General features: G+C 50.1%; 4 protein-coding genes and 1 long non-coding RNA gene across 19 annotated transcripts; 2 read left to right on the top strand and 3 right to left on the bottom strand.

Annotated features, from left to right (window-relative positions):
- The first annotated feature begins 852 nt into the window (after positions 1-852).
- Positions 853-160736, top strand: RAPGEF1 (Rap guanine nucleotide exchange factor 1). 14 transcript variants are annotated; one of them, XM_050759731.1, is made up of 27 exons: positions 942-1021; positions 84682-84821; positions 85389-85502; positions 92642-92820; positions 97413-97569; positions 106139-106227; positions 107203-107355; positions 107791-107914; positions 108355-108538; positions 110185-110685; positions 114894-115096; positions 117647-117805; positions 132573-132830; positions 133692-133784; positions 135603-135691; positions 139905-140016; positions 141870-141945; positions 146214-146298; positions 148412-148504; positions 149362-149547; positions 150680-150764; positions 150876-150970; positions 153072-153150; positions 153256-153357; positions 154852-154949; positions 157142-157270; positions 157885-160736. In XM_050759731.1, exons 1-27 carry the CDS (start codon positions 961-963, stop codon positions 158033-158035), a joined length of 3795 nt encoding a protein of 1264 aa, XP_050615688.1. In that variant the 5' UTR covers positions 942-960; the 3' UTR covers positions 158036-160736. The 14 variants fall into 14 exon arrangements, with proteins under 14 accessions (XP_050615696.1, XP_050615688.1, XP_050615690.1 ...); XM_050759733.1 differs by having other exon boundaries at positions 944-1021; positions 117650-117805; XM_050759734.1 differs by lacking the exon at positions 942-1021 and adding an exon at positions 9795-21282.
- UCK1 (uridine-cytidine kinase 1) lies at positions 103919-221227 on the top strand. The gene is made up of 8 exons (XM_050760288.1): positions 103919-103930; positions 213338-213520; positions 213982-214141; positions 215050-215146; positions 215348-215490; positions 215580-215674; positions 218735-218783; positions 219816-221227. The coding sequence occupies exons 2-8, from the start codon at positions 213413-213415 to the stop codon at positions 219995-219997; spliced, it is 834 nt and encodes a 277-aa protein (XP_050616245.1). The 5' UTR covers positions 103919-103930; positions 213338-213412; the 3' UTR covers positions 219998-221227.
- Positions 173082-184949, bottom strand: PRRT1B (proline rich transmembrane protein 1B). The gene is made up of 4 exons (XM_050760685.1): positions 184946-184949; positions 183393-183865; positions 182214-182357; positions 173082-180348 (listed from the first exon to the last, which is right to left on the bottom strand). The coding sequence occupies exons 1-4, from the start codon at positions 184947-184949 to the stop codon at positions 180199-180201; spliced, it is 771 nt and encodes a 256-aa protein (XP_050616642.1). The 3' UTR covers positions 173082-180198.
- LOC126937154 (uncharacterized) lies at positions 190359-196070 on the bottom strand. The gene is made up of 3 exons (XR_007719659.1): positions 195977-196070; positions 193607-193764; positions 190359-191545 (listed from the first exon to the last, which is right to left on the bottom strand). It is a non-coding gene; the product is annotated as an uncharacterized LOC126937154 (long non-coding RNA).
- On the bottom strand, positions 221228-241211 carry POMT1 (protein O-mannosyltransferase 1). Of its 2 annotated transcripts, none has more exons than XM_050759912.1 (20): positions 240675-241211; positions 239471-239622; positions 237275-237381; positions 237038-237088; positions 236299-236445; positions 234838-234949; positions 233990-234055; positions 233787-233880; positions 233370-233525; positions 232332-232462; positions 231675-231770; positions 230182-230274; positions 228027-228123; positions 226813-226905; positions 226394-226514; positions 225866-225963; positions 225179-225292; positions 223917-224043; positions 222809-222986; positions 221228-222106 (listed from the first exon to the last, which is right to left on the bottom strand). In XM_050759912.1, the coding sequence occupies exons 2-20, from the start codon at positions 239590-239592 to the stop codon at positions 221932-221934; spliced, it is 2178 nt and encodes a 725-aa protein (XP_050615869.1). In that variant the 5' UTR covers positions 239593-239622; positions 240675-241211; the 3' UTR covers positions 221228-221931. The 2 variants fall into 2 exon arrangements, with proteins under 2 accessions (XP_050615869.1, XP_050615870.1); XM_050759913.1 differs by lacking the exon at positions 240675-241211 and adding an exon at positions 240472-240668.
- Between the last annotated feature and the right edge of the window lie 855 nt (positions 241212-242066).

Genomic DNA, 242066 nt, shown 5'->3' on the forward strand with positions numbered 1-242066 from the left:
CGTTTCTACTAAAAGTACAAAAATTAGCTGGGCATGGTGGCATGTGCCTGTAATCCCAGCTACTCGGGAGGCTGAGGCAGGAGAATCGCTTGAACCCGGGAGGCAGAGGTTGCAGTGAGCCAAGATGGCGCCACTGCACTCCAGCCTGGCGAGAGAACGAGACTCGGTCTCAAAAACAAAAAACAAACAAACAAAAAGGAGTGCTGCGTCTCTGGTTTGGGGGTGTCAGGACAGGCTCCCAACCAGCAGAGCTTGTTGGGTCCTGGTGAGAGTGAGTTCCAGGCCCTGGCGTGGAGCCTCTGGCCCACAGGGGATGCTGGGTCTGGGATGATGCTAGGGTTGGGTGGGTGTCAGTTCCACGCCCTGAGGCGGAAAATCTGACCCAGGAGAGGTCTCTGTGTCTCTGGTGAGGGGGCAGGCCAGGCTCTGGGCAACCGAGGACCCTGGGTTGGAGCTGTCAGTCCCAGGTCTGGACCTGGTGACTCTAGTCCCACAGCAGAGGAATGCGGAGTCCCAGGTGGGGTCGGCCCCAGGCCCCAGGCCTCAGGCCCCGGCGTGGGGACTCCGGCTCGGCAGGGGGCGCTGCGTCTCGCGCGTCGCAGCAGGAGGCTCGGGCGGCTCCGGGCCCACAGGGGGCGCTGTGGCAGTGCGGCGGGCGCCCGGCAGGTGGCGCTGTGGCCGTGGCCGCGGCCGAGGCCCGGCAGGCGGGCGGGCGGCGGCGCTGCGCTGCGGCCGGCTCGCGGGCCGGGGGAGCAGCGGCGGGCGCGCGAGAGGCGGAGCGGCGGCGGGCGCGGCGGGAGCGGCTGGGCCCGGGCGGGCTGGAGCGCGGTCGCCGAGCGGAGGGCCGCGGCCGCGCGGAGCCCGCCATGCCGGCGCGGGTCTGAGGCGTGGCGAGCCAGGGCCGAGGCAAGCGGCGGGCGCGCCGCCCCTGTCGCCCCGCGGCGGCCCGGCCCGGGCCCGATGAGCGGCGGCCTCGGCCTCCGGCGCAGCCCGGAAATGTCCGGCAAGATCGAGAAAGCAGGTGAGGCGCGGGCGCGGGGCGGCTCCCTCCGGCCGGGCCCGGCCCGGCGGTTCCGCCGCTACCCGGGCCGAGCGCGGGTCCCCCGGGATGCGCGGCCCTGCGTGCGCCGGGGCGGGGTGAAGCCACCGAGGCCTCGTCAGGACGCCTGGCAGACTCTCCTCCAGGCCCATTCCCTGCCGGGCGCGGGGGGAAGCGGCCGTTGCGGGGACGCCGGGGGCCGGGCCGGGCGTGGCCCCTGCAACCCGGGGCCGGGCGCGCGAGCCGCTCCGCGGTCCCCGGGAACTTCCGAAAATGGCTCGAGCCCCAGGCAGGGGAAGAACAGCCCGGGCCGCGTGTTGCTGCGGCTGCAACTCTCCGTGCCCGGCCTGGGCTCGGCGCTCGGAAGGTGAACTGAGCTGAGCTGTAAAATGTGTCATTTCTAACGAGCCTTGAGTTTAAATTTAACCAGACGCGTCCACTTCGGTTGCTTCAAAGGAAGCAGGCTGGATGAGTGGAGGCATTTTGAGGATACAGTCAAGTTTCCCCTCCCCACCCCGATCAAGCCCAGCCCTGCAAGGAGGGCAGGTGGGGGGCCGGTGGGTTGATGTAGATGATAAATCTTCATGCAGACCTCCTCTCTTTGTGTGTTCCTAGAAATCTAGGGGAGTTACCTTTCCAGTCCCTGGGTTTGCCTGTCCTGGAAATAGAGTCTCGAAAGAGTCAATGACTGTCGCGCATATGGGGCCCCAGGCTTCATTAGCCTGCGGCACCTTGCAGGGCAAATGCGAATCCATGGGTCTAAGGTGAAGTGGGCGGGTGTTCCTGGGCTCCTGTACTGGGAGCGTGTCCTGTGGTCATAAGCCAAGTACCAGGTTAGCTTGGCGTCTGAATTAGGGAAAGCAGATTTTTAGGGAGCTGCAAAGGAGGTCTGTGGCTTTGATTTTGGAAGTTGCTTGTGTTTCCTGGGTTGAATCTGGGATACTCTTGTGGGGTGAACCCCTGCAGCGGACCCACAAGGCAATATGACTTTTGCAGGCTGTGGTTGAAGCACAGAAGGACATTTTTGTAGGCTTTCTTGAGGGTTTACTATATATCTAACTCTTAGCACCTAAAAGGCATTGCTTCTTTAATTTTTGAAGCTAGTCTGTGAGAAAGAATATGGTCCCAGTTTTACAGGCTCAGAGAGGTTCAGTGAGTTCCGGCTGTCCAGCCAGCAAGAGGGCAGCAGGCGCCTAGGGTATTCATTCTCGGCCCTCTGACCAGAAGTTGGGGTGCTTTTATGAGGGACAGGGCGCTTGGATTCAGGTGCCATTTCTTGAGTATTTTTCTCACTGAATTTGAGCCCCCACAGCCTTGCCCAGTGACCATGAGTCGCCATCCTGTACACCTGCTTCTCCAGAAATAACTTGGGTTCATCTGTGCAGCATTTCTCAGGAACTTCTCGTATAGTGTCTGTCAGAATGGTACTGCTGGGAAACGTGGATTCTTTATTTTAGAAAGAACATTCACTGGGTTCTTTGATTATAAGAATATTCTGTGTTCATTGTCAAAACTTGGAAATCACAGAAAAGTAAAATGAACCACATTGAAAATCATCTGTCACCCAGGTACAGTGGCTCAAGCCTGTAGTCCCTGCATTTTGGGAGGCCAAGGCAGGAGGATCGCTGGAGCCCAGGAGTTTGAAACAAGCCTGGGCAAAATAGTGAGACCTCATTGCTAAAGGAATGGAAAAATTTAAAGGAAAAAATTACCTGTCATCCCATGAGATGCTTTCCACAGCCCAAACCACTGGGAATGAAATGACTCTTCAAGTTCTCTGCTATTGGGAGAAAGACCTGAGGCCAGTTCATTTCAGCATAGGTCGTCCTTGGGCCTTTTCTGGGCACCGCCTTCTGCTAGGGAGTTGTAGATGCAAGTGCCTGTTCCCACAGAAGCTTGTCTGACCTAGCACAGTTCCTAAGCTACCCAGGCTGCCAGACCGAGTGACCGTGCTGCTGCGGGCACGGTGAGAGAGGGCCTTCATCAGTGTGGGAATGAGGAAGACTTTGGAGGGGACAGTGTTTGTGCTAGACTCTGAAGAGAGGGCTGAGATATACCTGGTGGAGACAGGGAGAAAGAGGAGAGGGGGGAAGGAGTGACTAGGAGCTGCGGAAGGTGCGGGAGGAAGATGCGTTTTTTTTTTTTTTTTTTTTTTTTTTTTTTGAGACGGGGAGGCTGGGAAGACGATCTCGGCTCACTGCAAGCTCTGCCTTTTGTGAGAAGCAGAAAAAGTAAGACAGTTCTGAGATTGGCAAGACCAGGGTCAGGACCTCGCCTGCAGATTGGGGATCACAGATCGCCTGCAGATTGGGGATCACAGACGTGGAGCTGGCTGGAGGTCCAGCCTCCTTGCAGAAGGTCTTTTGCTGTGGTTCATAGGAGTCGTAGCAAAAGATTACAACAACTGCCAAGGAAGACTGGGGTGCTCCTGGAATGAGGATGACCTTTCCTGGTGGCCTCTGCTGGTCATTCTCAGTGAACTGCCCTTTGCATTTCAATGAGATTTTGTTAGGTTTCTGTTGGAGATTTTTTAATGGACTCCCCACTAGTCAATCTCCAGAGGAGTATTTGATTCAGAGGGGAGGCCCTTAGGTGAAGTGGCAGCAGAGCCTGACACCTGGCAAACAATTGTGACTGGAGTTTTGCTGTTTTCTGTTATCTCAAAGCAACAGAAATGTTGCTTAAATATGTTCATAATCTCTTCTCCCTGAAAGTAGAAGGACCAGTGTTTTTAGTTCTCAGTGCTTAAGGCATCCAAGGTTTTTTGGGTGAACAGGAAACTCTCTCACATCCCATATAGTGTGCAGCTCTAGCCTGTTCCTCATCCCGCCCCCTTGCCTTGCCTGATACCTCTGTGCTGTGCAGGACGACTCTTAACCCCCTGGGGGAGATCTTTTGAGTCATTGCTGCTCTTTGGAACATTTTCTTCCTCATGCAGCAGTTCCTGGCTGGGGCAGGGCCTTGAGGGGTTCATCCATACCTATGTATATCCTCAGAAGACACACCAGGTCGTAGGCCTCATGTCTGTGGGTCCCAAGTGCCATGGAGAATCAAGACAGTCTGGGCCAGAGGGTGGCACAGGGACAACTTGCTGGGCTGGTGGGAGCCTGTCAAGTGAGGCCTAGTGGAGAAGGGTTGAATTTGGAGGGCCAGGAAGAAGCTAGGGTGCAGGGGAGGCTTTTCTTGTTTTTTTTTTTTTTTTTTTTTTTTTTTTTTTTGAGACGGAGTCTCGCTCTGTCGCCCAGGCTGGAGTGCAGTGGCCGGATCTCAGCTCTCTGCAAGCTCCGCCTCCTGGGTTCACGCCATTCTCCTGCCTCAGCCTCCCGAGTAGCTGGGACTACAGGCGCCCGCCACCTCGCCCGGCTAGTTTTTTGTATTTTTTTTAGTAGAGACGGGGTTTCACCATGTTAGCCAGGATGGTCTCGATCTCCTGACCTCGTGATCCGCCCGTCTCGGCCTCCCAAAGTGCTGGGATTACAGGCTTGAGCCACCGCGCCCGGCCCAGGGGAGGCTTTTCTAAACTCCACAGTGCTTCCAGAGATGACGAGAAGGTGGGGAGTAGAAGAGAGATGGACAGATTAGGGCGCTCCCAGGGTGAGCTTGTGGGCAGGTCTGCAGCGGAGAAGAGGCTCTTCCCTAGGAGCTCAGAGGGACTCATTCTGGAAGACTGATGGGAGATGTATGCAACTGTGTAGAGGCTGCTTTGGAGAACAAATGAACATGGTTCTGGTTGTGCAAGCAGTTACTGTGGTTCTGTTTGCTCACGTGTCTTCCAATAGAGACACTGAGCGAGGAGAGTTGATACCCTCACGTTTCTGGAGCTTGAGCGCAGACTGGCAGCCACGAGCTGGATTCAGTCCACAGGTATGCTGGGTTGGATCTGTGTGTGTTCTTGAGGAAAAAGCAGAAGAATCGATGGTCAGTATTGAAAAATCAGGAAGTCACTCAACAATCTCAAAAGCCAGGTTCCTGATTCCCTTGAGAAATGAGAATCTCTGGTAACCCTGAGACCTTATTCCTGACTACAAGGCAGCTGTGGGTGGGTGTCAGGTGGCGGCCACTCCCACGGAGCCCCTCACCACTCCCACAGCCAGCCACACCTCCGACGGCCCACTTGGACTTTTGACATTTGCGTTTGCATCCCCTCCCCGGAGAAATGATTCACGTTTGTTTGTTTTTATCTGGACTTTGAAACCTTTGCCCCATCCCTTCATTGACTCATTACTCCATCCTTCATTCATCAGGGATCGAGCACCGGCCCCATCAGGCTCCGTACAAGGCTCTGGGGACTCAGTGGTGAACTCAGCAGATGTTGCGCTGCCTGCCCTGAATACAGGCATCCTCTGTGTGTCACAGGGTGGGCAGGAAGGTGGCAAGGGATCAGACTTGTAGTGGGGAGGGATAGTCAGGAAACTCCTGTGTTCCTGTGACAAAATGGGACTTAAGGTGAGAGGTAGAGGATGGGTCCAATTAGCTGAGCACAGGCTGTGGGGTAGAGGACCAGTCTCCTGGGGTGGGAGCAGACCGAGGCCTCCTTAGCTGGAGGGAAGAAGGTCCCTGGACTGCATGCGTCAGTTTCAGTCACTCATTCCTTTCTTCCTTCCTTCAGTAGCTTCACTTGTCACCTACCTCACAGAGCAACCTCCTAAGGGCCTGGAGTTGTTCTAGTTCTTGGAACACAGCAAAGATCCCGGCCTCCTGGGCCATACCTTCTACCTGAGCTGGCCATAAGTTAAGCAATTTGGTATATATATTTTTATAGTCACTTTCCTTCCTCTCTGTGCTCCCAGTGAACCACAGGCTGGCTGGGAGTTTCATCATTTACTGGACCCTCCTGCCAGCACTGTAGCTCCCGTCACCTTGGAGCAGTTCACTGGGCCTGGTAAAGTGGCCGCAGGCTTGCCCAGCACGCTGCCTGAGGACAGAATAAATACGGTGTCTCATGCTCAATGTGCTATGGTTTCAAATGTGTGAAGATGCTTTTATTGTGAATCAAAAAGAAATTTACAATGACTGCATTCGTGGTCACTTTTTTGTCATGATGTATTTTCTCGGAGCGGATACTAAGAATACAAGTCCTATCATGTGGGGCTGCACATTTTTGTGGCCTGAGAAAGAGGTCCTCTTAGATTGGCAGTCACTGTATTTCGATCAATTTTAAACTCTTCAAATTTGTACTTCCTTTTTCCCCCATAGTTAGGAATTTTTGTGGTCAAAGTGTACTCAGTCAAGCAATGCGACATTTTGATGGCACCTACTCCGCTTTCTTTCGCTCACCTTTTTAACACTTACGGAGTGCCTCCTCGTTGGCAAACACCAAGTGATGCCTCGTGGCAGGGAACCAGCAGGAACCTGTCCCTGGAGGCCACAGTCCAGGGGTAGAACCAGAACGATCTTGAACATTTCTGCCATTTCCTATGGTTTTCAGAATGCACTTATAGACTACCTCATTTTATTTCATCCTCACAACAGCCCAGGGGGTGAGAGCAGGGCTGAGTACCCCTCTTTTACTCCTGAGGGCAGCTAAGGCCCAGGGAAGTTTGGTTTCTTGCCCAAGGTCATGCCCTAGAGAAGTGGACTAGGGAACCAGCCCCCTTTCTTGCCTTTGCAGAGCACTTGTTAGCGCCTCCCTGGTTGCTGGGGAGACAGTAGCTTTCTGTCTTAATTCTTCTTCAGGCTTCTCAATCTCTTTTCTGATGTTTGAAAAAAAAGATCTACCGGTGAAATTAAGGGAGGGCCACTACAGTCTTTAGGCTGCGTCTGATACTCATGATACTAGTCACATTAACAATGCTGTAGAGAGATAAGAAATAACACTAACACCAGCTAAATGTGTTTTTAGAAAAAATCAACCACAGCAACCCCAAATGTTTCCTGGTCTCTAGAGCAGCTGTTGGCAGAGGCGGTTTGAATGGGATTCCTTGTAGCCAAGAGACCTTGTAGGAGGTCTGTAGAGATGAGTCATGTGTGAGCTTGCAGAAAAATATCTCCCAAAGTAGCCGGGATCGGAGATTGCCTTGAGTGCCAGGCTGGGTCTTACCTCAGGCCAGCTGAGCGTGTTCCCTGTGGCCAGGATAAGATCACGCTCTGGAAAGAGGACAGGCCTGACAACCCGCCGCCTGCCCCACCCCGCGGCCGCCTCGCCACCGGGACAGGTGTTCCTCTGAGCCGTCACCCGTCTTGCCCCAAGGGCTGTTTTATGAGTAAATAAATAAAACCCACCGTTAGTGAATTATTAAGGGATCTGTCATCCAGCAGGCCAGTCATCTTAGTTTCTGGTCATCTGTTTGAGAACGTCTGAGTTGTGTCCTTGGGTGATTCGTACCCTTTCCTGGGGCTTATTTTCCTCATCAGTGCCAGGAAGGAGTGGGACTCAAAAGGAATGCTCCTCTGTTTGTGTTTTTAAGCTGCAGCCTGCCCCCCCCCCCCCCGACTTTTTTTTTTTTTTTTAAATTTTGAGTTCTGGAATACATGTGCTGAACGTGCAGGTTTGTTACAGAGGTATACATGTGCCATGGTGGTTTGCTGCACCCATCAACCCATCATCTAGGTTTTAAGCCCCGCATGCGTGACTGCAGGCCCTTTTTTATACATAAGAAGACCATTAGGTAACCACTAATGGGGAAGCCTCTTTGAATGCCGTCCTTCCTGCTTAGCCGTGGCCGAGGCTCCTCCTTGGACCCTCCGCCCTAAACACAATGTGAAAACCCACTTCCTGCATGTTCTCACAGCCTCCCCTACCAAAATCAACTTCCTCTGGGCTCTTTGTGCCTTCTCTTCCTCTAACAGGTACTAAATTCCATGGAAATGCCCCAGATCAGTGCTTGAGTAGAATGATGTTTAACTCATTCAAAATCAAAGCCCCAGTTTCCTTTCTGCAAGTTAAAAATCAACAAGTGAAACGTTAAAGAGATCATTAGCTGCGTGAGGGAGTGTGCCTGTCTACCGCTGTGGTGCCATCACGGGGCCTCGAACGCAATGGGTGCTCAATAAATAGTTACTAAAAGAATGAGTGGATTTCGTTAATATTATCATAGAATGAATTTCAGTTTCTGGTTCCAAGTCTCAAATTATCTTTAGATGTAGCTTATTCTGGTTTTAAATAGCCAATAAGGATGTTTCTTGGTACATTAATAGGACCAATATCTGATGAGTGGTGTGCAATTAGTTGGGGGTTCTGTGTTAACCATACACCTTGGTCAGTGTTTTCCTGTAGTCCTCTGAACATTAATGATGAAGTTAGGATCAAATTCCCAGAACACTGTTGGGAGAATGCCAGGACACCGTGAAGGCTGAGCCGCCAGTCGGCTCTGACGCTGCATCTGTCAGTCAGTGCATGTTCTTTGAGCTTCCACTTGTAGTGACTGCCTGGTTCTTTGGGATACTCAGGAGCAAAGCACTTGTAGGCAATGCTCATTCTGCCCTGTATTTACAAACCAAGGCCTGTGCCAGCTCTGCTCAGCCTGACACCCATAGTGAGCACCGTCCCAGGAATCCCTGTCCCTACTTGTTATTTATTTATTTTTTTTTCAGTTGGCCTTTCAACGTGATTTAGGACTAGCTTTCTGCAGCATTACTGTCTTTTGCCAGGATAACTGTGTGGTGTGTGCTGTCTAGGGCTGGGGTGCAGGCTGTTGGTGTGCCTCTGGCTCCGCCTTCCTTCTTTGTCAAGGGGCATGGGCAGTCTTTCTTGCTACTTCCCCTTCTTCCGTGAGGTACAGGGGAGAGGCTCACCTGAGTGTATTAGAACTCTGCTGTCTGCTGGTCACAATTCCTCTTTGTCCCACTTTCTTCTTCCATTCATAGTTTGAAAGACAGGTGGCAGTTCTCTGAACCCACGTCCCACCCACCCTGCCGTCTGGACTGCTGCTTCCTGGAACACCATGACTCCTGTCACAGCTTAGACCTCTGTCCCCATCAGTCCCTTAGCAGCAGGCTTTCTCTTTGCTTTTCACTGGCTTGCCGGAACGACATAGTGACTTTACTGCATATTAAGTTTTGTGATCAGGCAATTCTGCAGTGCTTTTAAAGCATAGAAATGGAGCACTGAGCACAGGATGCTGTGTGGGTTTGCCCAGGGCTGGGTTCAGAGGGCCGGATTTCAGGCATTTGCTCTATAGCTTTTTAAAATTTGTGCCATTGGTGTGGACCTGGCAGATGCGATTCCCAGCCACACACTGTATTGTTAAAAACGGAGCAGGAGTGTGACGCTGGCAGTAATTGAGAGAAGGAAGGACACGGAATGAGAAGAGAGGACAGCTGACAGCCAGTGGAATGTGACTGTGTTAAATAGCCACTTAGCTGACCCCAAATGAGCAAACAAACAAAACCCCTGGTTGGAAACAGTGGTTGTGTTTATTTGCTGGTTATCATGTGCTCCCATCCTCCTTCAAGTGATGGTTCTGAATAAATAGATGGATGATTGTTCGTGAGTCATGGAATTGGCTACTCTCAACCCCTCCTTTCAATAATAAATACAAATAATAGTAGTAGCTGATGTTCATTAGGCACTTACCACGTGCTGTGCCAGGCTCGCTTCTGTGTGTTTTACACTTGTGGTTGCATTTAATCCTTTCAATAGGAGAAAGGTACTGTTAACTGTTCTCATTCTGCAGAGGAGGAAACTAAGACACGGAGCTTAGTCTTTGAGATCTGAAAGAGTTAAAATTTACACATAGTCATATACTGAGTTGGGGCAAAGTTAGGACTAAAGCCCATCAGACTATTCCCCATGCATCTGTATTTTCATTGACGTGGGTGAAAATGAGCCTTCGCGTTTCCAGGGACCCCTCTGCCACAGAGGCAGCTGCTGCGCTAACAGGATACCCCGTCATCCTGAGGGTTCCTTTGAAAGACAGCTCTCCTCCTGGCTGTCCTGCTGCGGCTCACAGGGGACCGCGGAAGCCTTGCTTCTGGCTGGGTGACGGTGGGCAAATTGCTTCATCTCTCTGAGCCTCAGCTGCCTTTGTTGTAATTTGGTAGGGTAGATAAACCCACCCCAGAGCCCTTTCTAATGCTGGTTCTTCTTCTTCTTCTTTTTTTTTTTTTTTTGAGATGGAGTCTCTCTCTGCTGTCACCCAGGCTGGAGGGCAATGGGGTGATCTCGGCTCACTGCAACCTCCCCCTCCCAGGTTCAAGCAATTCTCCTGCCTCAGCCTCCCAAGTAGCTGGGATTTGAGGCACCCGCCACCATGCCCGGCTAATTTTTGTATTTTTAATAGAGATGAGGTTTCACCATGTTGGTCAGGCTGGTCTCTCTGGCCAGGCTGGTCTCGAACCACTGACCTCATGATCCGCCTACCTCAGCCTCCCAAAGTGCTGGGATTACAGGCATGAGCCACCGCGCCCGGCCCTAAGGCTGGTTCTTTGTGAGTCTCGACTGCAGTATGTGGACTTACTGAGGGTTGTTTTGTTGATGGTTTTTAATGGTAGTAAATGTTGGACAGCACTTAACTAATCATCAAAATAGGTTTTGAAACATTTTGTACAGATTAGTTTCTTTGTTGTTTTGGGCTTTGTTAATTTTGTTAGTTAGTTTGTTTGTTTGTTTTTTTTTTTTTTTTTTTGAAATGGAGTCTTGCTCTGTCACCCAGGCTGGAGTGCAGTGGCGCAATCTTGGCTCACTGCAAGCTCCGCCTCCCGGGTTCATGCCATTCTCCTGCCTCAGCCTCCTGAGTAGCTGGGACTATAGGCACCTGTCACCACGCCTGGCTAATTTTTTTGTGTTTTTAGTAGAGACCGGGTTTCACCGTGTTAGCCAGGATGGGCTCGATCTCCTGACCTCATGATCCGCCCACCTCGGCCTCCCAAAGTGCTGGGATTACAAGCGTGAGCCACCGCGCCCGGCCAATTTGTTTCTTATCGTAAGGTATTGGAGTTGCACAAGAATTTTTCCCGGATGAGGACGATGGCAGCTCACATTTATTATTTCCTGTGTTCCAGGAATGATCCTAGGAGCTTTACCTTCAGATATGTGTGTGATTTAATTAATTCTGTCCTTATAAAGAGTCAGCAATGGCAGGTATTGTGCCAATTTGACAGTTGAGGAAAGGGAGGCAGCAAGAGGGAAGTGACTTGCCAGGGTTGGGTTGTGTATTGCTGAGAACTGGAGTTTCAGTTCTCTCCCCTTCCTGGGGTCTAGGACTGACTTGACAGCACCACCACTGCCTTGGGTTAGAATGTACTCTGGGGTTCCCCCTGGGACTTTCCAGCTCTCTGTAGGACTGTTAAGGTGGCACCACATCTGCCTACAGATTTATGAAGAAGCCCCTGGTTTCTCCATTATTGAAGTGGCTTAAAAAGTACATTTGCTGAAAATATTGCATGAGAATCTGCTTTGGAGAAACCTCTCACAGATGGCACAACAGTGGGAAGTGGCCCTTATGAGTTAAAGTAGTTCCGTCCATCCGCCCACCCAACGCTGGCTGTCACTGAGTGTTGAGCAGCCTGCCAGGGAGGAGAGGGTACTGAGAAGGCTGAGGCGTCAGTGCCCTTGGGGAACTGACAATCAGCCACCACCTGTGTTGTGCACAGGAGACTTTTGATGTTAACTCTCACACCCTCAACCATGTTACAGGCAGCATGAGCCTGAGCTGAGAGTTGGGAGACCTGCCTCATGGCCCCTGGGTCTGCACCGAGGTACCGGATCAGTGCCCTTCCCCAACCCTGTCTCTCCATCTGTGCGATGAGCCGGTGCAGAGCAGTGACTTGAGAGCATGTGCTTCAGGTCCTCCAGCTATGGCTTTAGATACCAGCCCTCCTGTGTCATTGTTGTGGGATCTTGGGCATGTCACTCTGTCTTGTCAAAGCCTCAGTTACTTATCTGTAAAATGGAGAAAATCCTAACAGTACCTGCCTTATGGCATGGAGGGAGAATGAAATGAGATGATGTGCGTAAAGCATTTAATCAGAGTCTGGACACATGAGAAGTGCTCGATAAACCTTAGCGTTTGTTCTTACGTCAGGTGGCCTTCTCCTCTAAAGTGATCATTTCTTTAACAATGGTAATCTGGTAACTAAAATTCAAACCTCAGTACTCACAGAGAAGGGGAGGTCCCTGGCTGTTGAGGTATTTCCTTTTAGGCTGGTTTGTTCTTTCTCTTTCTCTCTCTAAGAAAGCTGAAGTCCAGGGAGGAGGTTTCTCCAATTAAGTAATAAACTTTTGAAGTGATCACTTGAAGTGATCACTCATAGGACGAGTAGAGGGCAGTTCATTTCAGCTACACGTGTCCCAGTGCATGCAGGCAGAGCATGAGGCCCTGATTTTCATTTGAGTCTCTCTGGAAGGAATGGGCCTGTGCTTGCAGGCTGTGGTATATGTCAGAGCCACAGCGGGGCTGATACACCAACAGGTATATTTTTTGCCCTGTCTCAAGAGACACCTCCCCAGTTTCTCCTTGCGGAGTGACTCTCGGGGATTAATTAAATTGTCTTCGTTCAGCTCTGGAGGTGAAATGATCACAGAGTGTTGCGTTTGTGACAGTTAAAAACCACAAGACATTCAAGGTCCTCGTGTACCAAGTAACATACAAATTGCATTGAGCACTGCAAGAAGGGGGATTTCATACCCTTTGTTTTTCTTTCTTGATTAATTTTCACAGTAAAGATAAATTCGGAAATGCTGTTGTGGTGTTCTGAGTCTTCCTTAACCCCTGCTCCACGGGGAATTTCGGGTACGTGAAAGTAAATGTGTGTAGTCTCCTTGCAAATTTGTCCATGCAGCTAGCATGAAGCACAGTGCTATTTGCAGAGAGACCAAAGCCCAGTCAACCCTTTTCACTTTCTGTAATCATTTCGTCCTGGAGCTACAGAACCTCTCAATTAGCATAACCACACTAATTTGTGCTTCTGCCTCAGCTTGTCAAGAGTGCCTTCCAAATATTAATTCTCTGAGCTCATCAGAAAACCAAAGGCACAGATCAAAAGCATGCTTTTCTGCATGATCTGTCCTTGTTTTTTTCTGTTCACGAGGAGCTTTCTCTATTAATTACCCTAAGTATGCAAGGTTATAGAATGAAGCTTTTATATTTGACAAGTAAGAATTGGGCTAGGGACCTGGATTACTGAGACTCGGGCTAGGGACTGCCCTTGCTACAGGGGTGCCGAGTTCCCTGGCCTCAGCTTGGCAGGAGAAATGCATGTACTGCTGAGGAAATTCTGTAGGCTAAAGTCATGGGGAGCAGGTGAGTCACAATCGCCAGAAATGTTTGGACCTGTGACATCTTTGGGCGATGAAGAGGGAACCAGCTTGGCACTGCCACAGACACACCGTGTCCTCTGGGGCAAGCCAGGATTCCCTCCTGGGCCTCTGAACCCCACTCTATAATTTGAGGGCCTTGAACTGGAACAGAGGTTCCTGAGCTTTTTAAGATCATAGGTCTCCCGAGAGTCTGATGGAAGCTCTGTGGACCTTGTCCCCAGGGAGAAAGATTCATTATGTGTGGACATGTTTCTGCCAAGCTGTAAATTCCCACTATATGACAAATGAGAATTTGCAAATACCCAGGGTCTTGGAAAGATCAAATAGAATTTTTGTTATCTGAAACAATCAGGACTTACTTCAGTCAGATCTGAGTCCGAGTGACAGTAATTATGCCTTCCCGGAATTTGGTAAGGATTCTGTGAAATGGGGCTTGTAAGCTGCTGGGTGTAATGCCTGCACAGATAAAAGGGGGAACCTCTCCCTTATGAGTGAGGTTTTAAAAAAATTGATGTATAGTAAAATTGATGTTGTGGGGATATACAGTTGTATTTGTTGTTTTTCATTTGTGGTGGGGTCACAGTGTCACCCAGGCTAGAGCGCGGTGGTGCAATCATGGCTCACTGAAGCCTCAACCTCCTGAGCTCAAGGAATCTTCCACTTCAGCCTCTTGAGTAGCTGGGACTACAGGTGTATACCACCACACCCTTTTCATTTTAAAAATTTATTTTTGTAGAGACAGGGTCTCCCTATGTTTGCCAGGCTAGTGGGGTATAAAGTTTTGTGCGTTTTAACACGTGTAGATTTGCGTAACCACTACCACATTCAGAATACAGGCCAATTCCATCGCCCTGGGGAGAAAAGCCTTCTTGCCGCCCCTTTGCAGTCATACCCTTCTCCCACCCTGGCAGCGTGGATCTGCCTGCTTGCTTTCTTTTTTTTCTTGAGACACAGTCTCGCTCTGTCCCCCAGACTGGAGTGCAGTGGTGCCACCTCGGCTCACTGCAACCTCTGCCTCCTGGGCTCAAGCGATTCTCCTGCTTCAGCCTCCTGAGGGGCTGGAATTATAGGCATCCACCACCACGTCCTGCTAATTTTTGTATTTTTAGTAGAGACGGGTTTCCCCATGTTGGCCAGGCTGGTCTCTAATGCATGGCCTCAAGTGATCTGCCCGCCTCAGCCTCCCAAAGTGCTGGGATTACAGATGTGAGCCACCATGCCCAGCCAGCATTGATCTGTTTTTTATCTATACCTATAGATTTACATTTTCCAGGATACCATGTAAATACAACCATAGAGTGTGTGATCGGCCTTTTACTCTGTACTGACTTTGAGACTCATCAGATTGTCCTTTTTATCCCTGGTTCATTCCTGTTTATTGCTGAATAGTATTCTGTTGCATTGACATAATAACTGCTTATCTGCATGAGAATTTGACCTTGGCTAACTATCTGTCCATTTGCTAGAAATAGACAAAGATGGCACAGGGCCAACGAAAAACAACCCAATTTTTAAATGGGCAAAAGACTTGAATAGGCATTTCTCCAAAGGAGATATACAAATGGCTAATAAACATGTCAAAATATGCTCAACACCACTGATCATTAGGGAAGTGCAAATCAAAACTACAGACAGAGCTGGGTACAGTGGTGCATGCTTGTAGTCCCAGCTACTCGGAAGGCTGAGGTAGGAGGATTGCTTTAGACCGCAAGGTCAAGACTGCAGTGAGCTCTGATCGCACTGCTGCACTCTGGCCTGAGTGATAGAGTGAAACCCCGAGAAAGAAAATTAGCCAGGCATGGTGGTGCAAGCCTGTAGTCCCAGCTACTTGGGAGGCTGAAGCAGGAGGATTGCTTAAGCCCAGGAGTTCTGGGCTGTAGTGCACCGTGCCTGCTGGGTGTCTGTACTAAGTTCAACATCAATATGATGACCTCTGGGACTACCATGTTGCTTAACGAGGGGTGAACTGGCACAGGGTAGAAGTGGAGCAGGTCAAAACTCCTGTGCTGATCAGCAGTGAGATCTCACCTGTGAACAGCCACTGCACTACAGCCTGGACAGAATAGTGAGACCCCCGTCTCATTCATTCATACATGCATATATACATACATACATACTTAAGTACATACCTACCTACCGCAGGGAGATACAACCTCACACCCATGAGGATGGCTGTTTTCAAAAACACAGAAAATAGAGCTTGCAGATAGCTGAACAGGTGGCACACCCGGGGAGGGCGTGGAAGCTCCGTGCCCCTTCTCGCAGGCCCTGCCCAGTGCAACTCTTCATCTGTGTCCTTTGTAATATCCTTTTTGATAAATGGGTAAGCACAAGGCAGATGGAATTAACAGACTGTGGCTGCTGTTTTTAAACAGGGTTTGCCAGTATCTTTGTGTCTTTTCGGGGGACGGGCCCTCTTTCTGCAACAAGGGAGAGCAGAATCGCAAGATCTTTAGGAGGGACCTTGACATTTCCTGTGGCAGATTTCAGTATTGCTGGTCAGAACTCATTTCATCCATCAGGGTTGCCATAGGCTTTCTCTCTAAGTTCCTTAATCATCTTTAGCCTTCCTTGGATTTACCAGGCCGTGGATGCTGAAAGTAACAATCCTGGTGTTTTAGGAGAGGAGTGGACTTTTTTCCCATGAACCCTATGGGAAGTCTGCTGCTTCATATGTGCATATGGCCTTCCTGAAAGCATGTCTGAAAATTGAATATCAAACCTGTATCTTAACAATACACTGTCAGCCGGACACGCACACAGTCCGATGAGTTACCTGAGTAAGGACGAAGATCTACAGCTTTGGCATGGCCACTCACCTCTGTCTTCTCTCAGCAGTAGTATTTTATGAAACCTGTGTTTTTCACTCGTATCAACTATTCCATTTTCTCATTTTCACTACTTTTTATAAAATATTAATGGCAAAATATAATAAAGCAGTCAAACTCTTTCCACAGCAACAATCACTGCCACCACAGCAAAAACACCCCACGGAAAATAAGTGTTGTAGAAGATGTGGGGAAATCTGAACACTTGTGCGCTGTTGGCAGGACTGTAAAATGGTGCAGCCATTGTGGAAAACAGTATGGCAGCTCGCCAGAGAACTAAAAATAGAATTACCACGTGATCCAGCAAAGTATATACATACCTATGGGTGTGTACACAAAAGAAGGGAAAGCAGGGACTTGAGGAGACGTTTGTGCACTGTCTCTGTAGCAGCATCATTCACAACAGCCAAAAGATGGAAGCGACCCAGGTGTCCGTCCGTTGATGAGTGAATGGATAAAGAAACGTGGGCTGTTCAACGGGCGCAGTGGCTCACGCCTGTAATCCCAGCACTTTGGGAGGCCGAGGCAGGCGAATCACAAGGTCAGGAGGTCGAGACCATCCTGGCTAACACGGTGAAACCCCATCTCCACTAAAAATACAAAAAAATTAGCCGGGCGTGGTGGTGGGCGCCTGTAGTCCCAGCTGCTCGGAAGGCTGTGGCAAAAGAATGGTGTCAACCTGGGAAGTGGAGCTTGCAGTGAGCCGAGATCACGCCACCGCACTCAAGCCTGGGCGACAGAGCAAGACTCCGTCTCTAAAAAAAAGAAACGTGGGATGTTCATGCGTGGAATATTATTCAGCCTTAAAAAGGAAGGACTTTCTGACATACGTTCCAATGTGGATGAACCTTGAGGACATTATGCTAAGTAAAATAAGCTAGTCACAAAAAGACAAATACCACATGATTCCACTAGACCGTGAGGTGCCTACACTAGACAAAATTATAGCAACCGAAGGGTGCTGAGGTGGCTGCCAGGGCCTGGATGGAGGGAGGAATGGAGACTATTTCAGTTTCGTAAGGTAGAAAGGTTCTGGAGATGGCTGCTGGTGGTGGTGGCACGTTATGAATGTTACTTATTACCACTGAAGCATACACTTTAAAATGATTAAGATGGCAAATGTTATATGTACTTTACCACAGTTTTTTCAATGTTTGTATAATTACATAATTTAATTTTAAGTATCTTTTAAAATTATTTATTTATTTATTTGAGACAGCGTCTCGCTCTGTCACCCAGGCTGAAGTGCGATGGTGTGATCTCGGCTCACTGCAGCCTCTGTCTCCCGGAGTCAAGTGATTCTCCTGCCTCAGCCTCCTGAGTAGCTGGAGCTATAGGCGTGTACCACCACACCTGGCTAATTTTTGTTTTTTTAGTAGAGACGGGGTTTCACTATGTTGGCCAGGCTGGTATCAAACTCCTGACATCAAGTGATCTGCCAGCCTCAGCCTCCCAAAGTGCTGGGACTACAGGTGTGAGCCACCATGCCTGCCCCCCGCCCTGTTTTTTTTTTTTTTAAATAGAGAGTTTTGCTCTGTTATCCAGGCTGGAGTGCAGTGGTGTGATCATGGCTCACTGCAGCCTCAAACTCCTGGGCTCAAGGAATCCTCCCGCCTCAGCCTCCCAAAGTATTGGGATTACAGGTGGGAGCCACCTTGCCCAGCCCATGAAGCTTTTAATCCAGGGCAGATCCCGCACCTCTGGATGGGGACCCAGTCATCTTGGACTTGGGCGTTTCAGTGGTGCTGGGCTCCTGCTGTCCCCTGGCAAGCTCCCATTCCCATCAGGGGCCGATGGAAGTCCCTGGGAGCCTAAATGTCTAGTTGAGCTCCAGCCCCTGGTGGTGATGCAGCTTGGCGCGTAGTTAGTGCTTGGCTCACGTCGGCTGTTAATAAAGACTCTCAGGCTCTGCAGTGGCTTCCCTCCGAGGGCTCTGCCTGGATCCATCAGCGGCACTTACTCTCTCCGAGTTGACAACACAGATGGCACTTACTCCAGAGCTGTTTGGCAGGATTCCAGGCTCTCGCCACATTCTTGAGAAGGTATCACTGGCTTGGGGGAGGGGAAAAGAGAGGACGATGTAGGCAAAAGCAAGATCAAGGCCCTCTCCAAGAATTTTCCAGCCTGGCAGGCCCTGTTAGGTGGCACGGTACCGCTGTGTGAGTGGGAGCGCCACCTGGAGTTGGCCACGATACGGTCTCTTTTCCTACGAGTATCGTTAACATGTATCTCTACGAATCTGGGTCATAACCAATTACCTTGGGGTTTTTTTGACACTAAGACACCAACACATGTAAGACATGTAAGGTGTTATCGATTTAATGTTTCTCAGGAAACAAAGGAGAAAAATACATTAGCAGGTGGATTATAAAATGCACCTTGATTTCAAAAGTGAAGCTGTGAAAAACTACAGTATCCAAGGGAGATTGATTTTGGGATGCCTGGTGGATACCAAAATCCACAGATGCTCAAATCCCTGATACAAAATGGCATAGTACTTGCGGATAACCTATGCACATCCTCCCGTATACTTTAAATTATCTCTAGATTACTTACAATACCTAATACAGTGGAAATACTATGTAAATAGGTGCTGTACCGTCTTACTTAGGGAATATTGACAAGAAAAAAGTCTGTATGTGTTTCAGTTACAGACACAGCCATCCATTTTTTTTTTCCTGAGTATTTTCAATCCTCCGTTGGTTGAATCCACAGATGCAGAACCCATGGCTGCAGAGGGCCAACTGTATATGACTTAGAACAGGGAGATACAGTATAAGCCACTGACCCATCTTCAAGCGGATTTCTTCGATGCCTGTTCCGTACAGTCGGTGGCAATAGATGCCTGGAACGCTGATAAAGAGGAAGTCAGGTCTCCTGCCCTCATGAGCTTGCTGTGACTGGGTCCAAGTGCACCCCTCCAAATAAGACTTCGCCTTTGACTGAAGGGTTGGACTCTGGATTTTTGCTTGTCAGTGCACCTCTATTCTAGCCTCTCAGTTAGATATCTGGACACCGGAGGAAAACTACTCTGAGGATCACCGTGCTGACAGAGCGCGTGACAGATGGCGTGATGATCACACTTCCCGGTTTCCGCCTGCTGTCCTGGCATCGTTATTAACGGAGCCCTCCCTCCCCGCTTCGAAGTGTCCTGGTTTGGATGAGAAAACACTGAGGGAGTAATCATTGACATCTATCGCGTTCCACAGATTCGCCCTGGAGAGGGTCTGGGTTTGCAGTGAGGGAACTGCTTCAGGTCCACAGCCTGTTCTAACACAGGTCAAACCCATGGAGTCTGCAGGAGGGTCGGTGGGATTGGCTGGGGCTCCGTTCTCCCATGGGCATCTGCTACTTGGCATGTTCCAGTCACTCCCAGAAGCATCAAAATCTGGGATGGTTTGATTCAAGAAACATAAACATGTACATCCAACAACCAGAGCACGTTATCTTAAGGTGAAAATCAGATCAACCAAATCTCAAATTGTTATTCTTTGGAATGGGGGAGAAGGATAGTAGTATTTTTGTCAATTTAAGTTTTATAGAGAAAGTTGGAAAAATAATTATATAGGGACACTAATCTTGGTTAACTTGGACAGAGTTGTTTTTTTTTTTTTTTTTTTTTTTTTCTGTTGCTATGGAAAAGGTACAGGCATAGGATTTTTCTAAGAAGTTTCATTTTTTGGGCAAGTGATATACTGCATGGTTGGTGGGAGGGGGTTAAAGGAAACAGCCAGAAAGCAGGTAGGAAGCTTGATGTTTGTGACAAATTGGTAACTTGCAGCCTGTGATGTTGGCAGGTGTTGCTCACGTGGTCATCTGGGGCCGGGTGGTCACTGTCCTGAGGACCTGCTGGGTACCCAGAATGCTGCCTGCCTGTTCGGTGGCTCTCAAACATTAGCACCTGGAGGTTTCTGGGCTCCGGCGCCTGGTTTCTGATTCAGTAGGTCTGTGGTTAGGCTGAGAATGGGCATCTCTAGCAAGTTCCCTGGTGACACTGCTGGTGGAGGTGGGGGGGTATCTTTGGAACCACCGCTCAAAGTCTGGAGAGGAATTGGAAGGGTCATAGGGACTTACCTATAAGATAAAAGGTTGCCCTTATAATAGTAATAATAATGATGATGATGGCATAACAAAGAATTTCTGTGCATTAATGCCAGGAGCTGTGCTACATGTATTTAATCCTCCCAAAAGGACTGGAAGGAGGTCACAGTGGCCTCATTTTACAGATGAGAAAACTGAGGCCCAAGGCTGGGCGCGGTGGCTCATGCCTGTAATCCCAGCACTTTGGGAGGCCAAGGCAGGCAGATCACCTGAGGTCAGGAGTTTGAGACCAGCCTGGCCAACATGGTGAAACCCTGTCTCTACTAAAAATACAAAAATTAGCTGGGTGTGGTGGCCCATGCCTGTAGTCCCAGCTAATTGGGAGGCTGAAGCAGGAGAATTGCTTGAACTCGGAAGGGGGAGGTTGCAGTGAGCTGAGATCATGGTGCTGTGCTTCAGCCTGGGTGACAGAGTGAGACTCGTGTCTCAAAAAAAAAAAAAAGAAGAAGAAGAAGAAGAAAAGAAGAAAACATAGCTACATGGGCAATAGTCAGATGGGCTATTCCCCTAACTTTGCCCCAACTCAGTATATGACTATGTACAAATCCTAACTCTTTCAGATTTCAAAGAAGAGCTCTGTGTCTTAGTTTCCTCCTCTGTGGAATGAGAACAGTAACGGTATCTTTCTCTTATTGTGAAGATTTAATGCAACCACAAGTGTAAAATACACAGAAAGGAGCCTGGTACTGCACGGGCTAAGTGCCCTAGAGAACATCAGCTACTACTATCTCTCCGGGCGACAGAGCGAGACTCCGTCTCTAAACAAAACAAAACAAATAAACTAACAAAAAAAACAACAAAAAAGGCCCTGAAGGGTTTCTGTGACTTGTCCAGCTGGGTTGAAGAGCTAGGTTGGGAGAGCTGGGTTGAAGCCGCTGCCCAGTATTGAAACAAACCCTTATAAAATGGAGAAGTAGCTTAGTCATAGCCCCAGAAAGACATCACAGACCGAAGACTTTTCTAGTAGTATAAGTACGCGTGAACAAGAAAATGGTGACCCTTCTGCTTCCGGTTCATGCTTCTTGTCGGCAGTATTGCGAGGGAAAAACAACAGTGATCTAATGGGCCTTGACAAGAGATGGCCAGAAGCAAGCAGTTGAGAAGAAAACTCTTTGGTGAGTCTCACTCTGAATGTATATTGTGCCTTGGGATATTAGCTGGTTAATTTGGATGACATATTAGTCACGATAAGCAAGACATTTACAAGCTAAGCATCTAGAATGTGAAGACAAAACTAAAATTTTGCCAGGTACCGTGGCATGTGTCTGTACTTCCAGCTACTCTGGTGGCTGAGGTGGGAGGATCACTTGAACCCAGGAGTTCAAGTCCAGCCTAGGCAACCCGGTGAGACCCTGTATCAAAAAAAAAAAAAGAAAAAGAAACCCACAACCTGTTTAAAATTTAAATTATATCTGAAGTCACGCAGTACACACATGAGTAATTTTACAGCATCAGGTGTATGTGCTCTGTAAAGGGTTTCATCTCAGCCCTCTTTTTGGGGCTCTTCTGTCTCCTGAATTCTCCATTTGGGAACTGGCAGTCTAGTCTCGTGACACTAAGCCAGCTAGTTAAACAGTGGTCCTTCTCAAACGCATGTTTCCAGCCCCTCTGTAGGACATTATGCGCCTGAACCAGAGCTCTGGTTCTTCCCTTCACTCTCTGCCTGGTGACTGCTCTCGGGTTCCCCCATCACAGTAAATAATGCCATTTTTGACCCAGTTGTTCAGGCTCAAATCTTGGTTTAGATGAGAAAACAATGAGAGTGTCCTTGCCTCCTCTCTCCCGGTACAAATCCAGTCCCTCAGTAAGCCCCGCGATTTACTCCAATAAATCCTGACTGGTCCCTCTTAGCACCTCCTCTGCTGACCCCTTACTCCAGGCCACTGCCATTTCTCCCTGGACTGCCCCATGCCTTCCTAACCGGCGTCTTGGTTTCTACTCCCGACTCAGAGCCATTCATTCTGCATTCCACAGCCAGAGTGTGAACTGGATCACATGGATCCTGTTTATGATTTCCCGGGACTTCCCCACACATGTGAAGAGATCCAAGGTCCTCGACGTGGCCTGAGCGCGCCGTGGACTCTGGGCCTTGACTCACTCCCCGACACCCCTCTCCCCGTCGCTGTGTCCCAGCCACACTGGCTTTTGTGCTCTTCCTCCAGGTGTTCCTTTCTCTCAGAGCCTTGGCACTTGCCGTTCTCTTACTGGAAAGTTCATTCCCCAGATATTGTAGGGCACCTGCTGAGAAGCCACGGACAAGAGCCGCGATTTAAAGGCTGCTGGCGCCACCATTTTCCGATCATGTGACCTTGGGAAAATTTGCTCACCCACTTCCTTTTAAAAATCAATTTCTCGCCGGGCGCGGTGGCTCAAGCCTGTAATCTCACTTTGGGAGGCCGAGACGGGCGGATCACGAGGTCAGGAGATCGAGACCATCCTGGCTAACACGGTGAAACCCCGTCTCTACTAAAAAATACAAAAAACTAGCTGGGCGAAGTGGCGGGTGCCTGTAGTCCCAGCTACTCGGGATGAGGCAGGAGAATGGCGTGAACCCGAGAGGAGGAGCTTGCAGTGATCACTGCACTGCTGGGTGACAGAGCAAGACTCCGTCTCAAAAAAAAAAAAAAATCAATTTCTCATTGATAAGATGGATCCTGCAGTAGGGTTGTGGTGAGTTCCTGCTGGGGAGTACTGGATCGGAAGCACTGGGGAGATATGAGTTCCTCTTCCTGCGTCCTTTGCTCCCTAGCTCCCTCACATCTTTGTTCAGATGCCACCCAGTGAGGATAGCCCTAACCACTGGGCCCACAATAGCAGACAGGGCGCCCATCACTTTCTGTCCCTCCCTTACCCCTGCTTTTTTCCCCCCCTTTAAATGTAGCTTTTTTTTGAGACAGTCTCACTCTGTTGCCCAGGCTGGAGTACAGTGGTGCAGTCTTGGCTCACTGCAACCTCCTGGGTTCAAGCGATTCTCCTGCCTCAGCCTCCCCAGTAGCTGGGATTACAAGCATGCACCAGCATGCCCGGCTAATATCTTGTGTTTTTAATAGAGATAGGGACTATGTTGCCAAGACTGGTCTTGAACTCCTGAGCTCAGGCAGTCTGCCCGCCTTGGCCTCCCAGAGTGCTAGGATTACAGGCGTGAGCCACCGCGCCTGGCCTATTTGCTGCTTTTTTATGATTTTTTCCCTATTTGGGAGGTAAGCTCCCTGTCAGCTACTGTTTCACCAAAGCCCAGAATGGTACCTGGCACATAACTGATGCTCACTAATGTTTGTTGGATGGATAGTGAGTACCCATTGGGTATGGACTCCAGATCTCTTAAAGGAGACAGGGGTGCATTTTACAAGCTTGAGGAGCACAGCCAGAGTGCAGACTGTGACTGTGTTCACACTCGCGCAGCTCAGTGCAGGGGGCCATCAGCAGTGAGTGGCTGGGTCAAGTTTATCTGGAGGCAGGGAGGTGTAAAGGGCAGAGGCCTCTGCAACTGCCAGAGCCTGGAGCCTGAGGTCAGCAAGCTGGCCGGGAGAGGGGCCGGAGTCTTCCCCAGCGCGGGCATTGCCTCTTCCGGTACTGCCATGGTCCAAGTGAAGCAGAGGCTGTGGGACTCTCAACACTGGTCTTTGAGAGTCCACTGGATGTTGGCTGTGAGGTGTCCTTTGACTCGCTGGAGAGGAGGGACATGAACTACAGCGCAGGCAGGCAGGTGCAGGGCTGTGCCCAGTGTCCAGTCTTCATGTGAAGAAGTGGGAGATGAAGGTGGGAAAGGTAATTTGGGGCCAGACTCCAAAAGGCCTTGAATGCCAATCCATGTACTTAGGGCTTCCACTTTTAGTATTACAGGAAGCATCAAGGGGTTTTTATTTTTTATTTTATTTTTTTTGAAACAGGGTCTGCCTCTGTCACCCAGGCTGGAGTGCAGTGGCGCAATCTTGGCTCACTGCAACCTCTGCCTCCCAGGCTCAAGCCGTTCTCTCACCTCAGCCCCCCGGGTAGCTAGGACTACAAACACACGTACCACCATGCTTAGCTAATTATGTTTTTCCTTTTTCTGTAGAGATGGGGTTTTGCCATGTTGCCCAGGCAGGTCTCAAACTCCTGGGCTCAAGTGATCTACTCACTTCTGCCTCCCAAAGTGCTGGGATTACAGGCGTGAGCCACAGTGCCTGGCCACATCAGGGATTTAAGAAGCATTCTCTGTACATATTTAGACTTTCCTCCCAGTCTTCTACATTTCTCCCTTTCCTGTACTGAGGGCTACGTTTAGTTCCTGGCCAAGTCCTGACTTTGTAAAGAACAACAAGTAAAACAGCTTCTTCAGAACGCTGGATGCTGAGCCCTGATTGCCCTTCAGTGAACCAGCCTCATCCATGAAGGTCCTTGAAAAGCCAGAAGGTATCTCATTGGGGGATCCTTGAAATCTGAAGCAGGGGATAGATTCTGAGCCCCTGTATTTTGTAGATTAGGTTAGTGCAAGAAAGATGGGCTGGTGACTTGCAGTTCATTTCTGTATAGTGTCCTTCTAGGCCTGCCTGGATGGAGAAACAAAGCAGCCTCGTGTGGGGTCCAGCAGCAGTGGTGAGTGGGATGGGAGCCAGCGTATGTAGTTGTTGACACATCCCCTGTAGAAGTGGGGCGGTGGGCTAGCTGTGGGAGAGCACTGCACTGGGAGTTGGTGACTTAGGGCCTCTAGCCTCCCGTGAAAGGTCTTTTTTCTCTGGACCTCAGTTTCTCCATTTTATTGTAATGAGCTGGGCTAGCTCAGTAGTTCTTAACCTCTTTTTTTTTTTTTTTTGAGACAGAGTCTCACTCTGTCACCAGGCTGGAGTGCAATGGCGTGATCTCGGCTCACTGCAACCTCCGCCTCCCGAGTTCAAGTGATTCTCCTTCCTCAGTCTCCCAAGTAGCTTGGGAGTACAGATGCTCACCACCATGCTCAGCTAATTTTTGTATTTTTGGTAGAGACGGGGTTTCACCATCTTGGCCAGGATAGTCTCTATCTCCTGACCTCGTGATCCGCCTGCCTCCGCCTCCCAGAGTGCTGGGATTGTAAGTAAAGGCGTGAGCCACCCTGCTGAGCCATTCTTTTTTTTTTTTTTTGAGACGGAGTCTCCCTCTATCGCCCAGGCTGGAGTGCAGTGGCACGATGGATGTCGGCTCACTGCAAACTCCACCTCCCGGGTTCACGCCATTCTCCTGGCTCAATTTTTTGTATTTTTAGTACAGACGGGGTTTCACCGTGTTAGCCAGGATGGTCTCGATCTCCTGATCTTGTGATCCGCCCGCCTTGGCCTCCCAAAGTGCTGGGATTACAGGCGTGAGCCACCGCGCCCGGCCGCTGAGCCATTCTTAACCTCTTAAAACTCCTTAAGACTTTGGTAAAAGCCATAGACCTCTCTTCCCAGAAAAATGAACACATGTGGTTTGCCAACACCTTAGGAACCCCCAAAGCCCATGAGACAAAGCCTTGGATCTGTAAGACCCTGTCCCATCTGACCCCCAACCTTCCCTGGGCACGTACCTCCAGCTACACAGGGCTTTCATACACGCTGCCCCTTTGCCTGGTCCAGCTCTGCTCATCCTTCAGGTCTCACTCTTCCCTGACTTCCAGATTAGATTAGGTCGCCCTGCTAGACATGCGCCCCCCGCCCTGAATTTGGCACTGATCACCGGGATAAGTAAGTGATTCTTCGTGCATGTTATCCGACCCTCCCCGGGCCCCGTGTTGGTATTTGTTGAGTAAATCTCTGAGCCCCTCCAGCTATGACATTCTGAGACTGATCTATGGGTTTGCAGGTGTGTCATAAGAGAGTCCCTGAGCTTGTATTTCCTATGACATTCGACACGTGGTGGCCTTTGCTTTCAATGATTTCCTCCAGGCCTGGACAGGAAAGTTACTTCAAAGCAGTCTAGGCCAGACTCGGTGGCTCATGCCAATAATCCCAGCACTTTGGGAGGCTGAGGCTAGAGGATCACTTGAGGCCATGAGTTTGAGACCAGCCTGGCAACCAAGCAAGATGCTATCTCTACAAAAAATAATTTTAATAATTAGCCAGGCATGGTGGCAAGTGCGTATAGTCCCAGCTAGTCAGGAGGCTGAGACAGGAGGATTGCTTGAGCCCAGCAGTTGGATGCTGCAGTGAGCTGTGATTGCACCACTGCATTCCAACCTGGATGACAGAGGGAGAGTCTGTCTCAAAAAAAAAAAAAAAAAAAGAGGCAGAGTCTAAGAACCCAGAAGACAGAAGAGTGGCTCCCAGACTTTCTGCCTCAGTGCTCTGCTGGGCCTGACCTCCAGGCTGGTCATCGCCTTTGTTTATATTCTGGGCTGAGCTGGAACTCACACTTGGAACATTCCCACAGTGCTTGACGCTTCCTCGTATTGTTGTATTTTTCTCCAGGAGGGAAGTGACCAACATCAGACTTTCCTCCCAGCGGACAAATTCCATACACAAAGCTTTGTGTCAGCTACCGGGTACCCGCCTGAGAGCCCAGCCTCTGTTTCTTTGGTTCTGGGTGGGTGAATGTGCACATTACAGGGATCCACGGGCCCTTCCCTTCTGAGCCATTTCTATCTTAAAAAAAAAAAAAAAAATCTCCTTCAAGAAGTGAGCACCGCCTTGCAGGATCCTGACTCAGAGTTTGTCTGGAGCCAACAGCGTCTTGTGTGTAGGGACAGGCGCTCCTTAAAATGTTCCTACTTCAGTGGCCACAATATTACCCCTCCGGCTTATGTCATGTTCCACAATCAAAGTATCATTCCTCCTGGAGTCCAGCTACTCGGGAGGCTGAGGCAGGAGGATCACTTCTCGGAGTTCGAGGCCAGCTGGGCAATGTAGGGAGACCCTGTCTCTTAAAAAAAAAAAATTATTCCTGAGGTACAGATGTTTGTAAGATAAATTTAATTTTTATTGTACTAAGATAATGAATTATTTACTAGAATATTGCAGTGGATCTTACTCTGATATGGGGGAGAAAATCCCTAGTGAGGGTAAATAATTTTTTTTCAATGTATTGTATCTAAAGCTTGGAGATTTATAGGTAATAATAATAAAAACAGTGACAGTAGCTATTCTCATTGAGTGTCTGCTGTGTACCCACAAATTTGAAACATCTTTATTTTATTTTAGGTTTTTAGAGATGGGGTCTCGCTCTGTGGCCCAGACTGGAGTGCAGTGGTGTGATCACAATCACTGCAGTCTTGACCTCTTGGGCTCAAATGATTCTCCTGTCTTAACCTCCCACCTCAGCCTCCCAATCTAAATTCTTATTTAACCTTTAAACTACCCATGAAGTAGATAACATAGTTGTACATGTGAACGTATGTGAAAATACAGGGTGTGGAGAGGTTTAGTTTCTATCCCAAAGTTGCTCAGCTAGGAAGTGCCCACAGAGATTCAAACCAGGCCAGCTGGCCTTCAAAGCCAGTTCCTTCACACTGTCCTCCTGCCTCCTCCTGTCATGAGGGAATGGGTAGCAGAGGTTTTCCTAGCCAAAGATAAAGATCTGGGGGCTGGATCTGGCCCTCCAACTAAATGCCTAGCCTTAATCCTTGCCCCTCTCTGAAGAATCTGTGAAATGGGGGAGGGGCTCGCTGGAGCAGATGATCTTGTGGATCTCCTTGGGTTTTACGGAGATTTGGGGCTTGGAGTAGTCATCCCTGAAGGAGTGACCTTGATAACACACGGCCAAGTCGGGTCTGATTGAAGGCAGTTCGTACCGTTACAGCGTTCTCGGCGTATTTGTGCAAGGCTTGGAAACTTGTCACAGTGGCTGTGCAGTCCGCCCTCTGCTTCCCATTTGTGAAGAAGCAAAAAAGGTTTGTGTTGTCTCCCTGAAATGTGCCCTGGAGGTGGGTCGCTTGCCCATCTTGGATTGCAGGCATATTGGTCTTTGGGGGTGGCTCTGTGTTTTTTTGTTTGTTTGTTTGTTTGTTTCCTCGCTCGCTTAGTCTGGGACACTGCAGAGGGGATGACTGTAAAAGACGCTTTCTGAGCTGGGGATTAGAGAGGAATTCTTAAGATTAGGTTATTCTGTTGCCGTTCCCTTCCCTCTCCCCCTGAGCAGTTCACATTGGACTTACCTTGGGGGAGCCATGATTGAGAAGTGGTTGGACCACAGGGTCCTCATTTCAAAGCCCTTCTCTCAGGGAAATGTCCAGTTCATTCTAAAGGTTCATCAGTAAATTAGTTGTTTGGAACCTAGGATGCGTTTTTTCATGGAAACAACATTACGAATGTGTTGGCCCCCAGCTAAGAAATGACAGAGCGCACACCTGAGCCCAGGTTCTGTGACTGTGACCCATTATTCTCTGTGTGCACAGAGGCCTCGAGGAGCTGCCGCAGACACGGCTCCTGACTTCAGGGGCTTTGCACTCCTGAGAGGGAAGCAACTCCAGGGCTGGGAGTGGCCTGAGCTAAGGAGTGGGGAAGTGGAGGAAACAGGCCCCAGCCACCCACACCCTCCGACTCTTGCTAGGAGAGGAGAGTTTATCTTATGGATTAGAAACTCTGGTTAACGCATTCCAGGGGGAGAGGACAATCAGTGTGTGTATGTTGGGGATAATTCCCATTGGTTTATTCCGTCACCTCTCCACCTATTTATTCAACAGAGAGCTATTAAGCACCTACTGTGTGCCAGGTATTCTGCTGTGCAACTGGTTTCATTGGACCCCTCTAGCGTGGTGGGGGTTCCCTGTGCTTTCTTCCAGTTTGTGGCTGCAGTTTAATCTGGGGAGGAGCTTGCGGCTCTGTAAGGGAAACGGGGAGCCTCTGCACGCATGCTCTTTCCTGCCGCCTCATTGGAGAGGGTGCGACAGACACATACTGTTTGCTTTGCCAAGTTTGGAATCTCAGGCCGTGATTTTGCAAAAATGACCTCTGTATTGGTAGATCAAAATATGAGGCCTTAAGATTTTGTAGAGATTTGGATTTTGGTTTCGTCTGTTTTGCATAAATTGGAAAGATGATTTCCCCCTCCTTTAGAAAGGAAGGGCCTGGTATAACAGTGACCCACTGCGCCCAGAAACTTAACAGGGTGTTAAGTGCCTCTTAAACTTAGTCTCTCTGGCTCTGTGGGTCTTTTATGGAATGTTGTCTCAAATTCTACTCCAGTTCTATACTTACTCCCATTTTTTACCATCCAACTCTGTAAAATAAATTTACTTTGGTGCTTTTGGCTAAATTGACCGAAGCCAGACATCTGCCACCTAAGCTAATATATTTTCAGTCTACAATTATAAAAGTGATGAAGGACTGGACATGGTGCTCACGTCTGTAATCCCAGCACTTTGGGAGGCCGAGGTGGACGGATCACTTGAGATCAGGAGTTTGAGAACAACCTGGCCAACATGACGAACCCCCATCTCGACTAAAAATTCAAAAATTAGCTGGGCATGGTGGTGCACACCTGTAATCCAGCTATTCAGGAGCCTGAGGCAAGAGAATCACTTGAGCTCAGGAAGCAGAGGTTGCAGGGAGCTGAGATTGCGCCACTGCACTCCTGCCTGGGTTGCAGAGCAAGACTCTGTCTCAAAAAATAAATAAAATAAAATAAAATAAAATAAGCAGAGTACAGTGGCTCACACCTGTAATCCCAGGACTATGGGAGGCTGAGGCAGGAGTTTTACTTGAGGCCAGGAGTTTGAGACCAGCCTGAGCAACATAGGGAGACCCTGTCTCTACAAAAAGTTTTAAAAATTAGCCAGGCGAGGTGGCATGCACCTGTAGTCCTAGCTTCTTGGGAGGCTGAGGCAGGAGGATTGCAGTGAGCCATGATTGCACCACTACACTCCAGCCTGGGTGACACAGCAAGACCCTGTTCCCGCCCTCACCTCAAAACAAAGATAAATATTCACCAAGGACTTCCTGAGTGTCAGGCAGCATGCTAGGTACTTCACAAATGTTCTCTTGTATTTGATTCTTATTACAGCTGAGGAGGTGGGACTGGAATTATGCCGAGTTAACAGATAAGGAAACTGAGGCTACTGTGCTCAATTGGCAAAGCCAAGGGGCAGAGCTAGGATTTGCACCCAGGCTGGAGTGCAATGGCATGATCCCGGCTTGCTGCAACCTCCCCCTCCCAGGTTCAAGTGATTCTCCTGCCTCAGCCTCCCAAGTCACTGGGATTACAGTTTTGTGCCATCACGCCCGGCTAATTTTTCTATTGTTAGTAGAGACAGGGTTTCACCATGTTGGCCAGTCTGGTTTTGAACTCCTGGCCTCAAGTAATCCACCCACTTCAGCCTCCCAAAGTGCTGGGATTACAGGCGTGAGCCACTTCGCCCAGCTCAGAGCCTGCATTCTTACCCATATCATGCTGTGGGGATTCTTCAGGAGTTTTATAACTTCAAACTCTGGGACTTAAATAAATGAAATCTTTTCATCCACCTCGACATTGTCTTCCTTTTTACCAAGAATATATGATTGATTTCATTCCCTTCTTTTCTTCCAGAAAACCCATTGTTCAGAATTTAGATAGTGTAGCACTTTCTCCAGCAAAATTTTTCCCAAAGTGCAGTGGAAGTTTGGAACGTGAGGTTATAAATTCTTAGCTGTGTTTGTCCCCAAGGTGTTTTCTTCTTTGGAGACTGAGGTGTAGCAGTGTTTTTTGGTGTCTTGTTTTGTTTTGTGTTTCCCTTGGAAACACAGCATTAGTGAAATCAGCTTGTTCTCTCTGACAGTACTTGTTACGTTGGACACACTGGTCTGAGCGTGGGACTCTGAAATAGAAGGCGTGGCATAAGGGTCTGTGTGAAAATGTTTCTCCTGGCATGCCCCAGAATGTTTCGTTTATGACTTTCAGCTTTTTTGATCACCTGATTCCCCATTTCTCCTGCGGGGAAAAGTGGTATTAAAAGTATTTGGACATAAAATTCATCTTTCCAGCCACTGCTGTGCTGATGAGTAATAAAGTGTCAAAAGGATGCCGAGGAAAGAGCTTCTTAATATAGACCATGCCTGAGACACACCGGTAGGGCGATAACAAGCCCTTTCTTCTGATTTCCTCCCTGGGGCCAAAGGGATTTTGAAAGGCAGAAGGCAAAGACTGTTCAGAATGAGATTCCTCAAGCTTCCCTTGTGAGGCTGCCTGGGCTCTGCTGCTGGGTGGTTTGGGATGTCCAAGAGATGATCCCCTTTCAGCCAGTGACTTGGTCCTCAGTTGCTGTTCCAGAAAAACGCCGGGGCTGGGAAGGGCCCTGCGTCCTCTGGCTTTAAAATGGGCAATGCTATTGAAAAACAGAAGCCGTTGAAACGAAGTCATCTGTACCCCTGGAAACAAGGTAAGAAAGCCCTGGGCTTCCTTTCCAGGAAGAAGCAAGAAGGCAGTTTTCTCTGAGAGACTGGCCCGGCACCAGAGCTGAAGTGCCTGGGGAATCACTTTCTAGAGCAGAAGGCACTGGTAATCCAACATGGTTTCAAGAAAATTCACAATTCTCCTGAGGAATAAGATGATTCCTCTCTCAATATGAGGGCTTGGTTTGGCTGAGGGTTTAGGTTCAACTTGAGATGTTTCATTCAGTGCAGTATGTGTCTGTTGAAAATTTTTACTTTTTTTGAGACAGAGCCTCGCTCTGTCACTCAGGCTGGAGTGCAGTGGCACGATCTCGGCTCACTGCAACTTCCGCCTCCCAGGTTCAAGCAATTCTCTGCCTCAGCCTCCTGAGTAGCTGGGATTACAGGCACCCGCCACCGCGCCCGGCTAATTTTTGTATTTTTAGTAGAAATGGGGTTTCACCATCTTGGCCAGGCTGGTCTTGAACTCCTGACCTCATGACCCACCTGCCACTGCCTCCCAGAGTGCTGGGATCCCAAGTGTGAGCCAACGCACATGGCCGAAAATTTTTACTTTTTTAGAAACATTCTAAGTCAGCCAGGTGCAGGGGCTTACGCCTGTAATCCCGGCACTTTGGGAGGCTAAGGTGGGCAGATCACTTGAGGTCAGGAGTTCGAGTCCAGCCTGGCCAACATGGTGAAACCCCGCCTCTACTAATAATACAAAAATTAGCCAGGCGTGGTGGCAGGCACCTGTATTCCCAGCTACAGGCTGAGACAGGAGAATCGCTTGAACCCAGAATGTGGAGGTTGCAGTAGCTGAGATTGCACCTCTGCACTCCAGCCTGAGTAACAGAGTGAAACTGTCTCAAAAAAAAAAAAAGAAAGAGAGAGATATTCCAAGTCAAAGCTTTGATATCTAGTAGTTTGAGGCTTTTGTGATATTTTTGGTTTAGAGAATGTTATTAACAGCTTTTAAATATATAGCACTTCCAAAAATTCCAAAGTACTTTCAAGGTACTTTCTGTAAAATCTTAACATTTATCCATCCTGGACACCCAGGAAGTGGGACAGCAGCCTCTCCTGACACCTGCTCTGTCTTTCTAGGGCTTGGGGTCATGTCAGCTTGAGAAGGAGGAAGTTGGCAGGGCCACAGAGCAGTGCAGTGGTACATTTGGAACTCAAGGACCTTTGATAGTGTCTCAGTGCAGGGCAGTCTTCTGACGCACTCAGTGGCCTTTTTTCATAGTTACTGACCCAGGAGGCCGGCCGGCTGGCAGGCATGCCAGAGATGACATATGCGAGAGTTCACCAGGTCTTGGTCTCCTCTTGCCAGAAGAAGTTGTGGTAGCATTTGATCAGTAGCAAGACAGTTTGTTCACAGCTGCATATATGGGTGTGTTTATGAAAAGAAAAAGAAATAACTGGAAGAAAATGCATGGAAATGTTAAGAGCAGTTGCTGTTTGTCAAATGATAGATCTTTTTCTCTTAAAAAGCAAGTAGGTGGGATGCTAATTTACTGTCAGGTTCCAGCCCTTCTGACTTTCCATGAGTCATTCTTTTGTCTAACATGTTACTTTGGAAAGGGTACTCCTTAGCAGTCCTTCATTGGATCCTGGTTTGAACAAAACAGCTATTAAAGACATTGGGGGACAGTTTGGGAAATTTGAATATGAACTCCATGGTGGATTATAATGAGGAACTGTTGTTCATGTGATTATGTGTGATACGGTGCTGAGTCATGTAGGAGTATGTGCTTTTTTGAATAGTCATGCTGAAGTATTTAGGGGTGAAGAGTTATGCTGTCTATAATTTACTGTCTAAAATCATAATCACTCTGTGATTTTCCCTGTGTACACGTTAATAAATTTGTATGCCTTTTCTCCAATTAAAAACAATACTGTAATCCCAGCACTTTGGGAGGCCGAGGCAGGCGGATCACTTGAGCTCAGGAGTTCGAAACCAAGACCAGCCTGGGCAACATGGCAAAACCCCATCTCTACCAAAAATACAAAAAATTAACCAGGCATGGCGGTGTGCGCATGTAGTCCCAGCTACTCGGGAGGCTGAGATGCGAGGATTGCTTGAACCTAGGAGGCAGAGGTTGCAGTGAGTCAAGATTGCACCATTGCACTCCAGCCTGGGTGACAAAGCAAAACCCCCGTTTCAAAAAAAACAAGAATCCCAGGGCACCACCATGACCCTGATCTGCAGCCCACATTCAACGTGGTTGTGAAATCTTGGTGGATGAATGATGGCCCCAGGTTCCAGGGCAAGTAGCACTGTCTGTGTCTAGTTTAGGGACAGGCGAATGGGAATCCCGGGCATATCATTATGTGGATTTGCTACAGGCAATTGGGACAGCCCAGACGGCCCCTGATTTCTGCCCCGGTGCCCCTGTGTTAGGTGCTCCGGAGAATAAGACTTTAACCAGAGCCAAAGATGATCATGATTAGGAAGGGCAGGCCCAGAGTGCATTCCAAAGGCAAATTTAAAGGAAACTTTTATCTGCCATTTAGATAGTTTACGTGTGTTTCCATGTCATACACCTGGGGAGTTGAAAAGCCACAGGGGCAGAACACCAGTGTGAAAAACATGAATCTCACAGCCTCCACCTGCATTTTATGCTGGCTAGAGAAGCTTCTCTAGTGATTTGAGACAGTGTGGGACACATACCCGATGAGGGGACCACTATACTGTCCGACTTATGGTTCTGGTTTTTATTTTTTGATAGCTCTCAGGACCAACCCCACACATAAGAAAATGTTTTTTACAATAATGGATGCTCTTTGGGGTTGAGAAATCTGACTCATGTGTATTACCATAGTGAGTTCCAGCAGGCCCCAAACAGAAAAAAATAAGATGGGAAGTGGCACGAGGCAGTGGCTCAAGTGTGATCCTGAGAGTTCCAGCCAGAGTTCTGGCCCAGCCGGCTCTCCGACCTTGAACAGATGCATTTTCTAATGCCAAATGCCCTGGCTTTTCTTGTCTGCAGTGGCCTGTTCCAAGCGACTGCATCTTATTGTGTTATTTAATTTACATCTGTGGGGTTTTTTTTTTTTTTTTAATTGATCTGTTTACCACTTGATTGTAAACCACCTGAGGGCAGGCAGTTGCAGGGTTCGTTGTTTTGTCCTCGGCACTTGCATGGTGCCTGGCACATGTGCCCTCTGTGAGTGCTGCCTGGCTGTAGTTTCGCTGCTGGTATAAAGAAGGGTAGGCGTATGCAGGGCATGGTGGTTCCTGGTGCACAGTGCACAGTGGACATGCAATAAATAATAGTTACCCGTGCCGGCAGGTGTATTTGGGACTTGGAAGGTGGCAGGTGGTTATTTGGGACCTGGAAATGTTCATTCTTAGCCTTTCATTGCCCAAAGTAGAAACGTTGGAGAATGAAAATAGGTACACCTTCCTCTATCCCACAGCAATTCTGAGTTTACAAACAGTAAATGTATTGATGATTGTTCAATTGCAAATATTGCTTCACAAAAGCCCCTCTTAAAGAGTCAACATTTAGTTGTTGATTCATACAGCTGGAGGAAACTTTGAAATTTAGGGCTAAATTGAACTTCTCTGAAATAGGCTTATAATCCTGCCCTCCCAGAGATAGGCAGGCACCCTGCCTGACTGGCTCCTTTCCTTCTTTCCTTTCCTTTTATTCCTTCCTTTCCTCTCTTTTTTTTTCTCTCTTTCGAAATAATTTGAAGAGTTGCTTACAGTGTTCATTTTGGCTCTTGGGAGTACAGCACTGACAGAAGTTTCCTTGGGAATTAAAAATTGCAGCAGTAATTGCAAATTGAATTGTTATCTCCTTCAAAAATCCCAGCAGCTCCAGGCCATACCAGCCTGGTAAATGGAAATGTTAATGATTTGCATGTTTGTACACAGTGTGGGTGTGAGCGAATGAAATTAACACCCTTAGTAGCAGAGCTGAGTATAAAAAGCTTCAGCCCACAGGCCTTGGTGGATTGTGGGGTTTGCTGTGCTGGAAGCAGATTGGCAGGCCCAGGTGGGGCTGGGGGTGGCAGGGGGTGAGTTAAGGATTTGCCTCAGTTCTGAATGCGAGTGGTTGCTCTGCCATAGGGGCAAATTTAGAAATGTTTGCATTCCAGCCAGCAAAGGTGTTTAGACTCGCCTCTGCGCACTAGATGGCAAAGTAGCATCTGGTGCAACTGGATGCCCGTGTGCCAGCTAATTAATATTGATCCGGAATGCACAAGGGCTGGGTGCTGCAATTACCACCAGCTCAGTGCGTTCTAGCTTATAAGTAAGGCAAGACAAATCACTTCACATTTCCAGGCCTGTTTCCTGATCTCTAAACGAGATTAATAATAATGCATACTTTGAAGGACTACTGTGAGCACTAATGAGATAATTCACATAAAGGGGTTATAGCCCTTAGCATACACTGAGCATTTAATGAATAATAGTGATTCTTGTTATGCATTGCATAGTAGAGAGAACCTTGGATTTACCAGATCCATGGACATGGATTATCTGCCTGGCTTCATCCCAGTCCCAGTGGCTGTGTGAGTTTGGGTAATTCTCCACTTGTTTCCGTCTCTCAGCTTAACGTATCACATGCCTGCTGGTCTTGAAGGACCCCTTGCAGGCTGTGCATCAGTGGCCATCAGCATTGGTCACACTGCCTTTCAGATCTGCTAACTCCTGGAGCATTTAGTACCTGCTTAGACAGCCTGGGTTTGGCTGAGCTGAGAGATCACAGGAGAGCTTTTTATGGTGTTGAATTTCTTTGAAAATTTCTTTAGAGCTCTGGAGCCCGGGTGCCAGGGTGGAGTCTTTGTTCTCCCACTTTCTAATTGGCTGACCTTCAGCAAGTTACTTAATTTCTGGGCCTCAATTTCCTCATCTGCAAATAGTGCTCACTTCCTAGGGAGATGTAAGGATGAAGGAGTCTGTCCATGCAAAGTGCTTAGGATGGTGCCTGGCTTGCAGTCAGTATCCAGTCAGTGTTTATTGTTGTTATTACTTTTAGGTCACATACAGCGAAGTTACATTTGATTTTGGTTGAAATGATGTTACATTATTAAAGAAAAACATTGGAGCCAACGGACACAATGCAAACAAGAAAATGCATGTTGAGTGTCTAAGCCTAAAAGACATAAAAGACCGGGCATGATGGCTCACACCTATAATTCCCGCACTTTGGAAGACTGAGGTGGGAGGATCGCTTGAGCTCAGGAGTTCAAGACCAGCCTGGACAACATAGTGAGACCCTGTCTGCAAAAAATTTTTAAAAATAAAATTAAATTAACTGGGCGTGGTGGCACACATTCAGTGGCATGATCATGACTCACTACAGCCTCTGCCTCCTGGACTTAGGTGATCCTCCCTGCATGTCAGCCTGGGTGAGCTGAGACCCTGTCTTAAAATGAATGAATGACCTAAAACATAGTAAGGCGGCAAAAGTGTTAGTTGGTGCCATTATTCTTTTTCAGAGTGGCTGCACACGATGCGTATTATTCATAGAGTTGTCAACATGTGCAAATATTTTTGCTTTTTTTCTTTTAATTTTATGCTTCTATGTGGTCATAATATCTACTATGACTGTGACATTCCATCATGTTACTGTTCCATAACTTATGAAATCATTCACCCGCTGTTGAATATTGAAATTATTTCCACTTTTTACAGGTCAGGCAGCAGTAGGTAGCTTCATTAATATAGTTTTGTGATTCTGTTGGATCATGTCCTTAGGATAAGTTCCCAGTGTAAAGTTCCCAAGCCAGGAACATAGAAATAGCTTTAAGGATCTTGCCTTGTTGTTTTCCAAAAGTGATGCATTTTCATGAGTGATGTATAAATTTACCAGTTACTCACAAGCACATCAGCACTGAATATTATTTTGAAATCATTCCTCTTGTAAAACGTAAACTACACTTACAAATGCCATTTTGATGAATTATCTGATGGCATGGGACTCAGAGAAAGGGTATGGGAAGTTCAAAAGCTATTATCAGTGTTAAGAATCCATTTCGTTAGAAAATTCTAATTTCCCACAGTCATTCGCTTAGGGCTTGACTCAATCTCATTCAAGTGCTGAGTTTCATAGAAAAGAGACATGAGGCCTTATTTAAGCATACCCAATTACCATCACAACTTTTTGTCTTCTGCCTCCCAGAGAGCAGTGATTATTAAATACTTAGTTTCTTCACATGAAAGAGACAGAGCGAGCCCAGAAGTGTTATTAACATTGTTAATGTAATGCTTACTGTTAGGCAGTGTGACTAATGACCCAACAATCCCTCTTCCCTGCTTCTGTAGAGGGCTAACCATTTCCCCAAGTGCGTATGTATGACAAGAGCATCAATTTCGTTGTTAGGAAAATAGATACATTAAACAGCTTGCTTGGAGGGCGGTTTGAATCAACTAGTGCAGAGCGTCAGGGTGTTGGAGTGAATATAATGGACAAGGCCATTGGTTCATCAGTGAGCTTAGAAGCCGTATTGGGATGTAGTCATAAACTGGTTCGGGGTAGGAGAAAAAGGTAAACAAAAGATTATTTAACATGACTTTGGAGTCACAGACATCTTGAACTAGAAGAGAAGAGTAAAAATCTCAAATTATTCCCTAATTTTGCCAATGAAGAAATGGAGGCTTCTAGAAGTGAAGTAACTTGTCTGAAGCCCTGCAGCTAATGTGTGGCTTTGTGTCTCCTAAGTTAGGATAGCAATGTAACAGTGATATAATAATGCATGTAATAATATAAAACCATACAACATACTGTATATGTTATAATTTTATATTTACATGTTACAGAATATTCAATACATTGTATATGCAATCCCTTATGTATTGTATCATATATAATATGTGATACAATAATATATGTAACAATGATACAATAATAACATTGGGATACAGTGTTACAATAGTGCCTGTGGCTTCCTCTTTGCCAGGCGTGGCACTGAAAGGTCTGTGTATATTAGGAGCTTCCATTTGGGAGCAGTTGATAGGTAACTAAAGTGTCCCAGAAATGGGTTTTTTCTTAAGTGAAAGATCAGATGTTGGAAATGGAAACCCTAAGTGTGAAGAATTTTTCTCATGAGAAGTATGGGTGTAGTTTTGGGTGTGGGTAAGAAAAGGGAAGGAAACTTCATTCTGTCATCAGATACCTCCAAATTTAGAACAATATCTATCGTAGCCATTGGCTTTCGGATATGCTTTACCCTGGGAACATGCGTAAAATACATTTCCGTGTTTGGCTATTTCTTTCCCAGCTGTGTAGAGGGTGTCACCATTATTTTAGATAATAGCCATGGCCAGTGGCCACTTTATCTCTAATCACTTTTCCAATCACTTTTCGCTGATTGCTTCTAAGGCATTTCATTTCAGATGTTACTTTTTGCTGAAATACCTGGGTGGCTGTTTCAGGGGCCTCATGGACTACCAAGGAGTTTGCCCCCAGGGGTTGGTGAACTTCTAAAAGCGCCAAGTCGTGAATATTTTACGCTTTGCAGGCCCAAGAAGCAAAATTAAGACTATTATACAGATACCCATAAAACCGTTTAAAGTGAAATCATTTAAAAATATGAAAACCATTCTTCACTTGCAGGCTACAAACAAGCAGCCTGCACAGACAGGTCCGGGTGAACTTGGGCTGTGGGTAGGAGTTCGCCAATCCCTGACCTGCAGTGTGGCTTTGGTTCGGGTGTTCTCTGCAGTCATTCTTACTCTGGAATCCAGAAGCAGGTCACTCATCAGTTTAAAAAGGTCAAAGAATCTTGTGACTTGGGGGCCAGAGGACGACTGAACCATGACCCCCCCAGCTGCCTCCTGTTTGACTGGGGTCGTTCAGCGAGCCTTCTGGCTTCTCCAGCACACACACATTCAGGTCTCCATCTATACAAATGGAGACCTCTTTCTCCTTCTCACCACTGTAAGGAGAAATAGACAGTGGAAGTTTTGTAGAACCTCGTGATTAACTATAGAGGCTTTCAGCATTTTTCCTTTACCATTAAATGGGACACTGTACTAAAAAAAATTCTATTGTTTCTATGTTTGTTCATTTATTGATTGGATGTTCATTCATCCAACAAATGTTTATTGAACAGGTCCTGAGTCACCACTGTTCCAGGCACCGGGGGTACCTAATGAGGAACATAAGACATCTCTGCCCTCTGGAGTTTTTAGTTGACATATGAACAAGTATAGTATGTAGGCTTTTGGATGACAGGTATCATATAGAGGAGCTAGGGAAGGGGACAGGATGCCGGGGGGAAGAGGGTTGTTAGTTTTACGTGTGATGGAAAGGGAGAGTGATCAGAAATAAGGAGCAGAAGCCTATACGTTGCAGATGTCTGGGCAGGCGTGCTCCGGAAAAGGAAGAAGTGGCATGGAAGTCCTGAGCCGGGAGTGTGTGACTAGGGCGGCAGCTGGAGACCCATGGCAGATGAGGCCAGGCCTTGAGATGACTGTAAGGACTTGGAAGGGAGAGCCAGTGGGATTTGCTGAGGGGTTGAGTACGGGGTGCAAGAGAGAAAGAGGAGTCTAGGACGACCCCAGTGGTTTTGGCCTGAGCATCAGAAGGTTGACGTTCGAAGCAGGAGTGCTCCAGTGGCACAGATTGTGGGGGACGATTGGGGCTGTGTGGGTACAGAGTGAGTTTGAGGTGCCTGTCAGAGATCAAGGAGGTGGCCATTAGGCCATTAAAATCTGGAGTATAAAGATCTGGAGTTCAGAAAAGAAGTGTAGGCTTTTTTGAGAGTTGTTGACATAGAGATGGTGTTTAAAGCTATGAGACTGGGTGAGATTACCAGCAAGTAAGTCAGAGAAGAGCAGGGGCCATAGCCTGAGCCCCAGAGCACCCCAGCATTAGGAGGTGGAGGAGATGAGGGAGCACCAGCAGAAACCTCGAAAGCCCTTGCAGGAAGGTAGGGGAAAGCAGTAGACTGGTGTTCAGAAGCCAGCTGCAGAAGGTGTTCCTGAGGAGGAGGCTGAGCGGGGGCTGCGGTGACACATGGTGCTGACTGTGTCAAGTCACGTGAGGGCCAAGACTTGGCCTTGGCATTCAGTAACATAGTGGTCACTGGAGACCTCGACAAGAAGTGTCGGCCGGGCGCAGTGGCTCAAGCCTGTAATCCCAGCACTTTGGGAGGCCGAGGCAGGCGAATCACCTGAGGTCGGGAGTTTGAGACCAGCTTGACCAACATGGAGAAACCCCGTCTTTACTAAAAATACAAAATTAGCCAGGCGTGGTGGCACATGCCTGTAATCCCAGCTACTCGGGAGGCTGAGGCAGAAGACTCGCTTGAACCTGAGAGGCAGAGGTTGCAGTGAGCCAAGATCATGCCATTGCACTCCAGCCTGGGCAACAAGAGCGAAACTCCGCCTCAAAAAAAAAAGTGTCAGTGGAGTGTTCAATATGAAAGTGTCAAAGAACAAGCAGAGGCCTTTCCAAAAGCATGGGCGTTTCTTGGAGTTTTGCTGAAAGTGGGAGTGAAGACACAAGGTGGTAGTTGTTAAGGGTATTGGGGTCAAGGGAAAGTTTTTTTTATAAAGGGTGAAATAATGGCAAGGTTGCATGCTGATGGGAATGACCTGGTAGAGATGGAAACATCGCTCAAGACCAGGAGAATTGCCGGACAGAAGTCCTGATTATCAGCTGTGGCGCATTGAGTATTACTCCAGTCATTGCTGACAAATCACCCCGGTATTTAGGGAGCTTAAAGAACAACTGGGCACCTAGTTTACACTTCTGCAGCTGGCAGTTCAGGCTGGGCTGCTGGGCTCCTGGTCTTGCCTAGGGTCCCTCAGATGTCTACAATCAGCAGCCGGGAGGGCTTATCCCTGGGCCCCTCCCCTGATGGGGTTGCTCACCTCAGAGGCGGGGTTGGGGGCTGAGGCCCCAGGTCAGAAGCCGCACAGTCACCTCCACTTCTTTTCATTGGCTAAAGCAGGCCACAGGCCAGCCCAGATTCAAGGGGAAGGGAGAGAGAGACCTGCCCCCTCCCTCTACCCGTCCTTCTAACAGGAGAGTGCAGTCATCTTGCCAAGCTGTGGGTATAAGGAGCAGGGAATCGTTTGGCCATTACTGCAGACAATCTGTCACAGTTGTCTGTGAGCTAAGCATGTTGCTTCCGATCGTCACAAAAGTTCTTTGGGGTAGGTAGTATGATTTTGATTTTACAGATGAGAAAACCAGGTCACCAAGTGTCTAGTAACTTGTTCAAGATCATGCAGCTAGTAAGTGGCAGAATTGGGACCTAAACTGGTCTCTGATGTCAAAGCCCCTTTCTTCCCTGTTCTCCCTTCCTGCAAGTGTCTGTTCACAAGGGCAGACTAGAGGGCCCCTCCTCCCTTTGCTTGTCAGGCGTGGGAAGAATATTTTTGTGGATGATGATTATCTCATAATCAGGGTGGACTGAGGGAAGTGGTCATCTTGTTGTGGCTTGCATGTTTACTGTGCGGGGATTGGACAACTCTATTTATGAGAATCCCATTGAGGTCACAGTGGTGTGTTACTGACAGAGATTCATGTCTCTGCTCTCAGCTGGTCCCTCAGTGCTCTTTGACAGTCTTTGCCCTTGTCCTTGGTCAGCTGACTCTCCTGTCCAGATAGTTACACATGTTCCCCTTCACGCCCCACTTTGTTCCAGGCCTCTGACTTCCTCTGTCTGCGTTTACCCTGGCCCCTCTCTTTCTGTCCCTGACACAGGTACACTCAACCTCTAGTCCAGGCTCCCTCTGCCCAGGTCCTCTTCCCTCCAGAACTTGTCATAATCAACTGTCTTTTCAACTAAGTGGACTTCAAGCTTTCCAAGAGCAGAATCCAAAACGTGGGAAAATTTGAATTAGCATCAGGGAACTTTGGCTCTGCCACTGGTTGTATAGTCTTGAGCAGGTCCTGTACTCTCAGGTTCACGAATCTGGGAAGAGTGGGCACCTTGAGCCGTCTCCAAGGCCATTCAGGGAGAGCAAGATCTCTTTGTGTCTGCCTCGGAAACCCTTGGCCTAGAGCTCAGTTCTGTTGCAGCGGCTGCAGTGTGTCCTGGGTGTATACCTGACAGCCCTGCATTTTGCTGCAAGAGCTGCAGCCTTCTGTCTGCCCTCTCCTAGTTCAAGTGTCAAAACCTTGTTGGCCCCAGAGCTAGAGCAGCTGCCAGCCACTTCGCTCATTTGGGAAAGCAGGAGGTAGGTCCTGTGCTCAGTCCACAATCCCAGCAAAGACCTCAGTGAAAATGTTTTCCAACTGTCTTTGGATAGAGGGAGCAGAGCAGTGAGTAATTAGGTTCAATCACCCATTTCAAGTCTCTATGACCTTGCTTATATAGGAAGTCTGGAACTGGGCCCTTCTTGGAGTCCCTGGGTTGGGATCCGAGCCAGCTGAGTGTGAGGGAGGGAGGGAGCAAGAAGGGATGAAGGAGAAGCCTGAGCCAGCGGAGGGCTGCTGTCTCTGCTGCGCTTTCAGCAAACTGATCTCAGGCATGACATTCAGGATGCAGAGTTGCTCCTTACTTTTTTATGTAGCTTGCTACGAGAAAATGGTCCTGCTACTTATGTATCAGTGTAATCTTGGGGAAATTACTTCATTTCTGTCAGCCTCAATTTACTCATCTGTAAAATGAAGGCACCTGCCTCAGCGTATGAGGCGTGAATGCAAGAATACTTGACAATACTTGGCATAGAGTTAGCCCTCGATAAATTTCAGCTGTCATTGTTATTATAGCGCCTTCACATTTTGTTGTGTTTATATTGTAAATCATTGGTTAAAGATATTTTTATTGTCATGAGAGCTCCATACTTTCAAGATGCATCCTTGTAGTATTTCTTATCCATTTAGTCATTGATTCACTGAGTTTGTATTTATCAGACACCTTAGGGACAAGGAACCCTTGATTATTATCTTTCTGTTCAGGTTATGATAAGCTGTTCATTTCTTAGCACTTGCCGCTATAATATTCAGAGCTACAGTTCGCTGAGCACCTGTTTCAATAGAGTTGCTCACTTGGGAGATAGATTCTAAAGTCAGAGCATAAAGAGAACATGGCACAGAGGAAGAATTAGCCTTGAAAGATCCCTTAAATCGTCTGTAAAGTATGGTGTACATCGGAGATCATCAGACTTTTTCTATAAAGACCATATAGTAAATATTTTAAGCTTTGCAGGCCACATGTGGTCTCTGTCACATATGCTTCTTTATTTTCCTTTTTAAAGCCCTTTAAGATGTAAAAACCTTTTGTTAGCTCTGAGCCCTTAAAAAATAGGCCTTTGTCTACATGAACAGACTGTGTGATATGTCTTCTCTAGGATGGTCCAGGGGTCCCCGCCTCCTGGTATTCACACGCAGGTGTCATCCCCTCCCTCTCTGCATCAGGGCTGGTCTTGTGACCAGTAGAATACAGCAGAAGTCATACAAGATGCTGTAGCTTCCGCCAGCCTGTCTCTTTTGGATCCCCTGCCCTGGGGGAGACCAGCTGTCCTGGTGGTGAGGCGAGGCCACAGGTGAGGGTCTGTGGCTCCAACTAGCAGCCCACAGGAAAGGGAAGCAGCTCTTCCAGCGCCAGTCAGGCCTCAGGTGACTGCAGCTTCGCGAGACATCTTCCTGAGCCAGAGCTCTCCAGCTTGTGTCAGCCACTCTGCCTTTCAGTTCATTATAAAATCCGCAGCAGGGAACAGGGTGCAGTGAGGAGTTCTAAAGAATGCCTGCTTGCCTGCAGAGTTACTTTGATTTTTTATTTAAGTGTCTGCTGGTTACACTTGTCCACAGATCTGTTTATGGAGAAGATGAGATGGGAACACGTCATTCATGGGTGTTCTCATTATCATGCATCTCTTGGAGTTTCCATCATTCCAGCCAGAGAGAGAACATTTCCCATTCAGCAGATGGCTGCATATAGACATGTAAGTTAAGTTTCCTGAGGGAGTGATGCACCTCTTCTGGGTGAGCCAGACATTGAGGTGCACCACTCAGTCCTGGCAGCAGCCCCCACTAAGGTCAGGATTGGCGGCTAAACATCTAACTTGATCCAACTCGCTCCTGATGCCCCCGCCTCCACTGATACCCAGTGTGGCCTCTGCTGTAACACGGCAGTGTGCTTGCGATCTGGGGAGAGCTTTTGCTTCCACACTGAGTAGCTTCAGATGGCTTTGCTCTTTTTCGGTTATGCTGAGAGGCCCTTCTACACTAAATGGCTCATCCGTGGGTAGCTACCATTGACCTCTATCGTGTGGCCTGCTTTGGGAAGACAAGCTGGGTCAATTGGTTCTGCCTCAGGAATTTGAAACTGGACATGGAGAGGCATTCTAATCATTGGCGGGGATTTGAGCTAAAGAATCTACAGAATTGGAACCAGGCAGCCCCTGTGTGCTTCCAAATTATGAGAGAGTAGTAACTCAGAAGCAGCACGTTCATGCATTTATCTGGTGAACATTGATAAGACACGTTCCAGGCCTTGTTTTAGCCACTTGGGTTACAGATCTCCTAATGAAACCTATATTCCTAGTAGGGGAAAATACACGATAGACAATCAACATTATCCATTAGTGAGCTGCATGTAAAGAAAGTGTGAAGGTGATGAGTGCTGTAGGAAGGAGGATAGGGGGGCATCCGGAATTCCAGGGATCATGGGGTCAGGTTGCAGAGCTAAAGAGGGTGTCCGGGGTGGCCTCATTGAAAGGTGAGATCTGCATCAAGTCTTGAGAAGGTGAGGGAGTTGGCCAAGCAGATAACTGGGGCACAGGCATGCCAGGCAGGGGGACCTGGTAGGTATTGAAGGAACAGCACGAGACTAGTGTGACTGGAGCAGAGTGAGCGAGAGCATGCCAGCCTTGGGGGTCATTGCAAGATTACATTTCTGTTTCATTTTAACTCAACAAACCTGTGAGCACCTACTCTGTGTCAAGTAGTATTTGGCATAAAGCTTTTCAGACCTGGGTTCCCCATCTGAACCACACAATACAGAACTCTGTGACTATTCAGCTCTTCAGCTCTTCCAGGAGTGTGACACAGCTGATGAAATTCATTCAGTACATCCAGTGCATGCCCTAGGGTATTAGGCCTCCTCTGCTGGAACCCTGACTGAAAAAGGCAGAGTTCCTCCCCCAGCCCCTGCCCTGTAATTACAGACTAGTAAATACTATGAAAGATCAGAACTAGGATCTGAAGGGTAAGTCAGAGTTAACTAGGTGAAATGTGAGGTGGGCCCTCGGGGAGGGAGAGGATACTGTCTAGGTGAGAAAACAGTGGGCAGAGACCTGAGGCAGAGGTTGGGAGAGGCGGTGAGATGGATTTTGTAGGGCCTGTCAAAGCCTTGAGTTTAAGAGCACTTAAACTCAAGCTCAAGCTAAATAGCCATTAAGTGTTTGGGGGGAGAGAGAGAGAGAGTGTGTGTGTGTGTGTGAGAGAGAGAGAGAGAGTGTGTGTGTGTGTGTGAGAGAGAGAGAGAGAGAGAGAGAGAAACTGATTGAGAGGATACAAGATTTGTGCTTTGAAAAATTGATGAGATTGCCCTGGCTGCAGTGGGAGAAAGCCTCGGAAGGGCAAGAATGGAATTCTTAGGCTGTCTTGTATTTGCAGGCAGACGACGGCAGCTTGGATAAGGGTGGTGGCAGTGGGACAGATTCCCTGGATATAATGGAAACTCCAAGAGGACTTGGGAATGGATAGGATCTGGGATTTGAAAAGGTATTGTCAAAAGACAACATTACAACAAATGTAAAGGCCTGAATTGGCTCGTACTTGTGATTCCAGAATTGGGCAACGCTTGAATAGAATTGAGTGTTCTGATGGGCCAAGCAGAGGAGGTTGCTTTTATAGAAAGAAAAGAACTGAGGAAAGCAGAAACAGAAAATAAAAAGCAGGTTGGTTGTTTCAGAGTTACTTTTCTTATAAAGGTTAAAGCAGAGGGAACTTTCTTATCATCCAGCTACAACTGACCTGTTTGGGGATTTGGCTATTCTCTCTCTTGATTTCTCGGAAGGTCAGATAAAAATCTTATTTCGGCTTAGTGGTATGGAACTTCAGCGTGAGTGCCGCCATTCTGGTTTGGTCTGTTGGGCTTATTGCAGGAGCTCAGTTCAAACCAGTGACCTCCTATAAATTTAATTTAACAATTTCTCCCTTTTTGTCACGCTCTCACCTAGGAGACAGTGTGACCAAAACTTAGGGCATCAGCACTACTCCATCATCATTATTTTAGGGTTTGAATCTTTTTTTTTTTTTTTTTTTTAAACGGAGTCTCGCTCTGTCACCCAGGCTGGAATGCAGTGGCGCGATCTGGGCTCACTGCAAGCTCCGCCTCCCAGGGTCACGCCATTCTCCTGCCTCAGCCTCCCGAGTAGCTGGGACTACAGGTGCCCGCCACCTCGCCCGGCTAATTTTTTGTATTTTTAGTAGAGACGGGGTTTCACCGTGGTCTCGATCTCCTGACCTTGTGATCCGCCCGCGTCGGCCTCCCAAAGTGCTGGGATTACAGGCGTGAGCCACCGCGCCCGGCCCTAGGGTTTGAATCTTAACACGTCATTCATGGGTATCCCTATTATCATGCATTTCTTGGAGTTTCCATCATTCCAGCCAGAGAGAGAACATTTACCATTCAGCAGATGCTGCATATGCACATTTAAGACTTTTTTGAGAGGATACAGTGCACCAGGGAGACTACTGTTGTGGCTAATGACTATGAGGATGATAATACCAAGAGTCTGGAGTATGCCCCTTAGCCAGGGTCCCCATGAACCAAACCAGCTGAAATCATTTAGATCAAATAATGAGCCAAATGGGGAATCTACCTGTTTTAGCCAAGCAGCTTATTTGTTCGGTTTATCCATGTGCAACAAGAAGCATTAGCAACTGTGCAGATTATTTCCTGTTCGGCTAGAAGGTAACATTTCTGTTGCCTACCATCCCATGACTAGGTTTGGCATGACAGATCCATTTTTTTCATCAAGTCTCTGTAGAAGCTACTGATTGTGCAATTCCAGTGATATAGCATTATCCTGCCAAGTGAAAAAGGTAGGCATAAGCAAGGAAAAATCAAGAGGAGTCAGAGTCTCATTATGATAAAGCATCTTGTTCTGATGTCTTGGGAAAAGCTGTCCACAGCATGAAGTTGTCAGCTTCTTGTCCTGGTTTGCAGTTTGACTGTCTGTGAGTGTAACATCTGGTGTTTAGGTGAACTCTCTGTGGCCCACATATCAGGTATGAGACCTGTCCCTCGTAATATACATGGAGTTGTCAAGCTCCAGCTTGTAGGGCTTCTGGGACAGAGCAGTTCTTGTTCGTATTTGGAGATTTGTAGCCAAATGTTTCCAAATAGGAAAGTAGAAGAATTCCGGATCCAGTTCAGTCCACAAATAGTAAAAACTCAAAAACAACGAACAGGGCTACAGTCTAATAACAGGTGTACTATAGTTTTTCTTCTGAAACATAGTTTTTTCCCTACAGTCACCCTCATTTCTACTAAAGATAATCAAAGCAAGGTGAATTTTTTTTTGCAAAATAAGCTTAGTCTCGTCAAATTTGACCTGATTATTTACACAACTATAGTAACGCTAGTGATTGATCACAAAGTTTGCTTTGCTGGAACTTTGGATAAGAAATCTCAGATTGAACCTTTAAAGGACCCTCAAAGCTAGGAAGCCAAACTGATATTTCCAACTATATTCTGTTATGAGAGCAGATGCATATTGAACTTAATGGAAATAACGATAGCGCAAAGATAAGAAGAGTCACAGATAATTGCCGAATTCTGGAGAGATTAGGTAGGGAGAAAACATAAATATTTCATTTTCGTTCATAAGAGTATAACTTTACCAAATTGCTGAAAGCTAATATAAGGAAAAAGGTGTTTTTTTTTTTTTTATGTAAGAAATAAAATGCCGGCAATGTGTCAAATTAAAAACCATAAAACCCACAATTATTATTTATCATTTTATTCCATTTCATGTAATTAATTTTTGTTCTGCTTGATCTTGGTCAGTAGTTTCACGAGCCCATCAGTTTCTTTGTCAGAGTTATGGAAACGTTTACCCAGTCCAATGGTATGATCTTAAAGTTATCAGAGATCTCTTTCCGTGAATCTCCTTGAAAACACAACATTTTAGGGTTATAGTTGCTTGCAAAAAGCATTGAGAAAAGCATCAGAATAAAGCAATTAACTGTGGATAACAAGACTTAAAGCGACCATGATTAGAGATCTGATGAGGGTTCATTATAATAATTCAGTCGACAAGGAAATTTGGCTGTTCCTGTGGCATACAACAAGTTATCATGATAACCAAAATTATGACTGACAACGTATCAGATGATCAGACAAGCCTAATTGGAGTAATGTCTCTCTTTTTCAAGGTGAGACACTCATCCTTTGATGTTTTCTGGGGGCCCAACTGAGAAACCTCAAAAGTGAATTTGAGGTCAGAGAGACTTAATCTAAAATTGATTTTGGGAAGTTTGTCAAAAATATCCACAGGTTTAAAACAATTAAAATAGTATCACAGGTCATTGTGGAAATAATAGTTGTTCATTTAACCAGTGATAATTAAAAGACTTCAGGAGGCAAATAAAGTAAGTTACATAGTTGTCAGCAAAAACTTACCTCCTTTAATATTGAGAAGACTCACGTTTCTTAAGTAATCAAAGACCTGATAAAAGAAAACACAAAGCACAAAAAATTGTCTTGATAAAATACAAAATCTTTATTTCCTAGGCCAATTATCTAGAAGGAAAGAAAAACCTTTCACCATTTCTTATTAAGAGTAAATCGATACTCCAAGAAAGCACTGAGAAAAGCATCAGAATAAAGCAATTAACTGTAGATAACAAGACTTAAAATGATCGTGATTACCTCGTGTTAACAGAGAGAACCAAATTCTATTTTTTATTTTATTTATTTTTCTGAGACAGAGTCTCGCTTTGTCACCTAGGCTGGAGTGCAATGGCACAATCTCGGCTAACTGTAGCCTCCACCTCCCAGGGTCCCACCTCTGCCTTCTGAGTATCTGGGACGACAGGTGTACGCCACCACGCCTGACTAATTTTGTATACTCTTTTTGGTTAGAGATGAGGTTCTGCCATGTTGCCCAGGCTGGGCTCCAAATCCTAGGCTATGGCGATCTGCCCTCCTTGGCCTCCCAAAGTGCTAGGATTACAGACGTTAGCCACCGTGCCTGGCCCATCAGTGTACTTTTGATATTAATGCTCAATTTTTAGAAAAAAAAGTTTTAGAAAAAATTGGATGTTATAAATAATTTCCTTTTAATTTTAGCTTGAGCAAACATAAAATTCCTTTCACAAACCTTTTACCATTTCCTAATCGATTCCATTTGTCTTCTAATGTTCCTCTTTCTCATTTTGGAAGAACCATCACTCCACTGTAAAAAGAAAAAATTACTTTCTTTTTCCCTTAACAAAGTCTCATACTTTATGACTTCCTATTTAAAACGTCTCTTATTTTAAATGTCTCTTATTACCCTCACATACAGAGTTATTTCGTTCTAGTTTTAATGGTCATCTATTAATTAGACTTTTTAACTCTTGGTAACCTTAATTTCTAGTGAAAACTAGGGAGTGAGCAGTTTTAAACTGTTTTATATCAGCATTTTGTACATGAGCACCATTTCTTAATGTTTAGGAACATGTGCCCTAATAATACAGTTTTTTCATGTTTATTAACAGACTCACAAGGCCTACATATACTTAATTTATGCCATATAAAAACAAGATGCTGCCGGGCGCGGTGGCTCACTCACGCCTGTAATCCCAGCACTTTGGGAGGCCGAGACGGGCGGATCACGAGGTCAGGAGTTCGAGACCATCCTGGCTAACGCGGTGAAACCCCGTCTCTACTAAAAAATACAAAAAAAGTTAGCCAGGCGAGGTGGCTGGCGCCTGTAGTCCCAGCCACTCGGGAGGCTGAGGCAGGAGAATGGTGTGAACCCGGGAGGCGGAGCTTGCAGTGAACTGAGATCCGGCCACCGCACTCCAGCCTGGGCGACAGGCGAGACTCCGTCTCAAAAAAAAAAAAAAAAAAAACTAAGATGCCAAAATACATATACTTTACATTTATATTCAGATATTCATGTTTCAGTATTTTAACTTATTTAGAAACAACTCAGATGTTTCATAACTATTACTTAATTTAACATAACTCGACTTTTAAGATTTCAAGTTACTGGCTGGACACGGTGGCTCACGCCTATAATCCTAGCACTTTGAGAGGCCAAGGCGGACGGATTGCCTCAGCTCAGGAGTTGGAGACCAGCTTGGACAACACAGTGAAACCCTATCCCTACTAAAATACAAAAAATTAGCCAGGCATGGTGGTGCGCACCTGTAGTCCCAGCTACTCGGGAGACTGAGTCAGGAGAATAGCTTGAACCCAGGAGGCAGAGGTTGCAGTGAGCCGAGGTCACAGCACTGCACTCCAGCCCAGGCAACAGAGCAAGACTGTGTCTCCAAAAAAAGAAAAGAAAAGAAAAAAAAGATTTTCAAGTTACTGAAAAGGATTTTTGAAACTATGATTTAATTCATCTGTAAACCTTTATCTCCTTTACATTGACCTAATTTAGTCATTCTTAATATATATGCTTAAAATGCTTCTTAAAACTAGTCAGTGAAGGAGTTCAGGAAATACCATTCCAGAATATGTCGCATTAGTATATTGATCGCTTCCAGCTGCACGTACTTGAAATATAACGAATGCAGGGAGAGGCATTCTCTGAACTCGTACCTGCCCAAAGACAGATTCTCAGAAGCACTCAGCTGTCATCATCCCTCCTCTGCCCCATCATCTTAGGTTATTTTATTTTTGTTGACAAACAAGACAGGTATAAAAAAATCACAGAATCAAAGAAATAGAAGTTAAACATGATTCTTTTTATATCAAACCATTAATCTTTCCATTTTCTGTTCCATCACCCTAAGCAGTTGTTAGCTAGGCAACCCTAAATGTGTCCTTCCAAAAAGATGACTCTTGGATGAAATGAGTTTAAAAATTGACATCTCAGAGGCATAACATTAAACGCCATTATTTGTCAAAACAAAGAAAGGGGTAAAGGGGGAAGCCCAGTTAAGACACAGTGGTCCAAGGTGAGGCTTATTATGTGTTTTTTGTTTTTTGTTTTTATTTTTATTTTGAGACTTAGTTTCGTTTCTATGGCCTAGGCTGGAGTGCAGCCTCCACCTCCCAGGTTCAAGTGATTCTTCTGCCTCAGCTTCCCGAGTAGCTGGGATTACACCACACCTGGCTAATTTTTTGTATTTTTGGTAGAGACAGAATTTTGCCATGTTGGCCAGGCTGGTCTCAAACTCCTGGCTTCAAATGATCTGCCCACCTTGGCCTCCCAAAGTGTTGGAATTAGAGGCGTGAGCCACCACGCCCGGCCACAGGCTTGTTATTTAGATTTGAGTCTTGCCTTCTTCATTGTAATAGTCTAGTGATTCAGGGTGCAGACAGGCAGAGCCCTTACAAAATGGAGATTTCCTTTATAGATGTAAATTTCTTACAGAGTTTCAGAGTAGCCAGCTGAATGCCGGAAATGTAGGCCGCTATACATTTTATTTGGCAGTATAAAGTGAGTCAAGGATGCCACCAGGTTTCTGGCTTATGTTAATGGGTAGTTAACATCCACTGAGAGAAGAAACACAGGATACTTGTTGACACTGGTTTATGTATAAACAGTGAATTGTGGTTCTTTTAGGGCTTTTTCCATTTTCATTCACCACCAGAGTTTAAACCATTAACTGGAGGTGTTCACAGACTCGGAATCATTGACTTCAGTTTTTCCCAAAGTTCTTAGCTTGTGAGATTTGGGGGCTTTTAAAGGGAGTGACCTGGGGGGACAATTCTCCACCTTGAGAGAGGTCTCCCTTTCGTCTGGCACGGCGTCTCCAGCGCATCTCCTCTAAGCACCTCTGCCCAGGCAGGTAACTGTGCACGAACTAACCTTGGAAAGGTCAAGAGACCTGGCTGTGGCTCATTTTTCTTTCTTTTCTTGGGTACTTGGGCTCCTAATGCAAATGCTTCTCATTCAGAGGTTCCAGGGAGCCTCCATCCATGAGCGACTCCCATGATTTATGGAAGAACTGCTCTGCTGTGTATGTTCACGTGGGTAACGCGCTGGTTCCACACAGCCTGCAGTGTTTTGTTATTAAACTCTTGGGACCCATGTGATGGTGGAGTATCAAGATTGACAGGTTAATTTCCCATTTATATAGAAAAGTGTATGAAAATTGATTTTTTTAAGGCATGGAGGTGGAGGATCCTGGGATATGTGGCATGGAGGGAGAGAAGATTAAGCATTTAGTGTTTGTCAGCTACATTTAAACTTGTCCTCCTTAGCACCAACCTAGGAACTGCTCTGAGTTCTAAAGGAATCACAGGAGGCTGGCTGTACAAGTGGCTGCATTGCCTCCATGCATTTCCTTTGCTTCTTCCCATTAAAAGCCAAGGACCACCTTACTCTTAAGGCATTTTAAAAAATGAAATCTGAGGAAAACATGCTCAGTTGAGAACAGACTTTTGGGGAGGAGTGAATGGGAATTCTATGCAAGGCCGGGTATGGTGGCTCACGCCTGTAATCCCAGCACTTTGGGAGGCCGAGGCAGGCAGATCACTTGAGGCCAGGAGTTTGAGACCAACCTGGCCAAGATGGTGAAACCCCACCTCTACTAAAAATACAAAAAAAAATTAGCCAGTGGTGGTGGCACACGCTTGTAGTCCCAGCTATTTGGGAGACTGAGGCAGGAGATTTGCTTGAACCTGGAAAGTGGAGGTTGCAGTGAGCTGAGATCATGCCACTGCATTCAAGCCTGGGGGACAGGGCAAGTCTCTATCTCAAAAAAAAAAAAAAAAAAAGGAAAAAGAAAGAAACTGTATGCAAGTTACTTGATTGGCCACTCAGAAAGCTTACTGATTGATTATGAATTGAGTCTGTTGTCCAGGCTTGCATTCTCAAATTTTCCAGTATTGTCAAGAAGCCAGAGGCTGGTATTGATTTAACATAACATTTGACTTAACAGATCCTATTGGTAATTTTATTTTATTATCTTTGCATGGTTTTGAACCTCAACACCTCAGCAGTCAACTTATTTTATATGTTCCATTTCATCAGAACTCCATCATAGTTCAACTAAATCATGAGAGTATGATGATGTAGTTACATTTAAGTACTCTGAATGTAAAACACTGGGGCTGAGAAAACATACACTAAAATCCAGTTTCTTCATCAGCAGATGTTAATGAGGACTATCTAAGTTTCTGGTATTGTGCTAGGCACTGAGCAAAATAGGGGCTTTGCCTGCCTTTTCTAGGAGGCATCCTCTCACTGCTGGGTGGAAAACAAAGGCAGTAGATGTAACCTACAGTACAGAGAGGTGAATGCTGTGCAGAAAGCTGTGGCCTCATTACCCAGTCTAGGAGGTCAAGGAAGGTCTGTGGGAGAAAATAATTATTCAAACAGGAGGGAGCCCAGCATCTTGTGGACGGCCCGGATGGTGACTGTGTTGATTTCAGGCTGATTGGACAGCTCCTTGTATGGCTGCCCAGTTGTGTCATGGAGCTGCATTCCGTACAGTCGGGGGTTGGGTCTGAAAAGTCCACGCAGCACCAGTTGCCCATAGTCATAATCAAACAGAGAATCCTTGTCGGAGACCCACAAAGCCGGTTGTCTTCAGCGTTGGAACAGAATGCTGTTTCTGAAAAGCGGGGATGGCAAATGGGCCAAATCCAGTTGGCTGTTTTGTAAATAAAGTTTTGTTGGAACGCAGCCATACCCATTTAGTTACATATCGTTGGTGCTGCTTTCTCGCCAAAATGGCAGTTGAATATTTGCAGCAGATTGTATGGCCCACGAAGTCCAGTGCCTTGTATGTTGCCCTTCAAGGAAAGTTTGCTGCCCTCTGCTTTGGAGCAAACGAAGGAATTTGTTTTATATTTGGGCACTATGTTGTAAAAAGAAAATCGTTGCCTTTCAACACCAGAATCGTAGCAGCGAGGTGAGATGTTCACACCCCAGAACATAGGAAGGAACTGAGGACGCCGCCACCTCACCTCTCCATCTGATGCTCATCTGGGATCATATGTGCTCTGACTAAATCAGAGAGTGATTTGCCTAAAATGTGTTTCCTTCCTCCTTTCCCTGCCCTCTCTGTCTGTCTCTCTGTTTGTCCAAATGCACGTAGCTAAATTCGCCTGAGGTTTCTCCATACTCCATTGTATGCCCCTCCTCCTCCTTCAATTGCAGTAGACAGGCTGATGAGAAAAGAGCAGAACCAGGTTTAATAATGTGGATGAGGCACTTCTGCCAATGGAAAGCTAAAATGATGTCTAGTGATTCAGTAGCAAAAAGTGGTAAGAGAATGAGTTGTCACTGTGACACACAGTTAAGCATATTGAACCCCAATATAACTGTAACTCCCTACACTGGATTCACATTGGAACTGACTGTGCAGTTTCAAGAAGACACGCCCTTATAAATGAGCACTGTTAATCAGAATTTGGGGATGGGAGTTAGTTTTAGTTGCATTTAGTTATAAATGTGGTTTGATTTTATTGTTGTAAAGGAGCTGGATGCATATGGCAGACAGACTTTAAGGTGACCCCTAAGATTCTTGCCTCCTGGAGTTGACGCCATTGTCTCCCCTGGAGTTGGATGTGGCCTGTGACTTGCTTCCCACTTCTAACTCTTCTTGCCAGCTGACTCCCTCTGGGGCCGTTCTTCCTGGCTCGCTTTGAGGAAGAGGCCCCTGTGGCAGGGAGCTGAAGGTGGCCTCCTGCCTACATCCAGCAAGCAGGGGACCTTAGTCCTACGGCTGCAAGGAAGTCAGTTCTTATGCCCACACCCCGAGTGGGCAGCTTGAATGAAGACCCTTCCCTGGCAGAGTCCCCGCTGTGCAGTACCCTCATTGCAGCCTTGCAGGGACCCAGCTAAACTGTGCATGAACCCGGACCCCTGACCCACAGAAGCTAGGAGAGGATAAATGTGTATTGGAAGCCACTGAGTTTGTGTGCTTCGTTATGCAGTGATACGAAACATTTCAGGACTTACACAAGTTGTTACTGGTACTTATTGAGTGTTAAAAAATCTGAGCCAAGTCAGATCACTTTAGGATGGGAACATCTGAATCACAGCCTTGGTGAGCTTCTAATCCACTGTTCCCTTTTTGTTCCCATCAGGCAAAGCCGAAAATGGCTCCTGAGGTCCTTTTTGTAGCACTGACAGGTTTCCTTGGTCATAGTGGAAGAGGGGGCATCCCACATCATTTGGCCCAGTGTTCTTTTACAGAAAGACACATGGAGGACAGGGGCTGGCCCCTTGGGCTTGTCTTCCCTGAAGTCAGCTGCAGCTTCCAAGGAGGTAGCATCTTGAGACATTTATAATCTATCCTTTATACAGCTGCTTGTGCCCCCCCCCCCCACCCCGCTTGTCAATAATGAGTTCCCCGCTGGGATTTCCTCGTGTGAGTTTCCAGCACCCTAGGGCCATATTTGTCCTAGGATTCTCCTCATCATTTTCCCCAACCCCCAGTCATTGCTGCCTCTTAGCCTTTGCTTCTCCGGGCTGAGGAATTCCTGCATTTTTTATCTGTCCTGCTCCTGCTGGCCTGTTTTGTCTAGCTACTGCGCTTCTAAACCGTATCCAGTTTCACTCATAAAAAGAAAGCAGGGGGAGATGGTCAAACCAAACCCTCCAGCCTCCCCTGTGCAGTCCTGGCTCCCATTTGATTGTTGGTTCTCTGAAGAGAGGTGCTCTGAGGAGGAAGAGGGCTTCCTGTGCCCCCGGCGCCCCCCATCATGGAGGCTGGCCTCCTGGTGTGTTGTTTGATTGGGTGTCCTTTTGCACCCCTGAGGTCCTGCTAGTACCTGCAGTACTCACAGTCCCTGTAGGCACGGGTGTGTGTCATCCCTTAGTCATCAGCACTTAACTGCTCTGAGCTGCCAACATTGGGCCTCAGAGCTCAGTGTTGACGTGACCACCATCTCACTTCTGCCATAAATAGATGGGGAAGAACATATTTCTGTTAAGTTCTTGAGGGTACTGTATTAAGTTAGAGCTTCTGAAAACAGCACACTGGCTTATACCAGTGGTTTAGATTCTCTGAGAAATGTGTATTGATATAAAGTTATCGGACTATTGATTTTTTTATAGAGTGTAAATATTAAATCGTTATTTGAAGAACATCCTAGATCTTGTAAAAGCAAAGTTGAAGACCAGATTCCAAGTTACTTTACGTTCTTCTTGAAATTCCTTCTAGAATGTGCTAGGAAAAGTCTCTCTTCTGTTGAGTTTACTTATTTTCTTTTAATGGACAAAACCCATCTTATTTACCTTTTTACCTTTGCCCCTAGGAAACCTAGAGCCAAATGAATACAACTCAGTTGCAGTAAATCTTGAGTTCTAAGCTTCTGACTCTGTTTGCTTTTAAAGTGTCTCATTTGCTGCTTGCTTAGTGTTGCCTAAATAAATACCTACCATTAGAGGAGGAATTGCTTTGTAACTTTGCACATTAGCTCTGTGGTTTGCGTTGACCTCGAGTCTAAGCAGAAACAGCTGTGAGTATGTTATATTAATTATTAGGTGAGTTGTTTTAACTAGTGCAGACAGGAGCTTGTTGACCTGTGCTCTGGGTAAGAACTCTGATTTCTGCTTCTACTCAAAAGGGTCAAATCCCATGATATAGTTTTGACTTAAGAGAATTTGGTCCTGGCCTGGAGTGAATCTTTGTGGGATTGATGCAGACCAAGACTCTTGTTAACGCTGAGCTCTGCAGCAGCTGGCTGCTTGTTTGTCTTCTGAGCCTGTTTCATTTGCCTTCCCTGGTCTGCTTGAGCAGAGGAGAGAGGAAGAAAAGCTGTCGGCAGATGTTTTTAGCAAGACCCTTAAGCATAAGGGAGGAAGCTAATTTTAGTCCTGTTTTTCATATTGTGGTGGTTTGGTTGCGTCCTTCCTCTTAGGGTAGAGCATTTTAACTTTTGTTTTTGCTTTTGCATTTCCTGTGTGTATGTCCTGAAGCAAAATGGACTGCTAAAAATGTCACTTGGTGTTTGTTATTTTGTGCCTAGAATAACATTCAAGACCCGTGAGCACTGTGAGTCACGAAAATAGTTTTAGGAGAAAGGAATGTTGTCTGTGTTACTCTTTTCTATATTTCCTTCTAGAAGTTTTCCAGGTGATTTTCTGTGCTTATGTTAATTGGACATCCATACTCTCTTTCTTTCATCTACAGCAATACAGTAACATTGTATTTGTTAGCACATTGCATCTCTACTTGCATGCAGAGCTCTTTAATTTTAAAAGTACAATAAGTTTTGGGAGAAGATCATGGCTGAAGAAGCAAGTTGCTGGAAAATACAGTTGTGCTGCTCACTCAGTGAACAACCAGCCAGCAAGCTGCGTGCACGTTCGTTGTGGTGAGAGCTTAAACACAAAGCAGACATGAGTGTGTTCCCCTGGTGTCCCCAGTTCCTAGCACATAGTAGAAACTTTGTAAATGTTTGTTGGGTGAATGAAGTCAGTAGCACTACAGGTAGGAGACCGTAAGGAAGGATGGTTTCTAAAACAATAAAAAGGGACATCAGCTAGGCCAGTGGTCTTCCAACCTGGTGTGTATCAGAATCACCTGGAGAGCTTGTTAAAACAGATTGCTGGGCCTACCCCCAGAGTGTCTGCTTCTGTAGGTGTGGCCTGGGGCCCAAGAATTTGCATTTCTAAGAAGTCTCTTGGTGAGAACCGCTGACTGGGCTAATAGCTGTGGGTGAGAAAAGAGGCTTGGAGAAATTGTGTTTTGCCTAATTAACAAAACCCATTAGTGGCTGAACCAACACAGAAGGCTAGGTTTGTCCTCTCACTTCCTAACTTGAGGACAGAGAAATGTATTCTGATGTCCCTAACTGGCAGTCTGCTGTGGTAGTGACCACATGCCCCAGTTTCTTTCTTGGGATTTCATCCCAGCCTGACAACCTTGGGACAGAACAAGAGGATGGGAGGTGTCCTTCCAGGCACGTGTTAGCTGCATCAGCCACTCTTCGTGGCATCTGCTGCCCATCAAAGGAAGTGGTTGGGCTTGGAGCCAAGTTAAGTTTTCTCATCATTTGGCAGTTGTGTCCCCAGATTTTCTTGCCCATCTTGGAGATCTTAGCACAGCTGGGGTGCTTGGGGTTCAGCTGCCTTGAAGGGGAGTCAGTCCCCCACACAGGTGATTCCCGTATACCATGGCGGGCACTGAGATTGGGGTGAGGGAAGCACATTTGAGGAACCCTTCACTTCCTCACAGCCCTTGCCCCTTTCCTCAGGGTGTGCTGGGAAGAACCCCCAGCGGCTGCCCATGCCCACCTCAGAAGCTGTTCAGTTGGGGCAGAAGGAGGTTATTGTGGCTGCCTCCTGTCCACGGTTTTCTTTTACATCCCTTCCATTGCACTGTTGGTGCCCACCTCCCCCTTCTAAGAGACATGGCCACTGGCTCCACTTAAGGAAGGCACTTTATTGTCGTGATTAAGACTGTGAGGCCAGCCTATAATCCCAGCATTTTGGGAGGCCAAGGTGGAAGGATCCCTTGAGCTCAGGAGTTCGAGGCTATAGTGAGCTGCAGCCATGCCATTGCACTCCAGCCTGGGCCACAGAGTGAGATTAAAAAAAAAAAAAAAAAAGACTGAATTTGTTGTCAAACTGAGCAGTCCGAGTTCAGGCTGTTTCCCAATCATGCTGTGACTTTGCACCTAGTTCTTTTCTCTGAGCTTTAGTTTCTTCATCTGCAAAATGGCAATTAATGTCTGCCTGTCAGGGCTGGCATATAGTAAGTTCTCAGTAAGTTACAGGCTATCTTTTGAGGAGCAAGAGGTAGACTAGGTCCTGCCTAACCCTTGCCTTAAATTCTTCTTCTCTACCTTCATTCCTCAGGGGCTTTCCTGATACGGGGGCAGGATAATAGTGTGTGCTTACTTTGGATTTTGCCTTGTGGCAATTTGCTGTAAGACAAGGTTGGGGGAATTCATTTTTATCTAAACATCAGGACCACCAGTACATAGGTAATTCATCTCTTAGTGGAAGGTGGCTTGTGGGTGTTTGGCTTCTCAGCCTGTTGGGGACCATTTTTAGATTTCTGAAATAATCCTTTCTCATGGCTGGTGAAGAAAAACATCGTGAACCCTGTGGACGGCGTGTCCCAGCACCCGCGGGAGGCTGCCAGGCTCCCTACTCCCGCAGAGCCCTCCTCTGCAGCCTCGCCCAGCCCCTGGCTCTTGCCCTCTCTGAGTCAGGTCCCCCGTTCAGCTGACCCTGCTGGGCTGGGGCCTTCCAGACATGCTCATCCCCACCAGAAATACCGTGCAAATCCAGCCAAGTGCAGCAAATCTCACCAGCTTCTGCTTAAGCCACTTTCCTCCTGGTGGTAAGCACAGTTGCCACCACCCCCCCACCACCCTCTGTGGAAAGGGCTGTGACGCTTGCCTTCTCTCCGTTCTCTCCCTCCCAGCTGCTCCTCCACAACCCCCCAGCGTCCCTGCACGTCCCAGGAGTCTGCTTCCGGGGAACCGGACCAAGGTTGAAGCATTCACCTTGTGGGGGAGGCCATCCGCACCCCTCTCTCCAGACTTGGTTCGGCGTCTTTGGCCTCACTTGTGTAGCACTCGTCCCCCAACCACAGTAGCGATGCTTCAGGTCTGCCCTCCCTGCGCCTCCACAGGGCTTCTTGTTCTCTGAGGAGTAGGGGACAGGACAGAGGCTTTTCCTCAGCAGGCAGCCAGCTCAGATTGGCATCCCTTCTAGAGATCCCTCTTCAGATTGGGATGGTGGGAAGGCCGTCTGACCTGGAGCAGGTGGGCTGTGCCAGGGAGGCCATCACCAGACTGGACTCTACCCCGCGGTTCCCACCCCCACATGCCTACCAGGCCCAAGCAGTCAGAGCTCCAGGCCTAGCTGCCCAAAATGATGCAGGGGAACAGTTTTCTCGTGAGCCGAGTGTGGAGACCTAGATTTCCTTGCACCTGAGGGAGAGGGACCACAGTTGTGGCTTCTCACGCCTTGGGGAACTGGACCAGGGCCCGTTCATAACACAGAGGTCTGAGCTCCTTTTCAAGTCAGGCTGATTGCTTTGGGTAAGAGGGCAGAATTTTAAAGCAAAATCGTGCTCTGCAAGCCGCCTATTTCAGCATTTTCAGACTGGTCTTTACGTAGTTGTTTCATTGCCCTCAGAAAGGAATGTTGAAAGCGGCAAGCCCCGTTTGAAGCACCCCGGATTTTAACCAAGCTTCAGGACACATAGTTCTGTGCTAATATTTTTGTTTTGATGAAAAATTTAAAAACACTGCTCTCAACCCCCACCACAAAGAATACGAAAATATTATTATAAAGAAACTAGATATATCCCAATCCCTGCTCTCCAGTGGTGCTTCAATTTGTAAAGCAAAAGTTAGAACCAAAAATACTTTAAATGTGCATAACTCTCTGCCCCCATAATTCTGCTTTTTACAGAGTTTAGAGACCCATTTATAGATTCAGTCCACGGATGGTCATGCATTTGTGAACATGTCTGCTAGCTCTCCGAGTTCCATATTTTTGTTATCAAGGAACCCGTAGATCTGAGGACATGGCGACTGGCAGACACCAGCTGCAGAATGGAACTGTCTTTTAGGAAACAGAGGCCATGATGAGTACACGACAGGCCCCGTGTACCTGGCGGAAAATGAAGGGCCTGTTTTTCTTCATGGTCACTTGGTGGCTCTTGGCAATTTCTGACTCAACACCATTGGACTTTCTGCTGGCCCCTCCTTTCCTCTCTGTTGGCCGGGGGAGGGGCTTTTGTAGCCCTGCACAGATGGAGTTGATAGGAATGTCCAGCTTTCTGTCCATCTGCAGAGGACCTGTGCTTTGGGTCACAAGGTCCTCAGCAAATTCCTTTCCCTTCTCATTGATTTACAATTGATTCCAATTGGTTTACCTGTTTAGAAAATTCTAAGTTCATCTTAAATGTAAAAGGTGGTTATCATCTTAGAATGTGTTCAAAGAACTTTAAAGATACTGCTTTCCACTGAGGACACAGTTCACCTGCAGGGCAGGGTCAGCAGTGGAGTTGGGACCCCAACCTCTAGCTTTTGGGCCTGCTCCTAGCAGGCCAAGTGGCATGGTGGCTTTTCACCCAGCCCTGATTTGGGACACACTGATGTTTCAGCCCCTCTCTCTTAGGAGTTCTTTTTTTTTTTTGATTTTTTTTTTTTTTTTTTTTTTTTTTTTTGAGACGGAGTCTCGCTCTGTCGCCCAGGCTGTAGTGCAGTGGCACGATCTCGGCTCACTGCAAGCTCCGCCTCCCGGGTCCACGCCATTCTCCTGCCTCAGCCTCCCGAGTAGCTGGGACTACAGGCGCCCACAACCGCGCCCGGCTAATTTTTTGTATTTTTAGTAGAGACGGGGTTTCACCGTGGTCTCCATCTCCTGACCTTGTGATCCGCCCGCCTCGGCCTCCCAAAGCGCTGGGATTACAGGCGTGAGCCACCGCGCCCGGCCTAGGAGTTCTGATTTGAAAATCACTGTATCTACTCTGTATTCCTATGAGAGAGACAAAAAGATTTGTTCAGATTTGCTTTCTTCTGATTGCAAATAGGAACATGTATGGTTTTTTTTGGGTGCACTTTTTCAGAAGATGCCAGGTCATTCTGACCCACCTCCCTCCTCTCCTGAGAATCACTGACTTAGAGCAGTTATTTGAGGGCAAAAAGCACGTATTTTCCCAGCACAAAGTAGGTGCTAAACAAAGTCTACAGCCAAATATAAACAAGCAAGCCCTGAAGCAGAAGGAAGAGCAGGGCTCAGTGGTGGCTTTGGCCCCCTGGTTCTTATGTCTGTCACTCCACACACGCAGTAGGGCTTAGGAGACTGGCTGACTGGTGCTCTGAGCCTTTTACCAGAAGAGCCTGATTCAGCTAAATTTCTTTGGTAGGGGTGATGGCTTAGTTGGAATTTGGTGGCTGGAACTGGTGGTCACCCCCTCTTCCCCTACACGGGCCTTTTCCAGGTTCAACATTTACAGACTTGTTTCCCAACCAGGAGGGGCTTATCCTGAGGAATGTTCTGATCTGAGATGAGATTAGAACTTCCCCTGCTGTCGAAGTCAAAGGGTCCCATCTGCCTGTCACTTCCCATGTGGCTCTGCTGGGCTTGCCATCAGCCCCTCCCTGTCTTTGGCCCAAGATGTGGAAAATCTTAATAGCTCAACCAGTTCCCTCAGACCTTTGTCTTCTGAAACAGTGCTTCTCACACTCCAGCGCTGCAGGGCCACCTGGGGGACTTGTTGAAGCCCAGTGTCCTGGTCCCTTCCCAGGGACCCCAGGGAATCTGATGGCCCAGAGACCCCAGTTCATCATACTCATTAGATTTGGGCCAGGGCTAAAGAGCTGGCATCCGGACCCCCTCCCATGTGATGCTGATGCCGTCATCTGATGCCCAGCCCCTTCTCTTCTCAGCTGAACGAAGGATGAAGACGCAGTGTTGCCTTAGACTGATTCATTGAAATCGCAAGTAGTGAAAAAGTAAGATAGAATTTAAATCTTTAGATTTTTGACGTATTTTGTGTACTTGGTTGTAATATAAAATACGTTTCTTACCAGGTCAGAAAGGTTATTAGCCTCTGCCTTAGCTGCTACTCCTTCTCTGAAATGCCCACCTGTGCCTTTGAACCTGTTCCAGGCTTAGTTCCAGGATCAGGAGGGGAAGCCAACCAGTGTCTTGGCAACTTTTGGCTAAGGGCTAGGTTTGCGGTCTTGACCACCGTACATGACCCCTAACCTACAGCAGCACCTGTAGGCCCAGTGAGGGGGTTTCTGCACCCCACACTCCAGGGAGAAGGGTCTTCAAGTGTTTCAAGTTGGTTGTGATTGAAGTAAGTTTCATGAAACGATATTAGCCTTAATACATGCATGGCCTCCGAGATTTTCTGTTTCATGTTTTCATCTATGACATTGATTTTGGGAAGCGCTAAATGGGTTGTGCATAGTAAGCATCAGCATTGGGAGTAATCCACAAATCCACCCCTCAAGTGGCCAGGACCAGTTCCCACAACTCTCCAGGGCACCTGTTCTCCCCCAGCTCAACTGCCCTGCACTTACCACAGCCAGATCCTGCGCCATCTGCCAGTCTCAGTTCTAGGGCCTCCGTTCATGAACTTTTGCTGAATCTCTCACAAAGTGACCCCATATGTCCCCAGCATTTGACTCACCCCACAGTGTGCCATAGCCCTGGGTTGGTGGCTTGACTTCCTTGTCAGCTTATAGACCACCTGAGTGCAGAGCCTGCATTCCTGTGCCCCCGGAACCCCGCTTTGTCGGGCTGGTTGGAGGCACTCAGCCACATTGCAACCCCAGTCTTGCGGGCGGGCCCGGAACTGGGACTTGGTTTTTAACTTTCTTTCAACAGGAAGGTGTGTGCTGATTCCAGCAACTGACTTGGAAAAAACAGATCTCTGCTTTGCCTGCCTCTCCGCCGTGTGGCCCATGCCTCCTCCCTGGCGGGCTGAGATGTAGGCCTTCAGACAGACGGCAGGAGGCTGCCTCCTGTGGAGGATTTGGGCCTTTAAAATAGAACTTCAACTCCAGGAGACTTACAGGCTATAGCTGCTGAGGGAGAGCAATGAAAAATGAGATTCCTTCTTGAAAAACGATCAGTTTCCTGCTCTGAGGATTCTAGAATAAAGCAACTGAGTTTTTGAAGTTGGGTTGCCCCTGGTTTTTCCTAAGGGCACTCCCCAAATGGTGTGGGGTTTAGAGAGTGTTAAATGAGAGAGGTAATTTGGAGGGAGTTAGAGGAATGCTGTTTGACTGAGTCCAAGATCCAGGGAAGAGGGATGGCTGTCTTTTAAAAACACTTGGTTGGGGAGCCTTTTTAATCAGTCTGGCGAGGCCGTTTTGTAACTGATACAGACTGCTAAGGCATAAAGGCAGTGAGAAAGGGAGGACTTTCTGATTTAGGAAGGTCCCCTCCCCGCTTTCTAGACAAATGTTGGCAATTCCAGGCATCACTGAAATATATGTTCTTCCCCAACCCATTATTTTTGGGGTTGTTTAAAAGTAGTGTCTTGGTTGCACCCATAATCCCACCTCCCAAGTCGAGAGAGCCAGTGTATAACTTTGGCGTCTTCCTTGAGGCCGGGAGACTGTCCCGAGGGTTTGCGCTGAGAGTAGTTTTAGCCGAGGTGCTAGCACAGCCAGGAGGCCTTTGATGTGTGCCTGCTGTGAGCGAGCCATCTTGGTCCTGGGCTTTTCCAGAAGGGTGTAATTCACTTTTACAAGCAGTCCTGGCTTCAGAAAGTCTTTTCTTCTACTCCTACGGTGACTTACTCCCCTGGTGACCAAGGTTGTGAACACACTTAATAAACAGCTGATTTGCTAGTCTTTGGCTTCAAAAGGGGGAAGAGGAATCTACACCAAGGTCGTGGCATCTGCGTTGGAAGCCAGGGTGGGGACAGGATGGTGGTGATCCTAGCCGAGCCCAGCGTCCCACGCTGAGTGGGTGCTGACTTAAGTGGAACACTGACCCAGAGGAAATGAAAAAAGTCTTCCAGGGACGAGAGCAGATGTGAGCCCTCTTTCCTCTGAACTTGGCTTCTGCTTTGTTTGAACCATCCTTAGGGTACTTACTGACTCCTCTCTCTACTAAATTAGGAGACCGTGTGGCTGGTGTGTGAAGCAGAACTGATTCAAATCCAGGGTCTGTCACTTACTCCTCAGCCTCACTCTCCCTGTCTGTGGCGTGAAGACAGTGGTACCTGTATTGGAGGGTCACTTCGAGGCTTCAGTGAGATGAGGCCTGTTCAGTGCCTGCAGGGGTGCTGGCTGCTCGCTGCACAAGAAGTGGTCCTAGTCATTGCTGTGTGGCCATTGTCATCGCCACCAGCTCCATGTGGGCAGGGCCTTGTGTTGCTCAGCACCTGATACAACTCCCTATACATAGTGGGGGCCAATATATTTGACTGGAAATGAAGTGGATTGAATTTTAGGCTCTAAACCGATGAAATTCTGGCGGTGCCTAAACCAGCAGGACCTCCAACTTTCCCAGAACCTCAGGGGCCCTCAGGAGCCTCCCATAGGGGTTAGGCTAGTAACTCCGGAGTAAGAGTCAGCTGGTATCAGTAGCACCGTGGTGTGCTCTTCCATCGCGGCTCTCTGTACACTTGGGTGTCATGTCAGAATGGTTGCGTGAGGAGGAGAAAGGGCTGAGAGAGGCGAGTTGACACTTTCTCCGCCAGTTTGGAGGAAGGAGCCTGGACTGCCCTTGTTCGGGGGCAAGGGGCCTGGGTGGTAAACTGGGCCTCCTCCTGACCCTGGCACCTTGCGAGTGCTCAGCATGTAAACGTTTACATAGTGAAGGGGTGGTTGAGTGAGAATGCCGGGCCGTGCCTGACCTGCACTATCCAGTGCAGTCTGCTTCCCTAAGGTGACAGGGAAGGACTTTTCAGGTGACTCCTGTCCCTTCACTGTCTTCTTTCTCTGCCCATGAGCTCCTTCTGCAGTGTCCCAGGCTGCTAGGGATTGTGGCTGCCAGCTCCTTCCCCTGTTGTCTGGGAGATAAATACATAAGTATGTGCTCATTGACAAACGAAAATGCTGTTTTTCCTCTGGAGGCCCAGAGGGTGGCCTGACAAACTGTGAGTTCTCAGAGTCTCTGAGCAGGGCTAGCGCAGCAGAGGTGGGGGCCGTCGCTGCCACCTCCTGCCCGCAGGCCCATGGGGCTCCATCACCATGACCCAGCCCCAGCTAGACAGGCCTTCCTGCCCCCAGACTGGCTGCTTTGCTGGTGGCACTGCGCTGGAGAGCAGGAGGCTGCAGCCCCGGCCGAGTACTGTTGGAGTGCTGAGATGGCATGCTGCCTCCACCTGCCCCTCCTAGGCTGGCAGCCGTCCCAACAGGCAGGTTCCTCTGAGCCACGGAGACTGCCCCAAACTACTCCACCTAAAAGACGGAGGCCGGGGGAGGGCTCTGTCTCCAGGTGATGAGATGTGCCCTGGCCTCTGCTCTGTGGTTTACTCAGAATAAACTGCTATTTTACCATCACCCTTTTTTTCGTTTTGCCTCTGAAAATAAAGCTGAGAAATGACTAATTCACATCTCAGGAAGCCTATGAAGTCTGTGGTTTTAATCTGTAGGTCAATGCCTAACAGTAATGGAAAAGAAACGCTTCCTTGGGAGTAGGCCACCGTGGGGACAGGCCACCTTGAGTGGTTCAGGACACCTGCTAGGGCTGCAGTCACCTTGTCTGTGAAAATGGGAGGGGAGGGAAGGTTTAAACTTAACCCCGTGACTTTGGCCAAGGTCCATGACTCCCGTGTGACTCAGTCTCCTCATCTGTTTAGTGGTAATAAGAATACCTCCCCTCTGATGTTAGCATGAGGACCAGGCATATACCAAGAGCTCCCCACATATTAGAACCCCCACTCCTGGCTTCTAAGGGGATTTCTAAAATTGTAAGTTTTTAAAAAATCTAAATTTTAGCATCTAATTAAAAAATTTCTGAGGGGGAAGTTTAAAAACAGCCGCTGCTGATTTAACCACTTGATGGGGCTCCAGGAGGGAAGCCGCTCTGAGTCTCAGAGGCTTCCCTTCCATCCCCTCGAGCTGCGTCTGTGGTTTGTAAGGGGAGTGAGCCTGGGAATTCTCTTCACGTCTCTGGCAGGTCGGGGAGGGGCTCCCAGGACACCATCTCCATGCTTTGTTCACACGGAAAAGTTTACCTGACAGGGGCTGTGGGTTCTGTTTAAATCCTAGGAGATGCTTAAGTTATTGGAATTTTTCTCTATTTTTAAAGCCAGTTGTGTTAAGAAATAACAGCTGTCCACTAAAGATGGTGGCATTTATCCCAAAAAGGAGTATATCTTTGAACCGTCCGGTGGCCGCAGATGACATTTATGAATGTTAACTAAGTGCCAGGACTGGGCTAAGTGACTGTGTGTGCAGTACTGTATGACATCCTCCCAGCGGCCCAGTGAGGTAAAGATCACTACTCCCATTTCACAGCAGAGAAAAGCAAGCCCCAGGGAGGCCAACTGACTCAGCATCACACAAGATGAGGCCCCTTTCCTTCCATCTGAGACGTGGGTGGAGTGGGACTACGTGGATAGGCTGCCCTAGCCCACGTGCAGAGATGAGTGCCGCTCCTGTTTGCCCCGTATCATAGCCATAGGACGTGGCGGTAGTTCCCCCTTGAATGACCATGGTCCTTGCCTTCAGAAAAAATCAGTCTGCATTGTTGCAAAGCTATGATCGTAGGGATTTCTTCTCTTGAAACAATAGAAGACTGCCTCTTTTTCCATGCATTCCATCTCCAGGCCTTGTACAGTGACATTTCTTGATGCCATCACCCAGCAACCTCTGTTTCGCTGTACCAGGTACCGTGGAGGAGGAAATGGGGCAGTACCTCCGTGTAGGAAGAGGGTGTGGGAGGGCTCCATAGCCTGGGACTCCAGTGCTGCCCTGAGCCCTGCCAAAGGCGAGCAGGAAGCCGCCAGTGACTCGGTCTCCTCATCTGTTGAGTGGTAATAAGAATGCCTTGGCCAGGCGCAGTGTCTCACACCTGTAATCCCAGCACTTTGGGGAGGCTGAGGTGGGCAGATCACTGGAGGTCAGGAGTTTGGTACCAGCCTGACCAACATAGTGAAACCCCGTCTCTACTAAAGATACAAAAATTAGCCAGGTGTGGTGGCGGGCACCTGTAGTCCCAGCTACTAGGGAGGCTGAGGCAGGAGAATCACTTGAACCCGGGAGGCGGAGGTTGCAGTGAGCTGAGTTCGTGCCACTGCACTCCACCTGGGTGACAGAGCGAGACTCTGTCTCAAAAAAAAGAATGCCTTGAAGGCGAACAGGAAGCGCCACCTTCAAGACCTCAGCACACTACCCTGAAGCAGGCAGATCCCACCAGGCCAAGGCTCTTTGCTTCATGTCCCAGCTGTCCCCATCACAGGAGGTGAGGGCCCAGGCTGTGCGTCTAGTCCAGCAGCACTGGAAATGTGGCCAGTGCCATCTGAGATGTGCTGAAGTGTAAAATCCACACCAGATTAATATGAAAGAAAAAGAAGGTAAATAGCTCATTAATCGTTTTTATATTACATGTTGTAATAATACTTTAGATAAATTGGGTTAATTAAAAAATATTTTTAAGGCCGGGCACAGTGGCTCACGCCTGTAATCTCAGCACTTTGGGAGGCTGAGGCGGGCAGGTAACTTGAGGTCAGGAGTTTGAGACCAGCCTAGCCAACATGGTGAAACCCTGCCTCTACTAAAAATTCAAAAATTAGGCAGGACGTGGGGATGCACACCTGTAATCCCTGCTACTTGGGAGACTGAGGCAGGAGAATCACTTGAACCCAAGAAGTGGAGGTTTCAGTGAGCTGAGGTCTTGCTGCCACACTCCAGCCTGAAGGACAGAGTAAGCGAGACTCTGTCTCAAAAAAAAAAAAAAAGTAAATTACATATGTGGTTCACATTATGTTTCTATTGGATAGTGCTGGCCCAGAGAGTCCATTATGCTTTAGAACCTAGAGGAGGAGGGTGAACAGTATAATCTTTCTTGTCTATTCCCTGGAGGTAGCTTGAACAACAGATAGTAGTAACCCAGGCTGAAGCATCCCACCAAAGAAAGTTCCTGATCGAGTTGTCTCTGACTCGTGTGCTAGAACTACTTAGAGAATCACGTTAAAAATCCTTATAAACCATCCTTTCTACATCTCTGATCTGATATTACCCTCTGGCGTAGATTGAATGTCATAGCTGTTAGTTGTTATAGGGTTCATTCATTGATTCTTTTATCTGTGTGTTTGCTAACAAGCACTTATTTATTTTCATGGTGTGCCAGTTATTGGGCTAAGTGCCAGATTCCAAAATGAATGAGATTTGATTCTCTCATTGGGGTCTCAAAGGACTAGTTAAGTAGAACCCTTCTCTCTCCCCTGAATTCTGAAAGCTGGAAAAGAAGACAGTAAGGTAGATAGACGGGGACCCAAATATCACCTTGATTCCTAAAGCCTTGCTTGAAGGATGCAGCTTGTTCTAAGAGCCCAGTGAGCTTCCCAGTATTGAGTGCCAGGATTAGACCAACATTACCCAACCACTCATAGTGGCTTTGCACTTGTCAGGCCTCCCCATCTGGGGGACATCAAACAGCTTACCATGGAGGGCTTACTCTCAGAGGTGGGGAGGGGGTTGGTTGGGTGCAAATCACACAGGGCCTCTCTAAGGGAGAAGAGACGCCATCAGAGGGTTTCAAACAGAAGGGTGACATAGCCAGACTTAGCTCTTATAAGGACTACTCTGATTGCAGGGTTGAGAATGGGGAGGGCAAGGAGCAGGGGACAGTTAGAAAGCCATCGCAGTCATACAGGTGAGGAATAAAGATGGCACTGGCCAGGCTGACCGTGGTGCAGGTGGTGAGAAGTGGTGGATTCTGAATGTACCATTAGGGTAGAACTCACAGGATTTGCCAAAGGATTGCAGGATGGACTCAAGCAAAAGAGAAGAATCAAGGATTTTAAGCTGAGCTGCTGGAAGGGTGAAATGTCCTGTTTACCAAGATGTGGTCAAAGCAGGTTTGGGAGGAAGCTTCAGAGATGCAGCTTTAGACTTGTGTTTGAGCCACCTGTCAGATGTCCAAGGGAATCACCAAGAGCTTGTGTTGTGTAAAGAGACCACCCAACAATGAAGTAACCTGGCCCTCTTCTCTATCTGCACATGTCCCTGAGGGCCTCCACTGGCCTCCTAGCTTCCTATACTGTGTATATGCCAGCAGCTCCCAAATATATACCCCTAGCCTTCATCGAGCACCTTCACTCCTCTTGAACTGCCTAATTCAGGCTCCTGTGGATGTCTAATATGGTATTTATAGGAAGAGGAAATAAGGATGGATATACTACTTATTTCTGTGTAAATGAGGGATAAACCAGAAGTTATGTAGTTTTTTAACTTTTGAACTCTATAAATGTTTTACAAATTCAAAAAAAATCCTGAAATTGAATATCAGTAAAAACAAACCTAACTGTATATTAAATGATAATGTAACCCACACAGAAAAAAGAATTAGAGTATCTTTTTGAACACAGTACTTGCTGTATGCCCGTCACAGGATATATTCTAAGGACTGAAAGAATTGCTAAGAAATCTTGAACTTTTACCTTTAGTGGTTGTTGATAATGATATTGCTGTAGCAATTCTGAAGAAATTGTGTGTTTATTGTAGGATAAAGCAGATGAGTAGATTGATGATGTTAGAAACCAGGGTTCTCACTGTCGTGGAAGGGGGCTGCAAATATGGAATCAAGGAAGGAGGAAGAACCCAGTGGTGTTGGCTTGCAATAAGAAATAACAGTATTAACTTCTAATTAAAAAATATATATATGTATACACACACACTCATGTTTAATTATATGTATTTACATTAAATATATGTATGTATTTCTCTCCTAGCTGTGTCCACTGAAAGGACATAGAACAGTGACATCCCAGTGGCAATGAGCACATCTGATGCCCAGATCTTGGTTTCTAAATACCACTCCCCACCAAAAGGAGCTAGGGCACATTAAAGAAGGGGCAGATTCCACGCTGATTTCCTTGAGAAATGGGGTAGGGAAGGTACAAGGTGATTCTGGATCTTCTTTTGCATCAAAAACCAAAGAAGTGTTCAAAGATTGATGGAGCCTCCTCAGTAACACTGGAGATGGGTTAAAAGGGCTCCCTCTGGCCAAGTTTGGAAGTTTGAACATCAAAGGGCATGATTTTTTTTTTTTTTTTTTGAGACGGAGTCTCGCTCTGTCGCCCAGGCTGGAGTGCAGTGGCCGGATCTCAGCTCACTGCAAGCTCCGCCTCCCGGGTTCGGGCCATTCTCCTGTCTCAGCCTCCTGAGTAGCTGGGACTACAGGCGCCCGCCACCTCACCCGGCTAGTTTTTTGTATTTTTTAGTAGAGACGGGGTTTCACCGTGTTAGCCAGGATGGTCTCGATCTCCTGACCTAGTGATCCGCCCGTCTCGGCCTCCCAAAGTGCTGGGATTACAGGCTTGAGCCACCGCGCCCGGCCCAAAGGGCATGATTATAATGGATTCTAACGTACTGAATAATAAATGAACATCCAAGTCCATAGTGATACCAAAAAAAGTGAGGGGTGGGGGTCTGTTACTTATAAAGGAATGCCAGCCAATAAATGCCGAGGAATAATTAAAAATCACCAATGTGTAACCACTAGTAAAATAAAGATTCTGTGTAAGGAACATCAGTGGATGCCAAACTATTTCAGTGAAAATTTGTTAGGGAACAAGATGCTTAAAATCTCAAATCGCAGTACAGATTACTTATTAGTTACAAAAGAGAAACTATGTCATTGCAGTGGAGAAATTTGGCAGATACCACCTTGACCAAGTGATCGAACTTAGCGTTATCAGTAACTGATATAATACAGTAGAAAGCACATACCACCCAGGAACTATGTTTACCGAACATGTATTACCTGAATCTCATGACAGGGAACAGGCAGGTCCAACCTACGGGGGACCTCCTCCAAGACAACCAGCAGGCACTTTTCAAAATATGTCAACGTCCAAAAGCCAGTCCCCTCCCTCCTGCCTCCAGACTAGATAAGGGAAATTGGAGAGACGTGACAGCCAGATGCAATGTGTGCTCCTTAATTGGGTCTTGGATTGGAAAAAAAAAAAAAAAAAGCTACAGAGAACATAATTAGAGAAATTTGCTTATGGAGCAAATATTAATGTCAGTGTTAAATATCTTGGGTATGATAATGTTATTATGTTATTTATGTAGGAGAATGTCCTTGTTCCTAGGAGAGAGACAGCTGGTAGTATTTAGAGATGTGTTATAACGTGTGCAACTTTAAGTTGCTTTGATGAAAAATAAATTTGCATGTGTGTATCTGTGAGAAAATGAAAAGGGAGGGAAAGCGAGCATGACAGAATGTTAACAGTTGGTGAATCTAGGTGAAGGGTGTGTGGACGTTTGCTTCATAATATTCTTTCAGCACATCAATAGGTTTGATTTTTTTTTTCCCCAAAATACGACGTTGGAACCAGGCATCGAGGCTCACACCTATAATCTCAGCACTTATGGGAGGCAGAGGCAAGAGGATCACTTGAGCCCAGGAGCTCGAGACCAGCCTAGACAACATAGACCCCATCTCTACAGAACGAACAAAATTTAGCCAGGTGTGGTAGCTCACGCCTGTAATCCTAGCACTTTGGGAGGCCGAGACAGGCAGATCACTTGAGGTCAGGAGTTCGAGACCAGGTTTGCCGAAATGGTGAAACCCTGTCTCTACTAAAAATACAAAAAAATTAGCCAGGCATGGTGGTGCATGCTTGTAATCCCAGCTACTCAGGAGGCTGAGGCAGGAGAATCACTTGAACCAGGAAGGCAGTGAGCTTAGATCATGCCACTGCACTCCAGCCTTGGTAACAGAGTGAGACTCCATGTAAAAAAAAAAAAAAAAAAAAAAAAAAATTAGCCAGGCATAGTGGCACATGTCTGTAGTCCCAGCTCCTCAGGAGGATCACATGAGCCCCAGAGGTCATAGCTACAGTGAGCTGGGATCATACCACTGTACTCCAGTCTGGGCAACAGAGGAAGACCCTATCTCAAAAAAAAAAAAAAAACAATGTTGGGGGAAAATAAAGGACAAGAGGAAGGGAACTGTAGACAGCATATAGGCAAGTCTTTCAAGTGGTTTTGCTATTTAGAGAAACAAATGTGGGAGTAGCTGGAGGAGAAGGTGGGCTTAAGGACTTGGGTTTTTAAGATGGGGGAGATCTACCATGCGTATGTGCATACGTGAAGTGACGCACAGCAGAAGGAAACCTAGTGGTGGGGAGAGGAGAGAATGGCTGGTGCAGTGTGTGAGCAGGCCTGGTGGGTGGGGCCCCACTGCTGATGTAAGGCACAGATGAGATGCCTAAAAAGTCATTGAATGAGTTTTGGTTTTAATTCTTAGGCTAACCTCATGAAATAGATACTATTATTAAAAATATATCGATTCAATCTTGGTTAAACATAGAAAATTATAGGATTCAATTGTACTTACATTAAGTTCCTAGAATTTTTCACACAATAAGGGAGAAGAGATTGGAAAATGTTTATTTACTGGTGATTTAAGATCCTCAGAATGTATACATTTATGTAGGTGTTATCTTTTGTTATTTTTTAAAAGATGAAACAAAAATTTCCTGAGATATTCACAGGCTCTTCCTGAGATCGTAAATTCAGAGTTCTTAGGGAAGATATTCATGGGTAAATACATTTGTTTGTTTTAGGGAATGGAATTTCCTTAACTTGTAAATGAACTTTGCAATTGTTAATCTGACCCATATAAAAATCATGTGGGGCCGGGCGCAGTGGCTCACGCCTGTAATCCCAGCACTCTGGGAGGCTGAGGCAGGTGGATCACGAGGTCAGGAGATTGAGACCATCCTGGCTAACACGGTGAAACCCCGTCTCAACTAAAAATACAAAAAAAAAATTTAGCCGGGTGTGGTGGCGGGCGCCTGTAGTCCCAGCTACTCAGGAGGCTGAGGCAGGAGAATGGCATGAACCCCGGGGGATAGAGTCTGCAGTGAGCCGAGATCACGCCACTGCTCTCCAGCCTGGGCAACAGAGCGAGACTCTGTCTAAAAAAGAAAAAAAAAATCATGTGGGCTGTTTTTCAGAAGAATCTTAGACCTTTGTATCTAGTTTATTTCACCTTTTTATTGGAAAATAAAATACAACTATACATCAGAAAGTATATACACATACCTTATGCAGATAACTTGCAGGATTTTCACAAGTTGAACACACTGGTACAACCAACCCCCAAATCAAGAAACAGGCCGTAACCGTCACCTCAGGAACCCACTGCCTCATGTCACCTGCCAGTTAACCACCCCCACTCCCCGAGCATAACCACTATCTTGAATCCCCAAATAATAGATTAATTTTGTCTGTTTTTGTGTTTATATAAATGGAATCGTATAAAATGTACTCTTTTGAATCTGGCTTCTCACTACACTCATGAGAACCGCCCCCGTCACCGGTGTAGATTGCATGGTATTCCACTGTGCGAAGGTGCCACAGTTCACCCGTCCTGCTGTGGACAGGCATTCGCCGAGTGCTGCTGTGATATTCAGGTACGTGTCTGATGGTGAACTCACATAGGCATTCTTTGGAGTGGAGTTATTGGGCTGGAGAGGAAGTGGGTGGCTGTCAGTCAGCAGGGTAGAGAGTCCCCCTTCTCTTCATCCTCACCGACAGTGTTCCCTGTTTTTTCTTTTTATCCATTCAGGCATGTTCGTGGTGGTAGCTCTGTGGTTTTGATGTACTGCTTCCTGATGACAAATGTCATTGAGCCCTGTGTTGTATGTTTATTGGCCGTTTGAATATTGCCTTTTGTGAGGTGTCCAATTCTGAATCTCTTTGTAGTGCTTACTAGTTAACGCAAGTAAAATGAAAAGGGTGACTCTGTCAGATCTTAACCCAAATCCAAGGTGAAGCCTGGTTTCCTGCATAGGCAGCAAGGCCCCAGGGCTCAGAATCCCTCCTCACCCCTTCTGCCGCCATCCAGGGCCCCACTCTGGGGCAGGCAGTGCTGGCCGCATTCAGCTCAGTGCCGGGCAGTTTGACCGTATCGCATCCAGCTTCCCATGCCCGTCCTCTGTGACCGAACCACTCCATCCCTGGGATGCTGTCTCACCACACAAGGGCGCAGACAGGCCAGCATGAGGGTGTTCATCAACGCAGCATTGTTTGAAGAGAGAAGTTAGAATCTATTCAGTCAGGGCCCTGACTGCATAAATACACTGTGGTCGCCGTCCAGCAGAGCATCATGCAGCCATTAACTGCTCTCACATGGGAAAATGCCCACAATGGCTTGTTGTTTAAAAAAAAAAAAAAATGAAAAAGAGTTCTGCTGTATGTGGAGTTATGAGAAATTTTTACCTTCTACGTTATATATTTTTACAGTGCTTGGCTTTTTATAATGAGATTGTTTGAAAATTTTTTTAAAAGATAGGCTTAGTATTCCCATTAGCAGTGTCATAGTTATCCAGTAGACTTCCTGAACAATTGGGTAGTAGGAATGGATTTTCATGACAAAAGAGTCTTTGGAATTGCAAAACTTCAAATACTGTTTTCCCTCTGTTTTAACAGGAATAGTTCTATATTAAGTAAGACAGAGGATCTTTCGATGTGAAAGTTGTTAGAAAAATATAACTCCAGGCAGGGCGCAGTGCCTCATGCCTGTAATCCCAGCACTTTGGGAGGCCGAGGCGGGCAGATCACAAAGTCAGGAGATTGAGACCATCCTGACTAACACGGTGAAACCCCATCTCCACTAAAAATACAAAAAATTAGCTGGGCGTGGTGATGGGCGCCTGTAATCCCAGCTACTTGGGAGGCTGAGGCAGGAGAATGGGGTGAACCCAGGAGGTGGAGCTTGCAGTGATCCGAGACCCGGCCACTGCACTCCAGCCTGGGCAACAAAGCGAGACTCCGTATCAAAAAAAAAAAAAAAAAGAAAAATATAATTCTAGGTTGGTTTTGGCTCGACTAGACTGGGGTTATTTTTAGCTTTTGCCTTTTTAAGTGTTGGCAGAGACCTGACAAGGTTATCACATGACAATAATAGCTGCCATGTAGTAAGTATTTCTATATATCAGGTCCTTGGCTACATGCTTTACACACAGGTCACATTTAATCCGCACAATTACCTGAGGAGGAGGAGCTAGGTCTGTGGCTATGGCTTTCCTCTGGATGAGGAACCGGAGTCTTGGGTGAAAAGTTTGCCCAGGTTAGTGGCCAAGCTCAAGTGAAAACAAAGACACACAGGCCTGGCGTGATGGCTCATGCCTGTAGTCCCAGCATTTTGGGAGGCTGAGACAGGAGGATCCCTTGAGCCCAGGAGTTCGAGACCAAGCTAGGCAACATGGCGAAACCCTGTCTCTACTGAAAATACAAAAATTAGCCAGTCTCATAACCTGGTCTCAAGATAAATAAATTAATAATTTAAAAAAAAAAAAGCCACAGACTTCAGCTGTGCTGCCTGCCATGCCCACAGCCCTCTGTCTCCATCTTTACCTTGCAGTGCACAAAATCCTAGACAAGTGAAAAGACTGTTAAAAAATCTGAAATCCTCATCTTTAAAAAAGCCCTTCCTAATGTCCTCAATCACGCCTCCATTCCGTTTGTCCTTTTTATGCATTTGGAAAAGGGAATGTGGATTAAGTAAGTGATCTCTAAATCCTTCCCAGTGCTCTACTTCTGAGCCCAGTAGAAGACAGGGAATGAGGAATTCACAGTCACAGCATTTCTCAAGATTGGCTGCCTCAAAGTTGTCCACCTTGCCCTTGACTTTGTGATGTTTAGAGACTCCCCGCCATCCCTGGTGAGAGATTAAGCTGAGACAGAAACCACTGCTAAGTTGGGATCCCAGCTGCTGCTACAAGTGACACAGAAAGAAGGCCAGTTGATAGCCACATTTGTCAGCAACAGGCAGAGACGATTGTTAAGCCTGGCTGCACGGCAAGTTAAAAATTTAACAATGAAATATTGGCATATTGGCATCTGGCAGACCACTTTGGAAGACATTGGGTTGGGCTTTGGTGTCTTTTTATTCTGCTTGGGTTTCTGTTGAGACATGATCCTCTCCTCCAGCCCATCCTCTTTCTCTCTCGATGGAGAAGGACTTTCATCCGACAGCCAGATCTGTGGCCCGCGATGGTTGCCCAGGAAAGTGGCTGCTGTTGTTAACATCACAGTCATTTATACAGAAATTGGTTGTGAGCTCATATAAGCCACCCTTCCTCTTGAAGGAATGACTAGCAGATTAGTCATTGGGAGTCTCTGACCTCAGGGTAAATGTCACATGGAGGCTAAATGTCTGAGGCTTTCTGTTCTTACATTCAGGTGAATTTCAAGTTCCTCTCACAGATTGGATAGATCACAATAAAATAAAACAGCATGTGGCATTTCCAGGTGAAGGAGGACTTTCGTGTCCTTTCTTAGACATGGCCATGTGGGAAAGTGTGCATGTCTGGCAACCCCAGGTGTCGGGAGGAATATGGAGCAACTAGGACTCTCCTAACCTTGCTGGTGGGACTGTAACGTGGGAGAGCCACTTGGGAGAATCGTTTTTGCAATATCTGTAAGAATCAATGTGACATATGCCCTACAGTCCAGCCATTCTGCTGTTAGAGGCCTCTTGGCATGTGTTCCAGGAGACATGTGTGAGCAGCATTGTTTGTGAAAGCAAAAATGCTGGAAGCAACCCAGTGTCCACTGACAGGAGAGCAGATAGATGAAGCTGGGCTTATGGAATCTACAGAATTTCTCAGCATTGAAAACGAAAGCACTGACACACCCCAGCATGCCTGAGTGTGAGGCCTGCTGTTGCGGAAAAAGCAAGAGCATGAGAATCTTTACAATATGCCATCACTTCTGTAAAGTTCACAGACTTATAAGTTAAAGTGTGTGTGTCGATATAAACTATCCGGAAAAGTAAGGGATGATACGTCTGAAAGTTAGAGTCGAGCTGCCCGTAGGGAAGAGGCGTGGCTGCAGAGGAGCGCGTGGCGGCTCCAGTGGAATCCATTTGCTTCTCGAGCTGCACTATCCAGTGTGCCAGTCACCAGCCCCAGGGGCTGTTTAAATTACACAGTTAACTCACAGTTCAGTGCCTCAGCCACAGCAGCCACAAGCAGGCCTCAGTAGCCACTAGTGCCTGTCGTGTTAGACAGTTCAGGTACCGGCTGCCTCCATCGCTACAGAAGGTTCTGTTTGATAGGCCAGATGGTGGGTGCCTGGATTTGATTCATTCTGTATAACTTGTATGTATATATTTGTATAAAATCTTTAAATTTTTTGTTTTAACTTCAGTTCTAGCAAATTACTAAAAAGAGGCATATACAAAATCGACAGTGTAACTTCCTAAGTGTGAAAAGCGGGGAAATAGCAAGAGAGTGGTCAGTGGCACTGCCTGAGATGTAGCAGTCATGTGGGAACACTCCCTTCACATCGCCCTCCATCCCAGATGATTGACATGCATGAGACAGGGGCAGGGAGAGTGCCTGTCTGTCTGTCCATCTGTCTGGAGCCGTTGGCAAGATTGCCCTTGCAGCAGTGTTCATGCGAGGGCACCTGTCGTTTCCTCCCCACCCTGCTGTTGCAAGGCATTATAGTACCTCCTCAGCACTCAAAGGCATAGTGTGAATGACCTTGAAAATCACCTGAAGCCTATGCTGCAAACCCAAGGTTTCAAGAAGAATGTGACAAGCATACTGTCCTAGTTAGTGCTGTCCTCGATTTCCAGCGTTGAGAAGGTTGGTTGTCATTTGAAAGAATCTCTCCTCTCTGCCTGATTTATGACTTCTTGTGCTAGAGCTGACTCTTCCGAGGCAGATACCCTGAAGAGGGAGATTTATTGGTAGGCATTGCACTATCTTTAGGTGCTGACATGGTTTCCCAGCTGTGCCCAAAGCAGACGAGAATTGTGAGTGCAATAATAGCCCTCCTGAGTTCTGTCAACAGCTCATGGGCAGAGGTGCACTTGGTTGGTCCCTGCCCTTGCTGGAACCTGAGAGGGTTTTTGGTGATCGAACGCCACACCTCACTTGTCAACCCCAGTTCCGCCCTGGTCATGATGGCGTAGTTGTGAATCTTGCCACCTCCTCAGCCCCGTGCCTGCCTGAACAGCAACTCAGGGCAGTAGACGGTGGAGAAAGCGGAAGTTGGCTCACCCAGCCTGAAGATCTTTGACCACCAGAGAACCCATGCATCCTGCCCAGACTTCTCCATTTGTGTCTGTTTTCCCTGCTTTCAGCCTTACTTAACAGGGTAGAAGTGGCATGGATTAGGAAACTGCTCTGACAGCCCATCTGACTTGGAAACTTGCCTGGTGAGGGAAGAGGCTGTGTCTTTTAGGGACGCCGTGGGGCCGTCCTCAGAAGACATGGGGTAGGGACAGCAATAGGATCCATATGCAGGGAGGCAGGTTAAACCAAAGAGGGAAATAGACTAATAGGCTAAAGGCCAGATTGAGACTTCTGGTTCAGTGCCAAAGGAAGAGAAGAGTGGGCATTTATAAGGTCCTCATTTACTTAGGATAGTGAGTTAAATGTTCAGTGTTGCCGATTAACTGGATGAAGATCTGGAAGCAATTGGGAAATAAGAATTCAGAATCGATCGACCTTGCTATGCATCCACGCTCCTCGTGTTGAGCAGGTGCCATGTGTCAGGCATTTTGTGAAATACCTTATTGCATTATTCACAGTAAATATCTCATTTAATCTATATCACATCACATCACATCAGCCATCTCAAGAAATATGATGTTATCTCACTCATTTTCCAGACAAAAAAGGGAAAGATTTAGAGATGATATCTAAGTATTTTAATGCAAGCATTCTGACTCCAGTGCATACCCCCCTTTAAAAGAGATGGGTTCTTGCTATGTTGCCCAGGCTAGCGTCCAGTGGCTGTTCATAGGCACGATGATAGCATACTACAGTGCTAAAATCCTGGACTCAAGCAATCCTCCTGCCTCAGCCTCCCACGTAGCTGGGACTGCCGGCACGTACCAACAGGCCCGGCTAACAGTGCACACCCTCTTAAGCATCACATGAAGGATTAGACTGTTCACATCCATGTTGAAGTATAAAGAAGGAATTATAAACTGTAAATGGGATCCACCCTGCTTGGGTGAGAGAGAGAGAAGAGGCAGGACACAGGGGAGCGGGACAAGTGGCACCATCCCAGTTCACTTGAATGCCAGGGATGACTGCTAACATATGAGGGCTGGTGTTGAGAGCCTCCTGACCCTGTTGAGCTGTTCCAGGTGAGCTAGCCAGGTGCAGCAGCTTCCTGTTGACTTGTGTTCCCATCTGGGGACTAAGAAGGGCTTTCTGCAGCTCTGGCCAGCACACAGCTGTGAAGCTGTTTGGTTTGACCACATGTGAATGCGGGTCAGGCCCTGGCTTTTCTTTTGGTCCAGAGCACCATGTGTGCCTAGGTAATTTGCAAAGTGTAGATAGTTTATCTGATCCTGCCTGGCCACCTGGAAGGTCTTTAACAAAGGAATTGAACTTCGGCCTTGTTAAGTCACGTGCAGCAATAGTAGACACCGTGAGAGCTGTGTAGTGCAAGGTGCTGTGCTGTTTATTCAGAGGGTTGTTTTGTTTTGTTTGGTTGTACTAAATTGCTGGAAAAACTTGACAGAGGGAGTTCTTTTTATTTTTAAAACTACAGGTATTTATTTTTCCATTGCGTAGCACAGGGTTTTCTTCCTTAATTTTCAGCCAATTTCAAGTATTTTCTGCTGTTACTAAAGAAGCAATCTTCTTCCTGGGATATTTTTGTTGTTGGTTGATTTCTTCATTTGTTGAATGTGTGTTTACTGATTATCTTCTGTGGACCAACTACCGTGTCAGCGCTGGGAAAACAGGCATGAACAAGACAGGTGCAGTCCTCAGGGAACTTGTCCCCTGAGCCTTAATTTTTTTTGAGGCAGGGTCTCGCTCTGTTGCCCAGGCTGGAGTGCAGTGCTCACTGTAGCCTCTAACTCCTGGGCTCAAGCAGTCCTCCCACCTCAGCCTCCTGAGTAGCTGGGACTACAGGTGTGCACCACCATGCCCAGCTAATATTTTGTAGGTGCACCACCATGCCCAGCTAATAGGTAGACAAAGTCTCACTCTATTGCCTAGGCTCAAACTCCTGGGCTCAAGTGATCCTCCCGCCCCAGCCTCCCAAAGTGCTGGAATTACAGGCATGAACCACCGCGCCCATCCAAACTTGCATTCTTGTGAGGAGACAGGTGTAAATAAATCAATTAATAAGATGTTTTCAGACACTGGAACAGGTTGTAATAATGCTGAGATGAAGGAAGACTGCCAGTGGGCTTTTTAAAAAAAATAGCTTTATTGATATTTAATTCACATATCATACAATTCATTCAAAAAGGGTACAGTTTTTTTTTTTTTTTTTTTTCTCCTTGTAATTCACTGGGCCTACAACCATCACCAGATTCTAATTTTAGAATACTTTTGTACACCAGGAGAAAAAACTCCATACTGATCACAGCAGCCCTCTCCATCTCTCGGCCCCATCCGGTCTTAGGCAACCACCAGTCTACTTTCTGTCTCTATGGATTTGCCTATTCTGGACATTTCAAATGAATGGAACCATACAATACATGGTCTTCTGTGGCTGACTGCTTTAGCTTAGATAATGTTTTCAAGGTTCAACTGTGTTGTAGCTGATCAGTACTTAATTTCTTTTTATTGCCAAATAATATTCCATTGTATGGAATATAATAATTTTATTTAGTCATTCACAAACATGTGGACATTTGAGTTTTTCCCATCTTTGGCTATTATGAATAATGTTGCTGTGAACTTTCCTTTGACTTACCTGTACAAGTCACATGGATTTAGGCTTTCATTTCTCTCGCAAATGTGCCCAGGAGTGGAATTTCTGGGTCACATGTCAACTCTGTGATCTTTTGAGAAACTGCCTGACATTTTCCAAAGCAGGGAAACCATGTTACATTCCTGCCAGCAATGTGTGGGGCTTTCAGTTCTCCAGTCCTCACCAACACTTGATACTGTCTTTTTTATTAGACTTAGTGTGCATGAAGCGTTACGTTTCCTTAATGGCTAATTATGTTGACTGTCTTTCCATGTGCTTATTGCCAATTTGTATATCTTCTTTGGAGAATGTCTGCTCCGATTCTTTGCCCATTTTACATTGGGTTATATGCCTTTTATTCTAGAGCTGTAAGAATTTTTTAATGTTTTCTGTATACAAGTCCCTTATCAGGTATAGCTGGCCCTCCATACCCATGGGTTCTGCAGCCTCTGATTCAACCATTTTCATGGTTCAAAAATATGCAGGGAAAAACAGTAAAAATAACAGTACAATAATGCAAATTTTAAAATAAAGTATAACTATTTACATAACATTTATATTGTATTAGGTATCATAAGTAATCTAGAGATGATTTGAAGCATGTGGAGGATGTGTGTGCGTCATACACAAATATTCCGCTGTTTTATATAAGGGACTTGAGCATCGTGGATTTTGATCCCTGAAGGGGATCCTGGAACCAAGCCCCTGATGATGCTAAGGTTCATATGATTTTCAAATAGAGTCATGCTCTGCATAACGACATTTCAGTTAGTGATAGACCACATATAAGGCAGACCACATTATAATCTTGTGGTCCCATAAGATTATCATAGAGCTGAAAAATTCCTGTCACCTCGCCTGATGTAGCCATCGTAACATTCAACACAGTGCATTACTCACGTGTTTATGGTGATGCTGGTGTAAATGCATAGCGCATATGGTTATGTACAGTACATAGTACTTGATAATGATAATAAATGACTATGTTACTGGTTTATGGATTTGCTGTACTTTTTATCATTATTTGAGAGTATGCTTTTGCTTACTAAAAACAAAATATTAACTGTAAAACAGCCTCGGGCAGATCCTTCGGGAGGTGTTATATAAGAAGGCATTGTTACCATAGGAGATGACAGCTTCATGCATGTTATCACTCTGAAGACCTTCCAGTGGGACAAGATGGGGAGGTGGAAGATAGTGATACTGATGATCCTGCCCCTGTAGACCTAGGCTGATTAATGTGTGTCTGTCTTTGTCTTTAATGAAGAGTTTTAAAAGTAAAAAAAATAATAATTTTTTAAATAGAAAAAAGCTTAAAGAATAAGGATATAAAGAAAGAAAATATTTTTGCCAACCTGGGCAACATAGTGAGACTTCATCACTATAAAAAGTTTAAAAATGAGCCAGGCATTGCAGCACTTGCCTATCGTCCTAGCCACTCGAGAGGCTGAGGCAGGAAGATGTCTGAGTCCAGGAATTCCAGGCTGCAGTGAGCCGTGATCACATCACTGCACTCTAGTCGTAGCAAAAGAGTGAGACCCCATCTCAAAAAAACAAAAGAAGAATACTTTGTACAGCTGTACTATGTTTATATTTTAAGCTATTACAAAAGAATAAAAATTTTTTAATTAAAAGTTTATAAAGTAAAGTTACAGTAAGCTAAGGTTAACTTATTGACGAAAGAACATTTTAAAAATAAATTTAGGTTAAATGTGCCACGGTTATAAAGTTTATCCTGGTGTACAGGAGTGTCCTAGACCTTCACATTTACTCCCTGATTCACTCAGAGCAATTTCTAGGCCTGCAGCCTCCATTCATGATAGTGCCCTTCACAGGTGGAATTTTTAATCTTTTATACCATTTACAGTACCTTTCCTACATTTAGATATGGTTGGATACACAAATACCATTGTATTGCAGTTGCCTGCGGTACTCAGTACAGTACCGTGCTGTACAGGTGTGTGGTCTCGGAGCAATGGGTATTACTCCATATAGCCTAGGTGTGCAGTAGGCTATCCCATCAAGGTTCATTTGAATACACTCTATGACATTTGCACAATGAAGTCGCCTAATGGTGCATTTCTCAGAACTCATTCCTGTCCTTGAGCAATACATGACTGTATTTTCTTTCATCCTGTGGGTTTGTTCACTTTCTTAGTAGTAGTATTTGCAGTCCAATTTTCTATGTTTTAATTTTGTTGCTTGTGCTTTTGGTTTTGTATCTAAGAAAACATGGTCAAATTCAAGGTCACAAAAACTCCTGTTTTTTTCCTGAGAGGTTTACAGTTGTAACTCTTACATTTAGGTCTGATCCAGTTCAATGTCAGATAGGAGTGGCGAGAACAGATGTCCTAGTCTTAATTCCTGATCTTTGGGGCAAGTCCTTCAGTCTTTCACCATGGCCCAGAGGGTTTTGAACACCTTACTTCTTGTTCAGTCACTGCTGCCAACTCCAGAGCCTTGCACCTGTCACTTGTTGCAGTTTCCTAAAGAGTGAAGAGGTGGATTCGAAAGGGCCTTCCTTTCCAGTTCCCACCTCCTACACATCTATGATTTGACTGGGTGTTCTTTCTTCTTAGCCAGTTCCCTAGGATGGTAGTTAGATCATCACACAAACTCTCTATGGACACTTGGGAATATTTGCAAGTTCTTTTTCCATATTTATTTGGACTGCCTTTGATTTCCACAATTCCTTGGTGAAAACTGCAAAAATTGAAGCATGTAAGCAGAAATGTTTTGTAGTGGATCCATACGTCCTTTCCTTTGAAACTCTCAACAGCCAAGAAAAAAGATGGGTTTGGGGACATTGCTCATTTCCACAAAAGGTCAAAGAACCGTCGCTTCTTCCCACTCCCATCTAACAGTCAGTACCCTCTTTGTTTTCAGACTCTCAGCGTTCTCATCTCTCTTCCTTCACCATGAAGCTGATGGACAAATTCCACTCACCCAAAATCAAGAGAACGCCATCAAAGAAGGGAAAACCAGCTGAGGTGTCCGTAAAGATTCCAGAGAAACCTGTGAACAAAGTAAGCTGACTCTAGGTGTTTCTCCTGGCCTCACCTGCTTCAAGCAGTATGAGTTTGTGCGATTTGTATGTTCCCTCCCTGGGGATTCAGCTTTCAGTGATTCATACCTACTTTGTAGCATTCCATGGGCGGGACCTTTGGTGTCCTTATAAAGTAAGAACCATTAGGATGGTGAGTGTTTGCCATGTTAGCCAAGCTCAGTTGGCTAGGACAGTTCTCCTTTTCCAGCTGTGTCATCCTCTGGGCATTTAAAACAGCTCAGCACATCATGTCCACACCCCAGGCTGCTGCCTCCCTGCCCTGCAGTTCCCTTCGTTGCCTTGGCGCACACTCAAACACAGGGAACTTTGTGATGTCCAGAACATCCATCATTCGGCTTTAGGGCCTGTGCTCTGAAACATGCAAACCCCTTGAGACCCAGCCAAAGATGTCCTCAAGAGTTAGTGGCCTCTGCAGGGCCAGTCAAGCCAGATATGTTGAAACAGCTATTGACTTTCATCAACCCCTCCCTTCAGCCTCAAACAGCCATTTCAAGCTCTGTAGGAATCCAGGTTTCCTCTCTTCCAGGAGGCAACAGACAGATTTCTACCAGAGGGCTACCCTCTCCCCTTGGATCTGGAGCAGCAGGCAGTAGAATTTATGTCCACCAGTGCTGTGGCTTCCAGGTCTCAAAGGCAGAAGGTCAGTGTAACATTAAGAACAATTGGGTTTGCCTTGCCTTCTACTGCAGAATCCTGGTCCATGGTTTTGGGGATGGAAAAAAAAATCTATTGCACTATTATTATGTTCAACTGGGTGGTGACTGTGGGCTGAATTGTTCAGGAAAGAGTCCAAGGGACCTTGGATGAAAGTGAGAGTTTATGCAAGGTCCCATGATCTTTGGAGAGAGCTTTGTGGCAGAAGCTCAGGGATTCTTTCTGGGGTTGGTTTGGGTGTGCTGCTTGGGTCCAACGGGTTCCGGGGGATGTGGGCGAGTCTCATCTCTCAAGACCAGCTGTTCCTTGAATTGCTAAGATGATCTGAATAGTTTAGAAGGGAAGAGGCTTCTGAAGCCTTCGAGTGCTTTCTTAGCCATCTCACAAGGCTGGTGGAGTGCAGTGAGACCGCCGCATGACCAAGTGCTCTCAGAGCCACAGACACCTGTGTCCCTAACATTTATGGAGCCTTTTCTTGGCCCAGTGCTGAGTGCTTTACATGTGTCCTCTTACTTATCTTCATAGCAACCCTGATGTATGGAAACTTATTTTGCCAAAAAGGAAACTGGATCTATAGAAATATTAAGCATTTAGCCAAAGTTACACAGCAAAATGTTGGCGAAGTCAAGATTTGAATGCAGGCTGTCTGACGTCAGAGTCTGAATTCTCGAGATGCTACATTTCCTCTTTATGAAAGACAGAATTTTTAATATCTCGTGAATTTAAATATTAATCCTGACTCTACATAAAAATAAAACTAGGCTGGGCACACTGGTTCACACCTGTAATTCCAGCACTTTGGGAGGCTGAGGCAGGTGGATCACTTGAGGTCACGAGTTCAAGACCAGCCTGGCCAACATGACGAAACTCCCTCTCTACTAAAAATACAAAAAAAAAAAAATATATATATATATATATATAAAAAAATATATATATATTATAAAATATATATATATAAAATATATATAAATATATATAAAAATATATATTTTATATATATATATATATGCGCGAAGCATAGTGGCAGGCGCCAGTAATCCCAGCTACTTGGGAGGCTGAGGCAGGAGAATCATTTGAACCGGGGCGGCTGAGGTTGCAGTGAGCCGAGATCATGTCACTGCTCTTCAGCCTGGGTAACAGAGTGAGACTCTGTCTCCAAAAACTAAATAAATAAAATAAAACTAAACTGAGTAATGTAAAATAAAACAAACCTTGTAGACAGATATTATTAATCCTTTAGTGCTTATCCAAAGTATAATTTCTGTGTAGCAGAACTACAGTCATAGCCATCAGTTTAATGCAGCTGGTGCAAGCTAGCCTGTTATTTAAATACGTAATTCTTGAATTTTGCAATTCATCTATTTTTTGGTTTTTATGTTGACCAGCAGAATATCTTAAAATTTTAGTTAAAAGTGGAGGAAAATAAAGGTTTTAAATCTAATAGTCTTTTGTTGAAAAATAGTTTTTCTTGCCCCCTCTTTTAACAAAAGGTGGCTGACAAGCAAGAGGGAAACAGTCAGTGTTTGCCAGATTGATCTAAATTCCAGATTGAAGAATAATACAGTAGATTTGGTCTGTGCCACAGTTATTTTTTATTACAACCTGTTTAGTAACCTCTTGTAGCCGAGTTAGTATTAACTACAAGCGGAGTGTAATTGTCATCCAACACTAGTCCAGGCAGTCAGAGTAAAATGATTCACTTACTAACAACGTTATTCTGCTAGTGAACTCTGATATGAAACTGTTCAGCCACTCAATTCCTGGAATTTTCCCGCTTTTTGTTGTTTTTGTTTTTGTTGTTTTTTGTTTGTTTGTTTTGAGACAAGAGTCTCTGTCACCCAGGCTGGAGTGCAGTGGAGCAATCTTGGCTCACTGCAGTCTCTGCCTCCCAGGCTCAAGCAGTTCTCCCACCTCAGCCTCCCGTGTAGCTGGGACTACAGGCGTCCTCTACCACTCCTGGCTAATTTTTGTATTTTTAGTAGAGACGGGGTTTTGCCATGTTGGCCAGGCTGGTCTCAAACTCCTGACCTCAAGTGATCTGCCCACCTCATCCTCTCAAAGTGCTGGGATTACAGGCATGAGCCACTGCACCCGGCTGGGATTTTCCCCTTTGTTCATTTTTCCAAGAGAGATCATGGAGAAAAATTCAGTGCTAAAGTATATCCCTCATTTAGTGGGGTGCCTGTAAACCCCAAGAGACATTTGGCAACGTCTGGAGACATTTTTGGTTGTTGCCGTAGGAAGGCAAAGCAGATGTTATTGGCTTCTAGTGGGTAGGGGTTGGGAAGCTGCTAAACAACCTACAATACACCAGACAGGACAGCCCCCACATACAACAAAGAATTATTTGCCCCAGAATGTCAGTAGTGCCAAGAGAAATCTGTTCTGTAGCAAGGAGCTATAGGTGCAATCTTCACCCAAGAAGGAATGTTATCCCCTTTTTCGTCATTGCCCATTAGGAAGGGCTGGATGACTGTGCTCTGTCCCAAGCCACCTGCATGGGACAAGTAAATGCAAACCTATTGCTTTGTGGAGGCCCATGGACAGAACCAGAAGCGTTGAGAAACCTACCAGAGTATGTGGACTTAGAGGATTATGTCCAAGAAACCTTGCAGTGGGTCTGTCATCTGCTGCCCTCGTTGAGTATTCATTAGCTCTCTTACCGCTTAGGGAGCGATTACATACATTTTTATTTTACTTCAGGTCGTATACATGGCTTTCCCTGCTCAGATACGAGGGAAATGGAAGTGCAGGGAGATGAAAGTACATTTTCAGATTCGCTGCCACTTCTCAAGGGCTCCTCCTTGCCCCAGCCCTGTCCTGGGTGGTTTCAGACACGCTGTCTTATTTACTCCTCACCATAATTGTGTGGAGAAGCTTTTATTATTCCCACTGCGCAGACAGTGTTGGCCCCGGTGCACATTTTCTTCATCAAAATCTGTTTTTCTCACTATATTCTGTTGTCTTCCCAGACTGATTCCATATTAGCAGTCTCTTGCATCTTCTTAGTGAATTTTAAAATTCAAAGTACATTGTGATGAACTTCTAAACTTTTTTGCAACCTTTTAACAAGTCTGGCAGTAAGCTGCAGTGCTAAAGTAGTAGAGGAAGTTTAGCCACATACTGGGAGTCCAAAGGTATAATTACAATGAGCAGTGATCAGGGGGTCCTGGGAGGTGTGAGTGCCCCATCTCTGAGGGCATTTGGACAGAAGTTGGATCCCAGGGCTCTTGGGTGAATTCCTGAAAGCCCTTCCCCTTCAGCTCTTCAGATCTTATGATGAAATAGAAGCAGGGAGCTGCTGCTGCCGGACAGTCTGGTGGCAGGTGGTGATTTGGTGCTCTCATTGTAACCAATATCTGTGTTAGCCATGTCTTCTTCCTAGGCCTCACTGTCCTGGGCTAATGGAGAAGAATGATGTTGCTTTGCCATTTTTTTTTTAAATCCTACAATTCTAGTTTTTTGTTATACTGATTGTGACTTGCCCTCCCCTCACTCCCCAGCTTAACCCACATTTTCCGGGTACACTGTCCTATAGTGTGGAAATGAGGCTTGCGTTGCTGTGGAGAGGGGAGGCACCAGGGCTGCAGATGGGACAAGGAGTGACAGGACAAGATGGGGTGTCCCGGATGCAGCACAGCTGTGGGGAGAGAAGTATCTGGAGAGGAGGGCCAGTGTTCCTCACCCTCTTCCCCGCCGTCTCCTGTGATGGCACATGGCTGTGGAGCCACAGCCTGGGCATCAGGAATGAATATGACCCACGGGGCCGGAAAGGCAATGGGGGTTTTCTGTCCACCTCTGCCATCTGGGTCTTAGTTTACTCGTTTATTAAATGAGATCTTTAGACCAGGGGATCTCAAGTCAACCTTTTAACTTCAGCACATTTCTGATCTAGTCTTTCTTCTCCTCTCCATCTCTCCAGACTCTGAACTCAGACAGACCAAGTTCAAATTCCGTATCTGTCACTACAGCTGTGTGGCCTTGGGCAAGTTGCTTAACCTCCCCCACAACCCACCAAACCCCAGTTTCCCCACCTGTGAAATAATAGTATCCACTTCACAGGGTGGTTGTAACCTTCAAGCAAAATAGCCTATATAAAATCCATAGCACAGTGGGTGCCTCCATGTCCCCGATGAATGGCAGCTACGATCTGGCCTGTTTCTTCCCTTTCAGATGTTCCCATCCTAGGCCCTGTTTCTCTGCTTTATTACTGGCAGGTATATGGTCTCTGGTGTTGGTATAGTGCCTGTTAAATGTTGTGAACCACTTCCATATGCATTCTCATTCAGTCCACCACAGTCACCTCTTTAGTTACACGGGGCAGATGTTATTCTCCCCATTTTGTGCATGACAAGCCCGAAGCCCAGTAGTTGGCCTTGTCTCTAAGCCATCCCCAGACACGGACAGCCTGATTTAGTTTCCAGGCTTATGTGGACCAATGATGGCAACCCATCCCTCACAGCAGGAGGGGTGCACAGGTGAACGCACCTGCCTTCAGGTTATGCAACGAGCCACCTTCAGCAAAGCCAAGGCATGGAGTCCCCAGTCCAAACCAGTGCTGGATGTGGGTGTGTAGCTGTGAACTCTCACTGCCAGCTGCATTCACAAGGAGCCCCAGCTTGACAGCTGAAAGGCTGGAGAATGCACAACACTCAGAGGCCATTAATTCTGGGAATGGAATCTGAGTTCTCGGAGGCAGCCTGGCTGTACTACATTACATTGTTGGCTCCTTTAGGAGGAGCCCAGGGCAGCCTGACCCTTTTTTTTTTTTTTTTTTTTTTTTTTTAATGAAGTCTCGCTCTGCCACCCAGGCTGGAGTGCAGTGGCCAGATCTCAGCTCACTGCAAGCTCTGCCTCCGGGTTTACGCCATTCTCCTGCCTCAGCATCCCAAGTAGCTGGGACTACAGGCGCCTGCCATGTCACCCGGCTAGTTTTTTGTATTTTTTAGTAGAGACGGGGTTTCACCGTGTTAGCCAGGATGATCTCAATCTCCTGACCTCGTGATCCACCCGTCTCGGCCTCCCAAAGTGCTGGGATTACAGGCGTGAGCCACCGCACCCGGCCAAGCAGCCTGACTCTCAAACGGCTGATTTGATCTCTCCGCAATGGCAGAAAAACTCTCTGCTCTGAAATGCGTTGCCGCTTTCGAGTGCCTCCCATCTTCAGATTAGCCACTTTCTCCCCAGCAAACCTGATGACACATTTTCTTAAAATGTTTCGTGTTCCTCACCAAATTTCATCATTGGTGGTCTCTAACACTTTCTGATGTGCTAAGGTGGCAGTGTTACTGTCATAGTCCTCTTCTTGCCTGGCTGACCGTGGCTTTAGGCACATCTGAGGTCTGTCGGCACTGCGACTGCTTCACACTCAGGTTCCTCCCTGTCCCGGGCAGATGACATGAAGCAGAGAGCTCTGGTCCACAAGGTGGAAAAGCAAGCGCCCAGCCTCTTGGAAACAGACCATAAACAAATCTGTCAGGTAGTGAAAAGAGAAGAATAAAGCCAGGGTGCAGGACCCAGGGATGGGGATGAGGAGGGGGCACTTCCGCCACCAGCGGAGAATTGTGTCTTCCGGTCTGTGGGACACCTTCTGGGAAAGACTGGATGGAAGAAATGACCCGGTCTTTTGCACATTGTCTGACTAAAAGTAGCCATGTATAGATTTTTCTTTTGACGTTCCCGTGAAATAAAAGCCTCCACTATTGAACTGTTTTATATTTTAAATGATATTCTGCACCTTTTTTTAAACTTTGTTTTATTTTTTTAATTGAGACGGTGTCTCACTATGTTGCCCAGGCTGGTCTTGACTCCTGGGCTAAAGTGATCTGCCCGCCTTGGCCTCCCAAAGTGCTGGGATTATAGGTGTGAGCCACCTCACCTGGCCAGTCTGCACTATTTTAGAAGAAAAGAGCTAGTGTTCAGAATCATAAGCACTTTTTATTAATTTCTACCATTTGTTTGTATATTTATATTGTTTAAATCATCTTTTTCTAGAAATTATCTTGTTGCCCTCAGTTGTTTTTATTTACATCCTCTAGACTTCTGGGATCCTGCAGGTGGCTGTTTGCCTCATACACGCCCCTCTTAATTTGCACTAGACATGTAATTGACTACTTGAGTACACTGTTCATTTTGGGATTTATCCATTCTGTAGACTACTATTTTTTTTTTTAAAGGACAACCTCCCAAACCAGAACAGGTTCAGAGACTCCATTTCTGTAGATTACTGTCAGCCTCCTTCCCCTGCCAGCCAGCTGAGACCTGGATCATTGACATCTGGGCAAGTAGAGGGGAAGTTGGAGAGAAGAACGAAAGGGGTGTGTAGACCCACCAACTGGATCCAAGGCCCCCTATGATCAGGGAGAAAAGCTTGGGGTTGTGGCTTAAGCACTGGAAAGCGTAGGGCTCTGTATTTTCTCTTTCTCTCAGGAGCAGAGGGAGCATGAATGCTGCTGGCGCCCACTGCATGAGTAGTCATTGAATCTTGAGAAGCAGTGTCATCTGCTCTGGCTTCTCTGCCTTCTCTCCCCAGACTTCCTGCCCCTTCTAGCTCTGGGAGCTTCCAGGACCTTCAGGAATAGCATATCATTTCCTTGAGTGGGGGCTTCAGTGGGGTGAACAATCTGGGAACCTAGTGAGGAGTCCTCAGGGAATGGGTTTCAGCCCCTCATGCCCCGGACTGGTCTTACACAGTCCCTCAGATCTTTGAAACAAAAGCCTGGAGTTTCTTGATGTGATTTACAGGATATGGGCCTTGACTGTTGCTTCTCCAAGTCATCAGCAAATTAGTCCTCACTCTACTTAATGGGGTTAGTGGTGGTCTGTCAGTGTGGCTGATGAGGACAGACAGGAGGAGAAGTGGTTTTCAAGACCTCAGGGTCTGGAAAGGGAATTCAGAAATTTCTGAATGAGCTTTCTTGGTCCAAGCCCCCTTCTTCCTTCAGCTCTACCCTCTGTCTCCTGATTACAGTCCTTAGAAAAATGACCTGGCTTGGTTTCTGTAGCAAGAGCCTTTCCATTCCTATCGATCTCAAGCTGGTTTAAAGAAAATGTTCCTTTATTTTTTTTTCAAAATAGCTCCCTTTAATCTCTCTCCTCCTCCTTATGCTGAACGTCTCCTTTCAGAACCTGAGCTGGCTGGAGGAGAAAGAGAAGGAAGTGGTCAGTGCCCTGCGCTACTTTAAGACCATTGTGGACAAAATGGCAATTGATAAGAAGGTACTGGAGATGCTTCCAGGGTCAGCCAGCAAGGTGCTGGAGGCCATCTTACCCCTGGTGCAGAACGATCCTCGAATTCAGCACAGGTGAGTGGCTCTGAAGTCCTTGGCTGTGTCAGAACAATGGAAGCCTTAGAGGCCTCTTGGTTTGGTGGCACTGGAAACTCAAGGTTCCTAGGAACAGTCAGGAAAAGGACTCCATCACCCGGCATCCTTCCCCTGGCCCATCCCCCCACAACTGTCCCTTGATGCCATCTCAGAGTTGAGGTCACTATTACTCCTGAAGCCCGGGACACATCTCTGCCATCCCTAGGGATGTGGTCACAGTGTAAGTTTGTGGTCATTTCTTTGCCTTAGCTCATGGGCAGTAGTCACATTGGTTTGGATACATTTCTCCTGAAGCCCTCAATCACCTAACATGTCCACTCAGTCCTATCAGTGTCCAGCTGCTTAGATGATTAGGCCAAGAGAGGCAGGTAGGGAAGCCCCTGTTAGAGCATGGGCCGCGCAGCACTTAACTGTGTCAAGCCAGGACACCTCCCAGACTTGGAGCCTGGATTCACTGCGGGTGGGGGGAGCCTGTTTTGAATGAAACTTTTTGAGTTTCATTATCTGTCAGCTGGAAGCTACTGTTTCCAGTCATCACCTGAGGCCCGGACTGAAGAGCACCAGCAGGGCCTCCACCTGCATGAGGCTCTTCGCAGGCTTCACTGTCAGGGGCTGGACTGCAGGCTCACAAGCTAAGAGTTTTCTAGTACCTTAGACCTTGGGGGTTACACAGCAGCCTGGAGGCTGCACGGGGAGGCGAAGAAGCACAAGCTGGGAGAGAGAGAAGGGACCCTGTGGACCAGTGCCGTTACTGGGGTTATTGGGTCCGGGGCGGGCCTTATCCCAACAGGCCTCCTGCAGTGAGCTTTAATTGGTGGGTTTAAAGCAAGCAGGCATGCATTCAGGAGGCGCAGCCTGTGACTAAGAGGTGGTTACTTTAAGTTCTCAGACAAATGGTCTGTTTAAAGGAGCAGTAGGTAAGCCAGGAGCCAGCCTGCTGGCGGGCAGAGATGCTTGTAAGTTTCTATCTGGCCACCGGCTAGAGCCAGTCAGGTGGGATGTAGTATTAGGAACCTTGTCAAGGGTTCGTTTGCCCTACTTCTGGTATGAGAAAGCTAAACATATTTTAAAACAGATGCTGAGGCAACGTAAAATTACAAGCACTCCGTGCAGGGGACATGGAGCCAGCCTTTGCCCCAGGAAGCTTTTGTTGGGTAATACTTTCATTGCTGGAGTGCATTTTCCTCTTACAGGTTAGTTAGCAGCTTGTTCTGTATTTATTGTTAAATGTGAAAAGAAAAGCAGTACCAAATGTAATCTGAAATGAAAGCCCAGCAGGAGCTTTTTCTTAAGAGGCTGGCGCATTTTTTGTTTTTCTTCCATGGTACCTGTTCAGGATAAATGCTTCTCTGTCACAGTTCCCCAAGATGGCTTAGTGTTCATTTAGCCCCGTGAGGCTAAGCTTTTATGAACTGCTTTCAGAACTTGGCAATGAAGTTCATAGTTTTCTTCTTCTGGGGGATAAAGCAAATAGTGTCTTTATTTACAAGAAACTCCCTGCCCTGGGGCTTCCACCCTGGACTTTCAGCTGACCCGTGGAGATTGTGGTCTTCTGGCCAGAAGCTCGCTGGCACTGGTTGGTGACGGGGAGGAAGCAGGACATGCTTGTCTTCACTCTGTCTTTCCCAGAGTCAATCCAGCTTCAGCTCGTAGAAGGGTTCGGTGCTGGGCTCCTGGAAGTGAATGGCGACATCATGCCACAGTCAGATGTATGGATGCCCTTTTAGAACATGTTCTTGTGGACCTAGTCTCATGTGGTAGTCTCTGCCTTGGAAGAGTTAAAGCCTAGTTGAAACAAATCAGCTCCCTCGGTTCTATGATACAGCCCTTGTTTTATGGCACAGAGAGGAAGCTCTGTTGGAGTTTGAAGAAAGGAGAGCTACACGGGTGTTGGATTTGATCTGATGAAACCTCGACTGGGTAGTTCTCGGAGCCCGACCTGAGGGAAAGCAGCAGTTGGATTAGCAGTGGGGGCAGGAGAACAAGAGCAAAGGAACTGAGGCCACTGGGCCTGGTGTGTCCCAGGGAGGGGAGGGCAGCGACTCGGGCAGTCATGGGCAGAGGGTATCCGTCCTAGGGCGTGGACGAGAGGGGAACAGTGGGAAGAGGGGAGTGATCACTTCACCCTGCGCCCTCAGGCGCTAAGCCTCTTTGGGAGAGTCCGGGATAGTGTCCCCTGGACCCTCACACCCAGAGTGTGGTGCTGCTAGGAGTCTTGCTTCCTGGATCCAGGGCGCTGCTTGGAGGTCATTTGCATACTCTGGGTAAGAATCGATCAAGTCACATGGTAATGGCTGGGGGTATTTTTTGTCTGTTGAGGCGTGGCTCTGAATTGACCTTGAATGTCTATAACCATTTCTTAGAGGAGAAAATGGGAAGTGCCTGGGTGTGGCTGTAAGGACCCATGAAATACGGTTTGTTTTCTGGTAGTCCTCTGACTAATCCCATTGAAGGGGTTTTCCTTCTGAAATTCTTCCAGGCTAGTGGAGGTGGTTTTTGGTCTCCCGCAGTGATTGGAAATACCTCCTCAGATGCTCCTTTTAGATGCTTTGCATTATCTCTTTTCTCCCTAAGGGCAGTTTGCGAGCTGGAAGGTCCTTTCCCGTTTCTTCTGCGAGGCGGGTCCTTGCAAGCAGGCCCTTTGCCGCCCTCACCTCAGTTCCTGGGACGGTGATAAGCTGGCCTCCAACAAGCAGCTGGCTCTTAGCATGAGCTGTGAATGGAGGATTCCCGAGTGAGGCACCCGGAGGCCCATGTGAGAGCAACAGTTACACTCGTCACACGCAGAGGGCTTTGCTCCATGGTGGAAATGAGCCAGCAGCTGGGCCTCAGATGGCATTTTTATAGTCCTCAACTCTCCTTTCTTATGTCTTAGCCCCTTGACACAGGAATCTTCTGCTTCCAAGCTAATGACAGGAAGGCTGGACATTTCCAGCACCTTCAGGGAAACGTTAGCATCCAATGCAGGCAGAAAGGAAGTAGTGAATAAAAGTGTTTCCCCCTCTTTCACCTCACTGTTACTAGCAGCGTAACAGTGAGATGCTTTCTCCAGTGGAATCCTCCTGCAGCACCTCGGGAAGGCCACAGGCTTCTGTCAAGAGGCCTCACCTGGCCTTGCCAGCAAGCAGAGCGAGGTCCAGCCCAGCCGTTAGAAGCACATTCCCCTGCAGGATGAGATCAGCTCTGGTCCAAAACCCCAGGAGAGACTGCAGGGTCTTTGTTTTCCCCTCTCCATCCTCTTTCCTAAGAGAGTAGTTCCAACAACAAATACTTTCCATCCATATCATCTTCTAAAGTAGCCCAATCCTGGCTTTCTCGGGGCTCCTTTGGGAATTTTGTTTGTTTGTTTCTAATGGACTTGATAAGTTTGCTTTCATTCTTTTCAAAAGAAAAAGAAAGTTTGCTTTCCACCCTTTTCTTCTGTTGGAACATGCAGAGTGGAACGCCTGGCTAAATGGAAACTTTAGATCCCTTGCAATAATTGTTTCCTCCTTACCTGATTCTGAAGAGCTTCTCATTAAAGCACTATTTGGTTCACATTTTTGTTTTAAATGGCTTTGGTTTTAGAACCTATTTAAATCATATCTTACAATATTATATATTTTCCTCAAAGTTACATCTTTGGCTCCTAAATGTCTGCATCATTTTGGTGGTTGTTTTTTTTTTGGACTAGAGGTTTCAGCACATAAATTTTCTATATTGTTGCTCTTCCTCTGTTACAATTGTTTGAAATGGAAAAATAATTCCACAATTCCTAGGGAAATTAGTTATTTAAAAATATGTGAAAGATGTAAACACCTCCATTCGGCTGCTACTCTACAATCACTGAGGCACTCAGGGCTTCTGTTCATGGGCGCTGGCATCGCAGTATAACTGGTAGCGTGGTGCGACACACACAGACACACACACACACATACACACACACTCACCTACATTCCCACCTTCACATCCCCACCACCATCTCACAGGCCCCCTCGCCCCGATTTACTATTCTCAAAATAGTCTTCATTCGTGTGCTTCTGACGTCTGTCTCATGGTTATAGTGCAGAGGATGATGAAGCTGGCCCCCTGACGGAGGAGTTCTAATAAACTGCAGACCTGTTTTGAGCTCATGACTGTTAAAATCCCGCAAACCTGTCGGCTCCTTGTGGCACATCTAAAATAGATTTTATTCTAATTGCTGATAGTCAGTATACACTCCCTGGACCTGGTCTAGTGATTAGCAGCTAGAAGGAGGGGGAGATGGGGCACTCCTCGAGACATGTGATCAGAATCTTGTAGAAGGATGTGAAGTTCGAAAAAGCATCTTAACTATCGTGGTGGAATTTTTGTAATGTTCCATTTTGGAAATGAAAAAATTTTGAAACACAGATTAGAATATAAAGCTCCACAAAATCTTTGTTGGATGTAAGGAAAAGGGCTCATGGGAGAAGTTTGCTTATTCAAAGGCGGTGTGGATTTTGCACAAAGAAAGATGGAGAAACACACCTCGTCACCAAGAAGCTGGCTCTGTGCTAAGTGATGGTCATGCTTTAGGTTTTCTTTTTTTTCCATTTTTCTCTTCCCTGTAGCTCAGCCCTCTCTTCCTGCTATAGCCGAGTGTACCAAAGTCTCGCCAACCTCATTCGCTGGTCTGACCAAGTGATGCTGGAAGGTGTGAACTCAGAAGACAAGGAGATGGTGACGACTGTGAAGGGGGTCATCAAGGCCGTGCTGGATGGAGTGAAGGTACCGGTGCAGGTTCCAGACCGTCCCGGTCAGGGACTTAAGAGCAACCTGCCTGCTGATGCTTGTCACATAAGATCTTGCTCCCAACCTTCAAACATTAGAATGTCTTTCTGCGTCTCTGGTGTTGGTGCGCTGTATCCCATAACTACTTACTTCTCTCAGGACTGGTGCAAATGGCTCTTATGGAAAAGCTGCCCAGAGCAGTCAGCCCTTACTGAGCATTGCATTAAATCTTCAGTGAGCCTTCGTAGCATCGTGCTGGCTGAGCATGCTTACCAGCTAGACAAAATACAATGGAGATCGTTTTCACAATGACTTTAAGCAAAGCTCCCAGCATGTCATGTCAGTGCTACCTTTTCATATTCTGGGAACTTCTAGGATTCTTGGTAGAAAAGCAGGAGCGAGTTGAGTAAGAAATGGAACTTTCTATATTTACTTGATGTCCATGATGTGGTCTGTGTATTTGCTATCCAGAGAAGTCAGAAACGGCGTAAGAAATTATGAATCCTAGTTAAGATGGGAAGCAAAGGCCATAGAGGGTCTGGAATTGGGGTCAGGGGGACAAATCCTAATAGAGAAAATAAGTCCTAGTGGATGGGGAGCAAGACAGAATGTTGGACATGAACCAGGTAAGGGCCTTTGGGTCAGGGCCAGGGCTGCAGGCAGCAGGACAGTGGAAACCCCGCTATTGTGTGAGGCCGTATAATGTAGTAGAAAGGGGGCCAGCCTTAGCACCTGGATAGATTTGAATCCCAAGTTTATCACTTGCTAGTCTGTGAACTTGAATAATTTACTCAACTGCTCTGCACCTTAAGTAACTCATTTATAAAATTGGGATAATAATAGCATCGTGCATTGCAGGGTTATAGGAAAAATTACACTAGTCAATACACATAATGCTTCTAGAACAGCACCTGGCACATATGGAGCAGTCAGGCCTTAGCTGCTATTTATTATTAATTATGTGGTGCTAGATGCATGCTTTGTAAACAGATCTCTTGGCTTGAAAAAACCTGCGTCCCTCTCTTTTCTGGACCCCTCAGTCCACAATTATAGCTGAGGTATTTACCCCAGGTCAAAACAATTCCTTCCCACTCAACCAGGCTAACAAATTCCTGAAAGCTGTCTCCTTGGCTTAACATTCCCCAGCAGCTCTGGAGAGTAGAATAAGGACCCCCAAAGGGCTTAAATTACAGAGAGAGGCTGAGAAAGCATTGCTCAGCATTGAAAATTGCTCCAGAATGAAATGTGTATTTGCCAGGACATCTGGGTGGCCCTCCACCCCCAGCAGCATTTAAGGGGAGGTGATGTGTCTGCTGGGGTCATGGAGTTCATGTAAAGGGGGCTTGCCTAGATGACATCAGTATTTTCCTCTGAATTCCCCCATGTTCTCCTTTTTTTTTTTTCTTTGAGATGGAGTCTCGCTCTGTCACGCAGGCTGGAGTGCAGTGGTGCAATCTTGGCTCACTGCAACCTCTGCCTCCCAGGTTCAAGTGATTCTCCTGCCTCAGCCTCCCGAGATGCTGGGATTACAGGTATGAACCACCACACCCAGCTAATTTTGTATTTTTAGTAGAGATGGGGTTTCACTATGTTGGCCAGGCTGGTCTCGAACTCCTGACCTCAGGTGATCCGCCCACCTCGGCCTCCCAAAGTGTTGGGATTACAGGCGTGAGCCACCGTGCCCAGCCTGCCCATGTTCCCTTCATTCCAAAAAGTTACTAGTGTCTGCTTAGGGCAGCGAGACTCAAGGATGTAGCCCAGGGTGGCTGTTGTGATCAGACCCGACGGCCCTTTCCAGGATTTGGAGGACAGGCACGTACGTTATCCTGTCTGGTCCCCACAGTAGCACATTGGGTTCAGCAGGGCAGAGTGGGACATGGCCTGGGGCTTTATCAGCAGTCCCGAGTCACTCTGGCTCACCCATCCCTGCTGTTCCTGTCCAGGCTTCTGAAAATGCTATTATTGAAAATTGTTATTTTTCAGGTAAGATTATTAAGGTTTCCTCCTATCAAATTGATTCTGATAAGATGTTCACAAGTTAGAGTAGCCAAAACGGAGGAGAGTGAGTTTCCACTCATAAAGCTTTGTGACAGTCCCAAGTACATTTCCTCTGTGGAGTCATTACAGCACCACTTCATTAGTTGAAAGGCATGTCTGAAAGAAAAATTTCCTTGATTTTTCAAAGTGACTGGGACAAAAAAACAAGAGAGAGAAACCTATAGATTATGAACCTGTGAATGTCGGAGCAAATAACTTTTCCACAATTGCTTTAAAAATAGTTCAGCCAGAACAAAGATTCTCTAGGTGAGAAGCTTTACAAATTCAGTTTTGTTTCATTTATTCAAGAAGCATTAGTGAGAACCTTCTGTGTGCCAGGCAGTGAGAGAGAATGGGAATATGAGCAAAGCTGGCCCAGACCCTGCCCTATGGCACTTAAAGTCTAAGGAGGACAGGACCATAAACACAAAGGCACACCCATGTGATATAGCGCTGCCAAGGGAGATGGCACAGGGTGCGATGAAAGGGTATGATGACCTTCGTTTCTCAGGGTGATCAGAGACGCTTCCCCGAGGAAGAGACAGGCCAGCATCTGGAGGATGGACAGGAGCTGCCTGTGGCTGGGAGCTTTTCGTGCTGGAGTCATTACAGGCAGTGAGAGTGATCGAGACACTATGATGTTGGCATTTGTTGTTATTGTCTAATAGTAATAATATCTAACATTTATTGGGTGCTTTTTGTACATTATCCTCACTTTATACTCATGACAACCCTCCATAGTAGGCATGAATGGCTGCCCCTGACCCCTTTCACAGGTGTGGAGACTCAGGCCCAGGTGGAGCAGTAGAGTCAGTGGCAAGGGCATGATTTCCACCCCAACCCGCTGCCCCCTCCCCGGCTCCTGGGCACCATGTCATCCGAGCTACCTCCCACGGGAGGACGGGATTCTCTGCACTCCCACCCACAAGCCAGCTGTGACTTCCAACGTCTCTCGCCGACCCTTCAGGCCTGGGACACCGTACAAGCCCATGCCCTGGTAGCGTGAGAGAGCCTCCTGCAGCTGGGAGGAGCCGGAGCTGTGCAGAGGGGAAACGCTGTCGACAGCCCACTGGAGGGGGGGCTGGACGCTGCTTTACACTGACTCACCATCGTTTACGTAACCCATTCAGTTGTTCAAGGGAGTCTTTCCCCTTTTTTTTGAATGACTGAACATGTGTTATAAAACAGGATTACTTTGGTTTTGTCCCTGAATGGGTAGTAGCATTTATCATTTAAGCCTCCACATAAATGCCACTTGTTCAAGCTGTATAACCTTGGGCAAGTTACTTCCCTGAGTTTCAAGTAGGTTTTAAAATATTTGCCCTGAAGATTTGAGGAGAGATTCAGTAAGATAAAGTATATAAAGTACCTGGTAAGAACTAGGTTAACCAGGAGGCAGTGGGGAAACAGTGTTGCTTGGAGAAGTGTTCATTTCTAATGGCTCACGGTGACCATTTTTGACGGTGATGATGGCTCTCTTCCAGGTAGTCTTATAATCTCAGGTAAGAGATAGACCCCTGTCACCTCGTTAGGTTCTGGGGCTGCTTTTCCACCGGGAGCCTGTAGCTCAGAGGTGGTTATGCCTCTTGAAGGATGGAAATCTGAGGAATTTAAAGACCCTCAATGTTTTTCTCTGAAAACCACACCCAGTCTAGCACCTGGATGTTGGGGGGCTGAGCCACTCAAGGTCAAAGAGATATCCCAGCATGACCTTTTGAAATCAGTACCCCACCTCTTTCCAACTTGACCAGTTAATTTCCTCTCTTACTTGAGCACCAGAGCTGTATTTTGATTTGTCAAAGGTCATTTAAGCCCTTCCTTCTCTGTGATTATTTTCTTTCTTTCTTTCTTTTTTTTTTTTTTTTTTTTTTTTTGAGACGGAGTCTCACTCTTGTTGCCCAGGCGTGATCTCAGCTCGCTGCAACCTCCACCTCTAGGGTTCAAGTGATTCTCCTGCCTCAGCAGGAGATTACAGTAGCTGGGATTACAGGCACCCACCACCACACCCGGCTAATTTTTTTATCTTTAGTAGAGACAAGGTTTCACCATGTTGGCCAGGCTGAACTCCTGACCTCCAGTGATCCGCTCACCTAGGCCCCCCAAAGTGCTGGGATGACAGGCGTGAGCCACTGCGCCAGGCCTATAATCATTTTCAATATGAATAAAATGAACATGGCAGTAAAGTATTACATATTTGGAGAGCTACTTTTCCAAATACCGTTTTTGACTTTTGAAAACTGATTTTCAGTGACCAGCCGGGAGTTTCCAGTCACTGTTGTAGACATAGACTCTAGAGTAGTCTCTTACAGTCTTTTTTTTTTTTCCCCCCAAGACAGTCTCACTCTGTCACCCAGACTAGAGTGCAACAATGGCACAATCTGTGCTCACTGCAACTTCTACCTTCTGGATTCAAGTGATCCTCCATTCTCAGCCTCCTGAGTAGCTGGGACCACAGGTGCATACCACCACGTCCAGCTAATTTTTTTTTTTTTTTTGGTAAAGACAGGGTTTTACCATGTTGCTCAGGCTGGTTTTGAACTCCTGGGCTCGAGTGATTCACTCATCTCGGCCTGCCAAAGTGCTAGGATCACAGGCATGAGCAACCACGCCTGGCCTTTTTATTAGTCTTTTTTTTTTTTTTTTTTTCTTTGAGACGGAGTCTCGCTCTGTTGACCAGGCTGGAGTGCAGTGGCACGATCTCGGCTCACTGCAAACTCTGCCTTCCGGGTTCACACCATTCTCCTGCCTCAGCCTCCCGAGTAGCTGGGACTACAGGCGCCCACCACCGCGCCCGGCTAATTTTTTGTATTTTTAGTAGAGGCGGGGTTTCACCGTGCTCTCGATCTCCTGACCTACACGTGATCCACCCACCTCGGCCTCCCAAAGTGCTGGGATTACAGGAGTGAGCCACCGCGCCTGGTCTTTCAGTCTTTTCTAACTTGTGCCTCAGGACAATTAAAAAGTCTGACATCTGGCCGGGCGCGGTGGCTCAAGCCTGTAATCCCAGCTCTTTGGGAGGCCGAGACGGGCGGATCACAAGGTCAGGAGATCGAGACCATCCTGGCTAACCCGGTGAAACCCCGTCTCTACTAAAAAATACAAAAAACTAGCTGGGCGAGGTTGCGGGCGCCTGTAATCCCAGCTACTCCGGAGGCTGAGGCAGGAGAATGGCGTGAACCAGGAGGCGGAGCTTGCAGTGAGCTGAGATCCGGCCACTGCACTCCAGCCTGGGCGACAGAGTGAGACTCCGTCTCAAAAAAAAAAAAAAAAAAAAAAAGTCTGACATCCCTCTCAAAAAAAATTCTACCTTCAGTAGGAGGTATTGGGCTCATGCCAAGTTGTAAATGGTCAGCTTTCAATGAGATTAGGGTGTTAGCACAGTAGCTAGATATGTGCACATTTTAGGGTTTCTCTTCTGTGATAGTTAAGGCAAGTCAAGACTAAAGACCTTCTGTCTAGGCAGGGAGATAGGTGGTAAATTTAAAAAGCAGCCCGCCCCCTTTTATACTCTTTTCAAGCGTAGGCCATGCGAGCTAGTGTAGGGAGCGTGATTGGGATTGTGACATCATCTTTGAATTCGGGCGCCTGCCTGCACATGTGTGCCTGTCATTCCAGGATTCTTTTGCCATCATTCATTAGTTGAGTTTACAGCTGCCTCTCCAGAAAGATGACGATCTAATTATAATTGCTCATGAATCAATGAAGAGTCGGGAATGTTTTCCTGTATCAACAGATGCAAACAACACAGACTTCTTTCTGTTCCTTTCGCCCTGCTTGTAAAGAAGAGTGAATCTGAAAGTGGGGTGTCCAGGGCACTGTGTTCTGGCACTCTTTAACTCCCTTTAAGGCCGTGATGCTCTTCTTTGGGGCCTGGCGTTGTGCTTTTAGGAAGAGCTGCGTCTCCCACCGTCCCCCTATCCTCCAGGCGATAGGGTGCAGGGGAGCTGCCTCTGTCCTAATTGCTCTCTTCCCTGATTGTATAGTCTCTCATCCTCTATCTTGTCCTGTTTGTAATCAATCACCAGCTAGATGACTGCTCCTTAAATATTAACTTCTAAATTATGCTGACATCTAACTATTAAGGTTCTCCTTTCTTGCTATTACTTGGCTCTTAGAGATTTTACTTCTCCACAGTTCTTCAAGAATAGACATCTGAATGGGATAACAACTGTCACAGAGTAGGGTAACACTGAACCTGTGTCTGTGGATATGCCTGGCTGGGCATGGTGGCTCACACCTGTAATCCCAACACTTTGGGAGGCCAAAGCAGGAGGATCACTTGAGCCCAAGAGTTTGATAGATGCATTTAGTTTGGGGGGGGTTTGCTTGTTTAGTTATTATTTCAGAAGTAATATATGTTCATTTCAGAAAATTTAGAAAATAGAAAAAGAACAAAATAAAGGGGTGTTTCATAGCCATATTTTTTGTATTACATATATTCTTGATTTGGCTTTGTTTACAAAACGTGCAATATATACCAGCATATCACCTAGAACTATTTTTCCACCTAATGTATTACAGCATCTTTCCATGATACAGTGCATATTCTTGTTGTGACTTTGTTTTTAATAACAATGTAATGGTCGGCCCATTGTCTGGTTCTATCATGACTTATGTAATCAGTACATATTATCAAATATTTAATTGTGGGATATTGAACTATTCAAAATTATCACATTAATGATACATAATCTTATGTATACTCTGTGATGACCATCTTTTGTGGTTTGATTTTTGCACACATTCATGACATTTTTCTTGGGCAAGATTCTTTTTTTAAGAGATAGAGTCTTAATCTCTCACCTAGGCTGGAGTGTGATTACAGTTCACTGCAGCCTTGAACCCCTGGGCTCAAGCCATCCTTCTGCCTTAGCCTCCCAAAGTGCTAGGATTATAGGCATGAGCCACTGCACCTGGTGCAAAATTCTCATAATGCAAATGTTTAAGGCTTTTGATATATACTGATAAGTCATCCCTCTGAAGAGGCTGTGTGAAGCGCTGCTCCCACCTACTATATCTGGAAGTTTCTATTTTGTTGCCATCCAAAGTGATGAATGTCTTATGATTATTGACCATTGGTATCTGTGACTTTCTTGTTTGATATTTTTTTTGGCGTGTTCACCTTCTAGTTTTTGTGTTTTCGAAAGAACCCTTGCACTGGGAAGGATGGTAACTGACTCTGACTTATTTGCAGCATACACTGCCATTTTGGTGTGTGGTGTTTTTGAGTCGAGAGGCTTGGCAGCCACTGGTTCAGGGTCTCTGGTTACTGTGTTGCCCACTGGCATCCGCTGCCACCTCCTCTATAACTTGGAAACAGCTTCCTGCTGAAACACGTAGGCCCTGGCCAGATGTCCATCGACAGGAAGGCGGGGGGAGTTGTGATGCATCCACTCGTGGGAACACTGCCGGCAACTAGCAGCAGGCGCCTCGCACACACGAAGCACAGCCATTGACGCTGAGCTTGGGGGACAGAGCAGGCAAAGATGTGTGGACAGGAAGTGGATTGGTGGCTGCCAGGGGCTGGGGGTCGAGGGGAATGTGGAGTTTCCTTTTGGGGTGATGAGAAGTCCTAAAATTGATTGTGCTAATGGTCACACAACTCTGTGAACAGACTAAAAACCACTGAATCGTACACTTTAAATGGGTGAATTTGATGGCATATGAATTATATATCCATAAAGCTGTTTTTAAAAAGAAAATGGACACAAAAGTATATATATGATATGGTTGCATTTATATAAAGTTCTAGGACAGGCAAAAGTAATCTATGATAATGGAAGTTAAAAAACGGTTGGGGCGGGGCAGATTGGCTGGAAATGTTCTTTGTGTTTTTAGTGGCACTTACTTGGGTATATGCAGTTGTCAAAACTCATCAAACTGGGAGAAAATGCATTCTAATCTTTTTTAAAAAACCACATGGGCCCTTAGGTCTTCCCTTTTTTTTCTTTTGCTATGATTTGAAAAAGGCTATTTTTCTTTTCTTTTTTCTCAGTTAATGGTTCTAAAGTGATTTCTTTGCTGGGTTATCTCCCCTTAACTCCTTCTCCATTGACAAGGACCCCAACCAGCCGCCACCCACCCCCACCAGCTAGCTGCTCCACCACACCTGTGGCCAGCTCGCCTTGGGAAGCCACCCAGTGCCACACGATCTAGTGACTTTAGAGAACTAGAAACAGAGTAATTCCCCAACAAACTGACTGGGAATCTGTTCTGCCGGGTATTGTAATTTGTGTGATAAACAATCATTTTGAGACTCTGGGGTTTGCCATTTCCCCTTCCAAGAGGAAGTGCCTTTACGCATTTGAAACTTCTTGACATGCCATGAAGGTATTTTTGGAGGACCGGGGACATTTGGGAAGTCATGCAGATTACCTAAGGCAAGTGATTCTTGCATTTATGGCGCATGGAGAATCTGTAGGCACAGAAATGAGACTCAGCAGCAGAGGACAGACAGCACCTGCCTGCCTTCTTGTGGAAACTCAGTGGTGACGGGAGCTTTGCTCATTGCCTTTTTCTTGTGGGGTAGGAGCTGGTCAGGCTCACCGTCGAGAAGCAGGGACGTCCATCTCCGACGAGCCCCGTGAAGCCCAGTTCCCCTGCTGGCAAGCCTGATGGGTAGGTGCTGACTAACCCTCCTGTCGCAGGGGTCACACTCAGTGGCAAAGTCTCTACATTTGACAAGGATAGGGCCTGGGGGGTGGGCAGCATGAAGGTGGGCTGCTGGAGGCCCATACTGCTTTTTCAGTGGTTAGCATTGTGTGTATATTTCACACAGGCTTGAAGTATTGCCCATCTCAAGTTTACTCTTCAGCGTGACTGTTTCCAAGGATCATGTGTGAGCGCATCCAGTGACACATACCAGTGCTTTTCCTGGGCAACTTCGTTTCATAATTACAAAGAACTTTTAAGGGCTTGGGTTTGGGGACTTTGACTTGAGCGCACTCTTGCTTGATCCAGAGTAAACTGAGGATGACATTGATGGTTGTAAGGGTTTATATTCATCTCTACTCTAAGCTCCTGGTAAAAATATAAAACATAAATTTGGAGCTTTTGTTTTGTTTTTGAGACAGAGTCTCTGTTGCTTAGGCTGGGATGCGGTGGTACGATCTGGGCTCATTGCAACCTCCTCTCAGGTTAGAGCGATTCTCTTGCCTCAGCCTTTCAAGTAGCTGGGACTACTGGTGCACGCCACCACGCCTGGCTAATTTTTGTATTTTTAGTAGAGACAGGGTTTCACCATGTTGGCCAAGCTGGTCTCAAACTCCTAACCTCAAGTGATCCGCCACCGTGGCCTCCCGAAGTGCTGGGATTATAGGTGTGAGCCACTGTGCCCGGCCTGGAGCATTTTAGAGAGCCCTTAGATCATCTTCAGATAAGGAAACTGAGGTGCAAAGTTGGGGGCACAGCCAAGCTCCAGTAGCTCCTTAGCAACCAAACCAGAACCCCAGAGCTCTGTATCCAGGGAGCCTGCTCCTCAGCCCCACCTCACCCACCATGTTCTACCCAGTCACATCCTCACCCTCTCAGGGCCTGTATGTGCTCGTCCCGTCTTTGACCTTCTGTGACCCCAAGTTCTTCCCAATTCTACAGCCCAGCAGAGCTCCCCCTGACAGACCGCGAGGTAGAAATCCTAAACAAGACGACCGGGATGTCACAGTCAACTGAGCTCCTCCCAGACGCCACAGATGAAGAGGTTGCGCCCCCCAAGCCCCCTCTGCCTGGCATTCGGGTGGTTGATAATAGGTAATTACCTTCCTGTTTGTCCAGTGCCTCCCATGGCAGAATGAGCAAGAAAGGGAGGAAGGCAGGGCTCGGGCCCTTTCCCCTCAGTGCTGGGGGCTTGGCCCCCCTTGGGAGGCTGACTCTGGAGCTGTCCCCCCCCCCCCCCGCCCAGCCCTCCCTGGCCACCCTGAGCTCTCCTGAAGGCCTCCTTGTGCCCTCAGCCCAGGGAGACCTGGTATGATTTATTATGAAAGAAAAAGAAAGGGTTGTTCTTTTTCGTTCATTTGGTATTTACAGGTTTTATTTTGGCGGAGGGGAGTAGGCAGCAGTTGAAGTGTGAACACTGGGTGTGGAGAGTCTAGTAATGAAAGAGCCCCACATCCTGTACCCCAATATCATGCTGAAGAGCTTTGGTGAGTGTGGTTTGGTCTGCCTGGACGTTTCGGTCTGTTTCAGTCCTCCACCAGCATTGCCACCCAAGAAAAGACAGTCGGCACCGTCCCCTACCCGAGTGGCTGTGGTGGCCCCCATGAGCCGAGCCACCAGTGGCTCCAGTTTGCCTGTTGGAATCAATAGGCAGGTAATGCAGCTCGTGTTCGCTTCTTGGGAAGGCAGGGAGGGGGGTCGGGATTTGCTCCTGAAGCTGAAACCCATGGTCTTCAGTCGCTGGTGTTTTGTCACATCGAGGGGTGTGAGACCTTGTACCCATGCCTCTCATTCCAGGAGATGATCCAAATTCCCATATGGGGATAAGGGTCAGGGCAGGGAGGCCAGAGCCAAAGGGCGTCTCCTGGGGATAGGTGAGCCCAGCCCCAGAGCCCTCCCTGGTCACACCCCCCACCAACTCCAGATGGCTGCTTCTCTGCTGTATGTGTCCTTCAATTGCTGACGTCAGAGGTGGTTTTTGAGTTTGCCTGGCAGTATTTCCTTCTCTAAGTAAATGCACCGGTTGCCTCACCCCTGGTCTCTGCCACCGTTTCTCAGAAGCGACTTGGCTTTGTTTTTCTTTTTCCGTTTAAGGATTTTGACGTTGACTGTTATGCACAGAGACGACTGTCAGGAGGCAGCCACTCATATGGTGGAGAGTCGCCCCGCCTCTCCCCCTGCAGCAGCATAGGCAAGCTCAGCAAGTCAGACGAGCAGCTGTCCTCTCTGGACAGGGACAGTGGGCAGTGCTCCCGGAACACAAGCTGTGAAACACTAGGTGAGCCGCCAGCATCCTCCTGTTCCATCCTGTCTTGGTGGCTTCTCTGGGGCCATACAGTCCTGGGTGGGAGTCCCAGGTCATGCGATCATTGACTACGTGACTTTGGCCCACTTGTTTAAAATCTGAGCCTCAGCTTCCTCATCTGCAAAATAAGGATAACAGTATCTGCCTCCCTAGGAAGTTGAGCATGTAAATGAAATCACAACGTAAAACCACAGCCTAGATATTCAAGCGGTAACTGTTGTTAGTTCATCTGTCAGTGGGTAATTTGACTCTCTTTACCAAAATTAAGAGCCATTTGTGTTGAGAGCTTTAAATGAAGGGGTGGGGGTCCTGACAACACTTGACAGAGGCTGAGGGGGAAAGAGCCGCACGAGCCAGCCTTCTTCTTAGTCAGCGCTGAATGTGTGCTGTGCGGGCCCCTCCCGTCTGCCGGGCAGGGGGCTTAGAGAGCAGGAAGCTGTTTGTATCCTGTGAACTAGATATTTTCACTTCTGAGAATGTATCCTAGGAGCATAATCAGCGATTAATAGCAAGATTTCATTGGTAGGAAATCAGGTGAATGATGGTACATTCATTTGCTGGAATAATCTGTAGCTATTAAAAATTGCTCATAATATATTGATAACTGGAAAAAGTACAGGGCCATTTACATATTTTCATAGTATTCTCAATTTTTTTTTTGAGACAGAGCCTCACTCTGTCCCCCAGGCTGGAGTACAGTGACACTATCTGGGCTTACTGCAACCTCCGCCTCCCAGGTTCAAGTGATTCTCCTGCCTCAGCCTCCCGAGTGGCTGGGACTACAGGTGTGCACCACCACGTCCGGGTAATTTTTTTGTATTTTTAGTAGAGGCGGGGTTTCACCATGTTGGCCAGGCTGGTCTTGAACTCCTGACCTCAGGTGATCCGCCCGCCTCAGCCTCCCAAAGTGCTGGGATTACAGGCGTGGGCCACCGTGCCCAGCCAATTTTTGTATTTTTAGTAGAGAAAATGGTTTCATCACATTGGCCAGGCTGGTCTTGAACTCCTGGCCTCAAGTGAGCAGCCCACTTCAGCCTCAATAAGTGCTGGGATTACATTCGTGAGCCACTGCGCCCAGCCAATTTTTGTATTTTTAGTAGAGACAGGGTTTCACTACATTGGCCAGGCTGGCCTTGAACTCCTGACCTGAAGTGATCGGCCTGCCTCAGCCTTGCAAAGTGCTGGAATTACAGGCGTGAGCCACCACGCACCCCTCAGTTGGGCTTTTTCAAAAAGGAATCCTAGAAGCAAAAGAGGCATTTAAGGAAATACATCAAAATGTAAATAGAAAATACAGTTAGATTACGGGGTTGCGGGTGATTTTTATTTTCTTGATGTAATTTGCCACGGTTTCTGTGATGGTTGTGTATTTTTCTTTTTTTTTAAGTAAGAAATGTAAAAAATAAGAAAAGTATAGCAAACAGCCATATTCCCATCTGGTTTGCTTTTATAATCAGGGAGAAGAATGAAGAATATAACATGTAAATATAAACGAAACCCTGGAGACATGTCTTTGTCACACACCCATGAGCAAGCCGGCAAGAGGTGGGCAGCGGGGGCTGGCTGCTCCTGCAGGGCCTCTGGCTAACGGGTCTTTTTTTTCCCTGTTGTAACTGCAGACCACTATGATCCCGACTATGAATTCCTCCAGCAAGACCTCTCTAACGCAGACCAGATACCTCAGCAGACGGCCTGGAACCTTAGCCCGTTGCCAGAGTCTTTGGGGGAGTCTGGGTCTCCATTTGTTGGCCATCCTTTCCAGCTGCCTCTTGGCAGCCATCCCCAGCCAGACGGACCTCTGGCCCCAGGGCAGCAGACAGATACGCCGCCTGCTCTCCCCGAGAAGAAGCGCAGGAGTGCAGCCTCCCAGACGGCGGACAGCTCTGGCTGCAGGGTGTCCTACGAGCGGCATCCCTCGCAGTACGACAACATCTCTGGGGAGGACCTGCAGAGCACGGCCCCAATCCAGTCCGTCCCCTATGCGCCCTTTGCTGCTATTCTCCCCTTTCAGCATGGAGGTTCCTCAGCCCCTGTCGAATTTGTGGGTGATTTTACTGCTCCTGAATCAACGGGTGACCCAGAAAAACCACCTCCTCTACCAGAGAAGAAAAACAAACACAGTAAGCTTTTGTTGCACTGTTGTCAGGAAGTGCATTTTATAACCTGAAATGGCAGTATGTTTTCTTTCAGCATTCGACCAGAAGCAAATCAGTGGCCTCATTATTTCATAAAAGATAGGCCAGCCAGGTATGTGGACACTTCTGGGAGCCAGGTTTTCTCATTACAGGTGATCGTTTTTAAAGCCTGATCAGCTGATCTCTCCTTTATAGTTTCCGTGCAGTCTCAGGCCGGTTCTCCACGTAGCCCGAGGGCTTCTCCTCTTTAGATGGCAGCAGTTGACCTTCTGGCCTGATCACAGTGACAGAGGGAAACAAGTGTCCTGGCATGCAGGACAGCATTGCAGCAACATCTGCATAGAGCGAGGTGGATATGTGAATTTCAGCAGAACTTACCTAGTGTCCACAGAGTGATTGTCTAAGGATCCTGTCTAGAGCACGCTGTCTCTGTTCATGCTCCCAGAATGACGTGGGAGCTGAGGTTGCCCAGCAGGAGTAATTGAGGACACTTCTTGGACCAAACATTTTAATATATGATGTTACTGGAGCCCAGGGGTGGAGCTGAAGTTTTGAATATTTTCCAACTGTAAATCTGCCATAAAAGTAATAAGGAGAGTTCTCCTGGAAATTCTGTTTTCTCCTAGCTCCCCTAACTGCCCCACACTTCTGGGAGTTGCCTGGCCCCCTCTGTCCCCGCCCTCTCCCCGCTTCACTAGCATAGTTCTGCTTCGATTTTCTTGGCAGCGCAGCTGTCACCGTTTCAATGTGTGTGGTCACGTTAGCCCCACAGCCCCAGGCTTCCCTGGCCTCAGTTGACATATCCAACAGAGAACTTCTGTGAACTAGAAATGGAATCTCTACTCCAAATTCCCAAATGAGAGCATCTGAGCCCAGCTTAGAACTGGGCCCCATTCTCAAAGAAGGGAAGACCTGGCTTGGTTCAGTCCAGCAAGGATCGCCCTGAGGGCCGGCTGCGTGGTCTCCAGAAGGCTGCGGCTGAGATGGTGTCATGTATCCCCAGCTCCTCGGTGGGTGTTGCCCAGCTTGTGTGATGGCCTCAGCAGTGGTCCCCCAGCTAGAGGGAGGGCTGGCTCTGTGGGACTAATGATGTCATCCCCATCTGTCGTGTATATTCGCTCATCAGAAACCAGGGCTTCCGCAGAGGGGTGTGCAATGGCAATGCCAGAAGCATTTCCTTCTCTTCCCCTCCCTCTGCATGGACAAGTGTTTAAAGAGCTGTTGGCCTCCCCCTTCACCTCTGTTATCTTGGGCTACATGCCACTCAGGCTCACCCCCTTTCCTTCCCTAGGGGAGGGGTCCTCTGAGCTCAGACACTGGGCAGGATGGCATCCTTACAAACTGCAGCAGACGCCAGAGAGCCTTACCCTTCCAGCTCCTAGAACAAGTGTGGGCGGCGGTCCTCATGCAGGGTCTGTAGAGGGGAGAAGGAAAGGGAGGGGTAGCCAGTGTTTCCTTTCAAACAGTCTCAAGTGGCTGAAAATCCCCAGTAATTTAGGCTACCATTTTGAGGCTTTAACCCATTCATCAGTGTCTCCAGCACTGGAGCCTGCAAACCTCTAAAAAACTCCTGAGCTGCAGCCATGGCGTGCTCTGAGCTAAAGCTTCACACGCCCTGTCGAAGGTCATCGTGACAGCCACCTGCAAGGCAGGCCCTATTAGCTCCAATTTCATAGGTAGAGAAACTGGAGCTTAAAAGAACTGAGTATTGCCCAAGATCAACAAGCAAGTGGGGCACGGATCTGGGACTGAGAGCCTGACCTGAGTTGTACAAGCCTGTTACACTTCCTCCCGAGCCAAGGAGGAATTCAGCCCTCCTTCCTTGAGATCCCATCCAGTTTTCAGTGTTGACCCCTATGCAGGGGGTGGTCTTCTCCATACTCTGTGAAAGAGCCCCAAACTTAGGTGCCCTGAGCCTCAGTCCTAGTCCCCAGTCTGCTCTTCACTCCCCGAGGGGACCCTCAGGTGACCTTCTGGAAAATGCCTCAAAATTGCTTTCAGGGAAAGAAGGAAAGAATCATCACCCTGGCCGCGTGGCTGACACTGGCCTGAGTTCACGCATGCTCAGTCCCAGTGTCACGACGTATCCTCATCATTTGGGATGCACTGATACCATGAGGGTCCCCAGCCCCTCTTGCCAGGGGCAACCCCATGAGTCCCTTGCACCAGACGAGCCTTGTGATCACTGTCCGGCACCTGAAATCCCCACAGTCCCAGGCCCTGAGCACTGGCGGCTGAGCCTTCCCAGCAATGCTGGCTGCCTGGCCTCTGGGCTGCCACTGGGCTGCTTTTGAAATGGACTGGGTCCTCCTCATTTCTAGAAGGCTGGGAATGTCACTGCTATTCCCTATGCTTGGCTAGCAGGTCTCTACAAGGGCTTCATCATCAAGAGTTCAGAAAGACCTCCTGAAGAGATCACAGTTTCACAGAAAAGTCAGGCAGAGGTGGTTGTGTTTAGTCTTTTTCTTTTTTCCATAGTTCACTGCAGCCTTGAACTCGGTTCAAGGGATCCTCCCACCTCAGCCTCTTGAATAGCTGGGACCATAGGCACATACCACCATTGCTAAGTTTTATCTTTTCTTTTTTCTTTTTAGAGATGGGAGTCTCACTGTGTTGCCCAGGCTGGTGTCGAACTAGCCTCAAGTGACCCTCCTGCCTCAGCCTCCCAAAGCACTGGGATTATAGGCATGAGCCACTGTGCCCGGCCACGTTTAGTCTTTTTAGGGAGCGGTTTGTGGGTGCTTGGGATCACCTTCCTAGGCTTGCCCCTTCCTCTGGAGCCTGGTGACGATGGTTGCACAGCATTAAAGAGGAAGTGTGGGGCTAGGCGCAGTGGCTCACACCTGTAATCCCATCACTTTGGGAGACCGAGCCAGGTGGATCACCTGAGGTCAGGAGTTTGAGACCAGCCAGACCAACATGGCACAACCCTATCTCTACTGAAAATACAAAAATTAGCTGGACGTCGTGGTCCATGCCTGTAATCCCAGCTACTCGGGAGACTGAGGCAGGAGGATCACTTGAACCCACGAGGTGGAGGTTGCAGTGAGCCGAGATCACACCATTACACTCCAGCCTGGGCGACAAGAGCGAAACTCAGTCTCGAAAAAAAAAAAAGGAAGTGTAAGACAAGCTCGGCCGGGCGCGGTGGCTCAAGCCTTTAATCCCAGCACTTTGGGAGGCCGAGGCGGGCGGATCACGAGGTCAGGAGATCGAGACCATTCTGGCTAACACAGTGAAACCCCGTCTCTACTAAAAATACAAAAACTTAGCCGGGCGAGGTGGCAGGCGCCTGTAGTCCCAGCTACTCGGGAGGCTGAGGCAGAAGAATGGCGTAAACCCGGGAGGCGGAGCTTGCAGTGAGCTGAGATCCGGCCACTGCACTCCAGCCTGGGTGACAGAGCGAGACTCGTCTCAAAAAAAAAAAAAAAAAAAAAGACAAGCTCAAGGGGCTGCGAGCTGCCCTTTCAGTAGCAGCAGCTGACCTCAGGGGGGAACCATCTCTTCCTGTGCATCTTTTCCAACCAAGTTCTGCTCTGTGCTTGTTGGAGCTAGTAAGAAATTCTTACATAATCTTTTAAATAAAGAAGGTGACTTTGAACCCCTTCCTTCAGTGACACTCCTGGAGAGAGAGCATTTCCTCTATACCTGGACCCCCAGAGCGGCTCAGGGAAGAAATAAACTCCCTACCTCTGTGACTGTCTTCCTCAGCTCAGTGTCTGGCCTTCCTTGATTTGTTGACTAGTTGAGGTTTGCAGAAAAGCCTCTGGCTTTGTGCTTATTTGAGGATACAAAATTTAGCACTGCAGAGCCACCACTTTTTCTTGGTATCTGAAGCTCAGCTCCACCTGGCAGGTGCTCGTGGCACTTGTGACGTGCCCCGAGGGGAAAGTGCCTGCTCAGGAGGTGGCTGAGACTTGCCATCCCTTGAGTCCCTCGCTTGAGTCCTGAGTTCGCATTAGGGTTCCCCATCGGTGTTGCGAGTCTGCCGGTCTGGACGTGTCTCCTCCATTAGCGCATCAGACAGGGTGTGATTTCACTGCCCGAAAAGGCCTCTGCGCTCCGCCTGTTCGTCCCTCCCTGAGGTGCTTTCGGTGGAAAGCCCCCCTAGCTGCTGTGGGAAGAATGCGGGGAGGGGTTCCCTGACGTGGCAGCCCCCAGCCTTGCTGCAGCTCTGTCCCTCCGTTTCACAGTGCTGGCCTACATGCAGCTGCTGGAGGACTACTCGGAGCCACAGCCCTCCATGTTCTACCAGACGCCGCAGAACGAGCACATCTACCAGCAGAAGAACAAGCTCCTCATGGAGGTATACGGCTTCAGCGACTCCTTCAGCGGGGTGGACTCCGTGCAGGAGCTGGCCCCGCCGCCCGCCCTACCCCCCAAGCAGCGGCAGCTGGTGAGTGACACCCTCCCTTGTGACTAGAACTTCTGATTCTAGCAGGTCTCTAGGAACCAGAACGAGCTTCCTCCCTGCCGTGGCAGGGCCCCAGTTTTGGGTGTGGAAGGCACCATCTCCCACACAGATGCTTTTACTTCCTCCTGAGATGCTCACCAGCAGCCCAGTGCCCGCTCCACCACCTCCCCACCCTGGGGTGCAGGGACCTTTCTTTTCCACAGCAGGCCCACGCAGCAGGGACAGGCTTGTACTCAGGGTGTTTGCTCTCTCTGCTGACAGTCTCTTGTATTTTTTTTCTGTCTTCTTTGGCTTCAACATAGACCTCCCAGAAGGGAGGGACTCAGTCAAAGCACAGGACATGGTCTGTGCATGGCCATCTGTGGACTTGATTGGCATAATGGTCCTAACTGTGTAGAGTGACTTACAACCCAGCCTTGGCCGGGGAGGGCCCAAGGGAAACAAGCGCCATTGAAGCGGAGGATGGCTTTAAACAGAGCCACTCTGTTTCAGACATAGCACCTTCCTCTTCTAGAAAACACTCCTGTGCTGAGGACTCCCGTGCACGTAAGGAAGCACGGGTCAGCACAGAAGGCAGGCTGTTCCACCATGGGCACCCCATGAGGCTCCGGAACTGCCCAGGCACTGGGCAGGTAGGCAGATGGGGGGTGCCTGTGGCATCCCTCCAAACTTTCTCCCTTTGCTGCCAGTTAATGAACATGGAGGGCCCTAGTCGGGTTTGAGGATCTGAGCCTCTTGTCCAGCCATGCTCCCCAGGAAGAGGAAGCTCCCCAACAGGGAGCTCCAGGCTTGTTCAGAGCTGCCTGGGTTGCTGTGCTCGTGTGCTGGCCAGTCTGGTGGCTTCTACCAGGAGGCGACTAGTGTGCCCTGGGCCATCTTTTATCCATTGCGAGAGGACATGAAGGGCCGTCTGATTCTTCTGGGAGGCAGCTGCAGACTGGAGGACAAATATCCCTGGATTACTCCATATAATCACCTGGGGCTCAGCCCAGTCCCAGGAGTCCCGGAGCTTCCTATACTCAGTGGGCTCTGGCTGACCAAGCAAGCTGTTTTGTTTCCACTGAGAAACCACACTCAGCCCCTTCAGAGAAGGCCGTGTCCAGTAGAGGAAAGGCCAAGCCTGGAGTTGAGAGTCCTGAATTCCAACCCTGCCACTCGTTAGCCGTGTCACATGTGCCATTTTCAGGGTCTCAGATCCTCACCTGCCCTGCCCATCCCACAGGCACAATTGAGAATATGAGTCTCAATTGCTTTGAAGATGTTTCAAAAAGGGTCCCACCATGGAAACATAAATGCCTCATTTAGAGACCCCTTGCTTAAAATGTTTGGTTAGAACCATTGCCGAGACCCAGGAGTGGTGGTGGCACATGCCTATAGTCCCAGCTACTTGGGAGGCTGAGGTGGAGGATCACTTGATCCCAGAAGTTCAAGACCAGCCTGGACAACATAGTGAGACCCTGTCTCAAAAAAAAACAGCCATTGCTGAGCCAGATTTATTGAAAATATTTTTGGCCCATTGGGCATCTTCTCCACACTGTGGAGTCCACAGGCTTCTGAATATTTGGGGAGACACCCCTAGTGAGTGAGTGGAATCAGAACCTGTTCTACCATGCCTGCGGGGCAGTGGTGAACTCAGCCCCTGGAGGCCTGTTAGGAACATCTGTGTTGAACACCTACCTCCCCAGGTAAGCACCGGGGGTCTCATCTGGCTCTACATGGTCCCTGCCACAGCTCCTGGCATCCCCATTATAAGTAAATTGACGCTGACAGAGCCAGCGAACCTTAATCCAAGCCCACAGCTAGAAACAGAAGACCTGGGAGCCAGGCCCAATCCTAACGACAACCCAGGCGTACCACCTGACAAGTCCTGCCAGCTGCTGGTCACACCCTCTCAAATGCAGATGCAGGAAGCGTTATCCACACTTCACAGACAAAAATGGTGCTCATTACATACGCCTGTTGGCCCACGTACAGTGTGATAAGCAAGATTCCAGGTGCTTCACACGTATCATCCCATTTCATCCTCCCAACAGCCCTGTACAGGAGGTGCCAGGGTTCTCCCCATTTTACAGACAGAAAACCTGAGGCACAGAGACCTTTAAGTAGTGCCCAAGGCCAAACCCGTGAGAAATGGCAGGATCCAGACTCAAACCCAGGCAGCCGGAGCCCCATCTGAGTTTTGAAGACGTGTTAATGACACATGGATCCACTCCCCACAGAGGAGCAGCTCCAAGCCCGGAGTCAGCCCAGGTCTGTGTGGCTCCAGCCACCTCGTCCTCCTTCCACCCAACCTGCTTCCAGTGGACACAAATTTTAGGATCTAGAGTAAGGAAGTGAAGGAGGGTGCCCTTTCCTGCAGATAGCCTTCGGCAGCTGGTTTTAGTCCCTGAACTGGGCCTAGAAGCCGTCCCTCTCCAGAATGTCTCCGAGAGGATGTGGAGAGCGACCTCCATGGCCTTTCCCTGCACGGACCTGACTGTTCTCTGCTTCTCTCCCTCCTTCCCTGCCTTCTCTCTCCTCCCCTCTGTCCAGCAGGCCTCCTGTGCTGCTGCTTCCTTCTCCTCTGTCTCCTACTGTGTCCAGCAAACTAAAGTGGCCTTCACCCCCGAGGACGGCAGTGCCGCTCAGGGCCTCAGTGTGTCCGTCTCTCACTCCTTTCTCAGCCGGCACGGCAGCTTGCCTGTGCCCTCGGTGAGTTGCTCCCTGCTGTTCTTTACTTGGAAACACGTGAACAGGGCCATTCCTTGGTAGCGTGTGCCTCAGCTATGTGTTCTGCCCATCACGGCCCCTGCCCTTCTGCGGGTCCCTACACATAGATGGGAAGGTTATGAATGGTTGGTTCTCTGGGGCCTTAAAGACCGTGAGGCATCCAGGTGAGGCAGGGGTAGGCATGGGAAATGCGAGTGGCCAGTCTGGCATAAACTGACAAACACATTTTGACCTTTTTATCCCAATCTCCCTTTGGGACTTGGATCAGCCCTCTGTGTTCCAGGATTAAAAAGGAATATAACCAGGTGTGGTGGCACTCACCTGTAGTCCCCACTCCTCAGGAGGCTGAGGCAGGAGAGTTCAAATCCAGCCTGGGCAACGTAGTGAAACCCTGTCTCAAAATACATAAAACAGATGAGATGGATGGGTAGATGGGTGGTACTGTTCCTCACATAGAAAGCCAGGTTGAGGAGAGCAGGCTTCACCAGCACGTGATGGTTTGATTAAGGGCTGTATTAGTTTGCTTTTGCTACATAACAAACCACCCAAAACTTCGTGGCTTAAAATAATAGTGACCATTTGTCACTGCTTAGGACACGGAGTAGCAGGATGGTTGTGCTACTCTGGCCCAGACTCGGCCAGTTTTGGCTGAACTCACTGACATCCGTGGGACCTGAGCTGGGACAATGGGGCTGATTTGGCTGTGACCCATGTAGTCTGTCACCTCCATCAGGCTGGCCTGGGCTTGTTCACATGACAGCTGGCGGGCTTCCAAAAAAAACAAATAGAAGCGTGCAAGGCCCCTTAGGGCCTAAGCTCAGAAGTGCTGTGATGCCTGTTCCATTGCATTTGCTCAGTTAAATTACAAGGCCAGCCCAGATTCAGGGAGCACAGAAGTTGCTTCTGCCTCTTTATGGTGGTTGCTGCTAAGTCATGTTGCACACGCTGTGGGTCCAGGAAGGGAATGGGCTGCAGCCATTTGTGTAAACAGTTTACTGCTTTAAGCCTAGGGGCTGACACTGAAGAGGGGGTCTTTCACTGGCATCTGTGCATGTCCAGGAACCGAAATGGCCACATTCTCCCTTTCATCTGTTAAAATGAAACTTAGCACAGGGGAAAGAACTCTAGAACAATTTCGCTTCAGCATCTTTCCTTTGGGACTGGATTTTCCTTGCCTCGTATTTTGTAACTGTAAGGATTAAGTAAAATTATATGAAGCGGCTAGGTACGTAGTAAGCTTAGAAAGCTTATTACTGTTCTTGCTCTCATTGTCTTAGTAATAAGAGTTCTGGATTCTCGTCTTGTTCTGCTTCTAACTTTACACATGAGAGCTAACCTGTTTGGCCTTTATCCCCCCTCTATAAATGATGAGTTTGGACTGCGTGATTTTTTGTTTTTTGTTTTTTGGTTTTTGGTTTTTTTTGAGACGGAGTCTCGCTCTGTTGCCCAGGCTGGAGTGCAGTGGCACGATCTCGGCTCACTGCAAGCTCCGCCTTCCGGGTTCACGCCATTCTCCTGCCTCAGCCTCCCGAGTAGCTGGGACTGCAGGCGCCCACCACCACGCCTAGCTAATTTTTTGTATTTTCGGTAGAGACGGGGTTTCACCGTGTTAGCCAGGATGGTCTCGATCTCCTGACCTCATGATCTGCCCGCCTCAGCCTCCCAAAGTGCTGGGATTACAGGCCTTGAGCCACCATGCCCGGCCGGACGGGGTGATTTTTAAAGACTTATCCAAACTCAGGTTCCCAGTTTGGTTTTGTCTGGTTTCCATCTGTGCCCAGGGTGGGCAGTCCAATGCCTAGTGACTTCCAGTGGCCAGGACTAAGACGGTCCTGCCTGTCGTGAGGACCTTGGAGTGCATTCTCCCACTGTATACTGAGGCCTCACTCCTTAGAGCCCCCAGCAGCCCTACTCATGCTGGGAAGACAGGTTCCCCTCACCCTGCTCTGGCCACACAGAAGCCCATGGTTTCCTCAGAGGCACCTCTGGCAAGCTCCTTTCACAAATCTTGCGAAACTTGGCCTGTAGACAATCCAAGCTCTTGACCGAGCTAGGTTTTTGTTTTTGTTTTCTTTCCCCTTAGAGTTTCTACAATATCCCTTTTGAGCAGTTAGGGTTAGAGGACTATGAATGAACTGGACTGTTTGCTACAAAATTAAATTTGAGGGCGTTTTAATTAAGTTTGGTTATGAGTACGTCATAGTTTTTATCCCTGGGACACACAAGAGCCTTAAGACATCTTGTGTCTAAAACACTGCATTCTTAGCAACAAGTCCACCAAGGACCCCGAGGGAAGGACCTTATAAGATGCCTTATGTCATTAAAACGAGAATACCTCAGGAACCATTAGTAATGGCCACGTTTGGAACATTCAACATCCAGTACACTGAAACCTCAGAAAAGTGATTTAGTACAGTGCCAGCATGTTCTTCATATATCCGTTGGTTAAATTCTAAGATGAACCTCAGACATAGGGCTTTGGATTACTATCAGAGCGCCTTTTATGCCTGAATTTCTTCATTCATTGCTCCTGGGCCTGTGTCATTTGTTCAGCATGAAACTCTGAAGGGGTGTCCCTTGGAAACACAGCAGTTGTCAAATCTGAAGACACCTCACATGGTTCTTGACACAGTGGATGATTACTTCTACTAAAAGACTCTAACCATTGAAAACTTCTTGCCAAGGGAATTTGTAGGGCACTAAACCTGTGTGGAACAATTTAAATTGAAGTGGATACTGAGAAGTATTCTCATTCACTCCTCCCCTGATCCTAGGGATGGGTTTAATTCAGCAAGCTCAGGACATCAGCTTTTCCGGGCCAGGCTGCAAAAGACATCCAGTTGAGGAAGATGGCCCCAGCCAAAGTAGGGCTGCAGGTTAGCAGGCAGAGGAAGATAGGCACGAAGCCTGCTTCAGAACCAAAAACATCTGCACACATTTTAATTAATTTTGGGTCTGAGTACATCATGGTTTTTTGGTTTTTGTTTTTGTTTTTGTTTTGTTTTGTTTTTGAGATGGAGTCTTGCTCTGTTGCCCAGACTGGAGTTCAGTAGCATGATCTCGACTGACTGCAACCTCCGCCTCCTGGGTTCAAGCAATTCTCCTGCCTCAGCCTCCAGGGTAGCTGGGATTACAGCCGTCCGCCACCACGCCCGGCTAATTTTTTGTATTTTTAGTAGAGACGGGGTTTCACCATGTTGGCCAGGCTGGTCTCAAACTCCTGACCTCAGGTGATCTGCCCGCTTCGGCCTCCCAAAGTGCTGGGATTACAGGCATGAGCCACCACACCAGGCCACATCATGGTTTTTATCCCTGGAGTATATAGGAGTCAAGACATCTTTTATGTAAAATACAAGTTCACACCATGTTAAGGCATATGTGAGGAATGACATGAGAGTTGAAGGCATAGAAACTTTGTGGGTGGTGGAGCAAGGACAGGGTCGTGGGGGCTGGGGGTGGAGCTTGAGCTGTGGCTTGAAGGACAGTTGGGATTTTTTAGGAGCTAAAGGGCAGGAAAAGCAAGTCAAAGATGTTCCAAGCAGAAGGACCTGCCAGAGGCATGGAGGCCAGGAAGCCCAGTGTCCATTTGGGAAGGTCATCTCAAATGTAAGCACTTAGAATAAGGTCACGAGGGCAACAATGACAGCCAGCTTTCCCGTCTCCCCAGAACCTCCACTCCAGGAAAAGCCAGTCCTCCCCACCCGCAGGCTCTGCCGGGCCTGGACTCGACTGTTTGCTGGGCTTCTCTCTCACCAGCACCGCCTAGGAGTTGGTCCCAGGGGGTCCCTCCTACCGTCCCCTGCACAGGCTTCAGTCCTGTGTGCTTGGCCCTTCATTCACCAGAGGTGTTAGCTCCTGGTCCATAGACTCGCCTCTTGCCTGACTTTGGCCGTAACCCTAGGAGACTTGAACACAGACAGAACTCCAAACCCTGACACGTGGTCTCCGGGGCATTCGGACCAGCTTGGTAAAAGAAAGGTGTTGAGAAGAATGTATGCATGACCGTGAGGCAGGAAAGGTATAGAGAGGTGGGTGCAGCCTCTGTGATCCTGATTGGGCCAGGCCCCGCCTGTGCCTGTTCTGTGGGGACGTGGCTCTGTGTCTGAGTGACAGCCTCACCATCCCTCCCAGAAGTAGCAGTGCTGCCCGTGTTTTCTCTCTTGACTGCTCTCCAGGTTCTTGCTCCCTGGGCTGCCTGCTGTATTCCCATGGTGGCCCTGCCTGGTGGCTGCCCATCTGCTTTCTCTGCCCTACTCCTTCCCACCTTCCACAGTAGACTCCCATGGCCCTCTCCTCTGCACGTCCCTTCTCTGGCTTGCATTTTCTCTGCTTCTGCACATCTCGAAAGTTGTAGATTTGGTTCCTATTCACGGTGCCCTTGACCAAGATATTATGCACAATCTCTCAGTAACCATTAGGGCTGCCTGTGCCCTGCCGGTGCTGCAGGGTTGGCATTGGAAAAAATACCTTCCTCCAGCCAGGAGCGGTGGCTCACGCCTGTAATCCCAGCACTTTGGGAGGCCAAGGCGGGCAGATCATGAGGTCAGGAGATTGAAACCATCCTGGCTAACACAGTGAAACCCCGTCTCTACTGAAAATACAAAACAATTAGCCGGGCGTGGTGGTGGGCGCCTGTAGTCCCAGCTACTCCGGAGGCTGAGGCCAGAGAATGGCGTAAACCCGGGAGGCGGAGCTTGCAGTGAGCGGAGATCGCACCACTGGACTCCAGCCTGGGTGACAGAGCGAGACTCCGTCTCAAAAAAAAAAAAAAGAAGGAAAAAAAAAAAAAAAAAACACCTTCCTCCGTACCCCACACTACTTTCTTGTACGTTCTTTCTTTGCTAACTGAAAGTTATGGGTATTTACTGTCACTAAAAGATCTATTTGGGTGCTAGAAATCTGTTGAAATATTTCTTTACCATCTTGGCTTCCAGAATGAATCTGGATAATTAAAACTGCTAGCAGACCCAAGTTGTGAGTAGAAGTTATATTGAAATGCCTGTAATAACTGTCATCTGTTTAAAAAAAAAACTTCAGGCAAGGAGAGTTAAGTGTGTATCATCTTGAGGACTTTAATTTTTTAAAAAGGGTCTGCAGAGCAGCTGGCATCTCATTCTGGGTAAAACAGTCGTTTTCTGAGATGGGCCCAGGTTTCTGTGCATCAGCACATGTGCTCTCAGCAGAAAGCTTGAGCTTCATGCAGACGCTCGGTCCCCATGCCATGGTGTCCCCTCACTGGGAAATGCCAGGCCCAGCTCCTCGGAACCCGGGGTAGGTTCCTTCACTCTGCCCATGTGTCTGCCTCTCCCTTGCTCACTGTTTCTCTCGCTCCCCACCCCCAACCTCCTGGCCACAAACCGTCCCCAAGGATGAGCCATCACAGAGACCGTGGGCACGCTGACGGGCCTAAAGGCCAAACAGGAAAGGGGAGAGATAGAGAGAGAAGGAGAGGAGGAAGAAAATGGAATGGCCCACGGGAGGGAAGTGGAAGACAGTCCCATGGGGCTCTTGGCACCTGTTGGAAACTTTGTTGGAAACAATACGTTTCTGCCATCCTGACCTTTGTCTCTCGTTCCTCCCTGATGCCATCTTGTCTTACTGGCTTTCTGTCCTGGTCAGAGCTAGATCACATTGAGAGAGAAAGAGCAGGGAGCATCTGTGGGCAGAACCCGGTAGCCAAGGGTGGGAGAGGGATTTCTCAAGGCAGCCCCTCCCTGGACGGGGTGGGGGTGTTGGTGCGCAGGCTGGTCGGACCCTCCCTTTGCACGGTCTGCATGGAGTGCTCCTCTTTTGGGGAAAGGACTGTGCCGCTGTCTCCATGTTGCGAAGCCTCCTTGAGGCCTCTGCCTCCCACTGTTACATGTTCCTCCTTGGCCTGGCGTAGCTCATGTAGTACATAGGTGCTTCAGGTTATTTCACACCATTGACTCCTGGACTCTCCTCCATTCTTGGAGGTTTAACAGCACAATATAGTGTACAAGTCTATGCCCTTAAGGGTGTTGTCTAGCAGTCCGTGCCCTTAGGGGTGTAGTCTACCAGTCTGTGCCCTTAGGGGTGTAGTGTACCAGTGTGTGCCCTTAGGGGTGTAGTCTACTGGTGCATACCCTTAGGGGTAGCATCTACCAATCTGTGCCATTAGGGGTAGAGTCTACAAGTTCATCCCCTTTGAGGCAGTTCATCCCCTTTGAGGCAGAATCTACAAGTCCAAGGTTGAGTCTCTGCGGATCTCTAGCTGTTTGCATGCAGGCTTCTCTCCTCACCAGACCCCGGGCTCCCTGAGGTCAGAAATTAGTCCCCATGCCTGGCACATAGCAAACAGGCAGGCAGTGCCCATTCACTCTTGTCCCGCCCCTCTTCTCCCTGTCCCACCATGTCCTACTGATACTGCACAGGGCATTAGCCTTGAGCGCGTCCACTTCTCTCCAGCCTGTGACCACTCGCTTCCTCCCCACTCCCGTGTCTCACCTGGTTGCACTGCAGCTCCTGACTGGCATTCCTGCTTCTGCAGTCAGAGGCCCTCCCTGCTTCTCAAGCCTGCAGCTAGACTAAAATGTCACCACATCCCTGCAGAACCAGGGCCAGCTTCCCTGGCTCTTAGGAGGCCCTCACACTGTTTCTCCCCACTCTACCATGAGCCTGTCCCCTGCACACCTCCACTGCCTTCCCTTCATCCCTTCCCCACATACAAGTTTCTCCTTCCTGCTCAACCCCGTCTTCTTCCCCACCGTGTTTTCTCCTCACTTGCTGTATGAACCTGAGCACACCGCCCCGCCCCAATGCCCTGGGCCCCCCTTTCCTCATCCGTGCAATGGGAGCACAAGGTTTTTATAAGGATGAAAAGCACACGTGATGTAGTACGAGACGCACAACCAGCATTTCATGGAAAGGGAGGTATTAGCATCAGATCTTTCACCACATGGGGGAGGCTGCTGCTTTCCTGTGTAATGCTCCGGTTCGTCTTCTCAGGATTGCATGTCCCCTGAGGAGGGGCATGAGCTGTGAACCGGCAGCTTTGGTGCAGCCTAGCCTCTAGCTCCCATGTAACAGATGCATTGATCCCAGGCTCTGGCCAAGAATCCATTTTCTTCATTTTCCTTCCCTACTGACCTGAGGGTCTTGCTGTTGTGTCTGGGTCGAGAGTTTCCCAGGTAGTTCCTGTCTGCAGAGCCCTTGAAACAGTTTGGCTTCTGCAGTGCGTTCCCCCTGTGCTTTTCCACTCTTCCTGATAGACCCAGTGCTACTCTGAAGTGTGAAGACTGGATTAGATCCTACTCAGCTTGACCCGGTCTTGTGGAAGGAGGTACATGCAGACCAGAGCCCCCTCCAGGTCGCTGCGACCCTCAGGGGGTATTGTAGAGCCACCTCTGGAGAAATGTCCAGCTCTGGAGGAGACGGCGTTACCTTCTGAGCCCAGGAGCGAGCCTGCCTTGCCTTACTGTGGGCAGTAGGGAGTGTGCCCATCTCGAGAGCAGGACTGGTCACAGCCCTGACAGCAGGAGCAGAGCTGAGAGTGCCTTGTGTTGGGGGCTTTCAAAAGCAACCAGTCTGATGCAGCTGTTTCCGCCCTCTGGTTCTAGACTTCGAGAATCTTTTTTGTTTACAGCCTGGCATTTTGGCTGGTCGGTGCCCCTGGACCAGCTTCAGGCGCAGTAGTGTCACTGTAGCACCTGGCCGTGGTTGTACTTCTGACTCCATCTGTGACAGGCAAACTGTCAGGTGGGAGTTCAGTCAGGGTGCTGGGAAAAATTACAGAGGAGAAATTTTAAGATAAAGTTATAGGAAATAGACACAAACCTTCTTGGAAGGCCGGTACCAAAAGCACCCCCATTCCTTGTAAAGGTCGTGTGCTCACACGCACCCTGAGGGCCAGTTCCAGGTCCGGTGCCTCTTGCCTTTACTTCCACGTCGGGCTGCCATCCCCCTATCGAGGGCCTTCCTTACTACTCTGTGATCGAGGTTCACTGCAGTTCTAGAGATGGAGAAGCCAGGAGAGAGAAGCTGAGCCATTTGTTCCGAGTTAAGCTAGAGCCATGGTTGGAATCCAGATCCCCATCATGAAAAATGCAGTGTTAGATTAACATTTTTGAACTGCTTAATTTGCCAAATAAATTTTGAGACCTCGTAAGGCTCGGTCAAAAGAGAAGTGCGTAGGCCGGACGTCGAGAGGCGTGTATTTGTCCTTCATGTTCTGACATGTTACAAAGTGTAGCTACAGGCTCTAAATAGAGTTCTAAGAATAAGTATAAATTAGAGCCCCTGTCAGGCTGTTGAAATGCAAACTGAGTAAAAATAGTTGTCAGACTTCTAGAACTGAATTTGAATCATTTTTCAGTCTGTATTAAATCTTTCTATAAAGGGTTGATGCTATTCAGATCAACACTTAGTGAATTCCAGAGCATCCTAGAATGTATTGGAGGTTTTGCAAGAGTGTAATTTGCCATGAAGCCATTGGCCAAAACGTAGTATTTTCAAGGGAGATACTGTGATTCCAGTTGTAAAAATATGTCACATGAGAAGGAACTTAATAAGGAACTTTTACATTCACCCATCTTCTCCCAAGCAACACATTTTTGTTCTTTTACATCCTTTTTTTCTTAGGATATTCAAGTGGTTTTTAAAAATAAGCTCCACTAAGAAGTTTATTTGAAAAGGGAGAAGATATTTTTTGGACCCAACATAATGCTAATGTTACCCTTCTTTGAGGAGAAGAATGACTGCCTCCTTACCAGGATCAAAGACAAAACGGTCTGTGGCAGATCTCAGTTCAGGTGCTTGTGGCATTGGCCTCAGAACCTAGCACTTGGCTTTGGAACTCATCTTTTGACATTATGTAAAGTGTAGTTATTGTTACAAATTAACACAAGGGCATCAAAGAAGAGGAGTTGCTCCTGGGCCTAAGGTAGACCCTTCTGTAAACCAGTAGTTAATTGGGACTGTAAAGAAAGCGAAGACAAAGCCATAAGTCTCCCTAATAGTTTGCCAAATGGAGTTACAAGGAGTGTTACCAAGCACCTTTCCTGGGGCAGGAGGGTGTCCTGGGAGTGGTCGTACCCCATTTCTATAAGAATCAAATCAGATAAGCTTTTCTCCCCAGGCGATCACGTGGGCCTCGTCAGCAGTTAAAAGCTCAACTTCCTTCCAGAATAGATAAATTAGGGCCCACACTGTGAGGCTCACAGTCCCTAGTTGAAGGACATATGTGCTCTGAGCCCACCGCCAGTGCTGAGCTGTAGCTCCCATTGATTCTACTCTGGGGAAGGAAGCCCAGACCACACTAGAAAAGCAGCTTCCCCTGAATGTGTTTTCTCACAAATGAGGAATAAAAATTTAAACCCGAAAACCAGCTGTCCAATAGCTTATCTATTTTGCTAAGTAGCATCCAAAAACTCTGAAGTCATAAGCCTTGCTTGAGCCAAGATTATGCAGTAATGACCAATTTCTGGCAACTTCTCTTCCCAAACACTTCACCGTGCCAGTGAATCCATCCATTTACATGACCACATTTCCCTGTAACTGGTGGAGCTGACAGTTCTCCAGGGCTTGGAGCTCAAGTCACTGTGGAGCAACTGTTCTGATCAAGGTCCCTCGGCCTGTGTCCCTAACCCTCAGCTGCTGATGAGTAGACAGCCTCCTCTGGCACACGGTCTTTCTGATCAGCAGAGGAATTAAGTGGAGTGGCTGTTATATTGAGGATTCAGAATTGTTCCTTTAAATATCTGCTTTCCTGCTGGGCACGATGGCTCATGCCTATAATCGTAGCACTTTGGGAGGCTGAGGTGGGAGGATCACTTGAGCCCAGGAGTTCGAGACCAGCCTGAGCAACACAGCAAGACCCCATCTCTACAAAATCCAAAAAATTAGTTGTACCTGGTGACACATGCCTATAGTCCCCCCTTTGTCAGAGGCTGAGGCAGGAGAATCAGTTGAGCCCAGGAGGTCGAGGCGACAGTGAGCCATGACCGTACCACTGCACTCCAACCTGGGTGACAGAGTGAGACCCTGTCTCAAAAAAAGAAAGGAAGAAAAAGATCTTTCCTACTTTCTTGCTAAGGCAACACAGGACCCACCCCTAGTCCTTTTTCCATGCCAGGACTATAATAGAGAGAAGGTGTCACCGAAAACTGATGCCTTTTCTAAGTATTTTACTTGTGAGAAAAAAAAAAACTGCTGCCTGGCCAGCTTCAGGCAGCTTTGCCTTTTAATGAATTGGCCACACGCTCGCATATGAGGTCATCGGCCTCCAGCATCGTTTTGACTCCCTTTCAGGGTTGTGTTTCCAAAGGAGCTGGTTGCTGATGCCACCTTTTCCCTGCCTGTCCTGCCGCACTCTGGCCAGTGCACCCCTCTCTGCATCCTGGCTTATGGATCAAGTCTCAGCTCACTGGGCTTTGCATGCCTGGCGTCATAAAGCACTCAGCTAAGGAACTCTCTGCAGAGTTGGTGAGGCTGTACCCTGCAGAACTGTGGGATCGCATGGTTAGGGCCTGTCTCATGTCCAGGATACACAGTATTTCAGAAAACACGAACTGATTGTGATATCAGCCATCCCCACACCACCTCTTACCAGCTGTGTTATTAGGCACGTGGTCTCCCCTCCCAGCCTCAGTATTTTCATCAGTTATAAGAACCGTAAGGCACTGTGTGTAGGTTAATTGAGATGATTCATGCAATGCCTCATCTGCCCAGCAGGAAGATGCAGTAGGAGTAGTAGTTCTCCTCCTCGTGAGGCAATCCCTGCTGTGTTTCGACTGACTGTGTGACCAGGGCTGACATTGGGGGCCAGACACCCCCTCTCCTAACTGGCACCCCTAGATCTTCTGCAGAAGTTTGCAAGTCTCAGACAGGCAGCCCTTCCCGTTCTAAAATCCTCAGCCCAAACAGTCTTATTCTGGCTATAAATAAAAGTTCCTGCTACACAGAGAGCAGCAGCTCGTCAGAAGCAAAGCCGGGCACGAGCCAGATCCTAAAATAAACCCCCGGCTGTGGTGAGGCGGCGTTTCTGTGGAACGGCCCTCCCTGCCTTTCTGCCTGCCCCTGTGGGTAATTGTGATCATAAGGGGCTGGAAGTGTTGCTCTGGAGAATCGGTAGAGATGGGGGCCTGTTGAAAATGGTGTGACCATGAGCCCCGATGCAGCTGCTGGCATCTGCAGAGCCCAAGGGGCACAGCAAGGGCTTCATGGTGATCAGAAGGCTTTCCCTGTGTCTCCCTGCCCCGTGAAGGTACCTTTCCAGTTTGGCTCTTGTCCCAGCATGACTGCATAGCTTGAATACCAGAGTGTGAGCTCACAGCTGCAGAGGGAGGGCCAGGGCAGGCCAGGCCAGGCCCCTTTGTCCAAGAGAGGCCAACTCTCCTTCCTTTCTCCTTGGTAGCTGCCCCCTCCTTGGCAGTCCACACCCCTGGTTGTTTCCCTGAGCCTCCCTCCCCAGTGTCTGGACCTGAACCCATGCAGTGGGTGAAGTTTGCCTCTTACCCATCCACGCTCAAAACTGAGCCGCTGCTGTGAGTCAGGCAATATTCTAGGCACCTTAATTAATAATACGGTGCCTAGACTATGTATTAGGTGCCTACTAAAATACGTATCAGCAAATACGTATTAGGTCCCTACTGAATGCCCCAGTGCTGTTATTTCGAGCAGTTCCTGGGATTGTTTGGAGGGCAGGAGAAGACAGCTGCTGCTGGCCGAGAGGTCGCCCACACCAGCAGCACGCGGAGGACCTGCATGTAGCGCTCTGCGTCTCACGGAACGTCCGCAGAAACCTTGTGGGAGAGGGGCTGCTTTCATCCCCGTTTTAAAGATGAACAGCTTCAGCTAAGGCTCGAGAAGTTCAGTCACTTCTATTAGGGCACACAGGCAGAGATGCCACGAGGGGCAACTGGAGACCGTGCAGTCAGCAGCCGCCCTGTGCCCTCTCCCGGAAGAGGCACCACGCTGTGGGAGTCTGCCCCTCACCTTGTTGAATTAAAACCCACTAAACACACCGTGTGGTTGGTTAGGAAGACACTTCTCCAACTTAGTACATTTTGTGATGACACAAAAGCCATTTGTGTGTGTGTAAATCAGGTGCTAGTTATTGCAGGGCACGTGTAAGCACAGAGTGACTTTACATGGCGCCAATGAGGCTGTGTCAAGACTCCAGAAGGAGCTGGCCTGGAGCATGACTCTTAAACTAGGCGGCAGCAAGACAAGGTGAGCGGGAAGTGTTTAGCAAACTCGTGGCAGTGTCTGGGTGTTGGGAACGAACATCTGGCCGATCTGAGAATTTGGGCTCCTGCAAAAGATTGAGCCACTCCCTGAAACAGTCATGCAAGGGTTTCCTGAAGGCGGCACGCCGTCCTACCGCTCAGCCAGTGCATCCTGCTCGCTGTCTTCTCTGTGGACCTTCCCAGCCAGCGAGGGAGCCTTGCTGTGTGCAAGCGTCCTCCAGAGATGCGATGGAAAACCCAGAAAGCCAAGCCCTTCACCCCGCTGCCATCCCAGGAAGGCCCAGAGTGAGCTCCCAGGCCTGCAGCGCCATCCTGGGTAATTGCTGTGAAACACTGAAGTGTTGCGTGGAGCCTGCTGTGAGGGCTTAGGTGAGGTCGGCAAGCCAGGGTGTACCAAGTAGGGTGTCTGCCCCCCCGAGCTTCTCCTGAAAGAAGGATATGAAGGGAACTTCACTTGTACAGGTACTTGAGTGTTCAGTGCTGGTCGCATGCATGACACTTCCACTGATTCATTTGACCATGGCCGAGGGTTGGCCTTGAGTTTGTGGGTTAGATGGGGAAAGCAGATGTGTAAGTGGTAGTGAGTTCTTAGGGCAGATGTCATGGATCTGCTGTGAGATCTAGCAGCAACTGGAGCTCACAGGAGTGCAAGGAGGGAGGAGCTTGAAACTCTGGTCAGTGCAGCCAGGAAGGGGCCACAGCTGTACACACAGGTGGAACTGAGAGGGTTGTGTTGTCCCTCGAGTTATAGTAGCTCTTTGTACAGGTTAAAGGGTAGCTTTGCCAAACTGCTTAAAGGCCAGCCATGGTGGCTGATCCCTGTAATTCCAGCACTTTGGGAGGCTGAGGCGGGCAGATCACTTGAGCTCAGGAGTTCAAGACCAGCCTGGGCAACATAGAAAGACCCCATTTCTACAAAAAAACCAAAAAGTGAGCCAGGCGTGGTGGCATGCACCTGTGGTCCCAACTACTCAGGAGCCTGAGGCAAGAAGATTGCTTAAGCCCAGGAGGTCGAGGCTGCAGTGAGCCTGGGTGACAGAGTGAGACCCTGTCTCAAAAGTGAAAACAAAAAATGACTTAAGGATGAGTGGCTTTGACCTCTTGTTAGTTTAAAACTTCATTTGTCCTCCTCTTCTTCCTCTTTTCCGTGGGTTCTGAAAATCCCCAACCACAGCAAACACAGAGAATGTGTCAGTGGGTGGCACGCACATTTGTGTTGGGCTTGACTTTCCTCACGTCCCAGCCTCTGTAGTGGGCCAACCAGTGAGCCCAGCAAGGTCTTTGTTTTGTTTAATTTTGTGACTCGTTCATTCACCCATATCTGCAAGGACTTTGGACGTGGCCACCCCCACAGCGCTCTCCACGCTCCCCATGGTGGTAGCAGCATGGTGGCAGGCCTTTGTAGGACACGGTGACATCACATCATTAGGTTCTCTCCACGTGGAGGCTGCTGACCAGTGGTCCTAGAACGCCTCTGTCCCTTCAGCAGCAGAGCCCCAGCCTGGGGTGCTCACTGGACCCCAGAAGCCATGGGATTTGCTGTCACTTCTCAGCACAGTGTCAGACCTTCCTGTCTGATGAGCATCTGGGGGAGTATAGCCTTGTGGCTACAAGGTGGCATCAAAGGTGTAAGATCACATTTGTTTTTATTTGAGATAGGGCCTTGCTTTGTCACCCAGGCTGGAGTACAGTGACTCTTATCTTGCCTTACTGCAACCTCTGCCTCCTGGGCTCAAGTGATCCTCCCATCTCAGCCTCCAGAGCAGCTGGAACTACAGGCACTCACCAGCACCCCCAGCTCATTTTTGTGTGTTTTGTAGAGATGGGGTTTTGCCATGTTGCCCAGGCTGGTCTCAAACTCCTGGGCTCAAGCGATCCACTCACCTCAGCCTCCCAAAGTGCTGAGACTGCAGGTGTGAGCCACCATGCCCAGCCTACTTCGTTTGTTTAAAAAAAAAAAAAAAAAAAAAAAGGCGGGGGGGAAGAAAGAAAAGAAAAAAGAAAGAAAATGAGTTAGGAAGAGAAATGGACTCAGACATCGTTAGCATTTCCATAGTGCAGCTTGCCAGCCACACTTAGGGTTTGAGCCCTTCCTTTCCAAAAGCATTCAAGGTATATTTCAGTGTTTAAAAGTTGCAGTGTTTGATGCTTAAGGAATAAAACCTGAGAGATTCGTCCAGAAATTCAAAATGAGTAATTACAACGACATTGAATTTAGCCGTGAGGTTCCTGAGCAGGCAAGACAGCGATGGACCACACAGGTTTTATTTTCTCTCCCAGCGGAGCATGTGGCCATTTAGACAGCCCTGAGGACAGCGCTGTTCACTCTCCAGCCTCGGGGCCCTTCTCAAGGGAGGAGGTGCTGGGCGTGGGTATCACAGTGGCCTGAGGACTGGGGGTTGCTTGGTGTGATTGGTGGCCCCTGTTAGAGTTACTATGAACGGCCTGTCACTGCGCAGCTACTGCCAATCTAATTACTTTTTCTCTTTTCTGTTTTCTTCCCGTATTCTCGTTTTTGTTTGTTCTCCACCTGGATTCTGTAGTATAAGTCTGTGTTTAGGTCCTACTCCCAGGATTTCGTGCCTCACCACCAAGCTTCCGTTCCGCCTTTCCTTCCGTCTACCTCCTCTTCCTCTCCACATTTCCCACCTGCCCACCAGGCTCAGACCTCTGACTTAGCCGTGCCAGCCATGGCCGGTCCACCTCCCAGCACCGTGGACGGGCCTCTCTCGGCTTCTCAGGAGAGCAGCTTTCATGGGAATACTGTCTGCCTTCCTTCTGAAACCTCTTTCACTGACTCGGTGAGAACTCAGCGCGCACACATACACACACACACACGCACACATACCCCTGCACGTGGGGCTGCACGGTTTTTTAAAAAGCGGTTTCACGGTTCCTGAAAGACACTTCACTAGCAGTCAGGGGTGCCAGCGCGCACCTGCTGGCAGCATTGCTGAGCCGACCGCTACTGAGGGTCACAAGGTGCAATGGTAGCCCATCTGTTTCCAGAGCAGAATTGACTCTTCTATACAAAGTTCTGTCAAACTAGGAATCTGATTTTCCACAAATAGATTAGTGGCCATTTAGAGATGAAGTTATCAGACGCATAAGATACAAAATGCTACTAGCTTTCCATTTAGTTGTCTGTTTTTAGGGAAAGGGTGTCACACACCCCTTTGCAAGTGTGGAGGTGACAGATTCAGGGCAAGTGTCTGTTTGGTTGCCTGTGGTGCCGATGACAGAAGCCTATTAAAGTGCCTGTAGCGCCTCGTCCAACTCAGAAACGCTGCCTTGCCGATTGGAGCAGAGAAGTACATGGGGCAGAGGAAGTGCAGGCAGCGGACCCCACTCCCCAGTGTGTGGGATTGTCTTGATGTGTTGCTTCTTTCCCTGCATAATCGTTTCCCGCCACACTGGGGACCCCTGCCGTCTCCACTACAGTGGGGCCGTCTCTCCAGGATGATTTAGCCCAGGACACCATTGGAGAAGCAGCTGCAGGAGACTTGAGTCCTCTCTAGCGCAAAGGCAAGAGGTGGCAAAAGCAGCTTTGCTCTCTGCACCTGGGGAGAGCAGAGTGCAGGCCGTGGCGTCCCCTGGCCAGCTGTGAGGGCGGGTTGGAGGGCCTGGCCCATGTATCTTTCCTCTCGTCCTGTCTCCCCCAGAGTGAAAACGCCAGTGAGGAAGCTGGTGAGGGTGAATATGTCAGTCTGTATTCCTCTGGCCAGAGCAGCGAGGAGCTGGCTCCCTCTCGAGGAGTAAGTAACCTCGGGCGGCCTCCTGCATGTGGCCTGGCCTGGCAGGGCTTGGGCCCTGCCCTCCCGAGGCCGCTTCCCCCGCACCTGCTTCTGTTGGGCTGAGCCCCCTCCTGGTCACCAGCAGACTGGGCTCCTGCAGGCTGCTGGGAGCCAGCTCGGCCCTTGGGAGAGGACATGGCTTCCAGGTGGAGGTCTGCCCTTTGCTCCTGCTTCAATGCGTGTGGCACTCCTCAGAGCCTGGCCAGATGGGTCTTCTAGAAATCTCTGGGAGCAGCATGGCACGGGCCCCGGCTGTGTATCCGGTGCTCTCTGTGGGGTTCCTTCCTCCCTCATCTTCTGGTGTTAGCTTCATCTTCTGTCCCTCATGCAGAGGGAGGGACTCTTCTCCCCATAGGGCCTTTCAGACCTTCATCTCCCTCCTCCCCAGCATGTCCCATTGCTCCAACACTAACTGCTTCCGAGGAAGCGGGTGAGTCTGGCCCATAGCCCCTGCCGTGGCTATGCACACCCCCTCCTGAGGGAGGCGCAAGGTACCCGACGTCAGCACCGTTGTGACGCTGCTGTCCCAGCTCCCGACCGTCGAGGTACGACAGTTCTATTGAGCAATCCACTTTCCAAGTTCTGCTTCGCCAAACATGAGCAAGTTCAAAAGCTTCAGAAATTGCTCTCCCCACGAGCCCAGGTGGGACAAGTTCCTTGAAGGGAGGCCCATGAGGAGTGGAAGACTCCCAGTGATCCACCCCAGGGCAGGGCCCCGCCCATGAAGAGCTTGGTCACACCCGTTAAGGTGGTTCTCTCAGCACCTTACAGATTCAGAGGCACACAGAGAGCCAGCCCTGTTTCAGACATTAGCAAGCTGTAGAACACTGAAGAGTGTTCACTCTAGTAGGATTTGACCCACTGTCCGTGGGGGCTGTCTCCTCTGCTGACCTGTGCCTCTGGCACCCCCTGGCTCAGCCTCCCCATGGTGAAGTCCATGCGCAGGGAGAGGCCAGCTTTGCACAGCTCTCTCCCTCCACGGTGACGCTTCCAGGGCCCACTGGCTCCTTGCCTCGAAGCACTATTTCTGTATTTGTCCTGCCCCAGTTCTCCATCAGGCCTCAGCAGCAGACCAGGGATGTTGGAGGGCCATGTTGTCACTGAGTAGGGCCAGCCCAGGGACCCAGGAGGAAGTGAGTCTGCCGGAGGAAGAGGGGACTGGCACCCCAGGGCCTGTGCAGCTGGCCCTTTGGGGACTGAACCCTGTTGAGCACTGCAGACCTGAGGACTTCTTTAACTTTAAATCGGCAGAGTGTGGTTCACAACAGCAGAGCCCAGTGGTTAAGGGCACAGGCTTTGCAGGTAGATAGCCCTGGGTTCAAATCCAAGCTCTGCTGTTTATGAGCTGTGTGGTCTTGGGCAGGGTCCTTGACTTCTGACCTCTGTTTCTGTGCATGGAGTGGGGACGATGGTGTTAGCTCACTAACGAAGTCAGATGAGGAGAAGCAGACAGAGCCTTGAGCCCAGCGCCTGGCTGTGCTCAGGGGGAGCGGCTATGACAGTCTTCTTTGAGGAGGTGGTTGAGGTGGCTTTGCCTAGATTGGCAGCTTACAGATGTTACAAATAGTGGCACCTTTCACTTTCTCCAAAGCCCAAGATGCTAGTCTCCAGGGCTGGTGTTTCCTGTGATTAACGGCATTCATCGTTAATTTGTTCACATCTCAGATTGCTCCATAGGAACTTGCACTCCACGGCCACTTGCAGGCAGGAATGCTGGGAAGACAGAGCAGCCCCGCAGTGGGCCCCTGTCCAGAACTCAGCACCCACTCCTCTTTCCAGGAACCACCGACTGGGAAAGACGGACATCCCAGAGATCCCTCAGCAGTCAGCAACGTCCCTGGGAAGGACAGCAGAGACGGCAGTGAGAGGTAGGAAGTGGACCCAGAGGAGCTGGGTCCCCCAAGAGCAGCATACCCACTCATGAGGCCTGCCTGAGCGGCCCCTCCCAGCTGGCCCCTAGGCCTGAGGGTGTCTCAAGTTGAAACTCTTCCTTCTTTCCTTGTTTCCTTTTTTTGTTTTTTAGATACAGAGTATTGATCTGTCACCCAGGCTGGAGTGCAGTGGCACAATCGCAGCTCACTATAACTTTTAACTCCTGGGCTCAAGCGATCCTCCCACCTCAGCCTCCCAGGTAGCTGCGACTACAGGCATGCAGCACCTCACCCAGCTGATTGTTTCAGTTTTTTGTAGAGACGAGGTCTCGCTATGTTGCCTAGGCTGGTCACCAACTCCTGGCTTCAAGCGATCTTCCCACATCAGCCTCCCAAAGTGCTGGGCTTACAGGCATGAGCCACTGTACCTGGCCCTCTTCCTTTTTTTCTGATTCTCAAATAATACAAGCTCAGGGTAGAAACTGTTGAAAAGCATAGAAAACTGCACGAAAGCAAGAAAAATCACTAATTACCCCACCCTGCAAAGGCCTTCACATGTAGTTTGCCATTACTTCTTAATTGTTTGCATCTATATTATCTACCTTACAAATTACCCACAATAGCCTTGTCTTGTCTTTTTCAAATCCCAGGCCAACCTTCCTTGGTCTTGGCCTCTTTCATGTTGACAGGGAGTGTAAAAGACACCCCTCCACCTACAAACTTGTTTTCAGGGACATTTCTAGACATATGTGTGCATGTTGTGTTGCTAACAAAAATGTCTTGTATATCTTAATTTTTTACAGCCAAGATCAGGAGCTGTTCATTGCATTTAGTCACTATAGCTCTTTAATGTCTTACAACATTTTTTTGGTTTTGTTTTGTTTTGAGACGGAGTCTCACTCTGTCACCCAGGCTGGAGTGCAGTGGTGCCATCTCAGCTCACTGCAACTTCTGCCTCCCGGGTTCAAGCGATTCTCCTGCCTCAGCCTCCTGAGTAGCTGGGACTACAGGCATGTGCCACCACGCCCAGCTTATTTATTTATTTATTTATTTATTTATTTTGGTATTTTAAATAGAGAGGGGGTTTCACCATGTTAGCCAGGATGATCTCGATCTCCTGACCTCGTGATCCGCCTGCCTCAGCCTCCCAAAGTGCTGGGATTACAAGCGTGAGCCACCGCACCCGGCCACATTTTTCAATATTAGCACAAAGCAAACCTGACCGAGTATAGAAATATGTAGTGAATTTCCCCAGTATGCACTTGTGAAATATGATGTGTGGGGTCTGCAAATGGGCACTCCCACTGCAACTTCACATTGACTTCCCCTTCACTGTGAAATGTTCCATGTGTTCAAGCTTTTCCTCCCTCCTTAGGTCAAGCTTTAGCCATCTCTGGGGTCTTTGGTGACCTTAGAGCAAGGGAGTGCCCGCTTGTCATTATCAGGGCTCAGGGCTCAGGTTGAAGAGGCAGTTAATAGCAAAAGAAAAAGAAATGAGAAAGCATTGCATAGGAACCTGTTGAAGAGGGCCACCTGCCCAGCCTGCCTCCTGGCCACTCTTATGCTCTCTGATTTGTCTGTCTCTCTTGTCTGCCCAGACTGAGGTTTCCCCAGGTGTGAAGCCAGGAATGGTGTGGTTTCTAGGTTAATATCTGGGGCAGAGTGTGTGGGCTAAGCAAATGCAGCTCGTGGGTGTGCCACCAGCTTCACCAGACCCCAAAGTATCATCTTCAGAGTTCCAGATGGTTCTCGTGAAAGAGAAGGATGAACACTTTGACTGCTCAGAAATAATTGTGGGATGTTGTCCCTCCATCAAGGCCAAACCACAGGCTAAACATTGACGACACATGGAGCAGGGTTCTTGTCAAGGCTGGGCAGGGCCCACTCTGACCCATCCATATTCTTTTACTGAAGGCACTTTTTTTTTTTTTTTGAGACACAATCTCACTCTGTCACCCAGGTGGAGTGCAGTGGTGCGATCTCGGCTCACTGCAGCCTCCACCTCCTGGGTTCAAGTGATTCTCCTGCCTCAGCCTCCGAGTAGCTGGGTTACAGGTGAGCACCACCACACCCAGCTAGTTTTTCTATTTTTAGAAACAGGGTTTAGAGACAGGGTTTCACCAAGTTGGCCAGGCTGGTCTCGAACTCCTGACTTCAAGTGATCCACACCATCTCCCAAAGTGCTGGAATTACAGGCGTGAGCCATCATCACGCCTGGCATAAAGACACATATTTTTACATCTCAGATACCTGGGGATAAACTGCGACCTATGACCACAAGACTGGCCAGTATAAAACAGAGGAACGTGGAAGAAAATGCCAGGGGAAAGCCGGGTATATCTGCAAGCCCAGCTTCCACTCTCCCCAGAACAGCCTAAGCTGGGAGACTCATCTTGGACACTCCCGGCCGTCCCACCTTCCCCTTTGTGGGGAATGTTGTCTCCCATCCTTCCGCTGGCAACTTGGGCTCAGTGCTGCAAGCCTCGGCTCACCCATCCCATTCCAGAAGCCTCCCGACCTTTAGACGAGCCCAGACCCCCTGCTTGTGCTTGTGGTACCCTTCTGGGCTTCTCCGTTCTCTGTGCTACCATGACCACTTGTTTTAAATTCTGTCTCAAAAAAAAAAAAAAAAAAAAGACTGGGCGCGGTGGCTCATGCCTGTGATCCTAACACTTTGAGAGGCCAAAGCGGGAGTATCACATAAGTCAGGAGATCAAGACCAGCTGAGCAACATAGTGAGACCTCATCCCTACAGTGAACAAAATTATCCAGGTATGGTGGTGGGGGCTTATACCTGTAGTCCTCGCTACTTGGGAGACTAAGATGGGAGGATGGCTTGAGCCCAGGAGGTCAGGGCTGCAGTGAGCCAAGATCGCGCCACTGCACTCTAGCCTGGGCTACAGAGGGAGACCCTGTCTCAAAAAAACAAATGAACAGCTGGGCCCGGTGGCTCACACCTGTAATCCCCTCACTTTGGGAGGCCAAAGTGGGAGGATCACGAGGTCAGGAGTTCGAGACCAGCCTGACCAACATGGTGAAACCCTGTCTCTACTAAAAATACAAAAATTAGCGGCCGGGCGCGGTGGCTCACGCCTGTAATCCCAGCACTTTGGGAGGCTGAGGCGGGCAGATCATGAAGTCAGGAGATCAAGACCATCCTGGTCAACACAGTGAAACCCCATCTTTACTAAAAAAGAATACAGGGCCGGGCGCGGTGGCTCAAGCCTGTAATCCCAGCACTTTGGGAGGCCGAGACGGTCGGATCACGAAGTCAGGAGATCAAGACCATCCTGGCTAACATGGTGAAACCCCGTCTCCACTAAAAAATACAAAAAACCAGCCCGGGCGACAAAATAAAAAAGAATACAAAAAGATTAGCCAGGCGTAGTCCGGGAATCTATAGTCCCAGCTACTCGGGAGGCTGAGGCAGGAGAATGGCGTGAACCCGGGAGGCAGAGCTTGCAGTGAGCCAAGATTGCGCCACTGCACTCCAGCCTGGGTGACAGAACAAGACTCTGTCTCAAAAAAAAGAAAATTAGCAGGACGTGGTGACATGTCCCTGGAGGAGACTCAGAAGGCTGAGGCAGGAGAATCACTTGAACCCGGGAGGTGGAGGTTGTGGTGAGCCAAGATTGTGCCACTGCAATCCAGCCTGGGCGACAGAGCGAGACTCCGTCTCAAAAACAAACAAACAAACAAAAAAACAAATTCTGTCTCCTGCTAGACTGAACCCTCAGGGACAAGAGGTTATGTCTGCTTGATTCACAGCTCTTTCTTAGTGCCAAGCAAAGGGTCCCGTGGCGAGTTGGTCCTTGGAGAAGATGGGGAGCAGCCTCAGCAGCAACGCGGCTTTCTCTCCCATTCTGCTTGCCCCTTTGCTCCTCCTCTCCCTAAATGCTGACTGTGCAATGGGCCTTGGCAGAGAGTGGCTGAGACCATCGCTCAAACAGCTTAATGGAACCTTTTTATTTTCCCAGCGGAATCACTTCCGTGGACCGATGGGACATCCGGAGGCAGCAGGGAATGTCCTGTGGCCACACAGCCAGTCAGTAGCAAAGCTGAGGATCCAGTCCATAGCGATGTAGCTGCCATCGGGGCAGGCGTGTTCTGGGAGCAGTTTTGAGCCGTGCACGCCGGCACTGCCTTGGCCTCCAGGCATCAGGAGCTGGGCTGGTTTGACACTTGCAACACAAACCACTTCTCCCCTCAGGGCCCCAAAGTCACCAGATGCTCTGGAGTCGGCTCAGTCGGAGGAGGAAGTGGACGAGCTGTCCCTCATCGACCACAACGAAATTATGTCCAGGCTGACGCTCAAGCAGGAGGTGAGGACTTCCCAGGCTGGGGTTTTGCAGCCTGGCCCCACCGAGAGCAGGTGGGGCTGAGGAGACCGTGATCTTGTCATAAGCAGAACAACCCCAGGAGGCTTAGAGACCAACTCTTTCAATGCCGCTGGGGAGCCTCTGGGCTGTGGGCTCTGGAGGGATAGACACCAGGAGAAGTGCGCCGTCTCCTGATGCTTCGAGAAAGTGATCTTACACAGGTCAAGTTCTGCAGCCTCTGTAGCAAAAGATGCCACAACTCCTGAGGGTGCGGAGATGAAATCCATATAAATGCTCTGCAGACAGAACCTGTGTGTGGTCGGCCCTCACTAATGGGAAACTTTTTCTGTTGTTGAAAATATAGCCCTACTGTAGCTTCAGCCTGGGAGACACCAGCTGGGTGTCTCCCTGGGAGGCCAAGGCAGGGGGATGGATTGAGTCCAGGAGTTCAAGACCAGCCTGGGCAACATAGCAAGACCCATCTCTTAAAAAAAAAAGAAAAGAAAATTCAGGCCTGGACACTGTGGATTCCCTGGTCCTGTGCCTTGCCTGCAGCACCTCGTTGGTGAAAACAGGGCCCAAACCTGTGACAGTGGAGAGGAAGCTGGACCGAGAGTGCCCTGCCTCTCCCTCCTGGCATGCAGTGCTGGAAGTGCAAAGGAACGCTTCATAAAGCAGCCTTGGCCCGCATGAGGAGGCAACTATTTTGGAGCTTCGATTTGATGACACATAGACAAAAGGGCAGATACCGTCCTTTGCACACTCCCAGGCAAGAATGCGCTGGCTCTGGCCATGGCAGGGAGCAGCCCAGGAAGGTGTCTGTGCCTTGGACTGTCACACGCAGGCAGGGCTGGTGGGGGTACTCGCACAGCTGGGCTCCTCTGCAGAGAGAAGTGTCATTTCATGATCCTTGCCATAAATTTCTTCCTTAAAATCAGGTCAAAGGCATAACTCCCACTCCCAGAGGTAAACCCAAGACAATCTCAGGCCTCTGGAGTCAGGAGGTAAAATACCAAAGCCCAAAAATAAAAAGGTGGACGCGTCTCGGAGTGCGTGCCACAGCCGAGAGGGCTGGTTCTGTCCCCTCCAGCGTTACAGAGCAAGGAGCATTGAGGGGCAGGGGCAGAAACAGGCCTGGGGGTTTGTCCTGAACCTCCGTCCCTGGCCCTAGTCACAGCTCTTTTTGGCTGTATGCTGGGTGACCTCTGTTTGGCCGCATGGAAGCAAGACTTGCTGCTTAACAGGCAGGTGTGGTGTGCAGCATCAGATGTCATTGAATATCTCTCTAATGCTTTGCTCTCCTCTAATGAAGAGCCCCATGGAAGAACCTGTGTCAATGCAAGTAACTTCTACCTCCACCTGGGGAGATGGATTTAGATTTAGGGCAGCTTGCTGCAGTTTTGGGGAACATGAACATGCTTGGAAATAGTCCCCCTGCCTCCACAGGCATCCTGGGCTGCACTGGGAACTGTCTTGCCCCCGGGGGGATCCTACTTCACCTCTGACTTGTGGTTTGGTGAGCAGAGAAGGATGGATGGTGCTGTGTCCCCTGGCCCAAGTTGTGTGCTCAAAACAGTGACATGTCCTGGTGCCTTGGTGCCGGGGCAGCTCCCAGGCCATCCAGCTCCCAGACTCAGTCCAGTTTGTGGCTGTCACCAAGCACAAGGCGAGTCTGGAGGGCACCCCTGGCATTGCAGTGCAGTCACACTGCTCCTGGGCCGAGGCGCACAGGAGAGGGGACTTGGGGTCCCTGCGTTGCATTTTCTTTGTCACCTCATTCCTGCCTATTTCTTCCTAAACTGACTCTCTGAAGGGCGTACTCTGCCTCATACCTTCCTTGGCTGTTTTCATTACAGGGTGATGACGGGCCGGATGTCCGCGGAGGATCTGGGGACATCTTATTGGTCCATGCTACTGAGACTGACAGGAAAGGTAGGGTGCCCTCTCTGCAGCGGCCTTTGTGTCAGCAAGCTCACTAGATTGGGGCTGATCCCGCCCCAGGTGCCACTCGGCCTCCCATCACTATCCTGTCCCCTTCTGGCAGCCAGCCCTGAGCAGGTCTGATGAGCAGTCCTGGGGCACCTGAGTCAGAGCAGGGAGAGCCCACCTTGGGAGACAAGTAGATCATGTTCAACTCCAGGCATGTGTGGCGTCTGTCCTCCACTGGTACAAGGTAATGACTCCAGGGCCTCCAGGGTCCTTGAGGGGCTCAGCGCATAGCAGGTGCACCACAGACAGCGCCTTGAATGGTGGCGTGTCACCCAGTAGTACCACACTTAAGATAACATGCAGGTACCTTTTGATCCCTTTCCTGACTGCTGAGTCACTCTGTTATTCCAGACCATTAGACCAGACTTCACTCACATACTCCACGAGGACATTCTTGAAAGTTTGTTCCATCCAGGAACCTTCGATTCTGTAGCAGCGGCCTCAGTTTCACAGCACACAGCTGCCCCACCCCACCACGCATTCAGTGTGCTGATTGAGAGGGCTGGAAAAGCAGGGACCATCCCCTAATCCCTAAAATGCCCTGTTGGGTGGACTCTGCTAGCAAAAGAGCTGTCATTCCCAGTCATGTTCTGGAAAGGAGGTGCCAGTGACCTGGTGGGGTGCGGCCGCAGCCCCCTTCACTGCCTACCCTCAAGGGGCCAGCACCACCCGGCCAGCCCACCTCTCCACACGCTGCTTTGCTTTTTACATTGAAAAAAATGATTTAAAAGATGATGTCAGAGCAATGGTAAAGTAAACTGTGGAGGGAATGAAAACGCCCCCACCTTGAAATCCTAGCCCAGCCTGTTTCATTTCTTTTTTTTTTTTTTTTTTTTTTTTTTTTTTTTTTTTTTTTTTTTTTTTTTTTGAGACAGAGTCTTGCTCTGTTGCCCAGGCTGGAGCGCAGTGGCGCATCTCGGCTCACTGCAAGCTCCGCCTCCCGGGTTCACACCATTCTCCTGTCTCAGCCTCCCGCTGTTTCATTTCTGTAAAGGACTCTGTCCCTGTGTTTCCTCAACACGTTTCCCAAAACATGTGACCTAGAATGACTCGGGGAATTTCTGAATTATGGAAGTAGTACTAAAAAATATTTACGTTGCAGAAAATTAGAGAAAAAGAAGAGATGGCTCCCACAAACTCACCGCAGCCACTGTTCCGCCCTTCCCTTCACTGTCCCCTCACCCTTTGTTTGTTCTGACCAGGGCAGGGCCCAGACCTGGCGATGCTGCATCCTAGCCCCAGCTGTGCCATGACAGGCTCAGAGGGCCCCTGGGCAGTCCCCAGACTCCACTTGTTGAAGGGGTGAACGGTGCCCATCGTTATGCGGATTACGTGAGGGAGTGTGAAACCTGCCCCCCACGTCAGTGGTGCAGGGGGCGTGATCAGCACCATCCTGAGCGCAGCCCTCACTTGGCTTCTCTGCAGTGAATCCCCTCCCTGCCTGACACAGTGGGGCTCCATCCTCAGCCAGGCACAGGAGTGACTTTCATTTCCTTTTTGTCCACAGTGAGGGGCTGAAATGGGAGCTGGCTTCAGACCTCGGCTCCAAAGGGTGAACTCCACTGTCCTGTTGGGTACAGCCAGCTGTGGCCAAGGCTGGAGGGGGCCCCGAGACAGGACAGCCAAGAGGCTTCTGGCTTTTGCTAGCTGGACCTGCTGAGAGGAGGCTCTGTGCCGGTGGGAGCCTTTGCCTGATGTTATTAGCAGGAGGGTTGGAGGCTCCCCAGAACCAAGGTTGTACCTAGGAAAGTATTACTGAGGCAGAAGCCATGGCTCCACTGGGAGGGTGAAGCACCTTGTGGCAGGTAACAAAGCAAGCTCCTTGGGCAGGTGCTTCCTGCAAGCCATAGACTGCACCAGCAGCACGAGCGGCTGGGAGCCCCATGGCTCAGCTGTGGACCCCAGCCTGCCGAGCAGCACTTGGCAGGGAGAGGCCACGTGGGGGTGCTTTGTGGTTGTGCGGCTCTGCTCTTAGGTGTCAGGACCTGCGTGGGAGAAGGTCAGGTCAGCCTTGGCCTCAGGCCTCAGCTTAGATCCTGTCTATCCCTTGGCAACTGTGTGCCAGGCCTGTCACTTAGCCCCAGAGCTTCCAATTCCTTGGGAGGAAAATGAAGGACGGTTTTGGGGCCTTTTAGGGCTGTCACGAAGACCAGGTGAGCTAGGGTGCACAGAGTGCTCAGGGCCACACCGAGAGTCCTGTGATCACTAGAGGAGTGGCACGGCACTGCCCGTCCCAGAAGCCAGGTGCTGTCCCATCTGCCGTAATCCAGGGCACAGCAGAGGAGGGAGGGCTCTGAAATTGGGCAGACATGGGCGCAGACCCGGTGTGGTGGTGTGGCCTCGTGCCTGGGCTCCTCCTCCCTCGGTGGGGTAACAGGCCTCTCTGTCCTTGTGGGATTGCTCTGGGCACTGAAGGATGTGGCGTATGTTCAGAGCGTGGCCCAGTGCTCACCAGCGAGTCCCACGAAGTCGCCATGGCTACTGGCAATGATGCACCCGCAAAGGCCAGTTGACTTGGGCCCATTCTTCTAGAAGCAGGTGTGGGTCTATGCTGGCCATCTCTGCTTCCTTCCTGAAGCACTCTTTGAACAAAAATCCAAGCTTGACAGTGAACTTGGTGGGTGTGGGGGCCCAGGAATGAGCCCGAGCACGGTGCACATGGGTCCTGCTGTGGTTCCCAGCCCAGAGCCTCCCTCACCTGCCGGCCCCACCCCATGCAGCCTCCAGTGTAAGAGCAGGCATGGGTTTTCCTCTCTTGTTTGATGCAGGAGGGGATGGAGCAAGGGTGGGGGCAGGAGCCAAGTCAGCACGGCTCAGCTGGAGACATTGGTTCCTCAAGGTTCCTCTACCCAGCAGCTCGGCAATGAGTGAGAAGGTGGGAGCAGGTGGTCTGTGCCCAGAGCACAAGATTTAAGACGTGCATGTGTGCGCCCAGCCTCACAGTGAGGAGCACGGCTGCGGAGCCTCCTTGGGTCTCACACCTCAGCAGCCATGGGGGATGGCTGCAGGGAGTGAGTGTGGCCACCTGTTGGCTCAGGCAGTGTCCTACGTTTTAAAATTCCACTTTTTTCTGTAATACTAGAGACAGCACAGTTGAGAAGGTGTCACCACAGCAAATAAATAAGGCTGTTGTAATTCTGGGAAGTCTGGGAGTCCCTGGCTGGTACCAGCCTCCTCTTAGAGGAGGCAGGCGTGGAGAAGTGAAGGGTGGAGCTGCCAGCCCACATCTGCCCAGTGGCTGGCACCACGCCCCTCCTCGGTACCCGGCCCAGGCTGTGCCTCTTCAGCCTATCCCTTAGGACTCAAAACGTGAAATTTCCCCAGATTTTTGGGTTGGACCCTACCATCTAAAAGTACTGGCTGGGCACAGTGGCTCACACCTATAATCCCAGCACTTTGGGGAGGCCACTTGAGGCCAGGAGTTTGAGACTAGACTGGCCAACATGGTGAAACCTTGCCGCTACTAAAAATACAAAAATTGCCAGGTGTGGTGGTGCGTGCCTGTGGTCCCAGGTACTCGGGAAGCTTGAGGCAGGAGAATCACTTGAACCCAGGAGGCAGAGGTTGCAGTGAACCAAGATCGCACCACTGCACTCCAGCCTGGGCGGTATAGTGAGACCCTGTCTCAAAAATAACAATAATAATAATAATAATAATTTAAAAATAAAAGTACTGCCTAAGATTTCGTTTCAGGATCCTGCTGACAAGTTTGAATTATTTCCTTTGTGCCCATGATGGCTAAGACCCTCTGAAGCATTAGACTCAGACAGGCAGAGCCTCTCAGAGTCTAATCCAGAGCTGGCTCCTACCTGGAACAGGCGTGCCTCCGGGTTTTGATGCCTAGGGCAGGCATCACTCATCAGCCTAAGTGCCCTCTTCCACTGGGACCAGAGCTGGCCTCAGCTCCCACAGCACGGTTCTCCAGGCAGCACCATCGTCAGTAGAAAGTGCCCATGAGATAAAACCCATTCCTGTTTTCCCTCTCTGATCTGCCATTTCCTTTGAGAGATGGACAGAGAGGACGTGTGACTTCTCTGGGACATGCAGGCGGAGGCACCAGAGGGGGTTCCCAGGCCCTTGGCTCCCTCGCCCGTCCCACTCCCCCATGCCGTCTCCCCTGCCTCTCTCAGAGCAAGGACTCAAATCCACCGCAGCTCCCACCCTCAGCCCTCTGCACCCTGACAAGCAGCTTGTGTTGCTTTTCCCTCTAGATTTGGTGTTGTACTGCGAGGCCTTCCTGACCACCTACAGGACCTTCATCTCCCCAGAGGAGCTCATCAAGAAGCTGCAGTACAGATATCCTTTCCCGCCTGACCCACGGCCCCTGCGCCATGGGCATTTCAGAGAGAGAGGGGCCCTCTTGCCCCTCGGCCCTCGTGGGGGAAGCTGAGCAGCATGTTGGGTGGCAGTGTGATTGAAGTTGGGGACACAGGAGCCCCACGGACCGAGGTTCCCACCTCTACCCTCCTGCATTCCAGCTTTGAGCTCGGGCAAGCTCCTCATCTCTTAAAGGGTCGAGTGAAATGATGTGAAGAGGCTGGAACGCAGTCTGGGAATGTGTGCCTGGTGGCAGTTGTGGTCATTGGATGATTCTAAAGAAGAATTAGACATGCCGCGGACTGGGAGGGAGCGAGTGTGCCGGTCCTGCAGACGCCCCTGCAGAGACCCCCATGGTCGGCTCTGGCAGCTTCTCAGAGCTGAGCCCCAGGACATTGGGCACGATGGACACCAAGACCCAAATAGAAAGCTCAGGGGTCAGCACAGTCACCTCCCCCGCAGCGGACTCTGCGACTGCCACATCCACAACTGGAATGGGCTCCTGTCCCCAGATCTACCTCACGGGCCCACCCTCAGTAAATGTCACCCTCTGCAGTAGTGGCTGAGAAGGACCCCAGGGGCTTGGAAGGACCCACTTGTGTGACCCGTTGCTTCTTCAAGTCCGAACCTGCCCACCCTACGAGGCTGACCTGCAGCTGCTGCTCCAGGAGGGCAGGCTGGGTCAGCTGCTCCTCAGCCACCTCTTAGCACATAGCCCACGGCTGCCATCTGCTGGGCAGCCGCCACCACCTGGGGTAGGAAGTCCTGAGTCCACCAGCGCCCTCACCCCTTCCTGTATGCCCTGAGCCTTCACTGCTCCACTCGGGGTCTCCTGCAGACCTCCTGGCCTCCCGTTCTCCCCTCGTGGTGACCTTTAGAATTCCGAATCTATCAAGACACACGTGGACATCTTCCACTGGCGGAGTCTCGGGTCCCTGGCAAGTTCTGTCACTCAGAGTGCCTGTTCACAGGCCTGGCTCAGTGAATGGCTGTCACTCACACGTGTCGAGGGCTTGCTGGTCAGGCGAGATGTGCTTTACATGTGTGCTTTCACCTAGCTCTATGACCATTTTTTAATACGTGTGTGGGTGTGTGTAAAATTACTGTATTATACATGGGGCCACTGCTCTATAATTTCCTATTGTGTAATTGAGGAAACCGAGGCTCAGAGACATGAAGGACCTGACCCATGTGGCTGCTTGGTGGGAAAGCAGCCACACGCCACTTGCCCCCCTGCCGCCAGCGCCCAGGCTCTCCGCCTCTGCCTGGCTCAGCCATCATGGAAATGGTGCAGCATCAAGGTCTAGGCCTGATTGGCTGGCGACCCCTGTGCTATGGACCAAGCCATCGTCCCTGCTACGTTGCTCTGTCCTGAGCCCCATGACTTGGAAGGTCCAGGATCGCTAGAGAGAGAGCAGGAGGGTATCGGAGAGGTCTGGAGAGTTGATGGCAAGCACAACAGCCGGGCAGGAAACCCTGACCGCAAAGCAGAGCCCAACCTCAGGGCATGAGCCAGAGCTGGTCGGGTGCTAGAAGGGCTGCCCTGGAGACAGCCAATTTGGAGCGTGCTGCAGCTCTGGGAAGAGAGACCCGGCCCAGTGTCACGGAGGCGAGAGCTCCCCTGCAGAGCCCAGGGAGGCAGCCTCAGGATGGAAACTCACAGAAAGACTGGAAGGAGACAGTTCTGGCCTACATGCTTGCCCAGCGACCTGGGGTTTTAAGGGTGTTTGGTTTAGGCCCACCGTTCTCTACCTAAGGTTCAGCAAGGCACTCTCTACATGTCTGTAGTCTCACGGGCACCTCAGGGTGAACCCGACAGAAAGGCAGGCCTGGACAGTGCAGCAGAGATGGCATGGCAGGCAGGAGAGGACAGCAGCCGGGGGCATCCCTGGGGTCAGATGCCTGTGCTCAAATCCTGGCTTTGCAGTTGTTGCTCTGCGCTAGTCCCATGCCCTCGTTTCTGGATGCCAGTGCTTTACACGCAGGGAGACGGGCACATTGTGAGCGCTCAGCAAGTAGTCCCCAGGAGTCAGTCCTCCACTCCCACCACCCCCGGCCGGCCACGTGGCTATTTCTTTAACCCATGCTCCACATACGAGAAATTCTCTCCCTTCGCTGACACATTCAAGAAGCGCGTCAGCAAGAACACATTCTTCGTACTGGTGCGGGTGGTGGATGAGCTTTGGTGAGTGCTTCACCCTTGGGGTCCTAGGGGGCCAATGGGGAGGCAAAGGCTCCAATCCACCTGCTTCTCCTGCCCATCGGCTCTGGGCAGAGCTGGCTCTTGCCTGCATTATCTTGGTCCTTTGAGAGAATGGCCTGTCCCCAGCAGGCCAGGGTGAGGTGGGTGAGGTTCTCTCCTGGACCCTCAGGAGAGAACCCGCCACACCCACCTGCTCCCATGGGTATCTTAGGTCCAGTCTCCAGCAGGCCATGCTCTCAGCCACCAGCCATGGTGGAGGCTGGAATGGGAGAGGCTGTCTCTCCCTCACTCCTCAGTGTTTCCATGGCTGGCCATCTGACGGCATGGCACTTGCCATATCGGTTCCGCTGACAAATCTCCGTCAGGCGGACTGTCTTCCTCCTGCTGGGGGAGATGACCGTGGTCAGTGGCTGTGCGGCTGGGAAATGGCCACGCGTGGACAGCTCTCAGCAGGGCAAGTTGGGGAGCATCCCTCAGGCATCTAGTCTGAGAGGTCAGGAAGTCTTGGTGTCTCATCGCCCAATGGGAGCAGCAGCTCCCCAGGGCGGGATTTGTGTGGGACTTGTCCCTGCAGACCAGGCCCCAGCAGAGTCCCTGGCGCTTGTCCAGTGCCAACAGATGGCTGTTGCGTGTATGGCAGGTGCTATGACCATCCCAACACCTCCAAGAACACAGGCAGCCATCCCAGGCTCTCGTCTCCTGCTCTCTTCCCATGAGAAGTTTCCCAGCCAGCTCTGTGCCAGTCATGGCCCCGTGCCCTTTGTGTATCCCAAGGCAAAGCCAGAGTCTGCCTGGGCCTTGTGTTCCTGCTCCTCACCTTGCGCTCTTTGGTCCTTCAGCCTGGTGGAATTGACAGAAGAGATCCTGAAGCTGCTGATGGAACTGGTCTTCCGCCTGGTGTGCAACGGGGAGCTGAGCCTGGCCCGCGTGCTCCGGAAGAACATCCTGGACAAGGTGGACCAGAAGAAGCTGCTCAGGTGTGCCACCTCTGGCCAGCCCCTGGCGGCCCGGGGGGTAGCAGCCAGGTGAGGAGCCCACCTCTCCAGCCCCGCCTCTTCCCCAGGAGCTGTGCCTTTCTCAGTTTACCCTCCCTCCCTGCCAGCCCCACAGCCCCAGCCTGATTCTGCGCAGGCCCTTTGATGAGGTGCCTCAGGAACAGCCCCGTGGGTCCCTGGGGGCTGGGCCTCTTCTCCAGGAGACATATTGGGTGGTGATCCCCTTGTGATTAGGAAGTGGGCAGCAGGGCATGGGGCTTCAGAGGACAGGGCAGGAGTGCACACACCCTGGGCTTGGGTCAGTTCTGGGTTGTCCCAGCATGAACCTGGCAGTGGTTGATGCTAGCCCGGCCCTCTGGGCTACCCTGGCCATCCCTAAGAATCTGCATAAAGAGGCCGGGCACGGTGGCTCAAGCCTGTAATCCCAGCACTTTGGGAAGCCAAGACGGGTGGATCACGAGGTCAGGAGATCAAGACCATCCTGGCTAACATGGTGAAACCCCGACTCTACTAAAAAATACAAAAAATTAGCCAGGCGTAGTGGAGGGTGCCTGTAGTCCCAGCTACCCGGGAGGCTGAGGCAGGAGAATGGCGTAAACCGGGGAGGCGGAGCTTGCAGTGAGCTGAGATCCGGCCACTGCAGTCCAACCTGGGCGACAAAGCGAGTCTCTGTCTCAAAAAAAAAAGAATCTGCGTAAAGATTCCTGTCTGTGGCCTGCCCCCTCCACACCGACGGTGAGTGCCATTTGCAGCTATAGATGTCTGTTGAGTAGTGGGCTCCTTCCGGTGAGTGCATAGCCTTCGTTTCTTTGGCACCGTCTCTGTTCTTGCTGGCCACCTGGAAGCGGGCTCCAGCCATGAGTGAGCCTTCTTGGCATCTCAGTTGTCCATGAGCTCACGAGGGAAACTCAGGCTCCTGATTCCAGAAGCTGCTGGACACACTCAGCAGAAGCAGGAGAGAAAGGCAGACAGTGTTGTCCCAGAGAGAGGCAGGAGGCCCATAGGGCCCCAGGGAGCCTTTTGGGGCTTCCCCGCCACGTATCCTCCACGCTCCTGCTGGGCAGAGAGGCTCTCCTGCTCCGACACTGCAGCCCGGGCCTGCTTACCTCTCCCCACCGCCCTCCCCACCCCTGACGGCTCTTCTCACACCTCTGTCTTCCAGGCCGGGGACCTTGCACGACTTTCACAGCCATGAGATCGCAGAGCAGCTAACTCTGCTGGATGCTGAGCTCTTCTATAAAATAGAGGTACAGGCTGCTCCTGCCATGGGGAGCCACACTGGTTGTCCCTGAATGAAAGAAACCCCATCACGGGAAAGCCGGGGGCTCCACCTCCATCTGCCTTCTTTCCTTTTGCAGATTCCTGAGGTTTTGCTTTGGGCAAAAGAGCAGAATGAGGAAAAGAGCCCCAACTTGACCCAGTTCACGGAGCACTTCAACAACATGTCCTACTGGTGAGGGGCCCAGCGCCAAGCCCTGTTGCTCTGGATGGTGGCACGTCTGGGTGGGCTCTGCGTTTTCCTTTACAGGGAGCTCGAATGGTAGGAGAAGGAGCTACCTCTTTCATTCCTCTAAGCTCCCGGGGGCCCCGCGAGCATTGACCACGAATGGTAGACAGAGGACGGGGCAGGCAGAGGACAAGGGCAGGGACAGGACGGGGCTTGCTGGAAGTGGCCACCTGGTCGAGGAGGCTCAGCGGGGAAGAGTGCCAGGGTCGAGGAGCAATGTCTGCCATAGGTGGTGTTGGGAAGGGCGTCGAGTTTGCCCTCCTGCCCTGTCACTGCCAGGCGATCTCAGGCTGACGCTCACACGGACTCTGCCTGACAAAACAGTTAGCACAGGAGTGGGCTCTATAACAATAATGTTTGTATTTAGTCTTTAATTGCGTGTGTGTGTGTGTGTGTGTGTGTGTGTGTGTGTGTGTGTGTTTTTGAGACGGAGTCTCGCTCTGTTGCCCAGGCTGGAGTGCAGTGGCGTGATCTCAGCTCACTGCACGCTCCGCCTCCCGGGTTTACACCATTCTCCTGCCTCAGTCTCCCGAGTAGCTGGGACTACAGGCGCCCGCCACCTCGCCCAGCTAGTTTTTTGTATTGTTTAGTAGAGACGGCGTTTCACCATGTTAACCAGGATGGTCTTGATCTCTTGACCTTGTGATCTGCCCGTCTCGGCCTCCCAAAGTGCTGGGATTACAGGTGTGAGCCACTGCGCCCGGCCTAGTCTTTAATTCTTAAAGCAAAATGAATCCCAGTAGTGTGTTTATAAAGCAGAGCTCTTGTCTCTTCAAGAGGCGACAAAGCCCCCACAGCAGCTCAGTATCAGGCAGGGCCCCGCCCAGAGCCCAGCAGCTGTGCGCCCCCCCCCCACTGCCCACTGCTGTGCCAGCCCCACTGCCCACTGCTGCCTCCAGGAGAATGTCTGATGTGTTTTAAAGGCCCCGAGATCATCTCCCCTTTTCCTGCCATCCTCCCCACAGAAGCTCTCTGTCCTGGGGAAAGCATGTTTAGCCATGGCAGTCCAGCGTAGGGTTTTGCCCAACAGGATGTGGTTTCTAAGGCAGACGGAAGCTGCACACAAGGCCCCAAGCCTGGCTTCTGACAGCAGCCTCTGGCTGGGTGCAGGAAGCTTGGGTGGGGGCACGCTCCACAGGGCCTGGCTGCACAGAGGTGCAAGCGCAGTGGCTCACACCTATAATCCCAGGACTTTGGGAGGCCAAGGCAGGAGGATCACTTGAGCGTAGGAGTTTGAGACCAGCCTGGACAAGATAGAGAGACCCCCATCTCTACAAAAAATTAAAATTAGCCAGGTGCAGTGGTACATACCTATAGTCCCAGCTACTCCGGAAGCTGGGGCAGGAGGATCAGTTGAACCCAGGAGTTCAAGACTACAGTGAGATATACTCACAGCACTGGGTGACAGATCAAGACCCTGTCTCTTTAAAAATAAAAAAAAAAAGCAGCAGTGCAAAGTGTGGCACCTCCTCTAAGTGACCCTGGTAGTGGCCCCTGTGAACCACAGGAAACTGAGGCTAGCAGGACACCCCTGCTGCGTTTATCCCACAGATGAGACTGGCCTGTGGCTTTGGTCTCGGCTTTGGTTGCTACTAAGGTTCTCAGAAGTTCCTTCCCTCGTGGCTGCCAAAAATGACTTCTTACGTCACATGCTAGCGGGTCTCCCCGAGCCAGTCCTGCGCCGCACAAGGAACCTGCCCAGCCCCCCGGTACTCGGGGTCCATGCTTGCCAGGAAAGGCTCTGCTTTGATCCTTCCATGCTCCACCTGCAGATTCGAAGCCCCCTTTGGGCCTTTACCAGATTTCCTTATGGTCACCAGATTTATTGTCACCAGATTTCCTTGTGGTGTCTTCCCTCTGTCCCAGGATGCTGTGAGCTCCTGGAGAGCAGAAAGTAGGCTATGCCTGGGGCAGGCTGCACGCACTCAGTATGGGTGGGCTGGTGACCACTGGCATGGGGGTCGTACAGGTCCTGTCTCCACCAGGACCCCTGGGGCCTACAGGGACCAGTCAGCTCAGCTGTTTCTTTTTCCCTTGGTCCATGCAGGGTCCGGTCCATAATCATGTTACAGGAAAAGGCCCAGGACAGGGAACGGCTGCTCTTAAAGTTCATCAAGATCATGAAGGTAATGGTGGCCAAGTCCTCCCCAGGCCCCCACCATCAGTCCCTGCCTGGGGAGCCCGGGACCCGCCTGCCCTCCTGCCTCACGGCGCCGCCCCTCTCTCGGCAGCACTTGCGGAAGCTGAATAACTTCAACTCCTACTTGGCCATCCTCTCTGCCCTGGACTCGGCGCCCATCCGCAGGCTGGAGTGGCAGAAGCAGACCTCAGAGGTGAGCGGCCTTGGGGTGTGGGTGGGAGGATGCCTGGTAAAGGGGGCCATGCAGCCCTCAGACAACCAGCTGTGGCAGAAAGTGCTCCCACTGAAGCAAAGGCTGGGCCTAGGCCCCTGCTCTGCCACCGACATGCTGTGTGGCCAGGACAGCTGCCCTCCCACCTTCCTGTCTCTGATCGCCAGTCTTCAGGCCCCAGGGAGCTTCAAGGTTGGTTCCGGGGTGGTCACGTCCTGGTGTTCTGCTGCCACCCAGCAGGCCCATCCCTGGGTTCCCATCTCCCCTGCCCTTCCTCAGCCCGTTCTTCTGAAGGGTCTGCTTCAGGCCGGGCGCTGCGGTAGGTGCTGGGGACGCACTGTGAACAGCCCAGCATAATGTTGGGTGGGTTTCTGCTGGATAAGCGCTAAAAGAAGAGAAGGGTGGGCAGCCAGCCAGCCCAGAGGAAGTGTCACTCATGCTACCACCTGTAGAGGAGGAGGAGTTTCCTGGGAAGGGAAGAGAATCAAAGGGGACAAAGGAGTGCACAACCGGGAGCAGGTGGGGATTGGCACCTCCAGGGACAGGAGGAGGCCAGGGGGCCACATCCTCGGAGAAGAGGACCAGCTCTAGGTCATGAGAGCCTCAGGAGCCTGGTGAGGAGTTGGGCCTTTATCCTGTGTAGGGAAATATTGCAAATGGGGGCAAAACCCATAGCTTTGAGTGTCAGCCAGGCCACCCAGGGATCATGTCAGGGATCCAAGTGTGACCAGACCACCCAGAGGTCATGTCAGGGACCCAGGGGTCATGTCAGAGACCCGGGTGTCAGCCAGGCCACCCAGGGTCGTCTTGTTCAAGCCCATGTTCAGGGATGGTTGTAAGCTAGTGTATGGGGAGAGGTGGGAAATTCACACGGCCTCTCTGCAAGAGGGCTCCTGAGGAGGCAGCGCTGCAGGGAGAGGCACCTAACAGGAGAAGAGGCAGGAGAGGGGCCTTCTGAGTGGGGCAGGGCTGGCTGACTCTCCTAGGCGGGAGCCCCCCGCCCCTGCAGGAGAGAAGCCTCCCAGCCCTGAGGAGGGCGAGGTCACATGCTGTCTCTAGTTGGTCCTCCCTGAGTGCAGGGCAGAGCAAAGGCAGCTCCGAGCCAGGAGTGACGCCACTCAGTGTGTGCCTGGGAAGCTCCTCTGGCTGGCAGGAGCCCATCTTCCGGGACGTCGTACACACGTAGGCGCTGGCTGCCCAGGCACAATGAGTGCCTCGGGGTGTTTCTCCACAGAACGGCCTGAAGTCCCCCTGTGACCAGGGGTTGGGCTGACACTCGTTGAAAAGGACAGAATCCCTGCTGGCCAGGGCCAGCACCCACACCTGGCTGGATGTTTGCACGTGGTGGGACCTGTGGAGGTGGGCAGAGGGTGGTTGACCCTCCAGTTAGTGAGGAGGACCAGGGCTCTGTCCCAGCACTGCCCCAGCACTCGCTCACACCTGTCCTGTCCTGTCCTGTTCTTCCTGTCCTGCCAGGGCCTGGCCGAGTACTGCACGCTGATTGACAGCTCATCCTCCTTCCGAGCCTACCGGGCCGCCCTCTCGGAGGTGGAACCGCCGTGCATCCCGTACCTGTGAGTAGCAGCCCCTCCAGGCCCCCAGCCCCGCCTGGGTTTGCCTCCATTGCTCTGGGGAAGATCTCTCAGGCTCCGGCAGAGAAATCCTAATTTAGGGGTTTCTAACAGAGACATTTGTACTTCGGTTTTACTTAAGGTTCTTGTAATACATAATGTACAATACATATATATAATATAATACGTAATGCTTCTTATAATACAGTTTAAACAGAACAGAAGGGCTCAGGTGAAGAACACAGGTTCTCCTTCCCCAGCCCCCAGCCCCGCTCTTGTTTCCTTCCGTAGCCTGCCCATGAGCACGTGCAGCCATGCTTGTGACAGATGTATGGCTCCTGTCCCCACACACGGCATCACACAGTATTCCAGTGTCCTCACACGTGGCTGCGCATTAGAACAACCTGAGGATGCACAGCCACCCAGGAACCTTGAGAGCCTTGGTGTAAAGAAGTTCAGAAAGTGCTTCCTGAGTGTGGACCATGGGTGGGAGGAAATATGTTTCATAGAAAAGGGACATAGCGGAATAACCAAAGCCAAACAAGTGTCTGTTGCAGGAGTTACGAGAGCCTTTAGTGTGCCATAGACACTGAGAATCTCCAAGAGACCAAAACTCAGCAGCATCCCAAGGCTGAGTGTTCAATGGCACATCCTATAGGGTTCCTGTAGGGCAGCCCTCAAGGCCTCAACTCTCAGAGATACAAATCCCCAGGCTTTCTGCTCTGAGCGCTAACAGTCTTTCCCACCATGGCTCCACAGCTGCTCGCTCAAGCTGAGTTCTCCCTGAGTGGAGGAGCTGCCCCCGTCTCTCTCATCCGGCCTTAAGTCCTCTGCAGTCAGAAGCACCTATTAACTTACTACACCTTGTTTGTTTGTTTGTTTGTGATGGAGTCTCACTCTGTCACCCAGGCTGCAATGCAGTGGCATGATCTTGGCTCACTGCAACCTCTGCCTCCTGAGTTCAAGCAATTCTCCCACCTCAGCCTCCTGAGTAGTAGCTGGGATTACAGGCGTGCGCAACCATGCCCAGCTAATTTTTTTTTTTTTTTTTTTTGTATTTTTTTAGTAGAGACAGGGTTTCACCGTGTTGGCCAGGCTAGTCTCGAACTCTTGACCTCAGGTGATCCACCTGCCTTGGCCTCCCAAAGTGCTGGGATTACAGGTGTGAGTCATCGCACCCGGCCTGTTTCTTTATTTGTTTAATAAAGACGGAGTCTCTGTCACCCAGGCTGGAGTGCAGTGGTGCAATCATAGCTCACTGCAACCTTTAACTCCTGGGCTCAAGGAGTCCTCCCGCATCAGTCTCCTTAGTAGCTGGGATTACAGGCACACACCACCATGCCCAGCTAATTTTTGTATTTTTTGTAGGGACGAGGTCTTGCTCTGTTGCCCATGCTGGTTTCAAACTCTTTTTTTATTTTTTATTTTTTTTTTTTTTGAGACAGAGTTACATTCTTGTTACCCAGGCTGGAGTGCAGTGGCGCAATCTTGGCTCACTGCAACCTCCGCCTCCCAGGTTCAAGTAATTCCCCCGCCTCAGCCTCCCAAGTAGCTGGGATTACAGGCGTGCACCACCACGCCCAGCTACTTTTTGTATTTTTAGTAGAGACAGGGTTTCACCATGTTGGCCAGGTTGAGCTCAAACTCCTGACCTCAGGTGATCCTCCTACCTCGGCCTCCCAAAGTGCTGGGATTACAGGTGTGAGCCGCCACACCCAGCCTAGCCGTTTTCAGACTCTTGAGCTCAGTCTTTCTGCCTCAGCCTCCTGTAGAACTGGGATTACAGGTATGAGCCATCACACCCAGCCCACCACACCTGTTAATAAAAGGAGATCTCCGCCCCTGCCCCCTGGTTTGGGTTTTGGTTTTTTTGGGGTTTTTTTTTTTTTTTTTTTTACTGCTCATTTGTTTAATGTTACTTTAGCAGCCATGGCAGCCACGTCACCCTCAGGCTTCTCATCAGCTGTACTGGCTTCCGAGGGCCCCAGCAGGTGCTTGTGGAGCCAGAGGCCAGAGGCTGAGGAGGGAGTTTGTTCTGGGAAAGACAGACACCCCAGACTGGCTCTTTGGTTTGCTCTGGGGTTTGGAAGCAGCAAGGGCTAGAGTCATGTGTCAGGCGCTAGGACTCGCAGTGAGCAGCTGCCAAACCAGCCCCTCCCTGTAGCAGTAACAGGCTTCCTAACCGGTCCTCCCAGGGGGCTGATCCTGCAGGACCTGACCTTCGTTCACCTGGGAAACCCAGACTACATCGATGGGAAAGTGAACTTCTCCAAGCGGTGGCAGCAGTTCAACATCCTCGACAGCATGCGGTGCTTCCAGCAAGCGTGAGTGCCGCTGCCCCGGGGGGCTGGGCAGAGCTGAGCCCTGGGCCACACCCAAGGAGAGATAGCCCGGGATGCCGAGGGGAGGGGGAGCCACAGAGGACCCAGGGACCCGCCCCCTGCTGAGCAGGGATATAGTCCAGGCCCTTCAGTTTCTGCCAGGATGACTTGAGAGCATGCCCACCAGGCTCCATGCCAGGCCTGGCCCTGGGCCTGGACCCCGTGACGGCACAGCTCGTCCTCCCATTTTACACACCAGAAGCTGGTGCCCACCTTGCTGTGAGAAGCGCCTGACAAACCCTGGCCTGCCTGACTCGGAGGCACCAGAGCTCCCCCAGGGCGGGCCCTGACATGCATTGTTGGGGGCAGTGGGGTCACCTGGGGCCCCTTCCCTTTGAGCAGCCCAGCCTCAGGGCCCTGTTTGTGCTCCATATGCTGGTACTGTCTTTGAGTGCTGGTATCCCCCCTTTGTCACGTTGGTTAATGGCAGCCCCTGCAGCATCCGTCTCCTGCGAGGTTGTGGGGATGGTCCCCACGGCACCGTCCAGGAGGGTGGCGCCATCGGGCCATCCAGCCCACACAGGTGCTCACTGACTGCTCCCCATCCCCTGCACCAGGCACTATGACATCCGGAGGAACGACGACATTATAAACTTCTTCAATGACTTCAGTGACCACCTGGCTGAGGAGGCCCTATGGGAACTCTCTCTGAAAATTAAACCCAGGAACATAACAAGGAGAAAAACAGACCGGGAAGAGAAGACCTAGGAGCAGCCGCCGGGATCGAGGAGAATGCTCGAGGGGCGCGGAGGGCAGCTCCCAGACCGGAGAGGACCTTGGACCTGTTAGGCGGGTGGCAGGAGTCCCGGCCTCGGAGCCACGAGGCTGGCCAGGCCTCAGCGGGGCCGGGCGGGAGCTGGAGTCTGCCTGCCGCTTCCTGCCTCCCTCCTCTGTGGGAGCAGACCCGTGGGCCTCTGCAGCCAGCAGGCAGGTCTTGTTGCCAATTTGCAAACCGGTGGTTTTCTGGTTTGGTTTTGTTTTCTGCTTTTACTTCCATCTCTCCCCTCTTGCCCTTCCACCCACTCCCCTCCAGGGAGAGAGCAGCAGAGACCTCATCAGCAGACCAAGGAAGTGGCGGGTGCTGCCCCTCCCTGAGCTCCAGGGTCCCTGAATCTTCTGAAATGGAAAATGAGTGGAGGCCTTCTGGGGTGGGTTGTCCTCCAGGGGCCCTGGAATGGGGGCGAGCAGCTGGGTGGGCAGAACGCAGAGTAGACTGGGAGGAGGTCCTTTCACTTCTCGCTTCCGCTTCTGTTGCATGGAGGATGGTGTGAGCTTTGCAGCAGGCCCGGAAAGGTACGCAGGTGACCCCTTAGCAGCTGGTGCTCTGCACCGCGGTACTGGCGCCATCAGGGCCTCCCTTGCCCGCTGAGAGCAGCAGCAGTGTCTGTCATCCTGTCGCCCCTCACCCCCCACCCCAGGCCACTGGGCCCTTCCCACACCACCCGGGGAGCTGAGCAGAGGAGGCTGGAGTAAGGGAGGACTTGATCATCCAAGAAGTACTTTTTATTGCTGGGAGTCTTCTGAACCTCACCAAACTGAGGCCAGAGCTGAGCTCCTGGGGGAGTTAGTTCAGAGGGGAGAGGCCAGCACCTCCCTCCTCCATCGCTCGCTGTGTGCCTTAAACTCCATCTCCTGTCCCTCCCCATCCCCTGGCCTTCCCTCCCTCCTCGCCCCATCCTGGGCCGGCCAGCAGGGCTCCTCCTCTGGCTCTTCAGACCTTTCAGCCAGTGCTGTCAGTGCCCCTGGGAGGGAAGGGCATCCCTGAGGCACCCGAATGGGCCCTCGGGGTGCAGGGAGGCAGAGGCCTGGCCGCGGAGGAGCCTCCTAAGGTAGCAGCTGCAGCAGGTGCGCCGTCTCCCTACTCTCGCCACACTAGAGCGGCTTGCAGAGCAGATGCTCTTTCCCTCCTCCTCGTCAAAACCGTTCTCGCTGCTGAGCTTGACAATCTGGGCAAGGCTTGTGGGGCGCTTGGCAAACAGAACCTGCCCTGTGCCACCCGGCTCGGTGGCCTCCAGCATGAGCCTGCAGGCAGGGCACTGCGGGAACCCAGTCGTGCTGCCCCAGCCCATGCCTCCGGGTCTGCTGTGCATGAATGAGTGCTCATTTGTCCCAGGTTTAGGACAGCAGGGTCAAGTGAACAGCAGGGTCTAACTATGCTTAGCCCAGTTCAAACAGAACAAAGGCAAAACGTAGAAAGCAACATCTGTTGATCATTTGGGTTTTTTTTTTAAAACAACCATGTCACTTTGAGTCCTTCGTGGGTTTTTGAACAGCATTTATCAAGAAGAAAATGTGGGTTTTTTCCCCTCTCCCATGTTTTGTTTGTCCTGTAGATAGAGGGAGGAAAGCCGTGCAGTGGCAGGCGGGACCCCCTCTGGCGGCGGGACCCCCTCTGGCGGTGGTCCTGCAGGGCCAGCCGGGACCTGTCACTTTATTATTTAAGGAGTGTGTGTGTAGAGTCGCTGGCTTATTAACAGTATTGTGTGTGGGTTGGGTTTTTAGTTTGTTCCTTCTTTTTGAAGTCCCTTCATTTCAATCCTTGCCTCTCTCTCCCCTTCCCTTGCCCAGCTCTGTTGAATGCTGCTGTGCGCGTGTGAGGGCCTCTCTGCACACAGGGCCCTTGGGTTTGTGCGAACTGAAATTCTCCCTGTATTTGTGAGACTCGTAGGAGTCCCCCTCTGGAGCACAGGCAATGCCAGTGCCATGCTGCAGCCTCAGAAACCAGGCCTCTCCCCCCAGCAGCAGGTGGAACCGTGTCTGTGGTCGGGTGCTGTCCACAGCTCTGTCTGCCTTGTTCTTGGGCTTGAGCCAGGTGGAGGTGGGGTCTCTTCACCTTCCCTGAATTCAGAACAGACCCTGTGCCTGGCCCCAGTGTGCCCAAGCAACTCCCCAGGCCCTTGTTGGGAGCCCTTGGTGGTCTGAGCAGCGGGGCCCAGGCAGCACATGAGCAGTGCCCGGGGCTCCCTGCGTGAGGACGGCAAGGTGCGATGTATGTCTCATTTATTGATGGCAGGCGTGCCCCTGCGCCCCCTGCTCCTGGCCCTGGTTATTGCTGAGCTCTGTGCTCAGTGCTGCGGCCTGGCCATGGCTCGTCTGTTCCTTCTGGGGGGCCGGGCAGGTTGTGGGAATCAGTCTTCACAAACAGACAGGAGCCAGGCAGAGGACTCGTTCCTTGCAGAGGTCAGGCCTCACCTGCAGGTGTCGGGGTTGGCAAGGAGGGGCAGGCACACACCATGTCTGACCTAAACCCAATTCTGGGGAGCGTCTCCCGCTCCAGCCCCACGACCTCCACAGGGTTACATTGTAATATATATGCCCCAGCTAACCTGTCTGATGGTGGCATCTTCCTGCAGACATTTCAAACATGTAACTTTTATATGAAAAAAAATAAACACAGACGAAAGCTGCCGAATGTCATGTCCACGCCCAGCTGCGTGTGTGCAGTTACAGTGACAGCCCAGCCTGCTCCGGGCTGGCCTCGCCACCTCTTTTCTGAGACCCCTGTAGCAGGCAGGGCTTCTGGGAGGCTGAGGGTCATTCAGCTGCATTCCCAGGCCCACTCGCTGCCGTTGGGGTAGTTGTGGCTGAGTGGAATGGATGTCGCCAGAACTTTCCCTCCTAAGCCTTGTGCCCTAGAAGCAGTCAACTGGGCAAAGAATTGCTCGTTTCCTGGAGGTCGGTTCATGCAAAAGAGTCCCCCACCCCAGTGTCCTGGTGAAAAGGGCGTCCTCGGGTGGGATTCGGGAGTGCAGGCTCTAGAACTGCTCCTCAGGGCCCGGAAGCACTCTTTATAGTGTGCCTTTTGCGGTGTGTCCTCTGCCACCCAGGAGGCAGCGGCAGAGGCTCGGGCCCAGCCCCAGCAAGGAACAGCAAAGCCTCTGCACTTACAGGAGTCGGAGTGAGGAGGCCCTGGAGATTCCAGTCCCTTCTCTGCCCTGAGGTGTGCTGTGTCCGCTCCATGCAGAGTTAGGCACAGGGCCCAATGGTTCTGGGAGACCATTCACCATCTCCCTATCTTCCTTATCCTCCCAGAGCCACCCCTATGCCATGGCCCACCTGTGCCCCAGGGTTTCCACACTAGCACCTGAGACCAAGCACCCCGGCATAGCCACCCAGGGATGGCGGGAGTCAGGGCCAGCCCTCATATTCACCCTGGTTCCCAGTCCCCAGCTTTCAGCCCCACAGCGGCCCCTGGGGAAGCCGAGGATCTCTGCATCTCTCTGTACTTGGTCGTGCAGAGGTCGGACCTGGTGAGGAGGAAGCATCTCCCCTCATGCCCCCTCAAAGGCAGCAGCTTAAGTCTGTCCCTTTAAAGGGAGAGGCCAAGTATTCCCGGAGCGATCACAAGATCTGATAGAAGGGACCCCGCATCAGGCAGGCATCCACCGTCCCCTCAGCTGTTGGCAGTGCCCGTGTGCCAGGCACCACCCCGGAGGATGGAAGCCCAGGTTCTCTGTTTTGTTCGTTGCAATCCTCTGGCACATTGCTCAGCCACTCCAGCCACTCGTGCCTCAGGCTCCTCCTAATCTGCTTTTGTCCAGTTTGACCAATGAGCTTGCAGCGGCCCAAGAGAGACCAGTTCACTCCTTAGTCCTCCACTCCCATCTCCCTCCCCTGCCAGGAACCTGGTCGGGCCCTAACAACCCCAGTGAGCAGTAGGTGACATGCCAGGTATGGACCTCAGGCCTCAGCCTTCCCACCAGCACGGCGGGGCAGCAGCTGCTGTGACCCACCCTGGTCTTTGGTGACCGGCAGACCGCGAGATTCAGCGAGACCGCGAGATTCAGCGAGACCGCGAGATTCAGCGAGACCGCGAGATTCAGCGAGACCGCGAGATTCAGCAAGGGAGCCGCCATGGTCACGGAGGAAACACCTTGGCTTCCGCCCCACCCGCAGAGTGTCCCCGCCCAGGGCCTGCGAGTGTGCGTGCTTAGCCAGTAACCCAGGAGGCTCCGATGCCTGCTCCAGCCAAGAACTGCAGTCCCACCGAAGGTATCTGAGCCGAGGGCCCCAAGCCTCCCACCTGCTCTGACCTTGCGGTCCACAAGCTGGGTCCCGCCCCCAGCAGTGCAAGGCTGGAGAATGAGGTATGATGGCTGACTGCTCACTGTCCCCCTGTGGGATGAGAGGCAGGCCCCAGCATTCATTCAAACCATTTTTTTTTTTTTTTCATTCATTCACTAGGAGTGCATTATTTAGGAAGCAGTCAAGATGTGGCTCGGGCCATCTGAGTCCCTCATTGGCTGCCAGCAGTCTGGGGGAATATGGCCTTGGCTGCAAAGGGCTGTGTCCTGACTCTGCAGCTAAGCAAAAAGACCCTGGGTAAGTGGTTTTCTTCTCTGCTTCCCAGTTTCCCCAGCTAGAAGTGGGGGTAATAACAGCCTCTACTTCCTAAGGTCTCACAAAGTTTCAATGAGTTAATACTTGGAACAGGGTCTGGTGAGCATTTTGGAGTACCAAGCACTCTACAGACTGCTTTACCTCATTCACTTCTCTTAATCGAAAAATCACACAGGCCGGGCGCAGTGGCTCACGCCTCTAATCCCAGCACTTTGGGAGGCTGAGGCAGGCGGATCACTTCAGGTCAGGAGTTCGAGGCCAGCCTGGCCAACATGATGAAACCCCATCTCCGGGCGAGGTGGCGGGCGCCTGTAGTCCCAACTACTCGGGAGGCTGAGGCCGGAGAATGGCGTGAACCCGGGAGGCGGAGCTTGCAGTGAGCTGAGATCCGGCCACTGCACTCCAGCCTGGGCTACAGAGCGAGACTCCGTCTCAAAAAAAAAAAAAAAAAAAAAAGAAACCCCATCTCTACTAAAAATACAAAAATTAGCCGGGCGTGGTGGCGGGCGCCTGTAGTCCCCGCTACTCAGGAGGCTGAAGCAGGAGAATCGCTTGAACATGGGAGGCGGAGGTTGCAGTGAACTGAGATGGTACCACTGCACTCCAGCCTGGGTAACAGAGCGAGACTCTGTCTCAAAAAAAAAAGAAAAGAAAAAGGAAACACTAAACTTGTTTTATGAATGGAATATAACCTTGACAATGAATCAAGACAAGGACAGTACAAGATCATTACAAGTCAGTCCAGTGTATGAATACTGATACAAAATTTATAAAATCATGTTAGCAACCCCAAACCAGCATCACATAAAAATCAGTCCTTCCTGACCAGGTTGGGCTTATCTCAAAAACGCAAGGATGGAATAATTTCAATCAGTTAACGTCACTGACCCCCATGCTAGACGCTGCGGCTCTACACATCTGGTTTGCATCTCCTTCCTGGGCACACAGGGAACTACACTTCCCAGGCCCCTGCCTGAGATCTGAGAGGCAGACACATGTCACTGTGGGCTGGGCGTTTAAGAACTGTTGCGTGGCTCCGTACTTACTCTTTCCTACCCCCAGTACTCCTGGAGTCTGGGTGGTAAGATGGCAGAGCCCGAAGTTGGGGGAGCCTGGACAGGGACCACCCCACTCACCCATGTTGGGCTTGCTTGACGTGAATGAAAAATGAAGCTATGGAGACTTCAGGGTTTATTTTTGCGGCATGGCCTCACTTCCCCCAAATATACCACGTTAACAAATGAAAGGAAGAAAGCCATAGAATCACCGCAATAGTCACAGAACAGCCTTTGTTTAAAATGCAACATCCATTCATTATTTTTATTATGAATAATAAAAATTCAGGGTTTCACTTTTGTCCCCCAGGCTGGAGTGCATGGCATCTGCTCACTGCAACCTCGACCTCCCAGGCTCAAGCGATCCACCTCACCCTCCCAAGTAGCTGGGACTACAGGCACACACCGCCACACCCAGCTAATTTTTTATTCTTTGTAGACACCAGGTTTTACCATGTTGGCCAGGCTCGTCTTGAACTCCTGAGCTCAAGCGATCCACTCAACTCGGCTTCCCAAAGTGTAGGGATTCCAGGCGTGAGCCACCGCGGCCAGCCAAAAAAAAAAAAAAACCTTTTTGTTAACTAGAAATAGAAAGCCTCTTTAATCTGATAAAGGTTACCTTCCAAGATCCTATACAGACATACTTAATTGTGAAATATTCAAAGTGCTTCTTTTAAAATCAGAAACAAGAGAAAGATTCCAGTAACTCCTTGTCTGTTCATTGTACTGGAGATCCTTGCCAACGTTGTGAGAAAAGTAAATAACTGAGAGATGAACAAGAAAATCTATCAAGGTGGCTAGCTATACAACCAGGTAAAAAGTTAAACATATTCCTATATACAGTCAATAAGCAACCAGAAAATGTAATCCTTTTTTTGTTTGTTTTTGAGGATTTTGGGTTTTCTGTTTTGTTTTTGGTTTGTTTTGTTTTTTGTGTTTTTTTGTTTTTTTGTTTTTGAGACAGAGTCCTGCTTTGTCACCCAAGCTAGAGTGCAGCAGCGCGATCTCAGTTCACTGCAAGCTCTGCCTCCCAGGTTCATACCATTCTTCTGCCTCAGCCTCCTGAGTAGCTGGGACTACAGGTGACTGCCACTATGCCTGGCTAATTTTTTGTATTTTTAGTAGAGACAGGGTTTCACCGTGTTAGCCAGGATGGTCTCGATCTCCTGACCGCGTGATCCCCTGGCCTTGGCCTCCCAAAGTACTGGGATTACAGGCATGAGCCACCGTGCCTGACCTGTTTTTGTTTCTTTTAATGGTGTCTTGCTCTGTTGCCCAGGCTGGAGTGCAGTCTCAAACTTCTGGGCACAAGCAGTCCTCCCACCTCAGCCTCCCAAGGAACTCAGACTACAGGCACGTGCCACCATGCCCGGCTTCAAAAAATGTAATCTTAAAGGACCCCATTTATACTAGCATCACAAGTCTTACGGTCCTAGACCAGCAAAAGATGTGTGAAACCTTTATAGGAAAAACCAGATTTTATTAAAAACCATAAAAAACACCTTAATAAATTGAGAGGTGTGAATGTTTGTGGATAGGAAAATTAACTTTCTGGGAGATTTTTGAGACAGGGTCTCACTCCCGTCACCCAGGCTGCAGTACCATGGTGTGATCTCGGCTCACTGCAGCCTCATATTCGTGGGCTCAGGTGATCCTCCCACCTCAGCCTCCTCAGTAGCTAGGACTACAGGTGTGTGCCACCACCTCCAGCTCTTTTTTTTTTTTTTTTTAGTAGAGACAGGGTTTTGCCATGTTGCCCAAGCTGGTCTCACACTCCTGGGCTCAAGCAATCCACCTGCCTTGGCCTCCCAAAGTGCTGGGATTACAGGCATGAGCCACCACGGCCAGCCAACTTTTGTAAAGATGTCACTTCTCCCCCAGATAATGTATAAATTCAAAACTATTCCAAAGGAAATCAAAGAAGGACTTTATGTGGTCCTTGATGAAGTTAATTCTAACGTGTTAAAGAATTACCACTCTGGCGATTCCACCCAGCCGTCCTCCTAGGAAAGCTTGATCAGATTTTAAAATCCTGCCTGTGGCCAGGTCAGGTGGCTCTTACCTGTAATCCCAGCACTTTGGGAGCCCAAAGCGGATGGATCACTTAAGGTTAGGAAATCAAGACCATCCTGACCAACATGGTGAAACCCCGTCTCTACTAAAAAAAAATACAAAATTAGCCAGGTGTGGTGGCACATTCCTATAATCCCAGCTACTTGGGAGGCTGAGGCAGGAGAATCACGTAAACACGGGAGGCAGATGTTGGAGTGAGCTGAGATCACGCCATTGCACTCCAACCTGGGTGACAAGGGCGAAACTTGATCTCAAAAAATAAAATAATAATGTAATATATATAGGCCAGGCGCGGTGGCTCAAGCCTGTAATCCCAGCACTTTGGGAGGCCGAGACGGGCGGATCACGAGGTCAGGAGATCGAGACCATCCTGGGTAACACAGTGAAACCCCGTCTCTACTAAAAATACAAAAACTTAGCCGGGCGAGGTGGCAGGCGCCTGTAGTCCCAGCTACTCGGGAGGCTGAGGCAGGAGAATGGCGTGAACCCGGGAGGCGGAGCTTGCAGTGAGCTGAGATCCAGCCACTGCACTCCAGCCTGGGTGACAGAGCGAGACTCCGTCTCAAAAAATAATAATAATAATAATAATAATAATGTAATATATATAATAAAACTCTGCCTAAAGTCATCAGAGAGCTAGGAGAGAAGGAAGAGTTACTGGGCCAGGCTTCAGGAAGAGACAGGAGGGAAGCCTGACACCTGGGGCCATGTAATGTTAAGGGAGTCTGACAATTCCAGATGAGGTGGCCCAGGAACTGAGCAGAATTTCAGACAAAAGTGTAGTTAAGGAAAAAAGGGGAGAGTCCATAACTCACCAGGCTTTGAATTGAAACCTTAGGGAGGTGCCCTGCAGGTGGAAGGGGCACCCATGACAAGTATACCAACAGGGATGGAGCCAGCTCCAAATCATCTCAGTCCCTGAAACTGGGTTAAGATGATTCTGGACACCTAGCAACCCAGGCAGCTGCCAGAAACAAAAGGCAAAGAAACTGGAGAGGTTTGGCTGGGCGCGGTGGCTCAAGCCTGTAATCCCAGCACTTTGGGAGGCTGAGACGGGCAGATCACGAGGTCAGGAGATTGAGACCATCCTGGCTAACACGGTGAAACCCCGTCTCTACTAAAAATACAAAAAAGTTAGCCGGGCGTAGTGGTGGGCGCCTGTAGTCCCAGCTACTCGGGAGGCTGAGGCAGGAGAATGACGTGAACCCGGGAGGCGGAGCTTGCAGTGAGCTGAGATCGCGCCACTGCACTCCAGCCTGGGCGACAGAGCGAGACTCTGTCTTACAAAAAAAAAAAAAGAAGAAGAAGAAAATAAACTAGAGAAGTTAACATCCTCCTAGGTCTCAAGTTATTTCTTAATTTTTCACATACAGCAAAAGGTAGGGCACAAGCATTTCTTGCTTAAAAAGAAAAATAGAAGCATTTGACAGACTCAGCCCCCAAAGGCTGAAATTTGGAGTTCTCAAATGTGGGTGTGAATGTGCAATGCTTAACTGCGTTCTAGGAGTAACACAAGCCTGAGAAATTTGGCAAATAATTGGAAAATATAAACAGGACAAATGGAAATTCTAAACCAAGAAATACCTCATATGAAGAACTCAATGACTGTTTAAGAGCAAAATTAGGAAACTGGAGATAGGTTAGAAGCTATGAGGGGGCCGGGTACAGTGGCTCACGCCTGTAATCCCGATATTTTGGGAGGCCGAGGCAGGTGGATTACTTGAGATCAGGAGTTCGAGACCAACCTGGCCAACATGGTGAAACCCCATATCTACTAAAAATACAAAAATCAGCTGGGTGTGATGGCAGGCACCTGTAATTCCAGCTACCTGGGTGACTGAGGTAAGAGAATCACTTAGAGTCCAAGAGGCGGAAGTTGCAGTGAGCTGAGGTCACGCCACTGCACTCCAGCCTGGGAGACAGAGTGAGACTACATCTCCGAAAAAAAAAAAAGACGCTGTGGGTAGAGTGCAGCATGAAGAGACACAGGATGGAGCAAACCAGGCAGGAGGAGACGCAGGGATGGAAGTCCTGAGGGTAAGTGGACCAGCAGAAAGGAAAAGGTCACATCAGAAGCAAGGAATGCCTCACGTGTACATCAATGTTCACAGCAGAATTATTCACACTGGCCGAAAAGGGGAGAGGACCCAAGTGTCCATCAGCTGGTGAAAAGATTAACAAAATGAGGTATGTCCATACAATGGAACACTTCAGCAATCGAGGAATGAGCTGACACGTGCTGCAACATGGATGAGCCTTGAAAACATGGACATGGCCGGGTGCAGTGGCTCACACCTGTAATCCCAGCACTTTGAGAGGCCGAGGCAGGTGGATCACTTGAGGTCAGGAGTTCGAGACCAGCCTGGCCAACATGGTGAAACCCTGTCTCTACTAAAAATACAAAAATTAGCTGGACGTGCTCGCTTGAACCCAGGAGGTGGAGGTGGCAGTGAGCCGAGATCGTGCCACTGCACAGAGCGAGACTCCAACTCAAAAAAAAAAAAGAAATGTGGAAGCTGGGCGTGGTGGCTCACACCTGTAATCCCAGCACTTTGGGAGGCTGAGGCGAGTGAATCACAAGGTCAAGAGATCAAGACCGGCCGGGCGCGGTGGCTCAAGCCTGTAATCCCAGCACTTTGGGAGGCCGAGACGGGTGGATCACGAGTCAGGAGATCGAGACCATCCTGGCTAACACAGTGAAACCCCGTCTCTACTAAAAAATACAAAAACCTAGCCGGGCGAGGTGGCGGGCACCTGTAGTCCCAGCTACTCGGGAGGCTGAGGCAGGAGAATGGCGTAGACCCGGGAGGCGGAGCTTGCAGTGAGCTGAGATCCGGCCACTGCACTCCAGCCTGGGCGACAGAGCGAGACTCCGTCTCCCAAAAAAAAAAAAAAAAAAAAGAGAGATCAAGACCATCCTGGCCAACATAGTGAAACCCTGTCTCTACTAAAAATACAAAAATTAGCTGCGCGTGGTGGCGGACGCCTGTAGTCCCAGCTACTTGGGAGGCTGAGGCAGGCGAATCACTCAAATCTGGGAGATGGAGGTTGTAGTGAGCCAAGATTGCGCCACTGTACTCCAGGCTGGCGACAGAGCAAGACTCTGTCTCAAAAAACAAAAAAAAGAAAGAAACATGGACATGAAAGAAGTCAGATGCAAAGAGTGCAGTATCACATGATTCCATTTATATGAAGTGTCCAGAGACACTTCTGGTTGTCTGGAAGTGGAAACAGACTAGAAAAAGGGCATGAGGGACCAGGCGCGGTGGCTCACGCCTATAACCTCAGCACTTTGGGAGCCCGAGGCAGGCGGATCACCTGAAGTCAGGAGTTTGAGACCAGCCTGGTCAATATGGTGAAACCCCATCTCTACTAAAAATACAAAAATTACGTGGTGGCTCATGCCTGCAATCCTAGCACGTTGGGAGGCTGAGGTGAGCAGACCACTTGAGGTCAGGAGTACGAGATCAGTCTGGCAAACAGAAGGAAACCCTGTCTCTACTAAAATACAAAAATCAGCTGGGCATGGTGGCGGGCACCTGTAGTCCCAGCTACTCAGGAGGTCAAGGAAGGAGAATTGCTTGATCCCAGGAGGTGGAGGTTGCAGTGAGCCAAGATCACACCACTGCAGTCCAGCTTGGGCGACAGATCGAGACTCCCTCTCAGGAAGAAAAAAAAAAACATATATATATATTATATATATAAATTAGCCCAGCGTGGCACACGCCTGTAATTCTAGCTACTCAGAAGGCTGACGCATAAGAATCGCTTAAACGTGGGAGGCAGAGGTTGCAGTGAGCCGAGATCGCACCACTGCACTCCAGCCTGGGTGACAGAGCGAGACTCCAACTCAAAAGGGGTACATGAATGATCTTTGGGGATGATGGAAACTTTTAAAAATTGGATCATGGTGCTAGTTGCACAGTTCTGCAGATTTAAAAATAACTGAATCATAAATGAGTAAATGTTGTGATATGTAGATTATACCTCAATAAAGTTGTTATTTTATTTTATTTTATTTTATTTTATTTTATTTTTTTTTTTTTTTTTTGAGACGGAGTCTCTCTCTGTCGCCCAGGCTGGAGTGCAGTGGCCGGATCTCAGCTCACTGCAAGCTCCGCCTCCCGGGTTCACGCCATTCTCCTGCCTCAGCCTCCCGAGTAGCTGGGACTACAGGCACCCACCACCTCGCCCGGCTAGTTTTTTGTATTTTTTAGTAGAGACGGGGTTTCACCGTGTTAGCAGGATGGTCTCGATCTCCCGACCTCGTGATCCGCCCGTCTCGGCCTCCCAAAGTGCTGGGATTACAGGCTTGAGCCACCGCGCCCGGCAAAGCTGTTATTTTTAAAAAGTTTTTCTAAACCAATTGCCCAGTTATCATGTCACCGCTCCTCATGTCCGAGTCCACCCTTCATTACCTGCTCTGCAATGAAGACGTCTCCTTTGCAGCGAGCACGTTAAGTTCTGTCAATAGAGATGCTGGAGAGACACTGCTGGAGGAAGGCCCTGGCCTTTTGTCCTTGCTCTGGCTCAGTGTCTGCTAGAGGCGTGTGTGGAGACCTGCCCCTACCGTGCACCTGTCACTTCGGCCCCAGTGCTGGTAGGGTGGCCACCTTGCTGGGGCCCTCCAGGCATAGGTAATGCACACCTCACCCTTGTGCCACTCTGCTGGCCAGCAGGTTCCCAACACCCCAACTCCCAATGCATGGCCGCCCACCAACCTCAGCCCACCTGCACCTCAAAGGGACTTGCCCAGCCCAGTGAGCCAGCTCTGGCCCAGGGGCCCATTGAGTGCTACCTCCCAGTGGGGTGCACTCAGACCTTCTCTGGTGACTTCTCAATCCCAGCCATGGGGATTGGGCCCTCCTAAGTTTTTCCTTCTTGGGTACTCACCTTCAGCCCTAGAGCATTCTTTAGCACTCACAGTTTCTCTTCTCTTCAGGTTATTCTTTATATTAATCTTTTCCTGTCCAAATTACTCTGTAAGTCTCCTGATCAGTCCTTGACTGGAAGCATCAAGCCTTGGATTCAAGAAGCCTCATGAACCCCAAGCAGGATAAGAAGAAGAATACACCAAAGCACAGCATGGTTAAGCTTTTGAAAACCAAAGAGAAAAAGAAATTTTTAAGCAACCATAAGGGGAAAAAGGGCCCATTACCTTCAAAGGAGCCACAATTAGACTCCTCAACAGAAACGATTGAGGCCAGAAGATAAGGGAATGGTATCTTCTTCAATGCCGAAAGAATAGGACCACCACCCAAAATTCTATGCTCACTGAAAATACCTTTCAAGAATGCCAGCAAAATCAAAGATACTGTGAGATGAACAAAAACAGACAACTCACCACTGGCAGACCCACACTAAGCAAAGACTAGACTGTCTCAGGCAGAAGGGGAATGATCCCAAATGGAAGATCACACTTGGCAGGAGAGAATGGAAGAGCAACAAAAAGAGTAAACAGGTGGATAAATGAACACTCGCTATGTAAAACGGCAAATGAAAATGTCTTGTCTGGGCACGGTGGCTCACGCCTGTAACCCAACACTGGGAGGCTGAGGCAGGTGGATCGCTTGAGCCCGGGAGTTCAAGACCAGCCTGGGCAACATGGTAAAACCCCATCTCTACAAAAACTACAAAGATCAGCCAGGTGTAGTGGTGAGCGCCAGTAGTCCCAGCTACTGGGGAGGCTGAGGTAGGTAGGAGGATTGCCCAAACCTGGGAATTCCAGGCTGCAGTGAACCGTGATTGCCACCACTGCACTCCAGCCCTGGCAAGAGAGTGAGACCCTGTCTCTAAATAAATAAATAAAAATTAACTTACAAGTACCGAAAAGTTGAAAGTAAAATGTTGGAAAAAGATATACTCTACAAATATGGTCCACCAAAAAAACCCCCGAAACATAGCTATATTAATATCAGAAAAAAACAGACTTTAAGGTAAAAGGCATTGCTAGAGTTACAAAGGAAACACTTTGTAAAGATACAAATTATACTCAACAGATTTAACAATTTCTAAATTTGTATACCCCTAATTACATGGCCTCAAAATATGTAAAGCAAAAGCTGACAGTACTACAAGGAGAAATGGATAAATCTATGCTTCTAGTGGGAAATGCTAACAGTTCTTTCCCAAACATTTGAAGAATAGAAAAACATCATATTTTGGCCAGGCGCAGTGGCTCATGCCTGTAATCCCAGCACTTGGGGAGGCCAAGGCAGGTGAATCACAAGGTCAGGAGTTTGAGATCAGCCTGGCCAACATGGTGAAACCCCGTCTCTACTAAAAATACAAAAAGTTAGCCAGGCATGGTGGTGGGTGCCTGTAATCCCAGCTACTCGGGAGGCTGAGGCAGGAGATTCGCTTGAACCCGGGAGGCAGAGGTTGCAGTGAGCCGAGATGGCCCCACCACACTCTAGCCCAGGCAACAGAGTGAGACTCGATCTCAAAAAAGAAAGAAAGAAAAATGTCAGATCTTGTTGTTGTTGTTGTTGCTGTTGTTGTTGTTTTTGAGACGGAGTCTCGCTCTGTCGCCCAGGCTGGAGTGCAGTGGCGTGATCTCGGCTCACTGCAAGCTCTGCCTCCCGTGTTCACACCATTCTCCTGCCTCAGCCTCCCGAGTAGCTGGGACTCCAGGCGCCCACCACCATGCCAAGCTAATTTTTTGTGTTTTTAGTACAGATGGGATTTCACCGTGTTAGCCAGGATGGTCTCGATCTCCTGACCTCGTGATCCACCTGCCTTGGCCTCCCAAAGTGCTGGGATTATAAGTGTGAGCCACCGCGCCCAGCCCCGAAAATGTCAGATCTTATACAACACTTCCAAAAACTAAAATGAGAAACATTTTCAATTCTTGTGATGAGACCAACATAACTATGATACTGAAACCATAACAAGAACGAAAATTACAGTCCAATTTTACTCCTGAACACAATGCAAAAATCCTAAACAAAATTTTAGCAAAGTGAAATACAGAAAGTATAATAATACATCCTCATCAAGATGAAGTTATTCCAGGAATGAAAAGCTATTTTAACATTTGAAATGGATTAAATCTGATCATTTTCTCAGTATACATGAAAATAAAAAAATTCATAATTTTTTAAAACTATGGCAACAGAAGGGCATTTAACCTTTTTTAAAAAAACTCTTTGTACAAAAAAAAACTGTAGCAACAGAATGGGTAAACCCGGGAGGCGGAGCTTGCAGTGAGCCGAGATACTGCACTCCAGCCTGGGCGACAGAGCGAGATTTTCAAAAAAAAAAAAAAAAAAAAAAAAAAAAAAAATCTGTTTTTTTAACAAGATGAAATGTTGAAAGCCTTAATTTTGAGACTAGGAAAATGACAAGGTTGCCTGCTGTCAGCACTACTATTCAGCATTATAATAGGGTTCTCAGCTAGTGCAATAAGGCAAGAAAAATACCCAAGGTGGGTAAGAATTGAAAAGGAAGACAGGCCGGGCGCGGTGGCTCACGCCTGTAATCCCAGCACTTTGGGAGGCCGAGGCAGGCGAATCACAAGGTCAGGAGATCAAGACCACGGTGAAACCCTGTCTCTACTAAAAATACAAAAAATGAGCCGGGCGAGGTGGCGGGCGCCTGTAGTCCCACTACTCGGGAGGCTGGGGCAGGAGAATGGCGTGAACCTGGGAGGCGGAGCTTGCAGTGAGCCAGGATCCGCCACTGCACTCCAGCTTGGGCGACAGAGCAAGACTCCGTCTCAAAAAAAAAAAAAAAAAAAAAAGGACAAAAAACTCATTATATATAGATTACATTATATATATAGAAAACCCAACAGAATCTACAGATAAATTATCAGAATTAAGAAGTGAATTTGGGGCCGGGTACCATGGCTCACACCTGTAATTCCAGCACTTTGGAAGGTTGAGGCGGGAGGATCACGTGAGGTCAGGAGTTTGAGACCAGCCTGGCCAACATGGTGAAACCCTGTCTCTACTGAAAATACAAAAATTAGCCGGGTGTGGTGGAGCACGCCTGTAATCCCAGCTACTCAGGAGGCTGAGGCAACTCCAGCCTGGGCAACAGATTAAGAATCCTTCTCAAAAAAAAAAAAAAAAAACAGAGAAGTGACTTTGGGGCATGGTGGCTCATGCCTGTAATCCCAACTGCTTGGGAGGCTGAGACAGGAGAATCCCTTGAGCCCAGGAGTTTGAGGCTGCAGTGAGGTACAATCACACCACAGTACTCCAGCATGGTTGACACCCTATCTTAAAAAAAAAAAAAAAAAAAACAAGCCAACATAGGGAGACCCCATCTCTACAGAAAAATAAAAAAATAGCCAGGTGTGGTAGCGCACACCTGTGGTCCTAGCAACTCCAGAGGCTGAGGTGGGAGGATCACTTGAGCCCAGGAGGCTAGGGATGCAGTGAGCTGTGATCACACCACTGCACTTCAGCCTTAGTAATAGAGAAAGACAATGTGTCAAATATATGTGTATATAGCACCCCATAATGAAGTGTGATAGTGGCAAAGAAATAGGCTCACGCCTGTAATCCCAGCACTTTGGGGAGGCTGAGGCAGGCGGATTGTGAAGTCAGGAGTTCAAGACTAGCCTGGCCAACATAGTGAAACCCTGTCTCTACTTAAAATACGAAAAAAGTAGCCAGGCATGGCGGTGCATGCCTATAGTCCCAGCTTACTCTGGAGGCTGAGGCAGGAGAATCGCTTGAACCTGGGAGGTGGAAGTTGCAGTGAGCTATTATTGCACCACTGCACTCTATCTTGGGCAACAGAGTGAGGCTTCATCTCAAAAAATAAATAAATAAATAAATAGAGCTCTGGAATCTATTCTAGGCCGGTGGCAGATCAAAATGTGAAAATAAGCAGTGAGGCCAGGCACAGGCAGGCAACAGTTGCTCACGCCTGTAATCCTAGCACTTTGGTAGGCCGAGGTGGGCGGATCACTTGAGGTCAGGAGTTCAAGACCAGCCTGGCCAATATGGTGCAACCCCATCTCTACTAAAAATACAAAAATTTGCAGGGCATGGTAGCAGGCGCCTGTAATCCCAGCTACTTGGGAGGCTGAGGCAGGAGAATCGCTTGAACCCAGGAGGTAGAGGTTGCAGTGAGCTGAGATGGCACCACTGCATTCCAGCCTGGGTGACAGAGCGAGACTCCAACTCAAAAATAAAAAAAAATTAAAAAATAAAGCAATAGCTTCTAGATCTAAAAGATATTATAAGAGCATCTTCATGTCCTATGAGTACAGAAATTTTATTAAGCTACAGAAGCCACTGAAATACCCCTACACGCATACTATTTACAAAGGAAAAGATAAGTTTGGCTACATTAAAACAGAACTTTTTGGCTGGGCACAGTGGCTCACGCCTGTAATCCCAACACTTTGGGAGGCCAAGGCGGGCAGATTAAGAGGTCAAGAGATCAAGACCATCCTGGTCAACATGGTGAAACCCTGTCTCTACTAAAAATACAAAAATTAGCCGGGCACGGTGCAGGCGCCTGTAATCCCAGTTTCTCAGGAGGCTGAGGCAGGAGAATCGCTTGAGCCTCGAAGGTGGAGGTTGCAGTGAGCAGAGATTGTGCCATTGCACTCCAGCCTAGGTGACAGAGCGAGACTCTGTCTCAAAAAAAAAAAAAAAAAAAAAAAAAATGAGAACTTTTCATCATATGACACCATTAAGATTGAAAAGGAAGGGAGGCTGAGGCGGGAGAAACACTTGAACCCGGGAGGCGGAGGTTGCAGTGAGCAGAGATCACACCATTGCACTCCAGCCTGGGCAACAAGAGCAAGACTCTGTCTCAAAAAAAAAAAAAAAAAAAGTGAAAAGGGAAGCTACCAAGTGAGAAAGGATGCTTGCGATACTGTATCTAACATAGGACTCATCCCAAATACATATGGAACTGCTCTAAAACAAAGACAGTCCAACATAAAAATGGGCACAAAACTTGAACAGGCACCTCGTAAAAAGAGATATCCAAATAGCTGATATACATGATAAAAGGCTAGGCCAGGTGCAGTGGCTCACACCTGTAATCCTAGCGCTTTGGGAGACCAAGACAGGAGGATTGTTTGAGGCCAGGAGTTCAAGACCAGCCTGGGCAACAGAGACTCTGTCTCTATAAAAAAAAATTAAAAATTAGCCAGATGTAGCAGTGCACACCTGTGGTCCCAGCTACATGGGAGGCCAAAGCAGGAGGATTGTTTAAGCCCAGGAATTCCAGCTGTGGACATGCCACTGCACTCCAGCCTGGGGTAACAGAGTGAGACCCTTGTCTGTATTTAAAAAATTAAAAAAAAATGATTAAAAGCCTAAATATTATTAGTCATCAGAGCATCAGAGAGATGCAAATTAAAACCAAACTGAAATACCACTACACACATACCAGAAGAGTTAAAACGTAAAAGACTGACAAATCCCAGGGGTTGATGAGGACAGGAGCCGCTGGAACTCTCATTCATTGCTGGTGGGAGTTCAAAATGATGCAACCGCTTTGGAATGTAGTTCGGCAGCATCTCGTTGACTTTTAATGTTAGTATACTCACAACTTATGCTTAGAATAACCTTTTTTCACCACTCTCTCAACCACCTCTGAATGATTCTAAGAAATATTTTCATATCTCTTAAATCAGGATACAGTCTAATTTAATGAGAGTTTTTTCTCAGTTGTACTCAACATTTCAGATTTGCAGGAGCTACCTCTCCTTCGTGGCACTTTAGAATAGTTTGCAGCTACATTATCTGCTAAATGTCTGTCTCCCATGTTGGACCGCTAGCTCCAGGAAAACAGACCCTTCCTTCTTCATGACTATGAATCCTAGAACTAGAATTTCCAGGTCAAAAGTAATGCATATTTTCTGTTATTTTAAAAATTCACAATACATCCTATTTTAAAATTCAGCAATGCATTGCACAAACCCTCCTCATCACCTTCTGTCCCCAAAGGCAGCCACTATCAGCAATTTGGAATAAATCTTTCAGACTCTGTTTTTTGCATGCCTATGTCCATAGTTATATGTCCATGCATACATGACAGGAACATTATATGTATATAATTAATAAATATGCAAATCAATAGTGATAAGCAGTTAAAAGTGCAAAAATTTTAAATTCCTCTCACATACATACTCTTTTTTTTTTTTTTTGAGACAGGCTCTTGCTCTGTCACCCAGGCTGGAATGCAGTGGCGTGATCACAGCTCACTGTAGCCTCGACATCAGGCTCAAGCAATCCTCCCACTCTGGTCTCCCAAGTAGCTGGGACTACAGACCCATGCCACAATACCTGGCTTTTTTTTATAGAGATGATCTCGCTATGTTGCCCAGGCTGGTCTCAAACTCCTGGACTCAAGCACTGCTCCCACCTTGGCCTCCCAAAGTGCTAGGATTATAGGTGTGAGCCACTATGCCTGGCCCATACATACATTAGTAACAGATACCATCAGTCTCTTTTCTACAAAGATTCTGGCAATACATATCCACCAGTAATAAATGTGAGACAGTGAGCAGTCCCTCTGCAACTCTAGATGTGTTTGACTTTTCTAATTCTTTCACAATCCAGTGGGTAAAAATCATATCTCATGACTTAAATCTGCATGTTCCTGAAATATAGGACTCAAATAAATCAATCTTTCCCTCTATGGTTTTCTAGATTTTAAAAGGCCTCCCATTTCCATACCCCAGCACCCTGAAGTTATACAAATATTTTCCTAAGCTTGCTTCTATTATGATTAGAGCTTCATTTTATACTTAGCTCTTTAATCCATATTGAATTTATTTTTGCATACAATGTTAGAATAATTATTTTTTCCAACCAGACAGCAACTCTTATTAGGAACCTTCTTTTACTCAATTAAAATGCCGTTTTTAGTAACTGCTAACTTTCCACATATACTTGTAATGTTTTCTAGATTTTCAATAATTTTTCACTGATTTAACTCTGTGGCAATGCCACGCCATTTTGATTATAGCTTTATGGTAAGTTTTAATATCTGGTGAAGAAAGTCCCCTCTCATTCAACTTAAAAAAAAAAAAATTAGCAATCTTTGCATAGTTTTCCTCCCAAATTAATTTTAAGATAGTTTTTGTCATTTATTTAAAGCTGGGTTTTCTTGCCAGAATTGTATTAAATCTATCTAAAAATATCTATTAAAAAAGCTATTTGTATCTTACATCTTCTACATCTAAACAAACATCTTGTTTGTTTTTTGGTCTTTTTTATTTATTTATTTTATTTTGAGATGGAGTCTCACTCAGTCACCCAGGCTGGAGTGCAGTGGCTCGATCTCAGCTTATTGCAACATCTACCTCCAAAGTTCAAGCGATTCTCCTGCCTCAGCCTCCCAAGTAGCTGGGATTACAGGTGAGCACCACCATGCTTGGCTAATTTTTGTATTCTCAGTGGAGATGAGGTTTGGTCATGTTGGTCAGGCCAGTCTCAAACTCCTGACCTCATGTGATCCGCCCCCCTCAGCCTCCCAAAGTGCTGGGATTACAGGCATGAGCCACCGCACCTGGACTTTTTTTCTGGTAATTTTTAAAAGCAATTTTCTTAATTTGGTGTCCAGATCTTTTGTTAAATTATTCCTAAATTTTACTGTTGTCATCACTAAGTTGAATTTTAAATTTTTCCAAGTGTACCTGGTTATTACTATTGCTTTTGTGTATTTATTTTGTATCCAACCACTTTACTGAGTTATCTCTCTTACTAGTTTCATGTTTTTTTAATTGACTCTTGGATAGTCTAGCTAGGTAATAATTTTCTCTTCTAGTTTTCTTACTAGAAATTTCACTTTATTTTTTGCATTAGCTGGAACTTCACAACAATGTCGAATAGAGACACCGGGGGCATCCATGTCATGATCCTGGTTTTAATGTCTTTTAGTAGTTTTGATAATTTCCCACTTACTTAGCTATTGGTTTGAGTACCAGCTTCGGCGTCACTGGGAAGCTTATTAGAAATGCAGAACCTCGGGCCCTGGTTACTGAACCAAAATCCACAGTCTCCAGGCTGCTCATCACGTATTTCCTCATGCCTGCCTCTCCAGCTTTCTGGAGGAGAGACTGGGCTGGGCTGGGCCACTCTCCTGTTTCAGCCCCTGGTGCCAGAGTTGTAAGTAGCACACGGTGGCTGCTCTGAAACCAAACGATTTTGCTTGAGCTGTCAATCTTGTATGGCTCAGCTGGGGGTCCCCTTCCTCTTCTCTCTCTGCAATGGTTTTTTGTTTGTTTATTTTTGAGGCGGAGTCTCACTCTGTCACCCAGGCTGGAGTGCAGTGGCACAATCTCAGCTCGCTGCAACCTCCGCCTCCCAGGTTCAAGCAATTCTCCTGCCTCAGCCTCCCGAGTAGCTAGGACTACAGGCGCCTGCCACCATGCTCGGCTAATTTTTGTATTTTTAGTAGAGGCAGGGCTTCACCATGTTGATCAGGCTGGTCTTGAACTCCTGACCTCGGATGATCCACCCACCTTGGCCTCCCAAAGTTCTGGGATTACAGGCATGAGCCACCTCGCCCAGCATCTGCAGTGGTTTTGAATCTTGTTAAAATGCAGGGTAATTCTTGGGACCACAGCTAATGGGACTGGGGTACCAGGCATCTGATGCCAGGGTCATAGGTACAGCTCTACAGGCTGGTGGAGGGATCTTGGTTCAAGTGCTCCCCAATCAGGTGGCCCTCATCAAACAAGGACCCGGCTGATCCTCTCTCATTTGGTGGTTCTTGCCAGCACTGCCTCTATGCCAACAGCATCTCAGAGAGGGGTGGGTAGGGTGTCCTGGAGCCCAGCTGTGGACAGATGTTGCTGTGGGCCCTGGAAGAGAGCCAGGAAGTGTCCCCAAAGTAGCAATGTGAAGCCCTGCACGGGGTGTCACTTTCTGTTGATTGACCAGACGCTGTGGCCCTGGTTTCTGGATGTAGGGTCAGCATGAGGGACCCTGTCTCCTGGGACGGGGAAGAGATAGAGGAACAACCAGCCAGGAGCCACCATACTCCACTCTCCCACAGGGAAAGGTAATACTGGCAGCCCGATCACCTAAGCTGGGCTGGAGGTTGGGCAGGGGGTGGAGGCTGCAGTGTCCTTCCAGATGGCTCTGAAGACAGTGAAGGCTTTGGTCCCTACAGTGGCCTCCCAAGGGCACAGATGAAGGCAAGAGGAGTCCCACGAAGGCCTTGAGAGGAGGCACCTAGGAAACGGGCCTCTGGTGGGCTCCTGTCCCACGGCTGGGGTCAGGCTCTGGAGACACCTTGGATTAGGACACTGACTGAGGCTCCAGTGGGCCACCTGTGGGGGCTGAGGAGGCTGAGGCTTGGCCACAAGTCAGTTGAGGCCTCTGCAGGCGAGAGCTGGCCACCAGCAGAGAAAGGGTCTGGCCCGGCCAGTTATCCCTGTGCATCCCGGCATCCGGCATCCCCACAGGAGTCACAGCCTCAGGGAAGGTAGAGAGCCACCACCACGTAGATGACCCAGCTGGTGGACACGAAGACCCCGAAGAGCAGGCTGAAGAGCACCAGCGAGCGGGCCTTCCGCGAGGCCTCCTCGGCCTGGGCCAGGTCGCCCCTGCCCAGGGCTGCACGAGTCTGCAACGAGACAGGGAGGGGGTGGTAGGAGCGAACAGGGAGCCCGCACTCCCTCCCAGTGCGACTGAGGGCCAGGCCCAATTCCATAAACTTGAGAAACTGACACACTGAAAAGGTCAGGGACCTGCCAGGCCCACAGCTCAAAAGGGGGCAGGAGTGAAGGCAGTGGCGGCCGCCAGCCATCAGGTGCTTGTCACGCTCAGCACTGACGGATGCCCTCAGCTTCAACCTCTACCATCCTTGCAGCAGCCCTGAGGCTGACCCCACTTTGCAGATATGGAAACAAAGGCTCAGAGAAGTTAAGTGACCTACCCGGGGGCACACCACTAATGGTGGAGCCAGAATTCACCAGCAGGCAGCAGCCTCTCAAGTCCCACCTCTGAGTTGTCCTGAGAGCTGCCTTCTGCTTATGGCTGGGGGCTTCAACAGCAGAGTGAAGCCAGGGCTGAGACCAGGTCAGCCTTGAGCATAGGCCCCCAGAGGCTTGCCTGCTTTTGTTTGTTTGTTTGTTTGTTTCTTCAGACAGAGTCTTGCTCCATCTCCCAGACTGGAGTGCAGTGGTGTGATCTCAGCTCACTGCAACCTCCACCTCCTGGGTTCGAGTGATTCTCCTGTCTCAGCCTCCCGAGTAGCTGGGACTACAGGTGCCCACCCCCATGCCTGGCTAATTTTTGTATTTTTACTAGAGATGGGGTTTCACTGTATTGGTCAAGCTGATCTCGAACTCCTGACCTCAGGTGATCCACCCACCTCAGCCTCCCAAAATGCTAGGATTACAGTCGTGAGCCACCGCACCCAGCCCTGCTTCTGTCTCTATTAGAGTGTCATCACATTGGCATCTTTGAATTCCCAGGGCCTAATAAATAGATGAATGGATAGAGGGATGGGTGGGTGGATGGATGGGTGGGTGGATGGATGGATGGATGGATGGAGACTAGAGAGATGATGGGTGATAAGTGGGTGTATGGATGAGTAGATGGATGGATGAATGGAGGGATGGATGGATGGGTAGGGATTGGTGGGTGGGTGAGTAGGCAGATGGATGAATAGTGGGGTGAGTGGATGGAAGATGGTAGATGGATGGTAGATGGATGATGGATGGATGATGGATGGAGGCTAGAGAGATGGTGGATGGGCTGGGCGCGGTGGCTCACACCTGTAATCCCAACACTTTGGGAGGCAGAGACGGGCGGATCACAAGGTCAGGAGATTGAGACCATCCTGGCTAACAAGGTGAAACCCCGTCTCTACTAAAAATACAAAAAAAAAAATAGCCGGGGGTGGTGACAGGCTCCTGTAGTCCCAGCTACTGGGGAGGCTGAGGCAGGAGAATGGCGTGAACCCAGGAGGCAGAGCTTGTAGTGAGCCAAGATGGCGCCACCACACTCCAGCCTGGGCAACAGAGCGAGACTCTGTCTCAAAAAAAAAAAAAGAGAGAGATGGTGGATGGGTGGGTGGATGGATAAATGGGTGGGTGAGTGGATGGGGAGCTAGGGAGACGGAGAGTTGGAGAGATGGAGTGGATGGATAGATTAGATGAGCATAGGAATGAATGAGCAGATTGTACCCCCTTTAAAACACAAACCCCCACTGGAATGGGCAGCATGGGACTTATCAGTCATTCACACCTTTACTGTGAATTGTTTTGGCCAAACATTCCACAGCACATTTTGAGTAGTTGGGGGCAGAGACAGGAGGGGCAAGGACCCCACAAACAATTAGGCTCTGACTTCCCAATTCCCCACCCCCTCCAGAGGGAGAGACGCCAGAGACCGTGTTGCTGGAAAAGGGGCTCTGTGGACCCACTGGGGCACCAATGGCTGCGTGCTAGGAGAGGCTGTGCCCAGGGCCGCCCCCACACCTACCTCGTGGGAGTAGACGATGGCGATGAGGCCGGTGAGCAGACAGCAGAAAAGGGCCACCAGCACTGACTCCATCATATAGTCCTTTGGTAGGGGCCTGTGCTCGACCGTGACAGGGCCTGGCATGCCAGCCATGGGGCCATTGTACTGTGGGGGCAGAGCCACAGTGGTGAGGAACTGGCCCAACCTCTGGACAGCAGAGTGAGTGAGAAGGCCAGCCAGGCCGTGCAGGTTCTCTCACTCAGTCTTCAAGTCCCCACCCGTTGAGGCTGCAATTCACGGAGGGGTTGGGTCAGGGTGCCCCTCTGCCCTCTCCCTCTTGCACCCCTGGCCACTGAGTCCCGCTGAGCCCTCAGTCCTGCCCTCTGCAGTTGGCTCAGTCCAGGGTCCAGCCTCTGTGATATTTCATCGTCCTTACTGGGCTTGCCACCCCTTCCTGGGGGACCTCCAATCTTTCCCCCACAGTCAGCCCAGGATTTTTGTTTGGTTTTATTTTTATTTTTATTTTGGAGGCAGAGACTTGCTCTGTCACTCAACCTGGAGTGCAGTGGTGTGATCTCGGCTCACTGCAGCCTCGACCTCCCTGGCTCAAGCAATCCTCTTGCCTCAGCCTCATGAATAGCTGGGGCTACAGGCGTGCACCACCACGCCCGGGTAATTATTTTTACATTCAGTAGGGATGAGGGCTCACTGTGTTGCCTAGGCTGGTCTGGAACTCCTAAGCCCAAGCCATCTGCCCGTCTTGGCCTCCCAAAGTGCTGGGATTACAGGTATGAGGCATCGCGCCCGGACTGTTTTGTTTTTAAAGCACATCTAATCAAATCACCTCCTACCCAAAGTTTCTGGGGTCCCTCACCACAGGTCCCACCTTCCTCCCCTCCCTACCAAGCCAAACAAGCCTCCACCATCCCCAGAACGCCCAGTCTCGGCCCCTCCACGCCTGTGCGGTGCCCTCTGCCCAGGGTGCCTGTCGTTCTCTTTGCCTTAGCCCCCCATTCATCCTCCAAAACCCCACTCAAACGCCCCTACCTCTAAGGAGCCGCCAGGACTCGCCCGCCCCCAGGCCAAGGTGGCGCTTCCTCCTCTGCAAGGACAGAAGTGACCTCTCGCCCTCCGCATGGGCGCCCCCGACCACGCGCAGACAGCACGGAGGGGAGCGTGCCCAGGGCGGCCGCCACTCACCACGGGGAAGGGGAAGGTGGCCCCGGCGGGCGGCGGGAAGAGCGCGGGTGGCGTGGGCGCGGCCGGGTAGAGCTGAGCCGGCGGTGGGAAGAGCGCAGACGGCGCGGGCTGCAGGAGCACGGGCACCTGCGGGAAGGGCGGGTACAGCAGCGGCGCGGCCTTGGGGTCCGGGGGCGCGTAGGGCGGGGGCTCCCCAACGAAGCCGATGTGTGGGGCGCTGCTGGCCGCCGCCTTGGAAGCCGGACCGGCCTCGCCCACCGCCTGGGCCGGGGCGTCCTCTGGTGTGGGCTCGCTGCCCCCCGCGGCCCCGTCCTCGCTGGGCGCCCCATCCTCGTCCAGGGGCTGCGGGCGGCGCGGGAGCTGCGGCAGCGCGGGCTGGGCGGAAATCTGGGGATCCTCGGGGGCGGCGGGCTTTGGGGGACTCCGGGGGTCCTCAGGGGTGGCGGGGCTGCCGCCCCCTTTCGTGTCGGACCCTGGAAGGAAATGGCAGCGGCCGTAAGCAAGAGGCCACCAGGCTGGGTGGGACCTCCCTGGTCCCGAAGCTCCCACAAACCAAGCTCCCAGCCCTCTGCAGCTGGGCCTCATCGGATCTTGACCCAAAGGGACTAGAAAACAGGCCCAGAGGGGCCACCCGCCTTGCTAGGGTCACACAGACTGAACGACTCATCTGGGTGGGAACCCAGGCTGCTGGCCCCGCCCCTCCCCACACTGCCCCGCCCCCTTTCCTTGGCAGATGGCCTCTATTGGGAGGTAGTTTTGCCCCCAACTAAGGCCTTTATGTCAAAGCTAATTGGACCAGAAAAGGAGAATCCGCCCAGGGAAGCCCCTGATTGGCTGTCCTGAGATACACCTCCAAAGAAGGGGATGCCTACCTGAGATGAGCTGAACCAATTATATTCTTGGCTTGGAGTTGTAGGGGAGGGGTGAGGTGCCCAGGAGCTGCCAAACTGTAGCTAGAGTAACATGGTGGAGCCAGGAGGTCACTAAGGGCCATATGCACACTGAGGCACCAAGAGAATGGGCACCAGAATACACAGGGCCCAGCAGTTTGAAGCCAGGACTCAGAGCCTCAAAGCTGCCCAGCTGCCTTGCTGCCGACCCAGGCCCTGGCCTTCACCACCCAAAGATAGGCCGTGGTGGTGCCTGGTCAGGTCCCAACAAATTCTTAAGGTCCCCTGCACCTCCTGAGAGCATCCCGACCAGCTGAGCACCAGACGGCCTCAGGCAAGCGTGCAAGGAAGGCCCTGGAAGAGAATCGCAGAGCGGACTCCCCTGACATAGGTGGGCATTCAGGCCTCACAGCAGAAGTGGGCAGCCCAGAGCCAGGGGTCTGGCTTTGGAAGTCCATTTCCTAAGTGTCCTTAAGGGTTATAGAAGGCAAAGGGATGAGTGAAACAGACATCACACAGACATCTCAGTGGGGGTGGGCGGACCCTTTCTGAAGTCCCCCACGGGTAGAAGCAGGGATCCTTGCCAGAGTGATCCCAGTGGCAGGGAATGCTGAGCCCCTGGCACGTCCTGCCTCAACCCCCTCCCAGCAGCCAGGGGCTCACTCATGGCCCCCGCACCCCATACACCTGCCACGCTGTTTATACCTCCACACCTTTATCTGTGATGTTCCCTGTTTCTCCACCCCTTGGATCTGGGCTTGGCCGTGTGACTTGCTTTGGACAATGGGGCATTGACAAACATTTTGTAAGCAGAAGCTTTAAAGACCTCTCTCTCCAGGTTAGCAGGGGCTGGGACTGGGGAGTTAGTGTTTCATGGGTATAGAGTTTCTGTTTGGGAAGATGAAAAAGCGTTCCGGAGGTAAGATGGTGGTGATGCTTGCACAACAATCTGAGTGTACTTAATGCCACTGAATCGCATACTTATAAGTGGTTCAAATGATAAATTGTATGTTATACGTATTTAGCACAATTTTTTAAAAGCCTATCTCTCCAGCTGATGACAGTTGAAAAGTCTAGACAAAATACAAAAAGGAACCATCTAAGGTCACTGAAAAGCAAACAAAAGCAGGCAGGTTGTGGAGTGAAGTCAAAGCTTAGAGAATGGCCGGGCGCGGTGGCTCACGCCTATAATCCCAGCACTTTGGGAGGCCGAGGCGGGTGGATCATCTGAGCTTAGGAGTTTGAGACCACCCAGGACAACATAAAGAAACCCCGTCTCTGCTATATATATATATATATATATAAATTAACCACGTGTGGGTAGCGCATGTCTCTAGTCCCAGCTACTTGGGAGGCTGAGGCAGGACAATTGCTGAAGCCCCAAAGGCGAAGGTTGCAGTGAGTCAAGATTGCACCTTTGCACTACAGCTTGGGCTACAGAGTGAGACTCCATCTCAAAAAAAAAAAAAAAAAAAAAAAAAACCTTAGAGAAATGGGCCAGTCACGGTGGCTCCCAAGAGGCCAAGGCGGACAGATCACTTGAGGTCAGGAGTTTGAGACCAGCCTGGCCAATATGGTGAAACCCTGTCTCTATTGAAAATACAAAAAAAATTAGCTGGGCGTGGTGGCATATACCTGTAATCCCAGCTACTCAGGAGGCTGAGGCAGGAGAATTGCTGGAACCCAGGAGGCAGAGGTTGCAGTGAGCCGAGATCACGCCACTGCACTCCAGCCTGGGAAACAGTGAGACTCCATCTCAAAAAACAAAACAAAACAAAACAAAACAAAAAACGTAGAGAAATGGACTTCGAGGGGGTAAGTTTCCTGCTTTTCCCCTCTCATTGCCCTGGCAGCACAGAGCACCAGCAGCAGACCCCCACTGGAGGATCAGAACAGGAGACTAAAAGTCCAGTAGAAACGCTGTCCTTCTGACCAGACGGACCAGGAAAGGAAAGGGCTCCCCACTCTCTGCAGAGTGAGAAGATGGGGGCAGACCTAGAAGAGACAGAGCTGGAGAAAGGGGGTCCCCTGATTCTGTGTGTGACCTGGGGTGACCACCCTATCACTGTCTGCCCAGGACCTTCTCGGATTTACTACTGAGAATCTCACATCCTGGGAAACTCCTTAGTCCCAAACAAACTGGGATGGTTGGACTCCCTAGAACGAATTCACCCAAGTCTCGGTCTCCCCCTGAACTGCATGTGCAGGAGAAAAACCCAGACCAGCCTAACAAAAACTCTGAGAACTGACCCGAGTTTGGAAATGCCACTCATAGAAGGTGAAACAGAACTTGTGGTCTGAAACGAACCAGGCTGATTGCCTGCTGCAACCAAACAAACCCACTTTCTCCAGGGGAACTGTAACAGGACTAAGAATCTACACAACATACTCGTCAGGCCTCTGAACCTAAACTAAGCCATCATATCCTCAGTGACCTGCACTATACATCCAGATGGCCTGAAGCCACTGAAGATCCACAGAAGTGAAAATAGCCTTAATGATGACATTCCAGCATTGTGGCTTCTGCCCCACCCTAACTGATCAATGTACTTTGTAATCTCCCCCACCCTTAAGAAGGTTCTTTTTTTTTTTTTTTTTTTTGAGACGGAGTCTCGCTCTGTAGCCCAGGCTGGAGTGCAGTGGTGCGATCTCGGCTCGCTGCAAGCTCCGCCTCCCGGGTTCACGCCATTCTCCTGCCTCAGCCACCCAAGTAGCTGGGACTGCAGGAGCCTGCCACCTCGCCCGGCTAGTTTTTTGTACTTTTTTTTTTTTTTTTTTTTTTGAGACGGAGTCTCGCTCTGTCGCCCAGGCTGGAGTGCAGTGGCGCTATCTCGGCTCACTGCAAGCTCCACCTCCCGGGTTTACGCCATTCTCCTGCCTCAGCCTCCCGAGTAGCTGGGACTACAGGCGCCCGCCACCTCGCCCGGCTAATGTTTTTGTATTTTTAGTAGAGACGGGGTTTTTTGTACTTTTTAGTAGAGACAGGGTTTCACCGTGTTAGCCAGGATGGTCTCGATCTCCTGACCTCGTGATCCGCCCGTCTTGGCCTCCCAAAGTGCTGGGATTACAGGCTTGAGCCACCGCACCTGGCCAAGAAGGTTCTTTATAATTCTCCCCACCCTTGACAATGTACTTTATGAGATCCACCCCCTGCCCCCAAAACATTGCTCTTAACTCCACCGCCTATCCCAAAACCTATAAGAACTAATGATAATCCACCACTGTTTGCTGACTCTCTTTTCGGACTCAGCCCGCCTGCACCCGGGTGAAATAAACAGCCTTGTTACTCACACAAAGCCTGTTTGGTGGTCTCTTCACACGGACACGTGAAACAATACTATTCACAATGTCCAGGACACAATCCAAGATGGTTCGCCATACAAATGTGGAAACGTGACCAATGCTCAAAGGAAAAGACAGTCAGCAGATGCCAACCCTGAGATGACCTGATATTGGAATTTCTAGAAAAAGCAGCCATTATAACTATGCTCCATGAGGTCAAGATAAACACACTTGGCCAGACGTTGTGGCCTCCTCACAGGAGGGTGCAGTGAGCTGTGATCGAACCACCGTACTCCAGCCAGGGCTACAGAGTGAGACTTTGTCCTCCCCAAAAGGGAGGCGTGGCATGTGACAGACTTTCTGTGCCTCCATTTCCTCATCTGTAAAGCGAAGATAAATCATAGTAATAATCTTTTTTTTTTTTTTTTTTTTTTTTTTTTTTTTGAGATAGAGTCTCGATCTATTGCCCAGGCTGGAGTGCAGTGGTGTGATCTCGGCTGACTGCAAACTCTGCCCCCCGGGTTCACACCATACTCCTGCCTCAGTCTCCCAAGTAACTGGGACTACAGGCGCCCGCCACCACGCCCGGATAATTTCTTTTTTGTATATTTAGTAGAGATGGGGTTCCACCGTGTTAGCCAGGATGGTCTAGATCTCCTGACCTCGTGATCCACAGGCCTCGGCCATCCAAAGTGCTGGGATTGCAGGCGTGAACCACTGCACCCGGCTCCTGGGTGGGGTTATTTTATAGGATTTGGGTAGATAAAGGAAAATTCCAGTCAAAGGGGGTTGTTCTCTGGTGGGGAGGGGTGGGGAAATCACAAGGTGCTCAGTGGGGGGGCTTCTGAGCCAGGATGAGCCAGGAAAAGGAATTTCACAAGGTAATGTCATCAGTTAAGGCAGGAACAGGCCATTTGCACTTCTTTCGTGGTGGAATGTCATCAGTTAAGGCAGGAATCAGCCATCTGGATGTGTACGTGCAGGTCAAAGGGGATATGATGGCTTAGCTTGGGCTCAGAGGCCTGACATTCCTGTCTTCTTATATTAATAAGAAAAACAAAACAGTGTTGAAGTGTGGGAGCAGTGAAAATTTTTAGGGGGTGGTGTGGAGAGAGAATGGGCGATGTTTCTCAGGGCTGCTTCAAGCGGGATTAGGGGCGACATGGGAACCTAGAGTGGGAGAGATTAAGCCGAAGGAAGATTTTGTGGTAAGTGGTGATATTGTGGGGTTGTTAGAAGGAGCATTTGTTATATAGAATGATTGGTGATGGCCTGGATGCAGTTTTGTATGAATTGAAAAACTAAACGGAAGACACAAAGTCCAAATAAGAGAAGGAGAAAAACAGGTATTAAAGGACTAAGAATTGGGAGAACCCAGGACATCCAATTACAGCGTGCCCAAGGAGGTTCAGCATAGCCCTGCCAGCAAAGATTGGAGATTGAGTTGAGCATAGTTTGTGATTTTGAGGGTCTCTAAAAGTATTAAAGCAGTGGCAGCCGCTGCACGCAGACATGAGGGCTAGGCTAAAACAGTAAGGTCAAGTTGTTTGGACAGAAAGGCTACGGGGCGTGGTTCCGGCTGTTGTGTAAGAATTCTGACCGCACGGCCGGGCGCGGTGGCTCAAGCCTGTAATCCCAGCACTTTGGGAGGCCGAGATGGGCGGATCACGAGGTCAGGAGATCGAGACCATCCTGGCTAACACGGTGAAACCCCGTCTCTACTAAAAAATACAAAAAACTAGCCGGGCGAGGTGGCGGGCGCCTGTAGTCCCAGCTACTCAGGAGGCTGAGGCAGGAGAATGGTGTGAACCCGGGAGGCGGAGCTTGCAGTGAGCTGAGATCCGGCCACTGCACTCCAGCCTGGGTGACAAAGCGAGACTCTGTCTCAAAAAAAAAAAGAATTCTGACCGCACTAAACATGCCTAGGAAGGAAAGAAGTTGTTGTTTTGTAGAAGGGATTGGGGTTTGGGAGATTAGCCGGACACGATCAGCAGGGAGAGCACGTGTGTTTTCATGAGAATTGTGGGGAAAAGAAAGAGAGATCAGACTGTTACTGTGTCTATGTAGAAAGAAGTAGACATAAGAGACTCCATTTTGTTTTGTACTAAGAGAAATTCTTCTGCCTTGAGATGCTGTTAATCTGTAACCCTAGCCCCAACCCTGTGCTTGCAGAGACATGTGCTGTGTTGACTCAAGGTTTAATGGATTTAGGGCTGTGCTTTGTTAAAGAAGTGTTTGCAGGCAGTATGCTTGGTAAAAGTCATCGCCATTCTCCAGTCTCAAGTACCCAGGGACACGATGCACTGCGGAAGTCCACAGGGACCTCTGCCCAGCAAAGCCAGGCATTGGCCAAGGTTTCTCCCCATGTGATAGCCTGAGATATGGCCTGGTGGGAAGAGAAAGACCTGACCTGACCATCCCCCAGCCCGACACCCGTAAAGGGTCTGTGCTGAGGAGGATTCGTGAAAGAGGAAGGCCTCTTTGCAGTTGAGATAAGAGGAAGGCATCTGTCTCCTGTTCCTCCCTGGGAATGGAATGTCTCGGTGTAAAACCAGAACGTATGTTCAATTTACTGAGATAGGAGAAAACCGCCTTATGGCTGGAGGTGAGACATGCTGGCAGCAATACTGCTCTTTAATGCACCGAGATGTTTGCGTAAAGTCAAACATAAATCTGGCCTACGTGCACACCACGGCACAGCACCTTTCCTTAAACTTATTTATGACACAGAGATCTTTGCTCACATGTTTTCCTGCTGACCCTCTCCCCACTATTACCCTATAGTCCTGCCACATCCCCCTCTCTGAGATGGTAGAGATAGTGATCAATAAATACTGAAGGAACTCAGAGACCAGTGCTGGCGTGGGTCCTCCGTATGCTGAGCGCCGGTCCCCTGGGCCCACGGTTCTTTCTCTACACTTTTTCTCTGTGTCTTATTTCCTTTCTCAGTCTTTCGTCCCACCTGACGAGAAACACCCACAGGTGTGGAGGGGCTGGCCCACGTCAGAGAATTATGCCAAGATAGGTAACAGATGAGGAAGAAATTTGGGCTTGACTGAAGTAATGGGGGATGTCTGTGCAGCCTTACCCAGGTTAATTTGCTGAGCCTGATGGGTGTCAGGGTCAGTCTAAGTGAAAGCAAAGAGAGGCTGGGATGAAGGGTGCAAAGGAATAGGAAGGAAAGTGTGTTTGAGATACAGAACAGAATAATGGGTTGTGGAGGGAGGTACTGAGGATAGGAGAGTATATGGGTTTGGAATCGCGGGGTGGATAAGCAGAACGATTTGGTTGATAAGGCGCAGATCCTTATCTAACCTGTAAGGCTTGTCTGGTTTTTGGACAGCTAAAATGGGGGAATTGTAAGGAGAGTTTATAGACTTTAGAAGCCTTAAAAACAGGTGAGTGGTAACAGGCTTTAATCCTTTTAAAGCGTGCTGTGGGATGGGATATTGGCATTGAGCGCGGTAAGGGTGATTAACCTTTAATAGGATGGTAAGGGGTGCATGATATACTTCTGGATGAAGGTGGGGAGATACAAGAGGGAGACGCAAAGGAGGCTTTGGGTTGGGAAGAAGGGAGGCAATGAGATGTGGCTATAGTCCAGGAATAGTCAGGGAAGCAGATAATTTAGTTAAAATGCAGATAATTTGGTTAAAATGTCTCCGCCTAATAAGGGAACTGGGCATGCGGAGATAACTAAAAAAGATTGCATAAAAGAATGTTGTCCAAGTTGGCACCAGGGTTGGGGAGTTTTAAGAGGTTTAGGAGCCTGGCTGTCAATACCCACAACAGTTATGGAGGCAAGGGAAACAGGCCCTTGAAAAGAAGGTAATGTGGAGTGAGTAGCCTCCGTATTGATTAAGAAGGGGACGGACTTACCCTCCACTGTGAGAGTTACCGGAAGCTCGGCGTCCGTGATGGTCTAGGAGGTTTCCAAGGCGATTGGGCAGCGTCCGTCTTCAGCCGCTAAGCCAAGAAGATCTGGAAAGGAGTCAGTCAGAGAGCCTTGGGCCAGAATTCCAGGAGCTCTGGGAGTGGCTGCCAGGTGAGTTGAAAAACTGAAAAACAGTCCGATTTCCAGTGGGGTCCCACACAGATGGGACACGGCTTAGGAGGAATCCCGGGCTGCGGGCATTCCTTGGCCCAGTGGCCAGATTTCCGACACTTGTAGCAAGCTCCTGGGGGAGGAGGTTCTGGAGGAACCCCTGGCAGCTGCGGTTCAGGCATTTGGAAGTTCTTGTGTGCTGGAGATGTGGCTGGGGTTTGTCTCAGCGGAGGCAAGGAATTGCAACTCAGAAATACATTGCTACTTGGCTGCCTCTACTCTATTATTGTACCCCTTGAAGGTGAGGTTAATTAAGTCCTGTTGTGGGGTTTGAGGGCCAGAATTTAATTGTGGGGGTTTTATTTAATGTCAGGAGTGGATTAGGTAATAAAATGTATATTGAGAATAAGACAGCCTTTTGACCTTTTTGTTTGTTTGTTTGTTTTTTGAGACAGAGTCTCAAAATGTATATTGAGAATAAGACAGCCTTTTGACCTTTTTGTTTGTTTGTTTGTTTGTTTTTTGAGACAGAGTCTCGCTCTGTCACCTAGGCTGGAGTACAGTGGCTCAATCTCGGCTCACTGCAAGCTCCACCTCCCGGATTCAGGCCATTCTCCTGCCTCAGCCTCCTGAGTAGCTGAGATTACAGGCGCCGCCCCCACGCCCGGCTAATTTTTTGTATTTTAAGTAGACAGGGGGTGTCACCGTGTTAGCCAGGATGGTCTTGATCTCCTGACCTCGTGATCCACCCGCCTCTGCCTCCCAAAGTGCTGGGATTACAGGCGTGAGCCACCGCGCCCAGCCGGCCTTTTGAGCTTTTAGGGTCTAGGGCTGTAAAGCGTCTAAGCGTTGCTGCCAAAAGAGCCATGACCTGGGCTGGGTTTTTCATATTTGATGAAAAAGAGCCTAAACACTAACTGATTTGGGGGAGATCAGATAAAGAAAAAGGAGCATTACCTTGACTATGCCTTTAGCTCCAGCCACCCTTTAAAGAGGAAAGTGCTGGGCAGGTAGGAGAGGGCTAGTCGCGGAACGAAACTGTAAGCCAGACCAGCTGTGAGGAAGGGAGGCGATAAAAGGATTATAGGGTGGGGACCACAGGCTGAGGAAGAATTGGGACCTAGCTCAGCCTGGCGTGGAGCAGCCTGTGGAGGAGGGGAGAGGCCAGATGGGTCTGTAGAAAAGGAAGATTCAAAAGTCTCATCGACGCTCGGGGTTGGGACTGAGGGGACAGGCGGGAGGGAAAGGAAGATTTGGGACGAGTTGCATTGGGAACAGAGACTAGGGAGGGACCGATGTGTAAAAGAATGCCTGGACGTCAGGGACCTCAGACCGTTTGCCCATTTTACGACAAGAATTATCTAGATCTTGTAGGATGGAAAAATCGAAAGTGCCGTTTTCTGGCTATTTGGAACCACCGTCGTGTTTGTATTGAGGTCAAGCGATGTTGCAGGAGAAAATAAGACACGTCGATTTTAGGTCAGGCGAGAGTTGAAGAGGTTTTAAGTTCCTGAGAACAGAGGCTAAGGGAGAAGAGGGAGGAAGAGAGGATGGAAGGTTGCCCATAGTGAAGGAGGCAGGTTTAAAGAGAAGGGTAGAGACACGGAGAGAAGGGGTTGGCTGAGCAGCCCTGGGCTGCAATGTGCTTGAGTTTGCCAAAGTCCCCGCAATTGACTTGCCACCAAGGGAATGTGGGTGAATGACCAAGGCAGGTGTCCCTGCGGTGATCAGACACTAATGGAATGTGGGTGAATAATCAATCAGGCAGGCGTCCCCGCTTGATTAAACACCAAGGGAAGACGGTCTTCCCGAGTCCGTGACCGGGCCTGAGTTTTGGGTCCACGAATAAAACGCGTCTCCTTTGTCTCTACCAGAAAAGGAAAGGAACTGAAATTAAGAGAAGGGAGATATTGAAGGGTGGCGCCAAGATTGAAAGGAGAAACAGATGGAGGGATACTGAGAGAGGCTGGAGAAGAGAGTAAAGAGAAGCCGCTTACCCGATTTAAAATTGGTGAGATGTTCCTTGGGCTGGTTGATCTGAGCACCTGAGGTCGTAGGTGGATCTTGCTCATGGAGCAAAGAGCAGGAGGACAGGGGATTGATCTCCCATGGGAGGTCCCCCGACCGGAGTCACAGCACCAAATTTCACTCTCTTCTGTGTGAAGAGACCACCAAACAGGCTTTGTGTGAGCAATAAAGCTTCTTAATCATCTGGATGTAGGTGGGCTGAGTCCAAAAAGAGAGTTGGGGAAGGGAGATAGGGGTGGGGCCTTTTTTTTTTTTTTGAGACTAGGCAGTGGTGCAATCTTGACTCACTGCAAGCTCCGCCTCCCGGGCTCAGGCATTCTCCTGCCTCAGCCTTCTGAGTAGCTGGGACTATAGGTGCCCACCACCACGCCGGCTAATTTTTTGTATTTTTAGTAGAGACGGGGTTTCACAGTGTTAAACAGGATGGTCTCAATCTCCTGACCTCGTGACCCACCGGCCTGGGCCTCCCAAAGTGCTGGGATTACAGGCCTGAGCCACCACCCCCCGCCCCTGGGTGGGGCGGTTTCATAGGATTTGGCTAGGTAAAGGAAAATTCCAGTCAAAGGGGGTTGTTCTCTGGCGGGGAGGGGTGGGGGTCACAAAGTGCTCAGTGGGGGAGCTTTTAAGCCAGTATGAGCCAGGAAAAGGAATTTCACAAGGTACTGTCATCAGTTAAGGCAGGAACAGGCCATTTGCACTTCTTTCGTGGTGGAATGTCATCAGTTAAGGCAGGAATCAGCCATCTGGATGTGTACGTGCAGGTCAAAGGGGATATGATGGCTTAGCTTTGGCTCAGAGGCCTGACATTGGGCGCCTGTAATCCCAACTACTTGGGAAGGAGAATCCCTTGAACCTGGGAGAAGGAGGTTGCAGTGAGCCGAGATCGTGCCACTGCACTCCAGCCTGGGCAATAGAGCCAGACTCAGTCTCAAAAAAAAAAAAAAAAAAAAAAAAAAAAAAAAGAGGCGAACATGAGGCCAGGCTCTGCTCTGAGAGCTTTTGCTTCCGTAACCCGGGTCATCCTCTGGTGTTCTTTCGTTTTTATGCTCCCCATTTTACTAATGAGGGAACCCACGCTCCCAGCAGGAAACGTGGGTCTCAGCGAGTCAGCTCTCCACTCGAAACAGGTCTCTCTGCGATGCTGTCCCTGCCCCAGCTATCAAAACAAAAACCGCAGTTTCCCTGGATCCCGCCAGGGCAAATACCTGGCCCGATGGCGCGGAGATAGAGCCCCAGAGTAAATAAACCTGGTGGCGGCGCTGCCTGGCGGGGCCTCGGGTGGGTTCTCAGGTTCTTGACACCAGAGCCTCCACCAGGCATTCCAGCTGGGAAGGGGGATCCGGGCTCCCCGCCGGGCAAGTGCTTGAGGATTTGGGGGGAGGTCCTGGAGGGTGGGGCGGGGGCGGGAGGGGTCAGCCCTCCAGCATCTCCCGGAGTTTCTTGCAAATGGGACTGGGTGCACCTCATCCCTGGGCTCTGGAGCTCCGCCGCGCTGGGGGATGCGGGGGCAGAGAGTGCGCGGGACTCTGCAGGGGTCCCACTGCTACCGCCCCACTGCCTCCTGCCAGCCAGAGACTCCCCAGGGTAAGGACGAGGTCTCGGTTCCCTGTCTCCCGCCCCTTTCAGCGCCTGGCACCTGGGGATGGGCGACGTCTAGTTGGTCCCAGCCTTGGCCGAGTCCCACCCGCGTCCGCGCCTGTCTCCAGCTCTGCCCCCACCCCACCCCTCTCGGTCCCTGTCTCCAGCTCTCCGTCCCCGAATTAGCCCGTGGGGTCTCTTACCAGCTCGTGCTCCCCACTACAGGCTCTATCTCCAGCCCGCCCTGGCCAGGGTCGCCCACTCCCCTGCTGCAAGGGCTTCAGCCTGGCCGCGGTGAGCGGAGCTGCTAGAGGCAGGACACGGGGCGGGAGGGGGCAAAATGCACAGAGAATGAACTGCCACGGCCCCTTCCCTGGCTCGCCCACAGGAGCGCCCCCAGAGCTCCCGAACTTTCCACAGCAGCTTCCCGGCCCTCCCCACCCTGGCTCCGGGTGGGGTGTCCTGGGCCGGACATTCTCCCCCATGTTGTTGCTGCCGGCTTCCGGGGCACCACAATCACGGGCCTGGGCCCGCCCCTCTGATCCCTGCCCCTCCAGAACTGGGCCCGCAGGTATCTACCCCCAAACCCCCTCCAGCACCGGCCCCACCAGCACCTGCCCCTCCAGCAGCCGCCGCTGTTATCTACCCCCTACACCCCCTCCAGCACCTGCTCCGCCTGCACCTGCCCTCGCCAGCACCTGTCCCACCAGCACCTGCCCCGCAGGCATCTGCCCCGCCATACCTGCCCCGCCAGCACCTACCCCTCCAGCTCCTGCCTCCATGGTCTGAGCCCGCGGCGGCTGCAGGGGCTGCGCGACTCCCTGGCCCTGCGCCTCCCGTCGGGCTGGCTCGGCTTGCACCGCAGGCTCAGGTTTCCTGGTGCCTGCAGCGCGGCCGGTTAATAATTGATCTCCTTGTTTGCCCAGGGCTGGGTCAACAGTCGCTCCCTCGCGCCCTGAGCTCCGCCGGACCTGCCTCCCTGCCTGCCTGGGTAGAACAGGCTTGATGGAGGCTCCGCGGTGCTGTGCAGGGCTGGACGGGTTGGGGTAGGAGGGGGAGCCAGCCAGGCGGACTAGACAAGTCAGGGTGGCACACGAGAGTGCCCGCAAGGCCAGCGGGGCAGCATGAGACAATGAGGAGTGGTGGGGACCTGGGCAACCGGACACCACAGTTGGGCGGATGTGACCTGCACGGAGGGGAGTCACGGCGGCTGTAGCTTTCTTTTAATTTTCCAGCAAAAGAAGCCAGAAACGTAGGTTTTAATGTGAAATCTCTCATTTCTGTTTTTAAGACAGAGTCTCCCTCTTTTGCCCAGGCTGGAGTTCAGTGGTGCCATTTCAGCTCACTGAAACCTCCACCTCCCGAGTTCAAGCAATTCTCCTGCCTCAGCCTCCTGAGTAGCTGGGATTACAGGCGCCCGCCACCAAGCCTGGCTAATTTTTGTATTTGTATTTGTATTTGTATTTATTTATTTATTTTGAGACAGAGTCTGGCTCTGTCGCCCAGGCTAGGGTGCAGTGGCCAGATCTCAGCTCACTGCAAGCTCCGCCTCCAGGGTTCATGCTATTCTCCTGCCTCAGCCTCCCAAGTAGCTGGAACTACAGGCGCCCGCCACCTTGCCCGGCTAATTTTTTGTATTTTTTTTTTTAGTAGAGACGGGGTGTCACCGTGTTAGCCAGGATGGTCTTGATCTCCTGACCTTGTGATCGGCCCGTCTCGGCCTCCCAAAGTGCTGGGATTACAGGCTCGAGCCATCGCACCTGGCCAATTTTTGTATTTTTAGTAGAGACAGGGTTTCACCATGTTAGCCAGGTTGGTCTCAATCTCCTGACCTCGTAATCCACCCGCCTCAGCCTCCCAAACTGCTGGGGTTACAGGCATGAGCCACCATGGCTGGCCGAAATATCTTGACTTTTAAAAACCATTTGTGTGGGACTTCTGTTCTCTGAAATGTGCCAGACCGGAGAATCTGAGGCAGGTCCCAGTCCAACCACGTGGAAATGCTAGAGACACAACACCAGCATGCCAGACAGCCTTTCATGTTCATAGCTGAGCTCCCAGGTAGCCAAGAGAATCCTCAGGGACCAGCAATGAAGATAGAGGGACAGATATGCCCAGGAAGTGTGCAACAGCCCTGGGTGCTTTGGTCTCAGAGTCTAGGGCTTGAGTTTTCCATCCAGATGTGGACAGGAGGTCTGGGAAGCAGGGAGTTGGGATGAAGAGAAATGAACAGAAAACAAAATCTACCCGTGGCCCATAGGGGTGAGAAGGAAGCTGGTGTGACCCAGTGTGAATTCTGGAAATAAAATCTCCCTGAGAGTTGTAGCCCTGGGCCTGTTCCTCACATGAATATGGAGTTCAAAGTCAGCCTATCTGCTAATCTAGATGCCCCTACCCTAAAAATTGTCATTAAAACAAAATTGGCTCTAGGAAAGAGCACCCATCCAAAGCAAATGTAAAACTACTCTGGTGGGACATGACCCCCATCCAAGCTGACAAGATTCCAATGGAGGCCCAGCATGGTAGTTCACGCCTATAATCTCAGTACTTTGGGAGGCCAAGGTAGGTGTATTGCTTGAGCCCAGGAGTTCAAGATCAGCCTGGCCAACATGACGAAACCCTGTCTCTATAAAAAATACAAAACTTAACTGGGTGGGGTGACACACACTTGTAATCCCAGCTACTTGGTTGGCTAAGGCATAAGAACTGCTTGAACCCAGGAGGCAGAGGTTGCAGTGAGCTGAGACCATGCCACTACACTCCAGCTTGGGTGACAGAGCAAGACACTGTCTCAAAAAAAAAAAAAAGAATTCAAGAAAATTTCCCAGAACTAAAGGACACAAGTGTTCAGATGGAAAGAGGTCACTGAGGGCCCAACATACTGGGGAGAATACCCTCCAAAGGGACGTGATTGTGAAATTGCAAGATTCTAGCAGCAAAGACAGATTCTGTAAATGTCCATAGGAAACAAAGTCAGTTTTATCCACCGGATCAAGAGTCAGAATGAAATGGAATTATCAATGGAAAGATTGAGGCCAGGTGTGATGGCTCACCCATCAATGTGGCAATCTCAGCACTTTGGGAGGCTGAGGCAAAATAATTGCTTGAGTCCAGGAGTTCAAGACCAGCTTGGACCACATGGTGAGACCACATCTCTACAAAAAGTTAAAAAAAAAAAAAAAAAAAGCCAGATGTGGTGGTGTGCCTGTGGGTCCCAGCCAGATGGGAGGCTGAGATGGGAAGACTACTTGAACTGGGGAAGCCAAGTCTGCAGTGAACTGTTATCACACCACTACACTCCAGCCTGGGTGACAGAGCAAGACCGTGTCTCAAAAATAAAAGAAAGAAAAAGGAAAAAAATAGAAGAATTACAGCAGACATCTTGTTTGAAACTATGCCAGCCCGAAGACAATGAGTGACGTCTTTGAAGTGAGGAAAAAACAAAAACAAAAAAAAAAAAACTGTCAACTCAGAATTCTATACCCAGTAAAAATCTCATTTAAAAAAAAAAAAGATTTGGCTGGGCGCGGTGGCTCAAGCCTGTAATCCCAGCACTTTGGGAGGCCAAGACGGGCGGATCACGAGGTCAGGAGATCGAGACCATCCTGGCTAACACGGTGAAACCCCGTCTCTACTAAAAAATACAAAAAACTAGCCGGGCGAGGTGGCGGGCGCCTGTAGTCCCAGCTACTCGGGAGGCTGAGGCAGGAGAATGGCGTAAACCCGGGAGGCGGAGCTTGCAGTGAGCTGAGATCCAGCCACTGCACTCCAGCCTGGGCGGCAGAGCGAGACTCCGTCTCAAAAAAAAAAAAAAAAAAAAAAACTTTAAAAAACTTCTTTAAAAATAAAAGAAAAACATTTCACATTTGTGGCATCAAGCCATGAAAAGACATGGAAGAACCTTAAATGTGTGTTGCTAAGTGAAAGAAACCAATCTGAAAAGGCCACGTATTGTATGATTTCAACTAGATGATGTTCTGGAAAAAGCAAAACTACGGAAGATGAACGGTGAACAGTGGTTAGGGAGGGGAAGAGATGAATAGCAGAGAGGATTTTTAGGGCAGTGGAATTACTCTGTATAATACTATAGGCTGGGCGCAGTGGCTCACGCCTGTAATCCCAACACTTGGGAGGCCGAGGTGGACGGATTATTTGAGGTCAGGAGTTTGAGACCAGCCTGGTCAACATAGCAAAACCCTATCTCTACTAAAAATACAAAAATTAGCCAGACGTGGTGGTGGGTGCCTGTAATTCCAGCTACTCAGGAGGCTGAGGCAGGAGAATCACTTGAACCCTGGAGGTGGAGGTTGCAGTGAGACGAGATCATGCTACCACACTCCAGCCTGGGGAACAGAGTGAGACTCCATCTCAAAAACAATAATAATAATAATAATATCATGGTGAATACATGTTATAAGTTTATCCAAACCCATAGAATGTATATGAAGAGTGAGCTCTAATGTAGTGATGGACACTGGTGGTAATGGTGAGTCCATATAGGTTCACCAATTGCCACAAATGTTCCACTCTGGTGTGGGGTGTTGAAAATGAGGGAGACTGTGCCTGTGGGGGTGGTAGGGAGTATATGGGAAAATCTTTGCACCATCAGCTCAATTTTTCTGTGAACCTAAAACAGCTCTAAAAAGATAAAGTCTATTACAATTCTTTTTTAAAAAGAAAAGTAATTTCTCATCCAAAACAAAAACAACAGAGGGAGTTCATTCAGGCAGAAGAAATAAAAAAACTAAAGCAAAGGCCAGGTGCAGTGGCTCACGCCTGTAACCCCAGCACTTTGGGAGCTCAAGGTAGGCAGATCACTTGAGGTCAGGAGTTCAAAACCAGCCTGGCCAACATGGTGAAACCCCATCTCTTCTAAAAATAAAAAATAAAATAAAAATAAAAAATGAGGCAGGCATGGTGGCAGGCGCCTGTAATCCCAGCTACTTGGGAGGCTAAGGCAGGAGAATTGCTTGAACCCTGGAGGCAGAGGTTGCAGCGAGCTGAGATCATGCCACTGCACTCCAGCCTGGGCAACAGAGCAAAACTCCATCTAAAATAAAAAAAAAAAAAAAAAAAAACACTAAAGCAAAACTAGTAGGAATTTATTTGTGTTTATAGCATACTAAAAAATAAATTAGGCCAGGCACAGTGGCTCATGCCTGTAATTCCAACACTTTGGGAGGCCGAGACAGGTGGATTGGTTGAACTCAGGAGTTCAAGACCAGTCTGGGCAACATGGCAAAACCCTGTCTCTACAAAAGATACAAAAATTAGCTGGGCATGGTGGTATGTGCCTATAGTCCCAGTTACTCAGGAGGCTGAGGTGGGAGGATCACCTGAGTGTGGGAGGCAGAGGCTGCAGTGAGCTGAGATCACACTGAGCCACTGCATTCCGGCCTGGGAGACAGAGTGAGACCCTGTTCAAAAAATTAATTCATGGCCGGGTGCGGTGGCTCAAGCCTGTAATCCCAGCACTTTGGGAGGCCGAGACGGGCGGATCACGAGGTCAGGAGATCGAGACCATCCTGGCTGACATGGTGAAACCCCGTCTCTACTAAAAAAATACAAAAAACTAGCCGGGCGAGGTGGCGGGCGCCTGTAATCCCAGCTACTCGGGAGGCTGAGGCAGGAGAATGGCGTGAACCCTGGAGGCGGAGCTTGCAGTGAGCTGAGATCCGGCCACTGCACTCCAGCCTGGGCGGCAGAGCAAGACTCCGTCTCAAAAAAAAAAAAAAAAAAAAAAAAAAAAAAAATTAATTCATTAATTATGTGATGCAGTAGAAAAGTGATGGGAGGCGTTGGCGCTGCACTCCTGTGAAGCTCTTACACTATGCACCAGCAATAGAACATTATTTGAAGATAAACAGATTAATTAAATACATATGTTGTAAACTCTAGGGCAATCACCAGATTTTTATTGAAAAGATCTCAATAATAACGTTGGCCGGGCGTGGTGGCTCACACCTGTAATCCCAGCACTTTGAGAGGCCAAGGCGGGCAGATCACGAGGTCAGGAGATCGAGATCATCCTGGCTAACACGGTGAAACCCCGTCTCCACTAAAAATACAAAAAATAGGCCGGGTGAGGTGGCGGGCGCCTGTAGTCCCAGCTACTCAGGAGGCTGAGGCAGGAGAATGGCGTGAACCCGGGATGCGGAGGTTGCAGTGAGCCGAGATCCCTCCACAGAACCCCAGCCTCAGCCTGGGCGACAGAGCGAGACTCCATCTCAAAAAAAAAATGTAATAGAGGGGATAAATGGAACCATAAACAATTTTCAATGAACCCATGAGGAAGTGAAAAAAGAGGAGACATCAATTCAAGTGCAGATAGAACAAATAGAAAAGAGCATGACTAGGGCTATGGTGAGACCAGTGAGGTCCTGAGATGCAAAATGTAAGGGGTACTCACTTTCAGGACCACGCATGTGCAGAATTCAGTACTCGTGTGAATCCGAGAGTTTACAGCCAAGAACCCTGGCAGACAGCACTGGAGCCAGGTGGTCAAGGTGAGCACCACCAGGAATAACTGTAGAGGTGGGTTTGGTGCCTGTGTTACCCAGGCTGATCTTAACTCCTGGACTCCGGTGATCCACCCACCTTGGTTACTCAAAGTGCTGGGATTACAGGCGTGAGCGAATGCGTCCAGCCTCTACAAAATATTTTTATTTTTTTATTGAGTCAGAGTCTAGTTGTGTCACCCAGGCTGGAGTTCAGTGGCACGATCTCAGCTCACTGCAACCTCCGCCTCCTGGGTTCAAGCAATTCTCCTGCATCAGCCTCCCTAATAGCTGGGGATTACGGGTGCTCGCCACCACACCTGGCTAATTTTTGTATTTTTTGTAGAGACGAGGTTTCGCCATGTTGGCCAGGCTGGTCTTGAACTCCTGACCTCAGATGATCCATCTGCCTCAGCCTCCCAAAGTGCTGGGATTATAAGCGTGAGTGCCTGGCTGGCCAGCCTACTCTTTAACTCCTGGCCTCAAGTGATCCGCCTGCCTAGGCTCCTAAAGTCCCGGGCTTACAGGCATGAGCCACTGCAACAGGCCCCTACAAAACATTTTGATGTCTTTGTTTTTTTTTGTTTGTTTGTTTGTTTTTTGAGACGGAGTCTTGCTCTGTCGCCCAGGCTGGAGTGCAGTGGCCGGATCTCAGCTCACTGCAGGTTCCACCTCCCGGGTTTACGCCATTCTCCTGCCTCAGCCTCCTGAGTAGCTGGGACTACAGGCACCCGCCACCTCGCCCGGCTAGTTTTTTTTTTTTTTTTTGTATTTTTTAGTAGAGACGGGGTTTCACTGTGTTAGCCAGGATGGTCTCGATCTCCTGACCTCGTGATCCGCCCATCGCGGCCTCCCAAAGTGCTGGGATTACAGGCTTGAGCCACCGCGCCCGGCCTATGATTAGAATTTTCATTTGGTTTTTAAAAAAAATCTAAAGTTTTTGCCAGACACAGTGGCTGACACTTGTAATCCCAACAACTTAGGAGGCTGAGGCAGGAGGATTACTTGGGGCCAGGAGTTCAAGACCAGCCTGGGCAACATAGACCCTGTCTGTAAAGTAAATTTTAAAATGAGCCAGGTGTGGTGGCACCCACCTGTAGTCTCAGATACTCAGGAAGCTGAGGCAGAAGGATCACTTGAGCCCAGGAAATTGAGGTTAGCAGTGAGCTACGATCGTGCTACTACACTCCAGCCTGGGTGACAGGGCAATATTCTGTCTCTAAAAACATAACATAAATAAATAAATAAAATTAAAATCTACAACTTTAATACATATTTTGTGCTTTGCTTTCTCTTCAAATGGCTTCTATTAATTCTTTCAAACTCATAGAAAAAGTTGCAAGAATAGTGGAAAGAACAGCCGTGTAACCTGCTGTGTCATGGGCTAAATTGTTTCCCCCGCCAGGTTCGTATGTTGTAGTCCTAACCCCCAGTGCCTCGGAGTGTGACTGTATTTGGAGACGGAGCCTCTGCAGAGGTGACAAAAGCTAAGTGAGCTCATAAGGGTGGATCCTAATCGAATATGACTGGTGTCCTTATAAGAAGAGGAAGAGGCCAAGCGTGGTGGCTCCCGCCTGTAATCCCAACACTTTGGGAGGCTGAGGCAGGCAGATCACCTGAGGTCAAGAGTTCGAGACCAGCCTGGGCAGCATAGCGAAACCCTGTCTCTACTAAAAATACAAAAATTTGACCAGGCATGGTGGCTCACGCCTGTAATCCCAGCACTTTGGGAGGCCAAGGCAGGTGGATCACGAGGTCGGGAGTTCAAGACCAGCCTGGCCAAGATGGTGAAACCCTGTCTCTACTAAAAATATAAAAAATTAGCCAGGTGTGGTGGCACCAGCCTATACTCCCAGCTACTCTGGAGGCTGAGGCAGAGAACTGCTTAAACCTGGAGGGGGCCGGGCGCGGTGGCTCACGCCTGTAATCCCAGCACTTTGGGAGGCCGAGGTGGGTGGATCACAAGGTCAGGAGATTGAGACCATCCTGGCTAACACAGTGAAACCCCATCTCTACTAAAAATACAAAAAATTAGCCGGGCGTGGTGGCGGGCACCTGTAGTCCCAGCTACGCAGGAGGCTGAGGCAGGAGAATGGCGTGAACCTGGCAGGTGGAGCTTGCAGTGAGCCGAGATGGTGCCACTGCACTCCAGCGTGGGCGACAGAGCGAGACTCCGTCTCAAAAAAAAAATTCAAAAATTAGCCAGGTGTGGTGGTACATGCCTGTAATCCCAGCTACTCAGGAGGCTGAGGCAGGAGAATCACTTAAACCCAGGAGACAGGGGTTGCAGTGAGCCGAGATTGTGCCACTGCACTCCAGCCTGGGTGACAAAGCAAGACTTTGTCTCAAAAAAAAAAAAAAAAAAAAAAAAAAGAGGAAGGGGCCAGGCACAGTGGCTTGTGCCTGTAATCCCAGCACTTTGGGAGGCCGAGGTGGGAGGATCACCTGAGGTCAGGAGTTCAAGACCAGCCTGGCCAACATGGTGAAACCCTGTCTCTACAAAAATACAAAAAAAAAAAAAAAATTAGCCAGGCGTGGTAGCGGGTGCTTGTAATCCTAGCTACTCGGGAGGCTGAGGCAGAAGAATCACTTGAACCTGAGAGGCAGAGGTTGCAGTGAGCCGAGATCGTGCCATTGCACTCCAGCCTGAGTGACAGAGTAAGACTCCATCTCAAACAAAAAAAAAGGGTGGAAGAGGGAAGAGACCCCAGGTTTGTGCGGACACAGTGACAACCCCAGGAAGAGGCAGCGAGGGAGCAAAGAGCAGCCATCTTCCGTGAAAACCAACCCTGCACCTTGACGTTGGACTTCTAGCCTCCAGAACTGGGAGGAAATACATTTCTGTTGCCGAAGCCACTCGGCCCCTGGCACTTTGTGACAGCAGCAGGAGCTCATCATCCCATAGCCCTTGCACAGACCCCTTCTCGGCTCACATTTTGCACTGTTTGCTTTAGCATTTGTGTATTCTCTGTTCATACACAGACACAGACGCACACATGCATATGCGTATACTTAATTTTTTTCTGAATATTTGAGAATAAATTGCATATATCACGGTGATTTACCCCTAAATAACTGTGTGCATTTCCTAAAAATAAGGATATTTTCTTACATAACCTCAGCACAGTTAGCAAATTCAGTGAATTGAACACTGGTACAATAAGTTAGACTCTAATCCAAGGGTCACCAACCCCTTGGATGCCATAGACCTGTACCCCGGTCCGCATAGCAGGAGGTGAGTGGCGGGCAAGAGAGTGAAACTTTGCCTGTAAGTACTTCCCATCACTCACATTACTCCCCATCGCTCACTCACATTACTGCCTGAGTTCTGTCTCCTATAAATACATGTGTGGTTCAGCCGCAGCATTAGATTCTCACGGGACTGTGAACCCTGTTGTGAACTGCACATGGGAGGGGATCCAGGTTGCATGCTCCTTAAGAGAATCTAATGCCTGATGATCTGTCACTGTCTCCCATCACCCCCCAGATGGAACCATCCGGTTGCAGGAAAACAAGCTCAGAGCTCTCACTGATTCTACATCAAGGTGAGTTCTATCATTATTTCATTATATATGACAATGTAATCATAATCGAAATAAAGTGCACAATAAATGTGATGCACTTGAATCATCCCGGAACCACCCCCCACCCCCTACCCAGTCCGTGGAAAAATTGTCTTCCATGTCCCTGGTGCCAAAAAGGTTGGGAACCGCTGCTCTAATCTACTGTCTGTATTACCGTTTTGTCAAATGACTCAAGAATGTCTTTTCTTTCCTAGCATATTTGTTCCTATCCTAGGATTATGTGTTGCATTTAGCTGTCAGGTCTTCAAACACTTTAATAGACTATATATATATTTTGTTGTTGTTGTTGTAGTTTTTGAGACGGAGTTTCACTCTTGTTGCCCAGGCTGGAGTACAGTGGTGTGATCTCGACTCACTGCAATCTCCACTTCCTGGGTCCAAGTGATTATCTAGCCTACCCCCCCTGAGTAGCTGGGATTACAGACATGCACCAGGACACCCAATTAATTTTTGGTTTTATAGAAGAGGTGAGGTTTCACCATGTTGGCCAGGCTGGTCTCCAACTCCTGACCTCAAGTGATCCACCTGCCTCGGCCTCCCAAAGTGCTGGGATTACAGGCATGAGCCACTGAGCCCGACCGATAGACTTATTTTTAGGTCCTTTTCAAATGTTATCATCTGTATCTTGTCAGATGTGACTTCATCACTAGTCACACCTGTTAACTGTTCTGCAAGGGGGCAGATTTCCTCATCTTTGTAATTTTTGTGTGTGAGTTCATCTTCAGCAGCCGTTGTCCTCTAAAAGCATCCTGCACGTGCCATGTTGGTGCCCTGGAATATCAGAGTTTCGCATTTGTCTCTGTGAGGGGTTCCCATGAGTGCACCAGTTGTGGCTGGCCTTTTTTTTTTTTCCTTTTCTTAAGACAGAGTCTGTGTCACCCAGGTTGGAGTGCAGTGATGCCATCACAGCTCACTGCAGCCTTGAACTCCTGGGCTTGGGCAACCCTCCCACCTCAGCCTCCCTAGTAACTAGGACTATAAGTATGTGCCACCAGCACCACACCTAGCTGGGGTTTTGTTTGTTTTTTGTTTTGTTTTGTTTTTTTTGTAAAGGCAGGGTCTCACTGGCCAGGCACAGTGGCTCACACCTGTAATCCCAGCACTTTGGGAGGCCGAGGTGGGCAGATCACCTGAGGTCAGGAGCTTGAGACCAGCCTGACCAACATGGCAAAACCCTGTCTCTACTAAAAATACAAAAGTTAGCCAGGCATGGTAGAGCATGCGTGTAATCCCAGCTGCTTGGGAGGCTTGAACCGGGAGGCGGAGGTTGCAGTGAGCTGAGATTGCACCACTGCACTCCAGCCTCGATGACACAGTGATACTCCATCTCCAAAAAAAAAAGGCCAGGCATGGTGGCTCAAGCCTGTAATCCCAGCACTTTGGGAGGCCGAGGTTGGCAGATCACGAGATCAGGAGGTCGAGACCATCCTGGCTAACACGGTGAAACCCTGTCTCTACTAAAAAATACAAAAAAACTAGCCAGGCGAGGTGGCGGGCGCCTGTGGTCCCAGCTACTCGGGAGGCTGAGGCAGGAGAATGGTGTAAACCCGGGAGGCGGAGCTTGCAGTGAGCCGAGATCCAGCCACTGCACTCCAGCCTGGGCGACAGAGCAAGACTCTGTCTCAAAAAAAAAAAAAAAAGACAGGGTCTCACTATGTTTCCCAGGCTGGTCTTGAACTCTTGGCCTCAAGCAATCCTCCCACCTCAGCCTCCCAAAGTGGTGGGATTACAGGTGTGCACCACCATGCCTGGTCTGAACCATTTTTATGTCAGTTTGTTAGCTTGGAGTTTCTGTCCCATGTGGGTGGCCCAGGTGTAGCGCAGGCCCCTGGTTCCACATTCTTAGATATGACTCCGTTTACCCAGAGTTCGAGTGCTGCACTGGTTTCTGTAATTTCACAAAAGGGCAGCTCCTCTCGGGCTCCAGTGGTCTGCAGAGGGCCAGTTCCAGAACCTCCTGCTGTGTGTGAAGCTGCGGCTTTGACTCCCACCCCTAAGACACATACCTGGTCCTGGACCCTTTATGGGCAACTCAGCTTGAAACCACTGGCTATGGGACCTTCTTAAATTCCAAGGGCCTGGCGGTTATGTTTCCCCATCTTGTCTTTGAACAGGGAGATGGTGCAGTTCTGTGTGTGTGTGGAGTGTGTATGTGTGAGTATGTGCGTTGGCTTCCTACGCCTGCTGGCTCAGACAACTTGACTGAAGTCTCTTGCAGCTGCAGGACTTGGGCAAGCCATATAAGCTCTCTGTTCCTCAATTTACCCATCAGGAAAATGGGATCACAATGGTACCCATATCACAGGGTGGTTGTGAGGATTTAATGCTATTTAAGACACGCAACACGCCGGGCACAGTGGCTCACACCTGTAATCCTACCGCTCTGGGAAGCCGAGGCGGGTGGATCACCTGAGGTCAGGAGTTTGAGACCAGCCTGGGCAACATGGTGAAACCCCATCTCTACTAAAAATACAATATTAGCCAGGCGTGGTGGCGGGTGCCTGTAATCCCAGCTATTCAGGAGGCTGAGGCAGGAGAATCACTTGAACCCGGGAGGTGGAGGTTGCAGTGAGCCAAGATCGTGCCACTGTACTTCAGCCTGGAAGACAAAGTGAGATTCCGTCTCAAAAAAAAGACCAGGCACAGTGGCTCACGCCTGTAATCCCAGCCCTTTGGGAGGCCGAGGTGGGCAGATCACGAGGTCAGGAGGTCGAGACCATCCTGGCTAACACGGTGAAACCTGGTCTCTACTAAAAATGCAAAAAAATTAGCTGGGCGTGGTGGTGGGCACCTGTAGTCCCAGCTACTCGGGAGGCCGAGGCAGGAGAATGGCGTGAACCCAGGAGGCAGAGCTTGCAGTGAGCCGAGATCGCGCCACTGGACTCCAGCCTGGGCGACAGAGCGAGACTCCGTCTCAAAAAAAAAAAAACAAAAAAACACCACCAAACCTTGTTTAGCCTCCCATTCCGTTATCTAGAACAGCCATGTCAGACCAGAAGGGCACACCCCAGAACTCAAAACCATGCTTTTCCCTGGGTGAGGAGTAAGGGGTGGTTCTAGTTTTGGTTGTGTGTTTGTGTGTATACATTTTCTGCAATCAGCAGGAGTTACTTTTATGATTACAGGGAAAAGGGCAATCAATACTTAAAACAGCAGGCACCTGCTTAGCTCTTTAAGCGCTGAGAGCCAGCTAGTGTTCAATAAAAGCTTCAGGATGGGCTTGGCATGAGCTGACATTTTTGCAGGGGTTAGTCTGGCTTGAAGGAGGAGGGAGGAGGGCAGCTGTGGAGGGTGGTGTTTCCTGTGCTGCGTGTGTTTGAGGGGGCAGGGGGAGCAGTTTTAGATTCACAGAAAAATTGAACAGAAGGTGCAGAGATTTCCTGTATACTCGCCACTCCCCCACACGCACAGCCTCCCTGATTTTCAACATCCTGCACCAGAGTGTAGGTAAGAGAGCGAATCCGCAGAGTCGACCGTGGTCACTCTTAGGAGTACGGCCTTGCCTGGCTCTGGGAAACCCAAACTCCAGGGCTCCAAGACTCCACCCAACTCTCCACCTACTCCCAACCCCCAATTCAGCAACAACCCCAGGCTGGAGTGCAGTGGCGTGATTTCTGCTCACTGCAACCTCCGCTCCCCCAAGCTCAAGCACTCCTCCCACCTCAGCCTCCCCAGTAGCTGGGACCACAGGCCTATGCCACCACACTCAGCTAGTTTTTATTTTTATTTTTTCGGAGAGAAAAAAAAAGAGTACAGTGGTGCGATCTCAGCTCACTGCAACCTCCACCTCCCAGGTTCAAGTTCTCCTGCCTCAGCCTCCTGAGTAGCTGTGATTATAGGCGCATGCCAACATGCCCGGCTTATTTATTTATTTATTTGTTTATTTATTTATTTATTTATTTTTGCCCAGGCTGGAGTGCAGTGGCATGATCTCGGCTCACTGCAACCTCCGCCTCCCGGGTTCAAGCGATTCTCCTGCCTCAGCCTCCCAAGTAGCTGGGATTACAGGCGCCCACCACTACGCCCAGCTAATTTTTTGTATTTTTAGTAGAGACAGGGTTTCGCCATGTTGGCCAGGCTGGTCTTGAACTCCTGACCTTGTGATTCGCCTGCCTCGGCCTCCCAAAGTGCTGGGATTACAGGCATGAGCCACCGCGCCCAGTCAATTTTTGTATTTTTGGTAGAGACGGAGTTTCACCATGTTGGCCAGGCTGGCCTTGAACTCCTGACCTCAGGTGATCTGCCCACTTCAGCTTCCCAAAGTGTTGGGATTACAGGCATGAGCCACTGCGCCTGGCCTAATTTTAACATTTTTTATAGAGACAGAGTCTTGCTATATTTCCCAGGCTGATCTCGCACTCCTGAGCCCAAGTGATTCTTCCGCCTCGGCCTCCCAAAGTGCTGGGATCACAGGTATGAGCCACTGTGCCCACTAACACCACATTTCTTGTGCAAGGCAGAGACTTCGCTACGTGGGCAGCCACAGCCTTGCCCTCTTGGTACTTTGAAGCTCAGGGCAGCTGTCAAGCAGGCGACTGTAGAACCATCTGCTTTACTGCCTCTGTGTTAGTGGCTTCCCAGGGGAGAAACCAGGGCCACTGGGAACGGAGAAGTTGGCCTGGCTCATCCAGGGGACGGCGGGGAGCTTCACTGGGGAACTGGTGTGGGGAAGAGTCAGTGACAGGGTTGGGATGGGAGGGTACCTGTAGACAGGCAGGCGTCCTGGCTGGGGCTCGGTGGGCCTGAGGAGGCGAGTGCGGGCTGGGAAGCAGGAGCAGCCCTGGGAGACTCCTTGGTCCTGTTGTCTCCATCTCCATGACCCCTAGTGTGTCTTGTGCAGGGCCAGGCCTCTGCACATGTCCACAAAGGTCAAACAAACCCTCCAACACACCAGGAATTCCTTCCATCCACTCACGGTTTTTTTTTTTTTTTTTTTTTTTTAACAAAGTCTCACTCTGCCGCCCAGGCTGGAGTGCAGTGGCCGGATCTTGGCTCATCTTTGGCCGGCGCAGCAGCTCACACCTGTAATCCCAGCACTTTGGGAGGCCGAGGCGGGTGAATACGAGTTCGAGACCAGCCTGGGCAACACGGCAAAACCCTGTCTGTATACCAAAAATACAAAACTTGTCAGGCCTGGCGGCGGGCACCTGTAGTCCCAGCTACTCGGGGAGGCTGAGGCAGCATAATTGCTTGAACCCGGGAGGCGGAGGTTGCAGTGAGCCGAGATTGTGCCACTGCACTCCAGCCTGAGTGACAGAGCAGGATTCCGTCTCAAAAAAAAAAAAAAACCAAACAAACACACACACACACACACACACGCACAAGTCACTCTTCTTCACAACATGGGGAGGTAGGGACCAGCTAGAGGTTTGGGGCTGGACCTCTGCTTGGTGGTGGTTGTGATGGTCCCGCAGGGGAGCCACTGTGACCCAAAGGCCTGAGCCATGTGGGCCCGGGCCTTGTTTCCTGGACTGTGGGCTTCCTGGGTGCTGGGCCAGCTCCCAGGGAGTGACTCCTCCCCAAACTGTCCCTTTGCCTTGGGAGCGGAACCACGCAACAGCCTGACTGGCCCTGGCAGCCCATGCCTTGTGACCAGTCACCAGAGAGGGCACATGAGACAGAGGCCAGGGGTACCAGGGACATCTCCTGGTCAGACTCTGCTAGTTTCCCTGCCTTTCACTAGGTGGCGGGACCACAGGGGAAGAAATGGCAAGAAACCGTGTCTAACTCTCCCTTGATACAAATTCAAAGCTGGCTTGGGGGACGGCCACCTCTGGGGCACACACCTAGACAGATCTAAGCCAGCAGCATGGCTGTTTGCTAGGCACTGTCCTGTGCCTGGGGCTTAATTTACCGAGGTACGGCTGAGTGACCACGAGGAGAGGCCAAAGCCATTGCAAGATTGATCACATTTCCTGAGAGAAAGGGCACCCATGCCATGCAGGGCCTGTAGGGAACCCCAGGTTTGGTCAGGAGGCAGAAGCAGGAGCGAGGGGAGAGCCCAGGTCTGAGACTTTCTTGGGGTTTCCATGGGAAAGGCCTGACAGGGCAGGGAAAGAGTTTAAAAGTGGCTAGTTTAAGTAATTCTAGCAGGTTCTGGGCTGCAGTGTGGTCTCTAGTCACCTGATACCTGGCCCTGGGTGATTTAGGGCAGGGAGAATCTTGGCTTGCAGGGCGAGAATTAGATAAGGAGGTGGCTGGGGCTGTAGACTTGGGGTTGTCTTTTTTTTTGTTCGTTTGTTTGTTTTTGAGACGGAGTCTCGCTCATTCCCCCAGGCTGGAGGGCAGTGGCATGATCTCGGCTCACTGCAAGCTCCACCTCCCCGGAGTTCACGTCATTCTCTTGCCTCAGCCTCCCGAGTATACAGGCGCCCGCCACCACGCCCGGCTAATTTTTTGTATTCTTAGTAGAGATGGGGTTTCACCATGTTAGCCAGGATGGTCTCAATCTCCTGACCTCGTGAGCCACCCACCTCAGCCTCCCAAAGTGCTGGGATTACAGGTGTGAGCCACCGCGCCCGCCCGGGTTGTCTGTTTTGTATATGAAAGGCATGCTCTGGTCCGGGCCTTAGCTATCTCTTTTGTTTTTTTTTTTTTGAGATGGAGTCTTGCTCTATGGCTCAGACTGGAGTGCAGTGGCACCATCTCGGCTCACTGCAACCTCTGCCTCCTGGGTTCAAGTGATTCTCCTCCCTCAGCCTCCCGAGTAGCTGGGATTACACCTGTCTGCCACCTTGCCCGGCTGATTTTTTTCATATTTAGTAGAGACGGGGTTTCACTGTATTAGCCAGCATGGTCTGGATCTCCTGATGTTGTGACCCGCCCACCTCGGCCTCCCAAAGTGCTGGGATTACAGGTGTGAGCCACCGCACCCGGCCTGGCCTTTGCTATCTCTAAGAATTGGCTAACCCTGAGCCCAAATGCCAGAGCACCAAGGATACAGAAAATAAGAAAACGTAGTTAATAGAACCGGCCGGATGGTGAATGGATGCCAAATAGACAAACACGGAATCTAAGAAACCACACAACAGGCACTGCCTCTGGGCCGGGCCCTTGCCAAGCCCTGCGTGTGCTTTAGGACAGGGAGGTCTCACCACGGTATTTCTCCTACACTGGAAGTGGAAAAACATGAGTGATCATGTCACTGTCCAAGGTCAGCTGGCTCCTAACCACACACGGTTTTTCCACTGCTTTTCCTGGCAAGACAAGCTTACTCAGTGCCCCTTCGGGAGCTTCCTGCTGTCCATGTCCACAGGGCTCCGGGAGCCCAAGTCCCCTCCCACTGATCACCGGGAGCTGCCTGTAGCCCCTCCTGGGATGGATGAATAGCTGCCAAGGGACAGAAACCAAGATTTTTTATGCCTGCAGGTTACTCTAGTCCCACTGGCATCATATCTCAGCATCATCAAATATTTAGGGAGTGCTCAGCTGCGTTAGGAGCTGGACTTGCAAACAGTCTTTCTGTCTTGGGGAAATCCACAATTTGAATGGATCAGAATTTTCCTGTCACGTTCTCTGTGCCAGGCACGGGGGCAGGGGTGGAAACACACGGGCCTCTGCCTCCTTGGCGCGCTGTAGGCACGAGCCTAAAGTCATCAGGTGACAGTCCCCGCCACGTTCCGGGGCGCCCCGACGGCTCCAGCAGCGGGTGGGGTGGGAGGCCTCCGGACGCCCGGATGGCCAAGAGGAACCTGGGCTGGAGGGGGCCGAGGCCAGGCTGCGACTGGGGGAGGGCCCGGGACGGGGGCAGAGGCAGCGCGAGGCAGAGGCAAGCACTCGGGCGGAGGCGCAGCCCCAGTCTCGGGGTGCGGAACGGGCACCTTCCCAGCCACCTTCGTCTGAGACCTTGCAGGCGGCTGGAGGCTGGGACGCAGCAGTCCCCTGCCAGTCAGCTTTCGGCGCGAGGGGCCGCTGGCGCCCCGGTGTGCGCGCTTCGGGCCCGGCACCCTCATGCATGCGCGTCCCCCCCTGCGTGGACTACAACTCCCGGCGTGCCCCACGTGCCTCCTGGAAGTGATCGCCGGAGTCGCCTCCGACCTCTGGGCTGCGCTGGCGCGCCGGGCCTGGGGAAGGGGCGGGCGCGCCGGGGAACTGATGCGCGGGAGCGGAGGCCGAGATGGCTTCGGCGGGAGGCGACGAGTGCGAGGGCGCAGCGCCAGAGGCCGACCGACCGCACCAGCGGCCCTTCCTGATCGGGGTGAGCGGCGGAACTGCCAGCGGGAAGGTAAGGGGCCGGGCGGGCCGGGGTCTCGCCTCTCGCCGGTTCCTACGAGCGGCCCGGTCCCGCTGGGGTCCAGAGAGGAGACCCCAGCCCCGGCCGAGGGACCCCTTCCCAGGCGCGGGCAGGGCGCGGGAGCGAAGGGGCTGCGGGCCGCGATGGGCTGGGGCGGGCTGGGGCGTCGGGCGAGGGGTTGGGTCGCTGGGCCTCGGGGCTCCCCCACAGCCTCTCCGCCGGCCGGGCCCCTCAGAGCCCCTAGTCCGAGCTGACCTGGTTGGGCCCCCGCGGTCCTCCCACTGAGACCATCCACACCTGTTGGTGTCCTCCCGCCTCCCAAGCATCCCCCGCAGGGGTCGGGTGGGTCAGTGTCTCCAGAATCCAGCCCCGTGCAGAAGCCCCCAGGAGGGGCCCCATGCCTGTCACAGGACGAGAGTTTCCAGGCGGGAATCCCCCTTCTGTGTCTCCAGTCGACCGTGTGTGAGAAGATCATGGAGCTGCTGGGACAGAACGAGGTGGAGCAGCGGCAGCGGAAGGTGGTCATCCTGAGCCAGGACAGGTTCTACAAGGTCCTGACGGCAGAGCAGAAGGCCAAGGCCTTGAAGGGACAGTACAACTTCGATCACCCAGGTACATCGAGAGCCCAACGGTGCGGGGAGGGCAGACCCCATTCTGGGCGGCCGCTCACCAGCTGCGCTTGGGCCCAGGATGGATGTCGACCCACTTGGGCTGTTCCCCTCAGCTCCCCAGACAGCCTGCAGTGGAGTTGGCTGCACCGTGAAGTCAGGGGAACTTTGCGGAGTTCTCTGGGCCCAGGGTGTCCCCACAGGAGCGTGGTTGGAGCCAGTGAGGAAACCTGTTGCACCGTGGGGAGCCCTGGCCTGCCACAGCTGTGATCTGGAGAAATCCTCCCATCTTCCCTTCCCACGTTGCGGCCTTCAGGGCCCTCCACACACACCTCTGCCCACGGTGGCCCTTCATTTCCCTCCCCTGCTTTGGGGCAAAGTCCTTAGAGAGGCCAGTGTGGGAGGCGGTGGGTAAACTAGTGCTGGTGGCCTGAAGCTCCGGGCTAGGTAAACAGGGACAGATGCGGCAGGGAGACACCTGCCGCTGCTAGAAGCTTCCACCCTGGCTGGCTGGCATGGTCAGCCTTTTCCCAAGGACTTGTGGGAAGAAGGCCTGCAAAGCCACAGTCTAACCAGTTAGTCCCAGAAAAAGAGAGAAGCAGAGGCCCAGCCTACCCACCTCCCAGGAAGAACTGATCAGAAAACCCCTGTGTTCTCGCATCCCAGTGGCACAGAGCTTGGGCAGTGGCACAGCCCGAGAACAGCAAGGACACGGTCATCCTGTGGTCTGCAGGGCTGCAGAGGACGCTGTTGCTACCAAACCTAAACTGTAGGGCAGGTCCTAGTCTACCTGTGTTTGGGTCCTCAGTGTCCCCAGCACCCAGCTGTGCTGACCCTAGAGCAGAGAGGGTTCCCTGCTGTCCGCTGCAGGAGGACATCCAGCCTGTCTTGCCTTCATCTCCATCCCTGCAGATGCCTTTGATAATGATTTGATGCACAGGACTCTGAAGAACATTGTAGAGGGCAAAACTGTGGAGGTGCCGACCTATGATTTTGTGACGCACTCAAGGTAAGCAGGTGGTTCTTGGGAGGGCCCAGGAGAGGGGCCGGCTAGGACGTCCCCTCTGGGGCTCACACAGGCCTGCCTAGTGGCAGGCCTCCCCTAGTTGGTTTCCATGGGTCTTCCACCCTCACCCACAAAGTCATTGTCCCTGGAGTGGAAGCTGACTGTGTGTCTGCAGCAGAGCCCCCTTCCCCGTGCCCCCCTCAGGTTACCAGAGACCACGGTGGTCTACCCTGCAGACGTGGTTCTGTTTGAGGGCATCTTGGTGTTCTACAGCCAGGAGATCCGCGACATGTTCCACCTGCGCCTCTTTGTGGACACCGACTCCGACGTCAGGCTGTCTCGAAGAGGTAAGGCGGCCGTGGGCCTCCCTGCCTGCCTGGCCAAGGCTGGCGGCGGGCCCTGAGGTCCGATGCATGCCTGCCTCTTGCTGCTGCAGTTCTCCGGGACGTGCGCCGAGGGAGGGACCTGGAGCAGATTCTGACACAGTACACTACCTTCGTGAAGCCGGCCTTCGAGGAGTTCTGCCTGCCGGTACCTGCGCTTGCTTAAGAGTCCGTTTTCCCCTTTCACAAGGACACGTGGGACCCAGTGCTGTGAGAGGGCTCAGTGCTGAGTGACAGTGATCTGATTGAAAAGAAGGAGATGGCCGGGCGCGGTGGCTCAAGCCTGTAATCCCAGCACTTTGGGAGGCCGAGACGGGCGGATCACAAGGTCAGGAGATCTGAGACCATCCTGGCTAACACAGTGAAACCCCGTCTCTACTAAAAAATGCAAAAAAACTAGCCGGGCGGGTTGGCGGGCGCCTGTAGTCCCAGCTACTCGGGAGGCTGAGGCAGGAGAATGGCGTAAACCTGGGAGGCGGAGCTTGCAGTGAGGTGAGATCCGGCCACTACACCCCAGCCTGGGCGACAGAGCAAGACTCGGTCTCAAAAAAAAAAAAAAAAAAAAAAAAAAAAAGAAAAGAAGGAGAATTTGGTTCATTACGGCCACATGCCCTGGGAGTAGTTCTCAGCTCTAAAAACATTCTCTGTGCCTGCTCCTCCCTCTGCCTAAAAAAGCCCCATATCTCCCCCACATCCACACTAGCCGCTTCCTCCCTGCCTCAGGTCCTTGCCCAGCGTCCCCGTTCAACACTGAAAACCCTCTGCACCTAGCGCCAGCCTCTCTGCTTGCTTCCTTTTTCCGGGGCACTTCTCATCATCTGACATGTCCTGTCCTGGGTGCTTAGCCCCTCAGAGCACGTTAGGCTGTTGACTGCCAGGACCGGGATCTGGCCCTCAGAAGGTGCTTCATAGCTGCTCCTCCAGGGCCTGTGTCCCCGGGCTGCTTGGGGCCAGTGCTCTGAAATCTCAGAGCGAGCACTGTGGACAGATCCCAGCTGGCTCGCAGAGGGCAGGAACTCCCCGCTGCGCACCCACCTGTCTTTCCTCCGTTTCTCCATCTTGTGTTTCGGGCTTGATGGGACTTGTGCTCTACTCAAATTGGAGTGTTTTAAAGAGAGCATTTTGCCGGTTCTCTTTAAAAGGTAAAAATACAGCACAAAGGAACTGGAACCAAGATTCCTGCCTTTGATACGTAGGTCAAATAAGTTCTATCTGCTGCTTTTTTTTTTTTGAGATAGAGTCTCTTTTGTCATCCAGGCTGGAGTGCAATGGCGTGATCTCAGCTCACTGCAGCCTCCACCTCCCAGGTTCAAGCAGTTCTCCTGCCTCACCCTCCCGAGTAGCTGGGATTACAGGCACCCACCACCACACCCAGCTAATTTTTGTATTTTTAGAAGAGATGGGGTTTTGCCATGTTGCCCAGGCTGGTCTCGAACTCCTGGCCTCAAGTGACCCACCCGCCTCGGCCTCCCAAAATCCTGGGATTGAGCCACTGTGCCTGGCTCAATTTTTTTTTTTTTTTAATTTTTAACGAGGCAGAGTCTTGCTCTGTTGCCCCAGGCTGGAGTACAGTGGTGCAATCACAGCTCACTGCAGCCTTGACCTCCTAAGCTCACGCAATCCTTCCACCTCAGCAACCCGAGTAGCTGGGACCACAGGCATGCACCACTATGCTCGGTTAATTTTTAAATTTTTTGTAGAGATGGGGTCTCCCTGTGTTGCCCAGGCTGGTCTCCATCTCCTGGGATCTAAAGTAGGTGATTTGCAGTAAAACTCTGGATATCAAATCTGACCCAGCGACCTGAATAGAGGAAGTGCTGTCACCTGCTGTGTCCTGGGCCCAAGCCCCAGAGATGTTTTTGGTTTTTCGTTTGTTTGTTTGTTTGCTTGTTTTTTGAGACAGGATCTCACTCTGCCGCGCAGGCCCAAGTGCTGTGGTAAGATCTTGCTTCACTGTAGCCTCCACCTTCCACACTCAAGTGATCCTCCCACCTCAGGCTCCTGAGTAGCTGGAGACTACAGGCACACACCACCACGCCTGGCTAATTTTTCCTTTTATTTTATTTTATGTGCAGAGACAGGGTTTTGCTATGTTGGCTGGGCTGGTCTCAGACTCCTGGCTTCAAGCAATCCACCCACCTCAGCCTCCCAAAGTACTGGGATCACCGGTGTGAGCCACCGCGCCCAGCCTCAGCCCCACCCAGAGCCATTCTTGAGCTGCTTTTTCCTTCATCTTCATGTTGAGTGGCTTGTGCGGTCCTCTGCCTGGACCGCGTAGGTATTTCCCGACTGCATTCAGGCCCATCCCTGCTGGCAGTTAAGACCCCTGTCGGGTCTCTGGGACTCCTCCAGCCCATCAGACGATCGGACCGGAATGGAAAGCAGGCCTCGCCCTTGCGCTCATGCTTTCATGAGATGGGGTCCCACCGGCTGCAGACACAGCTGTCCCCAGGACTTGGTCCCTGTCTGCCTCCTGCAGCTTGTCTCTTCTGCCGCCTCCTTGACCCAAATCCACATGCCAGCAGCACCCACCGTTCCAAGTTCCGTCCTTCGGCCCAGACCCTGCTCTCCCTCTTCCCTCAGCTTTGTCTGAGTCAGGCATGTTCTCCAGGCAGCTTCCCCCTCCCTAAAGCCCCCCGCCCTGCCCCCACCATCTGGCTGCAGGCCCTCCCCAGCAGCCCTGCATTTCCTGGTATATCTCCGTCCTTGTCCTTCCTCAGCAGCAGAGCATCTGACAGGGAATGAGAATCAGTCAGCATTGAACCAATGAGTGGATGGATGAGGGAGTAAGGTACCATCGGTGTCCCTGCCTGCAACAATAATGCTTGGTGGCATCTGTCCTGTTGCTGTGCCAGGGTATTGCAGAAGCTTCATAATTCCGGAGGAACAATGTCACACTTTGTAGACGTGCCACACGTAGCTTGGCCCAGTGAATCCAGTCGTTAGCATAGCCAGCTGTCTCCTGTAATGGAATGGGAACACTGGAAGAGGCACTTCCTTTTGGCTGCCTCAGCTGCACTTTCTGCCTCACTTCTTGGATCATGGCATCTCACACCTGAGGACTGAGTCCCTGTCCCCCATTTGCTGATGACACCAGCACCTCTGAGCACCCCAGGGCCACCCTTCCTGCTGTCCCATCTGTTTCTGAGCATCTTAAAATCACCTTGGAAGGAAAAGTCCTCATGGAAACCCCCCTTGTGCGTTACAGACAAAGAAGTATGCTGACGTGATCATCCCGCGAGGAGTGGACAATATGGGTAAGAAGCTGGCCTGCTGGGCTGTCCCCCCACCCCTCCCAGAGCTTGAGGCAGGGACAGTTCTACCAGCATGCAGTTACTGAGCACTCCCCTGTGTGCTGGAGGCCTGTCACTGTTGATTTGCGGCACAGGGTTAAAATATGCTTAAAAATGTATGTAGGCCGGGTGCGGTGGCTCACGCCTATAATCCTAGCACTTTGGGAGGCCGCAGCGGGTGGATCACGAGGTCAGGAGATGGAGATCATCCTGGCTAACATGGTGAAACCCAGTCTTTACTAAAAAAGACAAAAAAATTAGCCGGGTGTGGTGGCGGGCACCTGTAGTCCCAGCTACTCGGGAGGCTGAGGCAAGAGAATGGTGTGAACCTGGGAGGCGGAGCTTGCAGTGAGCCGAGATCGTGCCACTGCGCTCCAGCCTGGGCGACAGAGCGAGACTCTGTCTCAATAAATAAATAAATAAATAATAAAAATGTATGTAGCTGGGCGCGGTGGCTCACACCAGTAATCCCAGCACTTTGGGAGGCCGAGGCGGGGAGATCACTTGAGCCCGGGAGTTCAAGATCCTGGGGAACATAGCAAGACCCCATCTCTACAAAAAATAAGAAAATTAGTTGGGCATGGTGGCATGCGCCTCTGGTCCCAGCTACCTGGGAGGCTGAGGTGGGAGGATTGCTTGAGCCTGGCAGGTTGAGGCTGCAGTGAGCTGTGATTGGGCCACTGCAGTCCAGCCTGGGCAGTAAAGTAAGACCTTGTTTCTTAAAACGTACATATATATTATATTCAAACCTGTTAGCAGAAAGCATTTTAAGCAACTGTAACATAAATTCCTGAAAGACTAAGCTAAGAAGTCTTATTTTGCTGTGTCCTGATGCGTGTTTCTCTCTGCTGAGATTTGACCCTATGCCCAGCTCACGCAGGCCTGTGCCTCGGGGCAGAGGTTGGGCGCCCACTCCTGGCTGAGTGCTGCAGGGAGGGGCAGTCTCCATGGGCGATAGACGTGGCTAACCCGCTGCTTGTCTGTCTCTTGGCGCAGTTGCCATCAACCTGATCGTGCAGCACATCCAGGACATTCTGAATGGTGACATCTGCAAATGGCACCGAGGAGGGTCCAATGGGCGGAGCTACAAGAGGACCTTTTCCGAGCCAGGGGACCACCCTGGGATGCTGACCTCTGGCAAACGGTCACACTTGGAGTCCAGCAGCAGACCCCACTGAGGGGCTGCCAAGCCTTGGGGTAGGTCTCCCACCCGGCATGTGTGTTCAGGGACTGAGCCTGGGGACGCCCACCCACACCCACTGCTTCCTTTTGGCACACCCCAGGGGGGTGTTAGCAGCGAGGCCTTCCTCACTCAGGAGTGGAAACTCAGATGTGTCACTCAGACTCAACTTGCTGGGACACTGACAGGCGTTCCTGAGGATTTCAGCCACGTCCTCAGGCTCACTGCGGTTTAAAGATCTCTCTAGGTCACTGAGAAATGCCAGAGTGTGCGGGAAGCCTAGGAGGCTTCTGTGAGGATTGAGGCACGTATTACTGGGGAGAGTGAGGAGACAGCCTGGACACTGTGGCTGGCTGGTGTTTTGCTGACAGTGAACCCACAGGGGCAGAGTTTTTTTCCAGTCTGATCTGGTTCTTACACACACACACACGTAACTCAAAAGTTTTGTGAACAAGTACTTTCCTTTTTTACATGTTACATGTCCTCATGTTTTCTGTTCTGTTCTGTTACATAACACAAGGCTGCTTGTGGCCTACAAACCTCATTTCGTGGCCCAGTGGTTCACAGTCCAGCGTGGCCTACACGGATGTGGGGAGCCGCCCAGGGATGTTTTCCCTCCTTGCTTGTGCCTTAAAGGCAAAGAAGCGAGGCGGGCGCCCCGGGAACACCCAGCATCACACCCAGGCTCATGTGGGGCCAGGCTGGGAGCCCATGCAGCAGGGCAGAAGGCAGCGGAGGCCAGTTCTGTCCCGGCTGAAGAACAGTGTCCATGCACAGTCCTGCCTGGGGTCGGGCCCTTGCTGACCCTCACGGGAGTCCCCAAGGTGCTGTCTGGACAGGCTGCCCCACGCTGGGGTGGCTGATGGCCATGTGCAGGGAATGGTGCCTCTGGCTGTGGCACCTGGATCACCCAGGTCCCCGCAGACATGGCCGCCTGAAGTCAGTGTGCCTCCTCTGTGCTGTATGGAGCTCGCCGCCTCATGTGTGAACACCCGTGTCTGGGTTGCCTGGGTGGATCCTCCCGCATGGGGCTGTCTCTGGGAAGCATAACTTGCTGCTGCCACGGACAGCCCCAGCCCCCGTCCGTCCAGGCTCACCCACAGTAGTGACGCAGACATGGCGTGGGTGAAGGGAGCTGAGCTCTGTGGCTGGGTTCTGACAATGGTAACGGTTTGGTCGAGCTTAGGCCCCTTTGGAGGAAGAATCAATAAATAACACCAACTACAAATGCCAGTTTGTCCCTTTTTAAATTATTATTTAAAAAGACAAAGTAAAGGCAAGGAGCTGTATGGATGACACACACCTTGACCACTGAGGAAGATTTCACTCAGCCCCGTCTCGGCAGGCTCAGGAGGGTTTCCACACAGCATGGTGTGGAGGGCCAGTCTTGATGCTGTCACAGAGAATGACTCGCAAGCCCCAGCCCTGGCTCACTGTTCAGGCGGCCTTCCTGGACGCCTGTCCCGGGACACCTGCCAGGCTCACTCAGGGCAGGGCTGGGACTTGCTCAGGTTGCTGGGTGTTCATGAAGGAGGATCGGGTCTGCCAGATCAAACTCCACCCTGCAGCGGTTAGCAAGGACCAGGCCCCGGTCTGCTGAGGCCACTTGCTCCACTGCTGGCCTTGGGTTCTCGGCTTTTCTTCATCGATGACTCCTACACTGGCCGCTGAAATACTCCCTGTGTCTTAGCTCAGGGGTGAAAACACGGAGGGAACATCTTCATTGTTGAGAAAAAATGAACTTTGCACAAAAGGAGGTGCTCATCAGAGGGCTTTTCAAGAATGAGACCCCCACGCGTTCCAGTAGAGGCCCTGCTGAGCCCGGCCCATGTCCTCCCAGCGCAGGGCCCACCCTGCTTGTTAACTACACTGACCAAGACCCTTCGACCTTGTCCCGACCCCAGCTCGGGTGTTCTTTGCCACGCTCTTGTTCTAGTGTTTTCGGATCAAGATGTCCCAGCTGTCTTTCCAGCGAAGGGCCTTGAGTTCATGTGGCGAGAGTGACTTGTCCCCGTAGGTGAGTGGGCGCAGCGTGTGGGACACATGGCATGCGGAGGAGTACCAGGCCACCACCAGGGCGCTGAAGACGCTCCTCTGGAGCTGGGACCTGCAGAGGTCAGAGCAATGTGGGGGAGGATGGCTGGCCACTGCGGCTTCCCTGTCCAGCAACCTCTTGGCATCTGCTGTCCCCACGGTCGCCCCCCGAGGCCTGGGGTTCTGCCTTCAGGTTTCTGTGTCTTGTCTCCCACCACCTGTGACCATCTCCTGCTTGGATGCACAGAAAGGGGACCCCCCTGACGACTCAGGCCTCCACAGCGGCTGGGCCACCTCCACACAGATGCCAGAGGACTGGTCCCAAACCCACAGTCCTCCCTTGTGTGGCTTCCTGAGACCGGGAGGCCCTTGCCCTCCAACCTCCAAACACACTCCGGTTTAGAAGTTTTCTTGGGTTCTCTCTACCACACCACACAACCCGGCCGTAACCAGCTGCTGTTCCTGACACCCTGAGGCTCCTGGGCCTTGCTCCCTGCTCCCGAATCCTCCAGGCCGCCCACATCTCTGCATCCCTTCCCCATCTTACTACCCACTCTGCTTTCATCTCTGTCAGCCGTGACTTCTCCCTCTGGGTTCCTGCAGTGCCTCATCTGGGCATCTCTTCTGAACCTCACCCATTCCCCGGAGGGGCCAGGAGGATGTCAGTGTAACGTGAAATGGGTGGGGTTCGCTGCACCCCACGTGTTTGCTGCACATGGGCTGTCCAGCAGAGGGCTGCTGCCTGGTGCAGCCACTGTCTCCGCGGCCCCCGTACCTGCACAGGTGGTCGCTGATGTGCTGCAGGACGACAGGGAGCAGAAGGATCTGGAAGGTGAGTGCGGGCAGGTAGTGGTAGAGGAAGAGTGTCTTCTCCATCAGGAAGAACGGGAGGTAGTTCACTGCCCAGCCACCAGCACACAGCGCCCCAGCCAACACCCAGCGCAGCCAGGCATCTACAGGAAAGCGTTTGAGCTACACCGGCTCTGCTGCTCCCACAGGCCGGATTTTGTCTCTCTCTTTCGCTTTTTTAGAGACAGGGGTCTTACTATGTTGCCGAAGCTGGTTTTGAACTCCTGGCCTCAAGTGATTCCTTCACTTTGGCCTCCCAAAGTGCTGGGATTACAAGCGTGAGCCCCTGCGCCCGGCCTGGCTGCCCGTGTTATCCAGCCATTTCCAGCGCAGATGGGCAACAGGGACCAAGGAGGCAACTCTTGGCCCATACGCTGCACTCAAATGGAGGTGCCTCTAACGCAACATGGGAACTTAACATTTTGTCTCTTAAGAGACAAACATAATTTAAGATCCCGCAATACAGAAACAAAGAGGCTGCCTTAAGGGGTAGGTTCCTATGAAGTCGGTTTGTCACCTGAGGTGGTGAACGCTCAGCAGGAAGACGAGGAACAGACATAAAAATGAGCTGTTGGCCGGGCGCGGTGGCTCAAGCCTGTAATCCCAGCACTTTGGGAGGCCGAGGTGGGTGGATCACGAGGTCAGGAGATCGAGACCATCCTGGCTAACACGGTGAAACCCCGTCTCTACTAAAAATACAAAAAACTAGCCGGGCGTGGTGGCAGGCGCCTGTAGTCTCAGCTACTTGGGAGGCTGAGGCGGGAGAATGGTGTGAACCCGGGAGGCGGAGCTTGCAGTGAGCCGAGATCACGCCACTGCACTCCAGCCTGGGAGACACAGCTAGACTCCGTCTCAAAAAAAAAAAAAAATGAGCTGTGGGCTGGGCGCAGTGGCGCACACCTGTAATCCCAGCACTGTGGGAGGCCGAGGCAGGAGGACGGCTTGAGCCCAGGAGTTCAAGACCAACCTGGACAACACAGCAAGACCCCATCTCTATATTAAAAGGAAAAAAGCCATGTAGGAGATGTACTAACCCTGAGGGAGGTCATGGACGTTTCTTCGCCGTCGGAGCAGGTACCACGAGGACAGCAGGGCGTAGATGGCCAGGGCGAGGCTGCCTGAAATCCAGATCACTATGTTTCCAAGTAGGTGGATCTGAGCCTAAAGGAACATGGAAGATGCTGTTCCTAAAGGAACATGGAAGATGCTCAGGGAGGGAAGAGAACACAGGAAAGGAATTCAGATGCATGCGCTACTTCAGCAGAGTGAAAACACGCCAGGCACAGCCTAGAGTCCACTGGGCCTTACCACTACTGTGGACAGGTCTGCGCCTACTCAGACCTTTCATTAAAAGCACTGGTGCCAGCCGGGCACGGTGGCACACACCTGTAATCCCAGCACTTTGGGAGGCTGAGGTGGACGGATCACCTGAGGTAAGGAGTTCGAGACCAGCCTGCCCAATACAGTGAAATCCTGTCTCTACTAAAAATACAAAAATTAGCCGGGCATTGTGGTGGGCACCTGTAATCCCAGCTACTTGGAGGGTGAGGTAGGAGAACTGCAGAATTGCTTGAACGTGGGAGGTGGAGGTTGCAGTGAGCCAAGATCACACCACTGCACTCCAGCCTGGGCAACAGAGCAAGACTCCATCACAAAAAGAAAAAAAAAGCACTGATGCTCTCAGTTTTGTAATTGGAAACTGAAGACCGGGAGCAGATGGCTCCGCTTTGTAACGGCAGCACTGTCCGCAGAGGAGAATGCAAAGTGCGCTCGGAGCTCAGGGTGGGGCGGCCTCTGGGCCTGCACCTCTGCCTTTGGTGCACGTGCTGAGTCGACCTACCCGCCTCTGAGAGAGGAGGAAAAAGGTGGGCATTGCCAGTGTCTGCCCATCCAGTGAATACGTATGGGGCACTGACTGTGCCCAGCCTACAAATGCTTTCACTCTGCCAGGTGGAGAGAGACGGCATGCACATCAGGGAAGCACCGGTAAGCTCCACCGCCAGGTGCCACCCAGAAAATCGAATGGGAACATCTTAAAACCACTTCCGCCAGGAAAAGGGGAACAACGTGTCTCCACAAAAGCAATCAAGCCGCGTTTCCTTCAGCAGGCACACATGCCACGCCCCTACTCCTGGCTCCAGGCTGCCAAAGCGTTTACAGAAAAGCAAGTTTGTCAGGAAAAGCTTTGGAGAAACCCAGCACTTTCTAGGGTACAGTGGCTGCTCTTAATGCCAGAAGGAATTCTCAAGAAACAGGATGAATCCATGACTGTCAGCTGTCAGCACTGCTCGCTTACGCTGGTCCTGGGGTGCAGCCAGTAGGCGATATTGGTGTCCAGGGTGACCCACTCCAGCGGGCTGGAGCTGTACTTGTGTTCCGAGTCATCGCTTCTCAGCGCCAGCATCTTCCACTGGAACAAAGCAGAGGCCTCAGAGTAAGGATGGGGGATGCCTCCCGCTGTGCGTGGATTTGGTCAAAGGAGTACACCGCTGCCCCTTGCACACGGACCATCCCACCTCAAGTTCATTCGGATCACGCGTCAGAGGCAGCATGATCAGAACCTGGATTCTAGCCCTGGCTGTGGCCTTGGGAGCGCCGCCCCACCTCCTCTGTAGACTAAGTGACCAGGCCGAATGCTCTCTGAGGTCACGTTCGGATTTGTGACCCTGAGTTTCTGACTGTGACTTCTCTTGGGCTCTGTTGAGTGTGGCCCATTTTGCTGCCTGGGGGCCTTAGGACACCCTGGCGATGTTGCAGAACCTCCTGGGTCCCTATATTATTCCTGACCACAGGGCCACAAGGTGTGGGCCAGGGTGTCACACACAGTCCCTTACACCGGAGAGAGGAGACACTCATTCTGTGGTGAGCCTGTGGTTCCAGCGTCAAAGCCTGACCTGGTTTGAGACCTGTGTAGCCCCCAGGCCTCCCAGCTGAGGAGTCAGTGCTCAGTGAGCTAGGCTGGCTTCCCCTGGCCGCTCCTCACCTGCAGCTCCAAGAATCTCGCCATGAAGCTGAGGTTCCTGCTGACGTCCACCTGCGCAGGTGAGTGCAGCTCCCGTTCCCGCTCCCTCTGCTCCTGGCCTGGCAGAACAGACAAGGGCATAACAGATAGAAGTAGCACAAGGTCAAGAGCTCAGAGCAGAAGCTGTCAGTGCAGAAAGAAGCTGGTTTCCTGCCTTTCCAACCAGCCACAAAGACCCCTCATCGAACCGCATCACTCCACTTAGCTTTCCCCGCCACACTCAAGACTACCCCGTCAAATGAGGCGATTTCGACCGAGAAGGCTCCACTTGCACAGGGATAAACTGGCTGCCTTCCAGCGATACCTCGGAAGAAGCGTCTTGAGTTGTTACCACAGCAGCTGGGTGCAGGGAGGGAGATGACCTGCCACCGAGCATGGAGAATGTGCTCAGTTCCCTTCCCACCAAAATGAGAACTGTTTGGGATGTTACGAAAATATCGAGCGGCTCAAAGCGCATTCCCAGTGGCGGAAGCTACGCCGCGGACTCACTCGCGCCGTATCGGTGCTCCTCCACGTTCCACACCATGCTCTCGTGGTAGCCCCGGGACAGCTTCTCCCCGACGATCTCCAGCTGCCGATACCCCCAGTCAGGGAGGTGAGCCCCGCTCAGCTGGTGACACCACGGGAGAGAAAAGGGCGTGATGGGAAGGCTGTGACTCCCACATCCACTCGGGTTGGAAGGGGAACCCCTGCCCGGGTCACGCTGTCAGCAGGTGCCCCTTGTGGGAGCTTCACCTTAGGATTCCATCCCGAGAAGTTACAAAAGCCGCCCTCCCTCAGTGTAAAGGGAAGCCACGATGACCTGAATCAAGCGTTCTGCCTGCAGAGAGGCAGTGGAGCCTGAGGGGCTCAGGAACAGACTGGAGCCTGCAGCTCAGGACAGGCCAAGCCAAGGACAGTGTCCTTACCTTTAAGACCGCAGAAGTGTTCACGTGCACAAAGCGGACCTCTGAGAGGATGGTCTTCCAGACGTCTGTGTCGGATCCTCTGTTCACAATTTCCTGCAAAAAGAGATCTCAAGAATTATTTCATTCCTTTTCAAATTTCCTTCAATGTGAAAATGAAGACCTATCACCAAACAATGATACTGACTTGAGCCTGAGATAAAGGGACAAGCCCCCAACGTGAGGGGAGCTACAAGGGGCTGGTGCTGGTCTTCCTTCCCAATGCCCACAGCACCCTGGGCTGCTCCGAGGGTCGCTGGGGAAGCGCGCCTTCCTCCTCGCCAAGGCTGTACAAGATGCCTCCTCACAGAAAATACAAAGCCTAATGTTCTTCGTGCCTCTCTGCAAAGCCTATTCATGGAGAGGGCTCACAGCCCTGTCCAAAAAGTGAGCAAGTCTCAGTCCTTATCTGGCAGAACTCGCAGATGGCTCAAATGAAGGCCAGACACTGTCCCTGGGAGACACAGCTTAGAGATTTCCTTGCATCAAGTAATAAAAAAGACAACTAACATCTGAAAGGCTCTTTGCCTTGTCACAGCCTAACATACCGGAGCCTTACAATGACCCCATGATGTCACATGGCTGTCATTTTCCCATTTTATTGTTACAACCAAAAGGAAAAATGATTATTCTCAATGGCAGTTTCAAACGTTCCATGTCAGGAAGCGCTCCGTGTGAGGAAGTGCTCCGTGTGAGGAAGTGTTCTGTGTTAGAGGAAGTGCTCCGTGTGAGGAAGTGCTCCGTGTGAGGAAGTGTTCTGTGTTAGAGGAAGTGCTCCGTGTGAGGAAGTGTTCTGTGTTAGAGGAAGTGCTCCGTGTGAGGAAGTGTTCTGTGTTAGAGGAAGTGCTCCGTGTGGGGAAGTGTTCCGTGTAAGAAAGTGTTCTGTTAGAGGAAGCGCTCCTTGTGAGGAAGTGCTCCGTGTGAGGAAGTGTTCTGTGTTAGAGGAAGTGCTCCAGGTGAGGAAGTGCTCCACATGAGGAAGTGCTCCACATGAGGAAGTGCTCCAGGTGAGGAAATGCTGTGTCAGGAAGTGCTCTGTGTGAGGAAGTGCTCCACGTGAGGAAGTGCTCCAGGTGAGGAAATGCTGTGTCAGGAAGTGATCCGGGTGAGGAGGTGCTTTGTGTGAGGGAGTGTTCATTACTGATGGCTGTGGTTGCTCTAGCCGCAGCCTTACTCACCAGTCTCCAGAGGTTCTGGGCGGGCATGGAGATATTATAGTCAATGTAGCAGGAGACCTCCTGTGAATGGGGACTCAGAGGGGCTGCAACATCATGCCTAGAAAACCGAGACTGAGATTTCAGAAGGAATTCCTTGAACTCCTCTGGAAGGCACTTACTAAATCTGTCAGGGGGGAAAAGGTTGCTTTTCAGAAACAAAGCCAGCTCAGCCATAAGGGGTGGCCTGGTCCCATGAGTCCCTGCGACTGAGGACAGAGATCTTGAGGCTCAGCGATGGGAATGGACGCTAAACAGGCAGGAGGCCCTGCGGGAACATTTCCAGGGGAAAAGGACACTCTGCTGTGGAACGTTCCACCTGTTAGACGAGCAAACCAAGTTTCGGAGGAAGGAACCGCAAGCCTAGGCCCCTGACCCGGTACTGCTGCGATGCCAGCTGGCAGTACCAATGCTACAACTTGCAGGGCTGAGCTGCCCGCTCCTGCGCCCAGCTGGCCTGGGGACGCAGCAGTTATGCCGGGAGAAAAGGCTATCAACCTTAATGTTCACGAACACCCACTTCTTTTTTTTTTTTGAGACAGTCTCACTCTGTCACCCTGGCTGGAGTGCAAATGGCGTGATCTTGGCTCACTGCAACCTCTGCCTCCTGAGTTCAGGCGATTCTCCTGCCTCAGCCTCCTGACTAGCTGGGACTACAGGCATGTGCTGCTATGCCTGGCTAATTTTTGTATTTTTAGTAGAGACGGGGTTTCACCATGTTGGCCCAGCTGGTCTCCAACTCCTGACCTCAAATGATCTGCCTGCCTGGGCCTCCCAAAGTGCTGGGATTACAGGCGTGAGCCACCGTGCCCAGCCAGGAGCACCTGGTTCCTTTAATCAGTAACCATGTTGTACCGCACCATGCACCTGGCACTGTCTAGGAGCAGCCACCCCACTGTGAACAAGATGCGGCCCTCACAGCCATCTGGGAAACAGCCATCATGCTGGTAGGCAGAGCATGCAGCTGTGAGAGTGCCACTAATAAAACAAATGGCGGGGGACAGCACCCAAGAGGCACTTTTTGATGTGGTGACATCCCAGCAGACCCCTACATAGAGTGGGCCATGGGGGAGCCAAGTCCAAGAACATTCCCGCAGAGGGAGCAAGTGTGAAGGCCCTAAGGGGCCTGCAGGTGGTCGTTTCAGGGCTGGGAGGGAGCCAGGGTGGCGGGGGCAAAGCATGTCAGGGTCACCAGGGGCCTCGGTGGGAGAACTGAGCATGACGGGAGTCACTGAGCACAGAGCGGGCTGCTGCAAGGTGGAGAGGTCAGGCCCCAGGAGGTGGGAGTGGAGGGAGAAGTAAGGACCCCTACCTAGGGCTGGTTCTGAAGTTTGAGAAACAGGATCTCCCAATGGAATCAACATTCGATGGGAGAGGAAGGGAAGGAGCCAGGTGATGCCTCAGCTACTGGGCCCTTTCAAGGGAGAACCAGAAGAGCCAGGGCCAGTGACTGTCCCTGTGGAGGTGGGAGTCGTGGAGAGCTTGAGGTGAGTCCCGGGCAGCCGGGTGGAAGTCCAGGAGAGGCAGCCCCAGGACTGGGCCTGTGCAGAGGCGGCAAGGCCAGAGGCTCTCAGAGACTGAGAGCAACAGAGGAAGAGGAGGCAGTGGAGAGAGCAGTCGGGGAGGAGGAGGAGGGTATGATCAACTGTGCCCAGCGCCACGGGAAGGCAAGTCGGACAAGGACGAAGGACTAGGAGGGAAGAAGCCTTCACAGCTCCACTCGTGCCCCAACTTCCAGGCTTCTTGGACTCACTCATGCTTTAAGCTTCACCACTTGATGGAGGTGCGCCCCAACTCCATTCTCTGTGTAGAAAGCGGGTCAACATTCCCAGCCCGTCCTTGTACACTCGTCCACTGGGCCCCGAGCTCTCCCAGGATGGGCTGTGCTAAGTGCTTCTGTCCAGTCCTCACAGAGCCTCTGCTTCCTCTTAACCCCCTCCCTTCCGCGGCCAGGCCTGGGTCCCCTCCCAGCAACAAATGTAGATCTAAGAGCTGCTACACGTGCAGATGAGGGGGAGACACGGGGCAGTGGCCCGAGCCAGGGCTGACGTTTTGGTCTGAACAGAGAATCACAGAGGAAACCCACGGGTGCCGCAGAGCAGACGGCGGGCACACTCACGTGTTCAGGGAGCGGGTGGTCATGCCGTGGACCAGCTGCACCATGTCCCCGTGCCGCACGGGTCTCGGAGGGCTGCTCACCACCAGCTGGTGCCTGGAAGACACAGTGCTGTTGGGACCACGCAGAGCCTCGTCCCCCGGAACCAACAGCTGCACCGGAGGGACACGAGCTCTGAATTCTGATGGCCGAGACTGCCTCCCAACCCATGTGTGCCTCACATGAGGTGAACACAGGAAACCAAAGCACAGACATTAATTGAGCTCTTTTCTGAAACCAAAGGTCACTTTCCAAATGTGATTCCACCCGCAGTCATCACACCTGCATTGCTCTGAATTTGTCTACAAACACTACAGTGATAAATGTACCATGACTGCCAGGGAATCCTGCTGAGGGGCATTCCACCAACCAAAGTGTATGAGGGGCCCGGGGGCCGAGGCTCACGCCTGGAATCCCAGCACTTAGGGAGGCTGAGCTGGGTGGACCACTTGAGGTCAGGAGTTCAAGACCAGCCTGGCCAACATGGTGAAAGCCCATCTCTACTAAAAATACAAAAACTACCAGGGCGTGGTGACACAAGCCTATAATCTTATCTACTCGGGAGGCTGAGGCAGGAGAAACGCTTGAACCTGGGAGGTGGAGGTTGCAGTGAGCTGAGATGGTACCACTGCATTCCAGCCTGGGTGACAGAGTGGGACTCTGTCCCCCCACAAAAAACGAAGAAAAAAAAAAAGCCCACTCGGGCTGCAGGTGCTGGAGTTGGGCAGGCAGCAATGGAAGGACACCATAGGGAGACAGTGACCGAGACGGCTAGAGACCTGGTTTGGGGGCAGAATCCACAGGACTGGATGTGGGGGTGAGAGCGAGGGGCGCCTCTAGCTGGATGTGCAGGATGATGCTACTTTTTTTTTTTTCTGAGATGGAGTCTCGCTCTGTCGCCCAGGCTGCAGTGCAGTGGCAGGATCTCAGCTCACTGCAAGCTCCGCCTCCCGGGTTCACGCCATTCTCCTGCCTCAGCCTCCCGAGTAGCTGGGACTACAGGCGCCCGCCACCTCGCCCGGCTAGTTTTTTGTATTTTTTAGTAGAGACGGGGTTTCACCGTGTTAGCCAGGATGGTCTCGATCTCCTGACCTCGTGATCCGCCCGTCTTGGCCTCCCAAAGTGCTGGGATTACAGGCTTGAGCCACCGTGTCCGGCCGATGATGCTACTTTTGCAGGAGGGGGGTTCTTGTTTTTATGAGGAAGGGAGAGGGACACAGGTCGGGGCACTGGGGCTCGCCTGGAAACTCAGAACAGCTACTGAGCAGGCTGCTTACTGAGGATCTCATGACCTCCTCCCCGACCTCAGACTTAGCACTGAGCTGGCGTTCAAGGCTGTGACGGTGACTAGAGTCAGTGAGGGAGGGAAAGAAGGGGGCCCAGGACTGTGTCCCAGGGTCTTGCCTGGACAGGCCAGGACGTGAGCTCTGCTCTGGAGTCGCAGGACCTGCACTCACCTCCCGGGATCCTTTACAATCCACCAGTTATTGACGTCTTTGAAGGGGTAACAGGTCACCTGCTGCTGGTGGGAGCTGCCTCGGCCGTTCTCATATCTGTGTGAAGTCAACAAAGAGATGTATCTGGGCCAGGTGCGGTGGCTTACGCCTGTAATCAGAGCACTTTGGGAGGCTGAGTTAGGATAACTGCTTGAGCCCAGGAGTTTGAGACCAGCCTGGGCAACAGAGTGAGATCCCTATTTGTGAAAAAAATATAAGAAAGGGAAAGAAACGTATCTGGAAGTGGGTCATGGATCGGGCCCACAAGCCTTTCTCCTAAAGTTTCTGCAAAGGGAAGCAGATTTCAACAAATACGACCTAGCAAGGGGTTTCAGGGAAAATGAAGATACCACAGATAAGGAGCTGAAATCAGATAATTTAGGCAGGCAGTGCTGAGGTCAGCCACAGCCACAGAGCTGGGGCCGACCCTGGGCCCCGCCACATGCCAAGTCCCTCCAGCAACACCCGGGAACCACAAAGCTCACTGGCAATCAACACCCGGGCTGCTCAACTTCCTTCTGTCCTGCAAACAGACTTCCTCAAAGAAAGGGAGAGTTGCTAAGATAAGCAAATCTATGAGCAAATAAATCTTCAAAGTAAAACCATCACTGTCCTTACATCATGGGGTAGGTGTCCTGGTGGGAATGCAGCCAGCAGGGCACAGGTTTCCCAAAGACGTTCCTCAGAGTGACCTGGGACCCAAAGGCCACCTCCAGCGGCTGACCCTGGGTGATCCGAGCTAGTCCTCCCTGAGACAGAAGCAGAAGGTTGATGAGTGAGAGACAGAAAGAAAAATGTCCCTAAGCCAGCCTTCCCGATGGCCACTCCTCCCTCTGGAGTGATGTTCAGGCTAGTGGCCATTCTTGTAATACTGGTAATGATCTACCATTTAATCACGTCATGTTACATAATAGAACCATAATGAGCGCTAAGTTTGATCAAATGCTGCCTCTGGGCCACTCAGTTCAGCCTTCCACACGCACCCTATTCAGTCCGTACCAGCATCCTATGAGGTAAGAGCAATGATGATGTCTGCCTAAGAGATGAGAAGACCAAGACTGGGGTGAGCCAAACAACTTGCTGAAACACACAGCACTATAGCACTGGCCGTCGGCAGGCTTGGTTGACTTCGGGAACCACAGTCCTGACCGCCTCTACTGATACCTTCTACCACTGCTGCGAGGTTCATAGGAGTGAAGGTCACAGTTGAGTGTGGTCCTTAAGGCGGGTGCCCAGGGTTTGTAGGACTTGACTTTAAAACGCTCCCAGCTGCGGAGCACGGTGGCTCACTCCTGCAATCCCAGCACTTTGAGAGGCTGAGGCGGGTGGATCACTTGAGGTCAGGAGTTCCAGACCAGCCTAGCCAACATGGTGAAACCCTATCTCTACTAACAAAACAAAAAAAATTAACCGGTTGCAGGTGCTTGTAATCCCAGCTACTTGGAAGGCTGAGGTAGGAGAATCGCTTGAACTCAGGAGGCGGGGTTTGGGTGACAGAGTAAGATGCCATCCCCCGCTGCCAAAAAAAGAAATATGGATGTGGATACCTCATTTCTTGATTCAAGGGCTAATGTTCACTTGATGTGTTTCTAAGAAAACTCTGGGTCCACTATCATCTTGCTCCTCCAGTAGCCACGATGCCCACTGCTTACTTACCTCTAAGCTGGCCTGGAAGGCACTGGACATGATTTGGTCGTGGGGCCCAGAGCGGAAGAGCAGAATCAAATGGACGTAGAAGAACAGTAAGTACAGGACGACCGGGATGACCAGCAAAGCCACTGCTCGGGCAAGCAAGTGACAGAACACACAGACCTGCCAGAGATTCAAAGAAAAGTCACGCCCTACGACGTGGAAAAGTGCACCCACCTCTAAACATTATGAGCTTAGGAAAAGTTACTGAAAGACACTGGCCTCCCATACAGAGGCACGTGCAGAGGCTGACAGGCGAGGCTGCCCAGGCCTGCCTGCTTCTGAAACATTGAGGATTTGAGTCTTTTCACCAAGCACCCCCTGTGACATCCCCATCTGCCCCACACAGGCCTGCCTCATGCAGCACTGGACGTCAGCACCTACGTTGGACAAAGTCTGGTCTCCAATTAGGTGCCAGGCATGGACAGCTGCAACCGCCAGCATGAGCACGTATGTGAACATACCCATGTACTTGATGCTGCAAAGACATGACAGGAATGGAGTTAACATGAGACAGGAAAACACGAGGAGGAGGAGGAGGAGGAGGAGGAGGAGGACACTGCCCGAGACCAGAGGCTTGAACTCACCCCACTGCGCAGGAACAAGCAACCCCTGTCAGTGTTAGCCAGAACCACCAGCTCAGAGAAAAAGGGCTGGAACACAAACAGAGCAGATGGAGACAGGAATAGTTCAGACACATTTCCAAAAGGCTAGAGAAGCTCCACATTCCTCAGAGAAATCTTTCTGGGTCAGCTGGCCATGCTGAGCCCCGGGTGCAATAAGAAAGAATTCCCATCTCCCAAAGTATCTGGCCCAGCAGAATTTTTCTTTTTGCCCAGAAAATTTTGCCCTGTTAGTTTAAATTACAGAAAAAATGAAGATGTATTTATGAAGTCACAAGCCAAGGGCCAACCCCCAAAATACTAGAGGACCAAAACATATCTAGCACTAGGCGCAGAAGCTCACGCCTGTAATCACAGCACTTTGGGGGGCCAAGACGGTGGATCACCAGAGGTCAGGAGTTCGAGACCAGCCTGGCCAATATGGTGAAACTCCGTCTCTACTAAAAATACTAAAATTAGCCAGACACGGTGCTGTGTGCCTGTAATCTCAGCTACTTGGGAGACTGAGGCTGGAGAATTGCTTGAACCTGGGAAGTGGAGGTTGCAGTGAGCCGAGATTGCGCCATTACATTCCAGCCTGGGTGACAGGGACTCTGTCTCAAAAAAAAAAAAAAAAAGATATTTAGGGGGACAGGGACTCCGTCTCAAAAAAAAAAAAAAAAAAAAGATATTTAGCAAGCAACTCCTCAAAATGAAAAGGTACTGTCTCACAAAACAAAACAAAACAAAAAAAGGTACTGGACCATCTCAGGTCAACAAACCACCCAGAATCTCTGTTTTTGTTAATTAGGAAGACACTCCATTTTCCATACCTGTGCTTTTGGCAATTGAAGAACTTCAGGTAGGACAACACGGCCAATAGATTAAAAAATATTAACACTGATTCCAAAAGCATTAGCCTTGACTGAGTGATGAGAGCATTCTCTGTTTCAAAGAGGAAATACGTGTCAATTTTAAGGTAGCAAGGGAAAATATATGAGGATAAAAACATTCATGAAAAAATGCATACTTCAGAAGCGATACAACTATGTGGGGCTGTCGTGAATGTTAACACATTCTATAGCACAGGGCCTCTTACAGTCATCACCCAATACACATCTTTTTCATTTTCTACTGTCTTTTTTTTTTTTGAGTCAGGGTCTTGCTCTGTTGCCCGGCCTGGAGTGCAGTGGCACCATCATGGCTCGCTGCAGCTTTGACTACCAGGGCTCGAGGGATCCTCCTGCCTCAGGCCCCTGAGTAGCTGGGACAAAAGGTGCGCGCCATCACGCCCAGCTAAATTTTGTATTTTTAGTAGAGACAGGGTTTCGCCATGCTGGCCAGGATGGTCTCGATCTCTTGACCTTGTGTTCCACCCCCCTTGGCCTCCCAAAGTGCTAGGATTACAGGCTCACATAAGCCACCATGACCGGCTTATTTTTTTGGAGATAGAGTCGTACTCTGTCACCCAGGCTGGGGTTCACTGGCGCAGTCTTGGCTCACTGTAACCTCCACCCCCTGGGTTCAAGCAATTCTCCTGCATCAGCCTCCCAAGTAGCTGGGATTACAGGCACCTGCCACCACACCCGGCTAATTTTCTGTATTTTTCGTATTTTTAGACGGGGTTGCACCATGTTGGCCAGGCGGGTCTAACTCCTGACCTTGTGATCCACCCGCCTCGGCCTCCCAAAGTGCTGGGATTACAGGCTTGAGCCACCGCGCCCGACCCTTTTTTTATTTTTTGTACAGATGCAGTCTTACTATCTTGCCTAGGTTGGTCCTGAACTCCTGGGCTCGTGAGCCACCTGCCTCAGCCTCCCAAAGTGCTGGGATGATAGGTGTGAGGCACCGCGCCCGGCCTAATCTAACTTTTCATCTGCTTTAATTTCATCTGTTCATACACGTGAGCTGGAAGACCCTCCCTGAAGAGGACCTGCCGACTCACGAGTCCATCTCAGTTGGCCAAGGCCCGGGACGGGTGGAACAAGGGGAGTTATCATTTGGTCACAGGATTGGTTGGAGATGGAGGTGCCCACGTGTGCATGGACTTTGCAGCATCATCTGGGCAGTTTTCTACTGCCATACCCCGACTGCTGAGAAGAGTCTGATCCCACAATTCAGCAACCCCGTAGCCATGGGGCCAGCCTGGGAGTGGGTGACTGGCAGCGCCAAATCTGGATGAACCAGGTACACTTTTCGGTGCAGTTCACCCACCACGCCCACGTGATCTTCTGGGCCAGAGGGTCAGTTCCTCCCTGGATGACAGCAAGAACAGGTAGGGGCCCAGGTCTTACCGATAAGCATCAACAGAGCAGCTCCCATGGCGGCACAATGAGAAAAGTGGAGCTCCAGCACTATCTGGTAGGCCATGGGGACGGACAAGGCCCCCGCGAGCGCCGGCAGCAGGCGCAGGGACCACACGGGCACGTTGCTACTGTATTCTGGAAAAGCAACCACACTGCAGAGCTGACTGCACTGTGCACACACCATCTCCATGTACGGCAGCTGTGTTTTCACACAGCGCCATCACGTTCACAGACTCTAAAATGCACATTTACAAAACTGGGGACCACATCAGCAGCGCAGTGCATACACTATGGGTGAGGGCTTTACAATGAGCTTCGCATAGTCACGGAACCCGATCTCATGAAGCATAGAAAGGACTAAGGATTCTAAAATTACTGGCTTACTTATACATTTACCCTCCCTATTTTCAAAAACATTGTGGCAATGTACAAAATTTACCTGTAAAAAGATAATTGCAATCAGATGCTACATAATACGTGTACCAAAAACAAGGGCGAAAATAATGACTGTAACTAAACACTAAGGTTTTAACCAGACTTTTCAAAAGTCTTTCATTTGTATACAACCAATTTATTATTTTCTGGACTCAGATTAGTAAGGCACAGTTTCTACGGGACTAGGTATGAAAGGAAAAAAAAAAGCCACAGTTGTTAATCCCTACAAAAACCACAATCTCTCCATTCTAACCTGTGCACATTAATAAGGGAAATGAAAATTATCTTTTACCTGCTCCAATTCTGTTCCACAGAAAATGGCCATCGAATCCTCCTAAATAACCTGAAACAGAAGATTAATCAGTAACTATCCCATTCAGCAAACATTTCTAGAGTACTGTGGTAAGCAATCAACAAGATGCATCAATAATAAGTCCTGGATTCTGCCCATAAGAGACGCACTGATAAGTTTTCAATGTATTTGAGGTCCTGAGGGGCAGGGGCTACTCTCCTAACTGATGATTCCTACCTCCCAAGGCCAGCACCATGTGGCCAAATGGCGGCCCACTGTCATCCAAGAAGAAGATTCGTTTCATGTAAAAAGAGATGTACTGCCCATAATACACTTCGTCAAAACTGGAAAAAAAAAAACCCATGTTATGTTCAATTAGAATCTTAACTGTAAACAAAAAGTGTGAGGATAAATGTCTATGTATTTCCAAACGACTCTGGATGGGTGATCAGCAAAGGCTGGATCTTTTGCCCCAACTGTTTCCCATCCCCAGATATGAAGATGCATACAGCATCACCCACCCACAGAGACATGGGGAATTCCCCAAGCACAGCTGGCACTCAGCATGCCTGCCCCATACAGATTCTGTCTCTCCCTCGTGTTTGATTTCGGTGGATACTATGAGCCAACCTGCTGAAAGACCTGCCGGGACACGAGGCTAATCCTGCCGCCCACCCCCACCCCCACCCCCACCAGCAGCATGTGTCTGTGGTGATCAGACCTGATGACCCAACAAAACGGTTCCAAGTATGAAAGGGAAACGTGGGAATTAACTGCAATAACATGTCTTCAATTAGGGAAAGGTGAAGATAACCAAGAAACCACCGTAAATTTCTCAGGCATGATAATACAACTGTGGTTATGTGATTTTTGTTTTTAAGAATCCTCAGCCAGGCACAGTAGCTCACGCCTGTAATCTCAGCACTTTGGGAGGCCGAGGCAGGTGAATCACAAGGTCAGGAGTTCGAGATCAGCCTGGCCAACACAGTGAAACCCCTTCTCTACTAAAAATACAAAAATTAGCCAGGCATGATGGCAGGTGCCTGTAATCCCAGCTACTCAGGAGGCTGAGGTAGGAGAATCCCTTGAAGCCAGGAGGCAGAGGTTACAGTGAGCCAAGATCGCACCATTGCACTACAGCCTGGGTGACAGAGTGAGACTCTGTCTCAAAAAAAAAAAAAAGAATTTTCATCTTTTACAGATATACCGCTGAATTATCTATGAATACAGTATGTCTAGGATTTGCTACAAAGTAAAATCCACTGCAGGGAGGGGTCTGGCTGTGAACTGACAAGGTGAAGCTGGGTAATGAATATACTGGTGTGTGTGGGGGTCATTCATTATACTCGTCTCCCTGCTTTTGTATGTGATTGACGTTTTCCATAATAAAAGGTTAAAAAAGAACATGCAGCAGGGCGGAGTGGCTCACGCCTGTAATCCTAACACTTTGGGGGACCGAGGTGGGTAGATCATGAGGTCAGGAGTTCAATACCAGCCTGGCCAAGATGGTAAAACCCCGTCTCTACTAAAAATACAAAAATTAGCCAGCCGTGGTGGCGGATACCTATAAATCCCAGCTACTCAGGAGGATGAAGCAGAGAATTACTTGAACCCAGGAGGCAGAGGCTGCAGTGAGCTGAGATGGCCCCACTGCACTCCAACCTGGGCGACAAAGCAAGGCTCCATCTCAAAAACAAAAACAAGAACAAAAAACAGCTGGGCACGGTGGCTCATGCCTGTAATCCCAGCACTCTGGGAGGCCGAGGCGGGCGGATCACAAGGTCAGGAGGTCGAGACCATCCTGGCTAACACGGTGAAACCCTGTCTCTACTAAAAATACAAAAACTTAGCCCAGAGTGGTGGCAGGCGCCTGTAGTCCCAGCTACTCAAGGGGCTGAGGCAGGAGAATGGTATGAACCTGGGAGTCGGAGCTTGCAGTGAGCCGAGATCGCGCCACTGCACTCCAGCCTGGGCGACAGAGTAAGACTTCGTCTCAAAAAAAAAAAAAAACAAAAAACAAAAAACACGCATTAATCAGTTAATAAAGAGCCCTTCAATAATAACAGCAATCACTTCCCATTATGACAAAAACACATTCTGAGCGCTCTCAACAGTGAAGACTCACTTCCAAATCCATCAATCCTCTGCCGCCCAGTCTTTAAAACTGTTACCCAAGGTTGGCAACCAGATTTTCCTCTACTGCACCCATTTAATGGGCCAAATTTCACCTGCTACAGACCCAGAAGGCAAGACCTAAAAGGTGTACTCTGCTGGGGCTGTCCTGGGGACAGACTGGCCTCTCGTCTCACTGCCAAAAACATCTATCACCAAAAAGCCAGTATTTCACTCTCTCATTTACGCTCTTCAGTAAGGCTCCCCCTATCACAAAGTACAATTCCAGATTCACCCTGGGAATGGAGTCACTTAGCTTACACCACAGCCGGCGGGTACGTGAGTCGCCACAGCCGGCTCAGTAACCCCATCCCAGTCAGGGCCACGAGGCTCAAGTTGATGTCAGCCGTCACCACTATAGGGCGCTTCAAAAGTCCCCACATCTTGTAGAAAAGTGGGCTCAGGCAGATGCCCTAGAAAAGAAGGGAGAAGCCGTGGTCAGTGAGGGCTCACGAGAAGCTGCAAAAGGAATCCCCAGCCACCTGGCTCCCAGACGCGCGCTAAGAGAACCACAGCACAGCTGGGCTGCTAAGAAAGGCCTCAGTTCCTGGAGTCTTGGTTCAGGTAGACATGTGGGGTGAGGGGCACTAGCAGTGAACTCGGGCGGGAATTCAGGGGATCTCAGGACTGGACATCCACTCCTGTCAACAACTCATTCCATAAAACCTGCTGAGCACGTCTTGGGAGCGAGAACACCGCTAAGGAATGCCAGGGTTTCTCCCCTCCCTCCCCGACGACCAGGAGCCCACACCACAGCTCTCTGACCCTGGGCAGCTCCTGGGTGCCATCTCAGCTGCTCGGCCCAGGGACCCCAACCTGGCCCAGCCTCGAGGCCTCCTTATCTCTCCTCAAGGATGCATCTGCCCCCAGTGCCTCCCTGCCTTCTCTTCCAGCGGCACATCATCCCCAGGTGCTCCCTTTCTCGCCTGAAGGGTGCATTTGCACCCTCCGCCTCCACGTTCTCCTCCGGGCTTCATCTTCCCTTGAGCGCCGCTTCTCTTGAGGCTGCATCAGCCCTGGGGCATCCTGTCTCACACCAAAGCCGCTTCTGGCCGCTGGCGCCCCGCTGGCATCCTCAGGCCCCATCTACCCTGGACGCGCCTTTCCCTCCCTAAGCTGCACCTGCCTTGAGCGCCTTCCTCCCAAAAGGTCCCACCTGTCCTGGGAATACCTCCTCTCCTGGTAGGCCCTTCTTCCCCACAGGCCGCACCTGTCCCGGCCACCAACTCCCGAGGCTGCGTCGGCCCCAGCTCCGTCCTCACCCTGAGGCTGCACCCGCAGCACACTCTTCCTCCCTAGGGCTGCACGCGCCGCGGATTCTTTCTTCGGGGCTCTGTCGGCCGAACGCCGCACCTGCCCGGGCCGGAACCCCGCCCCCGGCTCCGGCAAGACTTGGACGCCCTCGTCCCGCACTGACTCTCCCGAGTCCGGGCTGGGCTGTCGTCCCCGGTGTCCCCAAACGTACCCGCGTTTCTCCGAGTCCAGGCAGAGCCGCTCCCGGCGCCGGGCAACGCCTCGGAACCGTCCTACTGGGCCGACGGTTGGGGGTGAGGCCGCTCAGCACTCCACACCGCCCACCGCCGTGCTCGACGTTCGACTCACCGCGCCTGCGGGGTCCGGCGGGTAGCAACGCGCGTGCGCACTGGGCGAGGGTGACGCGCGTGCGCAGCGAGCGAGAAGCAGGTGTGAAACGCGGGAGTTCGCCTCCCTTGGGTGCTACTGCTTTGTGTGCCAGGATTTCTGTGTACTCTAAGCAGACATGCAGCTTTTTAAAAGCGCAGTGGGCTCCCACCCATCTTCTGCTCCTTGCTTTTTCATTCCATCTGGCGCGATCTTAAATCTGCGTCTGCACAACGGCGTTCTGCCGGCGCGCCAGTTTGCTCCTAGTTTTTTTTTTTTTTTTTTTTTGAGACGGAGTTTCGCTCTTGTTGCCCAGGCTGGAGTGCAATGGCGCGATCTCGGCTCACCAAAACCTCCTCTTCCCGGGTTCAAGCGATTCTCCTGCCTCAGCCTCTCAAGTAGCTGAGATTAAAGGCGCCCGCCACCACGCCCGGTTAATTTTTGTATTTTTAGTAGAGACGGGGTTTCGCCATGTTGGCCAGGCTGGTCTCGAACTCCCGACCTGAAGTGATCTGCTCGACTGGGCCTCCCAAAGTGCTGGGATTACAGGCGTGAGCCACCGCGTCTGGCCTTAATTTTTTGAGACGGGGTCTCGCTCTGTCGCCCAGGCTGGAGTACAGTGGCAGGACCACGGCTTGCTGCGGCCTCGACCTCTCTGCCCCAACCTCTCTGCCCCAAGCGATCCTCCCTCCTCAGCCTCCAAAGCAGCTGAGACCACAGGTGCGTGCTCCCACGCCCATGGGCGCTCCTAGTTTTCTTGCCAAAAAAACATCGATGCCACGAATCTGCTTGCACATACATCTAGTGAAATGGCTGAGGGTAAGTGCATTTAAAAAGCACCTAGGGCCGGGGGCGGTGGCTCACACCTGTAACCCCAGCACTTTGGGTGGCCGAGGTTGGGAGGATCGCGTGAGCCCGCTTGAGTTCCAGAAGAGCCTGGGCAACATAGGGAGACCACGTTTCCATAAAAAAATTGCAAAAATTAGCCGGGCCTGTTGGAGTCCGCCTGCAGTCCCAGCTACAAGGGAGGCTGAGGCAGGAGATCGCTTGGGGCAGGGAGGCCGAGGCTGCAGTGAGCCTTGGTCTCACCACTGCACTCCAGCCTGGACTACAGAGTGAGACCCTGTCTCAAAACAAAAAACAAAACCAAAAAAAAAAAAAACCCGGACACGAGTGGGGGCTGCAAGACCATCAGAGGCTCCAATGGGGGCACCTCCCCTAAACTCCGTGGCAGAAG

The sequence above is a fragment of the Macaca thibetana genome, chromosome 15 (assembly GCF_024542745.1).
Source record: "Macaca thibetana thibetana isolate TM-01 chromosome 15, ASM2454274v1, whole genome shotgun sequence".
Classification (NCBI taxonomy): domain Eukaryota; kingdom Metazoa; phylum Chordata; class Mammalia; order Primates; family Cercopithecidae; genus Macaca; species Macaca thibetana.

What these genes read in the sequence shown, in the direction of transcription:
- RAPGEF1 (XM_050759730.1), top strand. Translation starts at nt 31,385, where the DNA reads ATGGGCAATGCTATTGAAAAACAGAAGCCGTTGAAACGAAGTCATCTG. An exon ending in GCAGCTTGCCTGTGCCCTCG is followed by an intron (nt 117,806 to 132,572) that starts GTGAGTTGCTCC and finishes TGGATTCTGTAG; the next exon opens with TATAAGTCTGTGTTTAGGTC. An exon ending in GGCAGAAGCAGACCTCAGAG is followed by an intron (nt 153,358 to 154,851) that starts GTGAGCGGCCTT and finishes CTGTCCTGCCAG; the next exon opens with GGCCTGGCCGAGTACTGCAC.
- PRRT1B (XM_050760685.1), bottom strand. An exon ending in CCACCTTCCCCTTCCCCGTG is followed by an intron (nt 182,358 to 183,392) that starts GTGAGTGGCGGC and finishes CTGCCCCCACAG; the next exon opens with TACAATGGCCCCATGGCTGG. An exon ending in CCATCGTCTACTCCCACGAG is followed by an intron (nt 180,349 to 182,213) that starts GTAGGTGTGGGG and finishes GTCTCGTTGCAG; the next exon opens with ACTCGTGCAGCCCTGGGCAG.
- UCK1 (XM_050760288.1), top strand. Translation starts at nt 213,413, where the DNA reads ATGGCTTCGGCGGGAGGCGACGAGTGCGAGGGCGCAGCGCCAGAGGCC. An exon ending in CGTCAGGCTGTCTCGAAGAG is followed by an intron (nt 215,491 to 215,579) that starts GTAAGGCGGCCG and finishes TTGCTGCTGCAG; the next exon opens with TTCTCCGGGACGTGCGCCGA. An exon ending in TCGAGGAGTTCTGCCTGCCG is followed by an intron (nt 215,675 to 218,734) that starts GTACCTGCGCTT and finishes TGTGCGTTACAG; the next exon opens with ACAAAGAAGTATGCTGACGT.
- POMT1 (XM_050759912.1), bottom strand. Translation starts at nt 239,592, where the DNA reads ATGTGGGGACTTTTGAAGCGCCCTATAGTGGTGACGGCTGACATCAAC. An exon ending in CATGGTGCTGGCCTTGGGAG is followed by an intron (nt 237,089 to 237,274) that starts GTAGGAATCATC and finishes CTTCTGTTTCAG; the next exon opens with GTTATTTAGGAGGATTCGAT. An exon ending in ACCACCCGCTCCCTGAACAC is followed by an intron (nt 228,124 to 230,181) that starts GTGAGTGTGCCC and finishes TCGGTTTTCTAG; the next exon opens with GCATGATGTTGCAGCCCCTC.